Consider the following 217,272-nt stretch of genomic DNA (forward strand, 5'->3'; position numbering starts at 1 on the left):
TAGTCAGCAGCTCTCCAACATGTTTGGGTGTGCATTACTCATATTTTCTACCGTAGAGCCTTTACTATGCTGGTATTTTCTTCGCACACCATCTTTGCCATTGCAGTTATGGTGGAATCATAACAAGGGCACCACAGGACAGCACAAAGCCGCGGGAGGTAGGGGTGCTGAATGTGCTGCAGCATCCTTTGAAAAAAATATGTGTACAGTACCAGTCAAAAGTTTGGACACACCTACTCATTGCAGGGTTTTTCTTTATTTTTTACTATGTTCTACATTGTAGAAGAATAGTGAAGACATCAAAACAAATGAAATAACACATGTGTTAATGCGTTTGAGCCAATCAGTTGTGTTGTGACAAGGCAGGGGTAGTATGCAGAAGATTTTGGTAAAAGACCAAAACTTTCAAAATAAAGAAAAACCCTGGAATGGGTAGGTGTGTCCAAACTTTTGACTGATACTGTACTGTGTATATATATACTGAACAAAAATATAAACACAACATGCAATTATTTCAACAATTTACCGAGTTACAGTTATAAAAGGAAATCAGTCAATTTAAATGAATTCATTAGGCCCTAACCTATGGATTTCACATGACTGGGCAAGTTCGCAGCCATGGGTGGGCCTGTGAGGGCATAGGCCCACCCACTTGGAAGCCAGGCCCACCCACTGGGGAGCCAGGCCCCGCCAATCAGAATATGTTTTTCCCAACAAAAAGCTCTTTATTACAGACAGAATCACTCCATCAGTTTCATCAGCTAATCCGGGTGGCTGGCCTTAGAAGAAGCCGGATGTGGAGGTCCTGTGCTGGCGTGGTCTGCGGTTGTGAGGTAGGTTGGACGTACTGACAAATTCTCTAAAACAACGTTATGGTAGAGAAATTAACATTACATTTTCTGGCAACAGCTCTAGTGGACAGTCCTGCAGTCAGCATGCTAATTGTGAGCTCCCTCAAAACTTGAGACATCTGTGGCATTGTGTGACAAAACTGCACATTTTAGAGTGGCCTTTACTTGCCCCCAGCACAAGCTGCACCTGTGTAATGATCATGCAGTTTAATCAGCTTCTTGATATGCCACACCTGTCAGGTGGTGGATTATCTTGACAGAAGAGAAATGGTTACTAGAGGGTGTAAGCAAATTTCTGCACAAGACTTAAAAGAAATGTAAAAGGTTTTTGTGTACATGGAACATTTCGGGGATCTTTTATTTCAGCTCATGAAACGTGGGACCAACACATTACATGTTGTGTTTATATTTTTGTTCAGTATGTATATACATTTCAAATAAGCTTGGTTTGGCTTAAAGGGCAACTCCACCACTTTTCAACCTAATTTTCATCATCTCCAGCACAATACCAGTGTCGACATATGTGACAATGGCCTATTTCTAAGTTTTGTAGGAAAAAATGTAGTTAAAAAGTTCTACCCGTTGACGTCAAAAGTAAATACATCGCATGTAGTTCAGACTACCCATATTTTCGTATCAACATACGTTTTATAAAACATTTATGCTACAAACATCTCTGATCTGTATGGTAATTAAGCTAATGTACAGCACATGCCGTTCTGACAAAGCTCAAGAGGCTCTAGGTCCATTTGTTTTGGAAACGTTATACAATGTGTGCGTTCTCTAAGCATTTTACAGCAGGCATGGGAAGTAGGAAAATATTTAGAGCAACTGAACATGACTGTATGCTCACCACGGTAACGTTCATGTATCTATGTCACACATACAGGCTATAGGCCAGTGGGAATGTTTCGCCGAAGCCACATGAGCTCATACTAGACCCAGATCTGTTTGTGCTTTCTTGCTAACTCCTATGGTGATTGCGTGACAAGACACCACAAAACAGATCTGGGACAATGATGAAATGTTTTTGAATTATTTAAGTAGCAAATTAACATGTTCTCTTTTGTAACACTCAGATTTCGAGAGAGATTGCTTGGCACAGTCGCGATAAGCATAGCCAAGAAGCCCTTCTCAGAAGTGCTTGAAGTGCTGTGTTCGAAATGCTATTTGAGTCCAAAACAAACTATAAAGTTGTATTGTCCATGCTCCTTTAAGCACGGACAAATATAGTGGATGCTTTGTCAAACTTGTCCATGCCGTCCTGTTGTTATGAGCGATTTCTCTTAATGCATCTTTTGGTCTTTCGTATGACATTTCAATGAGGTCATTAATCAACTGCTTGCTTTCAGTCCCAAAGCCTCGTTCCAAGTTTTACAGATCAAATGATAAATATACCAAACTTTGCTAACAAATATTAATCAACACACAATTAAAATGTAAATGTACAGTATTTCCCTTCATGTGGTTGTGGCCTAAACCTCCTCTTTCTCTCTCTGGACGTCTTAATAAGTTCCCACTTAATGTTTGTTGTATTAATAAGTCATACTGCGTGCCGTCCAATTGCATTGATTGGAATCTATAACCGCGTTCCGTAAGATGATTTTGTAACAACGTGACTTGATTGCGATAACTGCCTAGTGCCTCCTCCCCTCGCCGTGTCCTTGACTGCATCCCAAAAGTAGGGAATAGAGTGCCATTTGGTACAATGGCCCTGTGTTGCTCTGATTCAGTCATTGCGTTTCTTTGTAATACAGAGGTTGTCAGCTGGTGGCTGGTGTCATCTAGTTAGCCCCATGCTGAGAGAAGACAGGAAAGCTTATAGATGTTGGGTCTTATTCCCAGACAGAGGACAGAGTTGGCTGAACACTTACAAACAGATTGAGTGTCATAGAGTTGTTGCTCGGATTCTACATTTGCGTTACTGTCTCTCTCCTTCTCTGAACCTTTTTTCTGTTCAGTTCTCTCTCTCCCTTTTTTCCCTTCTTTGTCTCGCGCTCAGTCTCTGTCCTTGTCCGCCATCTGTTGCTGCCTCTCTTTCTTTCGCCTGTCTCCTTTTCTGTCCTTCTGTTTCTTGCTCCTTCTCTGTCTCCCCCTCTCATTCTGTCTCCCCTTCTCAATCCTTCCCTGCCCTTCAGTTTTTCTCTCCTTCTCTCCCTTTCCATCTCTCTTCAGTTAATGTGGTGCAGTACAAATCAGTGGGGCTATTTTTTCTCTGCATGATGTGTTAGATATTATAATATTATTAACTGAGACCAGACCACCCAGCGTCAATACATCACTGCCAGACAATATTTCAGGCCAAGGCACCAGAATAACCCTCCTATAAAGGAGTCAGGCAAGAAACTGATACGTCCTACTTCAATGTCTAATTGTCTGTCTGTGACATTTCTGCTTTTTTAAGGCAAAAGAATGCTTAAAACCTCTACCGCTTCTCTCTCCCGGATCCTCCTCATCAAGAAAGCTGACTAGCATAGCCTAGCCTAACGGGACATGGATATCATATAATATAATTTCATGAAATCACAAGTCCAATACAGCAAATGAAAGATAAACATCTTGTGAATCCAGCCATCATTTCTGATTTTTTTAATGTTTTACAGTGAAAACACAATATGTATTTATATTAGCTAACCACAATAGCCAAACACACAACGGCATATTTTCACCATGTTTCCACCGCATAGGTAGCCTTCACAAAACCCACAAATAGAGATAAAATTAATCACTAACCTTGAACAACTTCATCAGATGACAGTCTTATAACATCATGTTATACAATACATTTATGTTTTGTTTCAAAATGTGCATATTTATAGCTACAAATCCTGGTTTTACATTGCAGCCACCATCACAAATAGCACTGAAGCAGCCAGAAGAATTACAGAGAGCAAAGTGAAATACATAAATACTCATCATAAAACATTTATGAAAAATACATGGGGCACAGCAAATGAAAGATAAACATCTTGTGAATCCAGACAATATTTCAGATTTTTTTTAAGTGTTTTACAGCGAAAACACAATATATATTTCTATTAGCTCACTACAGTAGCCAAACACACAACACAATTTACTCCCCGCCAAAATAGCTTGCACAAAACCCACAAAAGAGAGATAAAATTAATCACTAACCTTGAACAACTTCATCAGATGACAGTCTTATAACATCATGTTATCCAATAATTTATGTTTTGTTCGAAAATGTGCATATTTAGAGCTGCAAATCGTGGTTATACATTGTAAATACGTAGCAACGATTCACCAGAATGTCTGGAGATATTTTGGACACTCACCAAAGAACTCATCATAAACTTTACATAAAAATACTTGTTGTATGGCAAATCAAAGATACACTGGTTCTTAACTTCTTGGGGATATAGGGGGTGCTGTTTCGACTTAGCGAAAATTGGTCTCCAAATTAAACTGCCTAGTACTCAATTCTTGCTCGTACAATATGCATATTATTATTATTATTGGATAGAAAACACTCTCTAGTTTCTATAACCGTTGGAATTATGTCTCTGAGTGCAACAGAACTCATTCTACAGCACTTTTCCTGACAGGGAGTGAGATTTCAGAAATCTTGGCCCCTGGTCCCAGGTCAGTTTTAAGGTCCCTGTAAATGCTATGAGGATACAAACACTGCCTACGCCTTCCTCTAGATGTCAGTAAGAGGTGACAATTTGAATGGAGTCGATTGCGCAATCAGGGCCTGTATAAAAGAGCACAAGGCGGAAGTAGCTTTCTTTTCTTCCTGCGCCTGACGCACGATGGACGTCGGACTGGCTCTCTTTCCAAGCTTTGGTTTAGCCACTTCTAAATTGCCGGTCATGTTTTTACTCGTTATAGGTGTTAAAAACATAATAAGGTAGTTAATTTAAACCGTTTTATAGCAATTTATATCCGTTTAGTGCGATTTTGAGGCATTTCTTTGTGATGCACTTTGAACGCCTGGGCACGTTTCCAGTACATGCCGAACGTTAGTGGCCATTTCGACAGGGCAAGAGGACCTCTTTCGACCAAAAGACGATTAGACCGGAGAAAGGATTCATTGCCCAAGATTCTGATGGAAGATCAGCTCATAGTAAGAACTATTTATGATGATAAATCGTTGTTCTGTAGAAAAATGTTAAACGCATATTCCGACATTTCTTTGGTGTAGCTTCGCTTGGCGAACCCTGTAATGCACAGTAAGGATAATTTTAGAAATGTAATTCAGCGATTGCATTAAGAACTAATTTGTCTTTCGATTCCTGTCAACCCTGTATTTTTTAGTCAAGTTTATGATTAGTTATCGATTAGACTAGATCACTTTCAAAGATGGCGCCCGACATTTTCAGACCAGTTTGGCTACTATTCTCATTGTATAACCACAATTTTTCTGGCTAAATATAAACATTTTCGAACAAACTCTATATGTATGTTGTAATATGATGTTACAGGAGTGTCATCGGAAGAATTCTGAGAAGGTTAGTAAAAAAATTTATATATTTTGGCGATGATAACGTTATCGCTCTCTTTGGCTTGAATCAATGCTCGGGTAACGTTTGCACATGTGGTATGCTAATATAACGATTTATTGTGTTTTCGCTGTAAAACACTTAGAACATCTGAAATATTGTCTGAATTCACAAGATCTGTGTCTTTCCATTGCTATGCGCTGTGTATTTTTAAGAAATGTTTTATGATGAGTAAATTGGTAATACACGTTGCTCTCTGTAGTAATTTTAGTCGCTTTGGTGAGATTTGTGATGGTGGCTGCAATGGCAAACTATGATTTATACCTGAAATATGCACATTTTTCTAACAAAACCTATGCTATACAATAAATATGTTATCAGACTGTCATCTGATGAGGTTTTTTCTTGGTTAGTGGCTATCAATATCTTTATTTGGTCGAATTTGTGATAGCACCTGATGGAGTAAGAAACTGATGAGTTAGAAAAGTGGTGTCTTTTAGCTAATAGATTTACATATTTTGTCTTCCCTGTAAAACATTTTAAAAATCAGAAATTATGGCTTTATTCACAAGATCTGTATCTTTCATTTGGTGTCTTGGACTTGTGATTTAATGATATTTAGATGCTACTATTTAATTGTGACGCTATGCTAGCGATGCTAATCAGTGGGGGGGTTGGGGGTGCTTGTCGTCCCAACTATCCCAGAGAAGTTAATGCACCCGCTGTGTTAGATTTTTTAAAATAACTTTACCATAACATACAGCATGCGTTATTGTGAGACAGCGCTCACCAACACGGCGGAGAATAGGAGTCAACATATTACACAGAAATACGAAATAATTTCATAAATGTTGTCTTACTTTTGCTGTTCTTCCATCAGAATGTTCTGCAAGGAGTCCTAGGTCCAGAATAAATCATTGTTTGGTTTTAGAATGTCCATTTCTTCTGTCGAATTAGCAACCTTGGCTAGCCATGTCGAGCTCACGTGTCCATCATCTCTTGACGCATGGAACGAAAAATTCCAAAATTCCCAATAAACGTTGAATAAACTGATCAAACTCGGTTGAAAAATACTACTTTATGATGTTTTTCTCATATGTATCAAATAAAATCAGAGCCGGAGCAATTCGCCGTGTATACCGAACGCTCTTCAGAAGACAATGTCGAGGTCCCCCGCGCGCTGTCGAAAACAAACAAAATACCGGACCTGCCACTCCAAAAGCTCCTATTCGGCCTCAGATCAAGCTAGACACCCCATTCAACCTTCCACTGCCTGTTGACATCTAGTGGAAGGCGTATGAAGTGCATACATATCGATAAATAAAAGCCAGTTGAATAGGCAGGCCCTGAAACAGAGCCTCGTTTTCAGATTTTTGACTTCCTGTATGGAAGTTTGCTGCTAAATGAGTTCTGTTTTACTCACAGATATAATTCAAACAGTTTTAGAAACTTCAGTGTTTTCTATCCAATAGTAATAATAATATGCATATTGTATGATCTAGAACCGAGTACGAGGCCGTTTAATATGGGCACGATTTTTCCCAACGTGAAAACAGCGCACCCCCTATTGACAAGAAGTTTTAAAGGCTGTTAGGTGCTATGATGCGCAATTTGTTTTTTAAATATTTGAATATAGACATTTTGGAGGGGGATTATGTAACGCACGGTTTTTGTTTATTTTTGTTTACTTTCTTCAAAAGTTCCCAACACTAGGAGGCATTTATAAGAAGCCCAAAATGGAAATCCTTCTCATGTGACTTATTTTACAAAGGAAAAGTTCATATAAAATGATGGTTTGATGATATTTTCCCTACCTTTCCTTTGACTAATCATTTGCTGCAGTTTTAAGACGGCTGCAGCATCGCTCACTCCAGTTTAGCTGCTCTCAGCTCAGCAACATTCGTGGCATTTGTCAGTTTCACTCTTACCGCCCCACCTTACCCTAACTCATCGCTCTAATGTAGACAAATGCTATACAGCAAAACAAACAACATGTTCCATGTCGAACTTCTTTCTTTTAAGGAGTGGGGCGGTGCCACTCCTTTAGCAATGGGCTTCGATCCGAACCCATGCTTGCAGCGATACGTGAACCAGTGGCAGAGCCTTGGACTGCTTGACCACCCCAGGCCACTGTACATCACTGTTTAATGCGACGAGCCATGGAACACTTTTCGATTCTATGTAGCAGCTTTTCTCTAATGCACAGTGGACACACCACAGAGATACAATATCTGTTGCGTTTAATTGTGACTGCATTATGTTGGGTTGGTACTACAGGAGGTTGGTGGCACCTTAATTGGGAGAAAGAGGCTTGTGGTAATGGCTGGAGCGGGATATGTGGAATGGTATCAAATACATCAAACACATGGTTTCCATTTGTTTGACGCCATTCCATTCCATCCAGACATTACTATGGGACGTCATCCCCTCAGCAGCCTCCACTGGTTGGTGTAGAACAGTACTGTGTCTTGAAATTCGGTTCACCTTTGGGATGTGCACATTATGCAGACGCTTACTAATGGCTCCTATTCATTTTCTATTCCAAGTGAAGCATTTGTACGCCATTGCATGTTCCATCTAAGCCTTCAACAGACACGTGCGCACACACACGGTTGCACACACACGGGCATACACAAATGGATGCACACACACAGAGTTAGGGAGTAACTGATTACATGTAATCTGATGACAAATAAACTAAATGTAATCAGTTATTTTACCAGCGGAAATATTGTAATTGGATTACAGATACTTTCCGGGAAAAAAATGATTATTTTCTGGATTGCTTTTCAATTCTGAAAATATTTTTATGAAAAAATGCATCATGACACCTTTCTGTTTTCTCAACGACATTCAACTCAGCATTGAAAAAACCCGAGTCAGAGACCACTGTGATGACACACCAAATGTGTTTGATGGATCCTTTTTTTGTCATCTTCTAAATGCCTTTTAAGGGGAAAGTAATCGAAAAGTAACAGAAAGTAATCTGATTACCTTACTGAGTTTGGGTAATCAAAAAGTTACGTTACTGATAAAAATATTGGACAGTAACTGTAACTGATTACATGTAGAAAGTAACCTACCCAACCCTGCACCCACCCACCCACACACGCACAAACAAACACGCACGCACACACACACACACACGCACACACACACATCAGAATGAAACTGATGTCCTCTATGCCAAGCTTGCAGATTTCTTTGATTATAACCTATCTTTATTGCCCCCTCTATTTGTTTGCTTCCTGACAGCTCTGTGTTTCACTAGTCTATATATAATACCTGCTGAATCAAGATTTACTCTCCGCTGCACATCTAGGTTCTGATGAATGGGAGGTACATTTGTAACAGTGTCTGCAGTTCCCGAAGGCAGGGAAACATAGTGTGTGAGTGTGTGTGTGTGTGTGTGTGTGCGTGCTTGAATGTGTCAGTGCGGTACCTTCGGGTGAGTAATTGTATTCCTGCTGGACAGATAAATAATATCGAAGGAGAAAGGAGACAAATGTTCCCAGCTCCACATGGGTAATATTTCTGTTATAGCCAATTGCATCTCAGAGTGGTCCAAAACGTCAAGGTTACTCCCAGCGAGAGAGTGAAGGGAGAGGGCTGTCAAACAAACCATCACTCATTGTAATGGCATCTAAAGTACACACGACTCAATAAATTCTACCATAAATCACAGAAGAAACTGATCATTTCAAATTACCCCTTTCTCTACTACGGGAGCTTTGTTTATTAACTACTTTATATCACAATGCCATACATCCCAGAAAGCTGATTAAAGTTGCAAAGCCAGAGTGTGGCCAAGTGAGCAAGGGATTGGGACGAGAGTGATTATCATCGGGACAAGACAGTCAGGGATTTAGAATTGTTGCAGGATTGGTCTACTGTTACAACCCACATCTCTCTCTCTCTCTCTCTCTCTCTCTCTCTCTCTCTCTCTCTCTCTCTCTCTCTCTCTCTCTCTCTCTCTCTCTCTCTCTCTCTCTCTCTCTCTCTCTCTCTCTCTCTCTCTCTCGCCAAAGCAAGTGAAGTAAATAATAGACATAAGTGAAATAAAAAAGATAACAGTAAACATTACATTCACAGAAGTTCCAAAAGAATAAAGACATTTCAAATGTCATATTATGTCTATATACAGTGTTGTAACATTGTGCAACTAGTTAAAGTACAAAAGAGAAAATAAATATGGGTTGTATTTACAACCTATATTTACAATTGTTCTTCACTGGTTTCTCTTTTCTTGTGGCAACAGGTCAAAAATACTGCTGTTGTGACAGCACACTGTGGTATTTCACCCAGTTGATTATGGGAGTTTACCAAAAATGGGGTTGTTTTCGAATTTGCTCTCTCTCTCTCGTCTCTTGATCTCTTCCTCTATCTCTAATTTACTCTGGTTTAAATGTCATTGTCTCTTCACGATACGCACAGTGACACCATGTCACTATTTAGTGCTGATATTTTGCTAGCCATTAGTAAGCGGTGGCCTTTTCCGGAAGGCTTGGACAAACCAGATAATTATGCTCGTATTGTTTGCAAACACGTCGCCTAATGTCGCATGTGTGTGCATGCTGTATAATTAATTTGCCCAATCTGTCCGTATCCTTAATTCTTCTGATCTTGGGTTACTTATTACAAGCTTGTTACATCACATGAATAAGCTGTAGATCAAATTGTACACCACCTTTTACAGAAGTAAAACACCAAATGGGGGACATATGAAATGCAATGACATTTTAAGCTATTACTGTATTGTTTTTAAGTTTAATGGTTAAAAATGTGGACTAATGGTTAAAAATGTGGACTAAAAATGTGGACTTTAGTACCAGATATCATAATATCTGGTACTAATTGCTTTATTAAATGTTGTCTTCAGCATCGTTCATTAAAATTAACCAAGTTACGGTGAATTAGAGGAAGCTAATGCCTTTTCAAGGGCAAGGGGTTGGGGTGTGGCTCCAATTCATCTTAAAGGAAATTAACAGAATGGAAAGTCTTTAAAAAAACATAACCAACAGATCATAATACCAACGATGGCATGGTGAGAGGGCTCAAGAACGCGGTACATTTAATCAACACTGTCCCTCCGTTAAAGGCCGACTCAGTGACAGTTGTCATAATAATCTCATCGGGTGTCAATCCTTGCATCCATAGCCCCATCTATGATTTTGCGATCCCTTAGCTTTATAGCAAAACAAGGCTGCCGTTTTGTTTTTTTTCGACTTGAGGAATGGGCCTTTGAAACATGAAAAGAGTGGGCCTTTATAACACCTGCATTGCCAGCAGGTTTGATATACAGTACCTTATCACAACACAACTGATTGTCTCAAATGCATTAAGAAGGAAATAAATTCCACAAATGAATGTTAATTGAAATGCATTCCAGGTGACTACCTCATGAAGCTGGTTGAGAGACTGCCAAGAGTGTGCAAAGCTGTCATCAAGGAAAGGGTGGCTACAGTACTTTGAAGAATCTCAAATCTACAATATATTTTCATTTGTTGAACACTTTTTTGGTTACTACATTATTCCATATGTGTTATTTCATAATTTTGACGTTTTCACTATTATTCTACAACGTAGAAAATAGTAAAAATGAAGAAAAACCCTTGAATGAGTAGGTGTGTCCAAACTTTGACTGGTACCGTATACAGCAGCTAAGGGACCTCAAATGCCTGCCTTTCCTCCCTCCTCCTCTCGTCCCATGAGGTGACATGGATAGAAAAGAGCAGAAGCTCTGAACTATCCAATCAGGCTCCAGTCCTACTTACCTCATTTTAACATAAAACATAAATTATAGACGTGAGGCCTGTCAAAGTCTTCACCCACACTGTATTATGATCCGTTATTAAATGGGTAAACAGATTCTTGTTTCTGGAATCACGTGTCAGCCCTGATCGGTCCTTGTGATCATCTAAGCAGTGAAATTACAGCCCATCATGACGCACATTTAGACACCTCGCGCCGGGGAACAAAGCCTCTTAATTAGGATGAATTACACTGATTAACAGAAATAAACATCCCCGTTAAGGCTGAGCGAGACGCTGCTGCTGATGCGTGTGTGTGTGTGTGTGTGTGTGTGTGTGTGTGTGTGTGTGTGTGTGTGTGTGTGTGTGTGTGTGTGTGTGTGTGTGTGTGTGTGTGTGTGTGTGTGTGTGTGTGTGTGTGTGTGTGTGTGTGGTGTCTGAATTCAGCAGCCTGGCCATGTCCCACTCTCCCTACCAGGAACAATAGCACACGATTCCCTCTAAGAGTGCTCATCCACATACTTACGAACATCCACGTATCACTTACAGTTCATCAAACTATACACAAAGGAGGTTTAAGGTGTCGAAATGGTATTGCATTGTTGGGCGGGGGGGGTCGTTCAATATGAACTGGAAAAAAACGTGAATCACAACAACACCAGCAACACAGCCGTCTGAACAAAGCCGGTGACACGCAACACATTTAACGTTGTTGACAAACTCTTGTTCAGCCGTTTGAACAAACAGACCGTAGCACTATCTAGATAGCTGGCGACATGCGGCACTTGCATGTCGTTTTGACACTTCCTGATTCCCAATGCGCAGTTCACTTCCCAACTCTTAGCCTCTTTCCTCTCAGGATCTCTCAGACGGACGCGTGGTGATTCTCTACTCCAAGGGACTTCAGGACGAGACCGCGTTCCGAGAGCTGTGTCGCTGGAGGCCGTTTGGAAATCGTCTCCGCTGCCTCTTTGTTGTGAAGAGGCCGACAAGGACGGAGGGGGACAGAGCGAGAGATACATAGAGGGGGGGACAGAGAGGGAGATACATAGAGGGGGGGGGGCAGAGAGGGAGATACATAGAGGGGGGGACAGAGAGGGAGATACATAGAAGGGGGGGTGCAGAGAGGGAGAGGTCAAAAAAGAGAAACGTGAGAGAGGAAGAGAAAAGCCAGAAAGAGGGTGAGTGCGAGTGAGAGAGGGCGAAAGAGAGTGGGGCTCTGCATGTAAAGTCAGTCGGATAAGGTGAGCGCTGACGAAAAGCATACGGGCAGGCAGAGACAAGTATACAGATGCCGCAACAGGCATCATAAATCTTAATTAGCCATCAGGGCCGCGTATGTCAAGAGCCGTCACACGTACAAGACACAAGTTATACAAAATAAATCCAAAGCTTTTTTTTGAAACGTTAAGTTAAGATAACTCTAACGCACACACACACTTCCGCACACTCTCCCTATGATGTCCATGTTAATTCATGCCTCTAGGATTTTGGGCTAGATCGGCCCTCTTGATCTTCCAAAGCACTAATTATCAGCTTTTATGAGACTCCCAGAAAGTCTATTAACTCTGGTACAGACAGATAGGGGCATTTCCGGACCGAGGCCAAAGTCATATCGACCCAGACACACCATTCATCTCCAATATTGACTAAGAGGATTTGTTAATTCACTTTTCGAAAAATCAAAGACAAAACTCTACCAAAGAGAATCACCACATGTAAAACAACTTATTGTGCACTAAGGATATCTGAAGACCAAAAGTTTGTGGACACCTGCTCATCGAACATCTCATTCTAAAATGACGGGCACTATATATAGTGTATTATAGCAACAGTAGGACGTACAGGTCTTGCTGAGGTAAGTGTTTATCCATATCCATGACACAGTAGACCTGGGTACGAACCCCGGTTGGTCACACACTACAACTGCATCAACCACATGTTGGAGTGCACCAAACGCCACCCACAAGGCTATGAAGCCAGGTAAGGCTTTCAGATGCCTGTACTGGTAGAGCATGTCAACCGAAAGGAGTTTAAAAACAAATGGAAGGAGAGTTGGCAGTAAATGTGAAGAATTCAACTCTTGCCTGTAATTTTCATTTAACATAATTCATAAACGTGCAGATACCGTTTCCTCATTGTTTCAAACGCTAAGAGTAATTTATTCTGTGGGCGCATCCCAAATGACACCCTATTCCCTACATATAGGGAATGGGATGCCATTTGAGACACTGCCATTATAGTGTTTTTCGGGAAGGTGATGGTGGTTATGGTCGTTATGGACGGAAGGGTTCCAGTTCAGAAACGGAATCTGAAGAAATGCCCCGTGCCTACAGTATTTATAGACACTCTGTGTGAGTCATCTTTTCAAATTAGACGTCACACACACACACACACACACACACACACACACACACACACACACACACACACACACACACACACACACACACACACACACACACACACACACACACACACACACACACACACATCCACCTACGCACACAGGTTCAGAAGCTGCTGGAGGCACCTGCCAGCCTGTCTGTCCAACTCACGGAGAAGAAGAACGCTGCATATGAGATGAACTATCACTGCACATTGAGCCGTGTACAGCAGCTGAGCCCAGTCATCCTACAGGCAGAGAGCGAAGACGCAGGGACCGTATAGCGCGCACTCCTCGTCTTCTTCCTCTCTTCCTCTCATTCCCTCTGTCAACGGGACGACCTCAAACAGAAAGTTGCAAGTCCTGCTGTTACTCTTAGTTCTATTAAAGACAAATATTATTTTTTTGCAGTGTCAAGGTGTCAAAGCTTAGTGACGTGAACGAAGCTAATTTGCATACTACTTCCTGAGTAAAAAAAATGGCATACTACTTCCTGAGTTATTTTTCTCTTGGGATGGAGGGCTGGAGGAATGGAGGATTGGAGGGATGGAGGGATGTCGTTAGAGGGATGGAGGAATGGAGTAGCAACACCTGAAGGAATCAGTTCTGTCCTCCGGCACGTCCGACCCAAATCCCCCCCCCCCCCCCCCAAATGATTAATGAGCAATACACAGTGTACACAGAGCCACATGTGAAGAGAGCAGAGCAATGCAGAGTTCAGCCAGAACAACTTTGATTTCTGTTTGCAAGCCCAACAGCAAGGTTATGTGAACTGGCCCGAGACAAACATTTTCCAACATAGAAAAACCCCACAAGGACAACAAAGGTTTTCCCTGGTAAAAGACTCTTAAGGGCACGGGTTTAGGTTGAGTTGTGGGTTTGGTAATTCGATGGTTTGTTATTGTTAACGTGGCTGAAGCAGATAAAGGAAAGCAAAGCTCCAGGGGTTGAAATTAAAAGGAGAGGGAGCAGGCGTCCCAAATGGCACCCTATTCCCTATACAGTGAAGGGGAGAGTGGGGCAAGTTGAGCAATTTTTTACATTCAGCATCACTACGTCAAAGGATATAGTATTCTTTCTGACGAAGATATCAACGTTTAATTCATGGAATGGGAGGTATACTGTATATCTTAAATGTGTGCCTACATTCAAGTATAGACATCTATGTTCAGCATCACTTACCCTTCCATTTCTTGACCAGTTGCCATTTCTTGACCAATTGCCATTTCTTGACCAGTTGCCATTTCTTGACCAGTTGTCTGGGTCAGGGATGTTGTTTCGAAGTGCCAGTTCCTAGGCAAGTTCGCTGCATTTGAGGCTACAAAGCCATGAAAAATAAAAGTAGCCAGTGATTCTATGTCTATGTATATCGGGTAGCAGACTCTAAGGTGCAGGGTTGAGTAACCGGGTGGTAGCCGTCTAGTGATGGCATTTTAACAGTCTGATGGCCTTGAGATAGAAGCTGTTTGTCAGTCTCTCGGTCCCAGCTTTGATGCACCTGTACTGACCTCGTCTTCTGGATGACAGCGGGGTGAACAGGCTGTGGCTCGGGTGTTTGATGTCCTTGATTATCTTTTTGCTCTTCACTTGACATTGGGTGCTGTAGGTTTCCTGGAGGGCAGGCAGTGTGCCCCCGGTGATGCATTGGGCAGACCGCACCACCCTCTGGAGAGCCCTATGGTTGCCGGCGGTGCAGTTGCTGTACCAGGCGGTGATACATCCCGACAGGATGCGCTCAATTGTGCATCTGTAAAAGTTTGTGAGGGTCTTAGGGGCCAAGCCGAATTTCTTCAGCCTCCTGAGGTTGAAGAGGTGCTGTTGTGCCTTCTTCACCACACTGTCTGTGTGGGGGGACCATTTCAGTTTGTCTGTGATGTGTACGCCGAGGAACTTGAAGCTTTCCACCTTCTCCACTGCAGTCCCGTCGATGTGGATGGGGCGTGCTCCCTCTGCTGTTTCCTGAAGTCCACGATCAGCTCCTTCGTTTTGTTGACGTTGAGGGAGAGGTTATTTTCCTGGCACCACTCCGCCAAGGCCCTCACCTCCTCCCTGTAGGCTGTCTCGTCATTGTTGGTAATCAAGCCCACTACTGTTGTGTCGTCTGCTAACTTGATGATTGAGTTGGAGGTATGTGTGGCCACGCAGTCACAGGTGAACAGGGAGTACAGGAGGGGGCTGAGCACACATGCTTGTAGGGGCCCCAGTGTTGAGGATCAGCGAAGTGGAGGTGTTGTTTCCTACCTTCCCCACCTGGGAGTAGCCCGTCAGGAAGTCCAGGACCCAGTTGGACAGGGCGGGGTTCAGACCCAGGGCCCCGAGCTTCATGATGAGCTTGGAGGGTACGATGGTGTTTGAAGGCTGAGCAATAGTCAAATTACAGCATTCTGACGTAGGTATTTCTAAAAATAAGAAACCTTAGGTGCTGGCTTAAGGCCGATAGCAACCACTACAGAATGTCCGGGGGGTTAAGGGGGGTTTAATGGAAGAAGATATCCACATTCACACTCACATCACAAACATCTGACCACTCATGGTTCAGATAACTGAGAATCATGTCCAGTGAGAACTGACATTAACTTTGGTTCTGAAAGGAAAGAGGAGAAATCAAAGATTTGGTCTATAGCACTGGTAGAATATAAAGGACATGGCTGCATAAGCTAGCACAGGTACGTATATAACAGCAAGGGCTATACACTACAGCAGGCATAAGGCCTACTCATATGGCAATAGACTAAACAGCCTAGTGGACTTGTACACATGAAACTCAGGCAAATATGCTCAATTAAACACAACAGACAAATATACATAATATAATACAATGAGCATGAGCGATATATATACACGCACAATAGAAAATAGAAAATAAAATGAGCAACGCTGATAAACTGCTAATTGCTAACAGTCATGCTAAATGCTCATCCATTCCAATGCAAAATGCGCGAACTAGCTAACAATCTCAACTTGTTAGCTGATACACAATAGACCGCACATCTTAGCTCTTCATAATATGACACAGATCTCAAGGCACTTATAGTTAGATGCACACACAATTAAACATCAGACAGACCACGGGAGGACAGGTTCAGCAGGAGGAAAAACAGTGTTTTTGCTCATCAGGATGGGGAAAGCATGTTTCTGACCAGCAGTGTGCTGGGGTCATACACTAACTGAAACTGAAGTCCCGGGAATCAAGGTCGCTGATAGGCTGAACGAGACGAGGTGATAAGTAATTGGCATAATCTTAACCAATAGGACACTAACAAAAGTGGGGTCCTCTGAATGGGAGACTAAGCTGCCACACTAGAACTAACCAGAAGGGACGGCTAGAATCAGCTGACTGAAGCTGGACATTTTAACAAAGCATGTAAAACTGGTTTGTGAGATGCTTGATATGTTACTGACAGGCATGTGCCCATTAAGAAACGGACTGTTAAAACGGCCAAATCCCCATAGATGGATGATGAATGGGAAAAACGGTATGGTTGTGAGGGATGATGAGGCTTAGGGAATGGCAAATAAGTCTGACAACACATCAGATTGGCAGACATACAGTAAATTAATAATTCACTTAACTAAACTAAACAAGAAGAAGAAGAAACTATACTATGTAACCAAGGTCAATTATATAAAGAATGATAGTTAAATAGCTCCGGAGTACTTTAATTGAAATTCTAGGCAGAAAAGCTAACTCAGCTCCAACCTTCATTGAGGATGATTGCTCATTCATAACAAAACCCTTTGATATTGCCAACCTCCTCGATAACTTTTTTGTTGACAAAATTAGCAAACGTAGGTATGACATGCAAACTTCATATTCATGTATAATGGACAAAATAATGACAGACATGCACTGTAGCTTTGAATTCAGCAAAGTTAGTGTGGATGAGGTGAGCCAATTATTGCTATCTATAAATAAGGACAAACCAACTGGAACCTACAATCTGGATGGTAAATTATTGAAGTTGGTAGCGGAATATATTGCGACTCCTATTCACCACATCTTCAATCTAAGCCGAGAAGACCGAGTGTGCCCTCAGGCCTGGAGGGAAGCAAGTTCATTCCGTTGCCCTAAAATAGCAAAGCACCCTTTAGTGGTTCAAACAGCAGACCGATCAGCCTGTTACTGGTGCTTAGCAATCTTTTAGAAAAAATAGTGTTTGAACAAATGCAATGTTATTTTACAGAAAACAAATGAACAGCAGACTTTCAGCATGCTTATAGGAAAGGGCATTCAACATACACGGCACTGACACACATGACTGATGATTGGCTGAAAGAAATTGATAACATTACGATTGTGGGAGCTGTATTGTTAGACTTCAGTGCCGCCTTTGAATCATTGATCATAATGAATTGCTGAAAAAAAGTAGGTGTTATGGATTACCATCCTCTGCCTCATCATAGGAGGACAGTTGCCTATCCAATACAGCACAAAGTGGTTTCTTTAATGGTAGACCCTCTAATGCAAATTTGGTTGAGTGTGGTATACCGCAGGACAGCTGGCTTGGACAATTATTGTTTTCTATGTTTACTAATGACCTTCCACTAATCTTGAATAAAGACGACTCAACATTATACCTTTCGGCTGCAACAGTAAAATAAATAACTGACACCCTTAACATAGGGCTCCAGTCAGTTTTAGAATGGGTAACTAGAAAAAGGCTGGTGCTAAATAACAAAAAAATGATTCGCTCAACCCTGAACCTCATCTGAATTTAAAATGGAGTAATGTGGCTATTGAGCAAGTTGAAGAGACTAAACTGCTGGGTGTCACCCTAGATATCAAGCTATCATGGTCAAAACATATAGACTCAACGGTTACTAAAATGGGAAGAAGTATGTCCATGAAAAGGCGTTACTCTGCTTTCTTAATATCTCAGTCAACCAGACAGGTCCTACAGCCCCTAGTTTTGTCGCACCTGGACTAAATCAAATCAAATTAAATGTTATTTGTCACATGTGCCGAATACAACAGATGTAGTCGTTACAGTGGAATGAGTACTTACAAGCCCTTAACCAACAATGCAGTTTTAAGAAAAAATAAGTGTTAAGAAAGTATTTACTAAATAAACTGAAGTAAACAATAAATACATACAAATAAAAATGAAAAAAATAAGAAAATGGGGGAAAAAAACTAAAACTAAAGAGCAACAAAAATTAGAGTAACAAGTCTATATACAGGGGGTACCAGTACAAAGCCAATGTGTGGGGGCACAGGTTAGTTGAGGTAATTGAGGTAATATGTACATGTAGGTAGAGGTAAAGTGATTATGCATAGATACTAAACAGAGAGTAGCAGCAGCATAAGAATTGGGCGGGGGTGGGCAATGCAAATAGTCGTGGTAGCCATTTGGTTAGCTGTTCAGGAGTCTCATGGCTTGGTGATAGAAGCTGTTAAGAAGCCTCTTGGACCTAGACTTGGTGCTCCGGTACCGCTTGCCGTGCGGTAGCAGAGAATAGTCTATGACTAAGGTGCCTGGAGTCTTTGGCAATTTTTGGGTCCTTCCTCCGCCTATACCGCCTGGTATAGAGGTCCTGGATGGCAGGAAGCTTGGCCCCAGTGATGTACTGGGCCGTACGCACTACCCTCTGTAGTGCCTTGCGGTCAGAGGCCGAGCAGCTGACATAAAAGGCGGTGATGGAAACAGTCAGGATGCTCTCGATTGTGCAGCTGTATAACTTTTTGAGGATATGAGGACCCATGCCAAATCTTTTCAGTCTCCTGAGGGGGAAAAGGCGTTGTCGTGCCCTCTTCACAACTGTATTGGTGTGTTTGGGCCATGACAGTTCATTGGTGATGTGGACACTCTCAACCTACTCCACCACAGAACCGTTGATGAGAATTTTCCTGTAGTCCACGATCATCTCCTTTGTCTTGATCACATTGAGGGAGAAGTTGTTGTCCTGGCACCACACGGCCAGGTCTCTGACCTCCTCCCTATAGGCTGTCTCATCGTTGTCGGTGATCAGCCCTACCACTGTTGTGTCGTCGGCAAACTTAATTATGGTGTTGGAGTCGTGCTTGGCCATGCAGTCATGAGTGAACAGAGAGTACAGGAGGGGACTGAGCACGCACAGGGGCCGCCGTGTTGAGGATCAGTGTGGCAGATGTGTTGTTACCTACTCTTACCACCTGGGGCGGCCCGTCAGGAAGTTCAGGATCAAGTTGCAGAGGGAGGTGTTTAGTCCCAGGGCCCTTAGCTTAGCGATGAGCTTTGAGGGCGCTGTGGTGTTGAACACTGAGCTGTAGTCAATGAATAGCATTCTCATGTAGGCGTTGCTTTTGTCCAGGTGGAAAAGGGCAGTGTGGAGTGCAATAGAGATTGCGTCATTGGTGGATGTGTTGGGGCGGTATGCAAATTGGAGTGGGTCTAGGGTTTCTGGGATAATGGTGTTGATGTGAGCAATGACAAACCTTTCAAAGCACTGCTAAGGTTCGGTTGTCATTTAGCATACTGCCCCAATAGATCCACAGACAACACAATCTCAATTGCACTCCACACTGTCCATTCACACCTAGAAAATAGGAGTACATGATGCTTGCATTTAAATCAAAGTAGATAATTGTAAGATTGTGTAATACGTCAGTTGTGGTCTCTATAAGCTTAAACACGAGGTCCTAAACCTGGCGTGAAAGTTCATCCATGTAGCTAATTCATCAGTGTTGCGAGTTCATCCATGTAGCTAATTCATCCGTGTTGCTACTTCATCCATATAGCTAGTTCATTCGTGTTGCTAGTTCATCCATGTAGCTAGTTCATCTGTGTTGCTACTTCATCCATGTAGTTAGTTCATCCATGTTGCTAGTTCATCCATGTAGCTAGTTCATCCGTGTTGCTAGTTCATCCATATAGCTAGTTCATCCATGTTGCTAGTTCATCCATATAGCTAGTTCATCCATATAGCTCGTTCATCTATGTAGCTAGTACATCCGTGTTGCTAGTTCTTACATATAGCTAGTTCATCTGTGTTGCTAGTTCATCCATGTAGCTAGTTCATCGATGTAGTATGATACATGATACACAGTGCATTCGGAAGGTATTCAGACCCCCTGACTTTTCCCCAAAAAATTATGTTACAGCCTTATTCTAAAATGGATTCAATAGTTTTTTTGCAAATTGATTAAAACTAAAAAACAGAAATACCTTATTTACATAAGTATTCAGACCCTTTGCTATGAGACTTGAAATTGAGATCAGGTGCATCCTGTTTCCATTGATCATCCTTGAGAATTTTCTACAGCTTGATTGGAGTCCACTTGTGTTAAATTCAATTGATTGGACATGATTTGGAAAGGCATACACCTGTCTATATAAGGATGGAGAGCGTCGCTGCACAGTTATTGTCAGGTCTCTCCAGAGATGTTAGATCGGGTTCAAGTCTGGGCTCTGGCTGGGCAACTCAAGGACATTCAGAGGACATTCAGAGTCTTGTCACTCTTGGGTTGTCTTGTGTGTGTCCTTAGGGTCGTTGTCCTGTTGGAAGTTGAACCTTCGCCCCAGTCTGAGGTCCTGAGCGTTCTGGAGCAGGTTTAAAACAAGGATCTCTCTATACTTTGCTCCATTCATCTTTCCCTCTATCCTAACTGGTCTCCCAGTCCCTGCCACTGAAAAACATCCCCACAGCATGAAGCTGCCACCACCATGCTTCACCACCACCAGGCCTCACCATAGAGATGGTGCCAGGTTTTCTCCAGATGTGACGCTTGGCATTCAGGCCAAAGAGATCAATCTTGGTTTCATCAGACCAGAGAATCTTGTTTCTCATGGTCTGAGAGTCTTTAGGTGTCTTTTGGCAAGCTCCAATCGCTCTGTCATGTGCCTTTTACTGAGGAGTGGCTTCCGTCTGGCCACTCTACAATAAAGGCCTGATTGTTGGAGTGCTGCAGAGATTGTTGTCCTTCCGGAAGGTTCTCACATCTCCACAGAGGAACTCTGGAGGTCTGTCAGAGTGACCATCGGGTTCTCAGTCACCTCCCTGACCAAGGCCCTTCTTCCCCGATTGCTCAGTTTTGCCGGGCGGCCAGCTCTAGGAAGAGTCTTGGTGGTTCCAAACTTTTTCCATTTAAGAATGATGGAGGCCACTGTGTTCTTGGGGACCTTCAATGCTGCAGAAAGGTGTTGGTACCCTTCCCCAGATCTGTGCCTCGACACAATCCTGTCTCAGAGCTCTACGGACAATTCCTTCGACCTCGTGGCTTGGTATTTGCTCTGACGTGCACTGTCAACAGTGGGACCTTATATAGACAGGTGTGGGCCTTTCCAAACCACGTCCAATCAATTGAATTTACCACAATAGAGTTGATGTGTGCCATGACCAGCCTTTCAAGGCACTTCATGATTACAGAAATTAGTTCTACAGTCAATGTGGCATGAAGCCTTTGAGTTTTTTGTGATCAGGAATGATGGTAGTCTGCTTGAACAGAATGGGACAAGGAGAGGTTGAAAATGTCTGTGAATACGCCTGCCAACTGGTCTGCACATGCCCGCACCTGGCCTGGAATACCGTCTGGACGTGCAGCCTTACAAGTGTTGACCCATTTAAAAAAACGTATGTCAGCCTTGGAGAGAGAGATCACCCAGTCCTCCGGATCAGTATGGGCCCTCGTGTTGTTTTTGTCGAAGTGTGCATTATAGGCATTGAGTTTGTCTGGTAGAGAGGCAATGTTGTGCAGATCACGACTAGGGTTTCCTTTGCAGTCCCTAATGTGCTGTAGCCTCTACCACATGCGTTGAGCATTGGAGACAGTATATTATGATTCCACTTTGTTCCGTTAGGTCGTAGCGGGACTTCTGGTACACGTTTGTGTTGGCTGGGATAGCCATGTGAGCTGTGTGTGTGTGTTCATATATATGTGTGTGTGTGTGTCAGTGCATGATTGGAATCCATGGAACATTCATACATCTCTCTCCCCTATGCCTGTTTCATCTTTAAATGCTGGGATGCTGGGCGAGCGAGAAAGCGAGCCAAGTGTGAGCCATTTCATCTCAGTGCAGACACACTCAAAATCGCAATCCCCTCCCATATCCACCAAGTCTTGCCCGGAGAGGGAGTGGGTCTTGGAGTGAGTGATGGGGTATATTGGGTTGGAGAAAAGTTGAATCATAGAAGGACAGAGGGTGCACCCGTCTTCTGAAATAACCCATGTATTTGGGCACAGACTTTCAAATGGATCTTAAAATTAGATGTGCCTGGCTAGACAACATCATGGCCAGCCATGCTGCGATGCTCGTGTTGTTTTGTATATATCAAGTTTTATCGATCGGACCCGCTTCTCATAGATTTGGGGCCCTGACAATCATAGAGCTGGTGTCTAAAGGAGTTAGACAATATCGCTCCGTTCAGTTCGGCACAGCTAACAAGTTATTAATGAACCGGGTAGAAATAGCCACCTGTTTTTTTTCATAACTGTGACCCTTCGGAATTTGAGTTTATTATTTTGGGGGTGTGCCTTTTCAAATATGCGCACGAATTACTGCTTTCAAATTGCAATGGCCGAAAGTTTTTAGTTTTTTTTTTAACAATGTATCTAATTCACCTTTCTTCCTGCTTCAGATCAGACAGATGTGTCACCAGACAAGACTTTTGTAAAAGTCACAAAATGCCACTGCTGATCTTATCATTTCACAGTCGCAAACACAAGTCAGCTTCATAACAACTATATCACGTCGGGGTCACCAAAACCGAGTTCACAATTCTGTATACTGACAGTCACAAAATGACGAAAGCGCGACTGGTGGATTCTAATCTTTAAGAAGCATTTGGGTACTCTGATATTAATTTAGAGTGTTAAAAGAAAGGGAAGGGGAGAAAGGGAAGAAAATAGAGAGGGGATGATTAGGGATGAGGAGTTGGACGGAGATCAGTCACACCTCTCGCTCTCCTCATTTCCGCTCTCAAAAGTTGTTTCTTCATCCCTCCCTCACTCTGTCTTCAGCATCCTCAGATAAAACCACAAACAGACTGGATGGATGCACCCTTCTCAGCCATCGTCCCAAATGGCACCATATTCCCTATGCATTGCACTAACTTGACCAGCCCTATCGACCCTGGTCAAAAGTAGTGCACTGTACAGGGAATAGGGTAACATTTAGGGTACCGTCCTCAGACTGCTCCAGAGAAATCCCTCTGTCTTCAAAACCATCAAACGAGGGTGGTTTCCAATGCTTGCTCGCTCTCCTTCTCGCTTTCTCTTTCTTTCTTTCTCTCTTTCTCTTTCTTTCTCTCGCTCTCTCTCTTGCCCTCTCGCTCTCTCTCTTTCGCCCTCTCTCTTGCCCTCTCTCTTAAAACCCCTTCTCCCTAGCCATTCATCTTTTGTTTCCAAATCCAAATCAAATTTTAGGCGAGGCTTGGTATGGAATTGGACATTGGTTTCTAGTTAGTGTTCGCATATCTGGAGGTTCTAAATTGGTGTGTAATATCTTAAATATTGCCAGGTTGGTTTTCACAGCTGTTTCATAAGGGGTTCATTACTGTAAGTTGTAAGGTATCCTTTGATGAGATGTATTTGTTCCACATTATTCTTTTTTGTAACCTAGGACCAACAATAGATAGATTTAAATTCAACCACAAGGGTGTGCTAATGAGGTATGAGAGATAGAAAAAAAAAGAATCATAGAGGACTACTGAAACGATATTATTTCAGTGTAGATAAGGAAAGGGCAGGTTAAAATAAAGACATGACAGCCAGATAAGCCCGTGTATGAATCAAATGGACTTGCATATGAATGGAGTGGAAATTAGCTGACTTCGTGATCGGTAGGGTTAGTAACTTCAATGTGTCAAGCAGATGACACGTTTTCTTTGCCATAAACGAAACGTAGCAACGTTAAAGGCATGGATTTCATGTTGTCATGTTAACGAGGTACCAAAAAGTAGTTCAAATTTATGTTATGTTTTCATTTGATTAGCTAAACAAAACTTGCTTAAACAGCAAAATTGTTGCGATAATCAGCCTGGTTTGCATAGCGATGATGAAAAGAACGTCGTTTAGGCTGTAATGATCTCCAGAATTCTAATCATTAGGTCATCACACCGTTGATATTGCAACGGATGCTAATAGTTTATCGAATCCCATTGTGAAGGGGGACATTATTTGGCATGACAAGCCCTCAAATCCTCTAAAAGTTCTACAGCTGCACCATTGAGAACATCTTAACTGGCTGCGTCACCGCTTGGTACGACAACTGCAAGGCACACGACCGCAAGGCGCTACAGAGGGTGGTGAGTACAGCCCAGTACATCACTCTGGTTGAGCTCCCTGCGTCCAGAACCTCTATAGTAGGCAGAGGAAGGCCCCAAAAAATGTCAAAGACTCCAGCCACCCAAGCCATTGACTGTTGCAGTTTACATTTACATGTGCTGTATATTTGAGTCATTTAGCAGACACGCTTATCCAGAGTGAATTACCGTCAATGCGTTCATCTTCAGATAGCTAGGTGAGAGAACTACATATCATAGTCATAGTAGATACATTTTTCCTCTTTAAAGTAGCTATCAGCAGAGAGGGTAAGGGGGAAGTGCGAGTTGTGTTCTGCTACCGCAGGACAAGCGGTATCAGTGTCTGGAACCAACAGGACCCTGCACAGTTTCTGCTCCTAAGCCATGAGACTGCTAAACAAGACGGCTAAATAGCTAATCAAATACCTACCTGGACTACCTGCATTAACTAACTCTCTTGCACTGACTATGCACACACACTGAACTCCACCCACACACTCGCACATGCTTTCACGGACACCCCAATACACACATACACACTCACACTACATACGCCCACACACACACACACACACACACATAACACGCGCACACACATGCATGCTGACGCTACACACACACACACACACACACACACACAGACACTTTCACACCACATACGCTGCTGCTACAGCTCAGTCTATTACTTGTCCTGTTGCCTAGTTACTTTACCCCTACTTATATGTACATAGCTTCCTCAAATACCTTGTACCCCTGCACATCGGCTCGGTACTGGTGCTACCTGTATATAGCCATGTTTTTTTTTACTAGTTACTGTTATTCGTTATTCTCTGCGTATTTATTTCTCGTGTCACTATTTATATATCTCTATGTATTTTTCTGGTCATCTATCTGTAACTCTGTATTGCTGGAAAAGGACCTGTGAGTTAGCGTTTCACTTAGTCTACACCTGTTGTTTACGAAGCATGTGACAAGTCAAATTTGATTTGTTTATCTCTTTCTCCTTCTCCGTCCCACCCTCCATCTCTCTAAGAACTACTTCCCATTCCTTTTCCTATTTATCTCTCTGAGTTATCGCTCCTCACTCTATTTCTAATCCCTCTCTTCTTGTTTTGAAGCTGCAGAGGAGCTGCTCTGTCTGTTCCTTTTACGGCCCACACGGTTCTGCGACTACATGTGTCTTAAAACGAATGAATGTCAGCCCTGACTGGCGCCTGTTCGTAGTAAAGCCTTACTGCTAAAGTAAAGCAAACAAACAGGAAATACTAGCACCATTACACAACCTGGTCATAATGCTCAATGGATACAGTTATAGATGTTTATGAGTAACTTATAAGCACTTTGTCATACATTATAACGCATTACGTATAGCTCATAAGTTGTTAGAAATGTGTTGATAATGCGTTATGAAGATGGTAAATAAAATATCCAAGATTGTTTACATGTCCCTGATACTCGATAGTAGTGTGGCAATCGGCACGGTGAGATGACGCGCTGCATAACGAATGGTGCAAGTCATTGGACAAAATGTCACTAGACTCATTTAATTGATTCAATTGAAAGCAGCAGAACAATCACTGGGAGAGTTGACTGAGTAGTGTCTAAGGTGCGTCCCAAATGGCACCGAATTCCCTACGTAGTACACTACGTTTGACCAAAAGTGATCAAAAGTAGTGCAGTATTTAGGGAACAGGGTGTCATTTTTGGGACGCACCACTAGTGTGATCTGTCTCTGTGTTCCCTGCTCGTCCTGGCTTTATCTGGTTTCGACTAATGAAGAAAGCCTAATACACCCTACATGTACAGAACTATTCCCATTGGGTTAATTGGCTATCATTTGTTAAGGCACATTCCTTAAGTGGACATGTCTCTGAATAGGAAATGAGGCAGACAAAGTCTCAAATTGAATGGATTAAAAAGATTCTCCTCGTGGAACGCATATTAGAGGGAAATGAATGAGTTACTTAGCAGGTCACTACAAAATACTCAAAGTCCTCTTCGTATGTACTATAATGTACTATACCTAATTCACTAGATGATAATGTACTTAAAGGCTGCATGAGTGCAAATATTCCCTGACCCCAAAATGTATTGGCCCCAAAATTTGGTGTGCAAATTTGGAGTGCAAATATTCCCTGACCCCAAAATTTATTGTCACATACATCGGATCGTTACAGTGCATTTGATTGGTTTACAGGGTCAGCCACAGTAGTATGGCACCCCTAGAGTAAATTAAGTGCCTTGGTCACCTTGGGGATTCAAACCAGGATCGGTTTAGTTTACTGGCCCGAAACACTAACCACTAGGCTACCTGCCACTCTAACCACTAGGCTACCTGCCACTCTAACCACTAGGCTACCTGCCACTCTAACCACTAGGCTACCTGCCACTCTAACCACTAGGCTACCTGCCACTCTAACCACTAGGCTACCTGCCACTCTAACCACTAGGCTACCTGCCACTCTAACCACTAGGCTACCTACCACTCTAACCACTAGGCTACCTACCACTCTAACCACTAGGCTACCTGCCACTCTAACCACTAGGCTACCTGCCACTCTAACCACTAGGCTACCTGCCACTCTAACCACTAGGCTACCTGCCACTCTAACCACTAGGCTACCTACCACTCTAACCACTAGGCTACCTGCCACTCTAACCACTAGGCTACCTGCCACTCTAAACACTAGGCTACCTGCCACACTTACCACTAGGCTACCTGCCACTCTAACCACTAGGCTACCTGCCACTCTAACCACTAGGCTACCTGCCACTCTAACCACTAGGCTACCTACCACTCTAACCTCTAGGCTACCTGCCACTCTAACCACTAGGCTACCTGCCACTCTAACCACTAGGCTACCTGCCACTCTAACCACTAGGCTACCTGCCACTCTAACCACTAGGCTACCTGCCACTCTAACCACTAGGCTACCTGCCACTCTAACAGACACATCTGTGTTGCACAAATGCCTGCTAAAACTTCCAACTCAACTGTTGTGTGCCGCTCTGTTGGTCTCCCATCCAGCCAGAGGCAGTTAGCTAATGGTTGTGGTGGTCTCTCTCCATTTGACAGAAACAAAGCAGTCCTTTGGCCATTTCGAAAACTCTCTCCCATTTTGAATGCCTCACAGGTTTAATCAATCCCCTTTACGCACACAGCCCTCACATGGTTAGCGGGGTAATTAGCCCAAAAAGGCTAATTCTAACATTTCATTGTAGCATTACGAGTTAGCGCCCTGCCCTGCCGTGCTTTACAGCATATAGACCACCATAGAAGTCTTTGGGGAGCAGATCTGGGTTCAAATAGTATTTGTTTTTGTTGAAATGCTTAGAGTATTTTATTGAGCCTTCCTGGAGTACCAGATGGGCAGGGTTTACATTTTTGGGACTATTCTGTTGGTTCCATTGCACCAGACAAGCTCAATTAAGCACAGCTAAGGTATTTGAAAGAAAACAAATTGTATTTAAACCCATGTCTGCACTAATGCTTTCTTGCAAATACTATTGAGGGGGTTTTACAGCAAATGTTTGGACATGAGAAGAATCTGCCAAAAGACCTCAGCGGGCGATGCTGTTTTGTATTTATCCAAGTAATGAGAGCTTAAACAAAATGTGGAGGGCGGCAGATCAGCTCAGAGTTGAACTCTGACCCTAGCGAGATTTGCCTGTCAACATTTCTGACACCGTGGAATTCAGAGCATTCAGCTGGGAGGCTCCAGACCGTGGCTCCAGATTGCAGTACTGGACCTTCACCCCATCACTGGGACACATTTTAGTTATAGCTTCATATGAACCCATTCTGTAGAGTTCACTGACTATAAGCAGAAACATGTTGTACTAAAAGGGGCCCATTTGGGCCACATGTCACATTTTTATTTCATCTCTATAGTACAGTCTGTTCAAGCAATTCATGCAAGTCTACGGCCCGTCATGATGCAGCTACTGGAATAACCACCTATAACCATCTGTGAGATAGATCTGCCTTGGGACTTCACACACACACACACACAGACAGAAACACACAGACACAAACACGGACACACACACAGCTATGTCTTACTATGCGTGTGAGGTGTGTCGCAATCAAAATCCTATTCTCTAAACCTAACCCTGAAGCTAAACATTAACCTAACCCTAACCTTAATCCCTGAATTTAAAACGAACCCTGACTTCTAACCATAATCCCTAACCTTACCCCTGACTCCTAACCCCTAACCTTAACCCTAATTCTAACCCTAACCCCATGCCTAAAATAGGCTTTTTACAAGTGAGGACCGGCAAAATGTCCTCACTTCTCTGAATCTTTGATGGTTTACAATTCTTATGATGACTTCTGGTACTCATTCATATGTATAGTAAAATGTGTACACACACACACACACACACACACACACACACACACACACACACACACACACACACACACACACACACACACACACTGCTATCGACACTAAGTGAGCCACAGAGGACACCAGTTAAGCTGATGTTGCACCCCTCCAGCTGTTTATCTAGTGTAGACACACACACACATATCACGCACTGAGCTGTGTTCACGGTCCCTGCGCTGCAATGATGCTGATTAGCCATCAAGAGTTTAACCAGTTATGTAACTGTTCATCAAACCGTGCAGTGTAGTAATTACCACGCCTTGGGCTGCTCAAGCCACACACACACTAAACCTGACTTTCCCGCAGTTTGGCAGAGGGTTATATATGCAGCTCTAGAAGAAAAAAAAAACGATACATGGCTATTACTTGATTATATAATTGCTTTGGTCCCAGTGATAACCATTGGTGATGGAATTGTACCAGTGTGCACCACATGCACAATCTCAACAAGTCAGTTTGGTGACAGTAACTTGGAAGGACAATGAATATTTGAAGTGAAATACTTAATAATTGGATGGCTACCTTGAGAAATGACTAATGCTATAATGGGAACACGAGGGAAAGCTATATCCCTGGTATTCCATGTGATTATATATTCTTCACAACGGAACTAAATGAAATATGATGTGCTTCTCCCTCACTGTTGCAGCCAAAGTGTGCCTGCCTGGTCTCCCACATTCAGACTGGCGGGCTGCTTTACGGTGCCCACTTTCTCTCCATCCTCATTCTCCATCTCCTCCACTTTCCATCATCCTTGTTTTCACTCACTGTTGTCGCTGTCACTTTCCTCTCCTTGCTCTCACTCCCCCTCTCTTACCAACTCCCCCTTCTTCCCTCACAGGTAGCCTAGCGGTTGGAGTGTTGGTCCTGTATCCAAAAAGTCGCTGGTTCCAATAATCAAGCAGAAAAGGTGAAGAATCTGTCGATGTGTCTTCGAGAAAGGCACTTTACCCTAATTCTTGCCAGGGGTGCCATACTACTTTGTAGAATTAGTAGAACAGCACATTTCACTGCACCTATCTGGTGTATGAGACAATTAAACATCCTCTCTCGCATGAACCATCACGAGATCATAATAAATGCTGCTGTAAATGATTTGCATTAAAACAATTTGAAACGGCAACCTATGATTGGCACGTACATTTTTTGACTTTCATATTAATTTGTCGTCGTTTGAATCCCAGATTGCCCCTTTAACTGAGATGACTTAATACCCCTATCATCATGTTTAAAAAAATATATATATATTTAACTAGGCAAGTTGGTTAGGAACAAATTCTTATTTACAATGACGGCCTAGGAACAATGGGTTAACTGCTTGTTCAGGTGCAGAATGACAGATTTTTACCTTGTCAGCTCGGGTATTCGATCAAGCATCCTTTCGGTTACTGGTACAACGCTCTAACCACTAGGCTACCTGCCGCCCCAAAAACATCTTTGTGATTTCAAGTCAAATCAAATCAAATCACATTTTATTGGTCACATACACATGGTTAGCAGATGTTATTACGAGTGTAGTGAAATGCTTGTGCTTCTAGTTCTGACAGTGCAGCAATATCTAACATTAATCTAACAATTCCATAACAACTACCGAACACACAAGTCTAAGAAAAGGAATGAAATAAGAATATATACATATAAATATATGGATGAGCAATGACAGAGCGGCATAGGCAAGATGCAATAGATAGTAAAAAATACAGTATATACATATGCGATTAGTGATGTAAGATATGTAAACATTATGGAATTATTAAAGTGACTAGTGATCCATTTATTAAAGTGGCCAATGATTTCAAGTCTGTATGTAGGCAGCAGCCTCTTTATGTTAATTATCGCTGTTTAATGGCCTTGAGATGGAAGCTGTTTTTCAGTCTCTCGGTCCCAGCGTTGATGCACCTGTACTGACCTCGCCTTCTGGATGATAGCGGGGTAAACAGGCAGTGGCCCGGGTGGTTGTTTTCCCTGATGAACCTTGTGGCCTTCCTGTAACATCAGGTGCTGTAGGTGTCCTGGAGAGCAGGTAGTTTGCCTCCGGTGATGTGTTGTGCAGACCTCATCACCCTCTGGAGAGCCCTGCGGTTGTTTGCGGTGCAGTTGCCGTAACAGGCGGTGATACAGCCTGTCAGGATGCTCTCAATTGTGCATCTGTAAAAGTTTGAGGGTTTTGGGTGACAAGCCAAATTTCTTCAGCCTCCTGAGGTTGAAGAGGCGCTGATGCGCCTTCTTCGCCACACAGTCTGTGTGGGGGGACCATTTCAGTTTGTCCGTGATGTGTAAGCCGAGGAACTTTAAACTTCCCACCTTCTCCACTGCTGTCCCGTCGATGTGGATAGGGGGGTGCTCCCTCTGCTGTTTCCTGAAGTCCACGATCATCTCCTTTGTTTTGTTGACGTTGAGTGAGAGGTTGTTTTCTGACACCACACTCCATGTTATGTTGTTGGTAATCAAGCCTACTACTGTTGTGTCGTCTGCTAACTTGATGATTGAGTTGGAGGCCTGCATGGCCACGCAGTCATGGGTGAACAGAGAGTACAGGAGGGGGCTGAGCACATACCCTTGTGGGGATCAGCAAAGTGGAGATGTTGTTTCCTACCTTCACCACCTGCGGGCGGCCAGTCAGGAAGGGCTTCAAGCTTAATGATGAGCTTGGAGGGTACTATGGTGTTGAATGCTGAGCTGTAGTCAATGAAAGAGCATTCTTACATAGGTATTCCTCTTGTCCAGATGGGATAGGGCAGTGTGCAGTGTGATGGCGATTGCATCATCTGTGGACCTAGTGGGGCGGTAAGGAAACTGAAGTGGGTCTAGGGTATCAGGTAAGGTAGAGCTGATATGATCCTTAACTAGTCTCTCAAAGCACTTCATGATGACAGAAGTGAGTGCTACGGGGCGATACTCATTTAGTTCAGTTACCTTTGCATTCTTGGATACAGGAACAATGGTGACCATCTTGAAGCATGTGGGGACAGCAGACTGGGATAGGGAGAGATTGATTATGTCCGTAAACCCTCCAGCCAGCTGATCTGTGCATGCTCCGAGGATGTGGCTAGGCATGCCGTCTGGGCCGGCAGCCTTGCGAGGGATAACACTTTTAAATGTCATACTCACGTCGGCTCCGAAGAAGGAGAGCCCACAGTCCTTGGTAGCGGGCTGCGTCGGTGGCACTGTATTATCCGTAAAGCGGGCAAAGAAGGTGTTTAGTTTGTCTGGAAGCAAGACGTCGGTGTCCGTGACGTATCTGGTTTTCCTTTTGTAGTCCTTAATTGTTTGTACCACATACGTACCCCACACATACGCCTGCCACATACGTCGCGTGTCTGAGCCGTTGAATTGCGACTCCGCTTTATCTTTATACTGGCATTTGGCTTGTTTGATCACCTTACGGAGGAAATAACTACACTGTTTGTATTTGGCCATATTCCCAGTCACCTTTCCATGGTAAAATGCGGTGGTTCGCGCAGTGGAACTTGACATGTTCAAATCTGAGTGGGCGTAGAACCAGCAAGCAGGGTAGAAATGTGTAAAATGGTATTTCCACAGCTTATTTTCAATTCTGGCTAGCTGACTTGTCAGTTATAGTGTGGAGGAGAAATTATAACTATTCACAATGACACCAGGAAAAGTGGATATTGAATTAAAAACGGTTTCTCAAGGTGGAAAGTGAAACAGTCTACAATCCTGTCGGTGTAAATGGATATTTCAGATTCAGAAGGAAATACTTGAATTTCACGGGTGAGCAAAAGGTGACCCTGAGTAAAGTGACTGTCAGTGAGAGCGGTTAAGAGGACAATCTATACAGTGATTAAAAACGAATTAGTGTCACAGTGTGTCACACACACACACAATCACTAGACTAGAAGGGAGTGGGAAGCACAGAGACATTGTTTCCTCTCAAATGTCTTTCCTTGATTCCTCTCATCCTCGCTCACCTCCCTTACAAAACGCATTGGAGGTCCGAGGTCCCTCCTCTCTGAACTTCTCCCAGGCGTTTCGAAAGGAGGACATTATGAGAGACAATTGAGAAACATCCACTAGCCCTCAGAATGGGTGTTCTTTTAGAGTATGGACGTGTCCAGCGTGAGAAAAGGATCCGTCCGGGCCCCTCGCGATCCTCCGAGGACACAGAGTACACAGAGTGGGCCCCGGGAGATTTATTCTCTGTAAACTGGGATCCCGCTCCACAATCAACTGGGAATTACACACGGTGTCAACTAGGGGCCAAAGGATGCAGAGAGAGAGTGTGTGTGTGTGTGTGTGTGTGTGTGTGTGTGTGTGTGTGTGTGTGTGTGTGTGTGTGTGTGTGTGTGTGTGTGTGTGTGTGTGTGTGTGTGTGTGTGTGTGTGTGTGTGTGTGTGCGTGTGTGTGTGTGCGCGTGCGTGTGCGCGTGCGTGTGTGTGTGTGTGTGTGTGTACGTTTTTCTATACAGCTGTGAGGGGAAAATAAACCATAATCACCAAGTCTCCTTTCTCGAACTTCCACTCGGCAATCACTCATGTGATTTAAAAACACATTCGGACATGGCTTCCAGCTAATTCCAGTCGTTTTTTATCCTCATCTACTCCAAATGTCTGATCAATCGGTGTCTCAATTCCATCCCAGTAAGTTACCAGCTATAAGTGCAATAGTCTAGTCGTCGACAATCAGATAGGGGACAGACACAGTAGCCACATCTCGCACAGTAAATGTCTCCTCAGTCGCTTACTAGGGAGAGAGACCGACATCAATATTCAAATGAACATTTCCACAGTATACAGGGTCCTACACCCCGTTAACATAGTGGCAGGTGAGCAGGAAAACCAAAATGTGTATTTTGCTGCGTAGCTGGAGGCCACAGTGCTAATCTAGATGGAAAATCTCTCTACCTGACTGGCTGATGTAGCAGAAAGCAGCAGTGTTGACATTCAGAGGGTCAGGGGGAAGCCACAGAGCGGTGGTGGTGGAGTGTGTACTGTGTGTGTTCGTGCGTATCACCATATATAATTTATGGGGGGAAAAATCATTATTAGATCACTGCACGTGATATTGCTTTCTACCTTTTCTGAGAAAAAATATATACAGTGCCTTCAGAAAGTATTCACACCCCTTGACCTTTCCAATTTTTGTTGTGTTACAGACTGAATTTAAAATGGACTAAATTTAGATTTTATGTCACTGGCCTACACACAATACCCCATAATGTTAAAGTGTGAATGATGTTTTAAGAACAGTTTCCAAAGTAACTAAAAATGAAAAGCTGGAATGTCTTGTGTCTAAGTATTCAACCCCTTTGTTATGGCAAGCCTAAATAAGTTCAGTAGTAAACATTTGCTTAACAAGTCACATATTAAGTTGCATGGACTCTGTGTGAAAAATAGTGTTTAACATGATTTTTTTAATGACTATCTCATCTCTGTACTTCACACATACAATTACCTGTAAGGTCCCTCAGTCGAGCAGTGAATTTCAAACACAGATTAAACCACAAAGACCAGGGAGACTTTCCAAAGAAGGATGGCTATTGGTAGATGAGTAAAAAAAGCAGACATTGAATAGCCCTTTGAGCATGATGAAGTTATTAATTACACTTTGGATGGTGTATCAATAACCCCAGTCACAACAAAGATACAGGCATACTTCCAAATTCAGTTGCCGGAGAGGAAGGAAACCGCTCAGGGATTTCACCATGATGATAATGATGACTTTAAAACAGTTACAGAGTTTAATGTCTATGATTGGAGAAAACATAGGATGGATCAACAACATTGTAGTTACTCCACAATGCTAACCTAAATGACAGAGCGAAAAGAAAGAAGCCTGTACAGAATACAAATATTGCAAAACATGCATCCTGTTTGCAATAAGGAACTGAAGTAAAACTGCAAAAAAATTGGTAAATTAACTTTATGTCCTGAATAAAAAAAAACATTATGTTTGGGGCAAATCCAACACATCGGTGAGTACTGTACCACCCTTCATATTTTCAAGCATGGTGGTGGCTGCATCATGTTATGGGTATGCTTGTCATCGGCAAGGACTAGGGAGGGTTTTGGGGATAAAAATAAATGGAATATAGCTAAGCACAGGCAAAATCCTAGAGGAAAACCTGCTTCAGTCTGCTTTCCAACAGATACTAGGAGACAAATTCCCCTTTCAGCAGGACAATAACCTAAAACACAAGGCCAAATATACACTGAAGTTGCATACCAAGAAGACATCGAATGTTCTTGGTATTGTGTGTACATGGGCGAAAACAAATGTTTTAATCAATTTTGAATTCTGGCTGTAACACAACAAATTGTGCAATAAGTCAAGGGGTATGAATAATTTCTGAAGTTACTGCACGTTCTGTCCAATATAGAAATGTGGAGGAAGTCTAATGTACATAATCTTTCCGGCTGATAATGTGTTTTAATATATAATGTGTTGTCATATATAATGTGTTTACATATAGCTTTTAACCAGTTTGTCGCTTTTTTGCCCTATGTGTGTTTATGTGTGATGAAACTTAATAGGCGTGAGCTACACTTAGAGATAATATTCTCTGATGGGAGTTCTGCGCATTCTTCATGTTATGAATGTATTCAGTGGTTTATTCATCTCTCTAATGCACGTAAGGTGATTTGAATGAATGACAAGGTCGCTCACAGCTGGTGTTTGGATGAATAGAAATCTTCTCTTTCCTTCCCTTCCATCCTTAATTACAACGCAACCTCCAAGAGAAAGTATGGGACAGTTTCAGGTGAGATTTGAATAGAATATCTGAATAAGAAAATGCTTGCTATAGTCTGCTTCAGCCACCTGGGTGTTTTAAGGTTTGGTTAAACCAACAAAATGCTCAAACAAATAGATTCCCAGGCTTGACTTCCCAGGCCTGGTGGATCCAGAACATAGTGTTCAGTCTGGATCCCCCAGGCTTCCCAAAACCATCTCTCGCAAGCAAAAACAAACTTTGTTCCCAGTATTGTGAGACGATTAGCTCTTTGATATGGATATCTGGTAGCGGTGGACTAATGAATTGTTGTTTCGATGTTCACCATCTGCTGAGCGCTGCCCCCACACAGCTGCTTGGGACATAACTGCAGTCTGTCAAACATACGAAGCAGGAGAATTAAGTGTGTGTAAATGTTGCATCAAGGCCTTTTTAGCCATCATGAGAGATGGAGGCCAAGGTAATTTACAGCTACCGGCGATGGCGAGTCATTTGCTGTAAAGTGGTCAGAAGGGGTAACATAATGCTCCTCGCTTTTATGCCCCCTCAGTGTTGCTGTTTGTTTGTGTGTGTGTGTGTGTGTGTGTGTGTGTGTGTGTGTGTGTGTGTGTGTGTTGTGTGTGTGTGTGTGTGTGTGTTTGTGTGGGATGTGTGTGCGACGTGTGTGTGTGTGTGTGTGTGTGTGTGTGTGTGTGTGTGTGTGTGTGTGCGTGCGTGCACTAGTAAACCCCCTCACTGTTGCTGTAACCTCGGAGAAGAATTGCACATTTTTTCCATGGCCCTTCCTCATCACCTTGCAGAGGGTTTCCAAATACCCTGAGATGAGTTTCGCCGCCTATAGCGCGGCCCTGAAAAACAAAACAAACTCCACACTCTAGTGCATTTTCTTCCTGCCTCTGACAGTGTAACTGAAGATCTTGAAGATGTCTAATTAAGGCAGAGGGAGAGTGTGTGAGCGTTTTCTGGTGGGTGGATAATACTGCTTGAAGGAGAAAGGATACACAAATCAAAGACCAAAGGACACCTCAGCTAAGAATATGAATCACTACATTCCATTCTCTTTTTCCCTGCCAGTCATTAAGACGGTGGCGCTGAAGAGGGCGCGCGCGTCTTGCCCGGTTCCTTACTGAGCCATTGACTTTATGTTTCGCATTCTTATCTTTTATTATTTCCTATCGATGTTGCATTGTTGAGACGTGAGCATTCCGTTGGACGGTGTATACCACGTGTATCCTGTACATACCACCAATAAAACGTGAAACTGAAACGGAGACTTCAATATTTTCTAATCCACAGAACAACCTGAACAAATGTTGGCCCAAAGGCATGTCGGCCAATTCTATGTTGTCAACAGGTTATGCTTGATGTTAGGTGTGCCTGTGAATACAAACTGTAGTTCGCCTGTGGTTTTAATTAACCCATCCCCCCTCTTCGGAGGACACATTTCTTGTTTGTTTTTTACAGTTTTTTGCAACATATACAGTACATACATTTTACATAGACATTTTACATATACATTTTGCCTAGACATTTTGCATACACATTTCACATGCACAGTACTTTATATAAAGCAGTCACATAACAATAACACATTACCAAACATAAACTCTTTCATCCCAACCCTCAGCCACTCTCAGCCCATCCCACCTATCACCATAGACCACCTTCGTTTGGTTTCCCATGTGCCATATATTTTTCAATTGTGATGTGACGTTTTAAATGCATTGGTTTGCCCGTGTTTGCGTGTAAGAGAACGAGTGCAATGCCCGACCTTAATCATTTTCAAATCCACCAACCTCATTCAACGCCGAGCCAAACGTCGAGCCTCCGTGGGCCAATTCTGTTATTTAAACACCTAATTGTCGTGCTGCAATTTGTACACATTTCCTCCAACAAATGGCATCCCAAATGTCACTGTGTGCAAGGTCATATTTTGTAAACAACTTGTTATTATCGTGCCGCAACCTTTACTTTCTCCTTGTCCATGTATGGCAGGTTAGCATTTTGTTTTGTCATGAGGCTTGTTCTGGAGGCAGCTCTGCAGAGTGGTCACTAGCTGGCACAGCCACAAAGTCACAGAATCTGATTTTAAACCTAACCGTAACCACGCTGCCTAACTCTAACCTTCAATTGAGACCAAAAAGTCATGACCGTAAACATCAACCTGCTTCCACCACACTCCCTCCTCTGAGTGTTTTTCTAGCCTCGTCTCTGTTTTTGTGGTAGTAGGAGGGCCCAGTAAATAGCCAGTGCTGCTGCCTGCTTAACTAACTAGCCTCTTTGGCGTGTCTGCCTCTGCCACTACCCAGACACAAGTCCCCTCTGTCTCTCTCTCTCTCTCTCTCTCTCTCTCTCCCTTCTTCTATTCTCTGTCTCTGTCTCTCTCTCTCTCTCCCTCCTTCTCTCTGTCTCTCTCCCGCTCTCTCTGTCTTTCTCTCGCTCTCTCTCTCTCTCTCTCCCTCTCCCTCCTCTCACTGTCTCTCTCGCTCGCTCGCTCTGTCTCTCTCCCTCACTCCTCTCTCTGTCTCTGACTCTCTCTCTTTTTCTCTCTCTCTCAGTGGCTGCTGAGTGTGTGTCTGTGTGTGGGTATAGGCAGGCTAACAGCATGCGTTCTGCAAGCTGCTGGCACTTCCCATCCACAACTGAAACTCTCATTCCAACCAAGGGCTGTAGGGAGTAGGGACTGTCTTCATAAATGTTGTTGGTGGCCAGAGAAACAGTGAGTTTTCCGTAGCTGTCCCCCTGCACCGTCTTGCCCCTTAGGAATCAGTGTGTATGTGTATTTTGGCAGGTCATTATCTGATGTGAGTGCAGTGTGTGTGAGAATGAGAGAGTCTGTGAGTAGTGTGTGTGTGTGTGTGGGGGGGGGGGGGGGGGGGGGTTGTGGGTGTGTGTGTGTGTGTGTGTGTGTGTGTGTGTGTGTGTGTGTGTGTGTGTGTGTGTGTGTGTGTGTGTGTGTGTGTGTGTGTGTGTGTGTGTGTGTGTGTGTGTGTGTGTGTGTGTGTGTGTGTGTGTGTGTGTGTGTGTGTGTGTGTGTGTGTGTGTGAGAGAGAGAGAGACAGTGTGTTCTAATAAATTGTGTGTTCTAATTAAGATTGTAAACTGGGTGGTTCAAGCCCTGAATGCTGATTGACTGAAAGCCGTGGTATATTTAAGCAATAAGGCCCAAGGGGGTGTGGTATATGTCCAATATAATACAGCTAAGTGTTGTTTTTAAGGACGAAGCAACGCGGAGCCGTTGTACATTGGCCATATAACACAAACCCTCGAGGGGCCTTATTGCTATTATAAACTGGTTACCAACATACGTAAAAGAGCAGTAAAAATACATGTTTTGTCATAACTGTGGTATACGGTCTGATATACCATGGCTGTCAGCCAATCAGCATTCAGGGCTCGAACCACCCAGTTTATAACAGACTGTATACCAAGGGTATGACAAAACATTTATTTGTATTACTCTAATTATGTTGGTAACCAATTTATAATAGAAATAAGGCACCTTGGGGTTTGTGATATATTGCCAATATACCACGGCTAAGGGCTGTGTCTTAGCGATCCGTGTTGCGTTGTGCATAAGAACAGCCCTTAGCCATAGTATATTGGCCATATACCACACCACCTCGGGCCTTATTGCTTAAGTATGTTCTAATAAACAGTGTGCTGTAATGAAAACAGTGTGCTGTAATAAAAACAGTGTGCTGTAATAAAAACAGTGTGCTGTAATAAAAACAGTGTGCTGTAATAAAAACAGTGTGCTGTAATAAAAACAGTGTGCTGTAATAAAAACAGTGTGCTGTAATAAAAACAGTGTGCTGTAATAAAAACAGTGTGCTGTAATAAAAACAGTGTGCTGTAATAAAAACAGTGTGCTGTAATAAAAACAGTGTGCTGTAATAAAAACAGTGTGCTGTAATAAAAACAGTGTGCTGTAATAAAAACAGTGTGCTGTAATAAAAACAGTGTGCTGTAATAAAAACAGTGTGCTGTAATAAAAACAGTGTGCTGTAATAAAAACAGTGTGCTGTAATAAAAACAGTGTGCTGTAATAAAAACAGTGTGCTGTAATAAAAACAGTGTGCTGTAATAAAAACAGTGTGCTGTAATAAAAACAGTGTGCTGTAATAAAAACAGTGTGCTGTAATAAAAACAGTGTGCTGTAATAAAAACAGTGTGCTGTAATAAAAACAGTGTGCTGTAATAAAAACAGTGTGCTGTAATAAAAACAGTGTGCTGTAATAAAAACAGTGTGCTGTAATAAAAACAGTGTGCTGTAATAAAAACAGTGGGCTGTAATAAAAACAGTGGGCTGTAATAAAAACAGTGGGCTGTAATAAAAACAGTGGGCTGTAATAAAAACAGTGGGCTGTAATAAAAACAGTGGGCTGTAATAAAAACAGTGGGCTGTAATAAAAACAGTGGGCTGTAATAAAAACAGTGGGCTGTAATAAAAACAGTGGGCTGTAATAAAAACAGTGGGCTGTAATAAAAACAGTGGGCTGTAATAAAAACAGTGGGCTGTAATAAAAACAGTGGGCTGTAATAAAAACAGTGGGCTGTAATAAAAACAGTGGGCTGTAATAAAAACAGTGGGCTGTAATAAAAACAGTGGGCTGTAATAAAAACAGTGGGCTGTAATAAAAACAGTGGGCTGTAATAAAAACAGTGGGCTGTAATAAAAACAGTGGGCTGTAATAAAAACAGTGGGCTGTAATAAAAACAGTGGGCTGTAATAAAAACAGTGGGCTGTAATAAAAACAGTGGGCTGTAATAAAAACAGTGGGCTGTAATAAAAACAGTGGGCTGTAATAAACAGTGGGCTGTAATAAACAGTGGGCTGTAATAAACAGTGTGCTGTAATAAACAGTCTGCTGTAATAAACAGTGTGATGTAATAAAAACAGTGTGCTCCCATAAACAGTGTGCTGTAATAAACAGTGTGCTGTAATAAACAGTGTGCTGTAATAAAAACAGTGTGCTGTAATAAACAGTGTACTATAATAAACAGTGTACTATAATAAACAGTGTGCTGTAATAAAACAGTGGGCTGTAATAAACAGTGTGCTGTAATAAAAACAGTGTGCTGTAATAAAAACAGTGTGCTGTAATAAACAGTGTGATGTAATAAAAACAGTGTGCTCCCATAAACAGTGTGCTGTAATAAACAGTGTGCTGTAATAAAAACAGTGTGCTGTAATAAAAACAGTGTGCTGTAATAAACAGTGTACTATAATAAACAGTGTGCTGTAATAAAACAGTGTGCTGCAGTAAAAACAGTGTGCTGTAATAAACAGTGTGCTGTAATGAACAGTGTGCTGTAATGAACAGTGTGCTGTAATAAAAACAGTGTGCTGTAATAAAAACAGTGTGCTGTAATAAACAGTGTGCTGTAATAAACAGTGTGCTGCAATAAAAACAGTGTGCTGCAATAAAAACAGTGTGCTGTAATAAAACAGTGTGCTGCAATAAAAACAGTGTGCTGCAATAAAACAGTGTGCTGCAATAAAACAGTGTGCTGTAATAAAACAGTGTGCTGTAATAAAACAGTGTGCTGCAATAAAACAGTGTCCTGCAACAAAACAGTGTGCTGTAATAAAAACAGTGTGCTGTAATAAATCAGTGTGCTGCAATAAAAACAGTGTGCTGCAATAAAACAGTGTGCTGTAATAAAACAGTGTGCTGCAACAAAACAGTGTGCTGCAATAAAAACAGTGTGCTGTAATAAAAACAGTGTGCTGTAATAAACAGTGTGCTGTAATAAACAGTGTGCTGTAATAAAAACAGTGTGCTGCAACAAAACAGTGTGCTGTAATAAAACAGTGTGCTGCAATAAAAACAGTGTGCTGCAATAAAAACAGTGTGCTGCAATAAAAACAGTGTGCTGTAATAAAAACAGTGTGCTGTAATAAAACAGTTTGCTGTAATAAAAACTGTGTGCTGTAATAAAACAGTGTGCTGCAACAAAACAGTGTGCTGTAAGAAAACAGTGTGCTGTAATAAAAACAGTGTGCTGTAATAAAAACAGTGTGCTGTAATAAACACAGTGTGCTGTAATAAAAACAGTGTGCTCCCATAAACAGTGTGCTGTAATAAAAACAGTTTGCTGCAACAAAACAGTGTGCTGTAATAAAACAGTGGGCTGTAATAAACAGTGTGTTGTAATAAAAACAGTGTGCTGTAATAAACACAGTGTGCTGTAATAAAAACAGTGTGCTCCCATAAACAGTGTGCTGTAATAAAAACAGTGTGCTGTAATAAAAACAGTGTGCTGTAATAAAAACAGTGTGCTGTAATAAACAGTGTGCTGTAATAAACAGTGTGCTGTAATAAAAACAGTGTGCTGTAATAAAAACAGTGTGCTCCCATAAACAGTGTGCTCCCATAAACAGTGTGCTGTAATTAACACTGTGTTTTAATAAACAGTGTGCTGTAATAAAAACAGTGTGATGTAATAAAAACAGTGTGCTCCCATAAACAGTGTGCTGTAATAAACAGTGTGCTCCCATAAACAGTGTGCTGTAATAAACAGTGTGCTGTAATAAACAGTGTGCTGTAATAAACAGTGTGCTGTAATAAACAGTGTGCTGTAATAAAAACAGTGTGCTCCCATAAAACAGTGTGCTCCCATAAACAGTGTGCTGTAATAAAAACAGTGTGCTGTAATAAACAGTGTGCTGGAATAAACAGTGTGCTGGAATAACCAGTGTGCTGTAATAAACAGTGTGCTGTAATAAACATTGTGCTGTAATAAACAGTGTGCTGTAATAAAAACAGTGTGCTCCCATAAACAGTGTGCTGTAATAAACAGTGTGCTCCCATAAACAGTGTGCTGTAAAAAACATTGTGCTGTAATAAAACAGTGTGCTGTAATAAAAACAGTGTGCTGTAATAAACAGTGTGCTGTAATAAACATTGTGCTGTAATAAACAGTGTGCTGTAATAAAAACAGTGTGCTCCCATAAACAGTGTGCTGTAATAAACAGTGTGCTCCCATAAACAGTGTGCTGTAATAAACAGTGTGCTGTAATAAAACAGTGTGCTGTAATAAACAGTGTGCTCCCATAAACAGTGTGCTGTAATAAACATTGTGCTGTAATAAACAGTGTGCTGTAATAAAAACAGTGTGCTCCCATAAACAGTGTGCTGTGATAAACAGTGTGCTCCCATAAACAGTGTGCTGTAATAAACAGTGTGCTCCCATAAACAGCGTGCTCCCATAAACAGCGTGTTCCCATAAACAGCGTGCTTCCATAAACAGCGTGTTCTAATAAACCCTAACAAGCACACACTGGTTCCCTGGCCACCTGTCTCCATCAGAGATCCTCTACATCTCAATCGCTCAGAAACAATCACCATCGTCTCAGCCCTGTGTTGTCTCTGTGTGAAAAGGGCATTTGCTCCAACATCCACTTTCTCCCCTGTTCTCTCCTCTCTCTCCCCAAACCTTCTCTGTCCAAACTCCACATCAACCTCCCAACCCCTTATCTCTCAGCTCCCACCTGACTTTTACTGGTGGCCTCCTGGGGGGAAAGGTACGTGTCTTTTACTACCAGCCTCTGCAGCCATTTTTGCTCAAACATGACTTGTGGCAGGGGCTTCCGTCTTATACATACCTCTTCTATCAAATCAAATCAAATGTTATTTGTCACATACACATGGTTAGCAGATGTTAATGCGAGTGTAGCGAAATGCTTGTGCTTCTAGTTCCGACAATGCAGTAATAAACCAACGAGTCATCTAACCCAACAATTCCACAGCTACTACCTTATACACACAAGATGCAGTAGATGATATAGAGTACAATATATACATATACATTATATTATATTCTAATTCTCCACTGTGTGTTATCTATGCTGGTCACCCAGACAGACCAGGAATAAACTACCTCTGGCATGTCTCAAGCCAGCCCTAAACTCCTAAAGCTCCTTACACAAACACAATAATCTAAGAACATGCCAATCCAGCCCAAACAACATCAAAATGGTTTACATTCTTCAGGCGCCATTATGAGCAAATGCTTATTTTTTGGTTGCTGAGTTTCAAGCCTGCCATAACAAGGCACAGGATACCATAACGAAAAACATCTGAACGCCATGCATAGAAGGTTTACAAGAAGGTTTACAAGAATGTTTACAAGAATTTTTACAAGAATGGGCTATGTGATCATACTAGTTACTCATGTCAGTTCATTATGCATGAAGATGTCCTATGCATTTATTAAATGTCGATATTCCAGGTTTGGACAAATACGTTAGGTGTACATTACAATGGGCCGGCATTATACTAGTTCTGTACAAGCAGTAAATGATGTACTGTACACATACACACAGCTTTGTTGTCCACTCCACCACTAGCTCACAGGCGTTAATGGGGCACCGGGGAAACTAGTGATACATGCATTCATTTACACATGTATAAACCATGGTCAGGGTGGCGAATACAAACAGGTTTTCTCCCTTGATAAGACGGTACTTAGAGTAACGAATGCTCTTAGAAGGAGAAGATGGCCGATCCATAAATCAATGTGCGCGTCCCAAATGAAACCCTGTTCCCTATAAAGTGCACTACTTTTGATTAAAAGTAGTCCACTCTAAAGGGAATAGGTGCCATTTGGATTTTTTTTTAAATGCTTTCACAGTGCTGATGATGCTGCCTCCAGGACCTTCCCTTAAGACTGATGTTCAAATAAAAATTTGCATTAAATAATCAACAAGCGTAATTTACTTTCCCCCATTTCTGCTTCCAAGCGAGCTAACCTTTCCTTATAGGGGATGTGCTCTTCCTGCAGAAGAGTCTGGAAAATATGCAAATAATAGCAAGAATGATACTACATGTTTGAATAGGCTTTGGAGTCCGCATACATGTCATCAGGTTCAAAGTGTTCAAAGTGTGTGCATGTGTTTTTGCGTACAAGAGTGCGTGTGTGCATGTGCATGTGCATGCGTGCGTACTGTACGTGTGTGTGTGCATGTCTGTATATTCGGATGCAGCTGAGAAACGATTGTTTAAAATCTGTGTGTGTGTGTGTGTGTGTGTGTGTGTGTGAGTGTGTGTGTAACCGGTCTAAAATGGCTAGCTAGTTAGCGCTGCGCGCTAGTAGCGTTTGAATCAGGTCACTGGTTGAGCGTGGCTTTTGTAGAGCGATAGGTAACGATGCTTCGAGGGTGCCTGTTGTCGAAGTGTTCAGAGAGCCCCTGGTTTGAGCCCAGGTTGGGGCAAAGAGAGAGAGGGACGGAAGCAACAGTGGTGTGTGTGTTTGTGTGTGATTTGAAGTGTGAAGCCCAACTCCGCCCCTAACTCGTGCACAAACATGCTGCAGACCAGCGGATATGATAGGCCAGAGGCAGATCTGTGAAAAGCCTGACCCTGTGGACCACAACATTCTATTGAGAGCTTCCCCACCAACCCCCTGAGAGACAGGAGACAGCCAGCTGCACATCTGAAGAGAAGACGACAACCCTGCCGGGTGATGTCACCACAGTGCAGACACGCACATGTACCCAAGCGAGCGCACACACACACACACACAGACGTGATATGTGTCCAGCGGAAGCCCTAACCTGCACCCTGCAGAGAAGCTGATAAGACCGGAGACACTCAAACAGACCGGAGGCTGGAGCAGAGAAAGCCATGGTGAGAGACAGTCTGAGGGTGTGTGCAGTGGTGTAAAGTACTAGTTTAGTCGTTTTTGGGGTATCTGTATTTTACTTTACTATTTATATTTTTGAAAACTTTTACTTTTACTTCACTACATTCCTAAAGAAAATAATGTACTTTTACTCCATACGTTTTCCCTGACATCCAAAAGTACTTGTTACATTTCAAATGCTTAGCAGGACAGGAAAAGGGTCCAATTCACACACATATCAAGAGAACATCCCTGGTCCCTCTTACTGCCTCTGATCTGGCAGAGTCACTAAACAGACATGCTTCGTTTGTAAATGATGTCTGAGTGTTGCCCTAAGTGTGCCCCCCGGCCAGCCATGAATTTTAAAAACACAAAAATCGTGCCGTCTGGTTTACTAAATATACGGGACGTTAAACGATTTATACTTTTCAATAGGCTACTTGCTTAGTCTTATTACGAATCACATGTGAGGTATTTATCATACATGATCAATATTATGCCCACTACAACACTGTCGCTGTGAGATCACAACATACGACTGACTGTGTGTAAAAGTGTCATATACTTCAGCAGACGATATCAAAGAGACTTGACGGGTAATCCACACGAGTGACAATATTCAACCAAAATCCCCTGTTCACTTGAAGAGTTGTGTCTTTGTCTCATTTACAATCCCTCTCAGGTGCCTCTGTTGCCACGATGAACACATGATATGGTGTAAAAAGAAACATTGTATTGTGTGTAAATGTTGCATTACGCCACAGTCATTCATAGTGAGTTGCATGGGTTTTGTGTAACCTCGTGATCTGTGAGAATCCGACCTGGGTTCAAAAAGTATTTGGAAGGTAAGCGTTAGATTGAGCCTGCCTGGAGTGCCAGATGTGGTGCTGGATTTGAAAATGCGGAACTATTCCCTTGGTTCCAAGGCGCCAGGCTCAATCAACCCCAGCTAAATGTGAATCCAGGTCTGACATGGAGTGTGGTGCTTGTTTAACCAGGCTATTGTTTCAGCTGAACAGTGGCACAGACAGGTGCACTGACAGGGGCGCTATTGATATCTTCATGGCAGGCAGACAAAACGAGTGTTTTCACACGAGGAGGACAGGGTTGCGGTTCATGGACCCCTCCGTCCCAAATGGCACCCTCTTCCCTGTGTAGTGCACTACTTTTGACAAGGGCCCAAAGGGTGGGAAAGGGTTCCATTTGGGACGCATCCCATGTGTGGGTCCTTTCCTCCCGACACCAGAGTTATGGTAACAGCATTAAAACCAGTTGCCAATAAAAACATGCCGTTTCAGTAGTCTTTGTAATAGCTGTGAGAAATAGGAAACATCAATCGTGGAGCGAGGTGCTTTGAGTACACCTTATAAAGGGCTGGCGGAACGCAGCCAGCCAACACAGGAAATGACACGTGATGTTACTAATTTACGTGTCAGCGAATAGCAAGGACAATTCATAACTTAATGAATTGCATGCCGTCCTATTTTCTGGTTATTATGAGTCCGAAAAGGACCAAACCAGATGCATCGGTTCCCTGGTCTCTACAATACTATGTCTGGCAGTATGTTGTCATTGTAATGTAAAGGTGACCGAGAACCAGAGGTGGAAAAAGTATCGAATTGTCATACTTGACTAAAAGTGAAGATACCTTAATAGAAAATGACTCAAGTAAAAGTGAAAGAAATCTCAGTAAAATACTACTTAAAAGTGTATAGGTATTTGGTTTTAAACATACTTAAGTATCATAAGTAAATGTAATTGCTCAAATATACTTAAGTATCAAAAGTAAAAGTATAAATAATTTCACGTTCCTTAAAATAAGCAAACCAGACGGCAAGATGTTCTTGTTTTTTAATTTACGGATAGCCACGGGCACACTCCAACACTCAGACATAATTTACAAATGACGCATTTGTGTATAGTGAATCGGCCAGATCAGAGGCAGTAGGAATGAGCAGGGATGTTCTCTTGATAAGTGCGTGAATAGGACCATTTTCCTGTCCTGTTAAGCATTCAAAATGTAAAGAGTACTTTTGGGTGTCAGGGAAAATGCATGGAGTAAAAAGTACATTATTTTCTTTAGGAATGTAGTGAAGTAAAATTTGTTAAAAAAAATATAAATTGTAAAGTAAGTACAGATACCAACAAAAATGACTTAAGCAGTACTTTAAAGTATTTTTACTTAAGTAACCACTGCCAAGAACATGAAAGTGTTGCACTTGTGTGCTGTGTGAACGAGAGCACTATGGAACTGTGCATGTTTCGGTAACGATACAGGGAAGCTGCTGTTACTACTGAAGTTCCTGGACATGTGATACTATTTCAACCCAGGTCTGAATGGGAAGGAATGGGAAGGAATGGGAAGGGACAGAACGTTTTAACAGGACAGGAGCTGTCACGATCGTGTGGAGGATTGACGGACCAAAACGCAGCTTTAGGAAAATAAGCCATCTCCTTTTTATTAACGAAGAAGGCAAACGAAACAAAAACACTTAAACACTAAACAAAACAATCGTGAAGCTAAACAACGATGTGCACACACTGGCTACAAACGTATCACATAGACAACTACTCACAACAAATGAAAGCCTATGGCTACCCTAAATAAGGCTCCCAATCAGAGACAACCGAAATCAGCTGTCTCTAATTGGGAACTCATTCAGGTAACCATAGACTCTCCTAGACAACTAAACATACATAGACAACGCTAGACACATGTACTCAACACAAACCCATATACTACACCCAACAACCCCTTTACCATAGAAACACCCAATACCAACAAAACACAAACATTCCCCATGTCACACCCTGACCTAACTAAAATAATAAAGAAAACAAAGAATACTAAGGCCAGGGCGTGACAGGAGCCCGTGTTGCACATAAAGGTTTCTGACTGGGAACTGTAACGAGGCAGTGGCTGTGACAGCTGAGCGTCCTCAACGCTACATAGGAAAGTGCTGGACTCAGGGTTCAATTTCAGACACTCTTACCAGTTTGGACAGGGTGGGATATCCACTATCCAGCGTGTATTTGAAATCTAAAAAGTCATAACAGTTGATTTAGCGACAGGAGGAAAACAGATGTAGGGGAAATGTACCTCGTCTGTTTTTCATTCCACTTTTTCATGTTTCAAACGTAGAGCAGTGTTAAGATATACCGAAGCGAGACGGCTGGATAATTGGATTTGGATATAGACTACTGTACTATTGTGCCCTTTGGCCATGGAGTTCTCCTAACTAGCATTAGTCTATATCCTCCTTGAATAATGGATAACATGTCAAATATGAGCTTTGTAAGTCCCGTGTATGGTCAAGTGTGTCTGCAACAAAAAGCAGAACAATGATGGAGGTTGGTGTCAATTGCACTACACAGTCACATCACAGACCATGTTAATGAATATCCTCGTTTTAAAGTTCGGTGTGTTACCGAAGGAGACTGGCCTCATTATTCCTTAAAGCACCTCACAGAAAAGTTACACGTTTGTCCGTATAAGTTAATACATTCATAAGGCAACAAGAAAATGAAACGTCTGTTCGTGTCAGCTGTCCAAAAGTGGAATAATAAACTTGGGGGGAAAAGTATGTTGGATTGGATAACAGTAGTGTTCTGCTGACACAGAACAACAGTAAATACATTCCCTCACATGTTCTGTAGTGACTGACACTGTGTAGTTAGTTACTGCATTATTCTGCATCAGCAGAAAGTCATCTAGCATCCGGACCCCTGACAGGTATCATTGAGTCATTTGCTCACAAAAACAGGGGGCCGCATCCAATTAGACGGCGCCGCAACTCTTGGCATGTTTTGACGATTGATGACTGACGTAATGGCAAGGGTTGATGAGGTGGCGTGGCTATAACAGGTATTACTTAGTGAATAGATACTGACCATGCAATTGTCATATGGGTGGTATAATCATGCAAATGGTAATTTGCACACACAAAATATCACACCCCCTTCTCAACCCATACGACACAATGAATCCGAAAGGAATGAAAAGGGAAATATTTGACGACTTGTTTTGAGGATTAACCCTGGATGTGCAGCCTAAGGAGTGATTATTTGGAATCAGATATTATTAAACTATGTCCAGTGATGATAAAAATGAGATGTAGGCCTGTGCTCATTCAGCTCCTCCCTAAACGTGACATGCTTGTCATACGTCCCATGCAATACGCATAGAAATATATAATTCAAACCTCTTTTTAAGGCAATATCATGGCTAGCCTATACTCCTCTGCCAAGCATCCTGCTCTATGCTTTTGTGTGTTTTTCTCCATTTAGGTATCTTTTGAAATGCAACCTCAAAAAAAGAGGGAGTGCAGATTGAAGCGCAGCGTGTGTGTTGCCCCTTGTGAGTCCGGCAGCGACTCCTCATTCTGCCTCGCACCATTTTCCCAGAGCTTGTGTCCCCTCCGCTGCTCCCCCCCCCCCCCCTGAGCTCCCTGGTGACTCGTAACGACCAATCGCCCCATCCGTTCCTCCTTGGGGGACGGCAGCAGCTGCACAGAGTCACTGGGGACTTAGAACTTTACAGCTAGGACCCATAAGGCCAATTTCACTCAAGCCAACAGCTCTGGGTTGGGGCCATGACTGACAGTGTTTTTGTTGCAGTGGTCATTTCAACTCACTTGTGGTTTTGATTTTGCTATGTTTCAAACATCTCTGGCAAAAAAAATGAAATAATACAAACACATTTAGCATTATGTACCAGAGTTACAAAGTGTCTATTCCATTCTATTATATTGTATACACTACAAGGCCAAAAGAATGTGGACCCCCCCTTCAAATTAGTGGATTCAAATATTTCAGCCACACCCGTTGCTGACAGGTGTATGAAAAAAGGGGACACAGCCATGCAATCTCCAAAGAAAAACATTGGCAGTAGAATGGCCCGTACTGAAGAGCTCAGTGACTTTCAGCGTGGCACCATCATAGGATGCTACCTTCCCAACAAGTCAGTTCCTCAAATTTCTGCCCTGCAAGAGCTGCCCCGGTCAACTCTAAGCGCTGTTATTGTAAAGTGAAAACGTATAGCGTAGAAATCGTCTGTCCCAGGTTGCAACACTCACTACCGAGTTCCAAACTGCCTCTGGAAGCAACGTCAGCACAATAACTGTTCGTCGGGAGCTTCATGAAATGGGTTTCCATGGCCGAGCAGCCTTAGATCACCATGCGCAATGCCAAGCGTCGGCTGGAGGGGTGTCAAGCTTGCAGCGATTGGACTCTAGAGCAGTGGGGACGCGTTCTCTGGAGTGATGAATCATGCTTCACCATCTGGCAGTCCGACGGACAATCTGGGTTTGGCGGATGCCAGGAGAACGCTACCTGCCCCAATGTATAGTGCCAACTGTAAAGTTTGGTGGAAGAGGAATAGTGGTCTGGGGCTGTTTTTCATGGTTCAGGCTAGGCCTCTTAGTTCCAGTAAAGGGAAATCTTAAGGCTGCAGCATACAATGACATTCTAGACGAGTATGTGCTTCTAACTTTGTGGCAACAGTTCGGGGAAGGCCCTTTCCTGTTTCAGCATGACAAAGACCCTGTGCACAAAGCAAGGTCCATACAGAAATGGTTTGTTGAGATCAGTGGGAAATAACTTGACTGGCCTGCACAGAGCCCTGACTTCAACCCCATCGAACACCTTTGGGATGAATTGGAATGCCGACTGCGAGCCAGGCCTAATCTCCCAACATCAGTGCCGACCTTGCTAATGCTCTGTGCCTGAATGGAAGCAAGTCCTAGCAGCAGAGTGGAGGCTGTTATAGCAGCAAAGGGCAGACCAACTCCATATTAATGCCCATGTTTTTGAATGAGATGTAGTGTATTATATTCTACTGAAGGGTTTAGTTTGCATGTAGTCTGGCTTCAGGTTGTATATGTCAGTGATGTAATACTGAAGTAGTCTAAACATCAACTAAATATTAGGCTATGGGTCAAATCTATACACTATTGGCTACATTGGAATGCCTGTTGAGTGTGTAGAGACGGGCGCGACTCCCTCTTGTGGCGTCGCAGTTATTATGCGACGCCTCACTTAATCCACTTGCTAAGGAGGAGCGCAGGGCTCAGATGCTGGGGTCCTAGGCAGGCTGCGACTCTGTGGTTTGGTTTGGACTTCTCACTAAAAGAATGCCGCCAGTGGAATAGAATCGGACCATCCGGTGCTATTGAGCTACAAAAATATATTTACTGATACTTAATTTGAGATTTTCTGACATTTTTACTACCTCAAAGAACTCCAAGAAAATCCATGGCTGGAGCAGTCTTCAGTTTAAAAAAAAGAAGGAATAGTTGATCCTGCATTTTCAGACAGAGGGATGGTGCTGTTATTGCGCATCAGTTTTATTTTTGTTGGAGGAAAAAATACGCATTTAATAGATGAACCAATCGAGATACCCCTGGAGCTTTTTATAAATTGAAGACAATTCACATGTGTGAGAAGAATGTTCCATTTCATCTCGTTTTCTTTTGATATTGGAAACAAACAACACTGAACAAAAACATTATGAATACCACTTTGTTTTGCCTTGGAATCCAACTATAAAGTTTTCTTTATGGAGTTTCAAAATGACATATTCTAATTTGATGAACGAAAGCAATGATGGAATATATTTTGAAAAAGCTCTCAACGAATCTTTCCTGGAGCAAATGTTATTCACAGACAACAGCACCAACTCCACCAGCTGCACCAACATCACACTGGACCCCCAGGTCATTGCAGTCGGGGTCTTTCTATCCATGTTCATATTAGTGGCTATCGTTGGGAACATTTTGGTTATCCTCTCGGTGCTGTGCAATAGACACTTACAGACCGTAACGAACTTCTTTATAGTCAACCTGGCCATAGCGGACTTGCTATTGAGCATTATTGTGCTTCCTTTCTCCGCGTCTTTGGAAGTGCTGGGATGCTGGGTGTTCGGCCGGGTCTTTTGCAACATCTGGGCAGCGGTGGATGTTCTCTGCTGCACCGCGTCCATCCTCAGCCTCTGTGTCATCTCCATAGACAGGTACATCGGGGTCAAACACTGCCTCAAATACCCCACCATCATGACGGAGAAGAAAGCCGCCGTCATTCTGGTGTTGGTCTGGGTCTCCTCCATGGTCATTTCCATAGGACCGCTGCTGGGATGGAAGGAACCGCCGCCAACGGACGAGAGCGTCTGCAGCATCACCGAAGAACCGGGCTATGCCCTCTTCTCCTCGCTCTTTTCCTTCTACCTCCCGCTTATGGTCATACTAGTGATGTATTTCAGGGTCTACGTGGTGGCCAGGAGGACTACCAAGAGTTTAGAAGCGGGGGTCAAACGGGAAAGAAATAAGTCGATAGAAGTGGTGCTTAGGATACACTGTCGGAGCATGCTGGAGGATACTTCCAAGAGTAAAAACCACCCGTTCCGGAGTTCGCTGTCCGTGCGCTTGATGAAGTTCTCCCGGGAGAAGAAGGCTGCCAAAACGCTGGCGATTGTCGTCGGGATGTTCATCCTGTGTTGGCTACCGTTTTTCTTTGTTTTACCACTGGGTAAGTGTTGGTTTGATTATCAACATTTCAATTGCAATTTATTGAGGCTACAGTTGAATTGGTTCTGTTTTTGTTTTTTTAAACCATATGTAAAATATGTGTCCCATAATTTGTAAATATGTGTGTGCGCTCGCGTGTGTAATCAGTAGGATTCTCTGTAATGATTGACGAGTGTGCACTTCACTGCGGCCAGGATGTAGCCTATCCAACGGTGTCCATATTACTCAAATACGATTCAATTACTTTAAAGTTATATCTTGTTCACTGTGCTTATGTTTACATATTGGAGTGCACTATTTAGAATATGAAACGTTAAACAAGGATGTTTAAAATTCCTCCAAGTGCATAATTATTATGAGAAGGTTGCGGGCAGCGTGCAAACTGCCAATGCAATACACTCTTTTGATATCTGGAATTGTGAGGTTTTGGTTTTTCATTTGTTGCCCCTACTGTAAACGCACGGACATGACCACTATTGTCTCTGGAAGATAAACGTAGCCGACTGAGCAAATTCACAATTACTCACAATTACGCACGACATATGCTCTTTAATACCGTACTTAAACCAATCATGAATAGTTCTAATTGTGGCATCCGGCATCATCAAACATAACTACAAGTCCGAAATTTCATATGCCTATATACACGTGCAATTCATCGGTTTATTGTTTGCAGTCCATAGACATAAAATATCCTTCAACGGCGTCATCAGTTGTGCTTAACGCCCTACTGTGTTGTAGCAGTATGTTGAAGAGCAAAAACAAGCCATTGTAATTCTGTCCTGACATAAAAGTGCACTCAAGAAAAACTATTTTATTTATCATAGTGATTAAGGAGTCATATTAAAATATACAATATGCCTCACCAACATTAGACAACTATACAGAAAAAGTCAAATTGCTTAAATAAGTAAATGAAATCAATGATGATGAACTGATAGCTGACACAGACATGGTGGCGTGGCAGGAAGATCGGCATATCATGAACCAAGCGGTTGTGAGGACATGTTGAATCAGAATTACTGTAAAAATGAACGTGCGCCATTTAATAAACTAAATTAAAAACATGTCATGTTAAAAGCAGGGTGTAATCAGTTGCACAGCCCTTGTTAGTTAAGATTCCCAAAGCAGTCGTTTCTAGTTGAATGAACGTATGAGTTGAGCAAACGCCATTTTAAATTGACCGAATGTTTGACAAAGTTTTCTCAAGTTGGAGCTTGGTTTGGACCAACTACATTTTTTGTTGTTCAGGTAACACTTGAACAGAAAACTTGAGGAAACAGAAAAAAGTCTGTGTAACCAGTTACTTAATAATAATTAACAACAGCTCAATAGAAAAGGGAGTCGAAAGGGAGTAGAAGGTGTAAAAACACAACACATAGATACACAACACAATATACGATACAGATAATCAAACAGCAATAAAAACAATGTGTAAAAGTAAGTGCTAGAACCTTTGGCTAATGATGATTTGAGAAACAAACAGGTGACTTGCTCACAGAGCAGCCGACGGTCAATAAAAGGCTAATGAATAGAAAGGTGCTTTAATGGTGAAATGGGGTCGGGTGTAGAGACTAGAGGGATAACAGGAGGGAATCAAATGCCACTAATTATGTCAGATAATAGGTTTTATAAGGAACGTCAATGGGAAAGACTGGGGCATAGCGGATCCATTAAGGGTAACATCCCACTGGGCAAAAACTAGTTGAATCAACATTGTTTCCACGTAATTTCAACCCCACAAAATGATGTGATGACATTGAATCAACATGGAAAACTGATTGGATCAACTTAAGAGCATTTCATCTTTTTTTCACCCAAATTTGTACCGAAATCCAATGACATGGTGACATTTTTTGTTGAATTCACATTAGTTGAGAACTGAGTGGCACAGTGGTATAAAGGCACTGCGTCTCAATGCAAGAGGTGTCACTACAGTCCCTGGTTCAAATCCAGGCTGTATCACATCTGGCTGCGATTAGGAGTCCCGGTTGACGCTGCGCACAATTGGCCCAGAGTCGACTGGGGTAGGCCGTCATTGTAAATGCAAATGTGTTCTTAACTGACTGGCCTAATTAAATGAAGGTACAAATTTAACAATTACATTAAAAAAAATCTATACTAGATGTTGATCTGGCGTCTCTGCCCAGTGTGATATCAAATAAGAAAGACATACACATTGTACACACCAATGGCGGCAGTGCCATTTAAGATGAGGTAGGACACACCTTTCTTTTCATGAGCATGGCCTTATTTCTCTTACAGCATATTGGATGGCTGTCATTCACATTCCATTCACCCAGTTCAATGTAACATTGATAGGTTTAGGTTACTACATGATACTCATTTTTTCCCTATACCCATCATGAGGTTGCTACAACCTAGCCTAGGAATGAAAGTTTACAACGTAGGTGCACACTGGTTGAGAGAACATTTTAAGGTGACAGAAAGTGACACATGGCCAGACAGTGACACATTCAATACTGCGTTGCACACTTGCCTGCATCTAGCTGATCTAGGGTGTAATCATTAGTCCAACAGTTGCAAACATAGAGTTTCTATTGGACAAATTCAGGAAAGTTTGTCCCTGTTTCGTTCTGTTTGCTTCTGTTTAAGAAACGTTTTCAACTGAATTCTGCTGACTGAATACACCCCTGATCACATGTAAACACACTTCTCTTTCATAGCAGCCACGTTGTATTCCTTCTCGCATCTATGCACTCTCCTCTTCTTACCTTTTCACTTCGCGTGTGGACTTCAATCCACAACACACTGGCAAAGTGTGTTGTGGACAGTAAAATGCCTAAAAGACATTAAAATGCCTAAAAGCATCTAGACATTATCTCACATATTTTTTAGACTAACATTTAGTTTTCAATGTCGGAAATTTGTATGAACCTTGCTGTCTGTCTATGACATTTGCAACATTGTTTCAATATTCAAATTCGATCTCCAGCTGTCCCATAGTAATGAACGTGTCGGGAGTCAAGACGAGACAGACAGGCAGGCAGCGTTTCTCAGCCAGTCAAAATCATGAATCAGCCGGCATAATTTTTATGGATATACAGTGCATTCGGAAAGTATTCAGACCACACTTTTTCCACATTTTGTAATGCCTTATTCTAAAATTGATTAAATAGTTTTTATCCCTCATCAACCTACACACAGTACCCCGTAATGACATAGCAAAAACAGGTTTTTAAACATTTATGCAAATGTATCCCCCCCCAAAAACAGAAATATCACATTTACATAAGTATTCAGACCCTTTGATTAGCACTTTGTTAAAGCACCTTTGGCAGCGATTACAGCCTCAAGTCTTCTTCGGTAGGATGCTACAAGCTTGGCACACCTGCATTTGGGGAGTTTCTCCCATTCCTCTCTGCAGATCCTCTCAAAATCTGTAAGGTTGGATGGGGAGCGTCGCTGCCCAGCTATTTTCAAGTCTTTCCAGATATGTTCGATCTGGTTTAAGTCCGGGCTCTGGCTGGGCCACTCAATGACATTTAGAGACTCTTCCCCGAAGCAAATTCCACGTTGTCTTGTCTGCGTGGTTAGGTTTGTTGTCCTGTTGGAAAGTAAACCACCCCAGTCTGAGGTCCTGAGAGCTCTGGAGCAAGTTTTCATCGAGGCTCTCTTGATACTTTTCTCTATTCATCTTTCCTTTGATCCTGACTAGTCTCCCAGTCCCTGCCGCTGAAAAACCTCCCTGCAGCATGATGATGCCACCACCATGCTTCACCATAGGGATGGTGCCAAGTTTCCTCCAAGTGCATAATTATTATGAGAAGGTTACGGGCAGCATGCAAACTGCCAATACAATACACTCTTTTATATCTGGAATTGTGATGTTTTGGTTTACATTTTTTGCCCCTACTGTAAACGTACGGAGATGACCACTATTGTCTCTGGAAGATAAATGTAGCCGACTGAGCAAATTCACAATTACTCACAATTACACACAACATATGCTAAACCTGTAAGTTAGCCATAGTCAGCTTGCTAGCAAGCAAGGGATAAGAACGTTGCCAGCCAGAATGGCATTGGAACATTTAGAACGAACAACTGGGTCGCGTCCAGAGACACAGAACAAAAAGACTGAACGACTGGGTCATGTCTCTGGCAACCGAACCGATAGAACGTACCACCAACCGGCTTGGGTAGCAACCTTAGATTTGTGTTGGGACTATATCTTGTGGAAGGATGAAATAGTATGAATAAATTCATCAAAATAATGTTTTTAAGGAAAATATGTCAATCATTAATTGAATATGTTGGTAACTCGTAAAAGTGATAATGCCCTTGAAGCCCGTATTTGGACCTCGACTTTGTCTCGGGTCTAATAACACCGTGCCTATATATCCTCCAAACACTGGCTTCTCGGGCATTATCACTTACATTAGCTAAAGTAAAGTCATAGTAAACATAGTCATTAGAACTAACGCTTTCGTAAACCCGCTACAATCATGCAGTAACGTTACAGTGTACAGTCAGTAAGCAGTTCAGCACTTACACCTTCGTGCCCCGGAGGCATTAAATTAGTAAAACCAAGCTAACTTTGACTTGGAAGAGTTCCAGTGTAACCAAATAGCTAATATAGCATCCCTCTGTTTGAGCAGGGTGTTTGAGTAGGGTTAAACTAGCTAGCTGCATTTGCTAGCAAAGCAATTGAAATTGAAAGTGAAAAATAAATAGAAAAGATGAAATATCTCTCTATCTCTCTCTTGCTTCTCCTTTATTTTGGAAGAAATGTAATGTATGTGTTCAAAACCGGTCAACTATTGTCTTTCTCTCTCTTTGAGTCAACTACTCACCACATGTTATGCACTACAGTGCTAGCTAGCTGTAGCTTATTATTTCAGTACTAGACTCAAATCAAATCAAATCTTATTAGTCACATGCACCGAATACAACAGGTTCAGACCTTATAGTGAAATGCTTACTTACAAGCCCCTAACCGACAGTGCCGTTTAAAAAAATAAGGATAAGAATAAGAGATAAAAGTAACAAGTAATTAAAGAGCAGTTGTCGGTGATCAGGCCTACCGCTGTTGTGTCATCGGCAAACTTAATGATGGTGTTGGAGTCTTGCCTGGCCGTGCAGTCATGAGTGAACAGGGAGTACAGGAGGGGGCTGAGCATGCACCTCTGAGGGGCCCACGTGTTGAGGATCAGCGTGGCGGATGTGTTGTTACCTACCCTTATCAACTGGGGGCGGCCGGTCAGGAAGTCCAGGATCCAGTTGCAGAGGGAGGTGTTTAGTCCCAGGGTCCTTTGCTTATTGATGAGCTTTGAGCGCACTATGGTGTTGAACGCTGAGCTGTAGTCAATGAATAGAATTCTCACGTAGGTGTTCCTTTTGTCCGTGTGGGAAAGGGCAGTGTAGAGTGCAATTCAATAGAGACTGCATCATCTGTGGATCTGTTGGGGCGGTATGCAAATTGGAGTGGGTCTAGGGTTTCTGGGATAATGGTGTTGATGTGAGCCATGACCAGCCTTTCAAAGCACTTCATGGCTACAGACGTAGGTGCTACGGGTCGGTAGTCATTTAGGCAGGTTACCTTAGTGTTCTTGGGCACAGGCACTATGGTGGTCTGCTTAAAACATGTTGGTATTACAGACTCGGACAGGGAGAGGTTGAAAATGTCAGTGAAGACACTTGCTAGTTGGTCAGCACATGCTCTGAGTACACATTCTGGTAATCCGTCTGGCCCTGCGGCCTTGTCTTAAGGTCTTACTCACATCGGCTGCAGAGAGCGTTATCACACAGTCTTCCGGTACAGCTGGTGCTTTCATGCATGTTTCAGTGTTATTTGCCTCGAAGCGAGGATAGAAGTAGTTTAGCTTGTCCGGTAGGCTCGTGTCACTGGGCAGCTCTCGGCCGTGCTTCCATTTGTAGTCTGTAATGGTTTGCAGGCCTTGCCACATCCGACGAGCGTCAGAGCCGATGGAGTACGACTCGATCTTAGCCCTGTATTGACGCTTTGCCTGTTTGATGGTTCGTCGGAGGGCATAGTGGGATTTCTTATAAGCTTCCGGGTTAGAGTCCCGCTCCTTAAAAGCGGAAGCTCTTGCCTTTATCTCATTCATTCTCTGATCCTTTGATTGGGTGAAAAAACATGTCAGTTCATGCTGCAAGAGCTCTGATAGGTGAGAGGATGTCCTCCGGAAGTTGTCATAATTACTGTGTAAGTCTATGGAAGGGGGTGAGGACCATGAGCCTCCTAGGTTTTGAATTGAAGTCAATGTACCCAGAAGAGGCCAGAAGCTAGCTGTCCTCCGCCTACACCCTGGTGCTACTCTACTGAGTGCAGTTGAGGCTACTGTACAGCTGCATTGCAAAACAGTGTATTTTCATCAATTATTTGATGTGTTCCACCCAGCGCTCAATTTTTTGGCCTCAGTTATAAACTCTTAACAACTGAACAATAGAACAAACGGACTGTGCCCCCAAGACAGACAAAAGATTTTAGAGACGGGTCATTTTAATAGCAATATTCTGGCAAGCATTGCTTTTGGAACAATGGAGGAGTTTAGTCAGGCACCATATAGTTTAGAGAGGGAGGCATCTTTTAGAGGACAGCTACTAACTTTGCAATGGGTCTTTCTTTAATGGGAAATCCTTTTCGCACCACAGGCGTTAGGTTTAGCCAGAAAAGTGTGTTTAAAACCATTTGGGATTTTGGTGTCAATGGACCATTGTTTGTAACATTCTTCTCATGTAGCGCAAGCCACCACAGCCTTGTTTTCTATAAGCCTACACTTAACATACTATGCCTACTAATCAACTTGAGTTCCTTCGATTTAAATTCCTCCAATCCCCCGGAATGTTATTGTGCATACTTTGCTGTTGGTTGGCTGATAGCATCTGTTGGCTCGGCCCCCAGCCAGCACGCTCTGCTACTTGTGCCAGGCTAGCTGTGCCCCCCAGCACCAGCCTTCCAACCTCCCAGCCTCTCAGTCCTCCAGCCCTCCAACTCCCAGTCCCTCAGTCCCCAGCTCCCCAACCCTGATTCGATTACTTTTAAGTTATATATCTCTTTCACTGTACTTATGTTTACGTATTCCAAGAGCACTATTTAGAAAGTGAAATACTAAACAAGGATGTTTAAATTTCATCGGCACCGAAGAGAGTCTATTAAGAGAGATGGGTAACTCTAATTGCTGTATTCAGGCCGCTGACCCCATGAACTAAACGGTCCACTGCCATTCGAACGGCTGTAATTGAGCTTCATTAGAGTGGGGGGTTTGCCCCCCCCCCCCCCCCCTTCCTCACACACCCAACAGCCAGGATGGGGGGAAGAAAAAGGATGAGGGGGAAGGGAGGAGGTAAAGATGGCACCATTCCACACGTACAATACCCCTCTCGTTCTTTTGTTCTCGCCCCCCCCTTCTCTCTCAAAACCTGCCTTTCCTCTCTGCCTTTCCTCTCCATGTCTCTGAGCTAGCCTTTGCATGCAATGGCTTGGTAGAATGAAGTGAGAAACATGGCTTGGTAACCTCTTGATAGTGCACAGAGCGAGGAAGGCAACGACCAAGACAGGGCGCAACAATAAATCCACAATAAGCAACCACTGAAGGCATTGTCATTATCTTAGGCTAAAGAAATGTGACACTGATGATGCTCATAACTACGTTTCTGTGGCTCCAGTCCGCATGACACATCTATTTGTGTTGGAACACAAGCTTCAAAATTTGTCCGAACACACAAACGCACACGCACGCGCACGCATACGCACACGCACACACACACACAGCCTTAGTTACCAAAGTCTTTCAAATGTCCTCACCTCACCACTCAAATGTTGAGTGACCCTCGAATTCTAGGAATAGAGAGCAGTTCAAAAGAGATCATGTTATACACTTCTTCCACGGTCCTTATCGCTGTAGGAATGTCAGCGTTAATGTGGTGGAGAAACTGCGACAGACTGACAGCAAGAGAAAAAACTTTTATACAGTCAGCCCAACGTTTGACCTTTTCCTATAAACCAAATGTCAGTGCTGTCCATAGGTCTAATCTAAAACTGAGAAAATATCAACTGTGTGTGCTGTTAAAGTCGAGGAACAAAACAAACAAGACATTTTGAGGCCAAATGTTTCTACCTTAAGGAGATAAACTAGTCATATACTATATGCAGTATCCAATGTGTACAGTGGTCCAAAAACCTTGATAAAGGATACACATTACAAACATTAGTAATACAACTCTAACCATATTCTGTAGATATCCAAACTCAATACTTTTACAAACTGAACAGACACGTCGTACGTAATCTGGAACTGCGGTTACGTATCGGTTCTGATTGTTACAAAGGCATCTGATGCTGGCCTCAGCACCACTATCAACATGTTATTGAGGACACTGATGTTGTAAGGAAGGAGGCCTTTGACTCCAAGCAAAACGAGACTACTGTAGGGATTCGTCCCAAATGACACCCCATTTCCTACATAGTGCACTACTTTGACCAGAGCCATATGGGTCAAACGTAGTACGCTATATAGGGAATAGGGTGCAATTTGGGACACACACCATGACTAATATGTTGTTGTGCTTTTTCCCCATGATGCCACTGAGAATATCCCCATACCCGTGGTGGGGGAGAGGTGGGAGGGGGCAAGGGAAGCTCTGCTTTGCCAAAGGAAATAATTAGCTCAGGAAAAACAGGCCTGCCCGATATTATCTTTTATTTTATTTCACATTCTTGATAGGTCTTGAGAATACTTTGGCCAATAGTGAGAGGGGCTTTGCCATTTGTTTCTCTCATCATCTATTTGAAAGAAGACAGATTGTGAGGGCTTGTCCAATTTAGCAGGTTGTGTCCACCAATAGACTACCTCTGTAAGCATGGTTTTACCCTTCCCCCTTGGCTATATATATAGTGATCAATGTTGGTCTAATTTTCCATGGTTTTTCCTTTTCCCCAATGTTGGTCCAATTTTCAACCTGCTGTAGGCCTATCAGATGCAAAAACAATTATTCTTACATAAAAAAAAATGTACTGCCAAATTTTTTGTACGGATACACTTAGAGGATATCTGTCCGTTTGTACAGAGAAGGATGCTTCTTAGCACTTCTAAACACTTTTGCAATCAAGTCCTTTCTCCGTTGCACCGATCCGTTCACTCTGATTCATAATGGGCCACTATTGCCAGAAACCATCCGAGTGAAAAGAGAATGTTGAATCAGAGTGTGTCCTACTATGTCCTCCTGTGGTTTTCTCAGCCACATCTCTATAGGACATCCAAAGTCATTAGTCTGGACCAAGCATCTTATAACTCACCTTTAACACAACCTAAGGCAGACTTAAAGGGATCCTTCATCCAAATGACGAAATAACACGTTGGTTTCCGTACCCTATTTAAGCGGTCTATGGACATGGAGTGCTGTTACCTTGTTCATAGGCTACTTACAGGGGTAAGAAAAACAATGCCATATTTTGGGGGGTTGAACTATACCTGTAATGCTCAAATCCGCTTTGACTTTGAAAAGGCTTTTGATAAAGTACGACTGAAGTTTATATATACACTACCGTTCAAAAGTTTGGGGTGATTTTGATATTTCCTTGTTTTTGAAAGAAAAGCAAATGTTTTGTCCATTAAAATAATATCAAATTGAACAGAAATACAGTGTAGACAATGTTATTGTTCTGAATGACGATTGTAGCTGGAAATGTACGATTTGTTATGGAATATCTACATAGGCGTACAAAGGCCCATTATCAGCAACCATCACTCCTGTTTTCCAATGGCACGTTGTGTTAGCTAATCCAAGTTTATCATTTTAAAAGGCTAATTGATCATTAGAAAACCCTTTTACAATTATGTTAGCACAGCTGAAAATAGTTGTCCTGATTAAAGAAGCAATAAAACTGGCCTTCTTTAGACTATTTGAGTATCTGAGCATCAGCATTTGTGGGTTCGATTACAGGCTCAAAATGACCAGAAACAAATAACTTTCTTCTGAAACTTGTCAGTCTATTCTTGTTCTGAGAAATGATGGCTTTTCCATGAGAGAAATTGCCAAGAAAATGAAAATCTTGTACAACACTGTGTACTACTCCCTCCCCAGAACAGCGCAAACTGGCTCTAACCAGAATATAAAGAGGAGTGGGAGGCCCCGGTGCACAACTGAGCAAGAGGACAAGTACATTAGAGTGTCTAGTATGAGAAACAGACGCCTCACAAGTCCTCAACTGGCAGCTTCATTAAATAGTACCTGCAAAACACCAGTCACAACGTCAATAGTGAAGAGGTGACTTCGGGATGTTGGCCTTCTAGGCAGAAGAAAAAGCCATATCTCAGACTGGCCAATAAAAAGAAAACGTTAAGATTGGCAAAAGAATACACATACTGGACAGAGGAAGATTGGAAAAAAGTGTTATGGACAGACAAATCTAAGTTTGAGGTGTTCGGATCACAAAGAAGAACATTCGTGAGATGCAGAAAAAATTAAGATGCTGAAGGAGTTTCTTGACACCATCTGTCAAGCATGGTGGAGGCAATTTGATGGTCTGGGGGGGCTTTGGTGGTGGTAAAGTGGGAGATGTGTACAGGGTAAAGGGGATCTTGAAGAAGGAAGGCTATCATTCCATTTTGCAACGCCATGCCATACCCTGTGGATGGTGCTTAATTGGAGCCAATTTCCACCTACAGGACAATGACCCAAAGCACAGCTCCAAACTATGCAATAACTATTTAGGGAAGATGCAGTCAGCTGGTATTCTGTCTATAATGGAGTGGCCAGCACAGTCACCGGATCTCAAACTATTGAGCTGTTGTGGGAGCAGCTTGACCTTATGGTATGTAAGAAGTGCCCATCAAGCCAATCCAACTTGTGGGAGGTGCTTCTGTAAGCATGGGGTGAAATCACTTCAGATTACCTCAACAAATTGACAACTAGAATGCCAAATGTCTGCATGGCTGCAATTGCTGCAAATGGAGGATTATTTGACGAAAGCAAAGTTTGAAGGAAACAATTATTATTTCAATTAAAAATCATTATTTATAACCTTGTCAACATCTTGACTATATTTACTATTAATTTTGTGCAACTCATTTCATGCATGTTTTCATGGAAAACAAGGACATTTCTAAGTGACCCCAAAGTTTTGAATGGTGCTGTAAATGCGTGGAACATTTCAATTTTGGATAATCTCTTATAAAATGGGTTAAAATCATGTATAGTAACCCTAGGTGTAAAATCGTAAATAATGGCTATTTCGCATTAAGTTTTAAACTGTCAAGAGGAATAAAACAAGGATGTCCACTATCGGCATATTTATTTTTTATGGCCATCGAAATGTTAGCTATTACAATCAGATCCAACAATAATATCAAGGGATTTTAGAAATACAGGGCTTAAAAACAAAGGTATCATTGTATGCTGATGATTCATGTGCTCTTTTAAATACACCATTTGGATCCCTCCACAGCCTCTTTGAGGATCTATTTAATTGTTCTAACTTCTCTGGATTACCAAATTATGAGAAGTGTTATGCATTATTATGTATTGGATCACAAAAAAATACAATTTTTACATTGCCATGTAGTTTACCAATAAAATGGTCTGATGGTGATGTGGATATACCCGGTATACATATCCCGAAATAAATAAATAATCTCACTCCAATACATTTTAATAGAAAGTTAGCAAAAATAGATAAGATCTTGCCACCATGGAAAGGTAAATACCTTTATATGTGTGTAAAAATCACCCTGATTAACTTTTTAGTCATATCCCAGTTTACCTATTTTCTTATGGTCTTGCCTAAAACTAGCAAACAGTTTTTTTTAAAATAATATGAGAAAGAAATATTCAATTTTATTTGGAATGGCAAGCCAGACAAAATGATTTATATAATGAATATGAATTCGGAGGGCAGAAATTATAAAATATTACAGAATTAGACCTCTCACTAAAGGCTTCAGTCATACCAAAGTTATACTTAAAACCCAAACTGGTTCTCTAGCAAATTAGTAAGAATGTCTCACCCTATGTTCAAGAAAGGCCTTTTTCCCTTTATTCAGATTACAACCTCTCACTTTCAGTTATTTGGAAAGGAATTTCTCTCCCAAATATTGCTATTTTTAAAACAAGACATAGAAAATTGGTTGCAATTTCAATTTAATCCACCAGAAAAGACAGAACAAATACTACAACAAATATTGTGGTTAAACTCAAATATACTAATTGAAAAAAATGTAATAAAAAAAGATATCATCCTCATAAATTCTATCATAAATAGGACTGGTGGAGTTATGTCCGGATGACTGCGTGATCATGCTCTTCGTAGCCGATGTGAGTAAGACCTTTAACCTCTACAGGATCGGTCCCCGCGTGGGACGGTTGCGCTAACGTAGGCTAATGTGATTAGCATGAGGTTGTAGATAACAAGAACATTTCCCAGGACATAGACCTATCTGATATGGGCAGAAAGCTTAAATTCTTGTTAATCTAATTGCACTGTCCAATTTGCAGTAGCTATTAAAGTGAAATAATACCATGCTATTGTTTGAGGAGAGTGCACAGTTATGAACTTGAAAATGTATTAAACAGGTCAACATTCACAAGGCCGCAGGGCCAGACGCATTAACAGGACGTGTACTCCGAGCATGCGCTGACCAACTGGCAAGAGTCTTCACTGACATTTTCAACCTCTCCCTGTCTGAGTCTGGAATACCAACATGTTTCAAGCAGACCACCACAGTCCCTGTGCCCAAGAACACTAAGGTAACCTAGCTAAATGACTACCGACCCGTAGCACTCACATTAGTAGCCATGAAGTGCTTTGAAAGGCTGGTCATGGCCCACATCAACACCATTATCCCAGTAACCCTAGACCCACTCCAATTTGCATACCGCCCCAACAGATCCACAGATGAATCCATCTCTATTGCACTCCACACTGCCCTTTGCCACCTGGGCAAAAGGAACACCAATGTCAGAATTCTATTCATTGACTACATCTCAGCGTTCAACACCATAGCTAAGGACCCTGGGACTAAACATCTCCCTCTGGCACATGGTGTATGAACTGATACACAAAATGACGCAGGATTCAAAACTTAGAATTGTTCAATTTAAATTATTGTACAAAATTCTTGCAACCAATAGAATGTTATTTATATGGGGGATACAACCTTCCCAGCTCTGCAGATTTTGCTGTGAAGAGGCAGAATCATTAGATCATTTGTTTTAGTACTGTCCATACGTAGCTTGTTTTTGGTCACAGGATGAGGAATGGCTGAAGAATTGCAACATTTACCTGGAGCTAACCCTGCAGATAGCACTACTGGGCTTTCTGAAAAGTCATAGTCAATCGATCAATAACATAGGAATACTTTTAACAAAATCAAATATTTTCAATTTACATTCTCTAGAGAAATGAGAATAGAAAGGTTCAGAACTTTTGTGAAACATCAAATATAAATCCAATATAGATGGTGTTAAGAGATAGATGGTAGGGGTTGAATGGAGCTGAAGGTTGGGACAACTAATAACAACAAGATAACTAATATAAAACATACTGTGCCCGTAAAACGTATATAGGTTAAGAACTTTTTTGAAAGAGCACAGTTTGAAAGATATGGCAAATAGAAATCAAACCGGATGGACATCAGAAATAGAATGGGAAAGGTTGAGGGTAGAGGAAGGAAAGGTGTAAAAACAAACAAAGTAGAACTATTGTAAAATAGACTTTATCCATAAAATGTATATAGTATGTATAAGCTGGAAATACATGTCTAAGCGTTGTTGTTCACTAGGGGTGGTAGGGTTGGAAGGTAATAAAGGAAATATGTATTTTTTAAAGATATGTAAATATATGTATGTACTGTATATGTATATATATGTATGAATGTATGTGTAAATGTATGTATGTATGTATGTATGTATATGTATTTATATGTATGTATGTATGTATGTGTAAATGTATGTATGTATGTGTAAATATATGTATGTATGTATGTATGTATATTTGCAAAAAATATATATTGGGGATTGGAAGTGATGCAGACAATTACATTGATGGAAGCTACAATCTATCTGCAATATTAAAGCTGATCTACCCCCTAAAAAAACAGCATTGTATTCAAAGTATCTAAGTATCATATGGCCCAGCCAGATCCATCAGCCAGACCTGTAGGTGACTCACCCCTAGTGAGTGGCGCCTGTCAAAGCTTGCACAACACTCACACAACACTCATTACACTGTTGCACAGTCCTTTGTAGCCCTCTCCACTCAAGGTTTCAATTACAAAGCATAGATTCATAGAAGAATGACCTTTACCTTGAGTGTCGTCTTCAATAAAGCAATCCTCTCCCCCAACACTACACCACAGTTGATTGACAGGTAGCTCATTTGCATATTATAAATGTCTGACATGCAGAATAGTATCCGGTAACACTTAACTTAAAGCCTGCCGTTCTAATGCTTTATAACTTTTTATAAGCATGTACTGTATGAGCCATTATAAGTCTTACAATGCATTATAACTGTATCATAATGCATTATATCTGCTGCTTCTAAGTATTACAGAGATTCTCCTGGAAGTAGGAATATTACAGTCAAAAGTTTGGACACACCTAGAAACCAGATATTGTCACGTTCGTTTGTTTAAATGAGTATACCAAGGCACAGCGTGCATAGAGTTCCACATGTTTATTGGATGAAACTCACAGAAAACAATAAAGCGCAAAACGAAACATGAAACTAATGTAGTGCTCGCAGGCAACTAGACACAGACAAGATCCCACAAAAACCCAGTGAGAAAAGGCTGCCTAAATATGATCCCCAATCAGAGACAACGATAGACAGCTGCCTCTGATTGGGAACCATACCAGGCCAACATAGAAATGAAAAAACTAGACTACCCACCCTAGTCACACCCTGACCTAACCAAAATAGAGAAGTTAAAGGATCTCTAAGGTCAGGGCGTGACAGATATTGTACAATCCAGGTGTGCAAAGCTCTACCAAAGCTGATTCTAATATGTATTGACTTAGGGGTGTGAATACTTATGTAAATGAGATATTTCTGTATTTCATTTAGAATTTTTTTTTTTTATCTAAAAACTTGTTTTCACTTTGTTATTATGGGGTATTGTGTGTAGATGGGCAAAAAAAATATAATATTTAATAAATTTTGAATTCAGATTGTAAGACAAAATGTGCAATTAATCAAGGAGTATGACTACTTTCTGAAGGCACTGTAGGGCTGGGACTCTGTGAACTCTTTTAAACTGTCACAACTGAACTTTTCAAAACCATATCCTCACAAAAGACTGAAACAAAACATCCTATCGACAGAGAAGCTCCACATAAAAGAGACTCCAGAATCTCCTAAAAGCAGCTAAAGTACTATAAAGTAGTTCATAATCTCCCGCTGCTGATGTGGTCATGGCAACAGCGGCGATGTGTCAAGGCAACAAGCCAAATCAACCCAGGCACTTCCTAAGTAGCATATGACTTGTGACTACAATCGGAAGTCATCGCTCAAAGTTGTCATTTTGCCAATTAGAATCAATATACAACTACTTTTTCCATGATGCGTTTTGTCTGATAGTTCATTTTAAGGCTGTGTTGATGTGTTGAACCAGTCACCAGTGAAGCCTTTAGGGAAGAGCAGGAACAAAGGGACATAAAGCTCTCCTTCTGGCCGATGTAAATTGGCGTGACTCATTCTTGAAACACGATTCCTAGCTCCACACCAGATGAAAGTCAATCTCAAACTGGGCAGATGAGGGCAGACTAGGGGAAGGAGGGTATAGAGGTGTTTATATGATATACATACCCCCTGCGGCAAAGTTAGAAGTGTGTGAGTGTGAGTGTGAATAATGCATCTGTGTGTGCCGTATACACAACAGACCTGGGTCTGAAATCGTTTCAAATACTTCTGAACGTTCTCTTGAATCTGCCTGGAGTACCAGATGGGCACACTTTAGGGACTATTTCATTGGTTCCGTTGCGCCAGGCAAGCTCAATAACAGCAAGTAATAGATTTGAAAGATTTGAAATAATCTTCGAACTCTTGTATATTTCCCCAAAACGGCTGTACTGTATATAGCTGTACTGTATCCCCAAAACTGGATGTACTGTATACAACACACTGAGAGTTTTATCTTTGTTTCATCATCAGCCTTCTACATAAAGTGCACAACACTAACAACGAGGAAAAACACGGCAAGCCTCAAACAATGAACCACCAGTTAGTTTCACATCTGTCTACATCACCCACCTAATGATACCGTGGCTTCCTGTGGGGCCCCTGTAGGGCCCTCTCTAACAACAGTACAGTAGTAGCCTAATGGGCCTCATACATCCAACAACAGTACAGTAGTCTATAATGGTGTCATCAGTCAGATCCCACACAGGGGGTCACAAGGGGTCTTCTGGTTCTTTCAAGGAATATTTATTGTACAGTAATGCCCCAAACATCCTGCTCGGTGGCGGTGGATTCCTCAGAGCAACAGTAGCACACCAATTACCCATTGCACACAAGCACATGCAAACACACCAATTACCCATTGCACACACACACACACACACACCCATCTTGTCCAATGGAACGCGCTTTCATCTCAGAGACCTGATTACCCCCAAATTAGCGCCATACTGGCCAAGAGAGGGGGCCTGTTGTGACCCTGTCAGGTTGTTAAAGCTACTCCAGTGGGTGACGATGGGTGATAATAGCCTCTCCTCTCCTCCCTCACTGCGCTACCTCCCTTCCTCTCTACTTGCAAGTGTCCCTCTCTTTCGTTATTTATCGCTTTGCTACTGATATAGTGCCTGTGAAGCCGGGAGCAACTCTGACAATTTCTCACTTACGTCTGAGGGTGTGTGTGTGTGTGTGTGTGTGTGTGTGTGTGTGTGTGTGTGTGTGTGTGTGTGTGTGTGTGTGTGTGTGTGTGTGTGTGTGTGTGTGTGTGTGTGTGTGTGTGTGTGTGTGTGTGTGTGTGTGTGTGTGTGTGTGTTTTCCTCACAAGGATAGTAAACCAAGGAACACTTGGACAACATTTCACCAGTCCCCACAAGTAAAAAGGCTATTTTAGGCTTAGGGGTTAGGTTTAGGGTTATATTTAGGGTTAGAGTCGGGGGTAAAAGTAAGGCGGTATGGTCCGGTACAGCGTCCCGGCAAAATAAATAGTGTGGGTACGCCGTACTGGTAAAACACAATTTAACAATGGCGCCGGAGAAGAAGGCTGACGTTTTACATGTCCCCGACCGATTGTGTTTTTTTGTTTGTTTATTTGCGTCATTTGTAACTTCTTTTTTAACTTATTTTGTACATAATGTTGCTGCTACTTATAACCGAAAATAACTTCTGGACATCAGGACTGCGATAACTCCCCATGGATTGGCAGAATCCTTTTTGTCCTTTAACGGGTCTGATGAGTAGGACGCGAATAATATACTGCTTTCTTGGGAACAGGCCCAGATCCCCATGATTTGCGTGAAGAGGAGGCGGAGAAAAAGGGGCCAGAGGGCGGGCTGCCTTCTGAGAATTCGTAGGCGATCGCTTAAACCCCCACTTCCTTCCATTCTGCTAGCAAACGCGCAATCTTTGGAGACTAAAATCGATGACCTACATGGAAGATTAAACTACCAAAGTGACATTCAAAACTGTAATATGTTATACTTCACGGAGTCGTGGCTGAAGGCCAACAATATCAACATACCAGTGGGCTGATTATATGCTGTACCGGCAGGATAGAACAGCGGCTTCTGGTAAGACAAGGGGTGGCGGACTATGTATTTTTGTAAATAACAGCTGGTGCACGATATCTGAGGAAGTCTCGAGCTACTGCTCGCCTGAGGTAGAGTATCTCATGATAAGCTGTAGATCACACTATCTACCTAGAGAGTTTTCATCTTTATTTTTCATAGCTGTTTACATACCACCACCAATCAGAAGCTGGCACTAAGACAGCATTGAATGAGTTGTATTCCGCCATAAGCAAACAAGAAAACCTTGAGGCGGCACTCCTAGTAGCCAGGGACTTTAATGCAGGGAAATTGAAATCCGTTTTACCAAATTTCTATCAACATGTTAAATGTGCAACCAGAGGGGGAAAAAACTCTGGACTACCTTTACTCCACACACAGAGATGCATACAAAGCTCTCCCTCCCCCTCCATTTGGCAAATTTGACTATAATTCAATACTCCTGATTCCTGCTTACAAGCAAACATTTAAGCAGGAAGCACCAGTGACAAGATCAATAAAAAAAGTGGTCAGATGAAGCAGATGCTAAGCTACAGACTGTGTTGCTAGCACAGACTGGAATATGTTCCGGGATTCTTCCGATTGCATTGTGGAGTACACCACATCAGTCATTGGCTTCATCAATAAGTGCATTGATGACGTCGTCCCCACAATGACCACACGTACATATCCCAATCAAAAGCCATGGATTACAGGCAACATCTGCACTGAGCTAGAGGCTAAAGCTGTCACTTTCAAGGAGCGGGTCTCTATCCCAGAAGCTTATAAGAAATCGCGCTATGCCCTTGGACGAACCATCAAACAGGCAAAGCGTCTATACAGGACTAAGATCGAATTGTACTACACCGGCTCTGACGCTCGTCGAATGTGGCAGGGCTTGCAAACCATTACAGACTACAAAGGAATCACATCCGAGAGCTGCTCAGTGACACAAGCCTACCAGACGAGCTAAACTACTTATATGCTCGCTTCGAGGCAAATAACACTGAAACATGCATGAAAGCACCAGCTGTTGCGAAAAGCTGTGTGATCACGCTCTTCACAGCCGATGTGAGTAAGACCTTCAAACAGGTCAAAATTCACAAGGCTGCTGGGCCAGACGGATTACCAGGAAGTGTACTGCGAGCATGTGCTGACCAACTGGCAAGTGTCTTCACAGACATTTTCAGCCTCTCCCTGTCCGAGTCTGTAATACCAACATGTTTTAAGCAGACCACCATAGTGCCTGTGCACAAGAACACTAAGGTAACCTGCCTAAATGACTATGCTAACTGGTTGCATCACTGCCTGGTATGGCAACTGCTCGGCTTCCGACCGCAAGGCACTACAGAGGGACGTGCGAACAGCTTACTACATCATTGGGGCCAAGCTTCCTGCCATCCAGGACCTATTTTCCAGGCGGTGTCAGAGGAAGGCCCTAAAAATTGTCAAAGACTCAAGCCACCCTAGTCATAGACTGTTCTCTCTGCTACTGCACGGCAAGTGGTACCGGAGCACCAAGTCTAGGTCCAAGAGGCTTCAAAACAGCATCTACCCCCAAGCCATAAGACTCCTGTACATCTAATTAAATGGCTACCCAGACTATTTGCATTGACTACCCAGACTATTTGCACTATTTTCATCTATCCAAAGTCACTTTAATAACTCTACCTACATGTACATAGTACCTCAACTAACCGGTGCCCCTGCACATTGACACTGTACTTGTACCCTCCTGTATATAGTCCCGCTATTGTTATTTTACTGCTGCTCTTTAATTACTTGTTACTTTTATTTCTTATTCTTCTCCATATTTTTTTCAACTGCATTGTTGGTTAGGGGCTCGTAAGTAAGTATTTCACTGTAAGGTCACAATAATGAAATCAAAATGACAAGAAAACTGTAGGCTATTACGCCAATGTACTTGGAACGTGGTTTGACGGGAACACTGAAATTTCGCCAAGGCAGGGACGAGTGGCCGACACCAAGGCGTGCGCGGCGAGCAGTGACAATGGCAATCGCCAAATGTCATTACACTTCTTGGTGTTTTGTGTAGCCGACGTCTCATGTCTCTTTCCATTGACCACTGTTTATGGGGCTGGTAATATGTTGCGAGTGGATGATCGTGCATGGGTAGCCTAGTAAAGGAGCCATTTGAAGTGATTATTTGACAATCATATGAAACCATGACTGGTTGTGTTTATGCCACAATAAAAGGGTAATACATGTTGACGAGGCCCACAGAGATCCTTTTGAATTAATAGGGATTCTATATGAAATGATATGATTCGGAGTATAAAAAAAAAACATGCAAGTGTGTGCACATATAGGAGGTCCCATTCCACGAAGAAATAAATTCAACTTTCACCCCTGGTTAGGGTTAGAACTAGGGTTAGGGGTTAGGTTTAGAGTTAGGGGTTAAGGTTAGGGGTTTGGGGTTAAGGTTTAAAGGACATTTTAACCCCCGCAACACCAACATATGTTAAAATGGGGCGTTTCTATGTTTTGTAGTAAAAAAAGATAGAGGGAGACAAGTGTTTCCATATGTTGATGTTGGGGTGGTGCTGGAGATGACGAATAGGAAATAAAAACATGTGAAATTTCCCTTTAAGGTTAAGCGTTAGAGTTTGGTTCAGGGTTAGGGGTTAGGGAAAATTGGACTTTGAATGGGAATCAATTGTTTGGTCCCCACAAGGATAGTAAAAACAAACGTGTGTGTGTGTGTGTGTCCGTGTGTGCCATGTCAGCTCCAATCTAAACTAAACTGCCCACAGGTCCCTAGGGAGAGGGCTCAAGCCAGGGCAAGGAGAGATGAGGGAAAGGAGGGCTGGTCAACACCGTGGCGGAGATGAGATGAGATTAGGGATGTGGGGGCTGTACAAAGCATTCCTCTCCACTGAAACATCACTACCAAGAGAGTTTTCATCTATATTCTTCGTAGCTGTCTATTTAACACCACAAACCAATGCTGGCACCAAGACCGCAGTCAACCAGCTGTATAAGGCTAAAAGTAAACAAGCAAATGCAGTTCCAGAAGCGGCGTTCCTAGTAGCCGGGGACTTTAATCCAGGAAAACTTTAATCTGTTTTACCTCATTTCTACCAGCATGTTACATGTGCAACCAGAGGGAAACAATCTAGACCACCTTGACTCCACACATAGAGATGCATACAAAGCTCCCCCCACCATTTGGCAAATCTGACCATAATTATATCCTCCTGATCCCTGCTTAGAAGGGAAAACTAAAGTAGGAAGTACCAGTGACTCGCCCAATACAGTAGTGGTCAGATGACACGGATCCTACAGGACTGTTTTGCTAGGACAGACTGGAATATGTTCCGGGATTTATCCAATGAGATTTATCTGGCTTCATCAATAAGTGCATAGATAATGTCATCCCCACAGTGACCATATGTACGTATGCCAACCGGAAGCCATGGATTACAAGCAACATCTGCACCGAGCTAAAGGCTAGAATTGCCACTTTCAAGGAGCAGGACACTAATCCGGACGCCTGTAAGAGATTTTGCTATGCCCTCTGACAAACCTCTATAGGTTTCTTCCTAGGTTCCGGCCTTTCTAGAGTTTTTCCTAACCACCGTGCTTCTACACCTGCATTGCTTTCTGTTGGGGTTTTAGGCTGGGTTTCTGTACAGCACTTTGTGACATCTGCTGATGTAAAAAGGGCTTTATAAACACATTTGATTGATTGATTGATCAAACAGGCAAAGCGTCAATACAGGACTAAGATTGAATCCTACTACACCGGCTCTGATGCATGTCGGATGTGGCAGGTCTTGCAACCTATTACGGATTACAAAGGGAAACCCAGCCGCAAACTGCCCAGTGACACGAGCCTACCAGACGAGCTAAATGCCTTCTATGCTAGCTTCGAGGCAAGCAACATTGAAGCATGCATGACAGCACCAGCTGTTCCAGACAACTGTGTGATCACGCTCTCCGTAGCCATTGTGAGTAAGACCTTTAAACAGGTCAAGGGGCGTGTACTCAGAGCATACCCGGACCAACTGGCAAGTGTCGTCACAGACATTTTCTACCTCTCCCTGACCTAGTCTGTAATACCAACATGTTTCAAGTAGACCATAAGGATTAGTGTCTCGCTCCTTGAAAGTGGCAGCTCTAGCCTTTAGCTCAGTGTAGATTTTCCCTGTAAGCCATGGCTTCTGCTTGGTATATGTACGGTCACTACGGGGGACGACGTTGTCGATGCACTTATTAATGTAGTCGTGATTTATGTGGTAAACTGTTTAATCCCGGAACATATTCCACTCTGTGCTAGCTAAACAGTCTTCCAGCTTAGCATCCACTTGATTGCAAGCAGAAATCAGGAGGATAGAGTTATGGTCAGCTTTGCCAAATGGAGGACGATGGAGAGCTTTGTATGCATTTCTGTGTGTGGAATAAAGGTCATCTAGAGCATTTCCCCTCTAGTAGCACAGGTGACATGCTGGGAAAAATTAGGTAAAACAGTTTTTCAGATTCCCTGCATTAAAATCACTGGCCCTATACAGCTGTTTATGGCCCTATACAGCTTGTTGAGTGCAGTCCTAGTGCCAGTATTGGTTTGAGGTAGTAAATAGACAGCTACGAAAAATATAGACGAAAACTCACAAGGTAAATCGTTTGGTCTGCAGCTTATTATGAGGTATTCTCACTCAAGTGAGCAAAACCTAGAGACTTTCTTAACATTAGAGATTGCGCACCAGCTGTTGTTTACAAAGAAACACACACCTCCCCCTTAACCTTACCCGAAGAAGCTGCCGTTCGGTCTTGACGATGCATAGAAAAACCAGCTAGATGTCTCATTTCAGGCCAATTCTTGTCTTACACACAAAAAGTCAAAGCTTAAAAATGGAGAGAGAGATGAAAATGTCTAGCACATAAGTTATCTTAAAGATTATCACAGATCCTAACGCATCTCTCCTCTGTCCCCTCCCAGGTTCCTTCTTCCCGGCACTGAAGCCATCTGACATGGTCTTTAAGGTCATCTTCTGGCTGGGCTACTTCAACAGCTGCATTAACCCTGTCATCTACCCGTGCTCCAGCAAAGAGTTCCAGCGCGCCTTCACCCGCCTCCTCCGCTGCCAGTGCCACCGCCGCCGCCGGGTCCTGAGGCGCTTCTACAACCAGCGCTGGCGCACAGCCGTCAAGGGCCACCACCAGGGCATAGGTGGTAGGGAAATGGATACGATGGGTATCGGCAATGCCAGGGTGACAGACTGCCGACCGGGTTACACCATCAACCACGAGTCGTGCGGGAGCTCGCACTACCACAAGGGTACTAAAGGACCTTCGCTAAGTTTTAAAGGGTGGAGCCTGTTCCCGCCGCTACAAAAGTCATCGTTCCAGCTCAAAGAGAAGATGAACAATCTGTCCAATAAGATTAAGGGAGGTCCGGGCGGGAAGGGAGGCGTCACGGCCCCCGCCCTGGCGAGGACTGAGATAGACACGGTTTCCATGGGGATTTACAACGAGGTCGCCGAGCAGAGCTGCTATCAGATCTATGACCTCACAGAGTGCTACGGCCTGAAGGAGACAGACATCTAGATTCTTGAGGGACAGACAAAGGGAGTGGCTAATATGGATGGCTACTGTCATTCAATTGCTTAACCTTCTTCAATGACATTTGCAGTGACGCCACAAGTGAAAGCGCTTGATGGTTGCCATTGGGGTGTCAACATGGGGAATAACCAATATAATTCCGCCTTAAAACACCTAGATGGGATTTGCCGTTGCAAACCAGAAAGAGGTAAAAGGAAAAGGAAAGTGCTCTTTTCCACTTGAGCCATGGAATGGAATGCGGAAATTCCACAAAATGTCAGATCGGAACATGGGGTTATCACGGGAACATTTGACCAGCAAACAAACAGGACTGAAAGAACATTTGTCTGCAGAGAGTTGTTTGGACATCGATCAAAGGGTTGAGTTCATTTTGTCTGGAAATGGCGCACTTTGATCCAAGCACAAATTGCTCCAAAATATGATATCAAACCTTAATGACTGTATCGTGTTTGTTTCATTTTGTTGGATGGAGATTGAAGTGAAGTGGAATGAAACATTATTTCTTGGAGCTGTGTTAGAAAGATAAATGCAGGACAATAAGTGGGTGTGGAAAAGTCACTTTCTGGACAGGTGGCAAGATGTCAAACTGACTTCTCAATGATAGGCTGGGCTCATCAGCAGCCGGTCACTGTGTCCTTTGAGCATTCTCACTCTCAACTCCAAACAGCTCAACCCCTACAACCAGCAGCAACACGGAGACACTATGAACCTCCATTCTACCATATAACCTACAGACAAACACCCCTTTTCTAGGGTATCAGACCATCCAGCTCAACTTAACACAATGCAGCTGGGCACAGATGTGTGTTGTCGGAACAGAGCAAACACATAGAACAAAGCGAAAGCCACTGACTTGAATGACGAAACCATTGCACAGGACAATTTCGGGATGATATGGGTAAACATAGGGTAATGTATTGGTAATTATAATTGCATCTGATTATTTTGCTAAGTGAATGAGTGGAGTGAACTGTGATGAACTGACATGAGCAGACCTCTGTGAAACAGCATTATAAAAGTGATGGGTCACGTTCAGACTGAAAACAATGTTTGGACCAGTTGAATAAGTATCGTGGTGTATGTACCTTAACTGCATTCAGAGCCAGAGAGAAGAGAGGTCATTTATCTTTTGAAAGGACAAGGGATTGACAGAATCAAAGCCTGGAACCCATTGATTACACTATCTGTCTGTTCTTTGCATTGCCAAAAAGACGCTTTGATTTTGTTTGTATTTACTGATGGTTCAATGACGTCTGTCAATGTCAAGCAAAATAAAAATGGAAAAAAATACCACTTTTTTATTTTATGTCAGTTCTGGAGGGTGGCCATGGTCGGTGCAGGCTTTTGTTCCAGCCTAACGATTCAACTGAGGAACTAGCGAAACCTTAAACCTTACCTGACTGTATCAGGTACATTGTACGGTAGCTAGGTTTGGACAAACTACACAAGACCAGTAGTGGCGAATCTTGGTGTGGGACGCAAAAAACAATGTGGGATGCATGCCAGCCAAGCCACTAACAACACTAAACAACACTAAACAATACATGAATTGCACTATAACAGTGACAAACGGTGCCCACAAACTGTACGGGCCTACATAAAGCTGTCCCAACAGCAGAGTCCCAACACCTTACCACCTCTACACCTGGCTTTCAGCGGAGCCTTGTCTGGCAGCGAAACAGATCATTCAGCCTCATTTAGTGTTTTTAAAAAAACATAGCTGATATGGGTGACTTGCTCAAACAAATGTTTTTTTTTACTGACAATTGAGATGTGTAAACTATGGCATAAGGGGACGACAACCGGATAAGAGGCAGTCAGTGATTTCCATTAAGACATGAATGAGAAAGCAACGACAGACGTAATCAATATAACTATTTGTTCAGCACCTTTGAAATGTACAGCGACAGAATTCAGAACATGGGCCATTCTTACTGTGTACTCCCTGTACAACAAGTCAGAACCGTAGGATAAACAAATGGGGCATATAAACAGACAATGAAAGCTCTTTGATGATTACATTTCACTAAAACAGGTTATGGCTACATGTGTACCACCAAGTTAGAACAGTAGGCAAAATTAAGAGGTGAAAATAGACCCAATTATTAGGGTGAGGCACATTGAACGCCGTTTGGGTCTTTGCTTGTCAAAAAAGATGCACGTCATAACACTATTTGACACATTAAATAAGCTTTAATTTGACACGTCAAACAACACAATTCTATTATAGAAAGTTGTATGTGCTGAATTTGCATGTGCAACCCAAGCGCCACCACTACTATCAGTAGCACTGTCAAAGCTGTATAAAAAAAGTTGTCAAACAAGCATACACCGGCCACGTACGATGTGCTTACAATACAGCGTTGGTGAAAATAGACCAAATTATTATGGTGAGAGACATGGGCTACTAACAGCTTACTACACATCAAGCACTTAGTATTACTTTCTTAGCTACAGTATACATATCTCCCTTGCATATTACATAATTTATGCAGCAGCATTCAAGACATTTTTGGACTCACCTTGTGAAGGTGGCGCGGCGGTCCTTTGTGGACAAATTTTGTAAACAAAGTCTGGCGTCCTCTGGATTAATGGTGGGAACTCGGAGAAAAAAAACACACAACTACTACATTGAATAGCAGGCTAACGTTATTGTTTGCTTTGCAATGCTTGCAGTTAGCCTCTGATTCCTTCCAAACGACCCATTGTTGAATTTGCGATTTCCAACTTGTAGGGTAATCTTTATGTCCAATGGCCGACGATAAGTTATATCTATAATTTCTCTTCATTATTTCTCTTCATATGACAAGGATTAAAAAGGATTCGCCAGTAGATCGTCGACTTGACTCATGATGATGACTGCTAACTAAGACATTAAAAGTAAGATGCTGACATGATCAGTACTAACAAAGCTATTGTACATATAATGTGAGTTGACGTAATTGTATCTGTGGCCAATGACCTTGAGCATTCTTGGAAGGACACTTGTAATGTAACTCTATGGCAGGACCCAAAGGGCTGAAATGTCGGATGTCTACACTTACTGAGGACTTAAACTTGCCGATGACGTACTGTCCCTGTGAGTGACAGAACACTGAGCCAATCACGGCGCAGGGCTCCTATTTTCTGCTGGCTTGCCCCACCACAAGCACTGGGCTAGGCTGAAGCCCCTGCATTCTGGTGCTGCCTTACTCCAGAAAACAAAAAGTAGACTGTGTGTATGCAGCTTTATTAGATGAATGATATATATATATATATTTTTATATTATTTGCAAACTGATATGTGACACGTATGAATGGCAAAATAACATGCCTTAACAGGCAAGCCCCCAATTTTTTTGTTAATATATTTAATTTATTTTTGCTAAAAAGGCTTTGCCCCACCTGTCCAGAATGACGGGTCGCCACTGCACATCAAATATGAATTGTATCTATTATTGTACTGTACCTGTCATTCCCAGCAGGTGTCACTATTGGCAGCTGCTATTTACCATTTACTGTAATGCCCTACCAGCTGCACTCCCTCACAATCACAATTCACTTCAAATTTCCATGATCACATCAAAGATGGCTTCTCTGACACCATTTGAGTAACAGTAGCACTACCAGAGTAGTATAACTACCACAGGTGAGGGCATAAAAGATGGTTCTATACATTAAGAACACCTTCCTAATATAGAGTTGGTTGTCCAGGTCTTAATTGAAAGGAAAAACCAAAAACCTGCAGACACTAGGACCTCCATGGAATGAGTTTGACAGCCCTGATCTACACTGATCGATGTAGATTTAATAAGGGACATCAATAAGGCATCATATCCTTCACCTGTATACACCTGCTCAGTCTCTGTGATGGATAGAGCGGGTGTTCATAATGTTTTGTACACTCAGTGTATTTCCCCCCCATAAATATTAAGATAAACATCAATTATAGGTTTGTGTCCCAAACGGCACCCTATTCCTTATATAGTGCACTACTTTTGACCAGTGCCCCATGGGGCTTAATGGGGGATAGGGTGCCATTTGGGATGCCGCCTTAAGTACTGTATGAGTCAGCCGCTGTGTGAGGGGCCCAGCCAAAATCTCTGCCAAGCTGACAATAACAAAATGGCCATACAAGCAATTACTCCGGACAGAGACTTCATCTAAGAGGACGTAGAGAGGGAGATATAGAGACAGGGAGAGAGGCAGAAGAGAGCGAGAGAGAGTTTCAAGGTTCATTGTCATGTGCACAAGAACAGTGAAATGCCTTTCTATATCAGTAGTACTATATAGTATATCAGTAATATCAGTAGTACTATATAAAAAAGTAAAGCAGAACAAAAAAGAAGAACATGAGAAAGTAAGTGAGCTATATAAATGGTCAGTTCCAGGGTCAGTCCCAATACCATATATACAATGTGCAGGAATACTGGAGTCGTAGGGGCAGATAAGTATAAGGGTAAAGTATATGATAAACAGAGTCAGTGTGAATGTGTGGCGTGTTATGTGTATGAGAGCAAATTAAATGTGTGTGTGTGTATGTATGTGTGTGTGTGTTGGAGTGTGACAGTGAGTGAGTGAGTGAGTGAGTGAATAAGTGAGTGAGTGAGTGAGTGAGTGAGTGACTGAGTGAGTGAGTGAGTGAGTGAGTGAGTGAGTGAGTGAGTGAATGAGTGAGTGAGTGAGTGAGTGAGTGAGTGAGTGAGTGAGTGAGTGTGCATAGAGTTAGTGCTAAAATAAAATAGAAGGGTCAATGCAGATAGTCTGTGTAGCCATTTTGTCAACCATTTAGTAGCTTTAAAACTTAGGGATAGAAGCTGTTCAGAAGCATTTGGTGTCAGACTTGTTACTCCGGTATCGCTCCGGTATCGCAATTCACTTTTTTATTTTATTATTTTGGGGGGAGGGAACTCAGTCGACGTCTCGACTTACTGTTGCGAGTTAGAATAATAGAACAAGGTGCAATTTAGACATTTGGTTGTGCATCAGCAGTTTTTTTCTTGTTATGTCAGGCACCGATAGTCAGTCAATTAGCCCACGGTTATGGATGTGGGTACCCAGACCAGCAAGCAACTGCAGCCCCCCATTATGAGTTCCAATTGTTTGTGGCCCCCATCCTCATCAAAGTTGCCCATCCCTGATCTCTGGCTTCGGTGGCTGGAGTCTTTAACAATTAGCTCGGTGGCTAATGCTAGAGTTAGCTGGCTGGCTAATGTTAGCTTGGTTCAGGGTTAGGGGTTAAGATTAGGAGTAAGGTTAAAGGGTTAAATAAGTCACTTTCTGTCCATACCAAACGTAACATATCATAATCATTTGAGTGTCCCGTATTAATGTTAACTACGTTACGTCTAGTGTATGAGACCAGGTTGTATATTGAGGTCCTGGATTGCAGGATACTCAGGCCCAGTGATGTACTGGGCAGTCCAAGGCTGATGCAGTTGCCATACCAACCAGTGATGCCGCCATTCAAGATTCTCTCAATGTTGCAGAGAGAGAGGGGGGCAGAAAGAGAGTGTGTTTGTGCGTGTGTGCGTACGCAGACTACTTGCTGCGCGTGGGGGAGAGTCAGTCGGCATCTCAACTTACTGTTGGTATAGCATACTGTGGGTATCAAAAGTATTCACCCCCCTTTGATTGTTTCACATTGTTACATGACCAAGATTGAAACAGATTTATCGTGATTTTCTTCATTGACATACACACAATACTCCTTAATGTGAAAGTGAAAAGATAATTATACGATGTTAACAAATGAATACAAATTAAATAACTAAAATATAGTTATTGCAGAAGTATTCTCCCCTTTTGTTTAGGCAAGCCTAAATTACATCAGTCAATTTGGCTTAACAAATCACAGAATAAGTTACATTGACTCACTCTGTGTGAAATAATAGAGTTTGACATGAGTTTTGAATGACTACCCCTTCCTCTGTCCCCCAAACATACATCATCTGTAAGGTCCCTCAGTCAGTATTGAATTTCAAGCACAGATTCAACTACAAAGACCAGGGAGCTTTTCGAAAGCCTCAAGAAGGGCAGTGATTGGTAGATGGGTAACAATAACAAATCAGACATTGAATATCTCTTAAAGAATAGTCAAGTTAGTAATTATGCTGTGGATGATGCATTAAACCACCCAGACACAATAAACAGCCGTCCTTCTGAACTGAGCTGCAGGACAGGGAGGAAACTGCTTAGGGATGTCACCATAAGGCCAATGGTGATGTTAAAACAGCTACAGAGTTCAATGGCTGTGAAGGGAGAAAACTGAGGATGGATCAACAACATTGTAGTTACACCACAAGAATGCTCTAAATGACAGAGTGAAAATAACAATAAAAATACACAGAATATAACATTCCAAAACATGCAACAATGCACTAAAGTAATACAGCAACAACAACAAAAACATGGCAAAGAAATACACTTTTCAACCTAAATTTAGAGCCTTATGTTTGGGGCATTCAACACAACACATCACTGAGTAACTGCCTCCAAGCATGGTGGTAGGTGCATCATGGTATGGGTATTGTTATGACATGGAGAAGGTTAGTGTTAGGACATAGACAAACACACTATCCAGGTTACACTTCCACACTCCTTTCCCCCAGGGGGCAGCAGCAATCTTGTCTAAATGCTGAGCCTGCTTGATAAGCACATCAGGTGCTTCCAATTAAGGTGATCTGTCAGAGTGTTTTTGAGTTTTGGCATGCCTTTGGTATTTTTATTTTTTGTACATATTTATGTTTTGTCATCATCTGAAAAAATAATCATACGTCTGAACTGTCCGACCAAGAGGTCAAGACGGAGCTGGCCCTAAACTCTGTAAATTGCAACACAGTCCTCAAATAGTGATTTCTCACATAAATGCACACATTCATTCAGGTTACAGACCACGCAACTAGGCCTAGGACTCCTAGACAAAGCGAGTGCAACAATATCCGTAGGCTAGTTATGGGTTTCGTAACAGTTTGCTTGACATCGACAAAGACTGGGGAGTGTAGGATGAAAAGAAACGGGATGGAGGTAAGCACAGGATAAATCCTAGCGGAAGACCTGCTTCAATCTGGTTTACACCAGACACTGGGAGAGGAATTCACCTTTCATCAGGACAATAAGCTGCAACACAAGGCCAAATCTACACTGGAGTTGCATATCACAAAGACAGTGAACCTTTTTAGGCCCCGATTCCGACCCGAGTTAAGCACGCGTAAATTGAACGTTAATTCCCTTTTTTTGCACTTTTCTCTATGTGTATTCTGACCTTGAACTTACTGTAAGCATGAGAATAACATGATATTCACCTGCTATTCGTTCTGGTTGGAGATCTAAGAAATGAAGGTGTGGTGGAGTTATGTCTACAGATATTCTGACCTTGACTAATAATCATCATAATTCCACTACCTTTACGCGAGAGGAAACCATGAATAAGGTTCCATGAATCTACCGGTACCAAGTGGAAAAATCATCTACTTAATTTTTTTATGACATTGTTTCATTTACCTTCATTTGTTTCCTCTGTATACACTGTCACGGACATGTGGTTGTTGCTGAGGATCCTAAGTAACAGTTCTTAAAATAAAATAAATGTAGGCTAATTCAATTGTTATGGAGATGAGCGCAGACTAAACTGAAACAGTTTAAACCTGACGCATGGCCCAATAATTGGCTATGTCATCACACTGTTCCATGGTTAGTGCAGGCAATAGAGGAGAGTATAGCCTACTATTGTTCGCTATTCTCCATATTATAATTCTATGTACACTAATCTTCCTTCATTAACATGGGTTAATATATTTTCTGCGTAAAAAGCCCACCAGACATACTTCTCTAACTCCAAATTGTGCCTAAATAATCTACATCAGAGTATTTTTAAATCTACCTGTTGTTGTTGAAACGGAGAGGAATATGCATATATTTAGATGTCTTTCTTTCATTGAGCCCTATCGTCTGAGCCCGTTGTCTTGATGTATTCGAGTCTATCAACCAAATTCAAATTAAAGTTACACGGTTTTTCAAGGGATGGCTTAAGATAAATGTACTGAAAACCCTGTTGAATGAAAACTCCATGAGAAAATGCGTTGGCCAGCAAATGGGAAGGTTTTCAATGGTTGAATTATATTTATTCAGAGCGAGCAAGGGAACCACACCTGCGAAGCCCGTTACGCACCTTCATAAGGTAAGTCTGAATACAAGGTTCTTCTATATGGAATTGTTTTAAGAAGGTCATACCAAGGATCATTTTGCTCTTTGATTTTGAAATGTAAGACCCCTTGAAGTATTAAAAAAAATATCAACAAATTATTTGATGAAAAAGTATTTTTGGCCTTACTGCTATTAGCACATACAAACGCATTGAATAACAGATTCATTACATGGAACAACAGATAGTTCCAAAAAATATCAAAAGGAAGTGGGTTCTGAAGTGCCTCTCCTAAATCTGAGAAATGTAAGAAAGATCAGGAAACACATATATATATATATATATATATATATATATAACACAACAATCTGCAGCGATACACCATCCCATCTGGTTTGCACATAGTGGGACTATAATTTGTTTTTCAACAGGATAATGACCCAACACACCTCCAGGCTGTGTAAGGGCTATTTGACCAAGAAGGAGAGTGATGGAGTGTTGCATCAGATGATCTGGCCTCCACTATCACCCGATCTCAACCCAATTGAGATGGTTTGGGATGAGTTGGACAGAAAAGTGAAGGAAAAGCAGCCAACAAGTGCTCAGCATATGTGGGAACTTCTTTAAGACTGTTGGTAAAGCATTCTAGGTGAAGCTGGTTGAGAGAATGCCAAGAGTGTGCAAAGCTGTCATCAAGGCAAAGGTGGCTACTTTGAAGACTCAAATATAAAATGTATTTTGATTTATTTAACGCTTTTTTGGTTACTACATGATCCCATATGTGTTATTTCATAGTTTTGATGTATGAACAAGTTTTCTAACATGTAGAAAATAGTAAAAATAAAGAAAAGCCCTTGAATGAGTAGGTGTGTCCAATTTTATGACTGGTACTGTACATGTTCCTGAGAGTCTCACCTTTGCACAGAGGGGTCATATTAGTGTGTAGCGCAAGCGGTTTAGACACTACAAACAGAAGTTGGCGATTCTCCTGACACTTCTGGAAGTTGTAGAGCAAAACCATTGTGTTTGTGAGAGTCTCATCTTTCCATAGAGGGGTCATAATAGTTTGTAAGCCAAACCGTCCGGACACTACAAACTATTTTGTGAGAAGACCAATTTTCGGAATGTCTCATGATCTGACAAACCGCTTTAGCTCTGTCACCTATCGCCCCATCCCTTAATTGCAGTCAGAGTGCAGTATAACTGCAGTACACTGCACTATAACTGTAGTTAGAGTGCAGTATAACTGCAGTATGCTGCAATTACTGCGTCCAAAATACCACAGTCGACTGCAGTTACTGCAGTACTACTGCAGATTCAAAACTACAATTTTTTTTTGTAAGGTGTCATGACATACTTCATATGTAGGTGAATAACTCTGCAGGAATGACGACAGGATTGCCCGTGTAACTTTGTATCCAAATCAATGGCCTGTGACAGTGCAAGGGTTTTGACACTGTCTGGTGGTCAAGCATAGGCAGGGACTCCAAACAAGAAGGCTTTTGAATAGAATTTTAACCAGCAGCTAAAACTTGGCCTTTCAAGGCAGTCTGCAGTTCTTTGGACCACTGCTTTGGAAAACGTTGGAAATCCACCTGAGTTAGCAAACATTTTGAACAAAGCAAAACAAAACCTAGCTCTGTCAAAGCTCTAGAGTTCCACTTTTAAACATCAAAACAAAAAGCTTATTAGTAGCAAGTAACATTAAATCTTTTTTGGGGTAAGGTGCAGTATTTTCACGTCCGGATGAAAAGTGTGCCCAGATTAAACTGCCTGCTACGCAGGCCCAGATGCTAGGATATGCATACTATTAGTAGATTTGGATAGATGTAACAGTCCTGACCTGTTTTATGTTGTTTTTTATGTGTTTATGGTCAGGGCATGTGTTTTGGGTGGGCAGTCTATGTTATCTGTTTCTATGTGGGTTTCGGTTTGCCTGGTATGGCTCTTGATTAGAGGCAGGTGGTTTGCATTTTCCTCTAATCAAGAGTCATATTTAGGTAGGGCATTATCACTGTGTGTTTGTGGGTGATTGTCTCTTGTGATGTCTTCGTGTCGTTATCGATGTTTTTTCACATATGGAGCTGTTTGGCTGTTCGTTTTGTTTCGATGTCGTCTGTTGCCTGTTCGTGAGTTTACGTTCCAGTTATGTAAGTTTATGTTCAGGTTTTCGTTCTACGTCGTTTTGTTATTTTGTAGTTTGAAAGTGTTTTGTTTAGTTTTCGTGTTGCCATCTGCATCATTGTAATTTATAATAAAGATGGCATATTTCCCAGACTCCGCATTTTGGTCAGAAGATCCTTCTCTCCTCACCTCATCTGAGGATGAGGAGAGCGACAGCTATTACAGAATCACCCACCAAAATACAGAGACCAAGCGGTATGGGAATGCTCGACGGAGCAATAAGGATTTCTGGACTTGGGAGGAGATATTGGACGGTAGAGGACCTTGGGCTCAACCAGGGGAATATCGCCGTCCTAAGGAGGAGAAGAGGGCAGCCACAGCCCAGGAGCGCTGGTATGAGGAGGCAGCGCGACGACGCGGTTGGGAGCCCGTGAGTAAGACCCAAAAATTTCTTGGGGGGGGGCACACGAGGAGTGTGGCAAAGCCGGGTAGGATACCCGAGCCAACTCCCCGTGCTTACCGTGGAGGTAGAAGGCGTCGTACTGGTAAGACACCGTGTTATGCGGTAAAGCGCACGGTGTCCCCAGTACGCGTGCTTAGCCCAGTGCGGGCTATTCCACCTTGCCGCACTGGGAGGGCTAGGTTGGGCATCGAGCCGGGTGCCATGAAGCCGGCCCAACGTAGCTGGTCTCCAGTACGTCTCCTCGGGCCGGTGTACATGGTACCAGCCTTACAGGTGGTGTCCCCGGTTCGCCTGCATAGCCCAGTGCGGGCTATTCCACCTCGCCGCACTGGCAGGGCTACGGGGTTCCTTCAACCTGGTAGGGTTGGGGAGGCTCGGTGCTCAAGAGCACGTGTCCTCCTTCACGGTCCGGTATATCCGGTGCCACCTCCATGTACCAGTCCTCCGGTGGCAGCCCCCCGTACCAGGCTGTCTCTCCGGGTTCTCTCTCCTGCTGTTTCCTCCTCTCCAGGGCAGCCGGTGCCTAGACCACGCACCAGGCTGTCTCTCCTTCTCCTCCCTACAGAGCTATCTGTCTCCCCAGCGCCATCTGAGCCATCCGTCTCCCCAGCGCCATCTGAGCCATCCGTCTCCCCAGCGCCATCTGAGCCATCCGTCTCTCCAGCGCCATCTGAGCCATCCGTCTCCCCAGCGCCGTCTGAGCCATCCGTCTGCCATGAGCCTGCAAAGCCGCCCGTCTGCCATGAGCCTGCAAAGCCGCCCGTCTGCCATGAGCCTACAGAGCCATCCGCCAGACAGGAGCCGCTAGAGCCGTCAGCCAGACAGGAGCCGCTAGAGCCGTCAGCCAGACAGGATCTGCCAGAGCCGCCAACCAGACAGGATCTGCCAGAGCCGCCAACCAGACAGGATCTGCCAGAGCCGCCAACCAGACAGGATCTGCCAGAGCCGCCAACCAGACAGGATCTGCCAGAGCCGCCAGCGAGCCATGAGCAGCCAGAGCCGTCAAAGAGCCATGAGCAGCCAGAGCCGTCAGAGAGCCATGAGCAGCCAGAGCCGTCAGTGAGCCATGAGCAGCCAGAGCCGTCAGAGAGCCATGAGCAGCCAGAGCCGTCAGAGCGCCATGAGCGTCGAGAGCCGTCAGCCTGCCATGAGCGTAGAGAGCCGTCAGTCTGCCATGAGCGTCGAGAGCCGTCAGCCTGCCATGAGCGTCGAGAGCCGTCAGCCTGCCATGAGCGTCGAGAGCCGTCAGCCTGCCATGAGCATAGAGAGCCGTCAGTCTGCCATGAGCGTCGAGAGCCGTCAGCCTGCATGGACCTGCCAGAGCCGTCCAAACAGGACCTGCCAGAGTCCTTCAGCCGGGATCTGCCCCTTGTCCCGGTGTTGCCCCTTGTCCCGGTGCTGCCCCTTGTCCCGGTGCTGCCCCTTGTCCCGGTGCTGCCCCTTGTCCCGGTGCTGCCCCTTGTCCCGGTGCTGCCCCTTGTCCCGGTGCTGCCCCTTGTCCCAGTGATGGTCCTTATCCTGGTGCTGCCCCTTGTTCTGGTGCTGCCCCTTGTCCCGGTGCTACCCCTTGTCCCGGTGCTGCCCCTTGTCCTGGTGCTAGCTGTTTATTTAGGGGAAGGTAGTGTTAGGGTGGGCATTAGAAGGGGTAGAAAGAAGAGGGGAGTGACTATGGTGGTATGGGGACAGCGTCCTGAGCCGGAACCACCACCGTGGTCAACTGCCCACCCGGACCCTCCCCTGGACTTTGTGCTTGTGCGCCCGGCGTGCGCATCTTGAGGGGGGGGTACTGTAACAGTCCTGACCTGTTTTATGTTGTTTTTTATGTGTTTATGGTCAGGGCATGTGTTTTGGGTGGGCAGTCTATGTTATCTGTTTCTATGTGGGTTTCGGTTTGCCTGGTATGGCTCTTGATTAGAGGCAGGTGGTTTGCATTTTCCTCTAATCAAGAGTCATATTTAGGTAGGGCATTATCACTGTGTGTTTGTGGGTGATTGTCTCTTGTGATGTCTTCGTGTCGTTATCGATGTTTTTTCACATATGGAGCTGTTTGGCTGTTCGTTTTGTTTCGATGTCGTCTGTTGCCTGTTCGTGAGTTTACGTTCCAGTTATGTAAGTTTATGTTCAGGTTTTCGTTCTACGTCGTTTTGTTATTTTGTAGTTTGAAAGTGTTTTGTTTAGTTTTCGTGTTGCCATCTGCATCATTGTAATTTATAATAAAGATGGCATATTTCCCAGACTCCGCATTTTGGTCAGAAGATCCTTCTCTCCTCACCTCATCTGAGGATGAGGAGAGCGACAGCTATTACAATAGAAAACACTCAGACGTTTCTAAAACTGTTTGAATGGTGTCTGTGAGTATAACAGAACTCATATGGCAGGCAAAAACCTGAGAAAAAATCCAACCAGGAAGTGGTACATCTGAGGTTTGTAGTTTTTCAACTCTTTGCTTATCCAAGATACAGTGGAAATGGGCTCATATTGTACTTCCTAAGGCTTCCACTAGATGTCAACAGTCTTTAGAACCGTGTTTGATTCTTCTATTGTGAAGTGGGGGCAAATGAGAGGGGATTGAGTAAGGTCTCTCCAAGAGTGCCACGAGCTGACCATGCGCGTTGATGTGAGAGTTAGCTTGAGTTCCATTGCATTTCGGAAGACAAAGGAATTCTCCGGTTGGAACATTATTGAAGATTTATGTTAAAAACATCCTAAAGATTGATTCTATACTTCGCTTGACATGTTTCTATGGACCGTAATATAACTTTTTGTACTTTTCGTCCGTACTTTCCGCTGGACTTGCACACGCGTCATGAGTTTAGATTGTGTACTGAACGTGCGAACAACAAGGAGGAATTTGGACATAAATGATGGACATTATCGAACAAAACAAATATTTATTGTGGAACTGGGATTCCTGGGAGTGCATTCTGATGAAGATCATCAAAGGTAAGTGAATATTTATAATGCTATTTCTGACTTCTGTTGACTCCAACATGGCGGATATCTCTTTGGGTTGATTTGTCGTCTGAGCGCCGTACTCAGATTATTGCATGGTTTGCTTTTTCCGTAAAGTGTTTTTGAAATCTGACACAGCGGTTGCATGGATCTAAAATTCCATGCATAACAGTTGTATCTTTTATCAATGTTTATTATGAGTATTTCTGCAAATTGATGTGCCTCTCTGCAAAATCACCGGATGTTTTGGAACTACTGAACATAACGTGCCAATGTAAACTCTGATTTTTGGATATAAATATGAACTTTACCGAACAAAACCTACATGTATTGTGTAACATGAAGTCCTATGAGTGTCATCTGATGAAGATCATCAAAGGTTAGTGATTCATTTTATCTATATTTCTGCTTTTTGTGAATCCTCTCTTTGGCTGGAAAAATGGCTGTGTTTTTCTGTGACTTGGCTCTGACCTAACATAATCGTTTGGTGTGCTTTCGTCGTAAAGCCTTTTTGAAATCGGACACTGTGGCTGGATTTACATCAAGTATATCTTTAAAATGGTGTAAAATACATGTATGAGAAATTTTTATTATGGGATTTCTGTTGTTTTGAATTTGGCGCCCTGCAGTTTCACTGGCTGTTGACGAGGTGGGACGTACGATTTACACATGACTTTACTGGCAAACTTAACTGGTGCAATACAGCTGTAGGATGGTAACCTACTGTTATAACATTAACTATTACCCAGTCTCTGAGGTTCATCGCCCATCAGAGCTTGTTTTGATGTTTCTTGCAGACTAAAACAGCCACAACAAATAATGCTCTCTGAGCTGTGAGAACACATCTGCCCGAGTCATCAAACAGCCTATATAACCTTTTGCAGGGAGATGTTTCATTTTCCTTTTCCTCTTCCAAATCACCAATCCCATGCAGGGAGAACTGTTGTTATCACAATAATCATCCAAGCAAGGGCAGATTGGGAAGTCCAGGAGGACACGTGTTTTAACACCTCTCAAAGGCTTCCCGCTGTGATGAAATAGGGTAGGGTCCTTTTTAGGGCAAGTTATAGGAAGAAACGTTCGAATAATGGAACGGTTTGATCATTTTCTAGTGAGAAGGTAAACCATATGGATTCTGTATAGGCAAACATGGGAAATGTGTATTCCTCTTCTTCCCATCTCCCTCACACAAGCCAGATCTCAAGACTCTTTGGCACAGATGAAGGATTGAGAAGCAAATCTGAAATATGTGTGTGTGGTGTGCCTGTGTGCGTGCATGTGTGTGTGCATGTGTGTGTGCATGGGTTCTTCCCGTTGCACCTCCTGATGACTAATCCACCTGAGGTGTGTGTGAGATGTGAATCTCTCTGGGCGTAAACAGAAAGCACTCAGCATGACAAAGCTATGCTTCAAGTCACAATCTGTTATCCTATCTGTTTCTCCACTCCTCCTGGTTCTGCCATAAATATATATCTTGTCAAATTCAACTAAATGTTCCCAAAAGGATATCACTCAGTATTCTGCTTGAAGGATATATTTTTTCTTGGCTGTTTTCAATGTTGGGCCGGATCTGATTTAGTTGTGATTCATCTGGTCTCAAAAATAAAGTGGAGACTCACTTTGTTAGAATAGAGAGTGGAGAGAACGTTTGGGAGATGTGTTTTTGGACAAAGTACATAGAAGAACACAGGTGGAATTTCCTTTCTCATCTCGTTCTATTCCCTCTTTTCATTCTTCACATTGTTTTTCACTTACACCCTCTCCTTCTCTTACTTGTTCTCTCCTTGTCCCCTGTCCTCTCTCTCTCCTCTTCTCCCACTCTCCTTCTCTCTCCTTGGCATGGACCTGAAGGCCACCCTCCCCCTTATTATTCTTATTTGGCACGGCCAGACTGGCTGGTGCCAGTGCTTGACCCTGTCTGTCCAGTCACAGGCAGTAATCATTTCATAAGCACCATTTAATCAAAACATAACCATATTTCAGATTCTATTTTCGCCCCGGCTATTGCCTCGAACAAATATGTCCTGAGAGGCGATCTAAACCCAAGTGTTTATACCGTATGTGTGTGCATGTGTGCGTGTGTGTGTGTGTGTGTGTGTGTGTGTGTGTGTGTGTGTGTGTGTGTGTGTGTGTGTGTGTGTGTGTGTGTGTGTGTGTGTGTGTGTGTGTGTGTGTGTGTGTGTGTGTGTGTGTGCGCGCGCATACTGCTTTATTACAGCAATCAATCTGAAACTAGTTAGTAATGGGTCCACACTTGGCAGGGGACACATCGCACATTCATGGCCAAGTCATATAGAGACCATCCTCTTATTATAAACGAGTTGAGCCAAATTACTTCTGTGTGCTTCCCTCTTCTCTAATCAACACGATAGTCGGTAGTGAGAAGAACTCTCTGCAAACAGAGTGTGGACAGTATCCTCATTATAAGGTGACTATATAAGATTATAAAAACTTTCATCAGAGTTGTGTACAATGTTATTATAGTAAACGAAAACTGAAACGAAAACCAATCATGAAAAAAATATTTTGTCAACTGAAATAAAATAATTAACCAACGTGTTTGAAAAACTAAAACTATACTGAAACAATTATCTTTGACTCCAAAATAAACTTTTTTTATTTTATTTTTTATTTCACCTTTATTTAACCAGGTAAGTCAATTGAGAACAAGTTCTTATTTACAACTGCAACCTGCACAAGATAAAGCAAAGCAGTGCGACAGAAACAAAAACACAGAGTTACACATTGAATAAACAAACGCACAGTCAATAACACAATAGAAAAAAAAGTCTATATACAGTGTGTGCAAATGGCGTAAGGAGGTAAGGCAATAAATACGCCATAGTAGCGAAGTAATTACAATTCAGAAAAGCAACACTGGAGTGATAGATGTGCAGATGATGATGTGCAAGTAATACTGATGTGCAATAGAGCAAAAATTAAAAGATAAAAAAATATGGGGATGAGGTAGGTAGATTGGATGGGCTATTTACAGAGGAGCTGTGTACAGCTGCAGCGATCGGTTAGCTGCTCAGATAGCTGATGTTTAAAGTTAGTGAGGGAGATAAAAGTCTCCAACTTAAGCAATTTTTGCAATTCGTTCCAGTCATTGGCAGCAGAGAACTGGAAGGAAAGGTGGCCAAAGGGGATGTTGGCTTTGGGGATGACCTGTGAGATAAACCTGCTGGAGCGCGTGTTACGGGTGGGTGTTGTTATCGTGACCAGTGAGCTGAGATAAGGCGGAGCTTTACCTAGCAAAGACTTATAAATGACCAGGAGCCAGTGGGTCTGGCGACGAATATGTAGCGAGGGCCAGCCGACGAGAGCATACAGGTCGCAGTGGTGGGTGGTATATGGGGCTTTGGTGACAAAATGGATGGCACTGTGATAGACTACATCCAGTTTACTGAGTAGAGTGTTGGAGGCTATTTTGTAAATGACATCGCAGAAGTCGAGGATCGGTAGGATAGTCAGTTTTACGAGGATATGTTTGGCTGTGTGAGTGAAGGAGGCTTTCTTGCAAAATAGGAAGCCGATTCTAGATTTCATTTTGGATTGGAGATGTTTAATATGAGTCTGGAAGGAGAGTTTACAGTCTAGCCAGACACCTAGGTATTTGTAGTTCTCCGCATATTCCAAGTCAGAACCGTCTAGAGTAGTGATGCTAGAAGGGCGGACGGGTGTGGGCAGCGATTGGTTGAAAAGCATGCATTTAGTTTTACTAGCGTTTAAGAGCAGTTGGAGGCCACGGAAGGAGTGTTGTATGGCATTGAAGCTCGTTTGGAGGTTTGTTAACACAGTGTCCAAAGAAGGGACAGATGTATACCAAATAGTGTCGTCTGCGTAGAGGTGGATCAGTGATTCACCCGCAGCAAGAGCAACATCGTTGATATATACAGAGAAAAGGGTCAGCCCGAGATTTTAACCCTGTGGTACCCCATAGAGACTGCCAGAAGTCCGGACAACAGGCCCTCCGATTTGACACGCTGAACTCTATTTGAGAAGTAGTTAGTGAACCAGGCGAGGCAGTAATTTGAGAAACCAAGGCTGTTGTGTCTGACGATAAGAATACGGTGATTGACAGAGTCGAAAGCCTTTGCCAGGTCGATGAAGACGGCTGCACAGTACTGTCTGTTATCGATGGTGGTTATGATATCTTTTAATACCTTGAGCGTGACTGAGGTGCACCCGTGACCAGCTCGGAAACCGGATTGCACAGCGGAGAAGGTACGGTGGGATTCGAAATGGTCAGTGATCTGTTTATTAACTTGGCTTTCGAATACTTTAGAAAGGCAGGGCAGGATGTATATAGATCTCTAACTTTTTGGATCTCGAGTGTCACCCCCTTTGAAGAGGGGGATGACCGCGGCAGCTTTCCAATCTTTAGGGATGTCAGACGATACAAAAGAGAGATTGAACAGACTGGTAATAGGTGTTGCAATAATGGCGGTGGATAATTTTTGAAAGAGAGGGTCCAGATTGTCTAGCCCATTTGATTTAAAATAAAATAAAACCCAGCATGAATTATGTTTAGTTTTAGTTTCATTAAACTATGGCCAAAAACCGAATGGGGTTTTCAAACTTTTGGGGAATTTTCAAGCAACTGAATCTGGCGGGTTAATGTGGCCAGGAGATTGCAATGTTTCAAAAAGGCCTAGCTTGTGCATCACTGTCACTAGAGATCACTTGCTAAAAGATCAAAAAACATCTAGGTGGCTAACTTTAATTATTCTTATATGAAAACCACCATATTTTTTTGCACCAGTCTCGGCGCTATTCCTTTCAAATCCAAGTCACATTAAGATGAATCCCAAATGTGCGAAGAGTCTGGTGAACCAACATGTCAAATTTGTCCTTCGTTAGCCAATATAGAAACTCCCGGCGCATTGGCTTAATCAGCTGAATCTGCCAACCAATCTTCTCCCACAACACTTTCCCCCTAGTCATCCCCGGTACGCTAGCACAAGCACAAAGCCATGCCTCACAGTCGTGTGATTTGATGATGTCAAATACTTTATTCAAGATCAATCCCATAGAATTCTATGGTCAGCCCCACTAAGGCTAACTTTGAATCGTTGATGTACCACGCTTATATGCGCTGTGAGCAATAGCCTGGGGACAAGGTTACATTAAGATTGACTTTATAATTTAAACTTAGCCTAACCTTAGCGCTCAAGAACCCAAGGACATACACCCATAGGGTTCTAATTTGAACAATGGACCACAGAGGGGCCTACATGTACAACTGTACAGACTCTGTGCCTACAAGTTGACAATCACTGGGTTCAATACGGAAACTTCAGAAATTCTACTTTCATATCAGCCCAAAATTAATTTACAAATACATTTTAACACAGATTCCCACTGAGTTTTTTTGAGCTAATGGAAACTTGGGAGGGAACCAAAAAAAACTGCCGGCCCAAAGCTGTGTTACACAAAAAAAACTACTGTGGAAATCTGTGGTAAAACTATAAGTGTATCTTTTTAATTTGTAAAGTTATTTTGGGATGATAATCAAGTTGAGCGTTCAATCAAGGATCAATTGTTTCGAGATAGAGCATTTCACGCTTGACCAAATCACCTCAGCTAACTGAAATTAAACTGAATTCAAAATTAAAAAACGAATACAAATAAAAGAAAAATATAAAAAACTAAATAACCTTGGTTGTGTACATCATTATACACCATATATTAATAATGACGTCAATCATCATAGAAAACCCAAACACTTAATCGAGTGACCAATTCAGACAAGCAGACATGACAATTTATTTTGGATTGTTAAGGTTTTCAGAAAGGCTAAAGAAGAACCAGACATTGTATTTATTTACAAACTAGAACAACATTTGCTGAAGAGTATTCACTTCTTTCTTTCTTAAATGTATTTTCTTTCTCTCTTTTTTTATGTATAACTGCTACCAAAATACAATGGTAATTGGCACCCTGTCATTTGAGTGTTTTGCAGTTCAATCTTGTGTTTATTTCAGTTTTGTCCCTCAGAAATGCACAGATTGTTTTAAATGTCAATTCCTTCATCAGTCAGTGGCTTAATTCTCTCTAATATAACAATAACAACTTAATCCCTTAAATTGTCCTCTACCTGTACACAATTAGCCGGTATTGAAGTATTTTAAAAGTCTCCAGTCTCCTATTGGTTGTCTGTGTGTCCCGTTGCCCTCTTTCTTGGCGTGTGATAGGTCGATGCCACGTCCAGGTGTGTGTGTGTTGCAATTCTAGTCTCCTATTGGTTGACCTTGCGTTCGTTGCTCTCTTTTGATAAGTCCATACCCGGCGAGGAGCTCGACAGACATATCCGACATCCCATAATCATCATAAACGCCCTACGGAAGGATCTATTGAAGAACCCATACAAGAACGGGTTAAGCGACGAGTTAACATACCCCAGCCACAGGAAAAACTCCCACACCTCCACCGCTGTGCTGTAGTCGATGAAGGGATCCACGATGTTGACGGTGAAGAAGGGAAGCCAGAAGAGTAGAAAGACCCCCATGATGATCCCCAGGGTCTTAGCTGCCTTCCTCTCCCTCCTCATGGCGTTGCGGTGCCTCTGCTTCTTGCTGGAGTCCTTGCCCACTCCGGCCGAAAACTGGCTCTCCATGGCACTGATCTGCATGGCCTGCCGCTTGGCCGCCTTGTAGATCTTCCAGTAGGCTGCCAGCATGACGCCCATGGGCAGGTAGAAGGCCACCAGGGAGGCCATGACGGCGTAGACGCGGTTGACCAGGAAGACGCAGGCGTCCTCGGGCGGCATGGGCACCATGTTCACCCCGGCCTTGTGGAGGCCCAGCATGATGGGGCCGAAGGAGATGAGTAACGGGACGGCCCAACAGACCACGATCAGGAAGGCTACCCGGCCCTGGGACATTTTCAGGTGGTAGACTAAGGGGTTACACACGGCATAGTAGCGGTCGAAGGCAATGCAGCTGAGGTGGAATATGGATGCGGTGCACAGCATGACGTCCAGGCTGGAGTGGACCCGGCAGAAGAGGGCGCCGAAGAGCCAGCAGCCCTCCACGGTGCGCACCATGCTGTAGGGCATGACCACCAACCCCACCAGGCAGTCGGCCACCGCCAAGGACATGACGAACGAGTTGGTGGGCGACTGCAGCTGCTTGTAGTAAGCGATGGCCAAGACCACCAGGAAGTTGCCCACCACTGTGCACAAGATGCCCGCCGTAAAGAAGGCGTACAGGATCACCCGAGATGCCTGGTGCCTCGACGACGTAGCGCAGAAGTCCTCCAGGTCGCCATGGAGAGAAGAAAGGTTGGCATCACCATCCAGATCCTCAGGCCATCCCAAACTGGTATTATCCATGGCTTGGTCTTGTTCTGTCAAAATACACACAACATCCATGATGTGAACGTTTTGGCATGATATAGCAGTAGGGTGAGACATTTCCAAAACAGAACATATTGCCCCTGTGAGCATTCTGTGTGCTCAAACAATCTTACCAATACAAACAAACCACCCAGAATTATGTTGGTTCTGCTTAATCCATCCCTCTCCGAGGCACTTTATCGTTAGTTAAACCTTAAATCGTGTTTTTAGCCTGGCAGAAGAAGCTAATAGTTCTGGTGCCGGGTTTGGGTTCGGGTTCCTATCAAGACGGCAATCTCCCTGGTGGTCTATCTGAGGAAAACCAGACGCTCTCTCTCTCTCTCTCTCTCTCTCTCTCTCTCGCTCGCTCTCTCTCTCTCTCTCTCTCTCTCTCTCTCTCTCTCTCTCTCTCTCTCGTTTATCTACAAGCCTCGCCAGCACAAAGGAAATGACAAGTGAACAATGTTGGCATATCTTATCAGAAACAATCAAACAGCGAGACACCTCGCAGTAAACATGCTCACACTGGCATGATTAGCCTCATGTATGCTGCCAACATTTGGCAAATGCGCCTTTGCTATTTAACAGGAATTTATGTATTTATTCATCAAAAAATGATACAACTTAATTAAATGCATCAATTCAGTGGGTCATTTTCGCAACAACTAAGAGCGTCAAAGCGCGAGGCACAACGTCTCTTCTGTTTTGGTGCCCTGGCTACCACGGTGTGAACAGCATGAAGCGAGCCCATGCACATGGACAGATACTGTGTGTGAACAGTCACACACAGAGAGCGAAGTCTTGCATCTCACTCATCTCAATATCTGCAGTGCTGCTCATAGCAAAGTCATTTTGCTGAGTCTACCTTTAAGTTTCTCATATAACATATGCACTTAAGTTTTTTTTAAGTAAGATGACTTCATCATGAGCAGTGTACAATATTTTTTTTAATGTATCCATCACACAACAGAACACTTAAACTGGAACGACACTCTCAAAAAGAACTGTGTGCAAACCACGCCCCTAAATATTCTGAAGAGCCCCCGCCTTTAGCTGGGCTCGGTGTGGGCTAGCCCCTGTTGGGCTTGGTGTGGGCTAGCCCCTGTTGGGCTTGGTGTGGGCTAGCCCCTGTTGGGCTGGTGTGGGCTAGCCCCTGTTGGGCTGGTGTGGGCTAGCCCCTGTTGGGCTGGTGTGGGCTAGCCCTGTTGGGCTGGTGTGGGCTGGCCCCTGTTGGGCTGGTGTGGGCTGGCCCCTGTTGGGCTGGTGTGGGCTGGCCCCTGTTGGGCTGGTGTGGGCTAGCCCCTGTTTGGCTGGTGTGGGCTTGGTGTGTGCTAGCCCGTGCTCACCTTGCTCAACTACCCACATGGGGCCAATGGGGTCATGTTTGCTGGGATGATGCCTATGTGGGACTCGGAGGTGGCCATTTTGGAAAAATGTCAAGCACAATGCAAAAGGAAGCACTTTGTTTGACCTTCCCTGGGCTCCCTTTTCCCCAGTGGAACCTTCAAGAATATTCCCCTGTGGATACAGCTGTCATCAGTTCTGTTGGAATGGAACGGTCCAGCAGGAAACATAATCACACACTGTGACAGATAGTCAGGCATAACATTTTACACCATTCAACTGAACCCTTTGGGTGACCCATTTAACCGTGGCACAAAGCAGTATACTCCTTTCTCTCCTGAACGTAACTGATGCTTGCAGGGTGTTCTGGGGATTTCCTATCTGGCAGGTTGGTAGAGTAGGTTGTTCGTGGTCAAGTATGGTGTCCATATTAGAATAGCATCTGTCCACAAGCTGTCCTAATATGTCCACTATACTCCTGAGAAGGGCTGATTGAAAGCAGGGTTAGCACTGCTTTGCTGTTGCAGTGATAATGTCTAATCTGTTAGACATTATCATGCACAGTGAACGTGATATTACTCAGATGGGCGTTTGGTACGCAACTCATCGAGTGACTGCGGTAGGAAAGCAGCAGCTGGAGGTGTACATTGTTTGGGAGACTAAAGCAGAGCGAAACTGTTCTGGTTCAGTAAGAATTGCTTTTTAATTAACACCAAAGGGACTGTCGTGCTGTAGTGAGGGGAAAGGGAAGGGGGCCGAGTGAAGCAATATCCCCTGCTCCTGTCAGTCATACTGACATGCCAAAACGAAGGCCTTCATCATCATCATCATCATCATCATCATCATCATCATCATCTTTATCACGGTCACGGTACTTGTGAATATTGTTGCCACGACTACCATCATTATCATCAACAGCGCTGTCATTCCTATTCTGGTCATCTTAGTTGTCATCGTTGTCATCATTCTCAGGAGCAGAATTCACGCTTTTACCAGAGACCAAATAGCAAGAAGGAACACCATTCCTCTCATCTTATGACAGTTGACCTGATTCGATCAGATAGTTCTCACCTTTCCTTATTTATACTTAAACCAATACTGCATTTGTAAATCAAGCAACTCCACATAACCTACTTATATCGGCCCTGCAATGAAACAGAATCGAATCAAAGTTCTCGGCCTGAAACAGAATGTCTCGTCTCAAATGTTACCATATTCCCTATATAGTGCATAAATTTTACTAGGGCCCCCAACACTATAAAGAGTACGCAGACAGAGAATGTCTGTGGGACAATTAATGGAACAAACAGTTCGATTTGGATTGTCCCAGACTCCACATTTACAGAAAGTTCTATCTCAATCAGTAAATCAGTGGGTCAAATCAACTAGGCTTCTCTGAAAAGAATCTCCACTAAACTCGATATGTTGTCTCTTTCCAGTGCATGATGGGTTTTGGGAGCTTTGGAAGTTGGTTCAATGGATCAAGGGCCACGATGGATCTCGGTCGATGTGATTACAGAAATATGTTATGTTCTCCCAACTTCACAGACAGACAGACTCCACACAGTGCGCACACACACACACACACACACACACACACACACACACACACACACACACACACACACACACACACACACACACACACACACACACACACACACACACACACACACACACACACACACACACACACACACACACACACACACAAACACCTTCAAAACAAAGTATGAGTACAAACTAAAATAATAACTCTACCCAGTGCACATAGGGTTGCTTGTTGCTTCTGGTCTTCTAAGAAGGGAGCGTGTGAACTGATAGAGACAGACAGAACACGGCGCCCACTACTGAGTGGTCAAGAGAGGAGGGCGGAACACATCAGAACAGGAGCAGGGAATGTGTGTGGGTGTTTGTGTTTGTGCAAGTCTTTCTGAGGTTGGAAGAACGTGTGTGTGTGTGAGAGAGAGAGAGCCTGTCATCCTCAACTGGATCTCATAGTTTCGATATATTATGGATGAACATCTATTTTTGACTCGTTCATTTTGTGTGGTTACAGGATAAGAACAGAAACTGAGTCATTGAACACTGGTCATTTTAATAATGCTAACCCACTGTTTTACACACGTTATATGTATATACTGTACTCTAGTCATGGCTCATCCTATATAACTACTGCTGTACACCTTTTCTATTCATATACTGTTCATACTGTCTATACACACCATTATATACATATACACAAACAAATATATATATATATATATTCTGCACTCTTACATTGCTCAATCTGATATCTTTCTTTTTTGGGGGGGGGGGGGGATTTATGTGTATAGTTTTTTAATTGATTTATTTTATTACTGAACTGTTTGAGCGAGAAACACGTGCATTCCACTGCACGTGCGATAACCTCTGCACATCTCTGCGCGCGGCCAATAAACTTAGATTTGTCTTGATTCTAAACAACTCAAAGAGTTAAGTTGACAGTAGGTATTAATTCTGAGTGGTTAAAAGGCTAGGGCTATTAGTAGCAAGTATTCTCGCGGCTTGCTAGAGCATTGTGAACTGCGGTGGTAAGCAACGCTCTTCGGTTCCGAACATCACGAGTTGGTGCCCAGTGCTGGGTAATCTTTATTTTTTTTGTGCTGAAGAAGGCATATATCAATGTTCTCAGGACCTTTCCAGACTCCAAAATCGCTGTCTGTTTGTGGCGATCGGGCTGGTCTTCCTGTCTATCGAGTTTTGTGTCCATATATCTGCATCACTTGAGAAACACTGCATTGAGGATTTGATGCAATGTTGCTAACAACCCCCAACATTAAACGTTTAATTTCCATGATCAGAGGAGTGCAACACAGTTAGTCTATATAAAACACATAATAGCCAGAGGCTCATTAAAATCCGTTGGAGTGGACAGCACATAGCTCCCCACTCTAATCCCTCCGGGGTGAGAAGCCGACTTTGGATGTCTTCTATTTGTTTAGCTTCTACCTCTTATCTAATCGTTACTAAGGACTGACACTGATCGTTTCCTGCTCATCGCTTTTAATCTCTCCACACATTCAAAAGCAGAGGGATTGTATGTTGGGATTGTTCATTAGGGTGCAGCGTTTCAAAAGATTGTGCAACGGAAAACGTATCTTCCCATTTCAGCCTATTATTGCACTTTTGAGTCATGTTATTTTTGTACGAGCACTCCTATGGCATTATCTAAAGTAAGCAGATTCACTTCACTTTCTATTGGAAGTGAGGGGCTGTTCCAAATTGTCTAGCGGTATATTTATCATTACTGTAAATCCATCATTTATCATTTTGAGAGTATCTCTTGATATCTTTGTCAGAAGGGTAGCATGTGAGTTTAGTAATAATTGCAAGTGTTATTACATTCAGTGCTGACAGATTCATCACAGATTAAAAATGATAGATGTTCACCAGGGGTCAATTCACATGGATGGCTGTGGATTGTGTAATTAATTGTTGAAATGTGGAAACTGATATTGATATAAACTGGGACTGGACTAAATTTACAATATAGAAAAAAATATTGTCACTGCTCAAAAACTGCATGTTATGCCACAGTGAGATAAAGACAGTGAACCTAAGCAAGACAATGGCAAAGCACACATAACACAACATGTCTAACCAATGTAACATGGTTTAACCAATGTGAAAAATTGTTTACAAAAGAGCTAGTGATATTGTTATCGAATGTATAATAAAGCTGTCAAATGTAACGTTGCACATTCATCCAAATTTATTTGAATTTGACTGATTTAACCAGCCGGCTAATTTCCATCCGCACTCCTAATTGAGTAAAATTATTCAAGATACCATCTGTAGTCAATAGAGATGAATTCCAATTCATCCAACTCTTGATTTGAAAACATTTTATCCACAAAAGAATGCCTGGCACAAACACCTTTTTGGAAAAGCGTGAAAGCACATGAAGGAAAGAGAGTACTCACCTGTGATTGAGACGGTTGGCTGTCCGTCCTCATTTCACCATACTGCACATCACAGGACAACAGGAGCCTGGTTCCTTTCTTATCTCTCATCTCTCGTCATGATGAAGGGACGAGGAGATGCGGAGGTGTGTATCGCTCTAATGAAAGGCACCAATCAAGGTAAACTAAGACAGTCCCCTGTCATCATACACAAAAGGGTGGATGGGTAACAAAAGGGAGGTGGTCGGGGGGAAAGGCAGGGTTGGGCATTGTGATGCTAATACTGACACTTGTCTCTCACTTTCATCCCTCTGTTAAAGACACCTTTTCTACATCCCTGACTCTATCAGCTTGATTCTACCAGAGGATGGGAACGACTCACATACTGTGCAAGACTACTACCCACAAGACTATATTAGCCCGCAGAGATAAAGCCAAGGCATTGGCTCTGGAAGCCAATGCAAGTCTTCAGGTCTCAGGCAAGGTTACTCTTCACTTGAGTGTGGTTCCAAACCAGCCTGTTACATGTGCATAAGTGCATAGTGGGTGACTACCTGAGTATCTGATAGGTACCTACCATCCCTGCTGTCCTCCCACCACTAGACAAGGGCTGTGTTCCAAAATAGCACCATAATACCTATATAGTGCACTACCTTTGACTATGGCCCGGGTCAAAAACAGTGCACTATTTAGGCAACAGGGTGCCTTTGGTACGCAGCCTGGATCTCACGCTCTTCTTTCATCTCCCCAGTAACGCATTAAAGTGGAGCCAATTTCCCCACCCCTATTCAACATACCTGGGTTCTCTAGCTCAGCCAGGGATGGGGACCGCTTTCTGTCTCAAGTGTAGCATGGTGGATGTATTTGAATGAATTAACCATGCTGGGAGTTTTTTAATTAAGCCGGGATAAAAGGCCTTGTTCGCTTGCCCAACTAGTGTTTTTTCAGACCAGTCATTCATATGTGTAATGAGAGTGTTTCCCTCTGCAGCGGAGAGGAGAGGAAAGGTGAGGAAGAGAGGAGCGATGGTCGGCGGGCACATCTGTTGCTTTTGAAAAGGAAGGACGTGGTTGGATTCTTGGGCGATTTGTTATGTTCACTCAAGGGGGTTTAATTGGCCTGGCTGTTTAATCGAGAACATGATCACGCATATTATTATAGGAAGAGGCAGCATGAGGGTTATGGTGGGGAAGAATATGTTTTAATGTTGTCAATGTGCAACTGATGTAACAGAGGCGAGTCGGTGGAGTAAACCATGCTAAAGTAACCTTATCTTGCTTTGGCTAAAAGGCTTATATGCTCTACTGATTAGTTGTGTCCCTCAAGATGGGGCCTTTCTCACAACAATGGCACCTAATTGTTTTTGTGAGTCCCAGAAAAAACACTCACGGCCAATCACAAAATCCTCTCAACCCTTATCCCCAAAAAACTGCCCCAAAATTACCTCTAATTGTTAAAGGGCAATCAGTTGTCTGCCACAAGAGATTGATGGCTTACAGTGGAGTCGGATGGCTCGCTCCAGACCTGGGATCAAATAGTATCTGTTTTCTTCCAAACACTTTGAATATTTGATTGAAACTGCCTAGAGTGCAGGATGGGAAAGGACTTTCAATCAAACTCTCATGAAGGAAATCAAGTATGATTTGAATCCAGGTCTAATTGTCTCTGACTGTTACTCTGGGCAGGCCCAGGGCACCGTGACCCAGACTAACATAAGGAATTGTTTTAAGATGGTCGTACCAAGGATCATTTAGATATTTGATTTTGAATTAAGGTATCAAAAATATATTTAAAAATTATTGGATGAAAAATGTAACTTGGCATTTCTGTTATTCGCCAATAGAAACACAATGAATAACAGATTCACTATGTCATGACTCTCACTCCTGGGTGAGGATCAAAGATAGCCCCCTCCCTCTCTCTCTCCCACCAGAGAGGAAGAGGGGGAGTGGGGACGGTTCTTTGACTTCAACGACCGGTCGTAAACTTTCTCTCTCTTGCACTGCAGTATAAAGAAGTCAAAAATCCTTTGTGTGTAGAGAGAGACTCTTGCCAAAACCTCAAACCTCAAAAGATTGGACATGGGAACATTAGTTTTCAAATCCAAACGTCTGGATCCCCAGCAGGATTCCAAACAATAAATCCTGTCAAAAGTGTATTGTTTTGTGATATCATTACGACGGTATAACTAAATAACTGTAACTCTACAACTGTATACGTCCCAGATATATGATTGACATCTAAATGTTGTAAAACTTATGTGATTAAATATGAAACTATTTGTGTGAACAATAAATGTGATTTTAGCCTTCTAGAGGAGAATTGTTTTTCATGTAAGCTTTTGCCGAGTCAGTGACCACGCCCACGTGAGGCATTGTGACAACGTGATGGAACCGCCCTTCAAGGTGAGTGCATAAAATGACTGCTAACGAAAGTTTCATTAGACCAGAAAGCATGGAGCGGTGGCTACACGTTGAAATGGTTTAAAACTACAAGGCCAGAAAGCGTGGAGTGGTGGCTACACGTTGAAATTGTTTAAAACATCAAGACCAGTTATATGTGCAGCGTGAGCTGAATACATTGAAATGGTTTAAAACTACCAGACCAGAAAATGGTAAGACTCAAACTCTCGAGTGACGAAGATAAAGACTACATCAGAACCTTCAGTCTGCAGCTGTTTACCGCGTGTGTACCTTTGAAGGATCTAGTGTAATGAACTACTACAACTGAGGACATTGTGACCTCTGGTGGACAACCAGAGACTTACATCGAACTACTCACCATTGACGGACGAGTGGTTTCAACAGAGAGATGGCAAAGGAATACACACGTAAATATGTGTTGCATTTCTTTTCGAATGAGCAGTCGTTCATGTTCATTTTTTATGAGCATAGCTTCCACATGAATGTACCAGCCCACTCTCTTTGTCTCTCCCACTCTCTTTATCTTACCCCTCCCCTTCCATTGTGTGAAAAGCCGTCATATCAAGGTAGTCCACTAGGGACTTTTCATTGCATTATGTTAGTAGTCAATTCAACGTATACCGTGTGTGTGTATATGTGTGTGTGTGTGTGTGTTTATGCATTTCTGTCGGATTATTTACTTAGTTAGAAAATAAATAATTAAGCCAATTTGTGTATAGCTGAATCATCATTTAGACTAAGGTTCTTGCAGGTCTCGAAGAATTTTGCGACGTTCAGAATGAGACTGCTATGAGGTAATAACGATTCATGGATGACAGGTATGATAACGATATCGATATATTCTTGAGTTAATTTGAGAAACGGTAACTCATTAAACAAACTTTTTCCGCGGTGCCCCGAGTTAAGTGTTACATTATGAATTGATACATGTAATAATTGTACATAGTTAATTGATTTGATAAAATAGCCATCGTCACATTAATCACATCACAACAACTACATGGAACAACAGATAATCCCCCCCAAAAATTGTTCTGGAGTGTCTGTCCTATATCTGCGAGATATAAGAAATATCAGGATTATTTATCTCATTATTTTAGGCACTAAACTATCTCCATACATGCGTTCATGTTTTTTTTTTACTGGTATTGGGACCTTCAGACGTGTCTTGTGAGGGTTGTGGAGAACACCATCATGTTCGTGAGCGTCTCAGACTGACTCCGACAGAGGGGTCATATTAGTGTGTAGCCCAAACCGTTCGGACGCTACAGACAGAAGTTGGCAGAAGAGGGCTGCACCGACTTCATACGAGTCTTGTGAGGCTTGTCAAACCCATCTCAGCCCTGTGCATAATTATACTTTCATATCCTATTTCACTGCTATTGCTATGGAGACCCATTCAATATGCATGAGTTTGTATATTGGGGATCAATTCATCCTCATCTGCGTTCCTTTAATGAAGTCGGGATGCTTTCAAATAGACATTTGTGTGTATTAAAACGCAATCTTTTAATACAGTGCTGCATGCAGACTAAGCCGCAGTCGTTCCTTTGACACACTTCCATAATATCCAATCATATAAAATGTGACACATTTCCTAACTGCTAAAGGTCCTCCATGTACTTAATTATTAATAGTTTTATTAGGACTGTGTCCCAAATGGCACCCGATTCACTACATGGTGCACTTTTGACAATAGCCCTATGGATATGCAGGGAATAATGTGCCATTTCGGAAGGACACTAGATGTACTGTACCACCCGACACCTAATGCGTATGAAATGTCAACTCCACAGACTTAAAACCTGTATTGAATCAAGGATAGCAGAAGACTGGTCCTCGTCTCCAAACAACGATAGTTGGTGCAATAACGTCCCCTATTAACATACTGTATATATTCTGAAGAACACACATCAAAGAACACACATTGAAGGGGGGGGAGGTAAATGTTTAATAAAGGTTTATGTTCAATAAAACATTTATCAAAAATCTTTTTGGGGAACCGTTAAATAAAGGTTTGAGACCTGACCAGACCATAACAGTAGACAAGAAAGAAAACTGTCCAAGTGAGCCACCTTTAAATAGTCACACTGAGTGTGAACGTATTGCTTTAAGAAATACAAAGCCTGGCATTTTAGATCAATAAAAGAACCTTAGACTATGACACACTAGGATCACCTTTTCAATGGACAATCTTCAAGCATGCAGAGCAACCTTTCAAGCCATCTGTTATGAGTCATTTTTGTAAGGGTTTTAACCTTTATCTGTCTCTCTGTCCCTCCTCCCTCACTAAAAGGTGCACCCTTTGGGGTACCCAGGACCGAGTTTGGGAAACGCTGACTTAGGAGTTTAGTTGCATCAGTAGGACTATGTTTGCGTTCCAAATGGGACTATATTCCCTATATAATGCACTACTTTTGATTCCTTATATAGTGCTTACAATTCACAGGCTGAGGTAATAGGGTGCCATTTGGAAAGCGGCCCATTTCAGGGAAGGCAATCACAGGAAGGAGGACCAGGAAGTAAAAGTTTACGAGTAATTTCCCCTTTAGAAATGGTCTATGGACGTCACATAGCAGCTTTCATGATCTTAACTTGCCATATTAATCAATGTAGCATCCAGCTGCTATCCGAACGCTAGCCAAATCTAGTGTAAAACTGAACGTTTCACAGTGCATGCCATTTCTAATTGTTGTTTTCCAGGTATACACTCTCTAACTATTGGCAAGCTCAAAACCTCCTGGCTGATCTGTTTACATTTCTCCTTGATCTTCTTTAATAAATTGACGGATTTTGTTTGTCAGTCACTCGTTTCCTGGGAAATCACGAGTCTTGAAAGGTGATGCATGGTCAGATGAAACCACGTTGACAGAAACCAAAATAACATGGGACAGGACCAAAGTCCTTTATTTTGTTTTGCCACATAGAAACCAGCAGCGAAGGCCAAGAGAGAAGAATGCTGCATCAAAAGAAGTTATTTTCAATAACTGTAATTGGAAACAACATTAAGATCCAATCTTTGAAGCCATTTCAAGGCGATAATTAAGAGACTGCACTCTCCAGAGCTTTTAGTTGTGGCCCTAATGACCAAGCTGGTCCTAGGTAGGTACTTGATAGAAGAGCAGTGGAGTGAGCGTGTGTGTGTGTGTGTGTGTGTGTGTGTGTGTGTGTGTGTGTGTGTGTGTGTGTGTGTGTGTGTGTGTGTGTGTGTGTGTGTGTGTGTGTGTGTGTGTGTGTGTGTGGGTGTGTGTGGGTGTGTGTGGGTGTGTGTGGGTGGGTGGGTGGATGTGTTTAACTATTCTTGTGGGGACCAGAATTCCCTACATAGTAAACAAACTAAAAGTTGACCAGCTGGGGACATTTTGTTAGTCCCCACAAGGTCAAATGCTATTTCTAGGGGGTTTAGGGTTAAGGTTAGAATTAGTGTTAGGGTTAGAATTAAGTTAAATATTAAGGTTAGGAGCTAGGGTTAGTTGTAGGGTTAGGGTTAGGGGCAAGGGTTAGGTTTAGGGTTAGGATAAAGTTTAGGTTTTTGGGTTAGGGTTAGGGTTTAGGGAAAATAGGATTTTGAATGGGACTGAATTGTATGTCTCCACAAGGTTAGCTGTGTGTGTGTGTGTGTGTGTGTGTGTGTGTGTGTGTGTGTGTGTGTGTGTGTGTGTGTGTGTGTGTGTGTGTGTGTGTGTGTGTGTGTGTGTGTGTGTGTGTGTGTGTGTGTGTGTGTGTGTGTGTGTGTGTGTGTGTGTGTGTGTGTGTGTGTGCGCGCTGTCGGTCAATGGCCTGAATGGCCTGTTATTGTCAAGTCTAATTTAGTCCTAACGATTGATCTCTCCTTAACGATCTGCCACAGAGTCAAAACAATGATAAACAATGTTTTCCGTTAAAATGTGCTGACACAGGCTGCACCCGTTGTGGAAGTGAACTAAGCTGAACTAGCTTATCTCTCTGGCACAGAGTGAAATTACCATTATCACTGCTCAATAAAAGAGCTCCATTAGTTGCGTAATCTATCCAAATTGGTTCTTAACAAAGAAATGTTGTGAGAAATGTAGTGGATCACATAATATAACAGATATGTTCCACTCTACTGGAGTCTCACACATCAATCATTTGTGAAACAATATATATATACAGTATATTTAAATTAATGACCATGCCCTTGGAAAGTATTGTGAACACACAAAGCAATGAGCGTGATTGTTTTCTTTTTGTGATTACATAAGATTTAAAAAAGATTTACTGTATATATTTAAAAAAATGTAGAAATATATAATACCTCTAGTGAATAGAGTTGGCTCTTTAAAGGTGAACCAATAAATAAGAAGCCATAAAAAAAAAACTAAAGGTAGAGAAAATTACATTACACAACATCCAAGAATCGGAATGGTGATAGCTTTGATATTTTGATATTACATCGGTTTTTCAAAGAATAAGCATTTGCTCAGTGATCCTTGACATTGCACTCAAACAACAAATTGCAACCACAAAAAAATTATGGAAATAAGCTACAGTACATACAAATACAGTTGAAGTCGGAAGTTTACATACACCTTAGCCAAATACATTTAAACTCAGTTTTTCACAATTCCTGACATTTAATCCAAGTAAAAATTCCCTGTTTAGGATCACCATTTTATTTTAAGAATGTGAAATGTCAGAAAAATAGTAGAGAGAATGATTTATTTCAGTTTTTATTTCTTTCATCACATTCCCAGTGGGTCAGAAGTTCACATACACTCAATTCGTATTTGGTAGCATTGCCTTTAAATTGTTTAACTTGGGTCAAATGTTTTGGGCAGCCTTCCACAAGCTTTCCACAATAAGCTGGGTGAATTCTGTCTCATTCCTCCTGACAGAGCTGGTGTAACTGAGTCAGGTTTGTAGGCCTCTGCTCGCACACGCTTTTTCAGTTCTACCCACACATTTTCTATAGGATTGAGGTCAGGGCTTTGTGATGGCCACTCCAATACCTTGACTTTGTTGTCCTTAAGCCATTTTGCCACAACTTTGGAAGTATGCTTGGGGTCATTGTCCATTTGTAAGACCCTTCCTGACTGATGTCTTGAGATGTTGCTTCAAAATATCCACATAATTTTCATTTGTCATATGCCATCTATTTTGTGAACTGCACCAGTCCCTCCTGCAGCAAAGCACCCCCACAACATAATGCTGCCACCCCCGTGCTTCACGGTTGGGATGGTGTTCTTCGGCTTGCAAGCCTCCCTCTTTTTCCTCCAAACCTAACGATGCTCATTATGGCCAAACAATTCGATTTTTGTTTCATCAGACCAGAGGACATTTCTCCAAAAAGTGCATCTTTGTCCCCATGTGCAGTGCAAACCGTAGTCTGGCTTTTTTATGGTGGTTTTGGAGCATAGGCTTCGTCCTTGCTGAGCGGCCTTTCAGGTTATGTCGATATAGGACTTGTTTAACTGTGGAAATAGATACTTTTGTACCTGTTTCCTCCAGCATCTTCACAAAGTCCTTTGCTGTTGTTCTGGGATTGATTTGCACTTTTCGCACCAAAGTGCGTTCATATCTAGGAGACAGAACACGTCTCCTTCCTGATCGGTATGATGGCTGCTTGGTCCCATGGTGTTTATACTTGAGTACTATTGTATGTACAGATGAACGTGGTACCTTCAGGCGTTTGGAAATTGCTCCCAAGGATGAACCAGACTTGTGGAGGTCTACAATTTTTTTCTGAGGTCTTGGCTGATTTATTTTGGTTTTACCATGATGTCAAGCAGAGGCACTGAGTTTGAAGGTAGGCCTTGAAATACTTCCACAAGTACACCTCCAATTGACTCAAATGATGTCAATTAGCCTATCAGAAGCTTCTAAAGCCATGACATCATTTTCTGGAATTTTCCAAGCTGTTTAATGACACAGTCAACTTAGTGTATGTAAACTTCTGACCCACTGGAATTGCGATACATTGAATTATAAGTGAAATAATCTGTCTGTGAACAATTGTTGGAAAAATGACTTGTGTCATGCACAAAGTAGATGTCCTAACCAACTTGCCAAAACTATAGTTTGTTAACAAGAAATTTGTGGAGTGGTTGAAAAACAAGTTTTAATGACTCCAACCAAAGTGTATGTAAACTTCCGACATCAACTGTATATCAGATTTTATTTTTTAAGATTGGATCTTTACTTCTGAGAGACGGACTAAATCAAATTACAGAAAACATAACATTTTCATTGGTCTTCTCCCAAAAGCCAGAATGTCCTCACAAGCCCCTTCCCCTGCAATAAAACAAAGAGAGGGAACATTTTTAGAGGAGAAACTTAGAAATTCCCTTCAATATAAAAAGCAGCCAAACTTATTTTTATCCCATGCCCCAGCTGTGGCCAATCAACTAAAATGGCTGCAACTTTACAAAAATGTTGCATACTTGGTATGCTTTTGTGTATCCTCCTTAATAGATACAAATGAGAGGAGATAGGGGTCATACAAAAAAGCAATAACCCATTTGTTTCATTTTGATTTATCTTCTTCTCCATCTACAGAATGATCTGCAAAGTCCTGGCGGAATTGGTCTACTTGTATATGCTTTGTTAGCCTGAACCAGTGCACATACCTAAAGCCATCTCACCAAGCTATAAGGGAAACACATTTGCATCACGTTATTACATCAGAGTTTTTAGAATTGTCTCCTCTCACTTGGACACATCCCCAGGTTATATCACTAATGATATAAGATAACGACTAATGATCTATGATAAGATGTACTTTAATGCCCATTAACTCACAGGAAATGTGTCTTTGTGCTCACAAGTCACAACCTAAAAAGACAACCCGTTCTTTTTGAAACCATGATTTCATTTAGCTGATGTCTAAGATGGTGGTTTAGAGGTAGGCCTAAGTGCAGGATGCTGTGGGTGTGTAAGTGAAGAGTGTCCCTCTATGATATTTATGTGTGTAAAAAGCTCCTGTACCTTTATGTGGATGTCTCCTCTCAGCTCACAGCGGAACGTCCTAAATGTGTCCAGGAGAGCTTTAGTGGAGCTGCTCACATGGATCTTCAATGCTGAAGAGGACAGTAAACACTTTCACAAACACTGACGATGACCTTACAGCCATAATGTTTCTTTTACTCTTGTTGCCTCTGAAATTAATAAATAGCATCAAATATCCACTCTCTTTTTGGAGTGCCGACCCTCTACACGGAATCTTAGGTTTTGATTTTGGTAAACTCACCCATTCAGAATGCAGTGGTTTCAAGAACCTTTGAGAACCGCAGAGCCATAATGAATACTGAAGAGAATGGTTGGTGGTAGTAGGAGTGCTACTTACTGTAGCATGGAGGGTTCATTATCAGAGTATTAGGAAGGGTGCACTTTGGATGAAAGGCAATAAAATAAAAATGATATTCCTTTTTGGCGATAAAATATACAGTATATATTTCATTCGAGGCAGTGAAGGCACTCCAGCTTTAACTCCTAAAAGCCTTCATTTGTATGTGATTTGCATATTTTCCTTGTAGACATTTTGAGTGAAGGGAGACATTTTGGACGGTATCGAAGGTAGTGACGTGAGCTTACGTGAGCCGTGCGACTCCATCCGCGAGGCCGTGTTAACTGTGTCTCCGAACAAACAGAACCGGGGCATCTTCAGTCCCACTACACCAGCCACACATGGACCTGAGAGACAGATTTTAAAGGCCAAAACAGGGTGTGCTGACGAGGTCATGTAGAATCGCCTCTGTCCACAAGACATCAGCCGCCGTTTCCTGTTCATTTCCCAACGATTCTACATGACGAATCGCCACACTTCAACGAAACCCAGCAGATGATCTACTACCGTTAAACTGTAGTCTTAAGGACAAGAAACACCTTATCTTAGTTTAGGATGAGCTTTGTACCTGAGTGGAGTCCAATGCGGACTTTGAGTTGCTGCTGGGGCACGTGTGGACTGTTGTACTGTCTCATGCCCCGCACCACTGCCAGAGACATGCGGGCGATCTCCTTCGCATGGTCGTCCCCGTTTCTAATGGGCAGGCCAGATACCACCATGTACGCGTCGCCAATGGTCTCCACCTGAAAAAGGGGATGGTAAAGGTCATCCATTTTGTTGGTACAGTAGTCCATGTCGATCCCACTCAGATCAAGGAGATAAGATCATTTTTGACAATTAGACATCAGCACTCTGGCGTACAGGGTAAAAAGTTAAAAACAGCCATATTACATGCATACAACATTACACACATTGAACAGTACATTTACAATCTATACAGCACAGGAGGCTGATGAGGGGAGAACGGCTCCCAATAATGGCTGGAACGGAGCTATGGAATGGCATCAAACACATGGAAACCATATAACAAGCAATATAGATGTAGGATCTTAATTTGAGCAAATGTGAATTAATATGTGGATTATAATTGATGGACATTTGTGTAGGGGTTTATACATTTTTCATTAGGGGAAGTCAAGTCTGAAATTTCAAAGTGGAAATGCAAACTTTAGAAGCCCTTTCAAATACACTACAAGTTTGCATTTCCTGCTTTGCTGGAACATTCTCAGCAACAAAATAGTGATCAAATTAAGATCCTACATCTGTAGATTGTTGGTCTACCTTGTAAACATCGTGGTGGTCGATGATATTGTCAAAGTACGTGTACAGGTCATTCAGCACGTTCACCACCTAAAGGGAAAGAAACTTTCAGCATTGAGGAATTTTTCGGTCTCATCCCACATGCATGGACGCAGACGTAAAATCTTAATTTGAGCCAGTTCGCTACAGCAGGAAAATAATCCCACAGTAACCAGAAATGTGAATTATTATGTGTATTATAATTAATAGACATAATTGTAGGGGTTGATTACATACTTCAGTAGCCTTTTTAAACCTCAAATACACTACAAGTTTTACATTTCCTGTTCTTCCGCAACAGGGTGATCAAATTAAGATCCTATATATGCATACACACACACACACACACACACACACACACACACACACACACACACACACACACAGCGGCGTGTATTCATGGTTGCCAAGGGAAGCCATGCCTCCTCAAAAAATGTATCAATAAAAATGTATTAATAATAATTTCTCTTTCATCTCTCTGTGTTTTCATGTTTTCATAATTTTCATTTGGCCTCCCTTGAGAAAAAAATATATAAAATAATTAGCCAATCAGCATTGAGCTGAGCTCAACTGTGGGTTGTCCTGGCGCAGCAAATCGCCCCCCAAGAGAGGTCAGTTTGGATTTGGCTTCACACCAATCAAATCACATCCGAAGCAAAACATTATAATTGTCAAAAAAACTTGTCTGTTTCTGGTCTGCTTGTGTTGATGTCCTGCAGTAGCTAGCTTGCTAAATCGGCCTATTCCTAAGCCATGGATTGAGATGTGGATTTGGCCTTGTGGTTTTGACTTCATTCTCTGTCCAGGCCAATGATTATGACAGAGATTCTGATCCAACCATAAATTCATATATTGTGCCACTGGCCTGAGATTATGGAAGTTAATTATGTACAGTGGCAAGAAAAAGTATGTGAACCCTTTGAAATGACCTGTATTTCTGTATACATTGGTCATCATATTTGATCTGATCTTCATCTAAGTCACAACAAAAGACAAACATAGTGTGTTTAAACTAATAACACACAAATTATTGTATTTTTCTTTTCTATATTGAATACATCATTTAAACATTCACAGTGTAGGTTGGGAAAAGTATGTGAAAACCTAGGCTAAGGACTTCTCCAAAAGCTAATTGGAGTCAGGAGTCAGCTAACCTGGAGTCCAATCAATGAGACGAGATTGGAGATGTTGGTTAGAGCTACCTTGCTCCATAACAAACTCACAAAATTTGAGTTTGCTATTCACAAGAAGCATTGCCTGATGTGAATCATGCCTCGAACAAAAGAGATCTTTGAAGACCTAAGATTAAGAATTGTTGACTTGCATAAAGCTGAAAAGGGTTACAAAATTATCTTTAAAAGCCTTGATGTTCATCAGTCCACGGTAAGACGAATTGTCTATAAATGGAGAAAGTTCAGCACTGTTGCTACCCTCCCTAGGAGTGGCCGTCCTGCAAAGATGACTGCACAGCGCAGAATGCTCAATGAGGTTAAGAAGAATGCTAGAGTGTCAGCTAAAGACTTACAGAAATCTCTGGAACATGCTAACATCTCTGTTGATGAGTCCACGATACGTAAAACATTTTAAAAAGAATGGGGTTCATAGGAGGACACCATGGAAGAAGCCACTGCTCTCCAAAATAAACATTGCTACTGGCAACATATTCTGTGGACAGATGAAACTACAGTTGAGTTGTTTAGAAGGAACACACAACACTGTGTGGAGAAAAAAAGGCACAGCACACCAACATCAAAACCTCATCCCAACTGTAAAGTATGGTGGAGGGAGCATCATGGTTTGGGGCTGCTTTACTGCCTCAGGGCCTGGACAGCTTGCTATCATCGACAGAAAAATGAATTCCCAAGTTTATCAAGACGTTTTGCAGGAGGATGTTAGGCTATCTGTCTGCCAATTAAAGCCCAACAGAAGTTGGGTGATGCAACAAGACAACGTCCCAAAACACAGAAGTAAATCAACAACAGAATGGCTTCAATAGAAGAAAATAAACCTTCTGGAGTGGCCCAGTCCTGACCTCAACCTGATTGAGATGCTGTGTTATGACCTCAAGAGAGCAGTTCACACCAGACATCCCAAGAATATTGCTGAACTGAAACAGTTTTGTAAAGAGGAATGGTCCAAAATTCCTTCTGAACTTTGTGCAGGTCTGATCCGCATCTACAGAAAACGTTTGGTTGAGGTTAACCAGTTATTAAATCCAAGGGTTCACATACTTTTTCCACACTGCTGTCACGTTCCTGACCTATTTCTGTTAGTTTTATGTGTTAGTTGGTCAGGACGTGAGTTTGGGTGGGCATTCTATGTTTTCTGTTTCTGTGTTGGTTTATTGGGTTGCCTGGTATGGCTCTTAATTAGAGGCAGGTGTTTGGCGTTCCTCTAATTAAGAGTCATATTTAGGTAGGCGTTTTCACAGTGTTCGTTGTGGGTGGTTGTCTCCTGTGTCTGTGTATATGTTTGCACCATACGGGACTGTTTGCGGTTTGTTCGTTTTATGTAGTCTGTTCCTGTTCATTGCGTTCTTCACGTTATATGTAAGTTCGTCGTTCAGGTCTGTCTGCATCGTTTATTTGTTTTGTTTGTTTATGCAAGTTTAGTTTGTTTTTCCGTCGTGTTCAATAAATCATGTCATTTCACTACGCTGCGCCTTGGTTCAATCACTACTCCTCCTCATCTGATGAAGAGGAGGAGGACTGCCGTTACAACTGCACTGTGAATGTTTACACCTTGTGTTCAATAAAGACAAAAAAAACCTATTGTTTGTGTGTTATTAGTTCAGGCAGACTGCCTAGTAGGGTCACGTTAACTAGCTAGTTAACTTAGCTGGTTGATTGTTGCCCATGCGAGTAAGTTAGGCTAGCAGGCATTTTATCTAGGTAGCCTTTGAAAACTAAAAGTAAAATCATACTGTACGACAGAACCATAGACCGTTTTGCCAACATTAAAGAAAGGAGGATGGCATTGGCGTTCAACTAGTCTACAGGTAGGTGAGTCAATAAAAATGGTTTTACTTGCGCACGCAAGCACACACACACACACACACACACAGAGAGAGAGAGAAATCAGTACCATGGACAGCCAAGTGATATTTAGCAACACTAATTGGACTAAATTGTTTTTGGGATCATTAAGTTTTGTTTTCAACGTATTAAACTAAACATATATAGCCTTGTCGATTTGATGATGTTAAATGTTTAAGTGTGAATAGTGCTGGAATAGCAGAGGCAGTGCTCCTGTTGTCTTTGTGCTGACTTGCGGTAACTCCAGCAGGCATACAGTGCCTTTCAGAAAGTATTCAGACCCCTAGACTTTTCTACATTTTGTTATGTTATAGACTTATTCTAAAATAGATTGAATAGTTTTTTCCCATCATCAATCTACACATAACACCCCATTATGAAAAAAAAGCAAACAGGTTTTTAGAAATGTTTGCTAATTTATCATTCAAACTCTTTCCTCAGCACTTTGAAGCACCTTTGGCAGCGACTACAGCCTCGAGTCTCTTTGGGTATGATGCTACAAGCTTGGCACACCTGTATTTGTGTAGTTTCTTCCATTCTTCTCTATAGATCCTCTCAAGCTCTGTCAGGTTGGATTGGGAGAGTTGCTGCACAGCTATTTCCAGGTCTCTGCAGAGATGTTCGATCGGGTTCAAGTCCGGGCTCTGGCTGGGCCACTCAAGGACATTCAGAGACTTGTCCCGAAGCCACTCCTGCGTTGTCTTGGCTGTGTGCTTAGGGTCGTTTTCCTGTTGGAAGGTGAACCTTCGCCCCAGTCTGAGGTCCTGAGCACTCAGGAACAGGTTTTCATCAAGGATCTCTCTGTACTTTGCTCCATTCATCTTTCCCTCGATCCTGACTAGTCTCCCAGTCCCTGCCGCTGAAAAATATCCACATAGCATGATGCTGCCACCACCATGCTTCACCGTAGTAACAGACTTGATGCTTGGCATTCAGGCCAAAGAGTTCCATCTTGGTTTCATCAGACCAGAGAATCATGTTTTAGGTGCCTTTTGGCAAACTCCAAGTGGGCTGTCAGGTGCCTTTTACTGAGGAGTGGCTTCCGTCTGGCCACTCTACCATAAAGGCCTGATTGGTGGAATGGTGCAGAGATGGTTGTCCTTCTGGAAGGTTTTCCCATCTCCACAGAGGAACTCTAGAGCTCCATCGGGTTCTTAGTCATCTCCCTGACCAAAGCCCTTCTTCCCCGATTGTTCATAGGGAAGCTCCTGTCTCGGAGCTCCTGTCTCGGAGCTCTACCCACAATTCCTTCGACTTCATGCCTTTGTTTTTGCTGTGATATGCACTGACAACTGTGGTACCTTTTATAGACAGTTGTGCTCCTTTCCAAATCATGTCCAATCAATTGAATTTAACACAGGTGGACTCCAATCAACTTGTAGGACCATCTCAAGGATGATCAATGGAAACAGGTTGCACCTGAGCTCAATTTCGAGTCGCATAGCAAAGGGTCTTAATATTTATGTAAATAATCTATTTCTGTTAAAACAAAAAAAACAAAAATTGCTTTGTCATTATGGGGTATTGTGTGTAGATTGCTGACATGTATATATATTTTTTATCCATTTTAGAATACGCCTGTAACATAACAAAGGCACTGTAAATCAGTAGTTGTTTAGTAAACTGTCGAAAACATGAACTTGCTTGGCCATGTTACAGGTCATATAACTGTTCGTTACATGCAATATTTGCTTGGTGGACTTCACCGGACAGATGTTGCTCTCCAGTTTTGTGACCTATCTGCAGTTGAATTTATTCCTCCACTGTGTGACCGTTCTCTTTTTGTTGTCACGGCCTTATTGTATATCACGGTGGCATGTGAACTAATGGGTTATAGAGCAAACGGCACAAATACCACAACATAGGTTGTAATATGGCTTTTTTTTACTGGCTTGGCTTCCCCATAGATTTTACCTCAGCACCGCTACTGCACACACACACACAAATATACATGGAGGTGGACAAACATTTTCCGCTGAGATGCAGCTGTGTGTGTTACATCCAGAAATAGCATGCGTCTACGCGTCAGTTCCACTCTGTGTTTGAGTCGGACACCTTAGGTTACAAGTGACTGACCCAGTAATAGCACCAGCCCCCAGGGGACATATCAATACACTGTCTGTCTGTATCCCTTTTACCATAGTATGCTACGGTATCGTTTAACTACAGCCAATGGCTGCGTCCCAAATGGCACCATATTCTCTATTTAGTGTACTACTTTTGAGGAGTGTCCATAGGGTTCTGGTCAAAAGTATGGCAATAGATGGGATGTTTGAGATGTAGACAGTATGTGCATCTATGCAGACACTACTGAGAAGAGCTAAGCATAGATGCCGGATTCGGAACTGTGTGGGAAAGGACATTGTGAGAAGAAAATGTCCCAGCCAGCACAGTACCATTCGGGTCGGTCAATAGTGTGAAAAGGGTACTAATCTTTCATGCAGAAAGCTACAGGAAAAACTAGCTTAATGTGAGGAAGGATGTATCCTGTTCCAGCTGCTGTTCAAATAAAAGAGAACAGTGTTTCTGCAATGTCTTCGATGTGTTACGAATGTCTTTTGATGTCTTATGAATGTGTTACGAATGCCTTTTAATGTTATGAATGTCTTACAATGTGATATGAACGCCCTATGAATGTGTTTGTAATGTATTATGAACGTCTTATGATGTGTTTTGATGTCCGTTTCAGAATACGCTCCCTCCCAGACCTCTCTCCAATGCGAAAGATACTTGCTTACCACTAAAACTGCAGCTCCACTTTTGAGTACTTGGACTTTGGTTTGAACACTTACTGACACTTAACTTCTTATGGCTGGGGGCAGTATTGAGTAGCTTGGATGAATAAGGTGCCCAGAGGTGCCCAGAGTAAACTGCCTGCTCCTCAGTCCCAGTTGCTAATATATGCATATTATTAGTATATTTGGATAGAAAACACTCTGAAGTTTCTAAACTATTTGAATGATGTCTGTGAGTATAACAGAACTCATATAGCAGGCAAAAACCTGAGAAAAAATCCAACCAGGAAGTGAGAAATCTGAGGTTGGTCGATTTTCAACTCACTCCTTATTGAAGATACAGTGGGATATTGGTCATGTTGCACTTCCTAAGGCTTCCACTAGATGTCAACCATCTTTAGAAACTTGTTTGAGGCTTCTACTGTAAAGGGGGGCTGAATGAGAGGGGTTTGAGTCAGAGGTCTGGCAGAGTGCCAGGAGCTGGTCACGCGCATTCACATGAGAGGTTCCATTTGCTTTTTCTGAAGACAAAGGAATTCTCCGGTTGGAACATTATTGAAGATTTATGTTAAAAACATCCTAAAGATTGATTCTATACATCGTTTGACATGTTTCTACGGACTGTAACGGAACTTTTTGACATTTTGTCTGCAACTAGTGAACGCGCATCGTGAGTTTTGATTTGTTTACCAAACGCGCTAACAAAAGTAACTATTTGGACATAAATGATGGACATTATCGAACAAATCAAACATTTATTGTGGAACTGGGATTCCTGGGAGTGCATTCTGATGAAGATCATCAACGGTAAGTGAATATTTATAATGTTATTTCTGACTTCTGTTGACTGCACAATATGGCGGATATCTTTTTGTCTTGATCGCCAAATAAAAAATATATAATTTAGGGGGAAAGTAACAAGAGCAAGGCAATATACAAAAATGTTTGAGAATGCATTGAATTGAAGGTTATTTGTTGATGTAAAAATCAAAATGTATCGATTTTAAGGTTGTGTCATGAGATCTGGGTCCCCAGGTTTCCGCTATTCGAATAGTTTGAATACCACTGCCCTATATAGTGCACTACATTGACCAGAGCCCTATAACCCCCATTTTAGACACAGGCACCCTCAAAATCTAGTTCCCCTTTCAGTGTGCGGAGACAGGAAGTTCAAGGTCATCTGACTACCTGCATTGGCGTGAGACTGGCCGACATGGCGGTGAATCCTTCGATGTCACTGAAATAGATGGTGACAGAGTCGTAGGTTTCCGCCCGCACCGTCTTCCCAGCAATCAGCTGGACAGCCACCGATCTATAAATACAGAAACCAAATATAAACAGACACACACAGACAGACAGAAGCACTCACACACACACACACACACACACACACACACACACACACACACATGGAGGGATCGCATGAACTTTGCACTGCTTCTAAAAGTGGACAGTGATACTCTGGTGTTCCATATACACAAGGTCATGTTGTCATCCACCCCCACCCAGGTGTCCACAAGACAGGCTGCTAGCCAAATGAGAGGCAGACATGAACACGGCAAAAAAGAAAGACAGACACAAAGAGAGAAATATAGACAGGAGATATATAAAAAAAAAGGTTGCTCGTTTACAATCAACAAACCTTCTTTCCTCATCTGCATCGAAACCGAAAGGAGACAAGTGTGTGTAGGAGTGTGTTACCGTGGCAACATCTGAGTGAGGAGGCCCTCGGCCCTCCTCTTCTCCTCCAGGAGCTGGGCGGTGCGCTCGCTGACCACCTCCTCCAGGTTGGTGGCATACTGCTCCATGCGGGACAGCAGGTCATCCAGAATGTTCTCCCCCACGCTGGTGGGTGACACACATGTACATGAGCAGATAACACAGACATGTGCAGCACAAACGGATACAGTGCATTCGGAAAGTATTCAGACCCCTCGACCTTTTCCACATTTTGCTACATTACCGCCTTATTCTTTTCAATCAATCTACACACAATACCCCATAATGACAAAGCAAAAACAGGTTTGTATAATTTATTTCTAGTTTATAAAGAATAAAAAAGTTAAATATCACATTAACATAAGTATTCAGACCCTTTACTCAGCACTTTGTTGAAGCAACTTTGGCAGTGATTACAGCCTCGAGTCTTCTTGGGTATGACGCTACAAGCTTGGCACACCTGTATTTGGAGAGTTTTTCCCATTCTTCTTTGCAGATCCTCTCAAGCTCTGTCAGGTTGGACAGGGAACGTCGCTGAACAGCTATTTTCAGGTATCTCCAGAGATGTTCGATCGGGTTCAAGTCCGGGTTCTGGCTAGGCCACTCAAGGACATTCAGAGACTCATCCCGAAGCCACTCCTGCGTTGTCTTGGCTGTGGACAGTTGGTCATTGTCCTGTTGGAAGGTGAACTTTCGCACCAGTCTGAGGTCCTGAATGCTCTGGAGCAGGTTTTCATCAAGGATCTCTCTGTACTTTGCTCCGTTAATCTTTCCCTCGGTCCTGACGAGTCTACCAGTCCCTGCCTCTGAAAACGATCCCCACAGCATGATTCTGCCACCACCACACCACCACACAAACCACACACAAGGTTTCCTCCAGACGTGACACTTGGCCTTCAGGCCAAAGAGTTCAATCTTGGTTTCATCAGATCATAGAGTCTTGTTTCCAATACTTATGGAAATAAGGTATTTCTGTTTTTTTCTGTTTAATACATTTGCAAAAAAATCTAAAAACCTGTGTTCGCTTTGACATTATGGGGTATTGTTTGTAGATTGATGAGATGTTTATTTATTTTATCCATTTTAGAACAAGGCTGTAACGTAACAAAATGTAGGAAAAGGGAACGGGTCTGAATACTTTCTTAATGCACTGTACATGCATGCACACACAAAAACATACACACATACAGTATGCACTCAGAAACACACACACAAACAAACACAGACAATGGCACATGCACACATGCACAGATGAAGGTGCACACACTACGGGAAAGGGTATTAGTTGGATGCTCAAAGGAAGTTGGGTTGGTTGTCACATGGATATGCGTGTGTACTTCCTCTGCACCTCTCGTCTCCTTATCTGTTGCTCCCCATGCTACCTTCTCCTCCTTTCTTTTTCTCTCCCTCCCTCTATCTCTGAGCAGGATTAATGTCGTGATGCATGCTGACAGTGCCTGTCCCTAGAGACTGTGTGTGTGTGTGTGTGTGTGTGTGTGTGTGTGTGTGTGTGTGTGTGTGTGTGTGTGTGTGTGTGTGTGTGTGTGTGTGTGTGTGTGTGTGTGTGTGTGTGTGTGTGTGTGTGTGTGTGTGTGTGTGTGTGTGTGTGTGTGTGTGTGTGTGTGCGTGTGTGTGTTGTGTGTGTATGCTGCACTGCATGTCTCTCTCTTTCCCTCTCTTTCCCAGGAGTCTGCCCTGTTTTATCCGTAACCTGTATAATGGAGCCTCCGCCACTCCACAACTCTCTGTTGTTCTTTCCTAGTGCAGCACCTGGGTTCAAATAGTATTTGTTTACTATTCAAATACGCTGAGCGTTTGCTTCAGCCTGCCTGCAGTGCCAGTTGAACATTTTGGGACAATTTTATTGGTTCTATTGTGCCAAGCATGCACGGATAAAGTGTCTGAAAGAAAACAAATATTATTTGAACCCAGTCTGTGTGTAACGTGCCCAACGGCCCTCTCAGAGATCTTCAGTCCCAACAGAGCCTTTATTGTTCTTAACACTACAACATTTAGAGGGAGCACAGGGTACTTAACACACAAGTAGAGTTGTCAAACTGAACTGGAACTGCAACAATAAAAAATAAACATCCTATCTTACGGTCGGAGTTGTGGCGTTGAACCGACAAGATCTTCAAACATCTTGTTACAATACTGTATCACTGTGTTCTTGTTCGGACATCTTTGATATACACTGAGTGTACAAAACATTAGGAACACCTGCTCATTCCGTGACAGGCTCACCAGGTGAATCCACTTGTTAAATTCACTTCAACCAGTGTAGATGAAAAGGGAGGAGACAGGTTAAAGAAGGATTTTTAAGCCTTGAGACAATTGAGACATGGATTGTGTGTGTGTGCCATTAAGAGGGTGAATGGGCAAGACAAAAGATTTAAAGATGCACGATGCAGAAATCACTCTGCCATTTCCTGGTTGCTAAAATTCAAGTAGTTCACCTTATTTCAATTTATGTGACAAAACAAGCAAGTATATATAGTGTAGAGAATCATTGTACCATCTAAACCGCTGTAAAATACTGTATCTTTCCTATAATCAAAATGATTGTATTTTCAGCTGTTTGAAGCTGATATACAAAACCGAAAGTAAAAGACGCAAAAATGAAACTCAAGAATGGGAACCATAGACATAGCGCACATAGAATAGATCTACCGCTTCTTAGACTTGCTTTAAATGAGAATGGCAGATCTATGACTAGCATTTCTATGTGAATTTGGTCAGGTCGCTCAAAAAGTCACATATTGCAGCTTTAAGTGCCTTTGAACGGTGTAGTAGGTGCCAGTCACACCGGTTTGAGTGGGTCAGAACTGCAACACTGCTGGGGTTTTTACGCTCAACAGTTTCCTGTGTGTATCAAGAATGGCCCACCACCCAATGGACATCCAGCCAACTTGACACAACTGTAGGACTAGCATGGGCCAAGCACACCAAGACAAGAGGGAACGACAAAACCTATGACCCTCAGGAGACTGAAAAGATTTCTGCATGGGTCCTCAGATCCTCAAAAGATTTTACAGCTGCACCATCGAGAGCATCCTGACGGGTTGCATCACTGCCTGGTATGGCAATTGCTTAGCCTCCAACCGCAAGGCACTACAAAGGGTGGTGTGTACGGCCCAGTACATGACCGGGGCCAAGCTTCCTGCCATCCAGGACCTCTATACAAGGCGGTGTCAGAGGAAAGCCCTAAAAATCGTCAAAGACTCCAGCCACTCTAGTCATAGACTGTTCTCTCTGCTACCGCACTGCAAGCGGTACCGGAGCGCCAAGTCTAGGTCCAAGAGGCTTCTAAACAGCTTCTACCACCAAGCCATAAGACTCCTGAACATCTAATCAAATGGCTACCCAGACTATTTGCATTGACCCCCCCTCCTCTCTCTCTTTTACGCCACTGCTACTCTCTGTTGTTATCATCTATGCATTGGAGTCAACATTGGCCTGCATCCCTGTGGAATCCCTGTGGAACGCTTTCGACACTTTGTAGAGTCCATGCCCCAACAAATTGAGACTTTCCCGAGGGCAAAGGGGGGTGCAACTCAATATTAGGAAGGTGTTCTTAATGCTCTGTACACTCAGTGTATATGGGATTGTGCACTGTGGTGTCTCACCCGCTGGGGCAGAGTCTCTTTACGGTCACTCTGAGGGAGGAGAAGTCTGGTCGGTCACTGGGCCTCTCACTCCAGCACGCCCCCAGCAGAGCCTCCACACCCTCTGGACACTCTGAACTGTCCGTGTGGGGCCTGAGGGGGCTACCTCCGCCCCCCACACACACCCCGGCCTTGACCCCCTCCACTATGTCTGGGGAGAGAGAGAGAGACTGTTGAATAAGACAGTGAGGAGGAGAGAACACACCCCAGAGCAGCGCGGTATGGGGGTCTCTCTCTACGTACCTCTTGCCTCGAGGTTGTTGTTGGGGATATGGAAAGGGCCCCTGCGGTACACCACCTCCTGAACAATAATGCCAAAACTGTAGACATCCCCCTTCTGGGTGCCAGAGGAGGGCATGCTGTCCTTCAGCAGTTCCGGGGCCCTCCACAGCAAGGCTGGGAAGAGAGAGGGGCTTAATGTGTGAGAAGCTCATGTTGTTAGTTATACTGTTTACAGCTGTGTATCTGTAATCTCTTTCTCTCTGTCTCTCTTTCTCCCTCTTCTCGTTTCTTCTTTCTCGCCCCTTTCGCTTTATTGTAACTTTACAAAATTCCAAGGTCTTCCAGAAATCCTGGTTGTAAGATTCTGGATATGCTGCTTATTCCCTCCTGATTCAGAGAAACTGGGATTTCTGGGAAAGCTGAGAATTTGGGGAATGTTACCCGGAATGTTACACTCACATGTCCAGTGTTCTTTAGACCAGCCCTCCTCGTCCTGGCCGGGGGGTCTTCTGAGGAGACTGAGGCCATGGTCGGTCACCTTTAGGACGAAGCGACTATCCACCACGCAGTTAGATGACGACAGGTGACCATGGGAGCGCAGGGGGCTGCGGTGTAGGTAGTCCATCCCCTGAAGCAGACACGCGCACACACACTTTTCAGATTGATAGGACCAATTCCCCCACAGACTGGAATTACACAGATATCAACTTCCACTTCAGTTTTATCTGCCTTGTATCACGCCCATTGAGACAGCCATATACATTATGTAACTCATACGGCATGAAAAAATCGAGCGTTTTGAGAAAATGTACCTTGACAATGTCCAGCATCAGGGAGAACTTGAAGCTCCAGTGAAGCTTAATGGAACCATTCTTCAAAATGTCCTGGAGTTTGGGAGGAGCAATTGGACTTTATGCTCTTGTGATGTATCGAAGAAGCAGTGAAGGGAGGGTTATGTGCATTTAAAGCAGTGGTGTGTGTGTGTGTGTGTGTGTGTGTGTGTGTGTGTGTGTGTTACCTGCAGGCTCCCTTTAGGACAGTACTCAGTCAGCAGAAAGAGCTGTGGAGGTTCCAGACAAGCACCAATGAAGCTGCAGATGTTTGGGTGGCTCAAATCCCTACACTGCACACATGCACGCACGTGTGTGCGTGTGCGTGAGAGAGAGAGAGAGAGAGAGAGAGAGAGAGAGAGAGAGAGAGAGAGAGAGAGAGAGAGAGAGAGAGAGAGAGGAGAGAGAGAGAGAGAGAGAGAGAGAGAGAGAGAGAGAGAGAGAGAGAGAGAGAGGAGAGAGAGAGAGAGAGAGAGAGAGGAGAGAGAGAGAGAGAGAGAGAGAGAGAGAGAGAGAGAGAGAGAGAGACGAGAGAGAGAGAGAGGAGAGAGAGAGAGAGAGAGAGAGAGAGAGAGAGAGAGAGAGAGAGAGAGAGAGAGAGAGAGAGAGAGAGAGAGAGAGAGAGAGAGAGAGAGAGAGTGAGTGGAGTCCATATAAAACAGATATGACAAAATTATAAACTTACAGAAATCATAACATGCACGTTAAGTACTCCTCTCTCTACTAACGCTCGATAACAGACACAAACACCACAACGAGGAGGGCCTCACCTGCTTCAGCTCAGTGAGCAGCTCCCTGTTCAGACACACACTCTTCACATTCAGCAGTCGCACTGAACAGATGTTCTCCTGAAAGCACCAGGGGGAACGAAAGAGCCAAAATGGCAGACTAAAAATAACCCACATCCCCATGTTGATGATGATGAAAAATAGTAGTTATAGTGTAGTTATTTCCGCTTCTGAGGCATGGTGGGGATGGAATATAAATAACGCCTAGCCCGGAAAAACTCTGGGCCCAAGTCATATTCCCCCCCTCACCTCTCTCTACCTCTCTCTCCCCCTCCAGTCAAGTAAGTTATGAGAAAAACTCATGGTCCTAAATGCAACATTGTATAAGTAAAGTGTTGCCAATATGGACAAGCAATTGATTCGCACTTATAGGAAAAACACAAGGCCCTAAATGCAACATTGTAAAAGTTAGCAATGAGGACAAGCAATTCTCACTTTATAGACGGCCGTTCTGTGGGAGGATGGACTGTCCTTCATATTTCCCAGGATGGACTCCAGAGAAGCATGGATGGCCTCGGAGTTGAGGTATGGTACCTGTAAACACACAACAATCCACTTTATCATGTACTTTATTATGAGCGTGTGTGTGTGTGTGTGTGTGTGTGTGTGTGTGTGTGTGTGTGTGTGTGTGTGTGTGCGTGCGTGCGTGCGTGCGTGCGTGCGTGCGTGTGTGCGTGCGAGCGAGTGTGAGATTCTCTGTGGTCCACTGTAGCTTAGTTGGTAGTGCATGGTGTTTGCAATTCCAGGACAGCTGGTTTGACTCCTGGGACCACCCATACTTAAAATGTATGCATCCATGACTGTAAGTTCCTCTGGATAAAAGTGTCTGATAAATGACATATGTTAGTGGAAAACCAGCATTAATTAGTTGATCCTTGTCAAAGTCATGCCACTGAATCTTTTGTTGTTTCTCCTTAGTTGTGGTTTTCATTAAACAACAAAACAGGGCATAGTAACCGAGAGGAGTGTTTAATTGGGCAAAGTTGAGTACCAATTCATAATAGTAAAGGTACTGTAGTATGGTCATTGAAAAAATTACAATGATGAAATGATGCTCTAAAAGAAAGTAGAGGAATAGAAAAAAGTGCTTGCTTCACTACGGTCGTAACGCTGCAGTACTCGGGAAAGGAGAGTACGGTGGTACTGTAGGGAATACAGGCTTTGGGGGGGATTTGGCATCAACCAAAGATAATGTGCGACGTCATCAACTGTGCAGTCAGGCATCCGATGTTCGCTGATACGTCAAACACCTATCCAGGCTTGAGGGATCTGGCAGGCGCCTGCAGCGTAGTCAGCCTGGGACGTGGCCAGTGACTCACCTTTCCTGCCGAGGACGAGCTGTGCCCCATCATGGTGACATCGCCGGGGCTAATCCTCCATAGGACCACAGACACCTTCTTCTGCATGACGTGCTTCCTGTGTCACAAGAGTAGTACTTCCTGGGTCAAAAAACAGCACGATGGCCTACTGCATTTAACACGACATGGGCAACGACGTCGAATTGTGTTTCTCCTGAGAAACTGTGCAGGTTTTCTATTGTATGTAAAACCCCGTATAACAGTGCCAAGCAACGTGAAAGCCTGTTCCATTGGGGGTGCAGTGCATATGCAACTGTTGGGATTTCCACATGCATGTGTTTGTGTCTGGGTCACAACACTGGCACCTGTTCAACAGGCTTTTTATAGACAATGTCAAATATATTTCATCTACTTAATTTACAGGTAGGGGAACACAATTGTCAAATTCTTGTTTCATGCATTTAGATCGTTTTAGTGTCCGCAACAATACTGCAGACCTATTATATGGGACTTGCACACAATTTAAAATCGACTAACTTGCTCGACCTAAGAAACAATGGCGGAACGTGTTTCGTGTGTCGTGAACACAATGCCTCCACGTCGGCTGCAGATAGGGCCTTCACAGGTGTACAGTGTACCATTCTCTCTCTCTCTACTTTCTCTCTCTCCATTGTTACCTGTTATTGAACCATCGTTCTTAATGCTCGTGGGCATCAAGGCCTCCTCACAGGACTAGCAATCACAACGCCGTTCATATTATTGCATAAATGCTCCCACTTCAAATTTGTATAGATTTTTTTTTTAACCTTTATTTAACTAGGCAAGTCAGTTAACAACAAATTGTTATTTACAATGACGGCCTAGGAACAGTGCCTGCCTTGTTCATGGGCAGAACGATAGATTTTTACCTTGTCAGCTCGGGGATTCGATCTAGCAACCTTTTGGTTCCTCGTCCAACGCTCTAACCACTAGGATACCTGCCGCCGCTAATTTAAAAGTAATAATTTGGAAAGGAAAATGTATCACACGAAAGGGTCATGTAGGCTAAACTAGAGGCTGAGCCACCGAGACATTCGAGCTAATGACGTATTCCTAAGGATGATAGTTTCCTGCATGCTCACCCACACACAGGTTGGAGTGGGTTCACACACACCGCAATCACACACACACACAAATGACATGCACGCACACACATGGGGCTTTGGGTGAGTTCATGACGAGAAAAAGATACGCGAGTGGGTCCAGATTCATTCTTCATTAATCCATCTTTTGTGTGAAAGAAATCCGAGCCTTATGATGCCCTCTCCCCACTTTCCTGAATAATGCTGGGATATTCAAAAATGAATCCCTGCATTGGCTGCCAAACTCCTTTCATTACGTGGGAGACAGAGAGCGATAAAGCGAGAGAGAGCTCCACATTATGGACTATCCACATGACTTACCGGGAAACAGAGCTGTACGTTGTACGTTTGCACGACTGGACTACCTCCACATTATGGACTATCCACATGACTTACCGGGAAACAGCGCTGTACATTGTACGTTTGCACGACTGGACTACCGCTAGATGGAAAAAGGACAATACTGTGTGTGTGTGTGTACCTGTAGAGAAGACAAACGACAAGTGTCCCGGTGGCCAGGAAAACAGCAATGCTCCCCACAGCTATGGCAAACCTCTTCTCTGCAACACAAATACACACATACACTGTAGCATAAGCTTCGATGACAGGTCAACAATGCCAAATGGTCACGCCCGAAATATGTGGTAGCATAGACTGTTTTCAAACAAACCTTTTATTAAACATTTGATTTGATTGCTTTTCATGACTCATGTGGAAAATAGATTTTCTCATCTCCATATAAACTCCTGAATAAATAACGGGGAACTAAATCAAAAATGCGTAGTGTGTCTAATAAGTGGTCAAATAAAACTTCCTCACTTGCATTCTTGCATCTCTCCCACATGAATCCCTTCTTAACACTAATTTTAAATAAATATATATATAATAATAAAGCCCAAACATCAATAAGTTCCACACATTCTTCTAGGGGCCATATGTACAAGTCCCAGTCTGCCAAAGCAAGCTGGAAGCAAAGGCAAAGAAAACATTTTCGGACCTTATCACATCCAGATAGAGAATTCCAGATAGAAAACAATTGACAACAAAGAATAAAACCCTGGTTACTTCTCAACTAGCACCCTATTCCCTTCACAGTGCACTACTTTTGACCAGGACTGTGTAGGGAATAGGGTGCCATTTGTAACGCAACCCCTGTTACATAACCCTGGCTAGACCGTTATGAGGTAGACTACCTAGGTAGCTGAGGGGACTTTCATTAAAGGGTATTAAAATAAGTCCATATTTCAGTGGAAAATCAAATAAAGATTTCCTTTCGTCCAGCAGGCATAAGTGAATAATTCAATGTGTAACTATTTTTGGGAGTCAATTCTCATTCTCTCTGGTTCTTTAGAGGATATATGGGGCTCTGGCCCCCCCATTTGGTGTGGTAGCACACTGCAAGTGCTGTCAAGTGACAATACTTACATGACATATTAGGACGGACAAGCCTGGAGAGGACAGACCACAATGCCTGCTGCCTGCTGTTTTTTATCAAGTAAACAAATGAACTAATCAAACGAATGTACTTTGATAAATTAATAAAGATCGGAAATAAATTATGACTAAATAAATGATACATTTATATCATGAGACCAGTGGTTTATATATACACCAGATGGCTAACAGGAAGAGCTGGGTTGAAGTCACTTTGCCTCCATTTTGGCACATCTTGGCACCAAATATTTTTGGAAGCTATAGAAACGCATTTATGTCTACATTTGTTTTTACAAAATGTATTATATTACAGACACCTTAATGCATACTTTTAAATGATATTACGTGAGCTAAACATAAAAATAGAAACATGGTGGTAATGGTACTGTCCCCACTTCATCATCAAAATACTAATATACATTTTGTCCTTGAAACATTTAATTAAAACACTGTAGAATTCCATTCATTCCTATGGATGACTGTACCTACTGGGGCGTGCCAATATGGCCGACCGATGGCTTCAAAGCCTCTCAATGGCGCAAATCATCAGCAATTCAGGGTATATCTACCTCATTGCATTAGACTTATAATGAGTATTACCAGAAAGCATGGGGCAACATTTCACCAGCAGCTGCATTATTTTTGGTCAGATCTACCTAACCCACGCAGGTCTGTTAAGGGTCAGCTATCAACTCAACACAAAATGATCATGTGAGTACTGCAGAGACTAGAGAAGACTAGAGAAGGTCCACTGATGTAACAAACACACAGTACCGATATTGATGAAGAGCTCATCTTTGAAGCCAAAGTGGGGTGTGTCCTTCGGTGGAGTCTTCCTCCCTCCTGGCCAGCAGACTTGGACCCCCTCCACTGGCTCATAAGCCTTATTCGTACCAAAGTAATTGGCGATTACCTACCAGGGGAGAAGATAGCATGACCTATGATTACTTAACATTTTTTGGCACATTAAAGGCTGTGTGTTGAATGCAGCCCATTTCAAGGATGTCAATCACAGGAAGGAGGGACAGGAAGTTAAAGTTTACGAGTCATTTTCCTTTTAGAAATGATCTATGGATGTCAGATACCAGTAGATGCTGGCATGATCTCGCATCCAAATGCTATCCAAAATACAAGCCAGATCTACTGTAATACTGAATGTCTCACAGTGCATGCAAATGATCATTATTGTTTTCCCGGTATGCATGCTCTCACTATTGTGAAGCTCAAAACCTACCGGCTGATCGGTTTACATTTCCCTTCGATCTTTTTTTATATATACTCATTAAGTTGCCACATCACTCATTTGCTGAGAAGACATGAGACTTGAAAGGTGATGAGATGCATGGTCAGATGAAACCACGTTGACAGAAACCAAAAGAACATTTCGTTTTGTTTTGAAACCAGCAGCAAGGGGCCAACAGAGAAGAATGTTGCAACAAAAGACGTTTCTGATAAATAACTGTCATTTGAAACAACATTAAGATCCAATCTTTGAAGCCATTTCAAGGCGATAATTAAGAGACTGCACTCTCCAGAGCTTTTAGTTGTGGCCCTAATGACCAAGCTGGTCCTAGGTAGGTACTTGATAGAAGAGTAGGGGAGTGAGCGTGTGTGTGTGTGTGTGTGTGTGTGTGTGTGTGTGTGTGTGTGTGTGTGTGTGTGTGTGTGTGTGTGTGTGTGTGTGTGTGTGTGTGTGTGTGTGTGTGTGCGTGCGTGCGTGCGTGCGTGCGTGCGTGCGTGCGTGCGTGCGTGCGTGCGTGCGTGCGTGTGTGTGTTGCACTCTGTGTTCCACTGCGTGGGTGTTCAGGATCAGAAATACACTGAAATCAGACAACTGAAATGTGGGCCGAGGAGATAGATTCAGGTTGAAAGGCAAAACGACAATAAATTCAGTGGCAAAGAATTAAATCAGCACTGTAAATATTCAGAATGTCAACATGGGTGTTTTACTTTTTGACAGGCTGTGATAAAAGTGGCTTAAGATGTGAAAACTGTAGACGTTAGCAGAAAATAGGGGGAAAACAGAGGGTTGGAAAGGAGGGAGGGAGGGAGAGAGAGAGAGAGCAACAAAAATATATATATATATTGTCACGTTCCTGACCTGTTTTCTGTTGTGTTGTATGTGTGTGATGGTCAGGGCGTGAGTTTTGGGTGGGCAGTCTATGTTTTCCGTTTCTATGTTGGTTTTGGGTTGCCTGGTATGGCTCTTAATTAGAGGCAGGTGTTTTGCGTTTTCCTCTAATTGAGAGTCATATTAAGGTAGGTTGTTCTCACTGTTTATTTGTGGGTGATTGTCGCTGTGTCTGTGTTTATTGCACCACACGGTACTGTCTCGTCTCGTTCGTTCCTGTTCATGTGTTCTTCGTTTCATGTAAGTTCGTAGTTTAGGTCTGTCTAGTTCGTTTTTGTTATTTTGTAAATTAGTCAAGTGTATTTCGTGTCTGTTCTTCGTCTTGAAATAAAGTCATTATGTATTCACAACCCGCTGCGCCTTGGTCTACTAACTCACCGAAAGACAGCCGTTACAGATATACTGTATATATATTTATATATACATATAGAGAGAGAGGTGTACTCTTTTTTCAATACGGAAATAGGCAGACAGAGAGACAGTGGTAGGGCAAGTTAAAGATGAAGAAATAGAGAGTGACAGAGAGACAGAGAGTGCGATGCAGGAGATAGAAGGACTGAAAGACAGAGTGACAAAGTGATAGAAATAGACAGAAAGGAAGTGTTGGAGTGGTAGAAAGAAAAGAGAGCGAGTGGCAGAGGCAAAGAGAAAAGGGTATTAGCGTCTGACTTTGAACTCCCTGTCGTTCTCTCCGCCCTGGATGTGCTTCATCATATAGGCAGACTCCCTGTCTCCATTGGCATCCATGGTAACGTCACCCTGGATACCTAACGGATAGAGTCCAGAAAACAAACATATGGGCTATCCACACCTCATGTGTCATTATGTTGTAAACACAGTCATATACAGGTAACTGCCAAAATAAAGGAAACACCAACATAGTGTCTTAATAAGGCATTGGGCCAAATTAATGGGCTACTGGTTATTTTTTATGCAAGACCCGAAGCACGATCGGATGTAAATTGCTTAATTAACTCCTGTGTTGAAGCACCTGCGTTCAATATACTTTGTATTCCTCATTTACTCTTTGTTTTTGCAGTTACCTGTACATCTCTCTGTGAGGCAATGAAGCTGCCTTCTTGGCCAGGTCTCCCTTGAAAAATAGGTATTTTGACCTCAATGGGTCTGCTGTGCAAAACATTAAAAATAAAAATGAAATAATTGTATGATATAAATGAAATATAATTACTCTTGTAAATAACTGTAAGTAATATCTGTAAATAATATCAATGACCTTTAACTGTAACCCTTTAAAGATTAAAGTTATAAACACCTACCTGATAACATGCAGGTGAAATGAATAGTACAAAAGGGCTGACCTGTGATGGTTCGGTTCCACATCTTGCGGGTTATGGTGAAGCCGTCGTATGGGTCCCCGCGTTCCGCCAGGGTTTCATTCAGAGCCTGAGCATACAGCCATACAGAGTCATGGGCTATGGCTGCCAGCACCGACACCTGCCATTGGACAAACAGTCAGAAATAGAGAGTTACATATACTGTATATACACTCTTAGAAAAAAGGGTTCCAAAAGGATTCTTCGGCTGTCCCAATAGGAGAAACCCATTTTGGTTCCAGGTAGAAACCTTTTAGGTTCCAGGTAGAACGCTCTGTAGAAAAGGTTCTACATGGAACCCAAAAGAATTCTGGAACCAAAAAAGGTTATTCAAAGGGAAAGGTTCTAGGTTATTCAAACTCTTTGAAGTTCTAGATTGCACCTTTTTTTCTAAGAGTGTACAGTATATATACAGTTATACATAGGGTGTTATACATACAGTTATGCAATGGAACCACTGAAATAGTCCCAAAAGAACAAATCCCACCCCATCTGACACTCCAGACAGGGTCAAGCGACAGGTGTATGTGTGTGTGTGTGTGTGTGTTTCATAGCACACCTTTTCGTTGGGTGCGTAGACATAGCCAAAGTCCTCTCTGGATCTGCGGATGACGTCATTGGAGAAGTTCCAGTACCTCTGGTCGTTGGGTTTGTACAGGGAGAGTAGAAACAGAGCCTGGTAGGCCTGCTTAGCCACGGAGTCATAAACATCTCCTGCAGCACATCAACACAATTCATTGATTCGTCCTGAGGTTATAAAATTCCAGTGGCATTGTATTGTATCGTAGGGTGCCAATTGGGACACACCCTACCTCTTTTCCAGTCAAAGTTGCCAAACATCTCCTCCAGCCTGTAGGGCTCGAAGCAGAAGAAGACGTAGTCCCCTGTGGTGAGGCCTCTCCTGTGGGCCTCGACCAGGAAGTCCCTGACCACCTCCCCATGCGCTGAGATCACTATGACTACAGGGCAAGACACAAACACCAAACATAGGCTACGTTAGAATAACCCTATTAGCATACAAGTTAGCACGCATGGCCAATTACTTCCAATGTAAATAGTATGCTGGTGTGAACATTGGAACACAGAAAACTTACTGCGAGACACCTCGGCAACCTCCTGTAGCATACGCGCTTGTGTGAGGGCTGTGTGAGTGCTGTCTTGCCCGAGAGGTGTTTGATATGCCAGGTATTTAGCCACAGTGATGTTATTGACTTCAGCTTGGTACCTTAGAGAAATATAAATGGTCGGTCATTTCATCAGGTTCCTCCCTATGTAGAAGTACATCACATTCCCGTGTCTATTTGAAGTGTATCTATTGTATTGTACCCTAATGTGTTGTATCGTGCTGCGTCGTACCGTACCTGATTCCCTCAGCAGGGATGATCCAGGCAGGTGTGTGGTCGTAGATAATGCTTACACGTCTCCAGCCAAACTTCTCACAGATCTTCACAAAGAACGAGCCCATCTTGGTGAAGGGGCCAAACACTCTGGTAAGAGTGGGGTAAGCCTGTCACCGCCACGGAACATAGCATGTGACAATGTTGCAACGGTGCACTCCAGATTCTGAGGGACGTTAATTTAGCTACAGATAGTTATTGGCATTTGAGTTATATTAAAGTGATATTGGACCTTTTTGATGAGAAATTGCTGATCTGCGCAGGTGGGACTGACCACGGGAATGTTCCAGAAAGCTGCCAGCTTGGCAGTGATCGCACATACCTAAAGAGGGCGTTCTATCATCATTGGATTGTGACGCAGGTAATGTGGTCAGTGCAATATGAGGTGCGATTTGTTTATTCGCGCAGGTGAAGGCGGGGGCCTTACCTCGGAGCAGGCGGGGCCGATGAAAGCGCTGTAGTTCCGTCTGTGTAGTAGCTCCACTATCTTCCCCGGGCCGTTCACATCGCTACACTCATCATCCACGTATTCATGCTGCAGCCAGTGACCTGAGGACACACGGCACAGTAGCTTACAGTGGCTATCGAATGAGTACGACTTCGGATGTCCTCGCGGCCAGTGTTTCTCAGTGTGCTTCAGGGACTCACAGCAGTTGCATGCAATACGATACATTGCAATAACACAATACAACTTCCTTGTATCCGTCCAGTTGTTATAGCAAACAGCGGATCTGTGTTATAAATATGATATATCACATATATACGACACAATGTCTCTGTGTACTGACCTGCCAACAGATCGGGACTCCGGTTCACGGCGTCGATGGCGATGAGGGCGCCCGCCCCGATCCTGCCAACACTGAAGGGCTTGGAGGTGTTGGGCAAGGACAGCAGCAGGGTGAACGTTGACCCTGCCACCCAGGGCACCGAGGACAGGAAGACAGGTAGCACTAGAGCCCTAAGCAGGAACGCCATCACTTTGGGAGATAAAGGAAGGGAAGAATGGACCCTGGTTAATAACTCACTGTGGAGGAGGCTGCGTAACAGGACAAAGCCTTCAGTGAAGCCTGTATGGTTTGTGTCTGGATGTGCTCTGAATATGCATTAGCTAAGGCATATGATAGGCTCATGATACAGTAATATGTTTCCAAAACTCACTTTGTTTTACGCAGAATCCAAAATGTGTAAGATTTGGAAAACCACTCAAAGAAATGCTGTTGAATGTAGACTGTTTGAGTGTAGCGATGTAAATGGCCCGGGGTTGAATGTGCAGCATTCAACCACGTTGTTTAGAAGAATCTCGATGACACCTTACACAAAATAAAGTAATATAGGCCTATTCACACAATAAAATGCAGACATAGACAGTACAAACATGGTTTGTAACAGTTCAATATGCATTTCAATATGAAATTCACTTACCAGTCATTCAGTTAAATATTATAAAAACGTGGCATATTTCGAAATGATGTTCTCCGAGGCCCCACTACAGTAAATTACAATTTAGCACCACCTGTTGTCCATCAGTTAGCCTGGTTAGTATATCAAAGCCTCCGTTGTGATGAGCATGCATCCGTGAAACGTATTCAAATACATATCCCTCGCAAGTGCATCAACTACTGGCCAGAGAATACAAGCATGCTCCCTAATTGCCTATGATACATCTTGTGGCTCTCAAATTAATCTTACAACATGTTCGCTAAACCCTGGGAAGATACAACCCACCACGAATTTGTTTAACTTAACGACTGCACAAGTAAACAGTTGACGTGGACAATTATGGAAGCACTTGAGTGCTGGATTGTTTATATTGGTAGTAATACTTCCTGTTGTCATGGAATAAATACATGGGAATTTAGTAGATATCAATTGTCAATGATAATTAGGATTGGGAAGTAATTAGTTACATGTAATCTGATTACAAAAAAAATGTCATCAGTTAAAATATTGTAATCAGATTACAGATACTTTGAAAAACTACATGATTATTGGTTTGGGAAAAAAATACATTGACACTTTTCTGTTTCATCAATGACATTCAATTCAGAATTGAAAAAAAGGTGCAAGTTGAAGTTTGTTCCACCTGAGTGAGTCTGACTATAAATCAGAGACCACTATGATGACACACCAAATGTGTTTAATAGATCATTTTTGTTTTCTTCTAATGCCTTTTAAGTGGAAAGCAATCCAAAAGTAACAGAATGTAATCGAATTATGTTACAGAGTTTCGGGTAATCCAAAAGTTACGTAATTGATTACATTTTTGGCCAGGTAACTAGTAACTGTAATGGATTACATTTAGAAAGTAACCTACCCAACCCTGAGATTGTTAAGTGTTTAATAAATTAAGTTGTTCAGGTTCACTTCCTACTTGGGGCTACAGTGTAGCAGTCCCAACTGGGATTTTAAATTGAATTTAATAGATTTCTCCAAGTGTAGTTCAAAACAATTCCCTTTTTAGGAATGGTTGTTTTCATTTGTCTTATTTTACAGGGGATTGGGGAAGTAAAATAGCCAAAAGGTTGATATAAAACAACAACGTCATTTTTAAATTGGATTAAAATTGACAAAAGTCCCCGTATCTATGAACTGTGAGAAAACAGGATCGTGGGAAATGGCTTGAAGCTCCAACCAGGCTGAGAGCCAAAGGAGGCCAATCACTACTGCAAATAGACTCAACACCACCAGTCCGTATGACAAATAAAGACAAACGATATCTGCTCAGCCGGAAGATGGATGGTTTAAGAAAAGAGTAGCCTCCTCTTCGAAAAACAGTTATGTTTATATTGAGGACTGGGCCCAAGTCAGTGTCGTAGCAATTATTCAGAAGTCAATGTTAAAACACAGGATAGCAATTTCTGACTTTGTGCACGTAATTCATGGTGCCGAAATTCCAGTGAGAAACGGTGGATTAATCAACGTCAAAATATTGAATTGTCACATTGAGTAGATAAGATTAAAGTATAAGAGTCAGAGTCCCTGACCCGGATTAAACCTAGTCCTGGACCAAAAAGCACCGAGCACACAATCTGGGTCAGTTAAACCCAGATTGGGTTTAAAGTGGGGTTATACTTAAAGTTGGGTTATACTTTAATCTTATCCATAAAAATAATGATCACACAATAAGGCCCTGTGGGAAGTTTCCCCTTCTATCCCACATACACACACTTGAGTTTTCTCCCATCCAAAATGTTCCATCTGTCACCACAGTAGGTTTGGTTAGACTCCAACCTTCCATCCCCTTTCAGTCTCACCTTTGACCTCTGACTCATTAATGACCATCTCACCCCCTGACCCCTGGCACTAGTTGGTCATTAGTCAGATGTCGGTCAGCCATTTACTCTCCGTTCCTGTTGATGTTGCATTTGTGCCTGCGACTGCAGTGAGTGAGGGCGAAAGCGAGAGAGAAAGCGTGAGAGAGAGTCATGTGTCAGCAGGCCTGCCATAGAGAGGTGTTGATGCGGTTCTCGGCGACCTTCCATTACTATCAGGTCATGGACTGTTGCTTTGCGGCAGTGATTTATTGTCAACAAGATGATGACACGCATTAGTGCCGGTTGCTGCTGAGCTAAATGGTGGAGATGGATTGATTTTTTTTTTTACCAATGTCATAGCATAGCATGACATAACATGTCCTGACTTGTTAGGTTCATATTCGGCATTCCAGGGGGAACCTGGTTCCTGGATTGTAATCGTTTTGACATGGAAAATGTGCATTTTTACATTGAATTCAAGGATTTTACATTCGGGGGTTCCCTTTCCCATTTCTACCACTGGTCATAGTCTACGCTGGTGATTAACTGTTACATGGAGTATATCAAGTAACTAGAGACAACAGATGGAAAAACTGCTGGGACCACCATACACTAGAGTCCCATATACAGTACATCATATTATCCTGTAGATGGCAGTCATATCCTTTGTAAACTCTAAAGACAAATACAATCAAACACTGGGCCTGTATTCATAAAGTGTCTCATAGTAGGAGTGCTGATCTAGGATCATCAGGTCGCTCTGTTCGTGTAATATTGTTTGTGATCTTAAAGGCAAAACTGATCCTAAATCAGCAGCCCTATCCTCGTCACAAAGCTTAGGACTCTGGGTCTGAAAATCTCCCTATGCAACTGGAACCTGGACTTCCTGACAGGCCGACCCCAGGTGGTGAGGGTAGGCAACATCCCCTCCAACACACTGACCCTTAACACAGGGGCACCACAAAGGTGTGTGCTTAGTCCCCTCATGTATTCCCTGTTCACCCCACGACTGTGTGGCCACGCACGGCTCCAACACCATTACCAAGTTTGCTGACGACATAACGGTGGTAGGCCTGATCACCGGCGACGATGAGTCAGCCTACAGGGAGGAGGTCAGTGACCTGGTAGTGTGGTGCTGGAGCAACAACCTCTCCCTCAACGTCAGCAAGGCCAAGGGGCTGATCGTGCACTACAGGAAACAGGGACGCGAGCACCCTCCCATCCACATCGACGGGGCAGCAGTGAAGCAGGTAGCCAGCTTCAAGTCCAAATCACTTAAAGAATTAATATTGTCCAAACACACACGCACAGTCGTGAAGGCGTGACAGTGCCTCTTCCCCCTCAGGAGGTTGAAAATATGTGTCATGGGCCCTCAAATCCTGAGAAGGTCCTACAGCTGTACCAGTGAGAGCATATTGACTGGCTGCATCACTGCTTGGTATGGCAACAGCACCGCCCTCGATCACATGGCGTTACAGAGGGTGGTGCGGACAGCCTAGTACATCACTGGGGCCGAGCTGCCTGCCATCCAGGACCTCTATATCAGGCGGTGTGAAAAGAAGGCCCAGAAAATCGTCAAAGACCACAACCACCCAAGCCATAGACTATTTTCTCTTTTGCCGCATGGCAAGAGGTACCGGTGCATTAAGTCTAACACCAACAGGCTCTTGAACAGCTTCTATCCCCAAACAATACGACTGATAAATAGCTAACAAAATAGCTACACAGACCTTTTATTTCAGTATTTTCACTGTCTCTATGCACACTCACAGGGCCCTACACACTCACCCCAACACACACAAACACTCACTCCATCATTTGCTCACTCACACATAATATGCACATACATTTATACTGACTCTACACACCCACTCACATGTAAGCTGCTGCTACTCTGGTTTATCTAATATCCTGTTGCCTTACATATATACCTCCATCACTCCAGTATCCCTGCACATGTAAATATGCTATTGGAACTGACGCAGTTTTGTTGCATTGCATCCCTCAGATCTAGTGCTGCTAACTGAGCCAATATTTCTTTGCAACGGTAAATACCTGATGTAGCCCGCACAACAACACGTCGCTTCATTTTGCACACAAGGAAAGAACAAACACACATAATAACACATCTGAGAGGTGTGAAGACTTGACTGAGGCTCCACTGCCATCTGCTACCTTGGCACAGTTACACAGTGTGCTTCAGTGTCTTCGTCTATGATTGGTCGAGTTAAGGAACACAGTGTCAGCGTCTGCCAATGTCTGTCCTCGACTGGAACCGTCTGGGACACATTCAAATGGTATTACAATTAAAACATGACTTTCTCACATTAATATACAAGTTTATTCATTCTTGCCATCATTTTTTGTTTGTTTTCAATAACATGACATTAAATAAAGAAGGCACTTACAAAAAAAAAAAAAGTTAAATTATAGACGTGTTATTATATAAACATTAACTTATCCATATTTTATTTTTTTAAACAACAGATTGATGAACAAGAGATGACGGCACCCTTTGCAGCCTTTTTACAGTACATCTCATATAAGTGGTCAAATCTACCACGCTCTCCCTCTATATATATCTACAATACAGTAAAAACTGTATTCATCATTATCATCATTATAATTGTTAATGCCCCTACTATGCTTTTACATGCATGACTTAATCTAAAAAACTTTAAATATAGAAAGCATAAAACACAAGTTGTTTATTTTTTGTCACTAGTCAGTGGTTCATTAGTCAGTTTTACATGTTAGGCTTTGTGGTTTCTTTGTGCAAGTCCTGGTACAGCTCTGTAAGACGAGTGGCCTCTCTCTGTCCCGACAGCAATGCACCATGGGTAGTGGAATAGTATTTCCGGTGGGTGGCTTCCCCGGCGAATAACACCTGTAGAGGCTGAGAGGGTAAAGAGGAGAGGAGGGGAAGGGCGAGGAGAGAGGTTGGAAAAAGGAGAGGATAAAAGAGACATACAGAAGAATACAATAGAGAAGGAGATCGGTGGATAGGGGAGAGGGCAGAGATAGAGAAGAGGGGCGAGAGAAAAAAAGACAAGACCTTAACAAACCAGTGAATGTCGGCATGACCCAACATGTGTTATGCAAACTCTATTACTGCCTCCGAGCCATGGGGCTGCATCCCAAATGGCCCCCTATACTCTACATGGCGCTCTAGTCAAAGGAAGTGCACTATGGTCCCTGGGCAAAAGTAGTGCACTATATAGGGAATAGTGAGCCATTTAGATGCAGCCATGGGGAGCTATTTTAGGCTCTGTCTATATGTAAGAAGGCTGCTTGTGACGATCTGTCACACTTTTGACGAGAGGGGGATTTCTCGAAGGTCACACTGCTCCTTTAGCAGTCTTTAAGTGGCCACACACACACACAGTAGACACGCACACGCACACATATAGACAGAACCACACACACACACTAAGATAAGGACGCATGCGTCAGGTGCTGGCCAAGACCCAAGAATCATAATCGATCCAACACTGTGACTGTCACATCCCTTACTGCCTTATTAGGTGGCATAGTGATGACAGGCACATTGACAACATGCTACTAGTTCTTCTTGTGGCTGGAAACAAGCATCACGCCTACAGAGACCATTGAAAGTAAATACATTCTCATTACGCTGTCATTAACATACTATACCACAAACACCACTTAGTCATTGGGGAAGGCTTTTCACGGCCCAGCTGATACACTACATCCAGTCTGGGTTGAAATACATGCATATTTAAGTACGTGTTATTTAAATACTTATTTTCTGTTGGAGTGTTTTCAAATAATGTGGCCAATTTTTTAAGTATTTGCAAATAACTTCCTATAAATATACACAACTATTTTTCAAATAGCCCTAGGACCAAACAGGCCTGGGTTAAAATGCATGTGTCACGACTTCCGCCGAAGTCGGCTCCTCTCCTTGTTCGGGCGGCATTCGGCGGTCGACGTCACCGGCTTTCTAGCCATCATTTTTAATTTATCCATTTGTTTTGTCTTGTTCCCTGCACACCTGGTTTTCATTCCCCAATCACACTACATGTATTTAGTCCTCTATCACCCTCATGTCCTTGTGTGTGATTGTTTCGTGTTACGTGTCATTTCTAGTGTGCGTTTATTCCGTGTTGTATATTCACGCGGTATGTTTATTTGTTTGTACTTTATTTTTGTGACTGTTTGTGCGTTTTTGCACTTTGGCATATTGGATGGAGGTTTCGATGCAGTGGCGTCCGTCTGTTGGTTTCTCCTGCCTAAATAAAGTGTGCGCCTGTTCACAACTCTCTACTCTCCTGCACCTGACTCCGCTCCCAGTACGCACGCCATTGACCGCATGGAGTATTTAAATATTTGTATACTTAAAGAGTATTATCAAATACAAGCCAATACTTCCCAAGTGTATTTTCAAATGCATTCCAATATTCAACTACTTGCATTTCGAAAGAAAAAATGTCAAAATACTTACTTTGACATTTCTTTCAAAGTAATTGAAATACCCTAAATAGTATTTGAACCCAAGACTGCATCCATATGCAGTTCTTACCGGTGCCTTGGTGCTCTTGGTGTAAGGCAGGGGCATGGCTAGCTTCTCCACGTCACCCCCACTGGAGCCCACCCGGGTGAAGGAGTAGGAGCCCCGGATGTAAGGGTTACTGCCCCACGACGAGCGCAGGATCCGCCTCGGCTTAGGAATGTTGGGGTTTCCTGAACGAGGGAGAGAAGGAGGAAGAGGGAGGACCAGTGAGGTGGATGGTGATGACGGTCAGTCCAATATAAACCCTTTGGATGGACACTGAAACATCAACACACACCAGCACACTCTCTCTCATACACACAGACACGCGTGCGCAAATACACACACACAACTCTTCCGCAGGTGGAAATAAGCCATTGAAAGTTTCCTAAGGTAATGGCGATGCATGGTGAGTGATCCTCTACCCATCTCCCAAAAGTGATCCTCCAACACATCCAATCCAATCTTCTGTATCGGTTCTAATCAGCTAAGGTCCCTCTTAGAGGCCATACACACTCTAGTCCTTCTGTAATGAATCTGCTTCGTAGGGGATTAAATCGAAGTGACCTACATCAGGGGAGTGTGTCAGTGTGCGGGTTAATGAGTTTCCGTGAGGGGGTACTCCCTATCGAAGTAAACAATGTGAGGGCAGGCAGCGAGTATTGCTCAGAGCGGAAGACAGGGTTTATTGTGTCCGTTGGCTTGGCTGTATAGGGAGGAGTACCTAGTGAGGTGTGCGTGTGTGTGTGTCCAGGAAAGCCTATGATGTCATCATTAAGTGATGGCAACCCGGGTCGGTGACATATGCTAAGCTTAGACTTGACTCTCCTATGATCTGTTTGTCAGCTAACTGGCTTGACCAGAGGATAACTTGGTCCTTGAAGGAGGACAACAGTCACTTACTGTCAGCCACAATACTGACCTTTGTTCACCCATGAGACGGGATGCATCCCAAATGGCAACCTATTCCCTATATAGTGCACTACTTTTGAACAAGGCCCATAGGACTCTGATCCAAATAAAAGTGTACTCTGTAGGGACTAGGGTGCCATTTGGGACGCAGCCATAGATGAGTTAGCTGACAGCGTCACGAAAGCAATGTGCATGCTTTAATTGGAGCTGTTGTGATTCTAGATGGCAACAATGACAAGAAACTCCCATGTGGGGAAATAGAAAGTGGCTAATTTCAGCTAGTTTTATCTTGTTCTTGATACCTTGTCTTGTTTTGAGACTGATTACATGTCAACGCTAATGTGGCTCAAATTCGCTTGCTGGCTAACCAGCCACTGTAACAATGTATTTAAGAGACAACAAGTGCTCATTGTGAAAATGTATTTATGTTTTCAATAAACATTGGAGACAAAATATAGACGACATGTTGTCAACATTCAAAGCCAACCCTGTCCGTTTTGCTCCATAGTTGCACACGCGTCGGTTTTGCTGCTAAACAACCAACCCGTCTATAGCGTGATGGTGACCCTGTCAAAAGTCTTTCATGTTCATTCCACACACACCTTTATCTAAACCAGGACAGCGTTCTTATATCCCTTAAAAACTGTTATGGCTAGCGGAACCCCTCGACAACATCCGGTGAAATGGCAGAGCTCCAAATTCAAATTAAATTACTATAAATATGAAACTTTCATGAAATCACACATGCAATACACCAAATTCCACACACACCTTTATCTAAACCAGGACAGCGTTCTTATATCTCTTAACCTATTTTCTCTGTCAATATGAAAAAGACTGAAGCTATACAGAGCCACAAGGCTAATCTCGATTAGAGGTCGACCGATTAAATCGGAATGGCCGATTAACAAGTTTCCATAACAAATCGGTAATCGGCATTTTTCGACACCGATCATGGCCGATTACATTGCACTCCACGAGGAGACTGCGTGGCAGGCTGACCACCTGTTATGCGAGTGCAGCAAGGAGCCAAGGTAAGTTGCTAGCTAGCATTAAACGTATCTTATAAAAAACAATCAATCTTAACATAATCACTAGTTAACTACACATGGTTGATAATATTACTAGTTTATCTAGCTTGTCCTGCGTTGCATATGATTGATGCGGTGCCTGTTAATTTATCATTGAATCATAGGCTACTTCGTCAAACGGGTGATTTAACAAGAGCATTCGCGAAAAAAGCACTGTCTATGCACCAATGTGTACCGAAACAAAAACATCAACGCCTTTAAACTCAATACACAGAAGTATATATTTTTAAACCTGCATATTTAGTTAAAAGAAATTCATGTTAGCAGGCAATATTAAACTAGGGAAATTGTGTAGAGTCAGGGTATATGCCTGGCTTGTTGCGAACTAATTTGCCAGAATTTTACGTAATTATGACATAACATTGAAGGTTGTGAAATGTAACAGGAATATTTAGACTTATGGATGCCACCCGTTAGATAAAATACGGAACGGTTCCGTATTTCACTGAAAGAATAAATATTTTATTTTTGAAATGATAGTTTCCGAATTTGACCATATTAATGACCTAAGGCTCATATTTCTGTGTGTTATTATGTTATAATTAAGTCTATGATTTGATATTTGATAGAGCAGTTTGACTGAGCGGTGGTAGGCACCAGCAGGCTCGTAAGCATTCATTCAAACAGCACTTTAGTGCGTTTGCCAGCAGCTCTACGCAATGCTTCAAGCATTGCGCTGTTTATGACTTCAAGCCTATCAACTCCCGAGATTAGGCTGGTGTAACCGATGTGAAATGGCTAGCTAGTTAGCGGGGTACGCGCTAATAACGTTTCAAACGTCACTCGCTCTGAGACTTGGAGTAGTTGTTCCCCTTGCTCTGCTTTTGTGGAGCGATGGGTAACGATGCTTCGAGGGCCAAGGTAGGGGAGAGGAGAGGGACGGAAGCTATACTGTTACACTGGCAATACTAAAGTGCCTATAAGAACATCCAATAGTCAAAGGTATATGAAATACAAATTGTGTAGAGACATATAGTCCTATAAATCCTATATTAACTACAACCTAAAACATCTTACCTTGGAATATTGAAGACTCGTGTTAAAAGGAACCACCAGCTTTCATATGTTCTCATGTTCTGAGCAATGAACTTAAACGTTAGCTTTTGTACATGGCACATATTGCACTTTTACTCTCTTCTCCAACACTTTGTTTTTGCCTTATTTAAACCAAATTGAACATGTTTCATTATTTATTTGAGGCTAAATTGATTTGATTGATGTATTATATTAAGTTAAAATAAAAGTGTTCATTCAGTATTGTTGTAATTGTCATTATTACAAATAAATGAATAAATAAAATTTATAAAAAATATATTTATTTATTCATTTATTTTTTATATATATTTTTTTTTAAATTGGCTGATTAATCAGTATCGGCTTTTTTTGGTCCTCCAATAATCGGTATCGGCGTTGAAAACTCATAAATCGGTCGACCTCTAATCTCTATCAATAGTAATTATTTGCTTCACGGTGTAGGGCAGCCCAAAGACAACTGTGTGTGTCTTGTCTACACTATCATTTACAGTGTTTTCCAGGGAGCGGGAACCTTAATATGGCCTTAAAGTAAGAGAGCAATTTTTCCCGTCTCATGTCGAATCAAACAATTGATTTTCTGTCAGGTTCTCTCTTAAAAAAGACCCCTGAGTCTCGACCACAGTTGCAGCCATTTTCAATTTGCTGTGTTTCTTTGTCACCATTACTCTTAATAGGGGGCTGTTCATGGGTGAAAGACAACTTGATACAGTCGAGCAGCTATGGCAGTGACTCACTCATCTCTTCTGTGAGAATATTCCCTGTATGTCTGGGATGCCGACACACAGGCAACTCCTTTAACAACTTTGTGGGATCAGCATTTCTTCATCCAATCCTTACTCTACCTACTAAGAGCACAGTGACTAAAACTGACCCTGGGCCAGTTGTTATGGGATGCACATGCATTCAATACCACCACTCTGCCAGACATCTATGTGAGTCATTCAGCATCAGCCCCCCAAACCCCCTTCTGGGAAAGGCCATACACCTCAAGGCTCGGAATGATGATGTCACATGATGATGTCATTTCCTGTATCTAATGTATACCTAGAGGCCCACTAGGGCTAAATAAGTGGAATGACTCTTCAATGAGTCACCGTGACTCACTGGGAGCACAGTATTGTTGCACTCATTCAGCCCTCAAGGTTACAGTGTGCTCGTAACAGTGTGTGTGGTGTGTGTGTAAAAGTTTTCCTGCCCTATACTGATGAGTGTTACGTTCCCCAGTTTCTGTGTTGTGGTTTGTTAGGTGTGTGTTTCGGGATGGCTTCCTGAAATTCCCCCCAAGCAGCTGATTGGTCGACTCCATGGATAATTGGAGAGCTGACCCCGCCCCCTCGTCAGGACGCAGCTGTCTCCAATTACCAATGCCTTCTGAAGCTATATAAAAACCAGTGTTCTATTGTTCAGCAGAGAGATCATTGCTGAGAGAGAAGGTTGATGGCTGAGGGTCATTATGTTGGTTGTTGCGAACAGCGATGGTTATGTTCTGTGGTTGTTGCTGAGAGAGAGCTGATTTGATGTCCTGTCTTGGTTGTGGCTCAGAGACAGGTTTTGTTAAGTATTTTTGTAGCCGCTGATTTGAGGTATGTGTGTGCTAATAGAACTGTTTTTGATTCTTGAAATTGTTTAATTACATTTGGATAATTCTGTTTCATTTGTTCCCAGGGCGGGAAGGGGAAGGCACCTAGGGAGTGCTTAGGCAAGAGGCCCGCGGGCATACATATACCCGTAGTATATTCACTGTCTAGGCCCACTAGGAAAGACCCGGGCAGACCACCCCCTGTATTTTGGTTAGCGCACCAGGTGGTGCTAAGTTAGGTAAGTAGTGGGTAGGCAGGTAAGGTAGGAGAGGGGGCTTTGATATTTACCTTGGTTCCGTCCAGCCCCTTTTCCCCAAAATTACTGTGTGACGGAATAAATTCCTTGTAAATGGTACAATTCTCGACCTTTTGTCATCCTTACTCGCACCTACAGTCCATACCACGGGGAGTTGAGTTGTAGCAGGGTGTTGCGTTCCCTCTTCCTAGAGGTGTGCGTAACAATGAGTTGAAGCACAGAGCATGATTCATACTCAGTGAGGGAATGCTGATGGCCTATCTCAGTGAATTATTTAGGTCAGTGGTCCTCACTCCAAGAACACATGATTTGATTCATCAACGGAGACCTTGAGTAGCTGAAATCTAGTGTTTGCGCTAGAATGTATAAAAGCTGCGGGTCGATTCAGAAAACTCCCATTGTTGCTGTACATCACTCACTCACACACAGACACACTGTCAACGGACGCATGTCAACGTCACAATGACAAACACACAGACATGCACACTGACCTGTGAAGCGTCGCAGCAGCTTGGTGCAGGTCTCGGCCACCGTCTCGTCGTCGCAGCGCTCCATGAGCAGCGCCTCCTGGCCACAGATCCAGCCGCTCAGCATGTGGCCGTAGCGCTCGGGCGGGTACAGCACGTCAAATGAGCAGATCTTACGGTACCACAGCTCCTCGGGGTAGACCGGCTGCTCCAGCTGAGCCTCGTCCTCCCACACAAACTGGATGCTGTTGCACTCGGCGCTCCAGAAGGGATCGGAGAACTCCAGGAAAATCTTATCAGTGGTGCTGATGCCGAGCTTCTCGATGGCGAGGACTTTGTCCTCGGGCAGCGAGGGTGAGAAGAGCGCCTCATGGCGGTTCTTGAGGACGCCGAGCGAGGCGGTTACGATCACGTGGTCGGCGGGGAGCGACTCGAGGTCCTCGCACTCTACGCTGATGGGGTACGCGTGACCCGGATTGGGGTTGGGCTCACCATGGCAACGTTGGTCGTCGTTATGGTCGCCGTCGTCGTGCCGATTGTTGTTGTCGCCGTGGGCGATCTCCTCCTGTTGCTGGGCGGAGTAGTTCCAGTGGACGCGGCGGACGGGTTTCCCCAGGCGCATCATGCGGGACGGAATGTCCTGCGCCAAGAGATCCACAATCTTCATGAAGCCTCCCGGGATGACGTGGTGGGCCCCTGGGATCTCCGTCCACTCGCCGAACTCACTCAGCGAGACCTCGTCCATGCTGGGGGACGAGCTCTCACAACTCTCCACCTGAAGGACAACACACATACAAACAAACAAAGTCAGTTTGACTCAGATCAAATTGAGCTCCTTTATCAGCTGATTTCACAACTCTCCACCTCTTTTCAATCAATCAATCAAATCATCAATCAATCAGTCAAATGTATTTAAGCTCTTTTTAATAACCCAGCCTAGAAGCCCAGAGAGCAAATAAGTAGCGGAACAGTGGATGGAAGAAACCTAAAGAGGAACCAGACGATGGCTGTATCGTATAGAAACACAGACAAATAAGTCTGTTCAATTCTGGTCAAATGTAACTACTTTGTTTCAAGTGATCAACACTCATTTGAATCCAATGAGTTATTGGGTATAATTACAAGGAGCAAGGATCACCGATGGAGCTACGCTAAATTAAGCTATTGCTAACATAAACAAGATAATGTAGCTAAAGCTATCATCAGCCAGAGTTTCAGGGAAAGGGGGAAACCTACAGTTGTACAACTGAATGCATTCAACTGAAATGTCTCTTCCGCATTTAAGGTGCGGGGGGCTGCCATAATCGACAGCGCCCGGGGGTTAACTCACGCCATTTGCACACACTGTATATAGACTTTCTTTTTTTTCTCCATCGTGTTATTGACTGTAAGCTTGTTTAATTCTATGTGTAACTCTGTGTTGTGGTTGTGTCGCACTACTTTGCTTTATCTTGGCCAGGTCGCAGTTGTAAATGAGAACTTGTTCTCAACTAGCTTACCTGGTTAAATAAAGGTGAAATAAAAAAATATATTTAAAAAAACTGCCTTGTTCAGGGGCAGAATGACAGATTTGTACTTTGTCAGCTCGGGGATTCGATCCAGCAACCTTTCGGTTACTGCCCCAAAGCTGTAACCACTAGGCCACCTGCCGCCAATATTTACACTTGATTTCCTGACCTGCTGGTTCAGTTGAGTCATAAAGGATGCCATAAACTCTTGTATTGTGTGAGACTTGCGTGAGAGTGCAAGTCTAAACCTAGCAGGAGCATCACATGCGCTACTTCAGTCATTTATCTGCGTATAAAGAACTGGCTTGAACCAGAACTGTGCGCGAGGCCATAGAGGTGCACCAATTCTCTCCAGAGATGAGTGATTCAGAACACAGCACTGTTGACTTAATATGGAAAAATAGAAAGTAATGCCTTCCGCAACGACTTTTAAAACTGGTTTTCTTGGAACACATAGAGCAATCTTACATACCTAGAAGGAAACGTTATTTGATTTGCATAATGTTTGCGTAGTTAATGTATTCCAATCATTAACTAGAGCTCTAGCATCTTTTATAGTCTCTCAGAAGGACCCCCCCCCCCTTACACATTCACACACACCCCCATCTCTACCCACCTTCCACACACACACACAGACACACAAACACACACACCTTGAGGTACTGCTGGAGCATGGACAGCTTGAGTCTCTTGGTGCTCTCCGAGTCGTCGGGGTCCAGCGTGATCTTCTTGCGCACCACGTCCCTCGTGAACACCCCAACGCTGTTCTGGCTTTCAGCACACACAGGCTTCCCATTCTGGAAAAACTCCTGAGTCAGCTCGTATACCTGGGGAGGAGAGGAGAGGGGTGGGGCGGATGGCAAGAGGGGAGAGAAATATGAGTTTGACGGCCATGGTATAAGCAGTAATGAAATGTGCAGAGGGTCTGCATCCCAAATGGCACCATTTCCCCTTTATAGTGCACTACTTTTGACCATGGCAATTAGGGCACTGGTCAAAAGTAGTGCACTATATAGGGAATAGGATGCCATTTGGGACGTAGCCAGGGTTTGACTGGGTACCAGTCTGTTTTCATTCTGGTTCTACACTGGACAACCCAGAGTTTCATTGGTATAGATAGGCAGTACTTTGCTACTACCTTATCCAACAGCCAAGCAATCCAAAATAGCATAGAGTGTCCCTGCTACTGTGGCTATAACAGAGTCTGAACATTCAGAATCTACTGGGGTGCTTCTAAAATGTTAAAGGGGTAATCTGTAAGGTGATCACTTTGTGGTTGTTTGAATGCCAAATTTGCCCTTTAAAGGGTGCAGCCAGGTGAGAATGTATGACATCCTTTAACACCGTGGCATGGCTGCATGGGACGGTGGAACTTAGTACATTATTCAACAACGGATTGTTTCACATGTTTCCACACTTTCTTCTGAGGCCTGTGACTTCTACAATACAGGATATATAGCAACACGCATGACAGAACTCTTTATCCAAAGCACACACCTCTTTTAGAAGGAACTGCCCACTCATTGTACAGGTCACACAGTGAAGGTTGGTAGCACTATTTCCATTGGTATTTACATGGAATTTACTAGGAAACTATGTTGTTTTAATTCAGACTTTCTGGTACTTAGTTACAACAATTTAACACAATTGGTAATGGCCTGGTACCAAATGGGGCCTGTTTTAAAAACAAACAAGTAATTCATCGACTATTACTGCGCACCATTTCACATATCATTTCTCAGTAAATACCTGGGATGACGCCAAATGGCACCCTATTCCCTATTTAGTGCACTGCTTTTGACCCATAGGGCTCTGGTCAAAAGCACTACAGTATAGGCAATATGGTTCCATTTGGGATATAGCCATGTCTGTGCCGTCAGAAACGGTGCAACCGTGAAGGTGTCTTATCTAATGAAGTGAAACGGTGAGCTGAACAAAGAGGGTGGAGGGAACTGGAGCTGAGCCGTTAGTCACGAGACTGGTGATTGCCCGGGGACCATTCCAAGGGAGTGCCGGGTTACAAAAGGTAAACACCACTGGCACTGGGAAATAAGATCTATGGTAGGCAACCAGTAAAGTAGCCGAAAGGAGTCCGCCTATTCATTCAGTAGCCTGGGGGTTTTCTGCCCATGTATAGGCTACCACAGAATATCTTTGGTTGATATAGGACCAAACATATGTGACATGAGTCATGCCATGTCTTGAAGCCAAAGCCATCCACCTATTCCGTAGTCTGTGTGGGCGATGAGATTCTACCAAGGTATGAGAGTGTTGTAACCACATAACTGTGTGCAATAATAATAATAATAATAGTGTTTTTCGAGGTCGCTTTTCAAGGACGCAAAGTCACGGTTGATACAGTATAAATACATATGTGTCATGTAGGGGGGTGAATGTTTAAATATATATATATATACATACACAGTCGTGTCCAAAAGTTTTGAGAATGACACAAATATTAATTTCCACAATGTTTGCTGCTTCAGTGTCTTTAGATATTTTTGTCATATGTTACTATGGAATACTGAAGTATAATTACAAGCATTTCAAACGTGCCAAAGGCTTTTATTGACAATTACATGAAGTTGATGCAAAGAGTCAATATTTGCAGTGTTGACCCTTCTTTTTCAAGACCTCTGCAATCCGCCCATGCATGCTGTCAATTAACTTCTGGGCCACATCCTGACTGATGGCAGACCATTCTTGCATAATCAATACTTGGAGTTTGTCAGAATTTGTGGGGTTTTGTTTTGTCCACCCGCCTCTTGAGGATTGACCACAAGTTCTCAATGGGATTAAGGTGTGTTTGACCAGGTCTCTCTTGGAAAATAGATATTATCTCAATGAGAAATAAACTGTATAAATAAAGGTTAATTTAAATTTAAAAAAGGTCTGGGGAGTTTCCTGGCCATGGACCCAAATTATCTATGTTTTGTTCCCCGAGCCACTTAGTTATCATTTTTGCCTTATGGCAAGGTGCTCCATCATGCTGGAAAAGGCATTGTTCGTCACCAAACTGTTCCTGGATGGTTGGGAGAAGTTGCTCTCGGAGGATGTGTTGGTACCATTCTTTATTCATGGCTGTGTTCTTAGGCAGAATAGTGAGTGAGCCCACTCCCTTAGCAGAGAAGCAACCCCACACATGAATGGTCTCAGAATGCTTTACTGTTGGCATGACACAGGACTGATGGTAGTGCTCACCTTGTCTTTTCCGGACAAGCTTTTTTCCAGATGCCCCAAACAATAGGAAAGGGGATTCATCAGAGAAAATGACTTTACCCTAGTCCTCAGCAGTCCAATCCCTATACCTTTTGCAGAATATCAGTCTGTCCCTGATGTTTTTCCTGGAGAGAAGTGGCTTCTTTGCTGCCCTTCTTGACACCAGGCCATCCTCCAAAAGTCTTCGCCTCACTGTGTGTGAGACGCACTCACACCTGCCTGCTGCCATTCCTGAGCAAGCTCTGTACTGGTGGTGCCCCGACCCCCCAGCTGAATCAACTTTAGGAGACCGTCCTGGCGCTTGCTGGACTTTCTTGGGCACCCTGAAGCCTTCTTCACAACAATTGAACCGCTCTCCTTGAAGTTCTTGATGATCCGATAAATGGTTGATTTAGGTGCAATCTTACTGGCAGCAATATCCTTGCCTGTGAAGCCCTTTTTGTGCAAAGCGATGATGATGGCACGTGTTTCCTTGCAGGTAACCTGTAACGATCTTCGTTGGGAGAAAGAGAGGAGAACCAATGCGCACCGTGGTAAGTGTTCATGATGAATATTTAATGGTTCAAACTGAACACTGAAATACAAAACAATAAAGTGAACGAACGAAAACCGAAACAGTTCCGTGTGGAACACACAGACACAAAAAATAACCACCCACAAAACACAATAGAAAACAGGCTCCCTAAATATGGTTCCCAATCAGAGACAACAACTAACACCTGCCTCTGATTGAGAACCATATCAGGCCAAATGAAAAACCCAACATAGAAAAACAAACATAGATAACTCACGCCCTGACCATACTAAAACAAAGAAATAACAAAAGAACTAAGGTCAGAACGTGACATAACCAAGGAAGAACAATGATTCCAAGCACCACCCTCCTTTTGAAGCTTCCAGTCTGTTATTCGAACTCAATCAACATGACAGAGTGATATCCAGCCTTGTCCTCGTCAACACTCACACCTGTGTTAATGTTAGAGTCACTGACATGATGTCAGCTGGTAATTTTGTGGCAGGGCTGAAATGCAGTGGAAATGTTTTTGGGGGATTCAGTTCATTTGCATGGCAAAGAGGGACTTTGCAATTAATTGCAATTCATCTGATCACTCTTCATAACATTCTAGAGTATATGCAAATTGCCATCATACAAACTGAGGCAGCAGACTTTGTGAAAATTAATATTTGTGTCATTCTCAAAACTTTTGGCCACGACTGTACACACCTGTTCTGAAAGGCCCCAGAGTCTGCAACAAAATTAAGCAATGAGCACCACCAAGCAAACAGCACCATGAAGACCCAGGAGCTCTCCAAACAGGTCAGGGACAAAGTTGTGGAAAAGTAAAGATCAGGGGTGGGTTATAAAAACTATCAGAACATCTTGAACATTTTGAACATCAAGGAGCACCAATAAATCCATTATTAAAAATGGAAAGAATACGGCACCCCAACAAACCTGCCAAGAGAGGGCCACCCACCAAAACTCACGAACCAGGCAAGGAGGGCATTAATCAGAGAGGCAACAAAGAGACCAAAGATAACCCTGAAGGAGCTGCAAAGCTACACAGCGGAGATTGGAGAATCTGTCCATAGGACCACTTTAAGCCGTACACTCCACAGAGCTTGGCTTTACGGAAGAGTGGCAAGAAAAAAGCCATTGCTTATAGAACAAAATAAGCAAACACGTTTGGAGTTCGCCAAAAGGCATGTGGGAGACACCCCAAACATATGGAAGAAGGTACTCTGGTCAGATGAGACTAAAATTGAGCTTTTTGGCCATCTGGCGCAAACTCAACACCTCTCATCACCCCGAGAACACCATCCCACAGTGAAGCATGGTGGTGGCAGCATTGAAGGAACGATGGATATTTCTTTGTATTAGTTCTTGTTTGTTTCACAAGAAAAAATATTTTGCATCTTCAAAGTGGTAGGCATGTTGTGTAAATCAAATGATACAAACCCCCCAAAAAATCTATTTTAATTCCAGGTTGTAAGGCAACAAAATAGGAAAAATGTCAAGGGGGTGAATACTTTCGCAAACCACTGTATGTTAGTGGTATTAAGATTCTAACAACGACAGTGTGTTATATAGACTTATTTAGGAAAAATCAAGGAAGGAGGGGGGCATGACTTAAAAATATATATATAATTATTCATGAGCAGTTCAAATGACTGTTTTAGCTGTCCCAGAGTGAAGCTCACATTCTTTTTCCATGGAATCAGAATGTTTATGTTTACCATTGCTGCACTAAGTTACATTGTAACCACAAAGGTCATGTGATAATATGACATGATATTCAATTACATAACCTTATCATCTCGTCTTACCTCCCTGGTGGAACGTTGTTGCATACAAAGACCAGGCGTGTGTTCATTAGGCAGCAAACGGAAGAAAACACTGAAACAGGGAGGGCCAATCTGAAAACTAAATTTTAAAATTCCTTCGCAAAACTTTAAAAGACATTTCCGTTGCGTGCCCTAATGAACGCGACCCAGGATGCATCACAGCTTTGTTGACAATATAAAATAGCCTCCGGTTGAAATGGGATCCTCAAGAAACACATTTTCAAAGACACATAATTGTAAAGCGATTTCTTGTCCATGAAACATTAGATCTAAACAGAGAGGATTTCTATGTACCTCAAATCCTGATGTTAAACAAGACAAGCAAGTCAGCTTCGGAATGCTAATCCTACTGCTTAGTTAATTATGCTGCTTTCCAGGCAGAGGCACGGTGGCGATTAGTGCTTAGCGCAGATGTAATGATACATGGGAAGGGATAAGCGTTTCGTGCTGCTGTAATGATGCACGGTGGGGGTTAGCCTAATGCATAGCGTACCTCTGCTGTGTTGATGCTGCTGCAACACTGCAAAGTGATTGGCATCTTGGAAATGGATTATACAAGAGTTTACGACATAGAGGTATGCAGACTGACACACATGAAATCAGGATAAAAGCGTTGTTCACACTGTATGTTGCAGCTCACTAATTATTACCAAAGATGGTTTAGTATGAAGATACACTACCGGTCAAAAGTTTTAGAACACCTACTCATTCAAGGGTTTTTCTTTATTTTTACTATTTTCTACATTGTAGAATAATAGTGAAGACATCTAAACTACGAAATAACACATATGGAATCATGTAGTAACCCAAAAAAAAGTGTTAAACAAATCAAATTATATTTTATATTTGAGATTCTTCAAAGTAGCCACCCTTTGCATTGATGACAGCTTTGTACACGCTTGGCATTCTCTCAACCAGCTTCACCAGGAATGCTTTTCCAACATTCTTGAAAGAGTTCCCACATATGCTGAGCAGTTGTTGGCTCCTTTTCCTTCAATCCGCGGTCCAACTCATCCCAAACCATCTCAATTTGGTTCAGGTTGGGGGATTGTGGAGGCCAGGTCATCTGATGCAGCACTCCATCACTCACCTTCTTGGTAAAATAGCCCTTAAAGAGCCTGGAGGTGTGTTGGGTCATTGTCCTGCTGAAAAACAAATGAGTCCCACTAAGCCCAGACCAGATGGGATGTGGTAGCCATGCTGGTTAAGTGTGCCTTGAATCCTAAATAAATCACAGACAGTATCACCAGCAAAGCACCCCCACACCATAACACCTCCTCCTCCATGCTTTATGGTGGGAAATACACATGCGGAGATCATCCTTTTACCCACACCCCGTCTCACAAAGACATGCCGGTTGGCACCAAAAATCTCAAATTTGGACTCCAGACCAAAGGACAAAATTCCACTGGTCTATTGTTCATTGCTAATGTTTCTTGGCCCAAGCAAATCTCTTCTTATTATTGGTATCCTTTAGTAGTGGTTTCTTTGCAACACTTAGATCTTGAAGGCCTGATTCACACAGCCTCCTCTGAACCGTTGATGTTGAGATGTGTCTGTTACTTGAACTCTGTGAAGTATTTATTTGGGCTGCAATTTCTGAGGCTGGTAACTCTAATGAACTTATCCTCTGTAACAGAGGTAACTCTGGGTCTTCCATTCCTGTGGTGGTCCTCGTGAGAGCCAGTTTCATGATAGCGCTTGATGGTTTTTGCGACTGCACTTGAAGAAATCTTCAAAGTTCTTGACATTTTCAGGATTGACTGACCTTCATATCTTAAAGTAATGATGGACTGTCGTCTCTCTTTGCTTATTTGAGCGGTTCTTGCCATAATATAGACTTGGTCTTTTACCAAATAGGGCTATCTTCTGTATACCCCCTTCTTTTGTCACAACACAACTGATTGACTCAAACGCATTAAGAAGGAAAGAAATTACAGAAATGTACTTTTAAGAAGGCACACCTGTTAATTGAAATGCATTCCAGGTGACTACCTCATGAAGCTGATTAAGAGAATACCAAGAGTGTGCAAAGCGGTCATCAAGGCAAAGGGTGGCTATTTGAAGAATCTCAAATATACTACTTGATTCCATATGTGTTATGTCATAGTTTGGATGTCTTCACAATTATTCTACAATGTTGAAAATTGTAAAAATAAAGAAAAATCCTTGAATGAGTAGGTGTTCTAAAACTTTTGACCGGTAGTGTATGTAGAAACCGCTTCTCCAATAGAAATCTTCAATCACGCTTGTAGGCGATGTCATGGAGACTTTGGCTAGCTAAGCTCATGCGCAGAAACACGTTATCGGGTCTAACGGTCGTCTCGCGCCGAACTCTGCATGTGCAGGCCGTCAAATCAAAGGCACCCCTCAGACATTAAGTCGTTGTTGGCGAAAATCAAAATGTGACAGTTTGTCACTTTCACCATGTTGGAGTAATAACATTTTCAGTTACTTATTGGCTCGAATCTAAGTTGTGCCTTCAGATTACAAGACAATTAACAACTACGGAAGAATATTTTACTTTTTTTTTTTTTTACAATTTTCACAATTTCTCAATAACTTCTCAAACCCCAAACCCTGGTCTGCCGAGTGCTTCGCAAGCGTTCTCGGACGTCTCGCAATGTTGCGCCTCTGGGTTTAGAAACTCTGTTATTACTGTGTAGATATTCCTGTTCGTACAGTGGGTTCTTAAAGGAATGGGTGCTGCTGTGGAGAATGCTGTGTTATTAAGGTGGATAGTAGAGAAAGTTCTTCTGTATTCAAGTGCCTTGAAATAGTTCCAGTTCCGTAAGCGTTGTGAACAATCCACCCCAAGCTTGATACACCTCTTTCTGGCCCACCCAATGTGAATCCTATAAAAATTGACTCTGGTATTTGTGTTCTTTATTGGTAACTTTGCTGCTTGCAACACTTATGGAACATAACTATTGTGAGAATTACTCAGGGACATAGAGAAAGGGAAGTGTGTAGAAAGCGTCCCCCTTTCCCTGCACAGTGTCTATTTACTCGGATCTGAAGGGTAGTGGGGGCAAGCCAATGTTGCGTGAATAACAACGCTCTGACGTAGCTGAACAGGGCATGACACGCTTCACTGGACCACTGTAAACAGATTGTGTGTATGTGTGTGTGTGTGTGCGCATGAGTTTCCCGGCACACCTGTACTATACACACCTGTACTATACACAACTGTGCATACGTGCCCCTGTGTATGTACAGTATCTACATTCAGTCATGGGTGCCTCCCTGTGCACACATCAGTGGTAATCTGGACACACACAAACACACACCTCCCACACACCCCTCACCTCATTGTAGAGGTCACTGAACTCCTCGACCAGGTCCTTGGGGATCCTGGTACCACTGTTGGTCTGGTAGTGGGCCACGCCGTTCTTGGTGTACAGGCTGATGCGGCCCACGCTGCGCTCGCCGTCCGTGGTGTGCTCCAGCAGCCCGTTGTCCTCCGCCAGGTGGTACACCGGGTTCCCGTTAGCGCCATGGATCCAGGTGGCTCCGAGCTCCAAAGTCGTTTGTCCTGGAATAGATGGAGGAGGAGAAGATGAAGAAGAAATGTAGTCCTCACTGTAGCTCAGTTGGCGCTTGCAATGCTAGGATAGTGGGTTCGATTCCCGGGACCATACATACAAAATGTACGTTTTGGATAAAAGCATCTGCTAAATGGCATATAAAATACGTAATACACTCAGTCTCTGTCCCAATATGAAGTAATGTTTTGGCCATGCAAGTAGTGAGGATATTGGGACAGGTTTAGGCTCCGGTCAAAAGTAGTGCAATATATAGGGAATAATGTGTCATATCAGATGCACCTTTGGGGTCACACTTACAAACTTTGTTAACCCACCCCAAGAACTTGATTGTTTGTGTCAGTTTATTTGGCAATAAGTGGAATGGAATGGAACTTTAATTCAATTAAATAAGCAGAGAAATGAGAACAGGAAGTTGTTTTAATTGAATGGGTGTGAAAAGAACTACAGTTAGAGGGTGTCAACTCAATGAATGTGACTGCAGCCTACTGGACATTTTGAGGAGGCCACAACCGCCTACTCGAGAGATACTTGTTATTGAAAGGGCTTCATAGAGAATGAGGAATAGGGATAAATATGTTTTTTTTATCTTGAATTGAAGCCATGCGTGGCAACGGGAGTAATCGAACTTGTTCAGCTCAAAGGGGATTCCGCAGGACTAACCGCACATCCATCCGAGAGACAAATTCCCCAATCGCATTTCACATTTTGAATTGAGAAAGCTTAAATTGGGCTTCGCAAAGCACACATTCTGATCCAGTGTTATTTCGGGAAGGCTTTTAGCATTAGCACTGATAGCGTAGCCCCATGGAGAATAGACGGGGGCACCTTTTGACAGCTAGATGTGAGTGCGGGGGGAAACAACCTGATGATTACACACTCACACAGACATGTCGAATGTCTCAGTGAGTGAGGTTCGGAGCTTTCAGCTTACCGAAAATGTGAACTATTTAAGAAACAAACACCCACAGAGTCATAACCCATGAAATTCCAGGGTCTGGTTTAGCGTCATTTCCTCCATGTATTGTTTCTTACTCGCGCTTCGTGTGTTTGTACTGCATGAAGTTCATAGCATCATTTCTTACCGTGCTGAATGCTTTGAACTCTCCCTCCGACGCGGTCTGACGCCTCTAGGACTGTGACATCCGTGAAGCCGCTTTCCAGGAGGCTCTTGGTAGCTGCGAGACCGGCCAAGCCCGCGCCGATCACTACTATTCGAGGCTGTCGACGAGTGCGTAGGTCTCTACTAAGGGGGTCATCAGTGCTGTCTGAAGATATTTCACAACTTTGCATGCCGTCCAAGCTCCTCTTCTAGGGGGTCTGAGGGGGAAACAGAAACAGAGAAACAAGCCATTAGTTAAAAACGGCGCGGTCCAGCGGTCTAAAGCGCTGACTTTGGAACCCATACTGCCGCCAGCACGGGTTCAAATCCGACTCATTGCTCATTGCTGTCTAATAAACATGAATGGAACTACACACAAAAAACAAAGCAAGTCAATTTCCCTCAGGCAAGATGAGGACAGAAAGTATCTTTACACACAGGGGGAGATTGCATCAGCATCAGCATCAGGTACTCCATTGAGTACTCAGTTCAAAGTAAAGTCCTCTGTACACAGTACTGTACACAGTACTGTACACAAACCCTCTTTCAGATCAAATACCCGTTATGACATCAAATCTATTCTGGAAATAGAATTTCATCGCGCTTTCCTAAGTATGCATACTTTGAGTGTGAAAGGGGAACGGGTTCATCGTGTTATTAAAACAGTCACTATTTCAAAAAGGTCTTGCTATTTTGTGGTCTAGATGTCTAAGCCACTGTCTCTGGATAACATACTTATCCTTGTTAAAACACCTTACCGTTGCATGGCTAAGAAGTAGCTGTGCTGTGTAGTGGGGGCTTATTATATTTACGCAATAATGCCCGAGGAGGTGTGGTACACGGCCAATATACCACGGCTAAGGGCTGTTCTTATGCACAACTGTCACGCCCTGACCACAGAGAGCCCTTGTTTCTCTATGGTGTAGTAGGTCAGGGCGTGACTTGGGGGTATTTCTAGTTTATAATTTCTATGTTGTGTTCTAGTTTATATTTTCTATGTTGGTGTTGTGTATGATTCCCAATTAGAGGCAGCTGGTAATCGTTGTCTCTAATTGGGGATCATATTTAAGTAGCTATTTTCCCCACCTGTGTTTGTGGGATATTGTTTTGTGTTTGTGCATGTGCACCACGTAGTCACGTTTAGTTGTTCGTTTATTGGTATATTTTTGTTTTGCTGAAGTTTCACTTGGAAATAAATATGTGGAACTCAACATCCGCTGCGCCTGCGTTCTTACAACAACCGTGACAGAATATCCCACCAAACAAGAACGAAGCAGCGTGCAACGATGGGAAAAATAAGTTGGACCTGGGAAGAAATCATGGAAGGACAGGAGACCCTTCCCAGTCCGGTACGTCCTGTGCCTGCTCCCTGCACCCTCCCTGAAGTGCGTGTCACCAGTCCGGTGCCATCTGTGCCGGCTCCACGCACCAGGCCTCCAATGCGCCCTCCCCAGTCCGGTACGACCTGTGCCTGCTCCCCGCACTCGCCCTGAAGAGCGTGTCACCAGTCCGGTGCCACCTGTGCCGGCTCCACGCATCAGGCCTCCAGTGCGCCTCCCCAGTCCGGTACGTCCTGTGCCGCCTCCTCGCACTCGCCCTGAAGTGCGTGTCACCAGTCCGGTGCCACCTGTGCCGGATCCACGCACCAGGCCTCCAGTGCGCCTCTCCAGTCCGATACGTCCTGTGCCGCCTCCTCGCACTCGCCCTGAAGTGCGTGTCACCAGTCCGGTGCCACCTATGCTGGCTCCACGCATCAGGCCTCCAGTGCGCATCCACAGTCCGGAACCTCCGGCGACGGTCCACAGTCCGGAACCTCCGGCGACGGTCCACAGTCCGGAACCTCCGGCGACGGTCCACAGTCCGGAACCTCCGGCGACGGTCCACAGTCCGGAACCTCCGGCGACGGTCCACAGTCCGGAACCTCCGGCGACGGTCCACAGTCCGGAACCTCCGGCGACGGTCCACAGTCCGGAACCTCCTGCGACGGTCCACAGTCCGGAACCTCCTGCGACTGTCCACAGTCCGGAACCTCCTGCGACTGTCCACAGTCCGGAACCTCCTGCGACTGTCCACAGTCCGGAACCTCCTGCGACTGTCCACAGTCCGGAACCTCCTGCGACTGTCCACAGTCCGGAACCTCCTGCGACTGTCCACAGTCCGGAACCTCCTGCGACGTTCCACAGTGCGGAACCTCCAGCAACGGTCCGGAACCTCCAGCGACGGTCCACGGTCCGGAACCTCCAGCGAGGGTCAATGGTCCTGAGAGTCCAGGCACGGTGTCCAGTCCTGCTCCAGGGCAGGAGCCTTCCTCTGCGCCGGGGCCCGGTCCAGGCACGGTGTCCAGTCCCGCTCCAAGGCCGGAGCCTTCCTCTGCGCCGGTGCCCAGTCCAAGCACGGCGTTCAGTCCCGCTCCAAGGCCGGAGCCTTCCTCTGCGCAAGTACCCAGTTCAGGCACGGCGGCCAGTCCTGCTCCATGGCCGGAGCCTTCTACTGCGCCGGTGCCCAGCCCAGGCACGGCATCCAACTCAGCTCCATGGCCGAAGTCCTCCTTTGCGCCGGTGCCCAGTCCAGGCACGGCGTCCAACCCAGCTCCATGGCCGGAGTCCTCCCTTGTGACGATGCCCAGTCCAGGCACCGCGTTCAGCCCGGCGCGATGGCAGGACCCGGGGTCTGGGCGGGGGCTACGACCTACACCGGAGCCGACACCAACACTACTCACCCCCCCCTACCCTCCCCATTTGGTTTCAGGTTTTGCGGCCAGAGTCCGCACCTTTTGGGGGGGTACTGTCACGCCCTGACCATAGAGAGCCCTTGTTTCTCTATGGTGTAGTAGGTCAGGGCGTGACTAGGGGATATTCTAGTGTATAATTTCTATGTTGTGGTCTAGTTTATATTTTCTATGTTGGTGTTGTGTATGATTCCCAATTAGAGGCAGCTGGTAATCGTTGTCTCTAATTGGGGATCATATTTAAGTAGCTATTTTTCCCACCTGTGTTTGTGGGATATTGTTTTGTGTTTGTGCATGTGCACCACGTAGTCACGTTTCGTTGTTCGTTTATTGGTATATTTTTGTTTTGCTGAAGTTTCACTTGGAAATAAATATGTGGAACTCAACATCCGCTGCGCCTTGGTCCCGTTCTTACGACAACCGTGACAACAATGTAACGCAGAGTGCCTGGACAGAGCCCTTAGCCGTGGTATAATGGCCATACCACAAGCCTCCGAGGTGCCTTATTGCCTTTATAAACTGGTTACGTAATTAGAGCAGTAAAAATCTATGTTTTGTCATACCTATTTTATTTACCTTTATTTAACTAGGCAAGTCAGTTAAGAACAAATTCTTATTTACAATGACGGCTGTCAGCCAATCAGCATCCAGGGCTCGGCCACTCAGTTTATAATAACATGTAGACAACTGTGTCTGAGGAAACAAATGCAAAAGGGAGCGTATTTGAAGCGCATCTCCCTGATCCCATTATACTAATCTAATGTAGTCTCAAAACAAAACACCAAGCAACACCAAATGAACGAGACTCATGCGGGCCCTTAATTGGCTGTTGTGGGGCGACGGCATCGTCAATTGTTGAGGTGAAATACGCTTTATTTTATTATTTTCTCACGGACTTCCTTCCACCACTCTCACTGAAGTAGCGTGTGTGTACGCAAGTGAGCTGAAGTGCTGTACCACGGGGGCCTTGCCAAATGGAGAATAGGCACATTTGACAGAAAGCAGGCAGTGGAAGAAAGGACACAGAAGAGAGAGAAAGAAAGAGGGGGAGATGGTAAGAAAAAAATAGGAAAAGCAAGAGAGACAAAAGAGAAAAAGTACGTCTGTGTGTGAAAGATGAAGAGGGGATGGAAGGATCAAGGAGGAAAATGCATTAGGAAGCAGACTAAACAGAGCAGTAACGTGTTCCATTATCCTCATTTTTCAATTTATTTCATCCCTGAGCGCACCCCCCCCCACCCCTCCTCTTCCTCTGAGAGGTGAGACCATATGCTACCTCCAGTTCCTACATGTGACGCACTCCACTCCCCTCTCCCCCACAAAACCTCCCCGCTCTGTCACCACGGCAACGCTGCTGCACATGGCAATGCTGCGGTACCATACTGAGAAACCGTCTCGCACACACAAGAAAAAGGCGGTTTCTCCCGAACCAGGGTCACGCGGTCAAACCGGTTGAGTGAATCCATTACCGTCTATTTAGAACTGCAGCTGCGTCTGGGGTATGCTGCTCATCTGAGCTTCCCAAAGGTTTGCTGTTTACTGTTTCAGATGACACCAAATTGGTACACAAAGTGCAAGAGGACGGAGCCAAAACAAACCAATTTGAGTACACTTACTACCACCCAGACCAAAATGTGGATTATAAACTGGGTGGTTTCAGCCCTGAATGCTGATTGGCTGAAAGACGTAGCATGTCAGACCGTATACAACGGGTATGACAACAAACAAAAAAATGTACTGCTCTAATTACGTTGGTAACCCGTTTATAATAGCAATAAGGCACGTCGGGTGTTTGTGGTATATTGCCAATATACCACGGCTAATGGCTTTATCCAGGCACTCCGCGTTGCCATGGTATAATGGCCATATACCACACCCCCTCGGTCCTTATTGCTTAATTATATCACTTAATTATATCACATGCTGTTTAGAGACTATGGGAACTAACTCTCTTCACACTATGTACCGTGGGAAAGATGTCTCTTCGAAACTGGTTTCAAACTAGTTGTGTTTCATAAGGCTCGAATACAGTACACAGTGGCTGTGTTTACACAGGCAGCCCAGTTCTGATCTTTTTTTCACTAATTGGTCTTTGACTAATCAGATCAGCTCTGAAAAAGATCTGCTGAAAAAGATCTGATGGGATTGGTGAAAAGACCAATTAGTGGAAAAAAGATCAGAATCGGGCTGCCTGTGTAAACGCAGCCTAAATAGCTCAGGAAAGTTAGACACCAGCATTTCAGGCACCAACTGAAAATGCTGTACAGACTATGGGAACTAATATAGTTCACAGTATATTGCAGAAAGGTTACATTTCAAGCACAAACAGCAGTGATTGCAACACTTGAAGTTCAGAACCTTCTTCCCAGCTGTGTTCACCTTTGACCTCACAGCTGTCTGCATCACAAGACTAAGAGTGTTGAGTAGTGGGAAATTATAATAGTAGCGGGCTGAGAAGGAAGCAAAACATGTCTGGACAAGTCCTAGCTGGCTAGACCGTTCAATGAGTCTGAACAGGGTTCCATTTGGGATGGTTCCTCTTTCTGCATCCGTTTCATAGCCCTCAATGGTCAAAAGTAGTACAATTCTCTCTCTGCATCTATTTCTTCACGTTCATTTGTCGGTGATGCCTTGACTGGAATATTCACACGATCCTGAAAAGTGCTAATCATACCTCAATAAACTATCAACAGAGTTGTGGTATTCGTCACAGATGCCGAACGTCTAATATTAAAAAAACATAATCCTGTGAAATGACTTATTATTTCAGAATGGATTCCCATTTGAAATAGCAATGACGGTTTGTACGTATACCATGTTTATTGCCTGATTTTATCCAGCGAACAGGACCAGCGTTGTGGACAGAATACCGAGGCCAGGGACCTAGTCATACACAGTGGTACACTAACAAGGCCACTACACAGTCTCCAAATTAATAAGATTCTAGGAACAGAAGAATAGCCTTGTGGCCTTGAGGCATAGAACTGAGCAGCAAGGGGAGAAAACCCTAATCAGCAAGAATAGAGTGGCTACACACACATACTGTAACATCCCTCTGTTTGAGCAGGCAAAACTAGCTAGCTAAGTAAGTGAATCTCTCTCTCCCACTCTCTCCTTACCTCCCTTTACCCTCCCTCCCCCCTACCCTCCCTTCCCATTTTGGAATAAATGAATTGTCTTTCTCTCTCTTTGAGTAAACTACTCAACCACATTGTATGCACTGCAGTGCTAGCTAGATGTAGCTTATGCTTTCAGTAGTAGATTCATTATTTGATCGTTTGATTGGGTGGACATGTCAGTTCATGCTGCAAGAGCTCTGATAGGTTGGACGACGTCCTCCGGAAGTTGTCATACATACTGTTTAAGTCTATTGGAGAGGGTGAAAACCATGAGGGTCCTAGGTTTTGTATTGAAGGTAATGTACCCAGAGGAGGACAGAAGCTAGCTGTCCTCCGGCTAAACCATGGTGCTACCCTACAGAGTGCTGTTGAGCCTACTGTAGACCTTCATTGCAAAACAGTGTTTTAATAAATTACTTGGTAACATGTGTATATGTTTAGTTTAATTTTATCTAAAAGGGATAACGTTTTAAATGTTTCACTATTTTTATTTTATGAATTCACTGAGGAGGATGGTCCTCCCTTCCTCCTCTGAGGAGCCTCTACTGGTGCATGCACACAATCAATCACTCTCACACACACACACACACACACACACACACACACACACACACACACACAGCAATAATACTCCCGATAATGACGATCCTAATTATGACAACATTCATCCATTTTTGGGGGCTAATAGGCATCCCCGGGTCACCTCATAACTGAAACGATGGTGGAGTTAAGAGTCGGCTGACTAAGTGCCTGCGGGCTGAGGAACAATTCAAATGTATTTTTACTGCTCATGATTTGGTATTTTTCAAACCTTCCTTCTGTCACATATTAACCTATTAATTGTGTGTTATATTAATAATAATTTATGGGTTTTATACAGAGCTTTAGAGGTGAACACTGATGTTAACACACACCAACACACACACTTATGCTTTTCTCATTTGTGGTGCAGCTTGTTTCATGGACCAAAAGAAAAAAACGAAAGTTGTTTTAATGTAATTGAATTGAGAGGTAATGGGGGATGAATTGGACCTCTTGCTAAGTTCAGGCAGACACATGTAAGATAAGCCACGAGCACACTGAGCATCTGTGAGGATACACAGCGGGGTGTGATGTCAGCAAATCCTTTTTGTAGGTCACCGAGACATTTCCTGTTGAAGGACCCACAGTGGAGCTCGCTCAAGGAGCCCATGGGGCCCACAGCAGAGCAGCACCACAGTTACAGGCCGATAAAGTAAAGGCATCCCAGCCGAAACAGTTCGGAAGAGTTTGTATCTTTTTTGTTATTAGTGTTCCAAGGCAGTCCTCAATCTGTGTTAGGGATGCTTCTCATCAAGTGAGAGGAAATCCAGGGAAAAAGATAAAGCAAACACGTTTCCCTTTGTTCCTTCCCCATCCCCACAACACAAGGTGACACATCTAAACTGGAAAAATACCCCTTCTCATCCGTAAGACCACAGTCACTCTATGGAGGCATCTAGCCTACCGGTTAAGAGTGTTGGGCCAGCATCCCGCACCTCTCTGAGTCAGAGGTTGGGTTAAATATGGAAGACACATTTCGGTTGAACGCATTCAGTGTGCAACTGGCTAGGTATCCCCTTTCCCAGAGGCTAGAAGGGCCTGTAACTATGTAATACATGTGGCACGGAGGGTTCCAAATAGTGCACTACTTAGGGCCCTGGTCAAAAGTAGTGCAGTGTATTGGAAATTGGGTGCCATTTGGGACAAAGTGTTAGTGGGCCCTGGATTCCTTCAGGGATTCTGAAGGAAGATGGGCTTCCTTTCTGACTGTAATAACAGAAAAGTCTGCTCGTGATACATGCTTCTCCAAAGCTTTAATCCTGCATCCACATTTACTTGTGAAGCAATGTGGGATTTGTATGCAAGCACTACTATAAATCACTGGGGAAAATGACATAATACGCACATTCAGCCTTACTTTCTGAATCACAGGAGTAAAAAGGTATTAAATGTCCCAGGATGGTGTATTTAGTGTATTGCATATACAGTAAAGCTGCCTAGTACTATTACAGTAATACTATGGTTTTACTACAAAACAGCAATAAGATTTGCAGAGAAAGGATCACAGAATTGGGCTGCTGTTTCCCAGGTCACATACACTCTCTGTCACACACACGTGTGCATGTACACACACACAGACCTCTCTCTCCCTCCCTGGACCAAGACATAGAGCCGCTGTGATTCCATTATCCCTGGCTGGTTAACGCACTCGCCACATGTCACCACTCCTCTCTCCCCAGTCATGCCGCAGCATGCAGATTAACGGGGGCTGGACCCGGGGTGGGGAACTCTACAGCGTGTGACCTAGAAACGAGCAACCTAGCCTACATTTGACTGACATTTCTCGAGGTTGCTCTTTCCAGGGGCAGGCCAGGGCATAAAAAAGGACTGTAAGGTTAAAAAGAAGTCTGCCTGTTATTTGTTGAGTTGTAAGGCCACCCCCTCTCTTTTCCTTCCAAATACCGGCCTTCCTAAAACACACACACACCCTTCCTCCATCCAACTCCTCACCGTCTGCACTTCCGTCCACTCCACAGCTGCTTTCATGCCATATCCGACAACCCTGGAACATCTCTGGTCTGGATCAAACCCCTAGTGCGCACTGCAGTGCTTGCTAGTGTGGCAACATGACGTCTTGCTTCCTCAAGACCGCAAACATCAAAAAGGACAGGAGCGCTCTAGCCTTGGGGGCCCGGGCCCTGTGCCAGACAGGCCCCAGAAATTCCACACCTCTCTCCAAGCTCCGGTGTTCCAGAGCTGGGATGCTAGGGCTAGGGGAGGGCCTCTGGCTGGCAGTGCTAGAACTGATGCTTGGGTGTCATCCATCCTGGAGCCGTATAAACAGGAGTCCGGGGCCCCTAGGACTAGAGTGGTAATGCCAAAGGTAAGCCGCAGTTAAAATGGTACTGCCAGCAAGGGGAACAGGTTGGAATGCAGTGAGGTGGTGCACAATGAACAGTAGTGTCTTTTGAAAAGGTTGAAAACAAAGAGCGATGATTCTGAATGGGGAAGATATGTGGATACCCTCTGACAGCATTGAGTCCAGATAGATCATATTCTTTACTTTACGTAACGATAAACCTTGACTTATTTTGTAGAAAAAGGGTATTACACCTTCAGGCAATGTGCATATGCTTGTAATTATTCATGCATAAACTAGTGGAATTTCGCAAGAACAGCTGTAATGATTTTTTTCCATCTATTTTCTGATTCATTGGGTTACAGATAAGGGACTGGGATTGAATCAATTACAATAACATCGTAAAACAAGTTAATTGAATAAAATGATATTCCATCCCATTCATATTCTATTCATATAATATGAAACTAAGAGAGGGATGAATGAATACAGGCAAAATAAAGACGGGAAAGAGGGAGAAAATGTCATTGAGGTTCTCAAGTTTATTTTGCTGACCACAGAGAAAGTAGCGTTGCGTTCCAGACAGGCTACGCACGGCTGTGTGTATCTCATCCTCTGCCACGTAATAGTCAAAGTAGCAACACAGACCACCAGACCACAGTTTGAAACAAAGAACGACTAGTTCTTCTTCTGTGAGATATCCTGATTCACTGAAACCATTCAATGGGGAGAAATATCTAGTCAAAACGGAATAGAAAATACAACAGAATACACATTTTACACAGAATTAAACTTAGGCTATTACAATAAGGTTTTGAACATCCAACAGCATAATTTTACAAAGCGAGGTAAACAATCGAATTAAGATCATTTGCTTTATATTTTATTGCTTACCTATTTTTTGTAGCCTAATACGGCACATAATTCAACACTAGGCATAAATACACTTGCCTACAACAAGTACACACCGTACCCTACTGTGACAGCTGCAGCTCAGCTGTTTACTTCTTTGCTATCCACAATGTTGATGAATATTATAACCAAGACTGGACTGCGACGAATGGCGTTTTACATGTTTTACCTTCTAGGAAACAAGCTTGATTTCAGGAGGCGCTCATTACCTGACTCCGTTAGTCTTCAGTTTTAAACGTGAGAATTCTCCTCTTCTCCTTTGTGTTTTCCTCGTACCCGGCTCCGCTTTGTATTTATATGTGCCTTGAAACCAGAAGCAGCCAGTTCCCTGTTGCCGCTGCCTCCCCGCTTAAAGGAGCAGTACAATCAAAAACGTGATTTACCCAATATTTCCACGATATGAGATCGAAATAACTTTCTGAAATTGGGGAAATTATGAAAATGCACTTTTAGTTTAAGAGCTTTTGGAGAGAAAAAAAACGCCTAGAATTTCAGTCTGTTCATGTGGGATGGAGTTTTGGTTCTTGCTATTCGGGGATCCTTGGGACTTCCCTTCCCCAATGGTTAAGATTAGGGTTGGGTAAGGTTTATGGTTAAGGTATGGGTTAAGGTTAAGGTTAGGGTATGGATGTTCCAAGGATTCAGAATAGCACTGATCATGTTTTTTTTTTGCCTAGACCATGACATCACAATCTGATTATTCTGACCAATCGCCAGTCATCTGTTATTTGCATAATATGTATCTTCTTACTTTGAAGTGGTATGCGGGTATGCTCTAGTCTAGACAGTCTAGACAATCCTGTCCACCAATCAGGGCTGTGTATGTTAATATATTTGCAACTGTATTTTACATTTTTGTTTGTTTAACATTTATTTAACTAGGCGAGTCAGTTAAGAACAAATTCTTATTTACAATGACGGCCTAGGAACAGTGGGTTATCTGCCTTGTTCAGGGGCAGAACGACAGACTTTTACCTTGTCAGCTCGGGGATTCAATCTAGCAACCTTTCGGGTTACTGGCCCACCCCAAAACAACTACACGATCAGACTGAGCATTTCAACAGCAATTGAAATATATTTGGAGTTATTTTTCATTCAAATAAACACACAGTGATTTATTAGACATACAGTGATGATTTAAAAAATCGAATAAAAAAAGACTGCATTGGGGCTTAATTAATATGAGCAACCCTGACTTGTCCATAGAAGGCCAGCCCAACCAGCACATCCTGAGGTGAGTGCCCATAATGGCTAACCGAGAAAGGATTATTTGTAGACAGCACAAACTGTAAATGTATATTGGCCAACAGCGGAGCTATTCATGTGTCAGACTCTAGGAAAAAGTGTTCGAGAGAAAATGAGAAAGAAGACAGGAGAAATTATAGTTTTATAGAAGGACGACAGTATATTAACCGTGCAGGTGATGGTTTTACGATGTGAAGATGCTCAACTGAAGTGTGTCACTCAAACAGCAAGGGCTGAAGTTCCAAGATTCTAAACATCCCTAAAATGACCCGTTTTTAAATCCCGGTTGGAAGAATCCTGGAATAAGGAAGGAATCAAATCAAAATCAAATCAGATTTTGTCGCATACAGATATTTGCAGATGTTGGCGCAGCGAAATGCTTGTGTTTCTAGCTCCAAGAGTGCAGTTATACCTAGCATTACGAAACAACACAAAAATCCACCCCATTTTTTTTTTTTAAGGACACCTCTTTTCTTGACATAGACTGACCAGGTGAATCTAGGTGAAAGCTAGGATTCCTTATTAATGTTAAATCCACTTCAATCAGTGTAGACGAAGGGAAGGAGATAGGTTAAAGAAAGATTGTTATGCCTTGGGGGGTGCAACACAATATTAGGAAGGTGTTCCTAATGTTTGGTATACTCAGTGTATATATACCTGCCAGTTTATTAGGAACTGGGTCGGACCCCCCTTTGTCTCCAGAAAAGCCTGAATTCTTTGGGGCATGGATTCGGAAACGTTCCACAGGGATGATAGTCCATGCTGATGCAATGGTATCATGCAGTTGCTGCAGATTGAATGGCAGTGCACCACCGCTACAAGCCTGTACTGTTGACACCAGACAGGATGGGTTGTTCAATCAAAGAGTAACTGAATGCCTCAATGCCTGTCTGCCTGTTTTATATAAAAAGCCACGTGACTCACCATCTGTAGGAGCAATCCATTTTCGTGAACAGGATGGTGTACCTAATAAACTACATGGCCCAAAGAATGTGGACACCTGCTTGTCGAACATCTCATTCCAAAATCATGGGCATTAATATGGAGTTATTCCCCCTTTTGCTGGTGTAACAGCCTCCACGCTTCTGGGAAGGCTTTCCACTAGATTTTGGAACATTGCTGAGGGGGACTTTCATTCAGCCACAAGAGCATTAGTGAGGTCGGGCACCGACATTTGTCGATTAGGCCTGACTCGCAGTCGGCATTCCAATTCATCCCAAAGGTGTTCGATGGGGTTAAGGTCAGTGCTCCGTGCAGGCCAGTCAAGTTCTTCCACACCGAACTCGACAAATAATTTCTGTATGAACGCCGCTTTGTGCATGGGGTCATTGTCATGCTGAAACAGGAAAGGACATTCCCCAAACTGTTACCACAAAGTTGGAAGCACGGAATCGTCTAGAAAGTCATTGTAAATTGTAATGTTAAGATTTCCCTTCACTGGAACTAAGGGGCCTAGCCCGAACCATGAAAAACAGCCCCAGACCATTATTCCTCCTCCACCAAAATGTATTTAACTAGGCAAGTCAGTTAAGAAAAAAATCCTATTTACAATGACGGCCTAGGAGTTAACTGCTTGTTCAGGGGCAGAACGACAGATTTTTACCTTGTCAGCTCAGGGATTTGATCTAGCAACCTTTCGGTTACTGGCCCAATGGGCCAGTAATGCGCTGGCCCAATGCGCTAATGTTGTTGCTCATAAATGTTTCCACTTCACAATAACAGCAATTACAGTTGACCAGGGAAGCTCTAGCAAGGCAGAGATTTGACAAACTGACTTGTTGGAAAGGTAACATCCTATGACGGTGCCTGGTTTAAAGTCACTGAGCTCTTTAGTACGGGCCATTCTACTGCCACTGTTTGTCTATGGAGATTGCATGGCTGTCTGCTCGATTTTATACACCTGTCAGCAACGTGTGTGGCTGAAATAGACAAATCCACTAATTAGAAGGCGGGTCCACATACTTTTGGCCATGTCGAGTTTGTATACAGTTGAAGTCAGAAGTTTACATGCACTTAGGTTGGAGTCATTTAAACTCATTTTTCAACCACTCCACAAATTTCTTGATAACAAACTATAGTTTTGGCAAGTCGGTTAGGACATCTACTTTGTGCATCACACAAGTAATTTTTCCAACAATTGTTTACAGACAGATTATTTAACTTATCATTCACTGTATCACAATTCCAGTGGGTCAGAAGTTTACATACACTAAGTTGATTGTGCCTTTAAACAGCTTGGAAAATTCCAGAAAATTATGTCATGGCTTTAGAAGCTTCTGATAGGCGAATTTACATTAGTTGAGTCAATTGGAGGTGTACCTGTGGATGTATTTCAAGGCCTACCTTCAAACTGAGTGCCTCTCTGCTTGACAACATGGTAAAACCAAAAGAAATCAACCAAGACCTCAGGTCTCAAAATTGTCTGGTTCATCCTTGGGAGCAATTTCGAAACGCCTGAAGGTACCACATTCATCTGTACAAACAATAGAACGCAAGTATAAACACCATGGGACCACGCATACCGCTCAGGAAGGAGAGGCATTCTGTCTCCTAGAGATGAATGTACTTTGGTGCGAAAAGTGCAAATCAATCCCAGAAAAACAGCAGAGGACCTTGTGAAGATACTGGAGGAAACAGGAACAAAAGTATCTATAGCCACAGTAAAACGAGTCCTATATTGACATAACCTGAAAGGCCGCTCAGCAAGGAAGAAGCCACTGCTCCAAAACCGCCATAAAAAAGCCAGACTACGGTTTGCAACTGCACATGGGGACAAAGATCACACTTTTTGGAGAAATGTCCTCTGGTCTGATGAAACAAAAATAGAACTGTTTAGCCATAACAACCATCGTTATATTTGGAGGAAAAAGGGGGAGGCTTGCAAGCCGAAGAACACCATCCCAACCGTGAAGCACGGGGGTGGCAGCATCATGTTGTGGGGGTGCTTTGCTGCAGGAATGACTGGTGCACTTCACAAAATAGATGGCTTCATGGGGCAGGAAAATTATGTGGATATATTGAAGCAACATCTCCAGACATCAGTCAGGAAGTTAAAGCTTGGTCGCAACTGAGTCTTCCAAATGGACAATGACCCCAAGCAGACTTCCAAAGTTGTGGCAAAATGGCTTAAGGACAACAAAGTCAAGGTATTGGAGTGGCCATCACAAAGCCCTGACCTCAATCCTACAGAGAATTTGTGGGCAGAACTGAAAAAGCGTGTGTGAGCAAGGAGGCCTACAAACCTGACTCAGTTACACCAGCTCTGTCAGGAGGAATGGGCCAAAATTCACCCACTTTATTGTGGGAAGCTGTGGAAGGCTACCCAAAACGTTTGACCCAAGTTAAGAAATTCAAAGGCAATGCTACCAAATACTAATTGAGTGTATGTTAACTTCTGACCCACTGGGAATGTGATAAAAGAAATAAAAGCTGAAATAAATAATTCGCTCTACTATTCTTCTGACATTTCACATTCTTAAAATAAAAGTGGTGATCCTATTTGACCTAATACAGGGAATTTTAACTAGGATCAAATGTCAGGAATTGTGAAAAACTGGGTTTAAATGTATTTGGCTAAGGTGTATGTAAACTTCCGACTTCAACTGTATATATATGTAATGGTGTGTATAGTCAGTATGGACAGTATATAAATAGAACCATTTTGTATAGCAGTAGTTACAGTAAGTCAGTTAAAGTTAAGTCAGGATCCAAGCCGTATCACAACAGGTCGTGACTGGGAGTCCCATAGGGCGGCGCTCAATTGGCCCAGCGTCGTCCGGGTTTGGCCGGTGTAGGCCGTCATTGTAAAATAAGAATTTGTTCTTAACTCACTTGCCTAGTTAAATAAAGGTTCAATATTTTTTTTCTTTTTAAAATAATTATATAGGATGAGCCATGACTAGAATACAGTACATACATTTGAAGTGGGTAAAACAGTATGTAAACATTATTAATGTGACCAGTGTTAAATGACTATGTGCATAGGGCAGCAGTCTCTAAGGTGAAGTGTCGAGTACTGGATGGTACCCAGCTAGTAACAATGACTAAGTTTCAAGGAAGGGTGTAGAAGGTTAATGTTAACTAGCTAACGCTGCCCATGAAAGGAAGTTAGGCTAGCGAGCAAGAATTTTAGCCAGGTAGCCTAGGACAACAAAAAATAAAAGTGTATACTGTATGATAGTCATATACCATTCCGTCAACATGAAAGAGAGGAGGATTGCAGCTGCTCGACTCCTCTGACGTCAAAATTATAGAACGGTATCTCTTCTTTTTTTTATTGAGCATGCTGTCTCTGACCAACGCTCTCGCTATCTCTCTCAAAACAATCTTCTTGACGCTAACCAGGGTCAAGACGGGTTACTCAACCGAGACTGCTTTCTCTGTGTCACAGAGGCACTGCCAAAGCTGACTCTCTTTCCACTGTTCTCATTCTTCTAGATATATCCGCTGCCTTCGACACCGTGAACCATCAGATCTTCTTCTCCACCCTCTCAGGGCTGGGCATTCTCTTTGATTGCATCCTACCTGGCAGGCCGCTCCTACCGTGACGTGGAGAGGAATGTGTCTGCACCACGTACTCTTACTACTGGTGTCCCCCTGGGCTCGGTTCAAGGCCCTCTCCTCTTCTCTCTATAGACCAATCACCCGACTCCATCATTACTTCACATGGTCTCTCCTATCATTTCTATGTGGATGATACTCAACTACTTTTCTCCATCCCCCTTCTGACACCCAGGTGGCGACACACATCTCTGCGTGCCTGGCAGATATCTCAGCTTGGTTGTCGGCCCATTACCTCAAGCTCATCCTCCTGGGAAAGCCCTGCCCGCTCCCAATACCTCTACATCACGGTTGACAACTCCAAAGTGTCCCCTCCCAGAGTGTAAAGAACCTTGGTGTGACCCTGGACAACACCCGGTCATTTTCTACAAACATCAAAGCAGTGACTCACTCCTGCAGGTTCATGCTCTACAACATCCGTAGAGTATGACCCTATCTCACACAGGAACCGCCTCAGGTCCTAATCTAGGCCCTTGTCATCTCCCGTCTGGACTACTGCAACTCGCTGTTGGCTGGGCTACCCACTTGACCCACTTGGCCTGCAACCTCCTGGATAAGTTGCAGGCCACCTGTTGTTCAATTTCTCCCATGTCATCCCACTCCTCCACACACTCCACTGGCTTCCAGTTGAAGCTTGCATTCCCTACAAGACCATGGTACTTGCCTACGGAGCGAGGAACTGCCCCTCCTTACTTTCAGGCTATGCTCAAACCCTACATCGAAACCCTCCCACTCCATTCTGCCACCTCTGGCCCTCCCACTTCTTTTTTAGATCCCCCCTTACTGGCTCTGACTTTGCTGATCACTACTTTGTTGAGGAAAAATGTACTTACTATGACTGTCATATAGTCATATAGTTCAGTTAGCTTCTGTTTTTTTGGGTACAGGAACAATGGTGGACATCTTGAAGCAAGTGGGGACAGCAGACTGGGATAGGGAGAGGTTGAATATGTCTGTAAATAGTCCAGCCAGCCGGAATGCACATGCTCTGAAGACATGGATTGGGAAACCGTCTGGGCAAGCAGCCTTGTGAGAGTTAACATGCTTGAACGACCACAGAGAATGAGAGCTCACAGTCCTTGTGAGTGTTGGTGGCCCACGTCAGCGGCTCTGTGTTTTTCTCAAAGCGGGTGAAGAGGGTGTTTAGCTTGTCAAGGAACGAAGCATTTGTGTCCGCAACGTGGCTGGCTTTCCCTTTATAATCTGTGATTGTCTGGAGTCCCTGCCACATACGTGACTCCACTTTGTCCCTGTACTGTAGTTTTGCCTCTTGTATTGCCTTACAGAGCTCATAGCTGGTCTGTTTGTACACTTCCATGTTCCCAGTCACCTTGCCGTGGGTAAATACAGTGGTTGGCATGAATGCTGCTATATATTCATAGTTTTTGGTTTGAGTAAGTTATAATCGCCACAGTGGGAACAACATCCTCTATGCACTTCTTCATGAACTCAGTCACCATGACAGTGTATACGTCAATGTTTTTCTCAGATGGATGGACGGAGTACACCGCTGGCTGAATTGAAGGGGACAATATATCCGGAGAGAGCCATGATTCCATAAAACAAAGTGTGTCACAGTCCCTGATGTCTCGCTGGAAGGAATGAATGGAACTGCCTTGGAGTTCAAACAAATTTCTGGTCGACATGCTGGTGAGTGACCGCCGATCTAATATCCAAAAGCTATTTTCGGCTGTAGGTAATAATGCAAGAAACATTCTGAGCAAATAATGTAAGAAATAACACAAAAAAATAAACAATTTCATAATAAATAATGCAAAGTTGGCTAGGAGCTAGAAACAGGGTGGCCATGTCTGCCGACGCCATCCTGTGTGTGTAAACAGGAAATCCGGAATCCAACCAGGATTTCAGGAAACCTGGGAATTTTGGGAAAGTTACTGGAATTTTTCAACCCTCAATTCATTTTCAATTCAGTCAATTCAGGAGGAAAACTGAAATTCCTATTCCATGTTTTTCTTATAGAGAATCATTGTGGAATATTGGAATTGGATTTTTAGTTTACTTCTTGAACTGCATTGAAAAGGAATTGATAATAACCAAATGCCTTTGTAGATATCCAAAAACGACAACCATTGTAACACGGTGTTCTGTTGAAAAATGTGTTCTCAGTGTGTTCAGCATTCATCATGGCCAAACTATAAACAGTCTGTCTCTACAAAGAGGTCTTTGTTAGAGTTTGTCTGAGGATAAGAGTGTGCAGTTGGCAAAAGCAAAGCTCTTTCAGTGCCTATCCATCATTGTGTGTTCCAGGGGGCCGGGAACTAATCTGCCTTTTGTTTCCAGAGGGACAATAATAGCCCATGGACAGTCCTGCAATCAGTTAAACCTTTTAGTATTAGTTGATTAAAGAGTATCTTCAACCCTCCCATCAGAGAGTACTAGACTAAAAGATAGAAGGGGTGTGAGGACAGCTTCACTCCCCTACGTATCTATTTGGTGAAGCAAAAATGTGTCGATTTGGCTCTAAAATCCTGCATTTTGGATTTTAGATTGAAACATTCAAATGAAACATTCAATGTCACCTTTTATTTGAGGGTTTTTTCACACATATCTGTTTTACCATTTAAAGAAATGAAAGCACTTATGTATCTAGTCCTCCCATTTGAAGGACTCATTTTTTCCATAACTATTTGGACAAATTCATGAAGTAGTATGGGTCCCATACTCCTAGTACGCAATGATTACATCAAGCGTATGGACTATATGATGCATTTGCAGTTTGTTTTGGTTGTGTTTCAAATTATGTTTTGCCCAGTAGTAACTGAATGGTGAATAATGTATTGTGTCATTTTGAAGTCACTTTTATTGTAAATAAGAGTAGATTCTTTTTCTGAACACTTCTACATTGATTATGGATAATCATGAATTAATCCTGAATAAGAGTGAGAAAGTTACAGAGGAACAAAGATCATACCCCCCCTCCATGTTTTGGGGTTATGGTCTTTGTTCCTCTGTAACTTTCTCACTCATCATTATTCACGATTCATTCATGATTACACTACATGTAATCAGGTTAGCATTCACATTCATGTAAAAGTGTTCCGAAACATATTCTATTCTTATTTACAATAAAAATGACTCCAAAATACTTATGACACATTCAATTGGGAGGACAAAGTGCTGTCATTTCTAAACGGTAAAACAGATATGTATGAAAATACTCTCAAATAAAGGTGACATGCTGTACTGTCGCCTCATAAAAAGCATTTTCTCTCAAATCCAAAACGTTCTCGCCTCATTGTCCAAATTGTCCCAATACAGTACATAGCGGGAGTGTACATATCTGCCTGCTTTTTTAGTGGTCCAACATCTGTTTAAAATGAGTGGCCTATGTGTTACAGGGTCTTCTACATGAGCATCACCGGAAACCAGTCATTTTGTGTACACAACTTTCCACGGAAACGCCTCAGGCAGTAGGGGGAGATGTTTGTTTTGGTGTGCCCTGTGCATACTGACCCTTTAACATCTCTAAAGACCAGTTATCTTCTCTGTAGGTTCCTGGAAACAGCCCTTAGCTGTGGTATATTGGCCACGAACCACAAACCCTCAAGGTGCCTTATTGCTTTTAGAAAACGGATTACCAACATATTTAAACCAATTAATTACATATTTTGATTTCAATATAGTCGATTCGGGATTAAACCTGACATTCCTATTCCACTGTTTTGTGATAGAGAAGCATTGTAGAAAATGTGGAATTAGATTTTCTGATTACTTCTTGAATGTTCTAAATTAAAAAGGAATTGTCCCCAACGCTAATCCCTGATAATAATAACCCAATGCTTTTGAAGCATAGTGTACTGTGTGTGTGTGTGTGTGTGTGTGTGCGTGCGTGCGTATGTGGATGTGTTTAACTATACTTGTGGGAACCAGAAGTCCCCACATCAATAGTAAACCGATTGTTTTTCATTTTTATCATAGAATGGAGCCATTTTTATTTAAAGGGGTAGTATTTATCACAGGTATGACAGTTGAGCTCCTTTGTGTTCATATTGAAAAGAAGCACATGCAGACAGGCTGACTGTGACCAGAGTTTTTTTTTTTTAGTTTTTCATTCTGGAAAGCAGATTTTGAACATTGAAAACTATAACGTGACATGGAAAGTGTCACAGTCGTTCACGTGCCATATCACTCTCTTTTCCTCTTTCTTCCTTTCTTTTCCTCTTTCTTCCTCTTCTTCAATCTTTTTCCCACTGTTGATTTCTCTCTCATCATGCCTCTGATTATGAAGATGTTTCAGCCTCCAAGCAGAAGCTAACTACTCATCTCCTACAGCTTTTTGAACTGTTACTCGTGATCTATTGTCATTCTGTGTTCATCTGTTTGTCTGCCTGCGCAAACAGCAGAGATCAGAACGTTGGCGTTGAAACAGTCAACCATCACCCACAGAAATAGCTCATAGGAGTCTAAAAAGCAGATCTAGGAGCTGCATATTTAATTGTGTTTGTTGAAGTCAATTTGTACAGCTTGTAACAAACAGCGATCACTATTAGACAAGAACATTGAAATGTCTGGGATGAAAATGAATGATTTAAACCTGTTCTGTTCTTCTCAGATGACATTCGTCAGAACGCTGGATGCATTCAGAGGGACAATTCAATTTCAAAAGGGTACAATCTGTGATAATTTAATACTTCTTCAAATGTAATGTGACAACCGAGTGTGCTATTATCAAACGAGCCGATTCGTTTCTGAAGAAAGAAAGCAATTGGATTGATGACATTTACTTTAACAAAGGCTTCAATAAAAAATTATATTATTGAAAATTGGCACAATGTTGGTTGGCGGATGCCATTTTATTTCTATTGGTGTGTCTAAGGGGCTGAAGGTGGACTGTACTATCCCCTTGTCTGTGTACCAATAGACCAAAAGAAATTAACGAGAAATCACATTCACACAATGTGGTCAGAAATGACAGATGCTGTTTCTTGAACAAAGTCTGCACAGGTATTGTAGGTTCACTCTCAAAAACCCAAAAACCCTGTGTCGGAACACTTAGCCCCATATATGGCTCCACTTGAGTGGTCCGCCACTGAGTTTCCTTAAAAGAGTGTGTACATGCACTGGGTTTTGTAAAGGTCAAGTGTGTTTCATGGGGTAGTATAGGAGGAAAGGTAACAACATGACAACCACATGATAAGTCTCCTGTAAATCTGGAGGAAGAAAGAGGAAGTGGGCAGTGGTAACAGGGGGCCCAGATTGTCAAACAAGGCTGACAGAGGAGAGTGCAAAAGCTGCGGTTTTTAACACACACAAAGATAAAGGGGAAATCTAAATGATTTGGTTTATTCAAGGTCATGTGATGAAAGCAGACTCTCTGGTCAGGCTTTAGGAGGAAACACAAGAGGATTTACTTGGATATTCCAGACATCGAGGACATTCACACAGCTTTCATTTTCATTCCTGTACTTCTGCCCCAAACATAGTGTCATATTTATAGCCATAAACCATGCCAGTTTTAAAATATTCTTGTTTCACATCAACAAAACTAGACCGATTTCTATATTACCCACCCTTGTGCTATAATGTTGCTAAAATTAGTAGTTAGGAACTTAACCATGCTTAAGTTGCCATTCCTTTAACCAGTATAATTTACTTATTTGCCATTTTAGGAGCCAAAGATATCCTGAAATAAGTGTTTCATTCCACTGAAACGATTGAAATCCTCACAGCATCTAAGTAAAAATATAATATATGCCACTTAGCAGACGCTTTTATCCAAAAGCAACCATACATTTTACGTATGGGTGGGTCGAACATACTACCCCGGTGTTACAAGCACCGTGCTCTACCAACTGAGCTACAAACGACCATTGAAACTCTTCCCTTTTCTGTGGTAAAACTTTCTGTTAAGGAGTCAATCTGCGATTGCAAGTCCATATTTTTTTTAAATATTAATGTTACAGTATATAACAGGGACTCTTGAAGAATATAACTTACGAATGCTTCATGAGCTTAGTCCAACTGTCATACCCCATCAGAACCTAAAATAGAAGCTTTTTTACTCCAATGTTTATAAGCAATTGTAAACAAACACTGTATAGCCTCAAAACACTGTTAAAACTATACATTTTATCTCATGGATGGTCAGTCCTTGCATCCATAGCTCCATGAATTTGAGAGAGGTTACATTTCCACTCATATGTTCATCAAATCAGTGGTGGGGTGGCCGCTTTGTTATTATTGTTTGAACTAAAAAAGGCCACTTTAAGTGAAACGCCAGATAGTCTTTTGACTCTAATGTGACTCTGGTTCACATTTGGAACTGGAGTTCCAAGTCTAGGAAAAAAACACATGGAGCTGTTGCTTATCTCTTGTAGATACAGTTCTTGTAGATTATGGCAGAACAGGAAGATATGAGGATAACGGCATGTGAGTAACCAGGACATCATGTTCCTGCTTTCAAATAGTGAAGCACAGCGAAGGAAAACGTTGCTGTTCCATCATGCCACATCAGCAGGAGAGCACATTGTCATATCTACATTTTTCCATGGTCTGTTTAAAGGGACACTTCATCACTTTATAACCTCATTACCTCCAGCACCAAACCAGTGGCTACCTATTTATATACAGTCTAGTTCAAGTTGTATTTGTCACTGCACAAGTACAGTGAAATGTTTAACTTGCAAGTCCTACCCAACAATGCAGTATTCAATATCTAAAAAGTATAACTAATAAGAAAAAATAAATAAGAAAACACGAGTAATAAGAAAAAAGCTACAGTATATACCGGGTCCGTACCAGCACCAAATGTACAATGTGCAGGGATACTGGAGTATTGAGGTAGATATGCAGGCATAGATTAGGAGAAAGTGACTGGTAGCAGGATAAATAATAATAGTAATAACAATAATAATACTAGTAAATAGTACGGCAGCAGCATAAGTGGTGGGTGGGTGTGTGCATGGTGGTGAGTGGGTGTGTGTGTGTTAAATCAAATCAAATGTTATTTACCACATACACGTGTTTAGCAGATGTTATTGCAGGTGTAGCAAAATGCTTGTGTTTCTAGCTCCAACAGTGCAGTAATATCTAACAAGTAATAGCTAACAATTTCACAACAATACACGCAATACACACAAATCTAAAGTAAAGGAACGGGATTAAGAATATATAAATATTTGGACAAGCAATGTCGGAGAGGCATAGACTAAGATACAGTAGAATGTTATAGAATACAGTATATACATATGAGATGAGTAATGCAAAATATGTAAACATTGTTAAAGTGACTAGTGTTCCATTATTAAAATGGCCAGTGATTTCAAGTCTACGTATATAGGGCAGTAGCCTCTAATGTGCTAGTGATGTCTATTTAACAGTCTGATGGCCTTGAGATAGAAGCTAGTGTGTGTGTGTGTGTGTGTGTGTGTGTGTGTGTGTGTGTGTGTGTGTGTGTGTGTGTGTGTGTGTGTGTGCGTGCGTGTGCAATAGTCTCAGTGTCAATGAACAGCAGCATAGTGGTAGTAATAAATCTAATCAATAATAATTTTAGCAGCAGAGTAGGTGTGAGGTGGAGCAGTAGTTGTTCGCCATTCAACAGTCTTATGGCCAGGGGATAGAATCTGTTTAGGAGTCTGTTGATCTGAGCCTTGATGCACCGGTACCACCTGCCATGTCTCGGTGGCTGGAGTCCAATTTTTGGGGCTTTTCTCAGACACTGCCTGGTGTGTTCATCCTGGATGGCTGGGAGCTCACACCCAGTGATGTGCTGCGCCGTCCGCACCACCCTCTGTAGGGTCTTCCAGTCGAAAGTGGTGCAGTTGCCATAACAGACAGTGATGCAACCAGTCAGGATGCTCTCGATGGTGCAGCTGTAAAAGTTCTGAAGGATGAGGGGCCATGCCAATTCGTTTCAGCCTCCTGAGGGAGAAGATGCATTGCCGTGCCTTCTTCACTACTGTGCTGGTTGAGAGGACCGTGTGGACACTGAGGAATTTGAAGATCTTGACCCTCTCCACTGCAGCCCTGTCTATGTGGATAGGGGTTTGCACTCACCCCTGTTTCCTGTAGACCATGATCAACTCCTTGGTATTGCTGATGTTGAGGGAGAGGTTGTTGTCTTGGCACCACACTGCCAGGTCTCTGACCTCTTCCCTGTAGGCTCATCGCCGTTGGTGATCAGGCCTACCACTGTTGTGTCGTCAGCAAACTTGATGATGGAGTTGGCGTTGTGCGTGGCCACACAGTCGTGGAAGTACAGGGGGTACAGGGATGGGCAGAGTACACACCCCTGGGGGGCTCCCGTGTTGGCGGATGTGTTGTTGCATACTCTTACCACCTGGGGCAGTCAGGAAGTCCAGAATCCAATTACAGAGGGAGGTGTTCAGTCCCAGGGTCCCAAGCTTGGTAACGAGCTTGATTACCAACAACGACGAGACGGCCTACAGGGAGGAGGTGAGGGCCCTCGGAGTGTGGTGTCAGGAAAATAACCTCACACTTAACATCAACAAAACAAAGGAGATGATCGTGTACTTCAGGAAACAGCAGAGGGAGCACCCCCTTATCCACATCGACGGGACAGTAGTGAAGAGGGTAGAAAGTTTTAAGTTCCTCGGCTTACACATCACGGACAAACTGAAATGGTCCAACCACACAGACAGCGTGGTGAAGAAGGCGCAACAGCGCCTCTTCAACCTCAGGAGGCTGAAGAAATTCGGCTTGTCACCAAAAACACCAAAAACAACTTTTACAGATGCACAATTGAGAGCATCCTGTCGGGCTGTATCACCGCCTGGTACGGCAACTGCTCCGCCCATAACTGTAAGGTTCTCCAGAGGGTAGTGAGGTCTGCACAACACATCACCGGGGGCAAACTACCTGCACTCCAGGACACCTACACCACCCTACGTCACAGGAAGGCCAAAAAGATCATCAAGGACAACAACCACCCGAGCCACTGCCTGTTCACCCCGCTATCATCCAGAAGGCAAGGTCAGTACAGGTGCATCAAAGCAGGGACCGAGAGACTGAAAAACAGCTTGTATCTCAAGGCCATCAGACTGTTAAACAGCCATCACTAACATTGAGTGGCTGCTGCCAACATACTGACTCGACTCCAGCCACTGGAAATTGATGTAATAAATGTATCACTTGCCAATTTAAACAATGCCACTTCATATAATGTTTGCATACCCTACATTACTCATCTCATATGTATATACTGTACTCTATACCATCTACTGCATCTTGCCATCTTGATGTAATGTTTCACTAGCCACTTTAAATAATGCCACTTTATATCATGTTTACATACCCTAGATTACTCATCTCATATGTATTTACTGTACTCTATACCATCCACTGCATCTTGCCTATGCCGTTCTATACCATCACTCATTCATATATTTTTTTTATGTACATATTCTTATTCATTCCTTTACACGTGTGTGTTTAAGGAAATTGTTGTGGAATTGTTAGGTTAGATTACTCGTTGGATATTAATTACTGCATTGTTGGAACTAGAAGCACAAGCATTTCACTACACTTGCAATAACATCTGCTAACCATGCGTATGTGACAAATAACATTTGATTTGATTTGATTTGAAATCTACATCATTTTACCTCATGGCAAATGTCTGAAATTGCATTGGAATTCCAAGGAGATATTTATTGGGAAACATAATGCCAACAACATTATACTGTAGTATGATTGAAAGATAAGGTTTTAATGAAGGCTCTATCACGCTATAATACCCGAGCTCTGTAGTACACTGTCGTAATGTCCAGTCATGAGTGTTACAACTATTTGATTGCTGAGGGGGACTGACTGTCCTACATTTGATCCATCATATAATGCCATGGTGTGTGGATGGTCTTATTTTGTCAAACATGTCAGCTTGAAGCCTGTCTAACTGCTTGGACAACCATTTGCAGGACTGACACAGCCTTTGAGTTAATCAAAGGGGCCTTAGGGCAGGATGTAACACACAGTAATACATAAGTAGAGAAGCACTATTAATGTAATCAGCTGTTTGACATGAGATGGCGCCTGGGTATCCTAGTCTCATTTAAGATCAGCTAAAACAGGAAGGGACCCAGTGCAGAGCCTTGGGGGATTCCCAGCTAAAATAGTGAGGGACTTCGTATAGAGCTTTGTAGTATTCTCACTGCAATATTCACACCATTAGAAACAACCTGTACCTATTATTTTATTGAAGCAGTTATGCAATTAACTGGCGACACATCTCCTTCGTCTGTTCTCTTTCCTATTTCCATCCTCTTGCACCAAATGCTTCCTTGTTATCTTCATTATTGTACACAGGATGCAGGTCCGGTCCATGGAAGCGGGGCTAGCCGGTGTTACGTGATTGGCACTTGAATTTGCATGCGTTCACTGAATAAATAGGAACAGAGAGAGTGGATTGTTAGCTTGGGATTGGTCGAGCCGTTGAGTCAGTATAATGGCCTCTCTGTGTCTCCAGTGGGGTATATAGACGACACATTGTGAGTCTGGCCCGGTTTGGATACACACACTGTATTCTCTCCATCCCTCCCTCTCCCTTTTTCAAATGCTCATGCAACACACAAAAGAGTGAAAGAAAGTGCCTTTTCATGGATTGGGTGGAGGGGGGGGGGACCATGCACAGGAACTTGGTGGAAGACGAGTTAGTCAGCCGGCTGCAACTGGCTTTTGCACGCCCCATCGAGCGATTCTCCAGCACCAACCGATGTGAATCCTGGGCATTTTACCAGCTCCATCAGGGCGCATGGAAATGGACCGGACGACGGGCCAGTGTTTGATGGCTGTTTGCTATTGTGTAATCAACATTGGTTTACATGCAGGGAGGACCTTTTTAGAGTGTGCCAGGGAGCCTCAATGTATGTCACAAATGGCACTCTAATCACGCCATAGTGCACTACTTTTGACCATATGGGTCCTTTATACTGCAAAATAACGTTTAGCGTTGATGAACAATTCAATATAAACAACAAAATTTGATGTGTAACTATTTGTCATTATAAAGTGTTTTTCATGGTCGCAAAAGGTGAAGCACACAAAAGTCACCGCAATTCAAAAATGATCGAGACACTGGTGAGAGCAGAGTCATCATTGACTATTCTATAGGCCTTGATGGAAAGCAATCAAAAGGCAGTAGAATACAGTAAGAACACCGAAAGTAGGTCAAAATGAATGACAGATAATAACAGAGGAACAAAGACTTACTTTGGATCTGCTTGCGTAATACAATTTGTTGCGCAAATGTCCCATTGACGACGAACAAGCAGGCTGACATCTCAAAATTCCAACTCGAGTAGAAACGTGCAAACCAAAGCTATTCTAGTTCAGTCTCAAATTCAATTGTCTCTTAAATGCAGTGGGCAAAGCTGGTTGAAATGACATTACAACCAGTTGTATAACCAGTTGTAATATGGTTATAATAATGTCATTTCAACTGTTCTGCCCACTGGAATTATTCTAACAAACATGAGGAGGTTTAAACATTCTAGTATTTCCATTTTTATGGAGAATAATTGAGTTTGTGTTACATTATGTTATGAGGAAGAGGATACCGTTCATATTCTCCATTCTCTATTACAACAACTTGGATATAAGATTTTATTCCACTGAATTCCAAGCCATCATTTCCTGGAGTTGGCTGAGTTTTCGCACCAAAGTACGTTCATCTCTAGCAGACAGAAATGCAACGGCTACAAATTGACACTGTCTGCATCCCAAATGGCACACTATTTCCCAGTAGTGCACTTCTTTTGACCAGGACCCTATTGACCCTGGTCAAACGTATTACACTACATAGGGAATAGTGCCATTTGGGACACAAAACCCTGTGATGCCGACGGTCAGGTCTTTGCCAACATAAGACAGACGGAAGGTAAAGTTCACTTCCATGTAAACAAATTGTGTGTGCGTGTGTGTGTGCGTGTGCGTGTGTGCTTGCGCGTGTGTGTGCGTGTGTCACATAACAGAAGGAGCAAACCGAAAAAATGTCTGCTAAACAAGTGTTCCTCACAATAAAATGGCAGCTTTTAACAAAGATTGTTTAAAAAAAAAAAAAAAAAAAATGTTTTTGGTAATAATCATTGTTTTATTATTAGTAATTTTTCAGATGTTAAATTAATTACTAAAATGTCATCAAAGAAGAGGACAAAACAGAGAAAACCCAGCCAACTTTACATTTCTATTGTGGTAAGATGCGGTAAATTCTCACTTCTCAAACCATCCACAACATCGCTAACCATCCACTGTAGAGTTCTAACAATACATTTTTATAAGTCATGTAATGTATGTACCCCTAATTGCACCGAATACTTACGTTAATCCTACAGCTATTGTATGCAGTAATCATGAGCCTATGAACCAGAGTTCCAGAGCCCTAGTAAGAAGACCACTTTGTGCAGCCCACCCTGCACTATCAGCTCCAATGTAAATAACATGAGTAAGTCTACTTCCGATAAGCTTCCCAGTAAAGGATTAAAAACAATCAAGCATCCCAGAAAAGTGCTAAAAATAGCCCATATGAACATACGTAGCCTAAGAAACAAGGACCTTGACGGCTGTTACCAACCCTTTGTAATCTTCTGGGGAAAAAATGGTGTTTGACCAGATACAATGCTATTTCACAGTAAACAAACTGACAGACTTTCAGCACGCTTATAAGGAAGGACACTTAACAAGCACAGCACTTACCAAACGACTGATGATTGGCTGAGAGAAATTGATGATCAAATGATTGTGGGGGCTGTCTTGTTAGACTTCAGTGCAGCTTTTGACGTTGTCGATCATAGTCTGCTGCTGCAAAAACATATGTGTTATGGCTTTACACCCTCTGCTATAATGTGGATAAAGAGTTACTTATCTAACAGAACACAGAGGGTGTTATTTATTGGAAGCCTCTCAAACATAATCCAGGTAGAATCAGGAATTCCCCCAAGTAGCTGTTAAGGCCACTTGCTTTTATAAATTTTTACTCACGACCTGCCACTGGCTTTGAGTAAGGCCAGTGTGTCTATGTATGCAGATGACTCAACACTATACACATCAGCTACTACAGTGACTGAAATGACTGCAACACTTAACAAAGAGCTGCAGTTAGTTTCAGAGTGGGTGGCAAGGAATAAGTTAGCCCTAAATATTTCTAAAACTAAAAGCATTGTATTTGGGACAAAACATTCACTTAACCCTAAACCTCAACTCAATCTTGTAATAAATTATGTGGAATTTGAGTTGAGATGACTAAACTGCTTGGATTAACCCTCGATTGTAAACTGTCATGTTCAAAACATATTGTTACAGTAGTAGCTAAGACGGGGAGAAGTCTGTCCATAATAAAGCGATGCTCTGCCTTCCTAACAACACTATCAACAAGGCAGGTCTTACAGGCCTTAGTTTTGTCTCACTTGGACTACTGTTCAGTCGTGTGGTCAGGTGCCACAAAGAGGGACTTAGAAAAATTACAATTGGCTCAGAACAGGGCAGCACGGCTGGCCCTTGGATGTACACAGAGAGCAAATATTAATAATTTGCATGTCAATCTCTCCTGGCTCAAAGTGGAGGAGAGATTGACTTCATCACTACTCATATTTATGAGAGGTATTGGCATGTTGAATGCACGAGCTGTCTGTCTAAACTACTGGCACACAGCTCGGACACCCATGCATACCCCACAAGTGTAACGTCTGCTTCCAACTCACACCCTCAAACACCAAGATCCCCTGAACGCAGCTCACTCTCCAGATCCCAATCAGCTGAATTCTAATCACCTGTTTACACACCTGTATGTCATTATCACACATTATTTAGTTCAGTTCTTTGCACCCCATCACTGTGAGGTATTGTTTGGTTTGTGACAGGCCTTTCAGAGCACTGGTTTTCCCGTGATTTACTCCTTCTGTGTATGATAGTTGTGCCTGCCTCACTAACGACACCTTTTTGCCAATTCCCTGTCTGTACTTTAACCTATCGGATTTCCTGTTATCTACCTATTGCCTGATCTCCCGGATGACGTTACTAGCCTTTTCCCTGCCTGTACTGTTGCCCTTTTGGCCCCCTGTGTATGACCTGCCTGCCCCTGGACCCAGCTACCTGCCTCCTCCTGTGTATGACCTGCCTGCCCCTGGACCCAGCTACCTGCCTCCTCCTGTGTATGACCTGCCTGCCCCTGGACCCAACTACCTGCCTCCTCCTGTGTATGACCTGCCTGCCCCTGGACCCAGCTACCTGCCTCCTCCTGTGTATGACCTGCCTGCCCCTGGACCCAGCTACCTGCAATCCTCCTGTGTATGACCTGCCTGCCCCTGGACCCAGCTACCTGCCTCCTCCTGTGGTCCTTTGCAATAAACACCTGTTGTGCCCTGCGCTTGAAAACCAGCTCTCTGTCTCCCCTCGTGTTCATTACAACAAGACATGCCACAAGAAGTCTCTTCACAGTCCCCAAGTCCAGAACAGACTATGGGAGGCGCACAGTACTACATTGAGCCATGACTACATGGAACTCTATTCCACATCAAGTAACTGATACAAGCAGTAAAATTAGATTTTAAAAAAAAATCGATTTAAAAAAACATCTTATGGAACAGCAGGGACAGTGAAGCAAAACAAACATAGGCACAGACAGACACAGACACACACACATGGATTTAGTACTGTAGATATGTTGTAGTGGTGGAGTAGGGGCCTGAGGGCACACAATATGTTGTGAAATCTGTGAATGTCTTGTAATGTTTTTGAAATTACATAAACAGCCTTAATTTCACTGGACCCCAGGAAGAGTAGCTGCTGCCTTGGCAACAGCTAATGGGGATCCATAATAAATACAAATGCAAAACCATCCAGTGTGTGTGTGTGTGTGTGTGGTTGGCTTTAACTTGGATTAAAACGAGAACAAATAAAGGAAGCCCAGACAACACACACACAGCTGTGCCAAGCTACTACAGATTGGTGAGGCAAGAGACAATCACTTCAAATAGCCCTACAGTAGTTCAGCAGTAAGGTACTATACATTATTTATAATGAGGGATAACTGGAGAAAATCTGACCCCTCTGAAATGAAAATGGCAGGACCTCGCTTCAGTAAAATACACAGTACCAGTCAAAAGTTTGGACACATCTACATTGTAGAATAATGGTGAAGACATCAAAACTATGAAATAAAACATATTGAATCATGTAGTAAGCAAAAAAGTGTTAAACAAATCAAAAATACATTTTATATTTGAGATTCTTCAAAGTAGCACTCTCTCATCCAGCTTCATGAGGTAGTCACCTGGACTGCATTTCAATTAACAGGTGTGCCTTGATAAAAGTTAATTTATGTATTTTATTTCCTTCTTAATGCGTTTGAGCCAATCAGTTGTGTTGTGACAGGTTAGAGGTGGTATACAGAAAATAGCCCTATTTGGTAAAAGACCAAGTCCATATTATGGCAAGAACAGCTCAAATGAGCAAAGAGAAATGACAGTCCATCACTAACGTTACTTTAAAGCAAATGTCAAGAACTTCTAAAGTTTCTTCAAGTGCAGTCGCAAAAACCATCAAGCGCTATGATGAAACTGGCTCTCACGAGAACTGCCACAGGAAAGGAAGACCCAGAGTTACCTCTGCTGCAGAGGATAAGCCCAAATAAATGCTTCACAAAGTTCATGTAACAGACACATCACAACATCAACTGTTCAGAGGAGACTGCATGAATTAGGCCTTAACGGTCAAATTGCTGCAAAGAAACCACTACTAAAGGACACCAATAAGAAGAAGAGACTCGCTTGGGCCAAAAAAACACAAGCAATGGACAATAGACCCATGGAAGTCTGTCCTTTGGTCTGATGAGTCCAAACTTGAGATTTTTGGTTCCAACCGCCGTGTCTTTGTGAGACTCGGAGTAGGTGAACGGATGATCTCCGCATGTGTGGTTCCCACCGTGAAGCATGGAGGAGGAGGTGTGATGGTGTGGGGGTGCTTCATGGTGACACTTTTAGTGATGTATTTAGAATTCAATGCACACTTAACCAGCATGGCTACCACAGCATTCTGCAGCTATACGCCATCCCATCTGGTTGCGTTAGTGGTACTATCATTTTTTTTTCAATAGGACAATGACCCAAAACACACCTCCAGGCTGTGTAAGATCTATTTGACCAAGGAGAGTGATTGAGTGTTGCGTCAGATTACCTGGCCTCCACAATTACTCGACCTCAACCCAATTGAGATGGTTTTGGATAAGTTTGACCGCAGAGTGAAGGAAAAGCAGCCAAGAATTGCTCAGCATATGTGGGAACTACTTCAAGACATGTGAAAATGCATTCCTCATGAAGCTGGGTGAGAGAATGCCAAGAGTGTGCAAGGCTGTCATCAAGGCAAAGGGTGGCTACTTTGAAGAATCTAAAATATATTTAGATTTTTTTTAAACTTTTTTGGTTACTACATGATTCAATATGTGTTAATTCATAGTTATGATGTCTTCACTACTATTCTACAATGTAGAAAATAGTAAAAAAATAAATTAAAAAAATATGAATGAGTAGGTGTGTCCAAACTTTGACTGGTACTGTATATATATATATATATATATATATATTATTTTTTTAATCCCCTTTTTCTACCCAATTTCCTTATTACGATCTTGTCTCATCGCAGAAACTCCACAACGGGCTCAGGAGAGGCGAAGGTCAAGTCATGCGTCCTCCAAAACATGACCCGCCAAACTGCACTCTTATCCCTCACTTGCTTAACCCGGAAGCCAGCCTGGACAACACTGAGCCAGCCAATTGTCCGCCACCCTATGGCGGGATCAAACCCCAGGCTGTAGTGACGCCATAACACCACCATGAAGGGCCTTAGACCGCTGCGCCACTCAGGAGGCAATCAAATATATTTTTACCCGACCCTCCCTGAACACTTGAAAAAAAACAATTGAACCTCTCCTATACCCAAAATAATAATTAAAACATAAAAATGGATAGCAGAGAACATGCCTACGTTTACCTTCACTCCTAGGACAGACCAGAGCTTTAGATATGCAGTTTTAGAAACTGTTCTTCATTTTGTAAGCAAGGTAGCTAGAAGGCTGCGGATTCGCAGACCACCACAGCCAATGGTAGGGGTGAATGATGGCAGGCCCGTGGGCAAATGGCATGTTTGCATAAAGGTATAAAGGTCTACTGTAGCTCTGATTGGCTATAGAGCACCAGTCTGTGTTGACTCCGGTCCTGAAAAAAGATAGATGTTATTATTTGGTTTTATTTACTGCAGTGTCTATAAATTGTCGAAACGCATGGCCACTTTCCCACTCTATATTGCTATAAAATTTTCACAAAGGCCTTAGTATAGGTAATTCCCAAACATTCTAAGAATTTACGAAAACAGAAAAATTACCATATCTAAGTGGTCGCTTGACAGACATATTTTTTAAAGTGTCATATATTCCTCTTTGGGGTGTATATTAACAGATTTTAACAAGATTTCATGCTGCTAAAATGCTGTCAGTTCCACTTTAAAATGCAACAATGCATTTCATACACATACAGTTGAAGTCGGAAGTTTACATACATCTAAGTGGAAGTCATTTAAACCCGTTTTTCAACCACTCCACAAATTTCTTGATAACAAACTATAGTTTTGGCAAGTCGGTTAGAACATCTACTTTGAGCATGACACAAGTCATTTTTCCAACAATTGTTTACAAACAGATTATTTAACTTATCATTCACTGTATCACAATTCCAGTGGGTCAGAAGTTTACATACACTAAGTTGACTGTGCCTTTAAACAGCTTGAAAAATTACAGGAAATGATGTCATGGCTTTAGAAGCTTCTGATAGGCTAATTGACATCATTTGAGTCAATTGGGGGTGTACCTGTGGAAGTATTTCAAGGTCTCCCTTCAAACAGTGCCTCTTTGCTTGACATCATGGGAAAATCAAATGAAATCAATTAAGACCTCAGAAAAAAATGTGAATACCTCCACAAGTCTGGTTCATTCTTGGGAGCAATTTCCAAACGCCTGAAGGTACCACGTTAATCTGTACAAACAATAGTATGCAAGTATAAACACCATGGGACCACGCAGCGATCATACCGCTTAGGAAGGACATGCGTTCTGTCTCCTAGAGATGAACGTACTTTGGTGCGAAATGTGCAAATCAATCCCAGAACAACAGCAACGGACCTTGTGAAGATGCTGGAGTAAAACGAGTCTTATATCGACATAACCTGAAAGGCCGCTCAGCAAGGAAGAATCCACTGCTCCAAAACTGCCATAAAAAAGCCAGACTACAGTTTGCAACTCCACATTGGTACAAAGATCGTATTTTTTTGAGAAATGTCCTCTGGTCTGATGAAACAAAAATAGAACTGTTTGGCCATAATGACCATTGTTATGTTTGGAGGATAAAGGGGGAGGCTTGCAAGCCGAAGAACACCATCCCAACCGTGAAGCACGGGGGTGGCAGCATTGTGGGGGTGCTTTGCTGCAGGAGGGACTGGTGCACTTCACAAAATAGATGGCATCGTGAGGATGGAAAATTATGTGGATATATTGAAGCAACATCCCAAGGCATCATTCATGAAGTTAAAGCTTGGTCGCAAATGGGTCTTCCAAATGGACAATGACCCCAAGCACACTTCCAAAGTTGTGGCAAAACGGCTTAAGGACAACAAAGTCAAGGTATTGGAGTGGCCATCACAAAGCCCTGACCTCAATCCCATCGAAAATTTGTGCAGAACTGAAAAAGCATGTGCGAGCAAGGAGACCTACAAACCTGACTCAGTTACACTATCTCTGTCAAAACACATTTGACCCAAGTTCAACTATTTAAAGGCAATGCTACCAAATACTAATTGAGTGTATGTGAGCTTCTGACCCACTGGGAATGTGATGAAAGAAATAAAAGCTGAAATAAATCATTCTCTACTATTATTCTGACATTTCACATTCTTAAAATATGGTGGTGATCCTATTTGACCTAAGACAGGGAATTTTTACTAAGATTAAATGTCAGGAATTGTGAAAAACCGAGTTTAAATGTATTTGGCTGAGGTGTATGTAAACTTCTGACTTCAACTGTAAGTTATTTTCAAAGAAATGGCTAACAGCAAGTGAGCTGCAATAAAACAGTTCCACTCACCGGAGGTGTCACGATCGTGTGGAGGATTGACGGACCAAAACGCAGCAGTAGGAAAATAAGCCATCTCCTTTTATTGATGAAGAAGGCAAAACGAAACAAAAACACTTACACACTAAACAAGAAAACAATCGTGAAGCTAATAACGAAGTGCACACACATGCTACAAACGTATAACATAGACAACTACTCACAACAAATGAAAGCCTATGGCTACCCTAAATATGGCTCCCAATCAGAGACAACCGAAATCAGCTGTCTCTAATTGGGAACTCATTCAGGCAACCATAGACTCTCCTAGACAACTAAACATACATAGACAACGCTAGACACATGTACTCAACACAAACCCATTTCCTACACCCAACAACCCCTTTACCATAGAATCACCCAAAACCAACAAAACACAAACATTCCCCATGTCACACCCTGACCTAACTAAAATAATAAAGAAAACAAAGAATACTAAGGCCAGGGCGTGACAGGAGGATGATAATTTGAAACTTAACATCCTGTTGAAAGTTATTCTTGAAAAGAGAGAAGCTAACAAATTAGCAACATGCATTTCATGCAATTCTACATGACTGGAAGCAGAATCTTTTTAAATACCACAACAGAGCATGACAACGAACGAGCACATACTGCAGCACCGGAGACATTTTGAGTTCTATAAAGACTAAATGTTAAAAAAAAGGGGCGAGTCTAAGTTTGTAACAGTGCTAAAGTTGTCTATCAACTGTAAAAACGAAGCGCAACGGAACCAGTTACAACTGAAGTATCTGATCAGCCGCATATCATTAGGTATGCCTATAAGCACTTGTAACTTATTTTCATTTGGGAAAACTATCATTTTCTAATTTGTTTTGACTGTGATCAGGGCATCTGCTAGGCTAAATGAACAAACTAGGCAAGCATAGCTCACCGCATGATCCTCAAATCAAAGACTGGCCAAACTCGTGTTTTCTAAAAGTGATTTCAAAGGCACCGTATAGTATAATAAGGCATTTTTCATTTCATTATTATTTAATTCAAAGTCATTATTTTATACAGCTTAAATGCGAAATTTATAGGCTTGTTGTTGAAGTGCCGTTGTTGATGTGTTGTTGAAATGCCGAGCGCTCCTGCCAGCCCGTAGCGTGTCACAAATGCATCACAATTGATTTCTTAAATAATTCATTTTCGTTCCTTCCTAGGCCACCTGGCTTGCTGCTGACTGAATTAGAGTTAGTGTGTTGTTTAATAGCCTGTCGATATGTCGAACATCAATTGATAGTGAAGGAATCACACATTACTTCCCAACCAAAGTTTTTTTTAAATGGCTCCTCGGCTATAGAAGGTTGTAGCGCAGCCTCTGAATGTCATTGAGACAAATCAAATATATCCCATGTGCATCGGAGTCACGTCTTTCTCCGGCATTTTACAGCTCGTTTCTAGCGTAAAGCATTGCAGACTAAAGCTGTCACGTCCTGACCAGAGTTCTTATGTGTTTTGCTTGTTTTAGTGTTGGTCAGGACGTGAGCTGGGTGGGCATTCTATGTTGTGTGTCTAGTTTGTCTGTTTCTGTGTCCAGCCTAATATGGTTCTCAATCAGAGGCAGCTGTCAATCATTGTCCCTGATTGAGAATCATATATAGGCGGCTTGTTTTGTGTTGGGATTTTGTGGGTGGTTGTTTCCTGTCTCTGTGTTTTGTCTGCACCAGATAGGGCTGTTTCGGTTTGCCACATTTTGTTATTTTGTTATTTGTTAAGTGTTCACTGTTTATTAGTTTTATTAAACATGTTGAGCACTGGCTACGCTGCGTGTTGGTCCGATCCCTGCTACACCCTCTCTTCTCGTGAAGAGAGGGAAAGCTGCCGTTACAAAAGCGTCGTTATAGATCACTTTATAAAATCAGGTCCATTTAATGCCTATTCATTGAGTGTAGCTTAGCCCCAGTGTAGCTTTGTTTTATATACACCATCCCAGCAGGGCAAAAACCTGGGAAGGAAGTACATTTTCTTAGAAATTTGCCCTGTGCTTCTCTGAGCATGCTCTTCACATGGCTTAGTCCTATAGTATTGGCTGTTAATTGTTTTATTGAAACCACACTAGGCGCACTTGATATTGTGCGCCCTGCAGAGAATCAGATATGACAGGCATCATCGGGCACACATCAAGATACTATATTAAGCAACTCATTCTGAAACCCAGAGCAATATGACATTTCATACAAATTACATGACCCTCACCTGGACAAAATTGAAAAATACTAAACCCACCACCTAATTGAAGTGAAAAAGCATGACACTCCATTTTCCCCTGGGTAACAACTGTGTACATTTCGACCGCTCCTGAATTGGTGCCAACCAGATTGCCTTTAAATGGCTGCCATAGACTCTTATTACAGGTTAGATGTGAGGACACTTCAGCCCATACAAACGGGCACAGATTAGTCATAGCTATCATGTTCTCTGAAGTACAATGGCATCCTAACCCTAGACTATTGTTTCCATGCTCTCCCTCACTCCTTGTCTACACAAAGTCGCACCACCAATTGCGCAATTCTCTTGGCCAGAAGTCACTCTCTCTCTGTTGTTGTGGTGGGGTACACAGAATGCCGTGACACCCGTATAATGCGTAATCCTCTCCTCACAATACAGATTGCGCCCCAAATCACACTCTATTCCCTATAGCGCACTTAGGGTTGCAAAATTCCAGAAAAATTCCAGTAACTTTCCCAAATTTTCCACGTTTTTCAGAAAGGTTAGCGGTATCCTAGATATCCTTTTGATTCCCTCCTGATTCCACGATTCTTCCAACCAGGATTCTTTTCATGTTACGGGAATTTTGCAACTCTAAGTGTACTAATGTTGAACTAGGAATAGGGCCCACATGGCTCAGGTCAAAAGTAGTGCTCTATGTGGGGAATAGAGTGCCATTTGGAGTGCAAACAGAGCCCCACATTTTTTGCAAAAAAACTAACAAATGTTTTTTTTTTTTTTAATTGGGGGGTGGAGGCTTGCCTGATTTGCATGCTATTTGCCATTATTACGTGTCACATATCAGTTTGCAGACAATGTAAAATATATATATATATTATTCAGTTAATAAAGCCGCGTACAAACAGGCAGCTCCAAAATGCAGGTGTTTCAGCCTAGCTCAGTGCTTTCTCTGGTGGTGGAGCAGGCTAGCAGAAAATAGGAGCATTGCACCGTGATTGGCTCAGCATTGCACCCTGATTGGCTCGGTGTTCTGTCACTCATGGGGACACTACGTCACCCGCCTTTAGTGAGGGTAGACATCAAGAATGTGAGCCCTTTGGGTCCTGCCATAGACTTAGATTAGAAGTGTCCTTACAAGAAGGCTCAAGGTCATTGGCCCCAGATAAAATGACGTCAAATCACGTAATATCTATAGAAGCTTTGATTGGACTGATCATGTCAACATCGTACTTTCAAAATCTTAGCTAGCAGTCATCATCCTGAATCAAGTCGACAATCTACTGGCAAATGCATTTTAATCTTTGTCATATGAAGATAAATAATAAAGATAAATTATAGATAAAACGCATCGGTGCTCATCGGCCATTGGACATAAACATTACACAACAAGTTGGAAATCACGAAGGACCGTGCGCACAGCAAGGTGAGTCCAAAAATGTTTTATTTGCGTCTGCATAAATTATGTAATCTGCGAGGAAGATATTGTCAGCCATATCAGCTATGTTTTTTAAAAAGGCAGTAAATGAGGCTGAATAAACTGTTTCGCTGCCAGACAAGGCTCCGCTGATAGCCAGGTATAGCAGTGGTAAGTGGTAAGGATTCATTCCATGGTGCTGAAAAGAAAGCTCTGCTGTTGAGACAGCTTTACGTAGGCCCTAACTGTTATAGTGCAATTAATGTATTGTTTAGTGTTGTGGTCAAGTGCACTACTTGTGATCAGAGCCCTATGGGCCCTGGTTGAAATTTGTGCACTATATAAGGAATAGGGTGCCATTTGGAACGCGTCCTATAATGGCTGAATGTATTATGGTCGGGTTCCCCAATTTTGGAAATCTGTTCCAAAGTATTCCCACAAATAATATATGTGATCATATACAAATGTAAGCAAGGTTTGAAATGATTATGTTTTAGTCAAATATTATATCTTCTGGCGGTCTATTTCTATATTATTTTTAATTATGTCCCGGCCCCCCAGCCATCCGCTCCAAAAAAAATGGCCTGTGGCTGAATCTAGTTGATGATCCCTGTATTATGGTAATGCCGGTACACAAAAATCCCACAACACTGTATTACACCGCAATGTTTTCACCATGTCTAGGGGAATTCATTTGGATCTGGATTACTACGGATTAATATCAAAGTATGAGGTCATTAAGGTGTTCCTGCTGTGTTCTGCTAAGTTCTACTGGTTTTGAGTATGTTCTAATGAGCTGCATCACATCTGGCCGTGATTGGAAGTCCCAAAGGGCGGCTCACAATTGGCCCAGCATCCCGGGGTAGGCCGTCATTGTAAATAAGAATTTGTTCTTAACTGACTTGCCTAGTTAAATAAAGGTTGAATTTTAAAAAATTCTAACATTTTTACAAACAACTTGTCTCACAGGAAGGGGTCTTGAGGGGTCAAATGAGAAAGCATGAGAGAGAGAGAGAGAGCGAGAGAGAGAGAATTAGGTTGTGCGTGTGTGCATGGCTTCAAGTATGATAAAGACATCCATATATTCATATCAAGACAGAAATAATAACAGCGAGAAAGACAGAAAGAGAAAAAGAGAGAGAAAGAGAGAGAGAGAGAGAGAGAGAGAGAGAGAGAGAGAGAGAGAGAGAGAGAGAGAGAGACAGAGACAGAGAGAGAGAGAAAGAGAGAGAGAGAGAGAGAGAGAGAGAGAGAGAGAGAGAGAGAGAGAGAGAGAGAGAGAGAGAGGAACACTTGAACAAAATATCCCAGTAATAGGGTTGAATTGTAATAGCTGTGCTTTCCTCAATGAAAGATCGCTGTCTTCCTCCATCATATCAGAAGGGCCAATTACCAGACTTTGTATGCTTCCCTTTTCCCTATATAATACACTACTTTTGACCAGAGCCCTGTGGAATATGGTGCCATTTGGAACTTAACCTTTCTCTCCATCTACACACAGATGATGTTTCCAAAACTCTAGTCCTAAAGTACAATCTCAATCTCCTTAAACACACTGAACAAAAAAGCTTATTTGTCTCAAATGTGTTTACATCCCTATTAGTGAGCATTTATCCTTTGCCAAAATAATCCATCAAGTGTGGCATATCAAGAAGCTGATTAAACAGCATGGTCATTACACAGGTGCACTTTGTGCTGGGGACAATAAAAGGTCCATTTAAAATGTGCACTTTTGTCACAACACAATGCCACAGATGTCTGAAGTTTTGAATGAGCATGCAATTGGCGTGCTAGAATGTCCAATGGAGCTGTTGCCAGAGAATTGAATGTTCATTTCTCTACCATAAACTGCCTCCAGCGTCATTTTAGAGAATTTGGCAGTACGTCCAACCGGCTTCACAACCGCAGACCATGTGTAACCATGCCAGCCCAGGACCACCACATCTGGCTTCTTCACCTGGATCGTCAGAGGGGAGGTGAGGAGTATTTATGTCTGTAATAAAGCCCTTTTGTGTGAAAAAATTAATTCTGATTGGATTGTACAGAAGATCAGGGGAAAGATATCTGTGGGAGGCTTTGTGTGTGTCCCCAAATGGCACCCTATTCCCTATATTGTGTACTACTTTTGACCAGGGCCCAAAGGCGCCGGTCAAAAGCAGTGCACTATATAGGGAATAGGGTGCAATTTGGGATACATTTCCGTGGGAGGCGCTTATCATTAGATAAATATCTAGTGGCAGGCTATGAATGCGGTCATAAAAGAGTGTTTCATCTTAAGTGCTTTAACTTGTTAGATTTGGACGTTCCTTAAGTTCCATAAGACTTCAATGATGTGTACCAGGCATACTGAAAAGGAATATGTAAAAACGTATTGATTACAATGAGACCAAAAGGCTTTTTAGCTACCTCTGGGACTCTCGGCCTCTGAGACACGTGATCTTATGCAACACAAGTGTGAGGAGAATGTGTTTTGTTTGCTCAGTATCCAGCTGACGTTACAGTACTCCATGAAGGAATGAAACTTCCTCACCCTGAGGTATATACAAAATCCAACTTGATCTGCCTGTAAAATCACATGTATGTCTCGCTGTCTTTGTCTCTTTGTCCACTCAGCACTTTCAGCCTGCTTTGCCCTACTAGACTACACTTCTCCTTTCGATATCCAATGAAATCAACTGTATTTCTTGCCAAATTTCATATATTTCCCCCCCAAATTCCATTTTCTTTGTTTAGTTCTTCTAGGTTTCCATTTTCCCCTGCTCTCTAAATCACATGTTTTTAATAGAAAAACAACTCAAGTGGATGTTCTAATTCCACAACATTGCTTAAACCACATCAGGAAACCACTTTCGAGGTCTGGGAAAAATCAGAGAAATTTCGAGGTGTAGTGACCCTTTAATTCCAGTGTGCACAAAGCAAGAGGCTGTTGTTTAGCAAGGTTTGTATAGCGCACGTGTGATGGTGGAGTTGGCAAAACAAATACCCACTGGATTGATGAATATAATCATGATGTCATTCTGCCAAGTAAGCATAGGCTACTTTATTAACATTTCATTGAGAAGGTTTTTGGGAAAGCCTTTCCACCTACCAAAAGATTTTTCATTAGCATCATGGCTAACGGCTTGTGCATTCTGTCCGCGTCTTATGATAAACTTTCAATACATTTAGTTGATTCCCTACTCAGTTCAATACATTCCTGATGTTGTTCAATTCCGTTTTATTGCCTGAATTCCGTGATTCTGTATGCGTTCTCCGTATCACAGATTTTATAGCGCCCTACGTGACCCTCTCGGGCTCTGAATCATAATGTCATTATGTCAATGTTTTGTTTTGTTTTGGTCATTTCAACAGAGAGAACACACTAATTGATAATGGTGGGATTAATACATTGAGACTGGACAAATAGAGAACATTACCTTCTACAGAAAAGCGAGGAAGCTTTTCATCTCCATTAGAAAGGTTAGCCCGTCCATTAGTTTGGACAGGAAATTGGACAAAACCGGCATAATGTCACTAAGGCACAAAAATGGTACAGTGGTAATTTAGGCCATATCAGTAATGTAAAAATAAAGACACCGGATCTAGTGGGATTCTCCCCATTCTCATTTTGTTCTCAGGCAGGTAGCCTAGTGGTTAGAGCGTTGAACTAGTAACCAAAAGGTTGCAAGATTGAAACCCCGAGCTGACATGGTAAAAATCTGTTGTTCTGCCCCTGAACAAGGCAGTTTAACCCACTGTTCCTAGGCCGTCATTGAAAATAAGAAGTTGTTCTGAACTGACTTGCCTAGTAAAATAAAAAATAATAGAAGTGAGCTCTTGTAGTTCCTGATCTTTATTTTCCACAGGGGTAAAGGTTATCTGCCGCTGTCAGAGCCCTTTAAATTACAGCAGTCTCAGTCCCTGTTGTGTCTCTGGGGGCGTCTATAGTCTGCGTCTGGCTGCTACACTGGGTGTGTCTCTCTGTCCCCGCCCTGCTCTGGGAGTTATGCAGCCCACCGCCCCTCTCCCTGTCCCCTTACCCCTGCCCTCTGTCCAATGAAAAATGAAACGAAAGGCTTCTGCCCCGCTGGACCCCAATGTGAGGGAGTTGGGGAGGGGGGAGAGAGGCAGGGTGAAAGGGAGGGACTGGTAATAACCAACCCGGGTTCGTGTCCTGTCAGTGGCCCGGGAAGGGGAAGAAAAACTTCAAACGACCAAAACATCAGGAGGACCTTCCCATTCCAAACAATCCCTCCTGTCGTTCGTCCGGTGATCCCATGGTGAAGAGGTGACTGAGGGTGAAGGGGGGATGGGAGGAGGTGAAGATGACCCATTGACCTGTCTCGGGGGTTCATTTTTGTTTGTCAACCAGGAAATGGATGCGCGAGTGACGGCCTGACGGAATGGTGGTCCACTCCCCAGCTGTCCAGGATCCCTGCTTCCCTGCTTCCCTGCTTCCCTGTCTCCCTGCTTCCCTGTCCCTGAGCACGTTCACACACATACACACCCCACTTTATTACCCCATCATTCCATTACATCAACCAACAGGGATCTATTGGGTGTTTCTGGGGAATAGTGTTTAGCAGATAGACATATTATGCAGACCAAACATCTCTGTCTGACATGTAGATTCAAGGAATCATGTCAGCCTCTATTCATGCATGTCTATAAGCAACGTTTCACAACGTCTGCCTACTGAACATGCTCTCGGTGGGTTGGCTTTCCACATTCATTTTCCAGTCACTTTTTTATAGAGCTCTATATTAAATCAAAGCTGCTATCGAGGTCTCCAAGGTGAGTGAAATAATAACCTACTGCACAGCTTTGATCCGGAGGGTTTTCGGAGCTGTTGTCGTAAATTCGATTTTCAAATGGAAAGGTGGGGAAACGCCATTCCACTGCAAATGAACAGACCTGATCATCAGTCAGAATACTTCATCACTGAGAACATGAAAGTCGGCTTGGAACTGTATGTACACGAACAACAAAGCAAGCAAGCCAATATTCCATAACAAGAGAGGAAGGATTTCTTCCTCAAGTTTGCAGAAGCCTAGACGGGATTCTGGGATTGCGAATCATAAAAGAGGGAATTCTTAATGGCATCCAAAATCATGATGGTTTTGAATTTCAACTGAGAGCAGTTGGAGACAAACAACCATTCCACTTTACATTGCATGTACAGTACATCCAAGGCTCCATCTGGTTTGTGTATAGCCTAGGCTCTCTCCTGTCTGGCTGTCTGGCTCCACATTGCCTACAGTACCAGCATCTGTTTGTTTGTCATCTGAGACCCACCCTTATCACCAGACCTGCGTTCAAATACTATTTGAAATCATTTACTTTATCTGTGCTTGATTAAGCTTGCCTGGCTTAATAGACCAATAGAATAGCGTTGCTGTTTGATAAAAATCTTGAAGCAAAATTTTTTTTTTTTTACATTTATTGAAAGCAGTAACTCCCCTCAATGTACTCAGTACATTCCATGACTCTAGGATCAAGAACATGTATTCAAAATAGCTTCTGAAATTTCGTAATTGTATGTTCATTCATGGGAAAATATTTCCATTTTGTCAATTTCCTAAAACGTTTCTGTTTTGGAGATACCTGTAAGGGGTTTTCGTCAAACAGTGAAGATCATACCAGAACTGTAAACCCTGCCTACTGGCACTCTAGGCAGGTTAGAGCAAACACTCACAGTATTTGAAAGATTTCAAATAGTATTCAAGCCCAGGTCTGCTCCATGTACAGTGTCTGCTTCTGTGTTTGTCATCTGAGACTAAGCCTTGCCACAGGGCCACGTAATGTTATACGCAGTCGGACTAGGGGGTCTTGTGGCTGTGGACCTATCGGGTGACAAAACAAAGTGTAGACTAGCGCAGCACCGCTGATTCAAAATGTCACAGAAGGGACAAGAGGGTACGCCAAGTTACTCAGCTGTGCAGACTCAGCCACTGCCACCGAAAAGGACTTAAAGGGACATTTGCGAGACCTTCCACCTCATTGATGTCTAACCTTTGACCTAAAGGCATAGTATGACCTGGAGGCAGTGTTTGACGGATTGGCTGTGGTTGGTAGGTCACTAGCTACAGCATAACTGAGAATTGAACATATCGAGCAATGGCCCTTGCTGCGACCTCACCTCTGGGTCTCCGTGTGTGTAACGATGCACAAGTCAACAGAGCATCCCGCAGGACTATGGTAGACAGGACACAATCTCCTTAATTGTTGCCTCAGGAGCTGGTTTGATGCAAAAACAAGCCTGATGATGTCAGACTAACGTGATAAAGGTAATCAGGGACGGACTCTCTGTAACTAATGCAAAATCTGGTGCGAAATTTCACGTGCTCCCTGGTAAACACATACATAGATGCATCCACACACACTGTACTGTTTCAGTAGGGCACAGTGCACTGTGTTCTGTTGTTGCTTCATATGAAGTCGACTCGGTGTACAAATGATTTCCATATGACCTTCCCAAAGCCTTCACATTTGAGAACAAATGTCACCTTTGAGGGCGGCTGTTCACACACGCACAAACACACACACACGCAAACACACACACACACACACACCCACACTCCAGGTTGTAAATGTGTTAAATGGAAAGGTCAGTATCACAATCCCTCCATGGAGTAAAGGCCTGACCAGATTATTGATAGGTGAGGGTTGAAGTCCACATCATGCCATTACTGCACTTTGACAAGTTCTACCTAGCATCATAATGACTGTATCATTTTTGACTTATCATAACCTGGAGAACCAGATTATGCACTAATGTGGTCCATATTAGAACAGTCTAAGTCTCACATGATAAGACTGATGCAAGTCCTGCTGAGACAGAAGCGCTCCTAATATGGACACCGTATCTGTGGCTTCCTTTTCCTCAATCGGCTTGTGATCCGAACTAAATCTAATACGGATGCTGAACAAAACAATATTATCGATAATGAATCAACATGATGACAGTTTTTCTGTTGACTGGAAATAGTAAAAACACTCATCAGTATTCAACTTCACACCAGTCAAAGAGAGGCATGTTGTAAAAATACCTGGGTTCAATTACTATTTGAAATATTTATGTTTGCTGTAGCCTGCCTGGAGTGCCAGGTGTACAGGGTTTACATTTTTGGACATTCCCTGTTAGTTCCATTCTAACAGGGAGGCTCAATCAATGACAGAGAACTTATTTGAAATCATTTCAAATGGTACTTGAACCCAGGTCTGGTTGGAAACTGATACCATAAAGTAAACACACAGCCGATCATCTAGGTCAGTGAGTGGGGTATATAGCCAGCCAGACCCCCAGCCGGCCAAACACCATTACAATATGAAAATACTGATCAGGTTACTGGGAAACACACATACGCACACACAAACACACAAACACACACACAAACACACACACACATGCGCTCACAATCTTTCTCACATACATTTATTAGAAATGTGTACACACATGCCACATATCACACATGTGGGCTCACACACTCAGTATAAAAACACACAAAGCACACACACACTTTGTGAGTGTGAAGGATTGTAGTATAACATCAAACTCTTGGATTGGCCACACATTCCAAGTCGGATAGAAAAATAGGTTTGGCCTGGACGCTTGGTATTATGCTACTGCACACATCCAGTAACATTAGATATGAATCTAAAACACAAGCCAGGTGAGACTGAAAAAGGTCAAAATGCCACCTCGTATTTTTCTTGACCTTAACCTGAGTAATGTAAGTAACGTAACTATCTCTCTGAATAAATCCAATGGGGTTAACATCGTCTCTAGCTCTCTTTCTCTCTTGCACAGAAAAAGGTATGTCTGTCTGTCAGTCACTCACTCGCACTCACTGGTCGTGTCCGAATATCCATATGTGCGTCCTAAATAGTAGGCGGTTTGAGTATGGGAAAAAATAAAATAGTATGCGACATTTCGAAAATCGAGTATACTGTAAATGCCTAAATGTCATACTCCTTTGGGCTTTGACAACAGCTGAACAATTAGATATAGGAATGAGCTCCTGAAATCAATGAATAACAGGAAACAACCCAATCGCGCATGACACACGCGAAAATCGAGTATCGTTTAAATGCCAGGATGTTATGCTCATTTCGGCTCTCCATCTACTAGAATTCGATGCATACTTTCCCACAATGCATCGGACGAGGCGGGCTGCGAGTGATAGGCCCTAGTTCTCTTCAAGTAGCCAAACAACAAAACTCGGCTACTTAATTGGGAAGATGCCACATAGAGAAGCTTCTGAGGTGGTGTTCAAATGTAGGCTGAGTAGTTCTTGTTCTCCTTAAAATGATCACAAGTATTGCATCATTATGCTATATCTTTGAAAACCGAAGTACTTTTTTTTTTACCCAAAGTGGATTTCTGTTTTCTCATTGACAAGTGTTTCTTGTTCTCTTGGCCTTAGTCAGAGCTTTTAAACAAAATGCTAAACCATCTTTTTATTTCTGAATGTGTCGGCTCCGGGGGACTCAGGATGTGGCTGCGTTATGATGTCATGTCAATCGGGTCATTTTGATTTGAACATATGGATTGTTGTAGTTGTGTAGGCTACCTATTTATTTATTTCATTTATGGATCAAGCCTTAGCAGTCATTCTGATCTCAATACCAATTATCACTTTAGTTCATTATGTTGCTGTCCAGCGGTTCTGAATTTGCGATGTACTGTACCTGACTGTCCACGTTTTTCTGTCCAATAGCCTTTTGATTTGAACATTTGATTCGTTTTGGTGTGTGTATAAACTATTTGATTTAATTTATATAGACCTATGTTAGAGCACTTTGGTTTCACTAATATGTTGAAATGGAACCAAATTATATGTTTCTGTCTTCAATCCTTTTTAGGATAGATGGGCGATATTGGTTACGGTATAGGTTGAATATAATAGTCTGCCTATAACCAGCCTGAGTAGGCTGCATTCCTATTCTGTTCAGAGTTTAGAGAAATCAATCAAATTGGAAATGAGCTTATTATCAGGCTGGTTAATGGCTGTTGAATTTGGAAAAATCCACCTGCACTCGGCCCCGCCCCACCTACTCAGCTAGTCAGAAGTCGCTACTACGTTGCTGCCGTGGCACAAGGCATACTTTTTAATAAACGGTACGTGCTAAATAGTATGCGGCAATTAGTACATCCACTGAGTACACCAAACATTAGGAACACCTTCCTAATATTGAGTTACACTCCCCCCCGCCCCCCTTTTTTTGCCCTTAGAACAGCCTCAACCAGGATGAAGGTATATGCCCACACCCTTCTGCTGTTGAGGTACACCCACACCATTTCAACAACAGAAAAGCTGCTTTTTTATATATTTGATTCTATATTTTTCAGGCAAATCTATTTAAATGACTCTGAGTGTACAAAACATTAGGAACACCTTCCTAATATTGAGTTGCACTTGCTTAATGTTTTGCATACTCAGTGTAGTATGCAGTTTAAGTATGTAGTACAGTAGTATGGGCACTCACTCACTCACTCACACAAACACACACACACACACACTCTTGCTGGGCTTGCATAATCCACGGTGGACTCAACAAGAAAATTCCTTCCAGAGAAAATATTGTTAACACATGATTTACTATAAATAAATCTGTTTAAACCCCCTCTGTGGTTCAGTGTGTTCTTTTGTGTTCCTTACAGCTCAGCAAATGGTAACAACCCAAGGAGGGGGGTGGGGGAGCTGTATGTGTGTGTGTATATTCAGTGCCAGTCAAACGTTTTAGAACGTTCCAGGGTTTTTCTTTCTTTTTTACTACTACAAGGTAGGGGTGGTATACAGAAGATAGCCCTATTTGGTAAAAGACCAAGTCCATATTATGGCAAGATCAGCTCAAATAAGCAAAGAGAAACAACAGTCCATCATTTCTTTAGGACATGAGAGTCGGTCAATACGGAACATTTCAGGAACTTTGAAAGTTTCTTCAAGTGCAGTCGCAAAGACCATCAAGCACTATGATGACTGGCTCTCATGAGGACCACCACAGGAAAGGAAGACCCAGAGTTACCTCTGTTGCAGAGGATAAGTTCATTAGAGTTACCAACCTCAGAAATTGCAGCCCAAATAAATGCTTCACAGAGTTCAAGTAACAGACACATCTCAACATCAACGGTTCAGAGGAGACTGCGTGAATCAGGCCTTCATGGTTGAATTTCTGCAAAGAAACCACTACTAAAGAACAACAATAATAAGAAGAGACTTGCTTGGGCAAAGAAACACAAGTAATGGACAATAGACCAGTGGAAATCTGTACTTTGGTCTGGTGAGTCCAAATTTGAGATTTTTGGTTGCAACTTCCGTGTCTTTGTGAGACGCAAAGTAGGTGAACGGATGATCTCCGCATGTGTGGTTCCCACCGTGAAGCATGGAGGAGGAGGTGTGATGTGTGGGGGTGCTTTGCTGGTGACACTTTCAGTGATGTATTTAGAATTCAAGGCACACTTAACCAACATGGCTACCATAGAATTTTGCAGCATTACGCCATCCCATCTGGTTCTTAGTGGTACTATCATTTGTTTTTCAATAGGACAAATACCCAAAACACACCTCCCAGGCTGAGTAAGGGCTATTTGACCAAGGAGAGTGATGGAGTGTTGAGTTAGATTACCTAGCTGTAACGGCGGTCCTCCTCCTCTTCGCCCGAAAAGGAGGAGTATTGATCGAACCAAGGCGCAGTGGAGTTTGAACACATATTTATTAAACGAAAACACGAACTTAACTAAACTAACAAAACAACAAACGGTGTAGACAGACCTAGACGACGAACTTACATGAAACAAGAAGAACGCACGAATAGGGAACAGACTACGTAAACCGAACAAACCGTAAACAGTCCTGTATGGTGCAAACATATACACAGACACGGAAGAAAATCACCCACAACGAACACTGTGACAACGCCTACCTAAATATGACTCTTAATTAGAGGAACGCCAAACACCTGCCTCTAATTAAGAGCCATACCAGGCAACCCAAAACCAACACAGAAACAGAAAACATAGAATGCCCACCCAACCTCACGTCCTGACCAACTAACACACATAACAAACTAACATAAATAGGTCAGGAACGTGACATAACCCCCCCCATAAGGTGCGAACTCCGGGCGCACCAGCACAAAGTCTAGGGGATGTTCTGGGTGGGCATCTGACCACGGTGGTGGCTCAGGCTCCGGGCGAGGTCCCCACCCCACCATAGTCAATCCCAACCTCCATCTACCCCTAAAAATGTCCACCCATATCTTACCCCCACAAAATCCTTTTAGTAACATCAATGACATGGACAGCACCGGGACAGAGAGATAAATCAACACAGAGGGATAGCACCAGACAGAGGGATAGATCAGAAAATAGAGGTAGATCAAGATAGAGAGGGAGATCACGATAGAGGGGCAACTCCGGACTGAAAGGCAGCTCCGGACAGAGAGACAGCTCTGGACTGAGGGGCAGTTCTGGGTTTATAGCCGTTTCTGGCTGAATGGCAGCTCATGGCTGACTGACGAATCTGGACGCTCATGGCAGGCTGACGGCTCTCGACGCTCATGGCTGGCTGACGGCTCTCGACGCTCATGGCTGGCTGACGGCTCTCGACGCTCATGGCTGGCTGACGGCTCTCGACGCTCATGGCTGGCTGACGGCTCTCGACGCTCATGGCTGGCTGACGGCTCTCGACGCTCATGGCTGGCTGACGGCTCTCGACCCTCATGGCTGGCTGACGGCTCTCGACGCTCATGGCTGGCTGACGGCTCTCGACGCTCATGGCTGGCTGACGGCTCTCGACGCTCATGGCTGGCTGGCGGCTCTCGACGCTCATGGCTGGCTGGCGGCTCTCGACGCTCATGGCTGGCTGGCGGCTCTGGCAGATCCTGTCTGGTTGGCGGCTCTGGCAGATCCTGTCTGGTTGGCGGCTCTGGCAGATCCTGTCTGGTTGGCGGCTCTGGCAGATCCTGTCTGACGGGCGGCTCTAGCGGCTCCTGTCTGGCGGACGGCTCTAGCGGCTCCTGTCTGGCGGACGGCTCTGTAGGCTCATGGCAGACGGGCGGCTTTGCAGGCTCATGGCAGACGGATGGCTCAGACGGCGCTGGGGAGACGGATGGCTCAGACGGCGCTGGGGAGACGGATGACTCAGATGGCGCTGGGGAGACGGATGGCTCAGATGGCGCTGGGGAGACGGATGGCTCAGATGGCGCTGGTGAGACGGATGGCTCAGATGGCGCTGGTGAGACGGATGGCTCTGGCCGGATAAGGCGCACTGTAGACCTGGTGCGTGGTGCCGGAACTGGAGGCACCGGGCTAAGGACACGCACCTTCATACTAGTGCGGGGAGCAGGGACAGGGCACACTGTACTCTCAAAGCCCACTCTATACCTGGTGCGTGGTACCGGCACTGGTGACACCGGGCTGAGGACAAGCACATCAGGATTAGTAGGGGGAGAAGAAACAGTGTGTACAGGGCTCTGGAGACGCACAGGAGGCTTAGTGCGTGGTGCCGGAACTGGAGGCACCGAACTGGATACACGCACTACAGTGAGAGTGCGTGGAGGAGGAACTGGGCTCAGGAGACGCACTGGTAGCCTAGTGCGTAGTGTAGGCACTGTAGGTACTAGGCTGGGGCGGGGAGGTGGCGCCGGAAATACCGGACCGTGGAGGCGTACTGGCACTCTTGAGCATTGAGCCTGCCCAACCTTACCTGGTTGAATGCTCCCGGTCGCCCGACCAGTGCGGCGAGGTGGAATAACCCGCACCGGCCTATGTAGGCGAACCGGGGAAACCATGCGTAAGGCAGGTGCCATGTCTGCCGGCCCGAGGAGACGCACTGGAGACCAGACGCGTTGAGCCGGCCTCATGACACCTGGCTTAATACCCAATCTAGCCCTACCAGTGCGGGGAGGTGGAATAACCCGCACTGGGCTATGCACTCGTACAGGAGACACCGTGCGCTCTACTGCGTAACACGGCGCCTGCCCGTACTCCCGCTCTCCACGGTAAGCCTGGGAAGTAGGCGCAGGTCTCCTACCTGCCCTTGGCCCACTACCTCTTAGCCCCTCTTAGCCCCCCCTCCCCCAAGAAATTTTTGGGTGTTACTCACAGGCTTTTTGGGCTTCCGTGCCAGACGCGTTCCCTCATAACTCCGGTTCCTCTCTCCGGTAGCCTCTGCTCTCCTCAGTGCCTCCAGCTGTTCCCATGGGAGGCGATCCCTACCAGCCAGGATCTCCTCCCATGTGTAGCAACCTTTCCCGTCCAATATATCGTCCCAAGTCCATTCCTCCTTCTTTTCCTGTCCCTTACTCCGTTTACTCCGCTGCTTGGCTCTGGATTGGTGGGTGATTCTGTAACGGCGGTCCTCCTCCTCTTCGCCCGAAAAGGAGGAGTATTGATCGAACCAAGGCGCAGTGGAGTTTGAACACATATTTATTAAACGAAAACACGAACTTAACTAAACTAACAAAACAACAAACGGTGTAGACAGACCTAGACGACGAACTTACATGAAACAAGAAGAACGCACGAATAGCGAACAGACTACATAAACCGAACAAACCGTAAACAGTCCCGTATGGTGCAAACATATACACAGACACGGAAGACAATCACCCACAACAAACACTGTGACAACGCCTACCTAAATATGACTCTTAATTAGAGGAACGCCAAACACCTGCCTCTAATTAAGAGCCATACCAGGCAACCCAAAACCAACACAGAAACAGAAAACATAGAATGCCCACCCAACCTCACGTCCTGACCAACTAACACACATAACAAACTAACATAAATAGGTCAGGAACGTGACACTAGCCTCCACAATCACTCGACCTCAACCCAATTGAGATGGTTTGGGATGAGTTGGACCGCAGAGTGAAAGAAAAGCAGTCAACAGGTGCTCAGCAATGTGGGAACTCCTTCTAGACTGTTGGAAATGCATTCCTCATGAAGCTGGTTGAGAGAATGTCAAGAGTGTGCAAAGCTGTCATCAAGGCAAAGGGTTGCTACTTTGAGGAATCTAAAATATTAAATAAATGTTGATTTGTTTAACACTTTTTTGGTTATTACATGATTCCATACATGTTATTTCATAGTTTTGATGTCTTCACTATTATTCTACAATGTAGAAAATAGTAAAAATAAAGAAAAAACCTTGAATTAGTAGGTGTGTCCAAACTTTTGACTGGTATATATATACTAGCGGTCTTAAGTTTTAGAACAAGATATGCATACCATATCTTGTTCTTAAAGTGGGATCGAAGGAGAATTTTCCACCAACCGTGTGTTTGTGTCTTTAAACTACGTTTCCGGTACACTGACATTAAAACTCACCCACCACTTAACAAAGGTGTCACGACTTCCGCCGAAGTCGGTTCCTCTCCTTGTTCGGGCGGCGTTCGGCGGTCGACGTCACCGGTCTTCTAGCCATTGCCGATCCACCTTTCATTTTCCATTTGTTTTGTCTTGTTTTCCCACACACTTGGTTTTCATTTCCCTCATTACTTGTCGTGTATTTAACCCTCTGTTCCCCCCATGTCTGTGTGTGAAATTGTTTTTTGTACGTGCTTGTGCACATTTTTGACTGGTGCGCGACGGGTTTTGTACCCATATTTTGTTATTCTGGATGCCGTTGGTTTTGATAATTAAACTGCTCCGGTTATTACCCAGTTCTGCTCTCCTGCGTCTGACTTCCCTGACACCAGTTACGCACCCCTTACAAAAGGCATGTTTCGAGTGGTTAGACACCTACGCTGGGTTCGTAATCTTATCGGTGCCATGTGCATACATGACATGGCTCTGTTACAGTAGATGGCACAGTTCAGTATTTATGGCATCTACAGTAGACAGTGTCTCTGTCTTCTTAGCTAAGGTTACCACCATAACCATCAGAGAAAGGAGTGATGTCTATATACGTGACAGAATATGTTTTGTTCAATTTAAGTTTTGATTACAGTCAACCCTATTGAAATGGGGGAATCTATTCAAAAGGTGGAAAGTGTCATCACATGGGCGTAATGCATAGTTCTGAAGAACCCCCCCCCCGCCCCCCCACATACGCACACAGACTTGCCATCATCACATCCACACCACACACAGAGCGAGAGAGGACACCCCCCCCCCCCCCCCCCCCCCCCCCCACACACACACACGTATACAGAAATGCCATCACCACATCCACACACAGAACACACAGAGACACAGGCACAGGCACACACACACACATACACACACAGGCACAGGCACACATACGAGCAAAGTCCGCAGCTGGAGTTGTAGGACGGAAGCAGGCACAGTAAGCAGCTTATGTAAGTCCCCAACAGCCAGGCCGGGGGATTGGGGAACAGAGCTTAATATGTTGTCGTGGGGGGAAAGGCTGTGGCCAAGATCTGTGCGTGAAAGAGAGAGGGGGGGGTAGAGCGGGGGGAGTGATTACTTTTTGAGGGGGCTTTGAATGGACAGACGGAAAATTATGTTTTTTTGCCTTCATGTCATCAGTTTGAGGTCAGAGACATCTATTATTAAAATAAGGGGATCGGCTGCACGTTGATTTAATGCGTTATGATTACGAAACACTGCAGTGGTTAAAGTAATACTACGGAAAAGGGTAGCATTTTGGTCAAACCATTACTGGTTCCACATCGATAATCAAAGCACATACTTTGGTATTTTATAGTTCCTCTGTTAATGTTCTACGAACGTGTAAAACAAGTCAATGTCTTCTGTGGATATAAAGCGGTGTAATGTGGTCAATCTAATAGGTTACATAGAAAGCATTCTGTTTCCCCTCATTTTCAATGGCTCGCAATGAGAGCTTGCAGAAGATATCTGCCACGGCACTGCCACTGTGAGACGCAATGACGCATACTCAATGGTGATATGGTTTTGTTCGTATTTTCTTGATATTAAAGCAAAGAACGAAGACACAATGTACTCCTGTGTCAGTGTCTCAGGGGATGAGAATATTTCCTTCTGATGTCATATGACCCCTTTATATTGAAATATGTTGACTCTGTGTGTGTTTGTCCCCAACCCCTCGTGCCCCAGCTGGGCTGCTGATCGTCCTCTTCTTAGTGTGTCTTGAGTCCCAAATAGTACCCTGTTCCTTTTCTTTCAGGTCAAATGTAGTGCTCTACGCAGTGAATAGGGTGCCATTTGGAGCACAACCTCTGTCTCACGTCACCTGAAAAGGTAGCAAAGAGAGGGAGGAAGGTAGGGAGTGAGCGGGACTGGATGGGCAGGGAAAATCCCTGCTCAAGTACGGTGCATTCGGAAAGTATTCAGACCCCTTGACTTTGTCCACATTTTGTTACGTTACAGCCTTATCCTAAAATGTATTTTTTTTTTATTTTACACATCAATCTACACACAATACCCCATAATGACAAAGCGAAAACAGTTTTTTGGAGATATTTGCAAATGTATTAAAACAAAAAAAACAGACATACCTTATTAACATAAGTATTCAGACCATTTTCTATGAGATTTGAAATTGAGCTCAGGTGCATACTGTTCCCATTGATTATCCTTGAGACGTTTCTACAACTTGATTGGAGTACATCTGTGGTAAATTCAATTGATTGGACATGATTTGGAAAGGCACACACCTGTCTATATAAGGTCCCACAGTTTACAGTGCATGTCAGAGCAAAAACCAAGCCATGAGGTCGAAGGAATTGTCTGTAGAGCTCCAAGACAGGATTGTGTCGAGGCCAAACTGAGCAATCAGGGGGAGAAGGGCGTTGGTCAGGAAAGTGACCAAGAACCTGTTGGTCACTCTGACAGCGCTCCAGAGTTCCTCTTGGAGATGGGAGAACCTTCCAGAAGGACAACAGTCTCTGCAGCACTCCACTAATCAGGCCTTTATGGTAGAGTGGCCAAACGGAAGCCACTCCTCAGTAAAAGGCACATGACAGCCAGCTTGGAGTTTACCAAAAGGCACCTAAAGATTCTCAGGCCATGAGAAACAAGATTATCTGGGCTGATGAAACCAAGATTGAATTCTTTGGCCTGAATGACAAGCGTCACGTCTGGAGGAAACCTGGCACCATCCCTACGGTGAAGCATGATGGTGTTTACCAGAGCCCGGACTTGAACCCGATCGAACATCTCTGGAGAGACCTGAAAATAGCTGTGCAGCGACGCTCCCCATCCAACCTGGCAGAGCTTGAAAGGATCTGTAAAGAACAATGGGAGAAACTTCCAAAATACAGGTGAGCCAATCTTGTAGCATCATACCCAAGAAGACTCAAGGCTGTAATCACTGCCAAAAGGGCTTCAACAAAGTACTGAGTAAAGGGTCTGAATACTTATGTAAATTAGATTTTATGTATTTTTAATAAATGTGCAAACATTTCTAAAACATGTTTTTGCTTTGTTATTATGGGGTATTGTGTGTAGATTGATTAGGGGGAGAAAAAATTACATTTGTTTTTAGAATAAGGCTGTAACGTAAAACAATGTGAAAAATGTCAAGAGGTCTGAAATGTTTTCCAAAGGCATTGTACACCAGTCACATCTGGTGGCACTGGCAATTCGTGTAGGAACATGTGATTGAGGATGCATGTGTGCCAAAGCAATACAACATGACACACATAATACACTTGCTACAATTAGTACACTCACAACAAGTGTAACGATGCTGTGGACATCAATCAACCTGGACTCAGGGGTCGACGTAACATAGTAAAATGTGTGTGAGTGTTTGAGAAAGTCATGTGAATATGCACAGAGGCAGTGCAGATAGACCGAGGGTGCAGATAGACCGACATTTTTCTACCTCCAGTTAGTAAGAAATGTTATGTTTCGTTTGGTATGCATTAATTTCTCTATGTCCATCGTCCATTTTTATATGATATGTTACATTCTCAAATTTGTACGATATATTACAAATTCTAAATCGTGTGATTCGTTATGAATTCCGATGTGTACAATATGTTATATTAACACCGCTCTTTCCGCTTCTGTCAAATACTGTACACCTTATTGTTTTTGAACAGTATATCTTGACATAGTGTACTGAGGAAGAAGTACTGCTACTGCTGTAGGTTTTTTAAATATTTTTTTTGCAATATGCATTATATTACGATTTCCAATTTGTTGTGGCTAACGTTGGTTAGGTGTCTAACATTAGCTAAGCTAGGGGTTAGGTTAAAGTGTATGTTTAGGGTTAAGATTTACATTATGGGAAGGGTTAGCTGACATTCTTAAGTAGTTGCAAAGTCGCTAAAAGGTAGTAAGTAGTTGCTAATTAGCTAGAATAATAAAGTTGTCCGTGAGGTGATTTGAACAGGAGACCTTTAGGTTGCTAGATGTTCATGTTACATGCCCACCTATCCTCCCCGGCCAATCTCCCTCCTTTTATTTCGGGGTTAATGAACCATCTGTCTTTTGTAACCCTAACAAATGTAACATATCATACTAATTGGAAGGATGCAACATTTACGTTTACTATGATACCTATAGTCTTTGAGGCCAAGCTGCGTCAAGATATCCAGAAAGTGCATTGTTTAAAATTCACTTGGAAATCACAGAAAGAAGCAACTGTGCGTGAGACATCTCAGCAGCTTTCTGAGTTGAATACCCAGTGAAAGTAACTGCTTTCACTTTACTTTGTCCCCTAATCTTTCTTTGACAATTATATCATCAAATTCGTGAAAACACAGTCATTAAAGATATATATATATATATATATATATATATATATATATATATATATATATATAAAATGATATTTGTGGTTGTGGATGAATTTACTTCTGCAGATGCCTTTTATGAAGTTTTTGCATTAAAGACCATTGCATTACGTTTTTGCCCATTGAACACCGTTCAAAAAGACTACAAAAGTTCAAAAACTACAAGGCTACTTCCTGGAAAACGACGAGTCACATATTATGTACAGATTGTGATTCAAAGTGTTTCCAAGAACTCATACTCTCTCCCTTGAATTACATCCTTTATCATGAATTATCAACTGAATTGTAAGGGATAACTTGGTATTTACTTGCTGCTTTGTTGGGGGGATTTTTGATGTATGGTTGTGTTTGCTGCCATCTTGAGGTTGTATGCTGACATTACAGTTATATTTACCGTA

The 217,272-nt window shown here is 43.0% G+C and overlaps 4 protein-coding genes across 5 annotated transcripts; 1 reads left to right on the forward strand and 3 right to left on the reverse strand.

Annotated features, from left to right (window-relative positions):
• Window positions 1-51,439: 51,439 nt before the first annotated feature.
• adra1d (adrenoceptor alpha 1D) lies at window positions 51,440-77,489 on the forward strand. The gene is made up of 2 exons (XM_055923818.1): window positions 51,440-52,906; window positions 75,566-77,489. Exons 1-2 carry the CDS (start codon window positions 51,955-51,957, stop codon window positions 76,171-76,173), a joined length of 1,560 nt encoding a protein of 519 aa, XP_055779793.1. The 5' UTR covers window positions 51,440-51,954; the 3' UTR covers window positions 76,174-77,489.
• Window positions 77,490-95,508: 18,019 nt separating this feature from the next.
• Window positions 95,509-103,128, reverse strand: LOC129855797 (5-hydroxytryptamine receptor 4-like). Its single transcript, XM_055923819.1, has 2 exons — window positions 102,498-103,128; window positions 95,509-97,199 (listed from the first exon to the last, which is right to left on the reverse strand). The coding sequence occupies exon 2, from the start codon at window positions 97,183-97,185 to the stop codon at window positions 96,091-96,093; it is 1,095 nt and encodes a 364-aa protein (XP_055779794.1). The 5' UTR covers window positions 97,186-97,199; window positions 102,498-103,128; the 3' UTR covers window positions 95,509-96,090.
• A 3,698-nt stretch (window positions 103,129-106,826) lies between these two features.
• si:dkey-37g12.1 (atrial natriuretic peptide receptor 1) lies at window positions 106,827-140,675 on the reverse strand. Of its 2 annotated transcripts, none has more exons than XM_055923820.1 (27): window positions 140,520-140,675; window positions 135,999-136,187; window positions 135,638-135,759; window positions 135,443-135,532; window positions 135,175-135,320; window positions 134,908-135,038; window positions 134,626-134,772; window positions 134,373-134,527; window positions 133,799-133,934; window positions 133,149-133,246; window positions 131,123-131,261; window positions 129,396-129,474; window positions 127,815-127,911; window positions 126,931-127,029; window positions 126,478-126,555; window positions 125,896-126,000; window positions 125,690-125,761; window positions 125,337-125,505; window positions 124,899-125,051; window positions 124,617-124,806; window positions 120,973-121,116; window positions 120,460-120,583; window positions 113,484-113,552; window positions 112,771-112,945; window positions 112,451-112,549; window positions 111,845-111,936; window positions 106,827-111,151 (listed from the first exon to the last, which is right to left on the reverse strand). In XM_055923820.1, exons 1-27 carry the CDS (start codon window positions 140,581-140,583, stop codon window positions 111,104-111,106), a joined length of 3,210 nt encoding a protein of 1,069 aa, XP_055779795.1. In that variant the 5' UTR covers window positions 140,584-140,675; the 3' UTR covers window positions 106,827-111,103. The 2 variants fall into 2 exon arrangements, with proteins under 2 accessions (XP_055779795.1, XP_055779796.1); XM_055923821.1 differs by lacking the exon at window positions 140,520-140,675 and adding an exon at window positions 136,633-136,948.
• A 107-nt stretch (window positions 140,676-140,782) lies between these two features.
• Window positions 140,783-170,011, reverse strand: smox (spermine oxidase). Its single transcript, XM_055923822.1, has 7 exons — window positions 169,888-170,011; window positions 160,022-160,256; window positions 158,700-158,926; window positions 150,480-150,653; window positions 148,343-149,093; window positions 143,008-143,168; window positions 140,783-141,360 (listed from the first exon to the last, which is right to left on the reverse strand). The coding sequence occupies exons 2-7, from the start codon at window positions 160,227-160,229 to the stop codon at window positions 141,211-141,213; spliced, it is 1,671 nt and encodes a 556-aa protein (XP_055779797.1). The 5' UTR covers window positions 160,230-160,256; window positions 169,888-170,011; the 3' UTR covers window positions 140,783-141,210.
• Between the last annotated feature and the right edge of the window lie 47,261 nt (window positions 170,012-217,272).

Source organism: Salvelinus fontinalis, chromosome 5 (assembly GCF_029448725.1).
Source record: "Salvelinus fontinalis isolate EN_2023a chromosome 5, ASM2944872v1, whole genome shotgun sequence".
Classification (NCBI taxonomy): Eukaryota; Metazoa; Chordata; class Actinopteri; order Salmoniformes; family Salmonidae; genus Salvelinus; species Salvelinus fontinalis.

Coding starts and splice junctions, on each gene's coding strand:
- si:dkey-37g12.1 (XM_055923820.1), bottom strand. CDS start 140,583: ATGTGTGTTTGTTCTTTCCTTGTGTGCAAAATGAAGCGACGTGTTGTT. Junction 135,533..135,637: donor TCGGCCCCGCCTGCTCCGAG/GTAAGGCCCCCG, acceptor CGCCCTCTTTAG/GTATGTGCGATCACTGCCAA. Junction 124,807..124,898: donor CAACAACCTCGAGGCAAGAG/GTACGTAGAGAG, acceptor CTCTCTCCCCAG/ACATAGTGGAGGGGGTCAAG.
- adra1d (XM_055923818.1), top strand. CDS start 51,955: ATGACATATTCTAATTTGATGAACGAAAGCAATGATGGAATATATTTT. Junction 52,907..75,565: donor TTTCTTTGTTTTACCACTGG/GTAAGTGTTGGT, acceptor GTCCCCTCCCAG/GTTCCTTCTTCCCGGCACTG.
- smox (XM_055923822.1), bottom strand. CDS start 160,229: ATGCAAAGTTGTGAAATATCTTCAGACAGCACTGATGACCCCCTTAGT. Junction 158,927..160,021: donor AGTTCAAAGCATTCAGCACG/GTAAGAAATGAT, acceptor CATCTATTCCAG/GACAAACGACTTTGGAGCTC. Junction 149,094..150,479: donor TGCTCCAGCAGTACCTCAAG/GTGTGTGTGTTT, acceptor GTTGTCCTTCAG/GTGGAGAGTTGTGAGAGCTC.
- LOC129855797 (XM_055923819.1), bottom strand. CDS start 97,185: ATGGATAATACCAGTTTGGGATGGCCTGAGGATCTGGATGGTGATGCC.